At 37.4% G+C, this 288,358-nt stretch overlaps 1 protein-coding gene across 2 annotated transcripts; it reads left to right on the top strand.

The window, feature by feature from the left end:
- Positions 1-139,475: 139,475 nt before the first annotated feature.
- Positions 139,476-256,007, top strand: TRPC6 (transient receptor potential cation channel subfamily C member 6). 2 transcript variants are annotated; one of them, XM_030883701.2, is made up of 13 exons: positions 139,476-140,016; positions 206,375-207,149; positions 224,739-224,924; positions 226,815-226,979; positions 232,719-232,935; positions 238,838-239,071; positions 241,454-241,718; positions 242,958-243,153; positions 243,954-244,157; positions 245,815-245,889; positions 253,065-253,148; positions 254,613-254,688; positions 255,386-256,007. In XM_030883701.2, the coding sequence occupies exons 1-13, from the start codon at positions 139,847-139,849 to the stop codon at positions 255,535-255,537; spliced, it is 2,799 nt and encodes a 932-aa protein (XP_030739561.1). In that variant the 5' UTR covers positions 139,476-139,846; the 3' UTR covers positions 255,538-256,007. The 2 variants fall into 2 exon arrangements, with proteins under 2 accessions (XP_030739561.1, XP_060160453.1); XM_060304470.1 differs by lacking the exons at positions 224,739-224,924; positions 226,815-226,979.
- The last annotated feature ends 32,351 nt before the right edge of the window (positions 256,008-288,358 follow it).

Below are 288,358 nucleotides of genomic sequence, written 5' to 3'. Positions count from 1 at the left end.
TTAGCAACTTTGAAGTATATAATACAGTATTATTAACTATAATTACCTTAATCATCTTGCTGTACATTAAATCCCTGAAACTTCCTCATCTTATAATGCGAGCTTGTACCTTTTGACCAACATCTTCCCATTTCTGCCACCCCCAGCCCCTGGTAACCACCACTCTACTCTTTGTTTCTATGACTTTGGCATTTTTATATTCCATGTATAAATGATGTCGTATGGTATTTATCTTTCTCTGTCTGACTTATTTCACTTAGCATAACGCTCTCAAGTTCAATCCATATTGTAGCATATTGCAGGATTTACTATTTTATGGCTGAATAATATAACATTGTATAAATATATCACAACTTCTTTATCCATGTATTCATTGACAGATATTTAGGTTGTTTCCATATCTTGGCTATTGTGAATAATGCTACAATGAACATGGGAGTAGATATTTCTTTGAGATCCTGTTTTCAGTTTCCTTGAATATATACCCAGAGGTGGGATTGTTGGGTCATATGGTAGTTCTATTTTAAATTTTTTGAAGAACCTCCATACTGTTTGGAAAATAGTTTCTGTAAAAAATTATATACCTTGTGCAATAGTGCACAAGGCTTCCATCTTTTCCACATCCTTGACAGCACTTATTATCTCTTGTCTTCTTTATGATACCCATTCTAACAGGAATAAGGTGATATCTTATTGTGGTTTTATTTATATTTCCCTGATGATCAGTGATGTCCAGTACATTTACATGTACCAGTTGGCTACTTGGATGTCTCCTTTTTAAAAGTGTCTATTTAGTTCCTCTGCCCATTATCTGATCAGATTTTTTGTTGTGTTATTATTGAGTTATATGAGTTCTTTCTATATCTTGGATGTTAACCACTTATCAGATAGATGATTTGCAAATATTTTCTTTCATTATGTAGGTTCCCTGTTCATTTTGTTTCTTTTGCTGTGTAGAAGTTTTTTAGTTTGATATAGTCTCACTTGTTGATATTTTCTTTTGTTGTTTGTGCTTTTGATGTTATATACAAAACATCATCTTCAAGACCAACATCTAGGAGCTTTCCCCCTATGTTTTCTTCTAGAAGTTTTATAGTTTAAGGTCTTATGTTCATCTTTTATTCATTCTGAGTTAATTTTTGTGAGTGGTGTCAGGTAGGAGTCCAATTTTATTTTTGAGCATGTGGTTTTCCAATTTTCTCAATACCATTTATTAAAGAGACTATTCTTTTCCCATTGAGTATTCTTGGCTCCCTTGTCAAATATTTGTTGACTATATACACAAGGATTTATTTCTGGGCTCTCAATTCCATTCCATTGGGCTATTTGTCTGTTGTTGTTATTGTTTTAAACCAATACAATACTGTTTTGATTACTATAGCTTTGTAGTATAGTTTGAAATCAGGAAGTGTGATACCTTAAGTTTTGCTCTATTTTTCATAGGATTGCTTTTGCTATTCAGTCTTTGTGGTTCCACACAACTTCTAGGATTATTTGTTCTATTTCTGTGAAAAATGCCATTGGAATTTTGATAGGGATTGCATTGAATCTATACAACGCTTTAGGAAGTATGGACGTTTTAACAATGTTAATTCTTCTGATGCCTGAACATGGAATAACTTTCCCTTTTTTTGTGTATTTTCAATTTCTTTCATCAAAGTCTTGTAGTTTTCATTGTAGACATCTTTCACTTCCTCAGTTACAATTATTCCTATGTATTTTATTACTTTTGATGCTAGTGTGAATGGGATGATTTTATTTATTTCTTTTTCAGATATTTCATTGTTAACATATAGAAATGCAACTGATTCTGTACGTTGCTTTTGTACCTTGCAACTTTATTGAATTTGTTGAATGAAGTTTTTGGCCAACCCAATATAAAATCAGGTCATCTGCAAACAGGGGTCATTTTACTTCTTTCTTTTCTATTTAGATACCCTTTATCTCTATTTCTTGTCTTATTGATCTAGTTAGGACTTCTAGTACTATGAGTCTGTGGAGGTTGTTCTGTCCATTGTTTTTTTCAGAGGCAAAAGCTGCTAGGTTTGTCTGCAGTCCAAGTCACTGTGAATCACAATTGCTCCTGCTGTGTGGTTGCTATTGGTAGCCCCTGCTTTCTTCCTTGCGCCTAGCTTTCTGTATATTTTTCACCTTTGCTTATCTGCGATGAAACTGAAAAAAGACAGTTTTTCAGTGCCCTGAAATTCTGGGGAAGCTAGTAACTCATCCCACTCTTCCTTCCCTGATGAAGGGAACTCTTTCTGGAGAGTTCCCTCTTTGAAATGAGCTATGCCAGCTTGAGGGATGGGACAATGCAAGTAAAGTGCAGTTATCTTCCTTTTCTTCTTTTTGTATTCTCAGGCTTTTTTGTTCCATTGTGTTTCTGAAGTTTCTTAAGTGTGCTTCAGAGCTCTCCCAGAGCTGCTTTTTTTCATAGATAGCTTTCTATTTGTTGATCTTTGTGGAGGGATGAGGCTGGGGTCTCCTGCATTACTATTTTGGTCATAATTTGTTATTGACTGGTTTAAATACACTATCTATTGCTCAAAGTAAAGACAACTTGAGGATGCTGAAAAGAGTTGTGCAAGGGGCTGGGATGGGAATCTTGAAAAAACTGCACCAGTAGTTAGCATCAATTGGCATTTGAGAATTTGATAATTTAAATGTCAGTGAAACAGAGATATGATATCACAAAGGGCCGGGACTCCGTGACTAAAGATATTCCTCTTGGTGTACAACAGTAGTGCTCTTAGCACTCTGCAGGCAAGTTTCTCTCTGACTTTGACAACGCCATTTCTCAAAACCCTCTCCCTCAGAGTTTACAATCTACCAATACTAATACCTGAAGGGGTTTGGAGAAGTAATGATTAATCAAGTTTCAACCCTCTTTTACCTTTGTTAAGGCTCAGTTGAAAAAATACACAAAGGTGTGAGATAGAGAGATTAAAGTATTTGCTTTAATTTTGGAAAAACTAGGTTAGATACTGTGTCTTCAAAGCCTCAGTTAGCCTTTTAAAACCTTCTCCCAGGAAGTATTGATCTTCAGGGACAACCAGCCTGAGGGGTAGTTGAGCCAGCACAACTGGTACACTTTCTAGAGAGAGACAGGGCTTTGAATTTACTTCTAAATAGCCGGCCTGAGCTCTAATCTGTTTACCACAGAGGTAAGGCGGACCACCTCTTCATGAAAGAAGGATGATATACAAAGAGAAGGAGAGAGAGATAGAACAGAGATTTGCAAGTTCATTCTCTTCTCCTAAAGTCACTCATGGGATAAACCTCTCTTCTTCCCCTAAGTGAAACATAAAAAAAATCACAGAAGTGCTCCTCTAGTAGAAAGTTACTCTTGGTAACTTAAGAACAGGAGAATAGTTACCTCTAATTGTTCCTGACATTCACCACATTGTTTCTTTACCTATGTAAAGACGTATTTCTGCCTGAAAATATTTTCTGCCTTCTTTCCTGTAACATCTACTACTTAAATTTCCTCTGATCCCTTACTATTAATTCCTTACTCCATCCAACTCTGGGTCTGTTACCAAACCAAACTTGGGTCCACTTGCCCATGCACAGTAAATTCAATCTCACTGACACTGGGTTGTGAAGGAAAGTGCAGCATTAATTGCAGGGCACCAAGCAAGGAGAATGGGCAGCTTATGCTCAAAAGACCCAAACTCCCCAATGGCTTTCAGGGAAGGGGTTTTACGGACAGTGTGAAGGAGGGGGCTGCAGCATGCCTTTTGTGCACAGTTCTTGGATTGGTTGGCATCAAGGAGAAATTTCAAGCATCATCAACCTTCTGGTTTCAACCAGTCTAGGGACTATGTTCTTGCAGTCAGCAGTTTTCATCTGTTGGGGGCCTGCTTCCTGTAAAAACAACTTAGTATGTCAGGCCTTTATATCTTTCAGGGAACTGTGAGTTCTGTGATTCTGCTATGCGGATGATTTATAGTCTAAATTGTTACCAGTTTCCCAGCCCAACAGCTCTTCTTTGTTTCCACACCTTCACATTTCCTAATCATTAACACTTGAGTCAGCCTTTTGAGACTCAAGGGAGAACTGGGAGGCTAAAGCAAAAGCCTTTTATTTCAAAGGACAGGGACACAGGGGCTGGTGTAAAGTTTCATTTCCCCCTTTTCTTTGACACTCCTCAATCTTGAGGGGAACAGGTTAAAGAAAAGAAAGGGAGTAAAGTTTTGGATACAGTGGTTAATCATACACTCAGCAGAGGAACTCGGTTTTAGGGAGACTAGGTTTCAGGTCAAGTGTTTCCTGGGATCTCCACCATAGCACATTCTGCTGGATTATAACTCTATGCTTTCTGGTTGAATTCCTTACCACTTTTCTGTGTTTTCCCCTGGATTGAAAGTTTAATCGGGTTTAAGTAGTTTATCATTTTATACCTAGTATCTACCATAATGCTGATACATGGTAAGCAATCAGTAAACATTTATAGAAATGGATCCTGAAAATGGAGTGTCATGTAATTTTTGTCTTCTTAACATAATAGTGACTTAAATCAATATTCCTTATGACAAATGTTTCACCTATGGTATTAGAGCTATCCTAAGTTTGAATACTTGATCTACCTTAGAAGGAAATTTATAGCTTAAGTGTATCTATTAGAAAGAAGAGAATGCTAACATTAATGATTTAAGCTTCCACTCATCATTGGAGGTATAAACTGTCCTGTACTTCCAAGCTTGTAGGCATGCCAAGCAAAGATATACGGGAGATCAGCTCCCCTGCATCTTTTAAGACTTTAAAGATAACACCTAAAGATGTCATTGCTTACCTTCCAGTATGGTTTATTACCTTGGCTTAGGAGGGGGTAGTAGTTTTAGAAGCTGCCAGTTGTTTTTTCCCTGTATGAGAGTTTTCACACCATAGGTCAAGGAGCCAATGTTGGGTTTGTGCCAGTTACCAAGTATGACTATAATTAATTATATATTTGATGACCAGGACAATGATCACCACATGGGTCCATAGACCCAGAGGATTCTGTTTTATTATCTGGTCTCCTTATTCTGCCACTCTAACAGTGGGTATCAATGCCAACTGGAGCCCTATTTCCAATAGTCTTCTCAAAATACAGTTACCCACACACTACTATATATAAAATAGATAACAAATAGGAATCTACTGTATAGCACAGGGAACTCTACTCAATACTCTGTAATGACCTATATGGAAAAATAATCTAAAAAAGAGTGAATATATGTATATGTATAACTGATTCACTTTGCTGTACAGCAGAAACTAATACAACATAGTAAATCAACTATATTCCAATAAAAATTAATTTTAAAAAGTACAGTTATGCAAGTAAATGACTGTAGAAACCCTGGAGAAGATCTGTGAGGAACATAACTCTACACTTGTTATGGTATTAATGGGTCCTCCCTCAAAGAGATGCAGCCTCTCTTTCAACCAATAGCTTCTGGGTCTGAAAAATGGCTCAGGTGTAGAAGTCATTTAAGGAATCACAACATTTCATTGTGACAACTTCCTTCAGCATTCAGATAATTTATCCTGATTCTACAGATAGATGATTACCCTTCCTAGCTGCTTATTTTGTTCATAGGAATACTATATTTTATTATCCACATCTCTCTATAGTTCAGGCACCCATGCCACCTCCATCTTTGTCACTCATTAGGATAATTGCAGTCACAATTATGATTATTATTGTCTTATGATTATTAAATGCCATGATTATTAGGTCATCTTTTGGCTATTGTTGTCTTTCTTCCTATTATTCCCTTTACTATTAGTAAGCTCAGATTTCCATTGGCCTTTTCTACCATTAGCCTCAGCCTATACAGCAGAGTCACCACAGAGCTTCTCACTAGTGCATTCCTTATTGCTTTGGTAGACTGTATCCTCTAAGCTGAAAAAGAAAATCTAGTGGGATATGGAGGAGCTGTGCTCCCAGTTTCTGCCCTGTGCCAACAAGGTGAGCTAGTCAGTGAGCAGCACACGTCTGAGCTGCAACGTGCCTTGTCCTAGAGCAACTTTCAGAGCATAGAATAACTGGTATTTCATGTCTGCCTTTCAAATCTCATGCAAATTTCTCTTGAAGCCCATCTTGACCTGGAACGATACAAAGAAAAAAATTCTGGGAAACATGGTTCCAGCTTAGCTAACTTGATACACTACAGAGTCACAGCACCTTCCATTGCCTGAGTCAAAATGTCTTATTAAAAGGAATTCTAATTTTTGGTAACATATAGGTTGAAAACAATATCCAGCACAATGGTTGGTATAACTGTGTTATCTTATCCTTAGAGCTGTTGTTTCCACCACCACCCTTTTATTTATTAAAAAAAGTTTATCTTTTCTCCTCTTTTAACCAGAAATTTTATTGTTGATTTCATCAGTGATTACTAGAAGAGCATAGGTAAAACTTCCTTATTGTATCTTCATTATCAGATGACACACCCACTACCTCTGCAGTTTCTATTACCTGATGAAATATAAATATAATGTTTAAGTAAAATATGCTTATTTATATGCCTTTTATGTCTTTAAAAATAAAAAGAATCACATTTGGTCAGATGACTTTCTGAAGTCAGGGTGCAACCTCCTCCCATTCCTCTTAGGTCTACTTTGAAGGTGGCTTGTTTTCATAGTTAACCCCACTGAAAAAAAACTCACAATGTAGAAGAAGATAATTGGTAATTTGGTGTTCATTTGTTTGTGTAATTCTACATTTAAGTGGCGACTTTCTTCAATTTATCAGGGAAGCTATTTTAGTACTTTTGTACATATGGTTCTTTGGCGGCATTTTCATTATTTCTAACAAATAATATGCAATGAATCATAAGATGCTGCAAATGTGTTTCACTGTCCTGTGTAATAGGAGAAAACAAGGAATATGACAAACGGCAAGAACTATGACTGAGATATGGAATTTCTTACCATTTTTCTCTCTTCTTTCAATCTCTCTCTCTCCCTCCTTTCTCTGATAAATACAAATATTGTGTTAATAACTTAAATAGCTTATATATGTAAAATCTTCATTGAGATATTATATATATTAAAACTGCTGCTAATTAATTAAGTTTTAAATATTAAACATAAACATTTTAGCCCTTTAAATTTATTTTTATTTTTTTTAACATTATTATTGGGGTATAATTGCTTTACAATGGTGTGTTAGTTTCTGCTTTATAACAAAGTGAATCAGTTATACATATACATATGTTCCCATATGTCTTCCCTCTTGCATCTCTCTCCCTCCCACCCTCCCTATCCCACCCCTCCAGGCTGTCACAAAGCACCAAGCCAATATCCCTGTGCCATGCGTCTGCTTCCCACTAGCTATCTACCTTACTACGTTTGTTAGTGTGTGCATGTCCATGAATCTCTCTCGCCCTGTCACAGCTCACCCTTCCCACTCCCCGTATCCTCAAGTTCGTTCTCCGGTAGGTCTGTGTCTTTATTCCTGTCTTACCCCTAGTTCTTCATGACATTTTTTTTTTTCTTCTTAAATTCCATATATATGTGTTAGCATACGGTATTTGTCTTTTTCTTTCTGACTTACTTTACTCTGTATTACAGACTCTAGGTCTATCCACCTCATTACAAATAGCTCAATTTCCTTTCTTTTTATGGCTGAGTAATATTCCATTGTATATATGTGCCACATCTTCTTTATCCATTCATCCGATGATGGGCACTTAGGTTGTTTCCATCTCCGGGCTATTGTAAATAGAGCTGCAATGAACATTTTGGTACATGACTCTTTTTGAATTTTGGTTTTCTCAGGGTATATGCCCAGGAGTGGGATTGCTGGGTCATATGGTAGTTCTATTTGTAGTTTTTTAAGGAAACTCCATACTGTTCTCCAAAGTGGCTGAACCAATTCACATTCCCACCAGCAGTGCAAGAGTGTTCCCTTTTCTCCACATCCTCTCCAGCATTTATTGTTTCTAGATTTTTTGATGATGGCCATTCTGACTGGTGTGAGATGATATCTCATTGTAGTTTTGATTTGCATTTCTCTAATGATTAATGATGTTGAGCATTCTTTCATGTGTTTGTTGGCAGTCTGTATATCTTCTTTGGAGAAATGTCTATTTAGGTCTTCTGCCCATTTTTGGATTGGGTTGTTTGTTTTTTTGTTATTGAGCTGCATGAGCTGCTTGTAAATTTTGGAGATTAATTCTTTGTCAGTTGCTTCATTTGCAAATATTTTCTCCCATTCTGAGGGTTGTCTTTTCGTCTTGTTTATGGTTTCCTTTGCTGTGCAAAAGCTTTGAAGTTTCATTAGGTCCCATTTGTTTATTTTTTTTTTATTTCCATTACTCTAGGAGGTGGGTCAGAAAGGATCTTGCTGTGATTTATGTCATAGAGTGTTCTACCTATGTTTTCCCCTAAGAGTTTGATAGTTTCTGGTCTTACATTTAGGTCTTTAATCCATTTTGAGCTTATTTTTGTGTATGGTGTTAGGGAGTGATCTAATCTCATACTATTACATGTGTGTGTCCAGTTTTCCCAGCACCACTTATTGAATAGGCTGTCCTTTCTCCACTGTACATTCCTGCCACCTTTATCAAAGATAAGGTGTCCATATGTGCGTGGGTTTACCTCTGGGCTTTCTATCCTGTTCCATTGATCTATCTTTCTGTTTTTGTGCCAGTACCATACTGTCTTGATTACTGTAGCTTTGTAGTATAGTCTGAAGTCAGGGAGCCTGATTCCTCCAGCTCTGTTTTTCGTTCTCAAGATTGCTTTGGTTATTCGGGGTCTTTTGTGTTTCCATACAAATTGCAAAATTTTTTGTTCTACTTCTGTGGAAAATGCCAGTGGTAGCTTGATAGGGATTTCATTGAATCTGTAGATTGCTTTGGGTAGTAGAGTCATTTTCACAATGTTGATTCTTCCAATCCAAGAACATGGTATATCTCTCCACCTATTTGTATCATCTTTAATTTCTTTCATCAGTGTCTTATAATTTTCTGCATACAGGTCTTTTGTCACCTTAGGTAGGTTTATTCCTAGATATTTTATTCTTTTTGTTGCAATGGTAAATGGGAGTGTTTTCTTGATTTCACTTTCAGATTTTTCATCATTAGTATATAGGAATGCCAGAGATTTCTGTGCATTGATTTTGTATCCTGCTACTTTACCAAATTCATTGATTAGCTCTAGTAGTTTTCTGGTAGCATCTTTAGGATTCTCTATGTATAGTATCATGTCATCTGCAAACAGTGACAGCTTTACTTCTTCTTTTCCGATTTGGATTCCTTTTATTTCCTTTTCTTCTCTGATTGCTGTGGCTAAAACTTCCAAAACTATGTTGAATAACAGTGGTGAGAGTGGGCAACCTTGTCTTGTTCCGGATCTTAGTGGAAATGCTTTCAATTTTTTCACCATTGAGGATGATGTTTGCTGTGGGCTTGTCATATATGGCCTTTATTATGTTGAGGAAAGTTCCGTCTATGCCTACTTTCTGCAGGGTTTTTATCATAAATCGGTGTTGAATTTTGTCAAAAGCTTTCTCTGCATCTATTGAGATGATCATATGGTTTTTCTCTTTCAATTTGTTAATATGGTTTATCACATTGATAGATTTGCGTATATTGAAGAATGCTTGCATTCCTGGAATAAACGCTACTTGATCATGGTGTATGATCCTTTTAATGTGCTGTTGGATTCTGTTTGCTAGTATTTTGTTGAGGATTTTTGCATCTATGTTCATCAGTGATATTGGCCTGTGTTTTCTTTCTTTGTGACATCCTTGTCTGGTTTTGGTATCAAGGTGATGGTGGCCTCGTAGAAGGAATTTGGGAGTTTTCCTCCCTCTGCTATATTTTGGAAGAGTTTGAGAAGGATAGGTGTTAGCTCTTCTCTAAATGTTTGATAGAATTCGCCTGTGAAGCCATCTGGTCCTGGGCTTTTGTTTGTTGGAAGATTTTTAATTACAGTTTCAATTTCAGTGCTTGTGATTGGTCTGTTCATATTTTCTATTTCTTTCTGATTCAGTCTCAGCAGGTTGTGCATTTCTAAGAATTTGTCCATTTCTTCCTGATTGTACATTTTATTGGCATAGAGTTGCTTGTAGTAATCTGTCATGATCTTTTTTATTTCTGCAGTGTCAGTTGTTACCTCTCCTTTTTCATTTCTAATTCTATTGATTTGAGTCTTCTCCCTTTTTTTCTTGATGAGTCTGGGTAGTGGTTTATCTATTTTGTTTATCTTCTCAAAGAACCAGCTTTTAGTTTTATTGATCTTTGCTATTGTTTCCTTCATTTCTTTTTCATTTATTTCTGATCTGATTTTTATGATTTCTTTCCTTCTGCTAGCTTTGGGGATTTTTCGTTCTTCTTTCTCTAATTGCTTGAGGTGCAAGGTTAGGTTGTTTATTCGAGATGTTTCCTGCTTCTTAAGGTGGGCTTGTATTGCTATAAACTTCCCCCTTTGCTGCATCCCATAGGTTTTGGGTCGTTGTGTCTCCATTGTCATTTGTTTCTAGGTATTTTTTAATTTTCTCTTTGATTTCTTCAGTGATCACTTCATTATTAAGTAGTGTATTGTTTAGCCTCCATGTATTTGTATTTTTTACAGATCTTTTCCTGTAATGGATATCTAGTCTCATAGCACTGTGGTCAGAAAAGATACTTGATACAGTTTCAATTTTCTTAAATTTACCAAGGCTTGATTTGTGACCCAGGATATGATCTATCTTGGAGAATGTTCCATGAGCACTTGAGAAAAATGTGTATTCTGTTGTTTTTGGATGGAGTGTCCTGTAAATATCAATTAAGTCCATCTTGTTTAATGTATTATTTAAAGCTTGTGTTTCCTTATTTATTTTCATTTTGGATGATCTGTCCATGGGTGAAAGTGGGGTGTTAAAGTCCCCTACTATGAATGTGTTACTGTCGATTTCCCCTTTTATGGCTGTTAGTATTTGCCTTATGTATTGAGGTGCTCCTATGTTGGGTGCATAAATATTTACAATTGTTATATCTTCTTCTTGGATCGATCCCTTTATCATTATGTAGTGTCCTTCTTTGTCTCTTCTAATAGTCCTTATTTTAAAGTCTATTTTGTCTGATATGAGAATTGCTACTCCAGCTTTCTTTTGGTTTCCATTTGCATGGAATATCTTTTTCCATCTCCTTACTTTCCGTCTGTATGTGTCTCTAGGTCTGAAGTGGGTCTCTTGTAGACAGCATATATAAGGGTCTTGTTTTTGTATCCATTCGGCCAATCTGTGTCTTTTGGTGGGAGCATTTAGTCCATTTACATTTAAGGTAATTATTGATATGTATGTTCCTATTCCCATTTTCTAAAGTGTTTTGGGTTCGTTATTATAGGTCTTTTCCTTCTCTTGTGTTTCTTGTCAAGAGAAGTTCCTTTAGCATTTGTTGTAAAGCTGGTTTGGTGGTGCTGAACTCTCTCAGCTTTTGCTTGTCTGTAAAGGTTTTAATTTCTCCATCAAATCTGAATGAGATCCTTGCTGGGTAGAGTAGTCTTGGTTGCAGGTTTTTCTCCTTCATCACTTTCAGTATGTCCTGCCACTCCCTTCTGGCTTGCAGAGTTTCTGCTGAGAGATCAGCTGTTAACCTTATGGGGATTCCCTTGTGTGTTATTTGTTGTTTTTCCCTTGCTGCTTTTAATATGCTTTCTTTGTATTTAATTTTTGACAGTTTGATTATGTGTCTTGGCGTATTTCTCCTTGGATTTATCCTGTATGGGACTCTCTGTGCTTCCTGGACTTGATTAACTATTTCCTTTCCCATATTACGGAAGTTTTCAACTATAATCTCTTCAAATATTTTCTCAGTCCCTTTCTTTTTCTCTTCTTCTTCTGGAACCCTTATAATTCGAATGTTGGTGCGTTTAATGTTGTTCTAATGGTCTCTGAGACTGTCCTCAGTTCTTTTCATTCTTTATTCTGCTCTGCAGTAGCTATTTCCACTATTTTATCTTCCAGGTCACTTATCTGTTTTTCTGCCTCAGTTATTCTGCTATTGATCCCATCTAGAGTACTTTTAATTTCATTTATTGTGTTGTTCATCGTTGTTTGTTTCATCTTTATTTCTTCTAGGTCCTTGTTAACTGTTTCTTGCATTTTGTCCATTCTATTTCCAAGATTTCATATCATCCTTACTATCATTATTCTGAATTCTTTTTCAGGTAGACTGCCTATTTCCTCTTCATTTGTTAGGTCTGGTGCATTTTTATCTTGCTCCTTTATCTGCTGTGTTTTTCTGTCTTCTCATTTTGCTTATCTTACTGTGCTTGGGGTCTCCTTTTTGCAGGCTGCAGGTTCGTAGTTCCCGCTGTTTTTGATGTCTGTCTCCAGTGGCTAAGTTTGGTTCAGTGGGTTGTGTAGGCTTCCTGGTGGAGGGGACTAGTGCCTGTGTTGTGGTGGATGAGGCTGGATCTTGTCTCTCTAGTGGGCAAGTTCACGTCTGGTGGTGTGTTTTGGGGTGTCTGTGGCCTTATTATGATTTTAGGAAGCCTCTCTGCTAATGGGTGGGGTTGTGTTCCTGTTTTGCTAGTTGTTTGGCATAGGTTGTCCAGCACTGTGGCTTGCTGGTCGTTGAGTGAAGCTGGGTGCTGGTGTTAAGATGGAGGTCTCTGGGAGATTTTCACCATTTGATATTATGTGGAGCTGGGAGGTCTCTTGTTGACCAGTGTCCTGAACTTGGCTCTCCTACCTCAGAGGCAGAGTCCTGACTCCTGGCTGGAACACCAAGAGCCTTTCATCCACACGGCTCAGAATAAAAGGGAGAAAAAATAGAGAGAATTAGTAGAAGTATGAAGAAAGAAAGAAGGAAAGGAGGGAAGAAAGAAAGAAAGAAAGAAAGAAAGAAAGAAAGAAAGAAAGAAAGAAAGAAAGAAAGAAGCAAAGAAGGAAAGAAGGCAAGAAGGAAAGAAAGGACGGAGGGAGGGAGGGAGGAAGGAGGAAAGAAGGAAAAAAGACAGAAAGAAAGAAGATAGTAAAATAAAATAAAGTATAATAAAGTTATTGAATTAAAAAATACTTATTAAAAAAAAAAGGGATGGATAGAACCTTAGGACAAATGTTGGAAGCAAAGCTATACAGACAAAATCTTACACAGAAGCATACACATACACCTTCATGAAAAGAGGTAAAGGGGAAAAAATCATAAATCTTGCTCTCAGAGACCACCTCTTCAATTTGGGATGATTCGTTGTCTAAAGAAGGGAAGGAAGGAAGGAAAGAAAGAAAGAAAGAAAGAAAGAAAGAAAGAAAGAAAGAAAGAAAGAAAGAAAGAAAGAAAGAAAGAAAGAAGGTAAAGTATAATAAAGTTATTAAAATTAATTATTAAGAAAAAGAATTTAAAAATAAACATGGACGGATAGAACCCTAGGACAAATGGTGGAAGCAAAACTGTACAGACAAGATCTCACACAGAAGCATACACATACACATTCACAAAAAGAGGAAAAGGGGAAAAAATCATAGATCTTGCTCTCGAAGCCCACCTCCTCAATTTGGGATGACTCGCTGTCTATTCATGTATTCCACAGATGCAGAGTACATCAAGTTGATTGTGGAGCTTTAATCCGCTGTTTCTGAGGCTGCTGGGAGAGATTTCCCTTTGTATTCTTTGTTCTCACAGCTCACAGGGGCTCAGCTTTGGATTTGGCCCTGCCTCTGCGTGTAGGTCGCTGGAGGGCGTCTGTTTTTTGCTCAGACAGGACGGGGTTAAAGGAGCCGCTGATTCGGGGGCTCTGGCGCACTCAGGCTGGGGGGAAGGGTGGGGCACTGCGTGCGGGGCGGGCCTGTGGCGGCAGAGGCCGGCGTGACGTTGCACCAGCCTGAGGCCCGCCGTGCGTTCTCCCGGGGAAGTTGTCCCTGGATCCCGGGAACCTGGCAGTGGCGGGCTGCACAGGCTCCGCGGAAGAGGGGTGTGGATAGTGACCTGTGCTTGCATACAGGCCCCTTGGTGATGGCAGCAGCAGCCTTAGCGTCTCCCACCCGTCCCTGGGATCCGTGCTTTTAGCCGCGGCTCGCGCGCCCGTCTCTGGGGTTCGCGCTTTTAGTCGCGGCTCGCGTCCGTCTCTGCAGTTCCTTTAAGCAGCGCTCTTAAACCCCTCTCCTCGCACACCAGGAAACAAAGAGGGAAGAAAAAGTCTCTTGCCTCTTCGGCAGGTCCAGACTTTTCCCCGGACTCCCTCCCGGCTAGCCGTGGTGCACTAACCCCTTCAGGCTATGTTCAAGCTGCCAACCCCAGTCCTCTCCCTGCGCTCCGACCGAAACCGAAACCCGAGCCTCAGCTCGCAGCCCCGCCCGCCCCGGCGGGTGAGCAGACAAGCCTCTTGGGCTGGTGAGTGCCCGTCGGCACCGATCCTCTGTGCGGGAATCTCCCCGCTTTGCCCTCCGCACCCGTTGCTGTGCACTCCTCCGCGGCGCCGAAGCTCCCCTCTCCGCCTCCCGCAGTCTCCGCCCGAGAAGGGGCTTCCTAGTGTGTGGAAACTTTTCCTCCTTCACAGCTCCCTCCTACTGGTGCAGGTGCCGTCCCTATTCTTTTGTCTCTGTTTTTTCTTTTGCCCTACCCAGGTACGTGGGGAGTTTCTTGCCTTTTGGGAGGTCTGAGATCTTCTGCCAGCCTTCAGTAGGTGTTCTGTAGGAGTTGTTCCACGTGTAGATGTATTTCAGGTGTATCTGTGGGGAGGAAGGTGATCTCCGCGTCTTACTCATCCGCCATCTTCAAGGTCCAGCCAGCCCTTTAAATTTAAATCCTTAAGCCAATGAATTGAGAGTGAGAATAATTAATTAAAAATTTTTTCTTTTAGATGAAAAAATAATGGCCCAGAAGAAATTCTTAGGAGATGAATTTAATTAACTTGGCTCTTGCCAGGCAGTTCCTTTCTATTTTCTTGTAAATGACCTCAGCTTGATAGGATTGGACCACCTGTTCTTTGTGTCTGTTACAGGGCCTAACTTCAGCTAATTAAACCAACCAGGTTGCATTGCTATGAGTCCCAGGTTTCATTCCTGCAAATGCTCCTGTCCTTGTGCCAGCTGGTCCCTGATTTCCTAAACTTTCTGCTATAGAAGTCCTGGTGACAAGTCGTGGCCATTTCGTCCATTCAGCTGCCCTACCTGGATGACTTTACTTCAGTTTGGTACCTTCTGTCATACTTAAAATTGACAAGGAATAGTTAGTGAAGTCTTGCTGCATGTAGTCTTGGCATCCACTTATATCATTAGGATGCCTTCAGCTCCAATTAACAGAAACCAGAAAAAACACAAACGTGTTATCTCATAAGGGGAAGTCCATGGGTAGAGCAGAATCTAGGGTTACTCAATTGATCAGTTCCAAGGTTCTTTCATTCTTCTTCTCTGCCCTCTTTGGCAGAGGCTTTTCTTCAGGCTGGTATAAAGCTGTTGGTAGGCATCACTTTCAGACAATTCCATATCCCAAAGGTGGAGAATTGTTTCTTGTTTTGTTCACTCTAAAGAAAGAGGAAACTTTTTTTCCCCCAAGGCATTTCCCATCCCCTGCCCTTCCACTAGATTTCCCCTAATATGTTATTGGCCAGTAGTGTATTCCACCCTACACTAATCATTGCAAGGAAAATGCTATGATCAAGCACCCCTTGAGTGGGGGATGGAGTCTCCTTCTGACCTACATGGTGATGTGGGGAGAGTGGATACCTTAAGAACATTTGGGTTTTATTAAGAAGGAAGAAGAGAGAATGGATGCTGCATAGGCAACCAGTAGTGCCTGCCATGTCACTATGCATCACTTTCTTATTAATGGACCAAGCCAGGGCTGTGGAGTCAGGCAGATCTGGGTTCAAGCCCTTAGTAAATCTTGGATGGACAAGTGGCCTTGATCAAATTACTTAACTTTTATGAGGTTCAGGGCTTGTTTTCATCTTTAATGTAGATATAAGTATAACTATGTTTTAGGGTTATTGAAATTGTTAAATAAGAATAGCTACAACAACTGTAAAACAAAAAATGTTTACAGAATTCTGGCCTTTGTAAGTTCTCAGTTTAGTTTTTACTCTTCTACTTGCTTAAACCTATAAACTCCCCATCGTGAGCAAAATCACTTCAAATTCTACAAATTTTATTAATTGCTTGGCTGGCAAAGATTTTGCTTGAGAAACAGTAGCAAAGCTCTTCCAATTCTATTATATAGCATGGCATTTTGTTTCCTTTCTACTGAGCATGGAAATGTTTACTGTGTTGGAGAATTAGCAAAATTTTTATTTATAAAATGAAATGTTAATGTTTATATAACCTGTCTAGCACAAAGACAGTGCCATGTTTTTCTGACTTGGGAAACTGTAAATTATGCAGAAGGGTGACAGTCAGATACATTAGACATAAAATGTGTGCCAATTTGTCACAAAACCTGAAAAAGATAGGTAGAGAGCAACTCCACCACCATGAAGTCTCATCTGAGCTAGTTTCAAATAGTGTTTTGAATTAAAGTTAGACTTAGGCCAATAATACCCAAATTGGAATTGAGTGGTAGCCATGCAATAAAATCCCATTCTAATTTCAAATTGAAAATAAATTTGATGGGTCTCTTTAAAATATTTGAATTCATTCTTATGAGCTAAGGTTCTTTAGATGAAAGGATATGTGACAAGTTATTAAGGTAGATTTCAGCCAGGAAACCCAAGTTTAAGAGCTGTATAACTTGTGTTGGTGAGCTCACTAACTATTCACTTAAACCCTTCTAGTAAACGTATCTTGATAGTAATACGTCCCATCCTTTCTCAGGCTATGATTTTTACTTTTTCACTCTAGGGTAGCCAAACACAGAAAAAAAAATCTGACTTTCTACTTTTCCTGCTTGGGAATGTGAGAGTCTCAAGACTCTGAAGAGAAATTATTTTCCTTAAGGGCTCCTGTGTGGGGGAGCAGCTTATCTGAGCTCTAGCTGGTCCTTGACAACTACCTCCTCACTGCCTGTGATAAAAAGCCATGTTCTCAAGGCCTTGCATGTCCTCCTGCCTTGGCCTTACAAGCTGTGATTAGAACCTCCACTCTTGTCTGATTTCTCCAGCTTTTGCGCCTGAATTTCTATCTCAGCTTCTCTTAATGATCATCCCAATTCAATCTCAGATCTCAGGTACTGCCTTAACTTTGAGCTGGAGTGCAAAGATACCGCCTCACCATGCTCCACCAGATTGCCCAGAGGACAGCCCTAAAACCATGACCTAGCTCCATTGCCTATTATCTATTTTTAGTTGAAGTATAATTGATCTACAACACTACATTGGTTCCAAGTGCACAACATAATGATTTGATATTTCTGTACATTACAAAATGATCACACTGATAAGTCTAGTCACCACCTGCCACCATACAAACTTACTAAAATATTATTGACTATATTTCCCATGCTGAATATTTCTTCCCCATGACTCATTTATTTTGTAACTCGAAGCTTGTACCTCTTAATGTCTCTCAAATTAATGTTTTTGTTTTCTTCAGATAAATACCCAGAGGTGGAATTTCTGGACTGTATGGAAGTTCTACTTTTAATTTTTTGAGAAACCTTTATAGTATTTTCTATAGTGACTACAACAATTCACATCACCACCAACAGTGAGCAAGGGTTTCATTTTCTCCACATCCTCGCCAACACTGGTTATTTGTTGTCTTTTTGATAACAACCATTCTGACAGGTGTAAGGTGATATCTCAATATGGTTGGTTTTGATTTGCATTTCCCTGATGATTGGTGATGTTGAGCATCTTTTCATGTGCCTGTTGGCCATATGTATGTCTTCTTCGGAAAAATGTCTATTCAGGTCCTCTGCCCGTTGTTTAATTAATTTTTTTTTTTTTTTTACCAATTCATACTTTTACTCAATTTCATATTGATGTATTTAACAAGATATTTGGCTTCTTGTGTTAGGGTAGTATCAGTTAGCTTTCTTTTGAGGGAGTGGTCTTAAATATTTAAGCATGACTATTTGTGTATTTATATTCTCTTTTTTATTTTTCTTCTTATTAATTTTTCTTATTGAAGTGTAGTTGATTAACAATATCATACGAGTTTCAGGTGTACAGCATAATGATTCAGTATTTTTGCAGATTACACTCCATTATAGGTTATTACAAGATAATGATTATAATTCCCTGTGTTATACAGTATATCTCTGTTGCTTATCTATTTTATACATAGGAGTTTGTATCTGTTAATCTCATACACTTAGTTTGTCCCTCTCCCTTTCCCACTCTGCTTTGGTAACCACAAGTTTGTTTTCTATATCTGTGAGTCTGTTTGTGTTTTTCATATGCATTCATTTGTATTACTTTTTAGATTCCACATATAAGTGATATCATACAATATTTGTCTGAGTTATTTCATTAAGCATAATATTCTTTAGGTCTATTTGATGCAAATGGTAGAATTTCATTCTTTTGTATGGCTGAGTAATATCCCATTGTATATATATACCATATCTTCTTAATCTATTCATCTGCTGGTGAATACTTGGGTTGCTTCCATGTCTTAGCTAGTGTAAATTGTGCTGCTATGAACATTGGGGTGCATATATCTTTTTGCACTTTTGGATTGGAAGAATTAATATTGTTATGGCCGTACTATTGAAAGCAACCTAGATTTAATGCAATCCCTATCAAATTACCCAGACATTTTTAACAGAACTAGAACAAATAATCTTAAAATTTATATGGAAACAAAAAAGACCCAGAATTGCCAAAGCAATCCTGAGGAAAAAGAACAAAGTTGGAGGCATAATCCTTACAGATTTCAGACAATACTACAAAGCTACAGTAATCAAAACAGCATGATATTGGCATAGAAACAGACATATGGATCAATGGAGCAGAATAGAGAGCCCAGAAATAAACCCACACACCTACAGTCAGTTAATCTTCAACAAAGGAGTCAAGAACATTCAATGGAAAAGACAGTTTTCAGCAAGTGATGTTGGGAACGCTGGACAGCTGCATGTAAAACAATGAATTTAGAACACTCCCTCACAACATACACAAAAATAAACTCAAAATGGCTTAAAGAATTTAATATAAGACATGACAACATAAAACTCCTAAACGAGAACATAGGCAAAATATTCTCTGACATAAATCATACAAATGTTTTCTTATTTTCTTAGGTCAGTTTCCCAAGGCAAAAGAAGTAAAAGCAAAAATAAACAAATCAGACCTAATCAAACTTACAAGCATTTGCACATCAAAAGAAACCATCAATGAAATGAAAAGATAACCTATGGACTGGGAGAAGATATTTGCAACTGAACAACCAATAAGGGCTTAATTTCCAAAATATACAACAAACAGCTCACACGGCTTAATATCAAAACAACCCAAATAACCCAATCAAAAAATAGGCAGTAAAGGGGAACCTTCAAGGTGGTAGAGGAGTAAGATGTGGCGATCACCTTCCTCCCTACAAATACATCAAAAATACATCTACATGTGGAACAACTCCTACAGAACACCTACTGAATGCTGGCAGAAGACCTCAGACTTCCAAAAAGGCAAGAAAATCTCCACATAACTGGGTAGGGCAAAAGAAAAAAAAGAGAGACAAAGGAATAGGGAAGGGCCCTGCACTTCTGGGAAGGAGCTGTGAATGAGGAAAAGTTTCCACACACTAGGAAACCCCTTCACTGGTGGGGATGGGAGGCAGATTCAGATTCTCAGAGGAGAGTGCAGCAACAGGTGTATGGAGGGCAAAGCAGAGAGAATCCCACACAGAGGAGTGGTGCCAACAAGCATTCCTCAGCCTGAGACACTTATCTGTATGCTGGGGCTGGTGGGGGCTGGGTGCTGACGTTCAGGCTTCAAAGTTCAGACCCCAGGAAGAGGACTGGGGTTGGCTGCATGAAGACAGCCTGAGGGGGCTAGTGTGCGAGAACTGAGGGAGCCTGGGAAGTAGCCTGGGCCCACCAGAGAGGCAAGGGATCATTGTAGTGAGGTGCACGAGGCCCTCCATAGGATCTTCTTGCTCCATGCTCTCACAGATGGCAGGGTGCCACCTACATGAGCTCCAGGGGCAGGAGTGAGCCACGGTTGTTATCTGTGATGCCACAGGTGGGTGCAATGGCTACCACTGCCACTGCTGCCACCAAGGGTCCAGTGAGCAAGTGCAGATCACTGTCCACAACTTCCTGGGAGCTTGAGCAGCCCGCCACTGCTGAGAGTCCTGCTATCCAGGGCCAACTTCCCCGGGAGAGTACACGGTGTACCTCAGGCTGTTGAAACTTCCTGATGGCCTCTGCTGCCACCAGCACTCCCCGCACATCCCAACTGTGACAGCTGTATCCCTCCGTCTACCTGGCCTGAGTGAGCAAGTGAGCCCTAATCAGCCACTAATTTTGCCCCCAATTTCCTGGGCATGGAACAGATGCCTGAGGGTGGCCCACATGCAGAGTCAGGGCCAAAACCAAAGCTGAACTTCAGGGGCAGTGGGAAAAAAGAAAAGAATGGGTATCTCTCAGAGCAGCCACAGGAGCAGCAAATTAAATCCCTGCAATCAGCTTGGTAAACCCTGCATCTGTGGAATGTCTGAATAGACAATGAGTATCCCCACAATTGAGGCTGTGGACTTTGGGGGCAAGTACACATGGGAATAAGGCCAGATCAGAGTCTAAGCTGGCCCCACAGTGCCCACAGCAGGTCAAGAGACCTACCTAGAAGTATTGGAGGACTTCCTGGGTAGGCAGGGGTTGGCTTTGGCTCACTGTGGGGGCAGGGACACCGACAGCTGAGGCCACAGGAAAATATTATTATTACTATTATTGTTTCCATTTTGTTCTGTTGTTTTTTTATTATTATTTTTATTATTTATTTATATTATTTTTTATTATTTTTTATTATTCTTTTAACTTTTATTTTTTATTTACTTTTTCTTTTTATGATTTTATTTTACTATATTTTTTATTTTATGTTTTCTACTTTACTTTTTTGTTGTTTTGGGTTTTTCCCTTTTGTTTTAATCTTTCTTTTATACTTTTATACTTTTATATACTTATACTATATAAAAAAGTTTATACTTTTTTAAAAAATCATTTTTGTGTGTTTGTTTTATGCTTTTTTTGCCTTTTTAATTGGTTTTCTGATTTTGATTTGTCTTTGGTTTTTTGTTCATGTTAGTTTTTAGATTTAGTGTTTGTTTTCATTTTGGGGTTCATTTATTTGTTTGGTTGAACTCTTCTTTTATGTTTTCTCTTTTTTTTTCTTTTTCTGTTTGTGTGTGTGTTTCTTTGTTTGTTCTTGTCTATTTGGTTTTGCTTTTACCATTTCTCTAGGGCTTTTGTTTAACTGTTCTTTTTTTTTTCTTTTCTTCCATGCCGTGTGGCTTGCAGGGTCTTGGGGCTCAGAGAGGGGTCGGGCCTGAGACCCTGAGGTGGAAAAGCACAGTCCAGGACATTGTACCACCAGAGGACTCCCAGCCTCTGTGAATATTAATCAGTGAGAGCTCTCCCATAGATCTCCATCTCAACCCTAAGGCCTGGCTCCCCCCACTGGCCAGCAAGATCCACTGATGGATGCCTCATGCCAAAAAACTAGCAAGACAGGAGCACAACCTCATTCATTAGAAGACATGCTGTCTAAAGTCATACTAAGCTCACAGACACCCTAAAACACATAACTGGATGCAGACCCTGCCCATCAGAGGGACAGGTCCAGCTCCACCCACCAGAATGCAGGCACCAGTCCATCACACCAGGAAGATTACACAAGTAACTGGACCAATCTCACTCACTGGGGGCAGACACCAAAAGCAAGAGGAATTATGACCCTGCAGCCTGTGGAAAGGAGACCCCAAACATAGTAAGTTAAACAAAGTGAACAGACAGTGAAATATGCTGCAGATGAAGAAGCAAGGTAAAACCCACAAGATTGAAAAATGAAGAGGAAATAGGCAGTCTACCAGAAAAGGAATTCAGAGTAATGATAGTAAAGGTGATCAAAAATCTTGGAAATAGAATGAAGAAACACAAGAAACATTAAACAAGGACCTAGAAGAACTAAAGAGAAAACAAGCAGTGATGAACAACACAATATATCAAATTAAAAATACTCTATAAGGAATCAATAGCAGAATAACTGAGGCAGAAGAATGGATAAGTGACCTGGAAGATAGAATGGTGGAAAAAACTGCCATAGAGCAGAATAAAGAAAAAAGAATGAAAAGAATTGAGGACAGTCTCAGAGACCTCTGGGACAACATTAAACGCACTGTTCGAATTATAGGGGTCCCAGAAGAAGAGAAAAAAAAGTGACTTAAAATATTTGAAGAGATTATAGTTGAAAACTTCCCTAACATGGGAAAGGAAATAGTCAATCAAGTCCAGGAAGCACACAGAGTCCCATACAGGATAAACCCAAGGAAAAACATGCCAAAACACATATTAATCAAACTATCAAAAACTAAATACAAAGAAAAATATTAAAAGCAACAAATAACATACAAGGGAATCCCCATAAGGTTATTAGCTGACTTTTCTGAAGAAATTTTGCAAGCCAGAAGGGAATGGCAGGATATATTTAAACTGATGAAAGGGAAAAACCTACAAACAAGGTTACTCTACCTAGCAAGGACGTCATTCAGATTTGCTGGAGAAATCAAAGCTTTACAGATAAGCAAAAGCTAAGACAATTCAGCACCACCAAACCAGCTCTACAACCAATGAGAAATGAACTTCTTTAAGCAGGAAACACAAGAGAAGAAAAAGACGTACAAAAACAAACACAAAACAATTAAGAAAATGGTAGTAGGAACATACATAGAGATAATTACCTTCAATGTGAATGGATTAAATGCTCCAACCAAAGACACAGACTGGCTGAATGGATAAAAAAGACCTGTACATATGCGATCTACAAGAGACCCACTTCAGACCTAGAGACACATACAGACGGAAAGTAAGGAGATGGAAAAAGATATTCCATGCAAATGGAAATCAGAAGAAAGCTGGAGTAGCAATACTCATATCAGATAAAATAGACTTTAAAATAAAGAATATGACAAGAGACAAAGAAGGATGCTATGCAATGGTCAAGAGATCAATCCAAGAAGAAGATAGAAAAATTATAAACATATATGCACCCAACATAGGACAACTTCAATGCATAAGGCAGATGCTAAGAGCTATAAAATGGGAAATCAACAGTAACACAATAACAGTGGGAAACTTTAACACCTCACTTACACCAATGGACAGATTATCCAGACAGAAAATTAATAAGGAAACACAAGCTTTAAATGACACAATAGGCCAGATAGATTTAATTGATATTTATAGGACATTCAATCCAAAAACAACAGATTACAATTTCTTCTCAAGTGCACATGGAACATTCTGCAGGATAGATCACTTCTTGGGTCACAAATCAAGCCTTGGTAAATTTAAGAAAATTGAAATTATATCAAGCATTTTTCCAACCACAACGATATGAGATTAGAAATAAATTACATGAAAAAAAAAACTGTAAAAACCACAAACACAGGGAGGCTAAACAATATGCTACTAAGTACCCAAGAGATCACTAAAGAAATGAAAGAGGAAATCTAAAAATACCTAGAGATAAGTGACAATGAATACACGACGACCCAAAACCTATGGGATGCAGCAAAAGCAGTTCTAAAAGGGAAGTTTATAGCAATACAATTCTACCTCAAGAAACATCTCAAATAAACAATCTAAACTTATACCTAAAGGAACTAGAGAAAGAAGACCAAAAACAACAACAACAAAACCCCCAAAAAGTTAGTAGAAGAAAAAAAATCATAAAGATCAGAGCAGAAATAAATGAAATAGAAACAAAGAAAACAATAGCAAAGATCAATAAAACTCATAGCTGGTTCTTTGAGAAGATAAACAAAATTGATAAATCTTTAGCCAGACTCATCAAGAAAAGGAGGGAGAGCACTCAAATCCATGAAATTAGGAATGAAGAAGGAGAAGTTACAACAGATGCCACAGAAATAGAAAGGGTCATAAGAGACTACTACAAGCAACTATATGCCAATGAAATGGACAACCTGGAAGAAATGGACAAATTCTTAGAAAGGTACAACCTTCCCAGACTGAACAAGAAAGAAATAGAAAATATGAACAGACCAATCACAAGCACTGAAATTGAAACTGTGATTCAAAATCTTCCAACAAACAAAGGTCCAGGACCAGATGGCTTCACAGGTGAATTCTATCAAACATTTAGAGACGAGCTAACTCCCATCCTTCTCAAACTCTTCCAAAGATTGCATAGGAAGGAACACACCTAAACTCATTTTATGAGGACACCATCACTCTGATACCAAAACCAGAGAAACCAAAGAAAGTCTCCACAAAATACTAGCAAACCAAATGCAACAACACATTAAATGGATCATACACCATTAAATGGATCAAGTGGGATTTATCCCAGGGATGCAAGGATCCTTCAATATTTGCATATCAATCAATGTGATACATCATATTAACAAACTGAAGAATAAAAACCATATGATCATCACAATAGATGAAGAAAAAGCTGTTTCTCCCTCTGCTATATTTTGGAAGAGTTTGAGAAGTTTAGGTGTTAGCTCTTCTCTAAATGTTTGAAAGAATTTGTCTGTGAAGCCATCTGGTCCTGGGATTTTGTTTGTTGGAAGATTTTTAATCACAGTTTCAATTTCAGTGCTTCTGATTGGTCTGTTTATATTTTCTATTTCTTCCTGGTTCAGTCTTGGAAGATTGTGCTTTTCTAAAAATTTGTGCATTTCTTCCAGGTTGTCCGTTTCATCGGCATATAGTTGCTTGTAGTAATTTCTCCTGATCCTTTGTATTTCTGCCTTGTCAGTTGTTACTTCTTTTTCATCTCTAATTCTATTGATTTGATGAGTCTGGCTAATTCTTTTTTTCTTGATGAGTCTGGCTAACGGTTTATGAATTTTATTTATCTTCTCAAAGAACCAGCTTTTTGTTTTACTGAACTTTGCTATCGTTTCCTTCATTTCTTTTTCATTTATTTCTGATCTGATCTTTATTATTTCTTTCCTTCTGCTAACTTTTGGGGGTTTTTTTGTTCTTCTTTCTCTGATTGCTTTAGGTGTAAGGTTAGGTTGTTTATTCGAGGTGTTTCTTGTTTCTTGAGGTAGGATTGTTTTGCTATAATCTTCTCTCTTAGAACTTCTTTTGCTGCATCCCATAGGTTTTGGGTTGTCATGTTGTCATTGTCGTTTGTTTCTAGGCATTTTTTGATTTCCTCTTTCATTTCTTCAGTGACCTCTTGGTTATTTAGTAGTGTGTTGTTTAGCCTCCATGTGTTTGTATTTTTTACAGACTTTTTTTCCTGTAATTGTTATCTAGTCTCATACTGTAGTGCTCAGAAAAGAGACTTGATACGATTTCAGTTTTCTTATATTTACCAAACCTTGATTTGTGGCCCAAGGTTTGATATATCCTGGAGAATGTTCCGTGAGCACTTGAGAAAAAAATGTATTCTGTTGTTTTTGATGGAATGTCCTATAAATATCAATTAAGTCCATCTTGTTTAATGTACCACTTAAAGCTTCTGTTTCCTTATTTATTCTCATTCTGGATGATATCTCCATTGGTGAATGTGGGGTGTTAAAGTCCCCTACTATGTTTGTGTTACTGTCAATTTCCCCTTTTATGGCTGTTAGCATTTGCTTTATGAATTGAGGTGCTCCTATGTTGGGTGCATAAATATTTACAATTTTTATATCTTCTTCTTGGATTGATCCCTTGATCATTATGTAGTGTCCTTCTTTGTCTCTTGTATTAGTCTTTATTTTAAAGTCTTTTTGTCTGATATGAGAATTGCTACTCTAGCTTTCTTTTGATTTCCAATTTGCATGGAGTATATTTTTCCATCCCCTCACTTTCAGTCTGTATGTGTCCCTATGTCTGAAGTGGGTCTCTTGTAGACCACATATATACAGGTCTTGTTTTTGTATCCATTCAGCCAATCTATGTCTTTTGGTGGGAGCATTTAGTCCATTTACATTTAATATAGTTATCAATAGGTATATTCCTATTACCATTTTCTTAATTGTTTGGGGTTTATTATCATAAGTCTTTTCCTTCTCTTGTTTCCTGCCTAGGGTAGTTCCTTTAGCATTTGTTGTAAACCTGGTTTGGTGGTGCTGTATTCTCTTAGCTTTTGTTTGTTTGGAAAGATTTTAATTTTCTGTCTAATCTGAATGAGATCCTTGCTGGATAGAGTAATCTCGGTTGTAGGTTTTTGCCTTTCTTCACTTTCAATATGTCCTGCCACTCCCTTCTGGCTTGCAGAGTTTCTGCTGAAAGGTCAGCTGTTAACCTTATGGAGATTCCCTTGTATATTTGTTGCTTTTCCCTTGTTGCTTTTAATATGCTTTCTTTGTATTTAATTTTTGATAGTTTGATTAATATGTATCTTGGCATGTTTCTCCATGGATTTATCCTGTATGGGACTCTCTGTGCTTTCTGAACTTGATTGACTGTTTCCTTTCCTATATTAGGGAAATTTTCAACTATAATCCCTTAAAAATATTTCTCAGTTGTTTTTTTTTTTTTTCTCTTCCTCTTCTGGGACCCCTATAATTTGAACATTGGTACATTTAATGTTGTTCCAGAGATCTCTGAGACTGTCCTCAGTTCTTTTCATTCTTTTTTCTTTATTCTGCTCTGCAGTAGTTATTTCCACTATTTTATCTTCCAGGTCACTTATCCGTTCTTCTGTCTCTGTTATTCTGCTATTGATTCCTTCTAGAAAAATTTTAATTTTATTTATTGTGTTTTTCATCATTGTTTGCTCTTTCATTCTTCTAGGTCCTTGTTTAATGTTTCTTATATTTTCCATTCTATTTGCAAGATTTTGGATCATCTTTATCATCATTACTCTGAATTCTGAATTCAGAAATTATCTAAGGCCAGGATAAGAATGACTGTAAAAAAGAAGGTGAAGAATTTCTGAAGTTTACACAGAATAAATTCATGTTCCCAATAGCCAGACTGAAGAAAACTCATAATGTATCTGGCATTGGGTTAAATGCTCATTAAGCATTTTTACCTCAGTAAGATCCAAATAGCCCTTAGACTTAAGATTCCTTTGGTTCCACCTAACAAACCTTAATAGCAACGTTGACATTTGTTTGTTTCCAAATAATTTTACTGGGTTCCAGAAGAATACTAAAAATATTTCAAGAAATAAAAAAATTTCACACCTAAAAATATACAACTCATAGGGTCTGCCGTTCAGTAAAAACAAATATTTGTTATGCAGAGAAGCAGGAAAATAGAATTCATAATGAGAAGAAAATGAGCTCAATAAAAATAGACCCAGAAATGATACAGACAGTAGAATTATTAGATAATGACATTAAAGCACCTATTACAAAACACTATATCAAAAAAGGTAGAGCAAAGCATAGCATGTTAATGAAAGGCATAGAAGATACACCCCTCCAAATGACAAAAAAAATCCCTTCTGGCAAGACACATACAATAGCTAAGAAGAAAAATATACTGGGCAATATTAATAGCAGATTAGACAATTCAGAAGAAAAAGCTAGTGAATTTCAAGTCATAGTGATAGAAATCATCTCAGATTAAACAGAGAAAGAAAAAAGACTAAAAATAAATGAAGAAGAGCAACAGGAAACTGTGGGATAACATTAAGCTGCCTAAGATATGTGTAACTAGGGAACTCCAGGAGAGAAGAATTTGGGGAGTGACAATAAAAAACAACAGAAGAGATAGTGGCTGAAATTTTTCAAAATTTGTGTAAACTATAAACACATAGATCCTCAAAACTCAGCAAACCACAAACATAGGAAACATGAAGAAAAAACACCAAGATACATCATAATAAATTGATTAAAGCTGGTAATAAAAAGAAACTCTTAAAAACAGCCAGAAGAAAAAAGACACATTATAAAAGAACGAAAAAAGATAAAAAGACAGCTGACTTCTCATCAGAAACCAGGCCATCAAGAACACATTTGATCAATATCTTTAAAGGTGTGAGGGGAATTAAACTGTCACACATTGGATCAATATCTTTAAAGATGTGAGGGGAATTAATCTGTCAACTTAGTATTCTATCCTCAGCAAAAATAACCTTTAAAAAATGAGGGTGAAATAAAGCCTTTTTCAGAAATACAAAAAGTACAACAATTTAACACCAGCAGACCTGCACTATAAGAATATCCTTCAGGCAAAGTGAAATGATGCCAGATGGTAATCTGAATCTACACACAGAACTGAAGAGTGCTGATAATGGTAAATATATGAGTAAATAAAAGAGACTTTTCATTATTTAAAAAATAACTTTAAAGATATTTTAACTGTTTAAAGCAAAATTGTAACAACATATTGTAGATTTATAACACATATAGAAGTAGAATGACAGTAGCACAAAGGTCAGAACTGGTGAAATGGAAGTAAACTGCTACAAGATATCTATACTATAGTTAAAGTAGAATAATATCACTTGATAGTAGACTGATAATTTGAAGGTGTATACTATTACCCCTACAGAGACCACTTAAAATAAAAGAGGAGTATCTAACAAGGTAATAAAGAAACTAAAATGTAATATATTAATTTTCTATTATGTGTAACAATTATCACAAATTTAACAGGTTAAACAACATGTATTTATTATCTCAGCTTCTGTGGGTCAGGACTCCAGGCATGGCTTAGCTTGGTCCTTTGCTGAGGATCTCATGTGGCTGAAATTCAAGGGTTTGTCTTGGATTCATTCTAGTCTGGAGGTATGAGTAGGGAAGATCTGTTTCCAAGCTCATGCAGGCTATAAGCAGAATTAATTTTATTGTGTTTGCATGACTGAGGTCTTTTTTTATTGTTGTTGTTGCTAGTAATCAGTCAGGGACTACTCTCAACTCCTAGGGCTGCCCTCAGGTCTTTGCTATGTTGTCCTCACTAGCCATCCCATATCATGGGAACTTAAGTCATCAAGGTCAGCAGGAGAATCTCTGACTTCTAATCTCCCTTTTCAAGGAAGGACTGGACTCTTTTTAAAAGGTTCACCAAGGATAATATCCTTTTAGATTAGCTCAAAGTCAACTGATCAGGGGACTTAATTACAGAAAAATTTCTTCATCTTTGCCATATAATGTAACCTAATAATGGGAGTAAAATTCCATCATATTCACAAGTCCTGTCCAATTCAAGGGTAGAGGAATAGACAGGGTGTATAAACCAGGGATAACAATCTTGGAAGACATCTTAGAATTGTGCCTGCCACATGGAACAATAAAGAAGACTCAAAAAAAGAAAGTACATGGTTAACTTTTGGGCTTCCCTGGTGGTGCAGTGGTTGAGAGTCCGCCTGCTGATGCAGGGGACATGGGTTCGTGACCCGGTCTGTGAAGATCCCACATGCTGCGGAGTGGCTGGGCCCGTGAGCCATGGCCGCTGAGCCTGTGCGTCTGGAGCCTGTGCTCTGCAATGGGAGAAGCCACAACAGTGAGAGGCCCATGCACCACAAAAAAAAAAAAAAAAAAAAAAGAAGACTCAACAAATATTAAAGAGGGCAGAAAAAGGAAAAAGTGAACACAGAAGAGTTGGGACAAATGTAAAGCAAAGAGCAAGATGGTAGATTTAAATTGAATAATATGATTTAATAATCATATTAAATTTAAATGGTCTAAACACCAAAATTAAATGGCAGAGACTTTTAGGTTGGATAAAGAAACTGGCAGGCTATGTGCTGTCTATAACAAACCCATTTAAAATATAAACACACAAATAGATCAAAAGTAAAAGAATAGAAAAAGATAAACCATCCTAACACTAAGCAAAAGGAAAGCTGGACTGGCTATATTTATAACAAAGTCAATTTCAGAATCTTACTAACAATAAATAAGGTCTATTGAAAATGATTAAAGGGTAACTTCATCCAGGGGACATAGCAGTCTTAATTGTTTCTATGTTAATAACAAACTTTTAAAATACATAAAGCAACAATGTTCTAACTGAAAGGAGAAATAGATTCCAAATGTAGCTGAAGAATCAACACCCATATCTCAACAAATAGTACAAATAAAAAGAAATTCAGTAAATGAACAGAAGCTTTGAACAACACTACTGATCAGTGTGACCTAACTGACATTTTAGAAACATGCTAACCAGTAACAGCAGGATACTGAATAATATCCAGTATACTGTATAATTACTTGTGGATGGCTGTCTTATGAATTGTAGTATGTTTCTCAGCATCCTTGCCCTTTACCCACTGAATGCTAACAGTACATTTCCCTCAGTTATAACAAGCAAAAATGTCTCCAGGCTTTGTCAAATATTCTCTCGGGGGCAAAATCACCTCCAGTTGAAAGTTCCTGATTTAGGAGTTAGTTCTATCATGAAATGCATATTTAGGGGAAAAAATGGCTAGTTAGTTTTCTGATGAAGGCAGCTCCTGGATCACAGTTTTCACACACTGTCTTGATAAAATTAGTGGGGATTCAAGAATTTATTAGCAGTCTTCTCATTTTCATTTCAAAATGTGGGCTTGGGCTTTGGTTTATTCATGAATCTTCATTAATATGTTAGTTAGAAATTGGCAAATGGTGAATCAGCACTCCTAGTTTTGTGCCATTATTCATCCATATAATTTAACAAGTGTTAATAAAAGTGACTTCTATCAGCTTGTCACTGTTCTAGCATTGGGAATGTATTAAAGAACAAATTAATGCTCTTGCCTTAATAGAGCTCACATTCTGGTAGAGGAATAAAACAATAAATAGACAAGCAAACAAACATACAGTGTGTTAGATGGTCATAGAACTATGGAGATAAAACAGGATAAGAAAGACAAGGAGTAGGGAAAGTGTTCAGGGATAGTGAGAGTAGTAAAATGACAGCTGAGCAGAGGACCTGAAAGAAATAAGAAAATGAGTAATGTAATGTGTTTCCATTTCAAGTAGAAGGACAAATAATTGCAAAGACCTTGAGGCAAAGCTTGCTTGAGTGTATTCTAGGAAGAGCAATGAGATTGGTGTAGAAGAAGCAAAGTGAGTCAGAGAGTGGCAAAGGTGGTTAGAGGAGTAGCAGAGGGGCTAGATCTCAAACAGCCTCTAGGTCACTGTAAGGATTTTTCCTTTGAGTGAAATGGAAAGCCACTTGAATGTTTTCAGTGAGACACTACAAATATTGTAAAAGAATCATTTTGTTGGCTAGGTTGAGCCTAGACTGTATGGGAACAAGGTGAGAAGCTGAAAGACCAGTTAGGAGACTGTTGTAATATTCCAGGTGAGTCATGATGGTGACCCTGACAACAGTGGAAGCAAGGAGGATGGTAAGAAGTGTTGGATTTTTGAGCTTTTTTAGAAACCCAGCAAAAAGGATTCCTTGTCAAGATGTGGGGTATGAAAAAAGGAGAGGAGTCAAGGATAACTGAGAATTTTAGCCTGTGAAATGGGAAGAATTGAGCTGGAGCTATCATTTACTGATGTAGGGAAGATGGCAGAATGATCATGCATTTGGAGACAGGTTAAATTTGAGATGCCTTTTAGGAATTTATGTGAAAATGTCATGAGCCACTGGTTACAATAATTTGGAGTTTAGAAAAGAAGTCTGATCCAGAGAGGTAAATTTGAGAGTCATCAATGTTTAGCTGATATTTTATTATTTATTTTCCAGTTTTATTGAGTTATAATTGACATAAAATATATTCGTTTGTGTATAACATAATGATTTGATATATACATATATTGCAAAATGATCACCACAATAAGTTTAGTTAACATCTATCACCTCACATAGTTACTTTTTTTTTTTTTTTTTTTGCGGTACACGGGCCTCTCACTGTTGTGGCCTCTTCCGTTGTGGAGCACAGGCTCCAGACGTACAGGCTCAGTGGCCATGGCTCACGGGCCTAGCTGCTCCGCGGCATGTGGGATCTTCCAGACCTGGGCATGAACCCATGTCCCTTGAATCGACAGGCAGACTCTCAACCACTGTGCCACCAGGGAAGCCCCATAGTTACATTTTTTTTCTTATGATGACAACTTTAAAAATCTACTCTCTTAGCAACTTTCAAATGTACAATACAAGATTGTTAATTAAAGTCATCATGCTGTATATTACATGTCCAGAACTTATCTTACAACTGGAATTTTGTACATTTTGACTACCTTCACCCATTTCTCCCATCATCACCACCCCAACTCCCATCTCTGGCAACAGCTAATCTGTTCTCTGTTCCTATGAGTTTGGTTTTTATAGGTTCCACATATACATGAGAGTATACAGTATTTGTCTGAATTATTTCACTTAGAATAATGCCCTCAATGTCTATACATGTTGTCAAATATTACAATATTTACTTTTTTAATGCCTGAACAATATTCTGTTGTGTGTATATACTACATCCTTATTCATCCATCAGTAGGCACTTAGGTTGTTTCCATGTCTTGGTTATTGTTAATAATGCTGCAATGAACATGGGAGTGCAGATATCTCTTTGAGATAGGGATTTTGTTTTCTTTAGCTAAACTCCCAGAAGTGGGATTGTTAGATCTTATGGTAGTTCCATTTTTGATTTTTTGAGGAACCTCCATTCTGTTTTCCATAGTGGCTGATATTTACTTTTCCAACAGCAGTGTACAAGGGTCCCCTTTTCCCCACAACTTTCTCAACACTTACCTCTTAAGTGTTGATGACAGTCATTCTAACAGGTGTGAGGTGGTATCTCATTGTGGTTTTGATTTTCATTTTTGATAGTTGGTATTTTAAAAGCCTTTAAACTGGTTATTTTAAAACTATAAGGGGATGGGTATAGGTAGAGAAGTCAAGAGGCCCTAGGGATGAGCCCTGGGCCAGGTCAATACATAAAGGTTGGATTGATGAGTATACTGTTTTACTATTACTGATGAAACAAATTACCACAAATTTAGTGGCTTAAAAAACACTAATTTATTCTTTTATAGTTCTGGAGATCTGAAATGTAAAATCAAGGTTTCATCAGGGCTTCAAATGGCATTCCTTTTGGAGGCTGCAGGGGAGAGTCTGTTTCCTTGCCTTTTTTTTTTATCTTCTAAAGGTCATCTGCTTTTCTTGGCTCATGCCCCTTCCTTGCATTACTCCAACCTTTTGCTTCCATCATCACATCACTTACTACTGACTCTGATCCTCCTGTTTCTCTTATAAGAACCCTTGTGATTACATTGGACCCACTTGGATAATCCAGGATAATCTCTCTGCCTCAAGATCCTTAACTCAATCACATCAACAAAGCCCTTTTAACCATGTATGGTAACATAGTCATAGGTTCCCACTATTAGGACATGGTTACCTTTGAGGAACCAATATTCAACTTCCCACAAGTAGGAACCAGAAGATAAAGTCAAAGGAAGCATCATCTTGTGAGGTAGACAGAGAACAGAGGAATGTGTTCTGGAATGAGGTGAAGACAGTTCTTCAAGGAGAAAGGAATGATCACTCTGTTATATGCACTCATTGATCCAGGAAAATGCAGATGAAAATCGACTTTTAGATTTAACCTAATGGAAATCATTGCTGACACTGACAAGAACTACATTAGTGGAAATGTGGAGGATGAAAGCCTGACTGGAGTAGAATCAGAAGATGGAGCAGGCCCAGCTTCGTGGGTATAAGATCTGTACAGTCCCTTAAGGCCCCACTCTTAGATGAGTCTCACATTTGGATTAATGTTCTACTGTCACTGTCTGGTAATTCTTAATTTTGAAAAAGGGGTCCTCACATTTTCATTTTGCACTGAACACAGCAAATTATGTAGCTGATCCTGCAATGGATGAAAAAGAATTGGAAACAGTGGTTATGGATAAATCTGTCAAGGAATTTTATGGAAATGAGGTCAGAAAAATGGAGCCAGAGGAGGAAGTGGAGTCAAGGGAGAATTTTTAAACTTAAGATGGCTGCTTCCTAGTTTGGTGCATCCTATGTAACAACAGAGTTAGGGCTGATCAGGAATGATTGTCCCTATTGCCAGATGTCCCACATGTGGTTTTAGCTGAGTTTACAGCATGATTTCATGGATCCCTGCATAGGAAAACACACCTATGCTTCCTCGGCTCACCATCATTATTTTTCCATTGGGTTGGTGGTTTCATGCAGGAAGGATCAAAACCTTATAAAATTAAACTCCAACATATCTTCTTAATCTATCAAGCTCATGTCACTCTGAACTCTGGTATATGAGATTAATTTTCCAGGCTTTGTTCTTCACAGAGCCATGGTCTTTTAGAAGCATTTGCAAATTGACTTTTATCAGGATTAGCTCTAGCATCTTCCCAGGCATACCAGTTAATCTGACTCAGGGCCAGAGTCATTGATTGCTGTCCTCAGGAAAGACACACTGTTGGCATTTGTCCAAGATTCAGGCATTTTTTCCCCCTATACATCATAGTCACTGGAAATAAATTTCACTGTGAAGGCCTGATGACCACACTTAACAATAACCATCCAAAGAGCTTACACTAAGCAGCCAAACCTATCAACTCTCCCTTCTACCAAGTAAGTAAAGGCCTCATGAAGCAATCTAATCTTGACCATTATAGACTGGAAGTTTTCAGAAATCCCTGAGATGAATGCTATTGAAACTATTAACTGGAAAAGAAAAACTGCCAGTCTTTCAAACCATCTTTAATACTTATCTACAATTATTTTACTTATTGGAGCAAATTATCTTTTGTATAACAGCTTCAATTTTGCCCAGGGATAATTCTTCAATGAACTCCATATTAGTAATTTATAAAATTTAAATAAAATGGTGCCATCTTATATTTGGAAGTTTACAATTTTTACAGGACTTCCTTTTCTTTCCCCTTAAATTGACAGCATTACAGTCCTTCCCCTAGGTATTTATTCAATTAGTTCCTGAAGGTTTGCAGGTGACAAGGGCAGACGGATGAAACAGTGGACAGATGGATGGAAGGACAGGTGTCAGGATAATTTTAAAAAACACTTTACTCTTATTAATTGTTTCCTTTAAAATTTTTAATTGAAGTATAGTTGACATACAATATTACATGTTTCAGTAGCATAAAAGTGATTTGAGGATTACATAAATTACAAATTGATCATCATGACAAGTCTAGGAACCATCTGTCACCATACAAAATTATTACAAAGTATAGTATTGTTGACTATATTGTCTATACAGTGCATTGCATCCTCATGACTTATTTATTTCATAACTGGAAGTTTGTACTCTTGATCTTCCTATCTATTTTGCCCAACCCACTTCCATGCTTCCCTCTGGCAAGCATCAGTTTGTTCTCTGTATCTATGAATCTGTTTCTATTTTGTTTTGTGTGTTTGTTTGGATTTTTAGATTCCACATAAAAGTAAAATTATATGGTATTTATCTTTTTCTGTCTGACTTATTTCACTTAACATAATACCTTTCAGATCCATTGATGTTGCAAATGGCAAGATTTAATTCTACTTTTTAATGCCTGAGTAATGTTCCATTTTATACATATACCACATCTTCTTTATCCATTAATCTATCAATGAACACTTAGGTTGCTTCCATTTCTTGGCTATTGTAAATAATGCTGCAATAAACATAAGGATGCATATATGCTTTTGAATTAGTGATTTTAATTTTCTTCAGCTAAAAACACAGGAGTGGAATTGCTTGATCATATGATAGTTCTCTTTTTTTTGAGGAATCTCCATATGCTTTCCATAGTAGCTGCACCAATTTACATTCCCACCAACAGTGCATAAAGTTTCCCTTTTCTCCACATCCTTGCCAACACTTTTTATTTGTGGCCTTTTTGATTATAGCCATTCTGAGAGGTGTGAGGTGATAGCTCATGAGGGTTTGTTTTACATTTCCCTGATGATTAGTAATGTCGAGCATCTTTTCATGTGCTGGTTGGCCATCTGTATGTCTCCTTCAGAAAAATATTTATTAATTTTCTCTGCCTATTTTTTTTGTTTGTTTTGTTTTGTTTGTTTGTTTTGCGGTACACAGGCCTCTCACTGCTGCGGCCTCTCCTGTTGCGGAGCACAGGCTCCGGACGCGCAGGCTCAGCGGCCATGGCTCACGGGCCCAGCCGCTCCATGGCATGTGGGTTCTTCCCAGACGGGGGCACGAATCCATGTCCCCTGCATCGGCAGGTGGACTCTCAGCCACTGTGCCACCAGGGAAGCCCTCTGCCTATTTTTAAATCAAGTTTTTTTTTTTTTTTTGAGTTGTGTGAATTCTTTATATATATTGGATATTAACCCCTTATTAGATTTATCATTTGAAAATATCTTCTCTCCCATTCAGTAGGCTGCCTTTTTGTTTTGTTGAGAGTTTCCTTTTTTGGCAAAAACTTTTCAGTTTGATGTAGACTCATTTGTTACCCTTGTCTGGGGAAGACAGAACCAAAAACACATAGCTAAGTTTGTTGTCAAAGAGTATACCACCTATACTAGAATTCTTATGCTTTCAGGTCTTACATTTGCATCTTTAATCCATTTTGAGTTTACTTTTGTATATGGTGTAAGAAAGTGGTCCAGTTTCATTCTTTTGCATGTAGCTGTCCAGTTTTCCTAACCCCATTTATTGAAGAGACTATATTTTCCCCATTGTATATTCTTGACTCCTTTGTTGTAAATTAATTGACCATATAAGTATAAGTTTATTTCTGGGCTCTCTATTCTGTTCTATTGATCTATGTTTTTGTGTCAATACTTTACAGTTTTGATTACTGTTGCTCAGCAGTGTAATTTTAAATCAAGGAGTGTGGTACCTCCAGCTTTGTTCTTCTTTCTCAAAATTGCTTTAGCTGTTTGGGGTATTTTGTTTTTCCACACAAATTTTAGAATTATTTGTTCTAGTCCTGTGAAAATGCCATTGGCATTTTGATATGGATTGCATTGTTCCATAGATTACCTTGGTTAGTATGGTCACTTTAACAGTATTAATTCTTCTAATCCATGAGCATTATATATCTTTCCATTTGTTTGGTCATCTTCAATTTATTTCATCAACGATGAATAGTTTTCAGTGTATAGGTCTTTCACCTCCTTGGTTAAATTTATTCATAGTATTTTATTCTTTTAATGCAATTGTAAATGGGGTTGTTAGTTTCTTTTTCTGATAGTTTATTAATGTGTAGATATGCATCAGATTTCTGTTATATTGATTTTGTACGCTGTGACTTGAATACATTTATTAATGTGTTCTAATAGATTTTGAACTCTTTAGGGTTTTCTATAAATAGTATCACGTCATCTGCAAATAATGACAGTTTTACTTCTTCCTTTCCAATTTATATACATGTCTTTATCTCTTTTTCTTGTCTAATTGCTGTGGTTATGACTTCCAATACTCCTCATGTTTTGCTTTTTCCAAAATTTTTCATGTAGTTGATTTCTAGTCTCATACTGTTGTGGTGGGAAAAGATGCTTGACAAGATTTCTATCTTGTAAAATTTATTGAGACTTGTTTTGTGGCTTAGCATGTGATTTATCCTGGAGAATGTTTCATGTGCACTTGAAAATAATGTGTATTGTGCTGCTTTTGGATTGAATGTTCTATATATATCTATTAAACTTATCTGATCTAATGTGTTGTGGTTACCATGGGTTCATATATAAAAACCTATTTATATAGCAGTCTATTTTAAGTTAAAGTTCACTTACATTCAAATGCATTCTAAAAGCACTACACTTTTATTTCCCTGCACCATGTTTTATGTTTTGACATCATATTTTATGTCTTTTTACTTTTTGTTTCACTTAATTATTTTACATATACATAATTTTACTACTTTTGTCTTTTGACCTTCATACTAGCTTTATAGGTAGTTGATCTTTACTATATGTTTGCCTTAACCAGTGAGATTTTTTTCTTTCATAATTTTCTTGTTTTAAAAAACCTCTGTTTAAAGAAATCTCTTTAACATTCCTTGTAAGGTGCCAAATTTCTTTCAGCTTTTGCTTTTTATCTCTCTTTCAATTCTGAATGATAGTCTTGCCAGACAGAGTATTATTGTTTGTAATTTTTTTTTCATTCAGCACTTTGAAAGTATTGTGCAATTCCTTATGGCCTATAAAGTTTCTACTGAAACATCAGCTGATAGTCTTATAGGGATTTCTTCATATGTAACTAAAATTTTTTTCTTGCTGCTTTGAAGTTTGTCTCTTTAAATTTTGACATATTAATTATAATGTGTCTTGTTGTGTGTCTCTTTGTTTTCATCTTGTTTGGGACTCTCTGTGCTTCCTGTACTTGAATATCTGTTTCCCTTGGCAGACTGGAGAATTTTTAGTCATTATTTCTTCAAATAGATTCTCTGTCTCTTCTCTCTCTCTTCTTCTGGGATGCCCCTATAATTCAAATGTTAGTATGCTTGATGTTCCAGAGGGCACTGAAACTTTCATCATTTTCTTGACTGTTTTTCTCTTTTGCTGTTCTGATTGTGTGGTTTTCACTACTCTCTCTTCTAGATAGCTGAACTGTTAATCTGCCTCCTCTCTGGTGTATTTTTTATTTCAGTTATTGTATTTTCATTTATGACTGACTTTTTATATTTTCTCTCTCTTTGTTGAAGTTCTTACTGGGTTCATCCATTCTTCTGAGTTTGGCGAGCATATTTAAGACTATTAATTTGAATTTTTTTCTAATAACTTGCTTGTATTTGTTACATTTAGTTCTTTTTAGGATGTTTGTCTTTTTCTTTCATTTGGAAGGTATCCCTTTGTCTCCTAATTTTGTGTAACTGTGTTTGTTTCTATGTAATGAGTATATCAGCTATGTCTCCCAGTTTTAAAAGAGTGGCCTCAGGTAGAAGGTGTCTGTGAAACCCAGAGGCAAAATTCCCACCCTGTTCACCAGAGTCAGGTGCTCCAGGGGTATCCCCAGTGTGGGCTGCATGCACACTCCTATTGTAGTTGTGTTGCAATTGCTGTGAGTGTGCTTTTGGGAAGCATTGGCTCCCAGGCTGGCTGGCTGCAAGGCCCAATTGCAACTGCTATGAACACTCTGCTGGGTGGGGCTCATTCCTGGTCCAGCTGTGTATGAGGTCAGCCATGGTTGCTGTGGGTGTGCTGGTGTGTGGGGCTGGCCCCTTGGAGTGGGAACCACTTTGGAGGCGAGTAGTGCTGGCAAACACCACTTGCCATGTGAGGCCGAGTTGGACCCCTAGGAGCTCCAGAGCAGTGCCAGTGTCAGCTGGATTTGCCTGCTGGGTAGGGTGGGGTGGAAACTATTTTGGAAGAGCTGGCTGGGCAGGTCACATGGTGTTAGGTAGGTTGATTGAAAGTGACAGAAATAGTATCTGCACTGGGCCAGCTAGGTGGAAGGAAAATTTAAGAAAATTGGTGCCCACCAGCATTTCCTACCCTGGAGAAAAATTCCAACAGATCCCTGTCCCTCTGGCTCATGCCCTAATATTAGTCAATGAATCTTCTTTTTGAATGGCCCAGGTGCTTTTCAAGCTGCTGCCTCTTTTCTGGGACTCAGAGTGAGTGAGTTTGTACAGACTCACTCCCTTCAAGAGTGAGAATCTTGGTTTCCCACAGCCTTCTGGGTCTCCTGGATGTAAGTCTGCTGGTTTTCAGAGCCAGACATTACAGGAGTTCATTTTCCTGGTATAAGTTCCCTTGTCTTGGGAACCCAATGTGGGACTTGAACCATTAACTCCTCTGGGGGGACCTCCATGGTTGTGAAATCATTCCCACTTGTGAGTTGCTGCATCAAGGGTGTGGGTTCTGACTAGACCACATCTTTGCCCCTCCTACATCTCTTGACCTGGCCTTCTCTTTATATCTTTAGTTGTATAAAATCTGTTCTGCTAATCTTCAAGTCATTCTCAGAGATATTTGATCTATATGTAGTTGTAGTTTTGATGTGTCCACGGGAAGAAGTGAGCTCAGGATCTTCTTACTGTGCCACCTTGATCTGGACCTGGTCTCAAGAAAATTGAATCAGACTTTTCATTGATCTACTCAGTTGTTCCTTACCAATTATATACAGTAACACAAGGTTAGAAAATATAATTCTTGCAAGCAAGCTGCTTACATTTTAATTAGAGAGACAGATAAATGGACAAGAAATGCCCACATATTGTGGGAGGTAGAATGTAATCAAAGCCTGAGACTTTGGGATCCTTCCTTTCTTTCCTAGCTTTTCTTAATCTTAAGTCTCTTCATGGTGCTCAGACTTCTCTCCTTGGTTTACTTTCTTTCTCTTATATTTTCCATCCTTACCACCCTTCCATCTACACTTACCTGTTTCCATATTTATTCTTAATTGATAACAAACCATTCCTAATATGTGAGTAAATGAATAGGCTGCCCTTCTTACACAACATTGCTAAAAATTTTAAGTTTAGTTATGATTCTAAAGAGGTATTTTCTTCTCCAACTTTCACTTAAAAATAAACTTTGAGTGACAACTCCAGACATTTTACTAGGCAAATGTGGCACCCTAAAAAAAAATCATAGTCATCTAGGGCCAATTAATATCTGCTTTGGGGGAATATACAATTTATAATAATTTCTTAACTTATATAAGATTTTGAAGTTTCATGAATGTTTTCAGGTATGATTTATCATTTGATATTTATATCAAGCTTATAAAAACTAATTCATTATAATTTATAGATGAGGAAACAAAGGACGAGGCCAGAGTCACACAGCTAGTAAATAATAGAATTTCAACCACATCTACTTGCAATTTTCAAATCTAGTGCTTTTTCCAAGATTTTTACTGCTTCTCCAATTCCAAAGCCCAGGTTTCTGAAAGTGCTAGTATTTGACTTGAGTGAAAGGAAGGAAGGAAGAAAGAAAGAAAGTAAGGTAGGGAAGGAGTGAAAAGAAGAGTGAAGGGAGGAAGGAGAGAAAAGAAGAAAGGAAAGAGTGAAGAAAGGAAGGAAGGAAAGAAGAAGAGAGGGAAATGAAGGAAGAAAAGAGGAAGGAAAGAAGGTAATATAATGTAAGAATATCAATTAAGGTACAGGTGGGAGTTGAGTCAGCCGACTGAAGATGCCCTATGTCAAGTGTGGTACCCAAGAGGATGTAAGTTTTTTCCATAGACTCTTCTTTTATTGCTTTTCCCAGCAGCAAGTCAAAAGTAAGAGAATTCAGTAAGTTAAAATAGATGGCTAAGTACAGAATTTCCTTTGTCATATTGAAGCTTGAGTTAATAAATTAGAAAAGTAACAGCTGTAGAGGCATCTGTAGTTTCATAAGTTTAAGATCTCTAAAGCAGTATGGCATATTTATCAGATGATTAGCTAGGTAGAGACTTTATAAAAGATTACCTCTCTGCTGTTTGATGATCTTTGATTAAGGTAGAACAGCTTTAGTTCTGAAAGATAAAATTAACTTAAAGTAGGTTTAATATATTATTCATATCTATAAAAAGAACAGATCAGAGGTAGAAAAATTTAGTGATTTGGGTACTAATCTATAAGGAAGCTATTTTTGATTAAACCAGCCCCCACTAGTATCTCTCCTTTCTTGTTTTCCATATTAATTATTGAATCTACTTTATAGATTTCATCATTTTGCTTGTAGTTTACTGTGGTAATCTTATTTCCCTTCTGGATATTTATCTTGCTATCAGTGACATGTCAAATACTTTTTAAAATGAATTCCTGATAATATTTAGCAGAATAATTGCATAAAGAAATTCAGAAGTACCCATTTTAATTAAAATACCTTGAAAATTTTATCAAACGGATAACTTTCTTTAAGAAAAAATCAAATAAAATCTCCTACTTTATTCTCTTTCTTATATAAGGAGATGATTTCAAATAAAGCTATCCACAAGAGTTGTCTTCAACCATCTCATCTTCTTCATAGAATGCTGCATACAGTGAAATCTCTTTAAACTAATATTGCTATTTCAAATAATTAGAACCTAGAAAATGTGTGATTCTTAGTTAATTTTCCCTACAGTTCTTTAATAAAAATATTTTTTTAAATGTATAGATCAAGGAAGGTATATTTCATATTGTTACAATACTGAATCTTACAAACCATGGATATGGTACCTCTTTCCATTTATTAAGTCTTCTCTAATTTCTCTCATGTCTAGTAGTTTTGTTTGTAGAGAGTTTGCATATCTCGTGTTAAATTTATTCTGGGTATTTGATGTATTTTAAAGCTATTTTAAAAGTTATAAGTATACAGTTTTTATTTTCCAAATTTTGCTTATATTTAGAAATAAATTTGATGTTTATTTTAATATTGTGTACAGAAACATTGCTGAAATTACCAATTAATTTTACTAATTTTCCTAAATTATATCATACACAAACAATGACAATTTTTTCCTTCTATTCCAATACTTTTCCTGTTTATTTATTTAACCCCAATGCACTGGCCAAGATCCCCAGAAAAATGATGAATAGTGGTGGTGATAGTGACATTCTTATCTCATTCATCTCAAAGGGCAGCTTTTAATAGTTAACCATTAAATGGGATGTTTGCTAGGGGTTTTGTTGGTATCTTTTATCAAATTGAGGAAGTTTCCTTCTATTCCTAGCTGCTAAGAGTTTTTTTTATCATGATAAGGTATTGGACTTTATCAAATACCTTTTATGAATCTATTTTTAAAAATATTTTATTGAAGTATAGTTGATTTACAATGTTGTATTAGTTTCAGGTATACAGCAAAGTGAATCAGTTATACATATACATATAGCCATTCTTTTTCAGATTTCTTTTCCCCATAAAAATATTGATAATTTAAATCTACTTAAGTCTAATTTTGTATTATTTTTTCTTGAATTTTCATCAATATATTTTCTTGAAATATGTTTTGGATATGGTCAGCATTGCTGTCAGGCTAAGAAACTTAAGCAAAATGTTCTTTTCCTCCAAAGTGGTATATTCTCTTCATAATAAGTTACAATGTGTGGAATAGTTATTGTACTTCATAGTGATAAAGAAACTAGTGACTTGAATGGTCATACTTCCTCTTAAAATGAGAAAATTTAGTCAAGTAATATTTAATCATCTTGCTGATACCTTAAATGTATGGGAAATGTCCACTGTAGGAAAGCAATACTTTGAACATTTACATTTTTCATATATTTTTATGAAAATAGAAGCGTAAAAGGAAATTTATCAACTTGGATTTAATTCTAGATCCAAGTTGATAAACAGAAATATATTTCAGGTGTAACTTGGAACCACTGAAAGGAATAGTTGCGTTTGTCTAAAAACATCTGAAATAATTAACTTAGTTATTTATTTTTTCAACATTGTCTTTTCCAAAATTATTTATCATTGCTTTGCTTTCAAGATGTTTCTTTTTCTGTCCTAAGAGAAAGAAAACATCATTCTGTACAATGCACCTAATACATTACACAAGCATACAATGTAAACATTTTTAGCATTTCTCCATTTTAGGCAACCTATCTTTCTAAGGCTAATTTATCTTATAAACTGAAGAGTACATTCATTTTAACCCGGTAAGTTTTCCACTCTAGGTAGAAATACTGGATCATAAATTTAAAAATTATTAGCTATCAGAACATTTTTAAAAATCAAACTTCTGTTTAGCGTTAGTTCAGTGGACCGAGAGGTAAGAGCTATGGGCTTCTGTTCTCCACACCCTGTGGTGTGACATGATGACAGTGTGACCTGGTTACCTGATTTCACTAAGACATGAAGCCTCTTCCTGTACCTGTGACCATGACATCACAGTTCCATCCTTCATCTCTTGTTTGTTCTCATTGTGATTAGTCCAACATGCTTTCAAGAGAGCTCTCTTAAATTCAACCCAAACTACCAGACTACATAAAGTGTATCTTGTGTCTTAAACAATTTAATCTGTTGAATAAACAGCGGGTAAATTTTGTCCTTGTGCCTGGATGAAATCTTTGTCTCAGGTAGGCCCAATACTGTTCTGGAACCTTGAGGTTGTGTCAGTAACCCTGGGTGAAGAGTTCTGGGGTCAGAAAACTGTGTGTTATTCTCTGACACCTCACATGGGCATGCAGCTTCTTTTGTGCTGTTGTGTCTTGGTGAAAACGTTAATGTTAACATCCTGTTTCACTGCTTCACCACAGCTGTCAGGACTGATAAAGGTGACAAACTAGAGCAGGTGGGTAATGAGAGGTAAAGAGTTTCAGCTTCATGTGCTCCTTGAATCTTGAGTTTGACTTAGAGGTTCTTTTTGACTCTGCTTCAAACCCCAGCTTCTTCTCAGTCCATGACTCTCTTCCTATTGCCCTGAATTCCATTTTACTTTTCCACTGTGGTGCAGGGCAGGTACCAGTTGTATTCTCTGGATAGCCAAAACAATTGACTCAATTTTTATTTTATTGTATTAAAATTTTTTCTTTCAATTTTCAGATTCAATATATTCTATGTTCCTAGCTGTTTGGGAAATCAAAGGCTCTTAAGGCACGGACTATGCCCTTCAGATTCTTACAATGTAGTTTGTCTATTTATTCAACACAACTTTGCCAGATGTTTTATTGAAGAGTAATATATTTATATGAGAAAACACAAAATATGACATAATTTAAGTCATAAAATATTTGGTACTCTTGTCAGTGGCTATGGAAGATGAGTGAGAAGAGTGTAATATAATGGAAAGAGCACACTATCTAGCCTAAAACTTTGTTAATGAAAGAATGATCCACATGGATCAGCAATGCCAGTGCTACCAGGAGCTTGTTAGAAATGCAGACTCTCAGAACCCAACCTATACTTACCAAATTAGAATCTGCATCTTAACAAATCTTCAATTAAGCTTGGAAAAGCACTGCTCAAGAACAATTGGATTAATTATTACTTACATGTTTAGTCTATAATATATTTTCTTCCAAACTGTGAAACCCTGAATTTTCTTTTTTTTTCTTTTTTAAATTTTTAATTTTTTAAAATTTTTACTCAAGTATAGTTGATTTACAATGTTGTGTTAATTTCTGATGTATAGTAAAGTGATTCAGTTATATCTATATATACATTCTTTTTTTAATATTCTTTTCCGTTATGGTTTATCACAGGATATTGAATATAGTTCTCTGTGCTACACAATAGGACCATGTTGTTTATCCTTTCTATATATAATAGTTTACATCTGCTAACCCCAATCTCCCACTCCATCCCTCCCCCAACCCCCTCCCTGTTGGCAACCATATGTCTGTGAGTCTGTTTCTGTTTCATAGATAGGTTCATTTGTGTCATTTTTTAGATTCCACATATAAGTGATATCATATGGTATTTGTCTTTCTCTTTCTGACTTACTTCCCTTAATATGATAATCTCTAGTTGTATCCATGTTGCTGCAAATGGCATTATTTCATTCTTTTTTATAGCTGAGTAGTATTCCATGGTACAATATATATGTACCACATCTTCTTTATCCATTCATCTGTTGATAGACATTTAAGTTATTTCCATGTCTTGGATATTGTGAATAGTGCTGCTATGAACATAAGGGTGCATGTTTCCAAATGATCATGAGTATTGACATACTAAAGAGGTTGGTAGTAATGCAGGGGTGGCTTTGTTGAATTTTGTTTACACTATATTTTGCTTTCACAATGACTTTATTATGTGTATGCAAGCATGTGCACATACACACACACAGAGATATATATTTTTTCTGGGCTCTTAGGCTTACTGCTAAAAGCAGTAGTATGGATTATCCATAATTACCATGTTTTTTGCATTAGATGTTATGGGAGATGAAAAGGTAAATAACATAGTCTCTTGACCCAGGGAAGAAGTCTTGTGGAGAAAAGATCTACCAGACATATGAATAAATAAATAAATGCAATGTTAGAGGAACAATAAAAAAGATGACATTAAAAATATTCCATGGATCTTGCATTTTAAAATCAATTCTACTAAGATATCATTTATATACAATAAAATGCAACCATTTTTAAAAAAGAACACTTGGATTTAAGTCCTTTTGGAGCCACTTATAAGTGAGCACAAATACCTCTCTGATGACAATGATTAATATCAGCTTCACAGGCTCATAATAAGGTTAAATTGAAGATAATGCATGTGAAACCCTTTATAAATTACCAAGTAATACACACATCAAAGTTATCTGTATTTTCAGCAAAAGTTTTCATGGAAGTGTATAACTTTCACGATAATCTGTGTAATAAGCATGCAATCTGAATATCTCTTTTGGTCCCTGGCTTCTACTTAGCTAAACTTTCTCTCTCTCTCATAAGGACACATTATTTTTTTTTTTTGCAGTACGCAGGCCTCTCTCGGCACCTCTCCTGTTGCAGAGCACAGGCTCTGGACGCGCAGGCTCAGCGGCCATGGCTCACGGGCCTAGCCGCTCCGTGGCATGTGGGATCTTCCCAGATCGGGGCACGAACCTGTGTCCCCTGCATCGTCAGGTGGACTCTCAACCACTGCACCACCAGGGAAACCCATAAGGACACATTTTTTAAACTACATTCCTGGGTTCTTTTCTGAGGTGTTTTTACTTCTGTTTTTGTTTTTTCCACTTTAGAACTCCTGAGCCATTCTACTTCTCCTGGAAGAGTCAGTAAGATCTTCTTTAAAAAAAACTCTTTATCAATTAAGTCTTAACAATTAACTATTATCATTAATATAGACAATTATTTAATATAAAAAAATCATACTCAAAAGTGATCACATACTTAAGCTCAGGAAATAGGAGTAATCTCTCACAAAATATATGGGATTCTAATTTGTTAGAAATTCAGAAGTATGTGGAGATTTAATTTTTGTAATATTAATCTTGTATCCCATTGGAATGTTGGTACGAGGCAAACAATATCTGATTCAGTCTGCCAAGCTATTCCCCCTCCACTTCTCACTACATAATGTACTTCAAAGACACAAAACATTAACAATTCATACCATCACTTACAACTAAGATTGATGGTTAACCCAGTTCCAAACTATGGAGCAATTTCCTACTAACCACAAGGCTTAGAGGTCAGAATTAAGAGTTACAATTGCCGACCAAAGTATTTTTCCTTTCAAATAGTTTATTTCCAAATAATCACATACAGAATATTTAAGGATTAACATACCAGTTTTTCTAGTTATTTGTTGCTTTTGGTAGGGTGGAAAGATGGAGGAAGAGGCAAAGGCTGCCACGTTACATGTGTTTGAGACAAGCTTGTAGTTGATACAATTTCTAGTTGAAAAAAATATTTTAAATTCAGATAATTAAGTTTAATGTCAAAAAGTTTATTTTAGTTGTAAACATTGAAATGACAACTAGTTCACATATTTTGTCTTCGTCTGGGACATAGTGGGGGTAATTGATATACTTAGAACTTGTACTTCTTAAAAAATTAGATACATAATGCTCATTGTTATCATTCATGCCCCCCCCCAAATATAACTTGTGGGAAAACATTGACTCACAAGCTGCTTTATTATCTAGAATTTATTCACTGTTTATTAATTCAAAAGGAAGTGAGTGCATCCCCATTGCCTCTGACTTTTTCTATGACATTTATGTTATCCAGTTATTGTGACATAAAAAGCAACTATGTTCATATTATATAATGCATTTGATTGGGGTGACATTGTTAGATGCTATCTATGTTTATTAAGTCATCTGCAATTTTTTCAATACCACTAAGTGATAGGTGAGGGCTAGCAAATTGGATTACTCATATTTGGAGAATCAAAGGATATATTTAATGTTTAATTTTTCTTAAGAGACATGTTTATTTAATCTAAATGTTATACAATGACTTTCATAATTGCTTCCAAGATTTTTCTCTCTTTGGAACCTGAAATTTTACAACTATGTTAATTAATAACAATGTTTTGCAGTTCTGTGGCACCTTTTTGTCTGAGAATCTCAGTGTTTACTTAATGTTCATCATATCTTTGGGGAGATGTGATTCTGTGATGTTTTCTTTTCTACTTTTTTCTTTTTAAATACAAATAGTGCATTAATTCAAAGTCCCCACATTTTGTCCAGTAATTCATTTGCGTGGTACATTGTGCAAATAAAAAGAGGATCTCACTCAGCTGTTGTTCTCAGGGAGCCTGAATGGGCCCTAATTACTATCCTGCTTGCATTTGGTGAAGGTGCAACTGGAGTCATTAGTAAGCATGCAAAAGCATTTCATAGGCTTCTTGGAGGTAAAGGTCATGCTTTTACCTTCTTTTATTTTTCACATCATAGGTATAACCAAAGTCACTGTGAACTCCAAATATACACATTCTACAGGATAATGGAATGATAAATTTGTAGGCTAAGATGAACTACAGTCATGGAGAACTTTGAGACCTACAGATTAAGGCTAGATTCCTTGTGTTAGCAACCTACTGTTGCATAACAAATTACCACAAACTCAGAGGCTTCAAACAACACACATTTATTATCTTATAACATCTGTGGGTCCAAAGTTTTGGGACAACTTAACTGAGTTCTCTGCTTAGTATCTCAAAAAACTTCAACCAAAGTGTTAGCTGGGCTATGTTCACATCTGGAGGCTGACGGGGGATAAATTCACTTCCAAGCTTACTCATGTTGTCAAAAGATTTCATTCCCTTTTGGTTGTAGGACTGAGGACCCTGGCTAGTTGCTGGCTGTTGGATGGAGATCACTTCCAGAACCTAGAGACCACTCTCAGCTCCTTGCCAGGTGGGCCTTCCAATATGGCCACTTCTTCAAAGTTAGCTAGGGAAACAGACTCTGGAGTGAATCTACTAACAAGGCACAGTCTTATAAATGTAATACAAACATAGGAGTGACATCCCTTCACCTTTGCCTTTTCTACTAGGTAGAAGTAAGTGAAAGGCTTTTCTCACACTCAATGGAAGACAATTGCACAAGGCCATGAGCATGAGGAGGTGGGGATTATAAGGACCACTGTAGAGTCTGCTCACACTACTCTTTAACCTGCCTATATTGACTGAAATTAGGGAAAGCTGCAGATAGTGGGAAAGCTAAGTTAATAGTTACTAAAGCAAAATAGAACTTTATTTTTCTCTCATGTGTAAAAAGAGGAAGATAAATCCAGAAGAAGGCATGTCATGACTGATATGGCAGTCCCTCCTGTTCATCTCAGGCCTATACTCTCTCTTTGTCCTGTGCAATTTTTAATATATCTTTCAATCACAGCTTCTAGTCTTAAGGTCACCTCATGGTTCAGTATGGCTATTGATACTTATAGTCATCACCAGCATAAAGGAGTAAAAGTAGATGGAAAAAATGTTCAACCCAGCTGAAACAGTTCCCATAGCCCTCCTGTATAGTCCACAAGATAGTCCATCAATTTGGACAAAACTTACATATAGCTGAGGGTTACATATAGCTTAGTTACACAAAGCTGAAAGGGAGGTTGAAAAATGTAGTCTTTAAATGAAGCTACTGTTGCCCCAATTAAATCAGGGTTCTTTTACTAAAGAAGAAAATAAGCATAGTTATCAGGTAGTAACTTGCTATTTCTGCCATGCTGGCATTGAAAGCTCCTTATAAGCTTGCACTGACAAAATGTTGAACCTCACTGTCCAGTACTAACCTGCTATGGAAACCATGCACCTGGGTCTGCATTCAGCCACCCCTAGACAGAGAAACTATGTTGATCTCTTCCTGTGCTAGTCCAGGTGTCTTCACCATGGAATGTTCCATACATTGACTCTCCCATCCTTGCCAGAGTTCCTGCATTGGTAACATGTGCAGTGAATCAATCAATAGTGCTTGGGCTGTGCTTTGTTTTGACTAACTCCATCCTTCATCTTCAATCCTTGGATCACAAAGCTCTTGAGTTGGAATCCTGGCCTAGTGCCTGCCTCCTTTCTACTGTGTGATTTATTATCTGCTCTGGAATCTGCATCACTGTGCACTGGCTTCATTTCAGGACACAGATCACTTCCTTTTGTGACAGGTCCTTGTTTGGGTGAGTCATGTTCTCCATTCCCATGCTCTTGGTTACCATGCTATTCTGTCAGCTACAGCTGGGACTCACTCCAGTGTCTGCCATGTCTCATTGTCTGGGTATAGTTCACAGTTTATCTACCTGCAGCCTCAGCCTGCCACTCCTACAGCAATAATCCATGCCATGCCAGAGGTTGAACAGCTGGCAGTACTAGCCTAGGTGTGTGGTAGGTACTTGGTAAATATTTGAAATGGGTTTAATGAGTACTGCATTTTAGGAGAAGATTCTTTGATCTTACTAATGCCAGCTTCCCTCACAAACTCAGCTTATGCTTTTTTCTTCTCCAAAAATATTCCAATACAAGTCTAAAACCATTTAGGTCTCAGGCAATGGTCTTGGGACCTAACTTTGTCAATTCCCCAAATAATTTGGGTGGGAATCTCAATGAGTGGTGAAGTATTGGAGGTGGTAGTGTTTAGCGCTTTGAGTCCCCAGGAATATGGCTGCTGAGGTTGTGATTGTCAGGACAAAGGGAAGGGAAATCACAATTCTGTTGAGCTGCCTGGGTCTGCTGCCCAACCTTTTGATTTCCCATTGTCGCCTCAAATCTCCTTTCTTCTTACTCTTCTACCACTGTTACTGGAGATCCTACAAATGTTTTACTCCCGTCGAATTTCACTCTGTTATATGATTGCCTTAGTTTATCCCACTCTCCAAGTTCATATCCCTGCCCCAATGTCTGACCCACATTGACCCATAGGTTTCTAGTATGAAATTGCAAGTATAGTGGCAAAAAATCTCACCCTCTCCACTCAAAACAGTTAGGACATCACAGTCTCAGTTTTAATTCACACTACAAATATTTATGAAACCTTGCCTTGTATAAGACACTGTTCTTGGGGTTTGGGAGACAAGGCTGAATGAAAGAATGTCTTAATCTCAAGTCATTTATGATCTAGAGAAAGACAGAAACAATGAACAGGGAAATGAATGGACAGACAGGAAAACATCATGTAATGATAAATGCATTGCAGGGAATTAAAATAAGCTATTGTATTAGTGAGTGACTTAGGTTTAAATAGTTAAGAAAGACCTCTGAAAAATTAAAATGTATGTTGGGAGAGACCTTCAAGATGACAGAGGAGTAAGATGGGGAGATCACCTTCCTCTCCACAAATAAATCAGAAATACATCTACATGAGGAACAACTCCTACAGAACACCTACTGAACACTGGCAGAAGACCTCAGACTTCCCAAAATATATATATATTTTTTTCCTTTTGCTCTTTTTGTGAGTGTGTGCTTCTTTGGGTGATTTTGCCTGTATAGCTTTGCTTTTACCATTTGTCCTAGGATTCTGTCTGTCCTTTTTTTTTTTAATAGTATAGTTTTTAGTGCTTGTTATCATTGGTGGATGTGTTTTTTGGTTTCATTGCTCTCTTCTTTCTTTCTGTCTTATTTTTTTCCTTTTTTTTTTTTTGCGGTACACAGACCTCTCACTTTTGTGGCCTCTGCTGTTGTGGAGCACAGGTTCTGGACGTGCAGGTTCAGCGGCCATGGCTCACGGACCCAGCCACTCCGCAGCATGTGGCATCTTCACAGATCAGGGCACGAACCCGTGTCCTCTGCATCAGCAGGCGGACTCTCAACAACTGTGCCACCAGGGAAGCCCTTTATTTTCCTTTTTTTTTTTATAACTTTTTAATTTTTAATAATTTTTTCTTACTTTAATAACTTTCTTTTTTCTTTCTTTCTTTCTTTCTTTCTTTCTTTCTTTCTTTCTTTCTTTCTTTCTTTCTTTCTTTCTTTCTTTTTCTTTCTCCCTTTTCTTCTGAGCCATCTGGCTGACAGGATCTTGGTGCTCAGGCCGGGTGTCAGACCTGTGCCTCTGAGGTGGGAGAGCTGAGTTAGGGAAATTGGTCCACCAGAGACCTCCTGGCTCCATGTAATATAGAAAGGCAAAAGCTCTCCCAGAGATCTCCATCTCAATGCTAAGACCCAGCCCCACTCAATGACCAGCAAGCTACAGTGCTGGACACCCCATGCCAAACAGCTAACAAGACAGGAACACAACCCCACCCATTAGCAGAGAGGCTGCCTATAATCTTAATAAGGTCACAGACACCCCAAAACACACCACTGGACACAGTTCTGCCCACCAGAAAGACTAGATCCAGCCTAATCCAACACAACACAGGCACCAGTTCCCTCTACCAGGAAGCCTACACAACCCACTGAATCAAACTTAGCCACTGGGGGCAGACACCAAAAACAACGAGAACTACAAACATACAGCCTGCAAAAAGGACACCACAAACACAGTATGTTAAGCAAAATGAGAAGAAAGAGAAACAGACAACAGATGAAGAAGCAAGGTAAAAACCCACCAGACCAAACAAATGAGGAGGAAATAGGCAGTCTACCTGAAAAAGAATTCAGAGTAATGAAAATAAAGATGATCCAAAATCTTGGAAATAGAATGGAGAAAATATAAAAAAAACATTTAACAAGGACCTAGAAGAACTAAAGAGCAAACAAACTATGATAAACAACAAAATAAATGAAGTTAAAAATTCTCTAGAAGGAATCAATAGCAGAATAACTGAGGAAAAAGAACGTATAAGTGACCTGGAAGATAAAATAGTGGAAATAATTACTGTAGAGGCGAATAAAGAAAAAAGAATGAACTGAGGACAGTCTCAGAGACCTCTGGGACAACATTAAATGCACCAACATTCGAATTAAAGGGGTCCCAGAAGAAGAAGAGAAAAAGAAAGTGACTGAGAAATACTTTGAAGAGATTATAGTTGAAAACTTCCCGAATATGGGAAAGGAAATAGTCAATCAAGTCCAGGAAGTGCAGAGAGTTCCACACAGGATAAATCCAAGGAGAAATAAGCCAAGACACATTTCAATCAAACCATCAACAATTAATCACAAAGAAAAAAATATTAAAAGCAGCAAGGGAAAAGCAACAAATAACATACAAGGGAATCCCCATAAGGTCAACAGCTGATCTTTCAGCAGAAACTCTGCAAGCCAGAAGGGACTGGCAGGACATATTTAAAGTGATGAAAGGGAAAAACCTACAATCAACATTACACTACCCAGCAAGGATCTCATTCAGATTAGACAGAGAAATTAAAAGATTTACAGGCAAGCAAAAGCTAAGAGAATACAGCACTACCAAACCAGCTTTACAACAAATGCTAAAGGAACTTCTCTAGAAAGGAAACACAAGAGAAGGAAAAGACTTCCAATAACAAACCCAAAACAATTAAGAAAATGGTAATAGGAACATACATATTGATAACTACCTTAAATGTAAATGGATTAAATGCTCCCACCAAAAGACATAGACTGGCTAAATGGATACAAAAATAAGACCTGTATATATGTGGTCTACAAGAGACCCACTTCAGACCTAGGGACGCATACAGACTGAAAGTGAGGGGATGGAAAAAGATACTCCATGCAAATGGAAATCAAAAGAAAGCTGGAGTAGCAATTCTCATATCAGACAAAAAAGACTTTAAAATAAAGACTATTACAAGAGACAAAGAAGGACACTACATAATGATCAAGGGATCAATACAAGAAGATATAACAGTTGTAAATATTTATGCATCCCACATAGGAACACCTCAATTCATAAGGCAAATGCTAACATCCATAAAAGGGGAAATCAACAGTATTACTAACATAGTTGGGGACTTTAACACCCCACTTTCACCAATGGAGAGATCATCCAGAATGAGAAAAAATAAGGAAACACAAGCTTTAAGTGATACATTAAACAAGATGGAGTTAATTGATATTTATAGGACATTCCAGCAAAAAACAACAGAATACAATTTCTTCACAAGTGCTCATGGAACATTCTGCTGGATAGATCACACCTTGAGTCACAAATCAAGCCTTGGTAAATTTAAGAAAACTGAAATTGTATCAAGTCTCTTTTCCGACCACAATGCTGTGAGACTAGATATCAATTACAGGAAAAAAATCTGTAAAAAATACAAACACATGGAGGCTAAACAATACACTACTAAATAACCAAGAGGTCACTGAAGAAATGAAAGAGGAAATCAAAAAATGCCTAGAAACAAACGACAATGACAACATGACAACCCAAAACCTATGGGATGCAGCAAAAGCATTTCTAAGAGAGAAGATTATAGCAAAATAATCCTACCTCAAGAAACACCTCGGAAAAGCAACCTAACTTTACACCTAAAGCAATTAGAGAAAGAAGAACAACAAAAAGACCCCCAAAAGTTAGCAGAAGGAAATAAATAATAAAGATCAGATCAGAAATAAATGAAAAAGAAATGAAGGAAACGATAGCAAAGTTCAATAAAACAAAAAGCTGGTTCTTTGAGAAGATAAATAAAATTCATAAACCGTTAGCCAGACTCATCAAGAAAAAAGAATTAGCTAGACTCATCAAATTAATAGAATTAGAAATGAAAAAGAAGTAACAACTGACAAGGCAGAAATACAGAGGATCAGGAGAGATTACCACAAGCAACTATATGCCAGTAAAATGGACAACCTGGAAGAAATGCACAAATTCTTAGAAAAGCACAATCTTCCAAGATTGGACCAGGAAGAAATAGAAAATATAAACAGATCAATCAGAAGCACTGAAATTGAAACTGTGATTAAAAATCTTCCAACAAACAAAAACCCAGGACCAGATGGCTTCACAGACGAATTTTATCAAACGTTTAGAGAAGAGCTAACACGTAACCTTCTCAAACTATTCCAAAATATAGCAGAGGGAGGAACACTCCCAAACTCATTCTATGAGGCCACCATCACCTTGATACCAAAACAGACAAAGATGTCACAAAGAAATAAATCTATAGGCCAATATCACTGATGAACATAGATGCAAAGTTCCTCAACAAAATGATAACAAACAGAATCCAACAGCACATTAAAAGGATCATACACCATGATCAAGTGAGGTTTATCCCAGGAATGCAAGGATTCTTCAACGTACACAAATCAATCAATGTGATAAATCATATTAACAAATTGAAGGAGAAAATCCATATGATCATCTCAATAGATGCAGAAAAGCTTTTGAGAAAATTCAAAACCCATTTATGATAAAAACCCTCCACAAAATAGGCATAGAAGGAACTTTCCTCAACATGATAAAGGCCATATATGACAAACCTACAGCCAACATCGTTTTCAATGGTTAAAAACTGAAACCATTTCCTCCAAGATTAGTAACAAGACAAGGTTGCCCACTCTCACCACTCTTATTCAACATAGTTTTGGAAGTTTTAGCCACAGCAATCAGAGAAGAAAAAGAAATAAAAGGAATCCGAATCAGAAAAGAAGAAGTAAAGCTGTCACTTTTTGCAGATGATATGATACTATACATAGAGAATCCTAAAGATGCTACCAGAAAACTACTAGAGCTAATCAATGAATTTGTTTAAGTAGCAGGATACAAAATTAATGCACAGAAATCTCCTGCATTCCTATACACTAAGGATGAAAAATCTGAAAGAGAAATTAAGGAAATACTCCCATTTATCATTGCAAGAAAAAGAATATAATATCTAGGAATAAACCTACCTAAGGAGACAAAAGACCTGTATGCAGAAAATTATAAGACACTGATGAAAGAAATTAAAGATGATACAAATAGATGGAGAGATATACCATGTTCTTGGATTGGAAGAATCAACATTGTGAAAATGACTATACTACCCAAAGCAATCTACTGATTCAGTGCCATCTCTATCAAACTACCAATGACATTTTCCACAGAGCTATAACAAAATATTTCATAATTTGTATGGAAACACAAAAGATCCTGAAGAGCTAAAAAAATCTTGAGAATGGAAAATGGAGCTGGAGGAATCAGGCTCCTGGACATCAGGCTATACTACAAAGCTGTAGTAATCAAGACAGTATGGTACTGGCACAAAAACAGAAATATAGATGAATGGAACAGGATAGAAAGCCCAGAGATAAATCCATGCACATATGGTCACCTTATTTTTGATAAAGGAGGCAAGAATATACAATGGGGAAAAGACAGCTTCTTCAATAAGTGGGGCTGGGAAAATTAGACAACTACATGTAAAAGAATGAAGTTAGAACATTCCCTAACATCATATACAAAAAGAAACTCAAAATGGATTAAAGACCTAAATGTAAGGCCAGACACTATAAAACTCTTAGAGGAAAACATAAGCAGAACACCCTATGACATGGACCTAATGAAACTTCAAAGCTTTTGCACAGTAAAGGAAACCATAAACAAGATGAAAAGACAACCCTCAGAATGGGAGAAAATATCTGCAAGTGAAACAACTGACAAAGGATTAATCTCCCAAATATACAAGCAGCTCAATATCAAAAAAACAAACAACCCAATCCAAAAATGGGCAGAAGACCTAAATTGACATTTCTCCAAAGAAGATACACAGATTCCCAACAAACACATGAAAGGATGCACAACATCACTAATCATTAGAGAAATGCAACTCAAAACTGCAACAAGGTGTCACCTCACACCAGTCAGAATGGTCATCATCAAAAATTCTGCAAACAATAAATGCTGGAGAGGGTGTGGAGAAAAGGAAACCCTCTTGCACCATTGGTGGGAATATAAATTGATACAGCCACTCTGGAGAACAGTATGGAGTTTCCTTAAAAAATTTACAATAGAACTACCATACAACCCAGCAATCCCACTACTGGGCATGTATCCTGAGAAAACCATAATTCAAAAAGAGTCATGTACCACAGTGTTCATTGCAGCAATATTTAATAGCCAGGACATGGAAGCAACCTAAGTGTCCATCAACAGATGAATGGATAAAGAAGATGTGGCACATATATACAATGGAATATTACTCAGCCATAAAAAGAAATGAAATTGAGTTTTTTGTAGTGAGGTGGATGGACCTAGAGTCTGTCATACAGAGTGAAGTAAGTCAGAAAGAGAAAAACAAATACTGTATGCTAACACATATATATGGAATCTAAAAAAAAAAAAAAAATCGTTCTGAAGAACGTAGGGGCTGGACAGGAATAAAGATGCAGACGTAGAGAATGGACTTGAGGACATGGGGAAGGGGAAGGGGAAGCTGAGATGAAGTGAGAGTGGCATGGACATATATACACTACCAAATATAAAATAGAGAGCTAGTGGGAAGCAGCCACATTGCCCAGGGAGATCAGCTCGGTGATTTGTGACCACTTAGAGAGGTGGTTTAGGGAGGTTCGGAGGGAGAAACAATAGGGAGGAGATATGGGGATATAATATGTATAGTTGATTCACTTTGTTATAAATCAGAAACTAACACACCATTGTAAAGTAATTATACTCCAATAAAGATGTAAAAGAAAATAAAATATATACCAGTAATTATTTACAATAGAGAAGATATAGAAACAATCTGTCTGTTAACAGATGAATGGATTAAAAAAATGTGGTATATATACAATGAAATAATATTCAGGCTTAAAAAGAAAGAAATCTTGCCCATTTTAACAACATGGAAGAAACTGGAGGGCATTATGCTAAGTGAAATGAGCAGACAGAGAAAGACAAATACTGTATGGTTTCATGTATATGTGGAATTTATCTTTTAAAAAAGTCAAACTCATAGAAACAGAACAGAATGGAGGTTGCTAGGGTTTGAGGGTGTGGTTGAAATAGGGAGAGGCTGGTCACAGTTTATAAACTTTCATTTATAAAATGAATAAATTATAAGATTTTAAGACAAAGAGAAAACTGTATTTGTGTTTGAATGTACGTACAAGTTTATACAGCAAAATGTTTATAATCACAGCCTCTAGGTGGTGAGGTTAAGGGTCATCTTTAAAAATTTGCTCTTCATGTGTTTTCTGGCTTTTTTCTTGCACTGTGTAAGATGTTTCCTACAATAAGAAAATAAAAGCAATACAAGTACATCATAAAATAGAGAAAAAGGAATACAGACAGGCTGCTTCTAAGCATTTCCTTTCTGCAGATAAATGCTGATGACCTTCACCATCACAGGGAGGAGCTGCTCTTACACTTATTTTGAGGCATCTAGATTAAGTACTACCTAAGACTAGATTTATTAGCAGTCCATCTGAACAAGATGGAGCCATGTGCAGTTTATAGTTTCAGGAAAAAGACACTTCAGACCAGCTAATGTGAGAAGAAAGTAACAGGCCACTGAAGATGTCTGCTTGTCACTGAGATAAAAATTCCTTCCCCAGTTACTTCTCTTTTGCCAGCTGTGCTAGGTGACCCAGTGCTTTGCTCATGAGACTTTCCATGTTCAATGGATTGTGGTGGAACAACAATTCGCCCATGCAAAAAGCAGTTGTATGTTTCCAAAGAGGAGGATTATGCAAGTTCAAGAGAAAAATGAATTCTTATATTGTGCTGATCTCTTTTTTATATACATGCATATATTATAAGTATGCTCAATTTACTAAATAGTTATTTATTATGAAGACATAATACTCCTTGCTGATTCTGAAAGAGGGAACCAGGCAAATTATTATATGAGTACATTTATCACATTTTTCCATTTTATTATACTTCTGGATAATTAATATTCTTCCTAGAACTGCAGTCAGTATGTACTGAAATACAATACACATTGTACTAAAATAACAATTTATAATTTTTTCAATAAACAGAGAGATTCATTTCTATGTGTGTTACAAGCTACTTACTTCTTGAAGTTGGATCCAAAGCCCTTAGAGTAAGAATGTACCTTAGAAATCATCTTGTTCCAGTAGTGGCAGAGGCGCTTATCTCAGGAATTTGAGAATATCAAAAAGCAGGAAAAAAAACTGTAAAGTATATAACCCTTAAAGCAGGAAAACTTCACTGGATGGGATGTACTTTAATAAGACTTTTTCTCTGAGGGAAGTCTCTAGTCTGAAAGGCACAAAGCAGCTGGAAATAAGCAGAAGGCTATTTTGTTACTGACTAGAGATATCCGAGGATAGAGTTGAGGGCTGACAGAGGGGCTGGGAACTGAGTGAGGGAATCCTGGTAAGAAGCAAACCACAGAAGGAAGAGCCTCAAAATCTGTGTATAAATTCCCCTCAAATCCCCTAACATAGGGGAGATGCTCAGGTGCCCTACAAAAAGCAACAGTGGAAAGGTTGAAAGAAATGTCAGTTGCTGCCCTCCACTGTGGAGACAGAGTTTAGAATTTGAGTCTGGCCATGTTGGAGCGCTTGGTAAACTCAGGCTATTCATGGAAACCCCACAAGTTTCATGACATTGGAGTAAAGACTATGTGCCAGATCTAAAGAGTTCACCCTAGGTCTGAGCATAAACCATGAGACCCACTCCCAAAAGTATAAAACAAAGCCTCCACAAGCTTGATGTAATCAGCCAGTAATGTAACTGCCTGTTAGAACAAAAATAAACACCATCCAGAGGATGATAACAGAATCTAGAGTCTGTATCACCCACAATGCCTAGTACATATTAAAAATTAGTAGGTATGCAAAGAAACAGGAAAATGTGATGCATTGGTCAAGAGGAAAATGAGCCAAAAGAAACCAACCCTGATGACATAGATGTTTAAACTAGCAGACAAGAATTTTAAAGTGGCTCTTTTAACTATGCAAACTAGAAGTTATCTATTTATTGTTTCTCAGTCCCAATTCTACCTTTCTTTGCCCTGCTTTGTGATATTGGAGCTAGAGTCTGTAAACATTTCTCTTTTGCCAGCTGGCACAATGAAAAGCTTTGTTAAGAAAAGGTACTGAATGGGTCACTGCAGGAGGTAGAGGCTTCTCTTCCTGGTTATGGTATGCTTTTAACTTTTTTAAAATTCTGGTTCCTGCTGCATGAGGCAGCCAGTAGAATGTGTGACACCCAGAAGGTGGCTTTCCCATGAGTTTTAGCAGCACCTCAGCAGGGAGCTTCCCACTTGTCTCTCCACTGGGCTGGCATCCCAGCAGGTAATTTCTTGCTTGCCTGAAATACATCATGAACTTTCCTGCCATTCAGTGGTCCAAAGACACACTCAATCTAATGATGTATGAATCTCGGTTTTGTAGATGAAAGTGACTTATTCCCTATTTGTGCCTCAGCCTTAGCGGCAGTGGCTGCTCCCTATGTAGGTTATTTATATATTCTTTAGAATTCTCTTTATCTCTCAGTAGTTAATTCCCTGGAACTAGTTAATAATTCTTTTTATTATATTTTTCCTATTCAAATTATTGGTGTGTTTTCTACCTCCCGACTGGACCCTGAACTACAAAATATATTCAAAGTCCACACAAAATTGCCTAAAAATATGTTCAAAATGAATAGGATATCTCAGTAGAGTTTCTAGAACTAAAAAAATAAACTGACTAAAATATAAAATAGCTATAATAAATAATTAATGTATAAAATATCTATAATAAAAATTTATGGCATGGACTTATTAACAGATTGAACATGACAAAATAATGTCTGAATTTAAAAATTGAATAATGTCTATATATTTCTCTGATGTACTTAAAAAACAGAGAATGAAAAAAAAAGTGACAGAGCTTTAGGGACCTGTGGAATACTGTCACAAAAATATAATATACATATAATTGTAGTCTCAGAAAGAGAGGAGAAAGGGAAAATTGGACAGAAAAATATTAAAAAAAAATAATGGCTGAAAAGTTCCCAATTTGGGAAAGCATATAAATCTATAGATTCAAGGAGTTCAGCAAACTCTAAAGTAGTTAAATATATATGATATCATTCTTAAGCATATCATTGTCAAATTGCTGAAATTTAATTATAGAAGCTCTTGAAATCAGACAAAGAAAAATGATAATTATTTAAAGAGTACCAGTAATGTGAATGGCTGCTGTCCTCTCATCAGAACTAATGAAGACCAGAACACAGGAAACATCTTTAAAGTACTGAAAGAAGAAAAAAAAGTCAGCTCTGAATTCCTTCAGTAAAATATACTTCAAAAATATATAAAGATAAGTCGAAACAGATAAGAATTTTCTTAGGAAAAAAACAAAACAAAACTGAAAATTCTTCACCAGCAGCCCAGCACTACAAGGAGTACTAAAGAAATTTCTTTAGAAGAAAGTTATGCTACATGGAAAATCATGTTTACAGTTGGGAATGAAGAGCACTAGAAATTTTAAATATGTGGGTAAATGCAATAGAAACTGATTTTTCTCTTAATTTTTGTAAAGTACATACAATCAAGTAAAATAAAACAAAATTTATAATACATGCAGATATAAGATATATGAAAACAATAACACAAAGGAGATAGTGAACAGAATTACAATGTTTCAACATTCTTACATTTAAAAAAAAGCAGTTCAATTTTAATTCTAAGTTAATGTGACAAGTTAAAATTGCCTAGTGTAATCCCTAGAGGTACAATTTTAAAAAAAGAGAGAGGTATACCTAAATAGTCAGAAGGAATTAAAATGCAATAATACAACTAGTAAATTAATCTTAAATAAGGAATGGAAGGGGAGAAAGCAGAGAGGCAAATATTGTAAAAAGGTAGACAAGCACAACCATGTAAACAATTATATTAACTGTAAATTAACTAAGCACTCCAGTTAAAAGGCAGAAGTTATCAGATTGCAGATTGCTTATCTTCAAAAAAAAGTAATATCTGACTTGTAGTAAATGTAAAGACACAAGCATGTAGACTAAATGGGTTGGGAAAATATACCATTCAAAAAGTAAGTATATGAAAGCTGGTGTGACTATCTAAATATCAGCAAAGCAGACTTTAACACAAGGAATATTAACAAAGTGCATTTCATAATGATAAAAGAAAAACATATGATTACATATATGATGTCAACAGGCAGACATCATATACATAAACACACACAGAAACACACATATAAAAAGAAGAGTTTCAAAATACATGAAGCAAAACTGACAGAACTAAAAGGGGGTATAGACAAATCCAAAATCAAAGTGGGGTATTGTACCACCCCCCTCTAATTAATAGGAGAACTGGATAATAGAACAGTAAGAATGTAGAATGTATTTAACAACATAATCAACCATCTTGACCAACTGACATTTTTAGACCAACTGATAGTTATAGAATAACTGAACAATACACATCCTTTCAGGTACACATAAAATGTACATCAGGATAGATTATATGTTGGACCATAAAAAAGTTCTCAATTAGCTAAAATTTATTGAATCTTACAGAGGATGTTCTTTGAGAAAAGTAAAATTAAATTAGAAATCAATAAAAATTAAATTATGGAAAAGGTCAATTATGGAGAAATTGGCAATAAATTTTGAAATATCCTATGGGTCAAAGAAAAAGAAACACTAGGAGAAATTAAAAATATTCCAACTTAAAGATAATAAAAGCAATATATAAAAATTGTTAGATGCAGCTAAAATTGCATTGAGTGAATTTTATAACTTTAAATGCTTATATCAGTCATTTTAAACTTGCTTTTTTAACCTTCCAAATTAAAAAGCTTCAAAAGATGTGCAAATTAAAAACCAATCAATCAGTAGAAAACAGATATACACATACATAAAATTAGCAAAACCTAATGTCCATTCTTTGAAGGGATTAATACATATTTTAAAAACCTAGTTTAGTTATATCAAGAAAGAAAGAAAAGAGAGAGAAAAACATATATCTCCTCTTTAATTCCTGGTATTAACAACTTAACTACCAATGTCACAGACCTAAAAAGGTAATGGAGGGACTAGCATAAATCACTATAACTTTGACAATAAATTGGATACTTTATTGAATTAGAAGAATTTCTTGGGAAAAAAAACTTTTCAAAATAGACACAAGATGAAACAGAAAATATGAACTATATTGTGGAGGTATAAATTATGGTACTTGACAAATTGGAAGGAGAGAGTAGTGAGTAAGAAGGAGGAATCAAACAGTATACCAGAGCCATTGACTCAAGCAGTTGTGTAGATTATAATGACATTTATTGTGAAGGAAGAGACTAGAGGAGAAATTGATTTTCTAGGGAAGTAGGAGCATGTATGATATGAGTTCAGCTTTGAACATATTAAGTGTGAGATTTCCCAAAAAATATACAAATAGGCAATTGTATATATAAGTTTGGAATACAGGGGAGAGGGTTGAGTGAGAATTGTAAACATGAGTGGAAATTAAAGCCACGGAAACAATATATTACCTAAAGAGGTAGTGGAATAGAGAAGATGGCTTAGGCTGGAGACCTGTGAACAACGCTTAGAGATAACAGGGGAGGAGTCTATAAAAGAGATAAAGAAAAAATAATCAGCAGATATGAAGAAAACCTAGAGTATAAAATCATAAAAACAAGGAGAGAATAGTGCTGAATTTTGTTTAATGCCTTTTCTGAATCTATTGACAAGATCATCAAAATAATTCTCCTTTGTATTGTTTCATGTGGTTAATAACATTTATTAAGATTTTAATGTTAAGCCAACTTGCATTCCTAGGGAATAACCATACTCAGTCACAATGGCTTTTATTTTTTTTAATATTAATGGGTTTTATTTGATAATGTTTGGTTAAGGATTTTTGCATCCGTATTCATTGTTCATGGTAGATATTGTTCTGTACTTTTCTTCTGTTGTCATGTATCTGGCAAGTTTTGTTATCAGTGTCATACTAGCACCCTAAAACCAGTTGAACAATGTGGCCTCATCCTGTTGTCTGAAATAATTTGTATAATATTAATACTCTTTCTTAGGTGTTTGATACATTTGAAACATCTAGGCCTATAGTTTTTTTCTTTGTTGGGAATTTTGATTAAAAAACATTCAGCATCAGATAGATATTAGGTTATCTCATAGTTTCTGTTGGCAGAAATATTGGTATGACTTAACTGGATGTCTCTGGCTCAAGTTCTGTCATGAAGTTATAGTTAGGCTGTTGACCAGGGTTACAGTCATTTCAGGACTTGACTGGAGCTGAAGGATTCACCTCTAAATCACTGATGGGGTTGTTGGTAAGCCTCAGTTCCTCATCGGCTATTGGCAAGTTCCTTGTCACATGAACCTCTCAGGCTGCTTGAGTGTCCTCACAAGTGTTACCTAGCTTCCCCCAGAGCGAGCAATCCAAGAGACAGCAAGAGTGCACAAAAGAATTCCCAAGATAAGAGTCAGAGGCTTTTTGTAACCGAATCCCAGAACTGATATACCATCACTTCTGTTATATTCTATTCATTAGAAACAATTCACAAAGCCCTGCCCAAACGTAAGGGGAGGGGATCACACAAGGGCATGAATACCAAGAGGTGGGGATAATTGGAGGCCATTTTAGAAGTTACCCACAATACTCATCATTTCACTCAGTAGTCGGCCTTAATCTTTAGGTGGCAGGTAGCCCTGAGTTCTGGGCAGTGAGGCGAATAATGCACACAAATTTGTGTCGTCGTTAAAGATGTCAGTAATGCTGATTAAGTGCCACCTCTGAAACAAACCTTATAATATACATCACTATAGAGTCATTACAGTTCAAGTGTTATTATAAATTTGGAAACACATTTAAATCATGGGCATAATCAAATTTGAGCCCAAAACTAACTTGTACTATCTAAATTCTTATACTGAAATAGATCTTCAAAGGCTTTAGAATGCATACAGGGATTATTTTTAAAAATCGCCTGACTATACGTTTACAAACAGGAGCTGTGAAAATACTTCTTGGAAAATAAACAAATTAAAGTAGAATATTTTGAATATGTGCATAACTCACATTCCTTATCCTAATATTAGATATTAATAAAGAAAATGCTAATTCAATTTTTTTCTCAAAGAAATCAACTTTCTAAGCTAGTATCAGCTTAGTCAGTACTTAATAGATATTCAGTGTCAGCATCTTAGGTCTTAAATAAAGCCACTAAAATAAATACTCATGCCCTATTAATTTCATATTCAATGTCTGGGAATACTTTTAGTGAAGGATTAGATTACATAAGCAATGAGATATGCTAGAAGTTCACAGTACAATGATAAAATTTGGAGTAAATAAGGAGAAGTCGACAGGGCGGGAACAATCAGAAATCAAGCCCATTTGTGTCCACCTGGTGGGGTGGGATAAGGAGGGTAGGAGGGAGACACAAGAGGGAGGGGATATGGGGATATATGTATAGTTGATTCACTTTGTTATACAGCAGAAACTAACACACCATTGTAAAGCAATTATACTCCAATAAAGATGTTTTTTAAAAAAAAAGAAAGAAAGAAATCAAGCTCAAATAAGTCATCACAAATTCAACTTATTTCTTGATTGGTCATGGACATCCAAGCCTGGGGTGCTGAATGGGGCAAGTTATGGCATTAGAAGTATGTGTGGAGTACTGCGCATGTCATTGCCAGATAGCAAGTTGGGTCATTCAGTGGAGGAGACCAGTGAGTGAGAATAGACAAGGTCTAGTCTTGGTGTCCTATACCTTCTGTAATGAATCTTTCTCAGACTTATTTGCTGGCCCCTTCTCTTTGGCTTAAACACAACTGTAATGCTTCAGGGCTGTGTTCTCTCTAGCCTCTGATTAACGCAGGGAATCTGTGTGTTCCTGGGTTGGTCTTCAGTGATGTTGGGTGAGTGATGATCATCCCTTGCACAAATAAGATCACTCTTGACTATATATGTATCTTCACTTTCTTAATATTGTCTTTTCATGAGCTCAAGCTATTAAAATTTAACTTAATAGAATATATCAAAATTTCTTTTAAAGTTAATTCTTTTTCTGTCATCTCTAAGAAATATTTGCTTATCCCCAAGGTCATAAAAACATTCTTTTTTGTCCCTTAGGGCTTTATAAATTTTACTAGTCTTCTTAAAGGAAAAAACTTTTGGCTTTATTGATGTTCATTTGTCTTCTATTTCATTCAATTCTTATTTTATCATGTTCTTCTTTCTAATTTCTTTGAATGTTATAGTTTTCCTTCTATCTTCATGAGATGAATATTTAGATCATGCATGCTAAGAGTTTCTTCTTGTCTGATAAGTTGCACTTAAGGCTATAAAATTTCCTCTAAGCACAGCTGTAGCTTAAGTCATGAGTTTTTCTTATTATCTATGTTTTTCTCGAATGTCAGTCCATTCTTATCTTTTAACGCCTGTATGGTTTTGATTGAATGACAGCCTCTGTGTGTAAAAATATCAAGAAAACATTTGAGGCTCTGGTAATGGTGTATTCACCCAGAAAGGATTTACTTTTTCTTCTAGCAGTCTGTTACATTAATGGCAGACCACTTTAATTCAATCAGGGATTAAGCTGATTTGAGGCTAGAATTTTGGCTCCGTGAGGGCTCAGATTATATCCAGTGTACTCTTACTCCTGTGGTACATAGTTCTTTATGTGTCTCCTCTAAGCCAAAAGTGTTCAGCAGCAACTCCCCACCTTGACAAGCCCTGAACTCCATTGATTTTTTTTCCCTTCACAGTCAGACCATTGAGAGCTTAAGCAATGCTTGTTTATCTCTATGCTGCCACTTGAGAACTGGCAAAATACCTAGAGGAGACCATCAGTATGAAGGTTTGGTTTACCTCTCCTTGCTACATTGGTCTTTGATACCTCGGCCACTCAGTGTTGATTGTTTTATTAGCATTCTTATGCCCTCAAACATATATTTTATCCACCTTTGTTAGTTGTTCTTATCTTTAAGATTAGTCTGATAATCTACCATATGCCAAAGCAGGATTCTCTACCAGTCTTCTGCAGAACAGCCAAAATAATGTTTTCAAATCATGGATCAGATCAGATCACTTTTCTAATTAAAGCCTTTTGAAAGCTTGAAAGCTTTTCAGGGCACTTAGAATAAAACTCAAACACCTTACTGTAATCAACAAGGCCTCACATGATCTGGCCCCTACATACCATGTATTCTCTTCTAACACTGTCTTCATCTTTTACTGTGTCCCACCTATCATGGTCATCTTACTGTTCTCAAACACACCAAACTCCTACCTGTCTTGGAATTTTTTGTTCTTTTTTTTTTTTTTAACATCTTTATTGGGGTATAATTGCTCTACAATGGTGTGTTAGTTTCTGCTTTATAACAAAGTGAATCAGTTATACATATACATATGTTCCCATATCTCTTCCCTCCTGCGTCTTTTGTTCTTTTTGCCTGAACACTTCTACTCAAGAGGGTCACACGGATGATACCTCCTGTTATCCAGGACTCCACTCAAATGTCATCTCATCAAAAAGTCCCTTCCTTGACCAGCCAGGGCTATACAGTACAGTTCAAGGGGACATTATTCACATCATGGTCTGCACAATGGCACTGGAGTTGAGCAGTGCACAGGCTGGTGCAGCGTTGTACATCCATCATGAATCACCCTGTCTAAAATTGCTCTCTACCATGCTTGAGCACAGAACTTTATCATTACCTGAAATAATCTTATTTATTCATTTACTTTATAGAATGTGTAGTTGCATGCTGCCACTCTTATCCCAAGAAGGCAGCGTCCTTGCCTTATTTTTCACTGCTATATTCACTGAGTTTAAACCTGGAACGTGGTTTGGCACTTCATATATATTTGTGTAATGAATACAGGTGGTAGGAGTGTCTTCATGCTGATCATAGGTTATAGATCTTGTCCCCCAGGTCTCGTTTGCTCTGCTCCTATAGGGGCTCAGTGGCTTACACTGGTTTCTTATAACAGATGCTAGGTGCTTAATACATACTTTTTGAATAAAATTATTTTAAAGATTCATTAATTAAGATGGTATAGTATTCATGCAAGGATAGGTAAACAGAAATATAGAGCACAAGAATGCAGACAATTTCAAAAATTTTTATGTAATGAGAAACAAAATGAATGTTTTGTCAATTAATGGTACTGGAGAAATGGTAAATTCATATGGAAAAAAGTGATCCTTTACCCTCTAACTTACACCATACATAAAAATTTATTTTAGATGGGACATAAACTTTAATGTGAAAACAAGCTGTAGAATTCCTTGAGGAAAACAAGAGAATAGCTTTAAGACTTGGGGTATACAAAGATTTCCTAAACAGAAAACTAAAACACTAGGCATAAGAGAAAAATAATAAATTAGACACTATCAAAACTAAAAATCTGCTAATCAAAAAACATCATTAAGAAAGTGAAAAGGCGGACTTCCCTGGTGGCACAGTGGTTAAGAATCCGCCTGCCAATTCTGGGGACACGTGTTCAAGCACTGGTCCGGGAAGATTGCACATGCTGCGGAGCAACTAAGCCCATGCGCCACAACTACTGAAGCCTGCATGCCTAGAGCCCATGCTCAGCAACAAGAGAAGCCACTGGAATGAGAAACCTACACACTGCCTTGAAGAGCAGCCCCCACTCGCCGCAACTAGAGAAAGCCCATGCACAGCAACGAAGACCCAATGCAGCCATAAATAAATTAATTAATTAAAAAAAAAGAAAGAAAGTGAAAAGGCAAGACATAGGCTGGGAGTAGATATTCATAATTCATAAATCTGACAAGATCTTGTATCAAGACTATATAAGGAAAAATAAAGACAACGCTATTTTTTAAACACAAGCAAAATAAAATATCTCCAAAGCTGGTAAATGTATAAAAAGGTGATCAGCATAATTCATCATCAGGGAAATGTAAATTAAAACTGTAATATACCACCACACATTCTCCCAAAGGACTAAAATTTAAATGGCTGACAATACCAAGTGTACTTCCAAGAATTTTGAGCAGATAGAAAGCTTTTTAAAAAAATAATAGCCCAAACTGGAAAAAATCCGAAATGGAGAATGGATAATGGTGTGAATACACTATAAACAGTTGACATATGCCACATCATAGAAGAATGTTAAAACATTTTGTTGAGTGAAAGAAGTCAAAAGAGTACATAGTATGTGATTTCTTTTGTACGAGAGTCAAGAACAGACAAAAATGATCTGTTAGGATTGATTGGGAAGGTACATAGGCAGTGATGAAAATGTTCTACATATATATATATATATTTTAAAATTGGAGTGGTGGTTACATGAATGCCTACATAAGAAAAATTCATTGAACTATACAATTAAGAGTTGTGCATTTTACTACATGTAAATTATAGTTCATTAATAATTAGACTAAATAAAAAAGAGAAAATATGTATTGAATTGAGAAAAAGGAAATTGTTTACTACATAAAAAGTGCTCAACAAAGGCTGTAATATATTTTTCCTTTGGAACCACATCTCAGTTGATTTTAAGCACTTATTATTGCTGCATGTTGCTTTAAAGTAATGACATATGCTAAAGCAACATCATTTATATTCAGAATTTTGAGCCAAAATTTTAAACTCTTTTTAACTGAAGGAAGAAGGAAGCCATGATTTCTACCCTACAAACAACAGAAATTGTCCTAATGTCAGACTGTTGCAAATAGACTACACCATACTGTGGACAGCAGTTATGAACCTATAATAACAGCAAGGTGACCTTCCCTCTGGTTCTATGAGATAAACAGCTTAACATCCTAATAAGTTACACAAATACTTAGCAGCAAAAATGGGACATATTTATAAACCATGTTTTGTACATTTCACATATTTCCTTTTATGGTTTTCAAATTCTGTCATTTTCCTTCTCTCTGTACCTCTTATACTGACCCCCTACTTTTTAATTCTTAAGAGTTACACCATCATTCAGGACCTTGAACATTTCTCAGGGAGAGTGAAGATGATATAATAAAGAAGCATGATGACACTTTCTCCAATTATTATTTGATTTTACTTTTAATAATGGCATCCACAGATTCAGGGGCTTCTGCCGGGCCCAACTAAGCATATTATGACCCATGATATTTAAACCAATTTCCCACTTTATTCTCCATCTTCATCAGGTGTCCTCCTTTAAGCCTTCATAATATTTTTGTCCCAACTCTTTTCTCCATCATTTTTCTCATAATCCCCTTTACAATTCAAGATAATGACTTCCTACTGCATTTTTTACTGGTGCCTTTCACTCAGCCTTTCTGGATTTGTATAGTATTCTGTGTTTAATATGTACCTACTGTCTTAAGATATGGTATAAATACAGGGTTACCTAATGTTCTGAATATTTCTGTTTGCTTTTCCATGTCTGCTCTCCAGCTTTGCCACTGGGCTCTGTGCCTTAGGAGACTGACTACTTTAACTGTATCACTCATATTCCTTCACTCTCTAGATTCTAGTTGGATTTTGCAGGTGACTTTTTTTGGCCATATATTAGTAAACAGGAATAGAGAGAAATGGGGGTATTTGTTCTGGGGGTATTATAGTGACTGCATTCCTTTATCTAAGGCCATGGTTATTGTCATATGACGCCTCTCCCACAACTATAAATTTTGCCGAGTTCTTTTAAAAGCTACCTCTCCTTACCCCTTCAAGCCAAAGGAGGGTAGAAGCATCCTGTGATTTCTAGTCCCAGGATTCTTCACCACTCCTTATGAGTTCCAGGACTTGCCTAAGACTCTTAAATCATTTTTTCATAAAAGTCTCTTTCCTTTCTTTTGGTGTGCTATCTCCCAAGACCGTGATTAATCTGTTTAATGTAAAACAAAAGAAAATGAGACTTGAATATCTGACCATCTCAGAAAACATGAGTTGTTTTCCTAAGTTTTAAAATAATTTATCTCTATTGCATTTCTAGAAGATGTGTATAGAGTGCAGCAGCAGCCTGGCAGCCTCATGGAACTCTGTCTAGCCTTTTTTTTTCCCCCCCGTTGCGGAGCACAGGCTCCGGACGCACAGGCTCAGCGGCCATGGCTCCGCGGCATGTGGGATCCGGACAGGGGCACGAACCTGCATCCCCTGCATCGGCAGGCGGACTCTCAACCACTGAGCCACCAGGGAAGCCCTAGCCTTTTTTTAAAAAATGAGATTTACCTAGCTTGCAGCTTTGGGCTCCAGGTTCACTGGAGATTTGAATCACAGAGCCATGAAATCAGAACCAGAAGGGACTTCAGCTATCATCTAATAAAATACGATTTTTCAACCATATTAATTGGAAGCAGGTCGGATCCTAGGCTGTGGAACTAATGGAGGAGCTGAGCATATAAGATTTCAACATCCCTTGCAATGTTGAAATTTGCATGAGCAACTCCCCTTTTGTCTGTCTTGCAGCTTGAGCTTTTATAAGTAGTTGGGTTTGAAATATGTCATTTAAGGTCAAATCCCTGAACACAAATATCATGGAAATAGTAAATAATATCTAGGATTATCTAATGATTACCATATATTGGGATAACTGCTTTACATTCATTATGCCATTTAATTATGACTACATTTCCCCCCCACACACCCCCTGAACAAAAAAAGTAAAGAAAGCTCACTCCAGACTGTGGGGATTTTACTGAATATGAGTATATAACTCTATGCTGTAATGTTTGGCCCTTTCAGTTGACAACTGTCAAGAGGTTAAGGATATGAAAAGGTACATACTGAGATATCCCAAGATGTCTCTAAAGCTTACTCACTGGAAATATTTTATTTATCTAATTAAATTCATCCCTGAAACAGTATCCCTAGTTGAATTTTCTTCACAGTGAACTGACTTGTGATGAGGGTTTGCTTTCAATTAACATTTACTGAACATTCACTGAATATCCTCTATGTGTCAGATACTGTTCTTTCAGTGATAGAAAGATGAACAAGGCCAAGCCCTCAAAGAGTTCACAAATGTGAATAGCAACAAAATGACCATGTGAATATGAAGTGTTATTCACATGAGCTAGGTCAACTGTAGCTCCTGAAGGACCCTTGGAAACCACCTAGTCCATCCTGCTCATTTTATACATTAAACCCAACTCTAAATGATGTCTGCAGTTCCCATGTCTTCTGAATTCATGGGCTCTTTAGTTTAATGTTAAAATTTAAATGGCTACAAGTCCTCATTCCTTGTATTGAAGGACTAGTGTGTCTTGCCAAATGTATACAATTTGTCAGGGATTTAAATTTTTATGGGTCCATTCCACTCCTATGTTTTTAAGAATGCTTGGTCTTATTCAAGTCTTTCTTTCTGCAATCATTCAGTCCTCTGTCTCTGAGATGTTCAAGAGATGGAGCATAGTTCCTCGTCTTTGATGTCTCTGAAGCATCACCCACACAAGGTTGTCAGCAGTTTTGAGTGTAAGGGAGTGGCACACTGCAGCATACCAAATCACATAAAATTTCATATTTAACATTATGGTTCATAAAAGTCACTCGGGCATTCCCTATGTGAGGAATCATGTGGAAGAAATAGTGTAATGAGCTAGTACTTGAAGAACAATAGGATTTATACATTTAAAAACTGGGGAGAAGGGCATTCCCTTCTCTAGAGGAAATGCTAGAAACAAAGGTAAGAATAGGGAGTGGGACATGAACAATGATCTTTCATGAAAACACCTTTCCGGATTGTCCACCACTATTCCTTCACATACGCTCTTAATCTGGCCACAAAAGAGGTTTTCACTGGCTTAGGGATAGTGGTTTGGCTAAATTGAGGATGCATGTATGAGTACTGTGGATGAAACTTGGGCAAGGTAGTTTGGGGGAAAATAAAGGAGAACTAGCCAAATTTAATTTTATTGTATTTGTTAGCTAGATGAAGGTTTTTTTGAACAGTGGAGTGTCATGACTAAGCCTGGCCTGTCCGGAGATTAATCTGGGGAATCTGGGATAATATGTGTGGTGAACTACAATGTGGAGAGGGTGAAGGGGGAAGCTAGTCATGGTAAACAATGGGATGTGCCCCAAAATTGGGGAAATGCTGCTGGGAGTGTTGTTCATAGACAGCCTTCAGTTGTCCAGCTTGCCATGGATTGGCTCAGCTACCTTGGCCAAGGTCAGGCCGCTAGCAGGATCAACTCCTATCCAATAACTACTTATGCAGGACTATAAAGGCTTGCATATCTTGTCCCAACTTGGTACAACTCAGAAGAGTCATCTTGGCTTCTGAGCTTCCCAAGGGGTAGGTGCTGAGCTCAGGCTGTTCTTGGACCTGACTGTTGCTTTACTTCTCTCTCTGTCCACTCCTGCTTCCTTCTTGTCCCTTCCACAGGTATTGATCCCAAGGAAAATTCTTAATAAATATCCTGTATCCTAAACTCCATCTCAGAGCCTGTTGTCCAGGGAAAACAATCTGTGACATTACTCAGGATATGATTACACTACTAGTCTAGATGACAGGCAATAAAGACATAAATTAGTGTCATTTGGAATAGAAAGATCAGACATAAAGAAGTCAGCTCATCCATTGAATGGTTTTGCTATCATGTAGACATCACTGGGGATTCTGTAATTAGGATTCACTAGGACCAAATATATGTGACTGCAAAAATGATTCAGCCTAGTCCATCCAAAGTATATGTGAAAACATAATGAGTGAATAAATCAACATGTGAAACAGATGTGGCAAGTTCATTTATAATTCCATGGATAGAGTGGGACCAGAAATACAGATTCTACTGTTTGGAGGGCTATAGTAATAAGACACAGAGAAGCTGACTGGCTGTCTTTGTTCTCGAATCTGATCCTGCTGTACTTGTATATACAAAAACTGTGATGAGTAAAGCAGTGCAGAACATTTTCAACGAGATATTTACTATGCTACAATTGCAAGTCCCATGAATGCTAATCAGGGATTTGAGATACCCTAAATAGGTGCATCTTATCACAGTCCACTGCCAGCTGGGAAACCTGAAATGGCCTTTTTTCCCAATTAAGTCACAAGCTTTATAAAAAGGTACACTGAAGCATCACCTAACCAGATCCAAATATTTGTAAGTGTGAAGCATCCAGGATTTTTTTTTTTAAATCAACACTTTTATTTTATGATCTAGTTAAAAATAAAGCAAGATGATAAACAGAATTTACAGTAAATGAGCTTGTTCTGTTGTAATGTGTTTCTTCCTACTAAAGGTCGAGAGTAAATAAAACCTGACTAATTTTAAATATTTTAGTTGGGCACCAGGTAACTGGCTTTTTATCCTATTAAGGAAAGATAGTTCAGAGGATAGCATAATTTCTACACTGGTAGAGGCAGCTTTCTACCCTGAGTATGTCCATACCTCAGACATAATAGTTCTTAAAATATACTTAATACCCAAAAGAAATTCATTTTTGCTCAAGATGTTATCATCAAGGCCATGTTTATTAATTTCAAAAATATTTACTGAGTACTAAACATGTACCAAATACCATGCTAAACAGGGGGATTTAAGTTTATGAAAGAATAAAATCAGCTAAGAAGAGAGGGAGGAGGAAGGAGATGAGGAAGGAGGAAAAAAGAGAGAATGTCTAAAAAGAAGTACTTTTTGACAGTTTCAATGTTTCTGAGGGTTCAAATACAGTAAGAACCAAAAAGCACCCATTAGATTTGATACCTGGCTCATTATAAGTAACTTTTGAAAATTGGTTTCTGCAGTGAAGAGGCCAGAGTGTAGTGGTTTCATATTAAGGAAGAAAGTGAACACAGCAGGTTCTGAATAGCTTTCAGAGAACTTGGTGTAAAACAAAGGAAAATGCTGGGGGTGACTTGGGGAGAGGAATCAATGTAGAGGAAGAAGATTTTTTCAGATGTGAGAGAACTGATCTATGCTGAGAGGAGAGAGCTATTAGAGAGGAAAATTTGGAAAATACAGGAGAGAGACAAGATAAATGATGAAGTGAGATCCCCCAGGAGGCCACCTGGGATAGGACTTTGAGGACAAGTGTTGGGATCAGGTTTGGACAACAACGGTAATAATAACAATGATGGTGACTATTAAGTATCGATCACTGCATGACACACCTGCCTCAGTATTACATATTATTTACTCTTCCCCTCAAAGCATTGTCAGATGTGTATAATTATTACTCCATTTTTATAGCTGAGGAAAGTGAGACACAAAGAGGAGAGTGTAGATGCAGATGAGTTTTTAGTTGGGAGAAAGATATCAAGGTATTTATTGCTTGTAGACCTCACTTTGGTCCTAGAAAGCAGAAGCCAAGGAAATCTGCTGAGAATGAGGAGGAAGCTTACACAGTAAAAGACTGGAGTTGGATTTTGAAGGTTGGAAATAGTTGTGAAGGGGCTGAGAGTGAGCTCTACCTAGAAATCACAGGAAGCTCCCTGAGCAGAAATAGCTGAGGTTCAAGATCACAGATTTTCACTATTTGCAATTAATTTAGCTGTGAAACATTGGCTCCTAGAAGCCGAGGAGGTGAACATTTAGCATTGACACCAGGATCACAGTCTTTATCTGCACCACTAAGAACTTGTAACATCGTGGAGGACATCAGTGTGCACATGCTAGCCCATAGAATACTCCATCATCAACGTTCCTTGACCCTCTCTATTCCAATTGCATTCCTGGCCACTTCATTTCATCCACTCACCCCATGGACGTTTCATGAAGTTTATTATGAAGCTTATTCACACAATATATCTACTGGCACCTCATTACTTCCAATAACTTAAATTCCCTATCTTCCCCCAAGCTATATGATTCTTCTTATCTCATTCTGTTCCCAGGTTTAATCATTTTATTAATTCATTGATGCCCTTCCAAGCTATTGCCTCCTACCTCCTTGCACATGCTCCTCCCTCTGTCTAGTATATACTTTTTTCTATATATATTTTTTTGCCTGACAAAAGCTGTTCCATATCAGCTTTTCCAGGAAGCCCTCCAAGTCCCCTCATCCCTAAGTTTATTTTTTAGTTATGTGTCTCCCCCTATGCTCCTTCCCAGCTCTGCACAACTCCTCACATCCTGCAAAGTGATGATTAGTTTATTTTCTGGTCTCCCATACAACTAAATGATCAGGCTCTTGAAGCCTGGGATTGTATTTTTGTTTAATGTCTGTATGCATGTAACCTTGCATAGTGACTTATAGTTTATTAAGTAATTCCTTAATAAACACTTGAAAGATATAATCAGTTTCTTTTTCTTTCCTTTTTTTTTTTTTTTTTTGCGGTATGCGGGCCTCTCACTGTTGTGGCCTCTCCCGTTGCGGAGCACAGGCTCCGGACGCACAGGCTCAGCGGCCATGGCTCATGGGCCTAGTCGCTCTGTGGCATGTGGGATCCTCCTAGACCAGGGCACGAACCCGTGTCCCCTGCATCGGCAGGCGGACTCTCAACCACTGCACCACCAGGGAAGCCCCAGACACCCATTCTTTTTGTAAGAATTTAATAAAACTGATTAATATACCAATTTTTAGTAACCTATACCAGTATTCAGACTCTTGATGCTGTGTTAATCCTCTTATTTGTGATTTCTTAAACAGTGATACATCACATGCAATTCCTGAGAAAGTATCTCAATATTAACATCAGTGATGATAGCACTGGACTGACAAAGTTATTATACTTCAAGGAAAGTTTTATTTTGTTTTTGTTTTTGTTTTGTTTTGTTTTATGCACTGGGTATCCAGTGCATAGTCTGCCTGATTTACCTTGTGTGGAGTACCATATACAGAAACTAGATTACGGGTCCATTATAAACAAACATAACTCAGGAACAGCCATGTGGAAGAGATGCATTAGGACAAGGTATGGGGAAAGTGTGTGGAGCTTCCATGCCTTTCCCTAATATGCCACTCTCCCAGCACCTCCACTGGTTCACCAACCTGGAAGCTTGGAAAGAGTTTTTTAAAAGGGAATTATCTTTAAATTCCAAAGCTTTGTGCTAAGTTTTGCAATTACAGAGAAATTATCTGTGAGATCCAACAGGGCTCAGCCTCACTCTCTGCATTTCTTCTCTCTTGGTGTTGCTCTCACATCTATCCTCAATGGAGATGAAACATTGTTTTCACCATTGATAGAGCATTTTGCTATTTAGAAATGGTGATAAATAGTTGGTCTTTAAAAGTTAAGTTTCACCTATTGAAGAGTTGTTTAGCATTTTTAAGAATAAGTAAGAGTATAGGAGTAACAACGTAGTACAAAAGTTTGAAGAAGTTTAGAATTGCATCATTTAAATCTGGAAGTTTATGTTGCAGTTCTCACCTGATACGTCACTGCCTTGCTCCATAACTGATCTAGGTACAGAGCTCACAGGGTGGTGGTCCTTTTGACAAAAGAACAATCTGATTCTAATGTCACTGAGCTGCCTGCAGATGTCACTCAGAGATAAGACCAATGGCTCTGCACCTGTCTTACTCTCCTCTCTCTGGACAACTGTTCTCTCAAATAAAGGGGAAGAGAACTAACATTTTGTTGTCTATTATGTACCTGACCTTCTTCTAATTTATTTTATGTTATCTCATCTCATCTCATCCTCACATAGTACTACAATGTAGGCATTCCCTAAAATTTATAGACATGGAAAATGGGGGCTACCTACATTAATTAGAAATAGTGAGACACCCTGAAAAGGGCACAAGCTTTGAGTTCAAGCATTGGCCTTAACCATTTCCCAGATATTATCTGAGGCAAACTATTTACTCTCTCCAATCCCCAGTTTTTTAATATGTAAATAATGATAATAAATATCTCTCTTAGAGCATGATTTTGAGAGTTAAGGTAACATATAAAGCACTTAGCACAGTGCTAGGAACATAGGTATTACTACACAGATATATATTATTATGTTAAATTATTTACAGTATAACTTCTGTATGTATCTATTGCAGGAAAATCAAATATCTCTGGCACTTATTAACCTGGTCTTGAGCAGGTCATTTAAGTTCTGCAAGTTTCTGCTTCCTTAGTTGTAAGATGGAGATAATGTAGCTATTATAAAGATACAATGAGATGATTTGTATAAGAGTATTTGCAATAATAATATTTTAGTGTTTTCCACTAAAATTACCATAACTTCTACCACTCCTTCTATACCTAGTACTTATATTTCTATAACCATGCCAAGAGCTTTCTCCACATGATTTCATTTAAAGCTCACAAAACCTTTGATATAATGACCCTTATTATCCAGTATTTACAGATGAAGAAATTAAAGCTTAGCGAGTTTAAATCACTTTCTCAAGGTAACAGAGCTATTAAGTGGTAGAGTAACTTGGGACGTAAAGGCACTTTACAAAGTAGTTTGCCAGTAGAGACATGACATGGCAGTAGAAGTTAATTGTATCATGTGACAGAATGTTTAATACTCTCAGCAAGTATTTGGGAATTTTCTCAAGAACTCATACTGAAGCTTCTTACCTCTGAATTAACAGGAGCTGTGGGCAGTTATGATTATCCCAACATAACTCACCCTGGAAGGATATAGGTCCACTGCTAAGGCAGTAGAGGAAAACTTCACATACATGCCCAGAGCAATGGGGGCTCAGACATTGATGGAGGCAGTGTTAGGCACTGGAAAGAGCCCTGACTTTGTTCCACACACAAATGGACTAGAAATCAGCTTTACTATCTTGTGGCTTTAGAAAGTTAGCATTCTATACCTCATTTTTCACTGTCTATAAATTAAGAATGACTGTACATTAATGACTTCATTAACTTGATAGTACAAAGAGTGACTCATAAGCCAGAAGATTTGCAAGAAAATAACTAGAAGGTCAGGGCATGTCTGCAAACCTTCACCAGGTATACGTCATTAAAATAATTGTTCATTGGTGTGGCCCACCTTATAATCCAAATATCCATCTTGAACTGGAACTTGGTTCATGAAAGGTAGAAGAGCCAACATGAAGGGGGAAACCTATACAAATTGTAATCCGAGGAATGGGAACAATACATAGAAATACTGGTTACTTAATAACCCTCACAAATGAAATGTGTCCAATCTGTTAGGATGAAGCATTACCTGAAGATATTCCTTGTTTTTGTATGTGTGTGTGTGTGTGTGTGTGTGTATCATTTTTTTTCTGCTTCATTAATATATTGGTACTTACTAACCCAAATCATTCTGGCATGCCCTTACTGCCGCCTCACAGAGTGGAGTGCAGAAGAGAGAGCCTTTTGAGAAGGAGCCTTCAAACAATACTAGAATAGCACTCACTCCCCTTGTTCTGAGTCAGAGTTAACAAAGGAACATCACAATTCACATTTAGATCTGCCTAAGGGGGAAAAGTGCATTGACAATAAAGTGTTCAGGTATTTTCTATCTCTAACACAGAGACTCTTCACAATTTTTCAATAGTTTCCCATGCTGCTTACCACAGGAAAAGAATGTGTTTGTCCTACATCTGCTGTCACTGTGGCAGCTGTTTTCCACTGGGTAACGCTAGCCTCTTGTGTATTTTGCCCAGCATGAGTCAGGTTCTCAGGGCTTGACCACCTTGAGGCACTGACGAAATATTTTCTCTGGGCCTATGAAGCAGAGGTATTTTCTCAGAAGGTGCAGCTTCCCCCCACACATTAGCCTACTCTTACACAGAGAGCATGCACATTTTGGACAGGAGAAATAAATGTACTTGGAGAACTTCTTGGACCCTAAGGTTAGCATGTAAATGCCCAGAAATTTATAAGAAAATGTACTCTTAAAAGAAATCCATTTTGTGGCCCTAGGCAGGCCATGGGAAAGGTGACCTATGTCAGTACTTCCCATCATCCCTCCTGTGACCTTGTTCCTGCTTCTTGATTCCTCAGATCTGTGTAAACCTGACTGAATCCCAGTGTTGCAAGACAACTTCATAGCATAAATTCAAAATTCACCTGAATATTTTAGTCTGACTTAATAATTTTCCAACTCTAGAAGTAAGTGAACACTGAACACACTCAATGCACACATGTCCACGCTACATCTCAGGACAGGAGATGACCGTCTGGACGAATTAGTGAAGTCTTCTGTTTATGGAGCATTTCATAAGTTCAAATTCAGATGAGCACAAAGTAGACAGCATACTCATGGAAGCTCAGTTAGACACATTTTTCTCTTAAACACTGTCCCTCATTTATTAGTTTTCTCCTATCGGCTTGAGTTCACTTGTGTAAAATTCACTTTGAATTTACTTGCATAAAAACATGACTAAAATACAACTTTTTGAAGACTCCCTAGAGGATACAGAAGAGGTTTACCTTACAAATCCCACAGTCAACAATTTAGAAGAAAAGACAACTGAAAGAAAGAAAGACTTTTTTCAAGTTCTTTCTTAGCCAGGGATCCTGGGACTAGAGGAAAGGGAGTGTTTTCTCTCTTTTCTTCAAGTAGCATCACTGACACCTCACTGATGCTTGTTTCCTTCCTTTCAGATTTTCCCTTGGGAATTTGAAATATTCCAGCCCTTTTGGAGGATTTCTTTGTCTCACCTCAAGAAACTTATAAGCAAATTGGCCTTGCTGTGTGAGAGATTCTTATACTAGGTCCTAAGGGACAAATTGCATTATTATTTATTATGTAACAATATGAAGAATATTCTTATTGTCATGTGATTGTGCAGTAACATTATGCTATAGAGTGAGGAAGTGTTTTTTTTTAATATTTAGGACAATTAAAAATAAAGATAAACCACAGACTTCTATTATTTATAGATTAGAGATCTATCTAGAAATAGTACTCTATACTCTTCTGTGGAATAACTGGTTAATTATAATCAATAATTGAAAAATTATTTAAATATCTAGTACACAATGTCATAATCAATTATCAATAGTGATTCTGAAAAGAAAAAATTACAATAGTTGTTAGTCTATGTTTTGGAAAAAAATTTAGCTGTACTGTATTTGAGAATGTTTCTCAGACAGAAGACATTTGATTAAGGTTAATCTATTTTGGCACTGGGATCACACCTTACATGTGGTCATATAAATGGTTTAAATGGGATGGATGCTTGATAAGTCAGCATCCAACTGAGAAAAGAGAAACACTTTATCGCTTTCAAATAGATTACATTTAATACAAGAAATTGGTTATACAGGGGTAGAAGTGATTTTTTAAAAAAAGCCAATAGGAGGTGCTGAGGCAACTTAGAGATTAGCAACAGCAGGAAGATAACAGAGAAATGATTCCAGACTCTAAAAGCAAGGGCTGTTTGGAAATTGCCAGAAGAAGATAGGAGTTACTGGTTGAGGCAGAAAACACAGCTTTTTAAGATCTTGAACTCTAGTGAAGATCTATCTGCTGCCAAATACCATAAGAAGAAGAGAGAGAGGGAGGGAAAACAACACCCTGGCTTATTCCTTCCTTCTGTCATCCTTTCTTCTACCAATGACACAAACTAGTCAAAATTACCATGAAACCAGAGGGAAGAGGTGCTAGGAAATGTAGCTCCCCATAACACAGAGTACAGGAAGGAAAAGGTAGGAAGTTAATCTAAGAGAAAATGGAGTGTTGACCTGCATTAATGCTATTTTGATAATCTGCATTTGTGCTAAGAGGAGGCTAATAAGGCATAAATTTTGTGAAAAGCATTTAGAGGGGACATAGACATTAACTTTTTCCATTGTCCTTCATCACTCTACCATGCTCTTCTTCATCACACCCATCCTTACTCTTTTACTTCCTTTCTTAAAGAAAAGCTGTCCTTACTTAATCCAAGTTTCATAAATCTAACTGCACTCAGATGCTGTATTGCCATAATATATTTCATCTATTAATTCATGGATCCTCCTCTAACACCCTTCTCTCCCCCAGTCTCCCACCTCTCTCTCTCTCACTTTTTCTTTTCAGCCAAGACTGTAAATATTTATACACACAACATCAGATAACTTAAACATACAAAGCAAATACTAACAGAACTGAAAGGAAAAGTAAACAAAAATACAATAATAGTAGGGGACTTCAATACTCCATTACATTAGATAGATCATCCAGACAGAAAACCCTAAGGAAACAGTGGATTTGAACAACACTATAGACAAAATGGGTCTAACAGACATAAACAAACATTCCATTCAACAGCGCCAAAATACACATTCTTCTCAAGTACACACAGAACATTCTCCAGGATAGACCACATGTAGAGTTTCAAAACAAGTCTTAGCGAATTAAGAAGATTAAAATCATATTGTATCTTTTCTGATCACAGTGGAATGAAACTAGAAGTCAATAACGGGGAAAACTAGAAAATTCACAAACACCTGGAAATTGAACAACATGTTCCTGAAAAGCCAGTGCGTCAAAGAAGAAATCAAAAGGGGAATCTGAAAGTACCCTGAGACAGACAACAGAACAAAACAAAATAAAACATATCAAAACTTATGGTATGCAGCAAAAGTAGTTCTGAGAGGGAAATTTATAATGACAAATGCCTATATTAAGAAAAAGAAAGATATGAAATAAACAGCTTAACTTTATGCCTCATGCAATTAAAAAAGAACAAAGTAAGCCCACACTTAGCAGAAGGAAAGAAATAATAAAGAGTAGAGCAGAAATCAGTGAAATAGAAAATAGTGAAAGAATAAGAAAAAATCAAATTAAGCTTTTTTTTTAAGATCAACAAAATTGACAAAATCTTAGCTAAACTACCCAAGAAAAAAAAGAGAAAGGACTCAGATAAAAGTAATAAAGAAAAAGGAGACATTACATTTGACACACAAAAATCAAAAGCTCATAGGAGGCTACACTGAACAATTATATGCCAACAAATTGGACAGAAGAAATGAATAAATTCCTAGAAATATACAGCATACCAAGTCTGAATCATGAATAAACAGAAAATCTAAACAGATTAATAATGAGTAAGGAGATTGAATCCGTAATCAAAACCCTCCCCCAAAATAAAATCCAGTATCTGATGGTTTCGCTGGTGAATTCTAACAGATATTTAAAGAAGAATTAACTGAAATCCTTCTCAATTCTTCCAAAAAAATTAAAGAGGATGGAACACTCCCAAATTAATTATTATAAGACCAGATTACCATGATATAAAAGCAAAGATAAGGACACTACAGTAAAAACAACAAGAACAAAAGTCCTGTAACCCTGATGAATACAGATGCAAGTTACAAACCTATAACTCTGATGAATACAGATGCAAAAATTCCTAAGAAAATACTAAGAAACTGAATTTGACAGCACATTAAAAGGGTCATTCACTATAACCAAGAGGAATTTATCCCTGGGATGAAAGGATGGTTCACTAACACAAATCAATAAATGTGATACCCAACATTAATAGAATGAAGGATAAAAATAATAGGTTCTCTCAATAGGCACAGAAAAAACTGTTTGACAGAAAGCAATACCTTTTCATGATAAAAGCTCTCAACAAATTTGGTGTACAAGGAACACACCTCAATGTAATAAAGGTCATATATGATGATCCCACAGCTAATATCATATTCAATAGTGAAAAAATTAAAAGCTCTTCCTCCAAGATCAGAAACAAGACAAGGGTGTGCACTTTCACCACTACTATTCAACCTAGTATGGAAGTCCTAGACAGAGAAATTAAGCAAATAAATACATACATACAATTAGGTTAAAAAAAAATAAAAGGTATCCAAATAGGAAAGGAAGAAGTAAAATTGTCCTTGTTTGCAGATGACCTGATCTTGTATATAGAAAACCCTAAATATTCCACCAGAAAAATTTTAGAACCAGAAATGTTAAGCAAATTCAGTGAACTTGCAGAATACAAAGTGAACATACAAAAATCATTTTCATTTCTGTACATTAACCACAAACAACCTGAAGAAGAAATAAAGAAAATGATTCCATTTATAATAGCATCAAAAGAATAAAATACTCAGGAATAAATGTAACCAAGGAAATAAAAGATCTGTACAATCTTATCTGTAATATACTGATGAAAAAATTGAAGAATACACAAATAAATGGAAAGATAGCCCAGGTTCCTGGATTAGAAGAATTAATATTGTTAAAAAGTCCATACTACCCAAAGTGATCTACAGATCCAATCTAATAGTGAACAAAATGGCAGTTTTCACAGATATTTTAAAAATCATAAAATTCATATGGAAATACAGAGGATCCCAAATAGCCAAAGCTATCCTGAGAAAGAAGAACAAAGCTGGAATCATCACACTTCCTGATCTCAAACTACAGTGCAAAGCTATAATGATCAAAACAATATGGTACTGGCATAAAAATAGATACATAACCAAAAGAACAGTATTGGGAGATCAGAAATAAATCCATCCATACATGGTGAACTAATGTTTGACAAGGGAGCCAAGAATACTCAATATTAAAAAGACTCTTTTTAATAAATGGCATTGGGAAACTGGATATTCACATGCAAAAGAATGGAACTGGACCCCTATATCTTTCACCACAAAATTGAATTCTAAATGGATTAAAGACTTAAATGTAAGACCTGAAACTGTAAAACTCCTAGAAGAAAATGTAGGGAAGAAGATTCTTTCTTTCTTTCTTTTTTTTAGGGAACACAATATTTTATTACTCAGATTCTATCTTTTTTTTTTTTTTTTGCTGTGCCACGTGGCTTGTGGGATCTTACTTCCCTGACCAGCAATCAGAGGCCCCCTGCAGTGGGAGCATGCAGTCCTAACCACTGGACCACCAGGGATTCCCTGGAAGAAGTTTCCTGACTTTGGTTGTGGCAATGACACTTCAGATATAACCCTAAAGCAAAAATAAACAAGAAGATAGCAAAGATCAATAAAACTAAGAGCTGGTTCTTAGAGAAGCTAAACAAAATTGATAAGCCATTAGCCAGACTAACAAAGAAAAAAAGGGAGAAGACTCAAAAAACAGAATTAGAAATGAAAAAGGAGAAGTAACAACAGACAAGGCAGAAATACAAAGGATCAGGAGAGATTACTACAAGCAACTATATGCCAATAAAATGGAAAACCTAGAAGAAATAGACAAATTCTTAGAAAAGAAAAACCTTCCAAGACTGAACCAGGAATAAATAGAAAATATAAACAGACCAATTGCAAGCACTGAAATTGAAACTGTGATTAAAAATCTTCCAACAAATAAAAGCTCAAGAGCAGGTGGATTCACAGGCGAGTTCTATGAAATATTTAGAGAAGAGCTAACATCCATCCTTCTCAAGCTATTCTAACATATAGCAGAGGGAGGAACACTCCCAAACTCATTCTATGAGGCCACGTTCATCCTGATACCAAAACCAGACAATGATGTCACACACACACACACAAAAACTACAAGCCAATATCACTGATGAACATAGATGCAAAAATCCTCAACAAAATACTAGTAAACAGAATCCAACAGCACATTAAAAGAATCATACACCATGATCAAGTGGGGTTTGTCCCAGGAATGCAAGGATTATTCAATATATGCAAATCAATCAATGTGATACACCATATTAACAAACTGAAGGATAAAAACCATATGATCATCTCAATAGATGCAGGAAAAGCTTTCAACATCCATTTATGATAAAAACTCTCCAGAAAGTAGGCATAAAGGGAGCTTACCTCAACATAATAAAGGCATATATGACAAACCCACAGCCAACATCACTCTCAATGGTGAAAAACTGAAACCATTTCCTGTAAGATTAGGAACAAGACAAGGTTGCCCACTCTCACTGCTATTATTCAAATGTGGTTTTAGAAGTTTTAGCCACAGCAATCAGAGAAGAAAAAGAAATAAAAGGAATCCAAATTGGAAAAGAAGTAAAACTGTCACTGTTTGCAGATGACATGATACTATACATAGAGAATCTTAAAGATGCCACCAGAAAACTACTAGAGCTAATCAATGAATTAGAGCTAATCACAGGAATCTCTTGCATTCCTATACACTAAGGATGAAAAATCTGAGAGAAATTAAGGAAACACTCCCATTTACCATTGCAACAAAAAGAATGAAATACCTAGGAAGAAACCTACCTAGGGAGACAAAAGACCTGTATGCAGAAAACTATAAGACACTGGTGAAAGAAATTTAAGATGATACAAACAGATGGAGAGATATACTATGCTCTTGTATTGGAAGAATCAATATTGTGAAAATGACTATACTGCCCAAAGAAATCTACAGATTCAATGCAATCCTTATATTACCAATGACATTTTTCACAGAACTAGAACAAAAAATTTCACAATTTGTGTGGAAACACAAAAGACCTCAAATTGCTAAAGCAATCTTGAGAAAGAAAAATGGAGCTGGAGGAATCAGGGTCCCAGACTTCAGACTATACTACAAAGCTACAGTAATCAAGACAATATGGTACTGGCACAAAAACAGAAATATAGATCAATGGAACAGGAGAGAAAGCCCAGAGATAAACCCACACACATATGGTCACCTTATCTTTGATAAAGGGGGCAAGAATATACAATGGAGAAAAGACAGCCTCATCAATAAGTGGGGCTGTGAAAACTGGACAGCTACATGTAAAAGAATGAAATTAGAATACTTCCTAACACCATACACAAAAATAAGCTCAAAATGGGTTAAAGATCTAAATGTAAGGCCAGACAATATAAGACTCTTAGAGGAAAACATAGGCAGAACACTCTGTGACATAAATCACAGCAAGATTCTTTTTGACCCGCCTCCTAGGGAAATAGAAATAAAAAAAAAAATAAACAAATGGGACCTAATGAAACTTAAAAGCTTTTGCACAGCAAAGGAAACCATAAACAAGATGAAAAGACAACCCTCAGAATGGGAGAAAATATTTGCAAATGAAGCAACTGACAAAGGATTAATCTCCAAAATATACAAGCAGCTCATGCAGCTCAATATCAAAAAACCAAACAACTCAATCCAAAAATGGGAAGAAGACCTAAACAGAAATTTCTCCAAAGAAGATATACAGATTGCCAACAAACACATGAAAGGATGCTCAACATCGTTAATCATTAGAGAAATGCAAATCAAAACAACCGTGAGATATCCCCTCACACCGGTCAGAATGGCCATCATCAAAAAAATCTAGAAACAATAAATGCTGGAGAGGGTGTGGAGAAAAGGGAACCCCCTTGCACTGTTAGTGGGAATGTAAATTGATACAGCCGCTATGGGAACAGTATGGAGGTTCCTTAAGAAACTAAAAATAGATCTACCATATGACCCAGCAATCCCACTACTGGGCATATACGCTGAGCAAACCATAATTCAAAAAGAGTCATGTACCACAATGTTCATTGCAGCAGTATTTACAATAGCCAGGACATGGAAACAACCTAAGTGTCCATCAACAGATGAATGGATAAAGAATATGTGGCACATATATACAATGGAATATTACTCAGCCATAAAAAGAAATGAAATTGAGTTATTTGTAGTGAGGTGGATGGACCTAGAGTCTGTCATACAGAGTGAAGTAAGTCAGAAAGAGAAAAACAAATACTGTGTGCTAACACATATATATGGAATCTAAAAAAAAAAAAAAGGTTCTGATGAACATAGAGTTAGGACAGGAATAAAGATACAGACTTAGAGAATGGACTTGAGGACACAGGGAGGGGAAAGTGTAAGCTGGGATAAAGTGAGAGAGTTGCATTGACAAATATACATTACCAAATGTAAAATAGATTGCTAGTGGGAAACAGCTGCATAGCACAGGGAGATAAGCTCGGTGCTTTGTGACCACCTAGAGGGGTGGGATAGGGAGGGTGGGAGGGAGATGCAAGGGAGAGAGGATATGGGAATATATGTTTATGTATAGCTGATTCACTTTGTTATACAGCAGAAACTAACACAACATTGTAAAGCAATTATACTCCAATAAAGAGGTTAAAAAATAAAATAAATAAATAAATACGATTTCACTGGAGATTGCAAACCTCCCCATTGAGGGAGAGTTCCTGTCTCAGTCAGTTTACTAGTGAATGTTGAAAGAGGAGGAGAAAAAAATCGTTCTCCTCTAGATAGTAATGGTTAAAGAAAAAGGAACATAAGAGACATTTTTATGCTTATTTCATTTTAATGTGGTAATTCTGCCTTTGTCAATGGACTTTTTGGACTTTCCCTCATTTCACAAGAAAAGACATACTTCCTCCTAACTTCCTGAAAGTAAAGGTTATGGAATGTTCTAGAATGTTTATTCTAACTTTCTTCATGTGGCAAAGAAAACATAAATTATTTCTTTATTGATCTTGGCAGGAACACGGGAATAGCACCGCCCCCCCAACCGTCTCTACATTTATGATTCTCAAAATGTAGTGTGCAGAAATACAACCATGAAAGTTTATTAAAATGCAAATATTCTCATTCTGAGAATTCTCATTCAGTATTTGTGAATGAAACATGCTGAAGTCCAGGAATATGCATTTTTAGTAAGCTTTTCTCTGGATTGTTTTTCAGATGGTCCTTGGATTCCACTTTGAGAAACACTCAACATAGTGTCAAGCACCTGTACATAAATTTATAAATTCAAAGAAATAATAAACTCAGAAATAGCTTCAGAAAATAAAAATAAACAAGTTGGACCGCATCAAACTAAAAAGCTTTTACACAGCAAAAGAAACAACAAACTGAAAGGCCATCTATGGGACAAGGTATCCACTAACCATGTATCTGAAAAGAGATTAATGCCTAACACATATTAGAAGTTCATACAACTCAATATAATAACAAAAGAAAAATAATTAATTCTATTACAGATCTGAATTGGCAAAGAGTCTATGGGCAAAGGACCTGAATAGGCTCTTTTCCAGAGAAGACATACAAATGTCCAATAAGTACATGAAAAGTTGCTCAACATCAGTACTCATCAGGGAAATGCAAATCAAAACCACAATGAACTATCACCTCATGCTTGTTAGAAAGGGTATAGTAAAAAAGACAAGAGATAACAAGTGTGAAGAAAAGAGAACTTTTTTGCACTGTTGGTGGGAATGTAAATTGGTACAGCCATCATGGAAAACAGTATGCAGGTTCCCTGCAAAATTAAAAATAGAACTACCAATATGAGCCAGCAATTCCACTACTGCGTATATATCTGCAATTATATGGAATCACCATTTCAAAGGGATATCTGTACCCCCATGTTCATTGCAGCATTATTCATAATAGTCAAGACATGGAAACAACCTAAGTGTCCATCATAGATAAATGTATAAAGAAGAGGTCATATATGTATACAATAGAATATTATTTTGCCATGAGAAAGAAGGAAATCCTGTCATTTGCAACAAAATGTATGGACCCTGAGGGCATTATAATAAGTAAAATAAGTCATACAGAGAAAGACAAATACTGTATGATCTCACTGTTATGTGGAATCTAAAAAAAGCTGAACATGTAGAAACAGAGAGTAAAATGGTGATTTCTAGGGACTGAGGGGTGAGGGAAATGAAGAGATTTAGGTCAAACAGCACAAACTTTCAGTTATAAGATGAATAAGTTCCTGGGATAAAAGATACAGCCTGGTGACTATAGTTAATAATACTGTATTGTATATTTGAAAGTTGCTATGAGACTAAAGCTTAAATGTTCTCATCATAACAAAAGCAACAGTGACAAAATGGTAATATGTAAGATAAAGAATGTGTTAACAAACTTTTGTGCTAAATATTCTGCTATATATGTGTGTGTATTAAATCATCACATTGTACACCTTACACAATATTATATGTCAATTATATTTCAATAAGCCAGGAGAAAAATAATTTTGCTGCTGAATTTGCTTTTATTGGCCTCTCTCTCCTTCATATTCTCTCTTTACTTGTAGCTGTGAAGCCAGTTCCTCTAAGTTTTCCTCTTTCTTCTGAAATGGGCAAAGGATAAATTTATTATCTTGATGGGAAGGAGACAAGAAGAGGAAGGCAAGGCCAAGTGGGGAAAATAATGGACTTTCTTTCTTGGAAAGAAGTCGGAAGGTAGGTCCCAACAACTCCAGTAATCTCTCAGGGCAAATCTTCTATTTTGTTCCAACTAAATGGATGCTAGTAACTATGAGATTCCTTGGAAATATGCCACATTTCCCTTGAAAAAGAAAGAAAATCTAATAAAAGGTCATATAGTTCCCAGTAGAGTGGATGCTGTCAGCCCCTAGCCTCAGGCCCAGCTACAAATCAGATACCATATGCAAGCTGTGCTCATAATGCGATGAAGCTGAGCTGGGTGTAATGTCACCCCTAGCAGTGGTTGTAAATTACTCAATTACTCAATCAGTATTATCGAGTCTTGTATAGCATTATGTCAAATGGCTAAAATATTGGAAGGAATTAAGTTCTTTGGTGTGAGTTTTAGTAACACTAACAATTGGCCACTCCCATGGAAGATAGTCTGTCCAATCTTTTGGGTTGCAGAATTTCTTCCTCTCTGCTAGGTCACTGGACTCGGCCAGGCATCTTGTACTGTACTTAAGCCAGCTGGCTGGGACTTGCATTCTTTTCTCATTCCTGCTGAGCTTTGTTTCTTTGGGCTCAGCTCTGTTATGAGTATTCAATGGTTCATCTCAGAAAGACATTATCCAGGGCATGTCTCTGCCATCTGGTTGCTATGTTTTTCTCTGCTCTGCCTTCCTAAAATCAAAACTTTCCTTTGTTTCTTGAACTTGAGGCTTTGCTACTTGATGAGAATCCTGGTAGTCACCTTTTCCTAGGGTCAAAAATTTCTAACCCTGGTGGTGTCTCCTCACTTCTGCTAATTCTTTCCTCCCTCATATGTCTTCCTTGGAAGAGAGAACATGGATGGGAGCAAGCAACTGAAATAGTTAACGCATGCTCTTAGAAGACAGGTTTTCTGTGGCTGGAAACTGCTTATATAATTACTCAATAATTATTATCGAGTCTCTACTCACACTGTTCCCAACTGTGCCAAATATCTAGGAAGGAGACATAGGAAGGATACCCATAGACCCAGACTCTAAAGAGTTTATGATCTAATTGAACAGATGTATAAACAAGTAATTAAACCTTAGTTCCAACCTGAACTCTGTCGCTAACGGTGTGACTTTGAGACTTAAATAGATAAAGCACTTGTCTTTCCTATAGTATATGCATATAAATACATGGAGCAGGAATTGGAGCCCCAGAGAAGCTGCCCTTACCACTGGAGAAGGAGCCCTTGACACAGAGAGAGGGAAAAAAATACCCTGGTTTCTCCCTTCATTCTGTCCCCCAATCTTCAGGGAATGTCTCCCATTAGCTGAATCCTGCTGGAAGCCAGTTTACTCAGAACTGGGAAGTGAAGGTGGAAAAGTTTATCCTCCATTCCCTCACTCTCCCTTCAATAAAGCCAGGGAAAAATATTTAAGGGCAAGCATGACATTGGCACAAGCACTTGCTGTAGGTGTAATGTGTTGGGTGGGGTGGGGAGTAGGGTTAGGGATGTGTAGTGTATATGTGCTGGAGACAGAGGTGACACTGGTGGGGGACAGAAGTGCATGTGGGGGCCCTAGGAAGAGTAAGTCTAGGACAGTAGCCAGTGATCATGTTTAAGAAAACCAGATTGAAGTGATGGCAATAGGGAGTCATTGCTGATTACTGAGCGAGAGCAGCAACAAGATGTGTGATATAGTGTCCAAGCCAGGGCCTTGCAAACACTGGTGACATTTAGAGCCAAATAGGTTTAGTACTTAAAATTTAAGTGGTGGCTAGTCTCAATAATCTACCTGCTGGTCTATCTGGGTAGTAAGAAATGGAAACCGTACTTTTTAAAAACAGGATTCTGATTTTGTAGAGCAGTTTAAGTTCAAAACCTCATACCTTTCATGGCAATAATTTAGGAATGCAAAGGAGACTCTCTCAAGAGTGTTCCTGATTTAGTCATAATTAAAATATACCTGAATTTACTCGGTAAATATAAGACAGGATTAAATGATTATTTACAGAATTTTTTACACGGCTGCTTTGAAAATTTACAGTATCATAAAATTCAGCTCTATTTCTAATGAATTTTCTTAGCTGTCTCTATGTAATATAAATCTGGCTATCTCAAATGATGGATCATGAAGCAGAAAAACCTGTGTGTTTCTTCCCACACAGTAAATTGGTAGCGGTGAGGTTCATACTAAAGAGTTTCTGGACTACTCTACAATGTTGTTTCCTTCCCATTTATCTTGCTTGCCCACTGGGCGCTGAGCTCCTCTGGGGCAAGATGTATCTTATTTTCTGATGCCCAGGACTTAGTGCAATGTCTGGCACATAGTAGGGTCCAAGTGCACGTTTGACAATTTGCTCTCATTTCATCAACTGCAGAATATTCTTACCAATGAGGTCGCAAGAGGATACTGTTTCTGTCTCTTCTGTTTCTCTAAGGAATTGTCCAAATGGGACTTGAAGTAGTGCTTCTGACAAAGGGTGGACTCATTTTCCCCTCTCATGCCCTCTGATCTGTATTCAGATTTCCTCCGTACCATGTAAAACTAGTCTCTACTCATGCGAAATTAGCTTCTCTGACTTCAGCATTCACATTTGTGACCTCCCCATAGCTACATTCAGAGAGCTGTGAAGGTGAAAGAAAATCACATAGTTGGAAGCGAACAATGATGATTAAGCACTTACTATGAGCCTGGCACTGTCAGCCATTAATCTGCTAGAACACGAACTTATTCCCAGTGGGGTAAAACTTTGGACTGCTTTCCAGGTGATATGGAAGCCTCACTGAATTTGAAGCTACAGAGTTAACTTCAAGGAAGTTGGCTAGGTGTACTATAGCTGTTGAGCTAAGTATATGAGCACCACATGCATTCAACAATTCTTTTCTTCTATTTATTTGCCATGGCACAAAGTCCTACTGGTTCTTCCTCTGAAATATGCCTTACATTTCATCCCTTCTATCTATTCCCTTTGCTACCATAGGCTCTCAACCCCATGCTGGATTACTGCAATAATTTCATTATCTCTTCAACATCTATATTTCTGTCCTTCCATTTCCATACATGCCTGCTAGATTTATCTTTCTGAATAATCTGCTGTAAATCTTACTTTGATTAGAATTGTGGTTATAAAGTTTAGGATTTCCAAGAGTGTTTCCAAGCAGTCTCAAAAATAGAACAAAATAAAAGCTAAAAACAAGTTTTCCCTTTTTTTGTGTGGTACGTGGGCTTCTCACTGTTGTGGCCTCTCCCGTTGCAGAGCACAGGCTCCGGACGCGCAGGCTCAGCGGCCATGGCTCACGGGCCCAGCCACTCCGCGGCATGTGGGATCCTCCTGGACCGGGGCACGAACTCATGTCCCCTGCATCAGCAGGCGGACTCTCAACCACTGCGCCACCAGGGAAGCCCTTTACTTTTTTATTTAACATTTTAATACAATGATTTTGAAAATAACAGTATAGACATCTTGCAGAATATAGGATATTACATCAATTTGGTAGTTTTTGTTTGATATAAAATGCATTAGTGCTCATATTTTTCTCTCCTGACTGAGATCATTAAAAAATTTACCATAGACCAGTATTCAAAAACACTAAAACATACGTGTCCTTTAACAAGTGTTTTGAACCAAAGGCAATCTCTAAAACCAACTCTAGTAAATAGTAGAGGAATTTGGGGGCTGGGAACGCAGGATAAAGAAAGGGAATAATTTCTCCCATAAACTCCATTGAACTAGTCTTTTTCCCTTCCTATTTCCTCCCCACCTCTCTAACCTAAGTGACTGTCCCATTGTGTCACTCACTCCCTGGAAGATTTCCATCCACCATTATCCTTGATCACATACACCCTGCCTCGCTCATCACTTAGACTGGGGTAAACAAAGATGGAAAGGCCACGTATCCCAGATCATGAACTTTAGATTCGAGTAACTCTGTGTTAGAAATCTCAGGTCTACAGCTTAACTGTATGACAGGAAAGTTTCTTAAAATATCAGGGTAAAAATGCCTAGTACGCATGGTTCTTGATATATCAAAATTGCTCAATAATTTGTAGCTCATATTATAACTATTTTAGGACATGAGAACAGGAATCAAAAAGGTGAAAATATTGTTTCAAAGCTGTTTGTAGGTGCTTAGTCATGAACAAAAAATAATTAAAGATTCTGAGTCACCTTCTTTATTTTCTTTCTCTTGAGCCATTTTGTTGTTACTTTGTCTATTTTGTACAGAGCAGAAACTGTATTTCCTCTCACCAATATGCAGAGAATGAGTTCTGATTTTTCCTAACATCTATGTTAGTTGTCACAAGAGCTCTGACTTATTAATGGAATATGTCACATTATTTCAGAGAAACAAAAATTAACTTAAAATTCGCCCTTAACTGTTAATTCCATATATATATATATATATATATATATATATATATATATATATATGGCAAATCAAGGAGGATGGGAGCAGACAAATCCAGGAAATAAGGATCACAGGACTGCTGGGGGAACGTCCAATAAATCCTCAGAGGGAGGCTCAAAGGAAAGAGGTGCTGCTTAAGCAGAATAGTAAAGGTCACCCTTGCTTATTTTTGCTGTTTCAGGGAGAGAAGAGGCAGACTTAAATATATTCAAGGGATTAAAACAGAATGAAGTTGAGACTGTCTGGGTTATCTGACTGCTGGACTTTTTTAGTTCCACTGCATTCTAAATAGAGTCCATCTGTGCAAAGTGTTGAAAACACACACTGAGAAAGCAGAGGACACGGAACCACAAAGATGCCGTGGAAAACAAACCAAATTTAAGAGAGCTGAGATGCAGGGTTTATGTCCTTGAATATGTAAATATCACCTGTAAATGTCATAAAACAAGGTACATCCTGAGCTGGCACCTTATGAAAGTTAGTTTAACTCTCTTCCCGAAAAATCTGTGAATATGTGGACTTTTAAAACAAAATCTAAGAAAGCAAACATTACATTGAAACATAGCACCAAATTTCTATTTTATTTTATTTTAAAAAGTTTTATTGGAATATAGTTGCTTTACAATTTTGTGTTAGTTTCTATTGTACAGCAAAGTGAATCATCTATACCTATACATATATCCCCTCTCTTTTGGATTTCCTTCCCATTTAGGTCACCACAGAGCACTGAGTAGAGTGCCCTCTGCTATACAGTAGGTTCTCGTTAGTTATCTATTTTATACATAGTATCAATAGTGTATATATGTCAATCCCAATCTCCCAATTCATCCCACTCCCCCCTTTCCCCCTTGGTATCCATACTATTGTTCTCTACATCTGTGTCTCTATTTCTGCTTTGTAAATAAGGTGGTCTATACCAATTTTTTCAGATTCCATATATATGCGTTAATATACGATATTTGGTTTTCTCTTTCTGACTTACTTCACTCTGTATGACAGTCTCTAAGACCATCCATGTCTCTACAAATACCCAATTTCGTTTCTTTTTATGGCTGAGTAATACTCCATTGTATATACGTGCCACATCTTCTTTATCCATTCCTCTGTTGATGGACATTTAAGTTGTTTCCATGTCCTGGCTATTGTAAAGAGTGCTGCAATGAACACTGGGGTGCATGTGTCTTTTTATTTTTTCGGTACGCAGGCCTCTCACTGCTGTGGCATCTCCCACTGCAGAGCACAGGCTCCGGACACACAGGCTCAGCGGCCATGGCTCACGGGCCCAGCCGCTCCGTGGCATGTGGGATCCTCCTGGACCGGGGCACAAACCCGTGTCCCCTGCATCGGCAGGCGGACTCTCAACCACTCTGCCACCAGGAAAGCACCCATGTGTCTTTTTAAATTACGGTTTTCTCAGGGTATATGCCCAGTAGTGGGATTGCTGGGTCATATGGTAGTTCTATTTTTAGTTTTTAAAGGAACCTCCATACTGTTCTCCATAGTGGCTGTATCAATTTGCATTCCCACCAACAGTGCAAGAGGGTTCCCTTTTCTCTCCACCCTCTCAAGCATTTATTGTTTGTAGACTTTTTTTTTAACATCTTTATTGGGGTATAATTGCTTTACAATGGTGTGTTAGTTTCTGCTTTATAACAAAGTGAATCAGTTATACATATACATATGTTCCCATATGTCTTCCCTCTTGCATCTCTCTCCCTCCCACCCTCCCTATCCCACCCCTCCAGGCGGTCACAAAGCACCGAGCCAATATCCCTGTGCCATGCGGCTGCTTCCCACTAGCTATCTACCTTACTACGTTTGTTAGTGTGTATATGTCCATGCCACTCTCTCACTTTGTCACAGCTTACACTTCCCCCTCCCTATATCCTCAAGTCTATTCTCTAGTAGGTCTGTGTCTTTATTCCTGTCTTACCCCTTGGTTCTTCATGACATTTTTTTTTCTTAAATTCCATATATGTGTGTTAGCATACAGTATTTGTCTTTTTCTTTCTGACTTACTTCACTCTGTATGACAGACTCTAGGTCTATCCACCTCATTACAAATAGCTCAATTTCGTTTCTTTTTATGGCTGAGTAATATTCCATTGTATATATGTGCCACATCTTCTTTATCCATTCATCCGATGATGGGCATTTAGGTTGTTTCCATCTCCGGGCTATTGTAAATAGAGCTGTAATGAACATTTTGGTACATGACTCTTTTTGAATTGTGGTTTTCTCAGGGTATATGCCCAGTAGTGGGATTGCTGGGTCATATGGTAGTTCTATTTGTAGTTTTTTAAGGAACCTCCATACTGTTCTCCATAGTGGCTGAACCAATTCACATTCCCACCAGCAGTGCAAGAGTGTTCCCTTTTCTCCACACCCTCTCCAGCATTTATTGTTTCTAGATTTTTTGATGATGGCCATTCTGACTGGTGTGAGATGATATCTCATTGTAGTTTTGATTTGCATTTCTCTAATGATTAATAATTTTGAGCATTCTTTCACGTGTTTGTTGGCAATCTATATATCTTCTTTGGAGAAATGTCTATGTAGGTCTTCTGCCCATTTTTGGATTGGGTTGTTTGTTTTTTTGTTATTGAGCTGCATGAGCTGCTTGTAAATTCTGGAGATTAATCCTTTGTCAGTTGCTTCATTTGCAAATATTTTCTCCCATTCTGAGGGTTGTCTTTTGGTCTTGTTTATGGTTTCCTTTGCTGTGCAAAAACTTTGAAGTTTCATTAGGTCCCATTTGTTTATTTTTGTTTTTATTTCCATTACTCTAGGAGGTGGGTCAAAAAGGATCTTGCTGTGATTTATGTCACAGAGTGTTCTGCCTATGTTTTCCTCTAAGAATTTGATAGTTTCCGGCCTTACATTTAGGTCTTTAATCCACTTTGAGATTATTTTTGTGTATGGTGTTAGGGAGTGATCTAATCTCATACTTTTACATATACCTGTCCAGTTTTCCCAGCACCACTTATTGAAGAGGCTGTCCTTTCTCCACTGTACATTCCTGCCACCTTTATCAAAGATAAGGTGTCCATATGTGCACGGGTTTATCTCTGGGCTTTCTATCCTGTTCCATTGATCTATCCATTGATCTATCTTTCTGTTTTTGTGCCAGCACCATACTGTCTTGATTACTGTAGCTTTGTAGTATAGTCTGAAGTCAGGGAGCCTGATTCCTCAAGATTGCTTTGGCTATTCGGGGTCTTTTGTGTTTCCATACAAATTGTGAAATTTTTTGTTCTAGTTCTGTGAAAAAGGCCAGTGGTAGTTTGATAGGGATTGCATTGAATCTGTAGATTGCTTTGCGTAGTAGAGTCATTATCACAATGTTGATTCTTCCAATCCAAAAACATGGTATATCTCTCCATCTATTTGTATCATCTTTAATTTCTTTCATCAGTGTCTTATAATTTTCTGCATACAGGTCTTTTGTCTCCTTAGGTAGGTTTATTCCTAGATATTTTATTCTTTTTGTTGCAATGGTAAATGGGAGTGTTTTCTTGATTTCACTTTCAGATTTTTCATCATTAGTATATAGGAATGCCAGAGATTTCTGTGCATTAATTTTGTATCCTGCTACTTTACCAAATTCATTGATTAGCTCTAGTAGTTTTCTGGTAGCATCTTTAGGATTCTCTATGTATAGTATCATGTCATCTGCAAACAGTGACAGCTTTACTACTTCTTTTCTGATTTGGATTCCTTTTATTTCCTTTTCTTCTCTGATTGCTGTGGCTAAAACATCCAAAACTATGTTGAATAAGAGTGGTGAGAGTGGGCAACCTTGTCTTGTTCCTGATGTTAGTGGAAATGCTTTCAGTTTTTCACCATTGAGGATGATGTTGGCTGTGGGCTTGTCATATATGGCCTTTATTATGTTGAGGAAAGTTCCGTCTATGCCTACTTTCTGCAGGGTTTTTATCATAAATGGGTGTTGAATTTTGTCAAAAGCTTTCTCTGCATCTATTGAGATGATCATATGGTTTTTCTCCTTCAATTTGTTAATATGGTTTATCACATTGATAGATTTGCGTATATTGAAGAATGCTTGCATTCCTGGAATAAACCCCACTTGATCATGGTGTATGATCCTTTTAATGTGCTGTTGGATTCTGTTTGCTAGTATTTTGTTGAGGATTTTTGCATCTATGTTCATCAGTGATATTGGCCTGTAGTTTTCTTTCTTTGTGACATCCTTGTCTGTTTTTGGTATCAAGGTGATGGTGGCCTCGTAGAAGGAATTTGGGAGTGTTCCTCCCTCTGCTATATTTTGGAAGAGTTTGAGAAGGATAGGTGTTAGCTCTTCTCTAAATATTTGATAGAATTCGCCTGTGAAGCCATCTGGTCCTGGGCTTTTGTGTGTTGGAAGAGTTTTAATCACAGTTTCAATTTCAGTTCTTGTAATTGGTCTGTTCATATTTTCTACTTCTTCCTGATTCAGTCTTGGCAGGTTGTGCATTTCTAAGAATTTGTCCATTTCTTCTTGATTGTCCATTTTATTGGCATAGAGTTGCTTGTAGTAATCTCTCATGATCTTTTGTATTTCTGCAGTGTCAGTTGTTACTTCTCCTTTTTCGTTTCTAATTCTATTGACTTGAGTCTTCTCCCTTTTTTTTCTTGATGAGTCTGGCTAGTGGTTTATCTATTTTGTTTATCTTCTCAAAGAACCAGCTTTTAGTTTTATTGATCTTTGCTATTGTTTCCTTCATTTCTTTTTCATTTATTTCTGATCTGATCTTTATGATTTCTTTCCTTCTGCTAGCTTTGGGGTTCTTTTGTTCTTCTTTCTCTAATTGCTTGAGGTGCAAAGTCAGGTTGTTCATTTGAGATGTTTCCTGCTTCTTAAGGTGGGCTTGTATTGCTATAAACTTCCCCCTTAGAACTGCTTTTCTGCATCCCATAGGTTTTGGGTCGTTGTGTCTCCACTGTCATTTGTTTCTAGGTATTTTTTTATTTTCTCTTTGATTTCTTCAGTGATCACTTCATTATTAAGTAGTGTATTGTTTAGCCTCCATGTATTTGTATTTTTTACAGATCTTTTCCTGTAATTGATATCTAGTCTCATGGCGTTGCGGTCAGAAAAGATACTTGATACAGTTTCAATTTTCTTAAATTTACCAAGGCTTGATTTGTGACCCAAGATATGATCTATCCTGGAGAATATTCCATGAGCACTTGAGAAAAATGTGTATTCTGTTGTTTTTGGATGGAGTGTCCTGTAAATATCAATTAAGTCCATCTTGTTTAATGTATCATTTAAAGCTTGTGTTTCATTATTTATTTTCATTTTGGATGATCTGTCCATTGGTGAAAGTGGGGTGTTAAAGTTCCCTACTATAAATGTGTTACTGTCGATTTCCCCTTTTATGGCTGTTAGTATTTGCCTTATGTACTGAGGTGCTCCTATGTTGGGTGCATAAATATTTACAATTGTTATATCTTCTTCTTGGATTGATCCCTTGATCATTATGTAGTGTCCTTCTTTGTCTCTTCTAATAGTCCTTATTTAAAAGTCTATTTTGTCTGATATGAGAATTGCTACTCCAGCTTTCTTTTGGTTTCCATTTGCATGGAATATCTTTTTCCATCCCCTTACTTTCCGTCTGTATGTGTCTCTAGGTCTGAAGTGGGTCTCTTGTAGACAGCATATATAAGGGTCTTGTTTTTGTATCCATTCGGCCAATCTGTGTCTTTTGGTGGGAGCATTTAGTCCATTTACATTTAAGGTAATTATCGATATGTATGTTCCTATTCCCATTTTCTAAATTGTTTTGGGTTCGTTATTATAGGTCTGTTTCTTCTCTTGTGTTTCTTGTCAAGAGAAGTTCCTTTAGCATTTGTTGTAAAGCTGGTTTGGTGGTGCTGAACTCTCTCAGCTTTTGCTTGTCTGTAAAGGTTTTAATTTCTCCATCAAATCTGAATGAGATCCTTGCTGGGTAGAGTAGTCTTGCTTGTAGGTTTTTCTCCTTCATCACTTTCAGTATGTCCTGCCACTCTCTTCTGGCTTGTAGGGTTTCTGCTGAGAGATGAGCTGTTAACCTTATGGGGATTCCCTTGTGCGTTATTTGTTGTTTTTCCCTTGCTGCTTTTAATATGCTTTCTTTGTATTTAATTTTTGACAGTATGATTAATATGTGTCTTGGTGTATTTCTCCTTGGATTTATCATGTATGGGACTTTCTGTGCTTCCTGTACTTGATTAACTATTTCCGTTCCCATATTAGGGAAGTTTTCAACTATAATCTCTTCAAATATTTTCTGTCTCTTTCTTTTTCTCTTCTTCTTCTGGAACCCCTATAATTCGAATGTTGGTGCGTTTAATGTTGTCCCAGAGGTCTCTGAGACTGTCCTCAGTTCTTTTCATTCTTTTTTCTTTATTCTGCTCTGCAGTAGTTATTTCCACTATTTTATCTTCCAGGTCACTTATCCGTTCTTCTGCCTCGGTTATTCTGCTATTGATCCCATCTAGAGTACTTTTTATTTCATTTATTGTGTTGTTCATCGTTGCTTGTTTCATCTTTATTTCTTCTAGGTCCTTGTTAACTGTTTGTTTCATTTTCCCCATTCTATTTCCAAGATTTCGGATCATCCTTACTATCATTATTCTGAATTTTTTTTCAGGTAGACTGCCTATTTCCTCTTCATTTGTTAGGTCTGGTGCATTTTTATCTTGCTCCTTTATCTGCTGTGTGTTTTTCTGTCTTCTCATTTTGCTTATCTTACTGTGTTTGGGGGTCTCCTTTTTGCAGGCTGCAGGTTCGTAGTTCCTGCTGTTTTTGACGTCTGTCTCCAGTGGCTAAGGTTGGTTCAGTGGGTTGTGTAGGCTTCCTGGTGGAGGGGACTAGTGCCTGTGTTGTGGTGGATGAGGCTGGATCTTGTCTCTCTAGTGGGCAGGTTCATGTCTGGTGGTGTGTTTCGGGGTGTCTGTGGCCTTATTATGATTTTAGGCAGCCTCTCTGCTAATGGGTGGGGTTGTGTTCCTGTTTTGCTAGTTGTTTGGCATAGATTGTCCAGCATTGTGGCTTGCTGGTCGTTGAGTGAAGCTGGGTGCTGGTGTTAAGACGGAGGACTCTGGGAGATTTTTGCCGTTTGATATTACGTGGAGCTGAGAGGTCTCTTGTTGACCAGTGTCCTGAAGTTGGCTCTCCTACCTCAGAGGCAGAGCCCTGACTCCTGGCTGGGGCATCAAGAGCCTTTCATCCACATGGCTCAGAATAAAAGGGAGAAAAAGTAGAGAGAATTAGTAGAAGTATGAGGAAAGAAAGAAGGAAAGGAGGGCAGGAAGGAAGGAAGGAAGGAAGGAAGGGAGGGAGGAAGGGAGAAAGAAAGAAAGAAGGAAGCAAAGAAGGCAAGAAGGAAAGAAAGGAGGGAGGGAGGAAGGAAGGAAGGAGGAAAGAAGGAAAAAAGAAAGAAAAGATACAGTAAAAATAAAATAAAGTATAATAAAGTTATTGAATTAAAAATATTTAGGAAAAAAAAAAGGGACGGATAGAACCTTAGGACAAATATTGGAAGCAAAGCTATACAGACAAAATCTTACACAGAAGCATACACATACACCCTCACGAAAAGAGGTAAAGGGGGAAAAATCATAAATCTTGCTCTCAGAGACCACCTCCTCAATTTGCGATGATTCATTGTCTAAAAGAGGGAGGGAAGGAAGGAAGGAAAGAAAGAAAGAAAGAATGAAGGTAAAGTATAATAAAGTTATTAAAATTAAAATTAATTAGTAAGAAAAAAAATTTTTAGAAAAACCATGGACGGATAGAACCCTAGGACAAACGGTGGAAGCAAGACTATACAGACAAGATCTCACACAGAAGCATACACATACACATTCACAAAAAGAAGAAAAGGGAAAAAAATCATAGATCTTGCCCTCGAAGCCCACCTCCTCAATTTGGGATGATTCCTTGTCTATTCAGGTATTCCACAGATGCAGGGTACATCAAGTTGATTGTGGAGCTTTAATCCGCGGCTTCTGAGGCTGCTGGGAGAGATTGCCCTTTCTCTTATTTGTTCTCACAGCTCACAGGGGCTCAGCTTTGGATTTGGCCCTGCCTCTGCGTGTAGGTCGCTGGAGGGCGTCTGTTTTTTGCTCAGACAGGACGGGGTTAAAGGAGCCGCTGACTCGGGGGCTCTGGCGCACTCAGGCCGGCGGGGAGGGAGGGGCACTGCGTGCGGGGCGGGCCTGCGGCGGCAGAGGCTGGCGTGACGTTGCACCAGCCTGAGGCCCGCCATGCATTCTCCCGGGGAAGTTGTCCCTGGATCCCGGGAACCTGGCAGTGGCGGGCTGCACAGGCTCCGCGGAACAGGGATGTGGAGAGTGACCTGTGCTCGCACACAGTCCCCTTGGTGGCGGCAGCAGCAGCCTTAGCGTCTCCCGCCCGTCTCTGGGGTCCGTGCTTTTAGCCGCGGCTCGCGCCCGTCTCTGGGGTCTGCGATTTTAGCCGCGGCTCGAGCCCGTCTCTGCTGTTGCTTTAAGCAGCGCTCTTAAACCCCTCTCCTCGCGCACCAGGAAACAAAGAGGGAAGAAGAAGTCTCTTGTCTCTTTGGCAGGTGCAGACTTTTCCCCGGACTCCCTCCCGGCTAGCCGTGGTGCACTAACCCCTTCAGGCTATGTTCAAGGCGCCAACCCCAGTCCTCTCCCTGCGCTCCGACTGAAACCGAAACCCGAGCCTCAGCTCGCAGCCCCGCCCGCCCTAGCAGGTGAGCAGACAAGCCTCTCGGGCTGGTGAGTGCCCGTCGGCATCGATCCTCTGTGCGGGAATCTCCCCGCTTTGCCCTCTGCACCCGTTGCTGTGCACTCCTCCGCGGCTCTAAATCTCCCCCCTCCGCCTCCCGCAGTCTCCGCCCGAGAAGGGGCTTCCTAGTGTGTGGAAACTTTTCCTCCTTCACAGCTCTCTCCCACTGGTGCAGGTGCCATCCCTATTCTTTTGTCTCTGTTTTTTTTTTTTTTCTTTTGCCCTACCCAGGTACGTGGGGAGTTTCTTGCCTTTTGGGAGGTCTGAGGTCTTCTGCCAGCCTTCAGTAGATGTTCTGTAGTTGTTCCACGTGTAGATGTATTTCAGGTGTATCTGTGGGGAGGAAGGTGATCTCCGCGTCTTACTCTTCCGCCATCTTCAAGGTCCCCTGTTTGTAGATTTTTTGATGATAGCCATTCTGACCAGTGTGAGGTGATATCTCATTGTAGTTTTGATTTGCATTTATCTAATAATTAGTGATATTGAGCATTTTTTCATGTGTTTGTTGGCTATCTGTATGTCTTCTTTGGAGAAATGTCTATTTAGATTTTCTGCCCATTTTTTGATTGGGTTGTGTGTTGTTTTAATATTGAGTACGAACTGTTTGTATATTTTGGAGATTAATTCCTTGTCAGTTGCTTTGTTTGTAAATATTTTCTCCCATTCTGAGGGTTGTCTTTTTGTCTTGCTTATGGTTTCGTTTGCTGTGCAAAAGATTTTAAGTTTAATTAGGTCCCATTTATTTATTTATGTTTTTATTCTCATTACTCTACGAGGTGTGTCAAAAAAGATCTTGCTGTGATTTATGTCAGAGTGTTCTGCCTATGTTTTCCTGTATGCAGAAAACTATAAAATACTGATGAAAGAAATCAAAGATTACACAAACAGATGGAGAGATATACCATGTTCTTGAATTTGAAGAATCAACATTGTGAAAATGTCTATACTACCCAAAGCAATCTACAGATTCAATGCAATCCCTATCAAATTACCAATGGTATTTTTCACAGAACTAGAACAAGAAATTTTACAATTTGGAGAGGCAAGAGACTTTTTCTTCCCTCTTTGTTTCCTGGTGCGCGAGGAGAGGGGATTAAGAGCGCTGCTTAAAGGAGCTCCAGAGACGGGCGCGAGCCACGGCTAAAAGCGCGGACCCCAGAGGCGGTCATGAGACACTAAGGCTGCTGCTGCCACCACCAAGAAGCCTGTGTGCGAGCACAGGTCACTATCCACACCCCCCTTCCGGGGAGTCTGTGCAGCCCGCCACTGCCAGGGTCCCAGGATCCAGGGACAACTTCCCTGGGAGAATGCACAGCGCGCCTCACGCTGGTGCAACGTCACGCCGGCTTCTGCCGTCGCAGGCCCGCCCCGCACTCCGTGCCCCTCCCTCCACCCCGGCCTGAGTGAGCCAGAGTCCCCGGAGCAGCGGCTCCTTTAACCCCGTCCTGTCTTAGCGAAGAACAGATGCCCTCCGGCGACCTACACGCAGAGGCGGGGCCAAATCCAAAGCTGAGCCCCAGGAGCTGTGTGAACAAAGAAGAGAAAGGGAAATCTCTCCCAGCAGCCTCAGGAGCAGCGGATTAAAGCTCCACAATCAACTTGATGTACCCTGCATCTGTGGAATACCTGAATAGACAACGAATCATTCCAAATTGAGGAGGTGGACTTTGAGAGCAAGATTTATTATTTTTTCCCCCTTTTCTTCTTTTTGTGAGTGTGTATGCGTATGCTTCTGTGTGAGATTTTGTCTGTATAGCTTTGCTTTCACCATTTGTCCTAGGGTTCTATCTGTCTGTTTTTTTTTCTTTTTTTAATTAAAAAATTTCTCTTTCTTAATAATGATTTTTTATTTTAATAACTTTATTTTATTTTATCTTACTTTATTTTATTTCCTTTTATCCTCTTTCTTCCTTCCTTCCTTCCTTCCTTCCTTTCTTTCTTTCTTTCTTTCTTTCTTTCTTTCTTTCTTTCTTTCTTTCTTTCTTTCTTTCTTTCTTTCTTTCTTTCTCTTTTTTCTCCCTTTTATTGTGAGCCGTGTGGGTGAAACGCTCTTGGTGCTCCAGCCAGGAGTCGGTGCTGTGCCTCTGAGGTGGGAGAGACACTTCAGGACACTTGTCCACAAGAGACCTCCCAACTTCACATAATATCAAACGGCGAAAATCTCCCAGGGATCTCCATCTCAACACCAACAACCGGCTTCACTCAACGATCAGCAAGCTACAGTGCTGGACACCCTATGCCAAACAACTAACAAGACAGGAACACAACCCCACCCATTAGCAGAGAGGCTGCCTAAAAATCATAATAAGTCCACAGACACCCCAAAACACACCACCAGACCTGGAACTGCCCACCAGAAAGACAAGATCCAGCCTCATCCACCAGAACACAGGTACTAGTCCCCTCAACCAGGAAGCCTACACAACCCACTGAACCAACTTTAGCCACTGGGGACAGACACTGAAAACAATGGGAACTATGAACCTGCAGCCTTCAAAAAGGAGACCCCAAGCACAGTAAGATAAGCAAAATTAGAAGACAGAAAAACACACAGCAGATGAATGAGCAAGATAAAAACCCACCAGACCTAACAAATGAAGAGGAAATAGGCAGTCTACCTGAAAAAGAATTCAGAATAATGATAGTAAAGATGATCTAAAACCTTGGAAATAGAATAGACAAAATGCAAGAAACATTTAACAAGGACCTAGAAGAACTAAAGATGAAACAAGCAACGATGAACCACAAAATAAATGAAATTAAAAATACTCTAGAAGGGATCAATAGCAGAATAACTGAGGCAGAAGAACGGATAAGTGACCTGGAAGATAAAATAGTGGAAATAACTACTGCAGAGCAGAATAAAAAAAAAATAATGAAAAGAACTGAGGACAGTCTCAGAGACCTCTGGGACAACATTAAACTTACCAACATTCGAATCATAGGGTTTCCAGAAGAAGAAGACAAAAAGAAAGGGACTGAGAAAATATTTGAAGAGATTATAGTTGAAAACTTCCCTAATATGGGAAAGGAAATAGTTAATGAAGTCCAGGAAGCACAAAGAGTCCAATACAGAGTAAATCCAATGAGAAACATGCCAAGAAACATATTAATCAAACGATCAAAAATTAAATATAAAGAAAACATATTAAAAGCAGCAAGGGAAAAACAACAAATAACACACAAGGGAATCCCCATAAGGTCAACAGCTGATCTTTCAGCAGAAACTCTGCAAGCCAGAAGGGACTGGCAGGACATATTTAAAGTGATGAAAGAGAAAAACCTACAAGCAAGATTACTCTACCCAGCAAGGATCTCATTCGGATTTGATGGAGAAATTAAAACATTTACAAACAAACAAAAGCTGAGAGAGTTCAGCACCAGCAAACTAGCTTTAGAACAAATGCTAAAGGACCTTCTCTAGGCAAGAAACACAAGAGAAGGAAAAGAACTACAATAACAAACCCAAAAGAATTAAGAAAATGGGAATAGGAACATACATATCGATAATTACCTTAAATGTAAATGGACTAAATGCTCCCACCAAAAGACACAGACTGGCTGAATGGATACAAAAACAAGACCCATATATATGCTGTCTACAAGATACCCACTTCAGACCTAGAGACGCATACAGACTGAAATTGAGGGGATGGAAAAAGATATTCCATGCAAATGGAAACCAAAAGAAAACTGGAGTAGCAATTCTCATATCAGACAAAATAGACTTTAAAATAAAGACTATTAGAAGAGACAAAGAAGGATACTACACAATGATCAAGGGATTGATCCAAGAAGAAGATATAACAATTGTAAATATTTATGCACCCAACATAGGAGCACCTCAGTACATAAGGCAAATACTAACAGCCATAAAAGGGGAAATCGACAGTAACACATTTATAGTAGGAAACTTTAACACCCCACTTTCACCAATGGACAGATCATCCAAAATGAAAATAAATAAGGAAACACAAGCTTTAAATGATACATTAAACAAGAAGGACTTAGTTGATATTTACAGGATATTCCATCCAAAAACAACAGAATACACAGTTTTCTCAAGTGCTCATGCAACATTCTCCAGGATAGATCATATCTTGGGTCACAAATCAAGCCTTGGTAAATTTAACAAAATTGAAACTGTATCAAGTATCTTTTCTGACCACAATGTTATGAGACTACATATCAATTACAGGAAAAGATCTGTAAAAAATACAAATACATGGAGGCTAAACAATACACTACTTAATAACGAAGTGATCACTGAAGAAATTAAAGTGGAAATCAAAAAATACCTAGACACAAATGACAATGGAGAAACAACGACCCAAAACCTATGGAATGCAGCAAAAGCAGTTCTAAGGGGGAAGTTTATAGCAATACAATCCTACCTTAAGGAACAGGAAACATCTCGAATAAACAACCTAACCTTGCACCTCAAGCAATTAGAGAAAGAAGAACAAAAAGAAACCCCAAAGTTAGCAGAAGGAAAGAAATCATAAAGATCAGATCAGAAATAAATGAAAAAGAAATGCAGGAAACGATAGCAAAGATCAATAAAACTAAAAGCTGGTTCTTTGAGAAGATAAACAAAATTGATAAACCATTAGCCAGACTCACCATGAAAAATAGGGAGAAGACTCAAGTCAATAGAATTAGAAACGAAAAAGGAGAAGTAACAACTGACACTGCAGAAATACAAGAGATCATGAGAGATTACTGCAAGCAACTCTATGCCAATAAAATGGACAATCTGGAAGAAATGGACAAATTCTTAGAAATGCACAACGTGCCAAGACTGAATCAGGAAGAAATAGAAAATATGAACAGACCAATCACAAGCACTGAAATTGGAACTGTGATTAAAAATCTTCCAACAGACAAAAGCCCAGGACCAGATGGCTTCACAGGCAAATTCTATCAAACATTTAGAGAAGAGCTAACACCTATCGTTCTCAAACTATTCCAAAATTTGGCAGAGGGAGGAACACTCCCAATATCATTCTACGAGGCCACCATCACCCTGATACCAATACCAGACAAGGATGTCACAAAGAAAGAAAACACAGGCCAATATCACTGATGAACATAGATGCAAAAATCCTCAACAAAATACTAGCAAACGGAGTCCAACAGCACATTAAAAGGATCATACACCATGATCAGGTGGGGTTTATTCCAGGAATGCAAGGATTCTTCAATATATGCAAACCAATGAATGTGATACATCATATTAACAAAATGAAGGAGAAAAACCATATGATCATCTCAATAGATGCAGAGAAAGCTTTTGACAAAATTCAGCACCCATTTATGATAAAAACCCTGCAGAAAGTAGGCATAGAGGGAACTTTCCTCAACATAATAAAGGCCATATATGACACACCCACAGCCAACATCGTCCTCAATGGTGAAAAACTGAAAGCATTTCCACAAAGATCAGGAACAAGACAAGGTTGCTCACTCTCACCACTCTTATTCAACATAGTTTTGGAAATTTTAGCCACAGCAGTCAGAGAAGAAAAAGAAATAAAAGGAATCCAAATCAGAAAAGAAGTAGTAAAGCTGTCACTGTTTGCAGATGACATGATACTATACATAGAGAATCCTAAAGATGCTACCAGAAAACTACTAGAGCTAATCAATGAATTTGGTAAAGTAGCAGGATACAAAATTAATGCACAAAAATCTCTGGCACTCCTATACACTAATGATGAAAAATCTGAAAGTGAAATCAAGAAAACATTTCCATTTACCATTGCAACAAAAATAATAAAATATCTGGGAATAAACCTACCTAAGGAGACAAAAGACCTGTATGCAGAAAATTATAAGACACTGATGAAAGAAATTAAAGATGATACAAGTAGGTGGAGAGATATACCATGTTCTTGGATAGGAAGAATCAACATTGTGAAAATGACTCTACTACGCAAAGCAATCTACAGATTCAATGCAATTCCTATCAAACTACCACTGGCATTTTTCACAGAACTAGAACAAAAAATTTCACCATTTTTATGGAAACTCAAAAGACCCCAAATTGCCAAAGCAGTCTTGAGAACGAAAAACGGAGCTGGAGGAATCAGGCTCCCTGACTTCAGACAATACTACAAGCTATAGTAATCAAGACAGTATGGTACTGGCACAAAAACAGAAATATAGATCAAAGGAACAGGATAGAAAGCCCAGAGATAAACCCACACACATATGGTCCCCTTATCTTTGATAAAGGAGGCAGGAATGTACAGTGGAGAAAGAACAGCCTCTTCATTAAGTGGTGCTGGGAAAACTGGACAGGTACATTTAAAAGTACGAGATTAGAACCCTCACAAAAATAAGACCCATACACAAAAATAAGCTCAAAATGGATTAAAGACCTAAATGTAAGGCCAGAAACTATCAAACTCTTAGAGGAAAACATAGGCATAACACTCTGTGACATAAATCACAGCAAGATCCTTTCTGACCCACCTCCTAGAGAAATGGAAATAAAAACAAAAATAAACAAATGGGACCTAATGAAACTTAAAAGCTTCTGCACAGCAAAGGAAACCATAAACAAGACGAAAAGACAACCGTCAGAAAGGGGGAAAATATTTGGAAATGAAGCAACTGACAAAGGATTAATCTCCAAAATTTACAAGCAGCTCATGCAACTCAATAATAAGAAAAACAAACAACCCAATCCAAAAATGGACAGAAGACCTAAATAGACATTTCTCCAAAGAAGATATATAGATTGCCAACAAACACACGAAAGAATGTTCAACATCATTAATCATTAGAGAAATGCAAATCAAAACTACAATGAGATATCATCTCACACCGGTCGGAATGAACATCATCAAAAAATGTAGAAACAATAAATGCTGGAGAGGGTGTGCAGAAAAGGGAACACTCTTGCACTGCTGGTGGGAATGTGAATTGGTACAGCCACTATGGAGAACAGTATGGAGGTTCCTTAAAAAACAAAAATAGAACTACCATATGACCCAGCAGTCCCATTACTGGGCATATACCCTGAGAAAACCATAATTCAAAATGAGTCATGTACCAAAATGTTCATTGCAGCTCTATTTACAATAGCCAGAAGATGGAAACAACCCAAGTGTCCATCATCGGATGAATGGATAAATAAGATGTGGCACATGTATACAATGGAATATTACTTAGCCATAAAAGGAAATGAAATTGAGTTATTTATAGTGAGGTGATGGACCTAGAGTCTCTCATACAGAGTGAAGTAAGTCAGAAAGAGAAAGACAAATACCGTATGCTAACACACATATATATGGAATCTAAGAAAAATAAAAATGTCATGAAGAACCTAGGGGTAAGACAGGAATAAAGACACAGACCTACGAGAGAATGGACTTGAGGATATGGGGAGGGGGAAGTGTAAGCTGTGACAAAGTGAGAGAGTGGCATGGACATATATACCGTACCAAACGTAAAATAGATAGCCAGTGGGAAGCAGCGGCATAGCACAGGGATATCAACTCGGTGCTTTGTGACCTAGAGGGGTGGGATAGGGAAGGTGGGAGGGAGGGAGACGAAAGAGGGAAGAGATATGGGGACATATGTATATGTATAAGTGATTCACTTTGTTATAAAGCAGGAACTAACTCACCATTGTAAAACAATTATACTCCAATAAAGATGTAAAAAAAAAAAAAAAAGAAATGTTACAATTTGTATGGAAACAAAAAAGACCTCGAATAGCAAAAGCAATCTTTTTTTTTTTAACATCTTTATTGGGGTATAATTGCTTTACAATGGTGTGTTAGTTTCTGCAGCAAAAGCAATCTTTAGAAAAAAAAAAAAAAGACAAAAAAAAAAAAAAAAAACGGAGCTGGCGGAATCAGGCTCCCTGACTTCAGACGGTACTACAGGGCTGCAGTAATCAAGACAGTATGGTACTGGCACAAAAACAGAAATATAGATCAATGGAACAGGATAGAAAGCCCAGAGATAAACCCATGCATCTATGGTCACCTAATCTATGACAAAGGAAGCCAGAATATACAGTGGAGCAAAGACAGCCTCTTCAATAAGTGGTGCTGGGAAAACTGGACAGCTACATGTAAAAGAACGAAATTAGAACACTCCCTAACACCATACACAAAAATAACTCAAAATGGATTAAGGACCTAAATGTCAGGCCAGACACTGTAAAACTCTTAGAGGAAAACATAGGCAAATTGCTATTTTAAATCTATATTTTAGAGTCAAGAAGCTTTATCTAATGGAGTACTGATTTGTCCAATATCTAACCTGAGATATTTACATAATAGTATGTTTCTTTAAATGTATGTGTCCCATACATTATCAAAGTGACTGACAGTGAAGACTGGAATATGAGAGAAATACTGGTGGGTCATTCCCTCACCCAGGAGAAAAGTTGCAAAGTGTGAAAAACAAGTCTTAGGAGAAAGAGCTGGAGTGAAGGCAAAGAGAGACAATCACTTAGATCAGATAATTAGCTGAACTGAGATAGCTCATACTTATGACCTTTACTCTCCTGGAACTCTAGGTCATTTGGGTAAACAGTGGGATCCTAGGTCAAACCTGGTAAGAATGGAAGTGAGGGACTACAACTAGAAGAGGAACGCAGAACTGTGAGCAGCTTAGAACACTGCACTGGAAACAAGTGAATGTTAAGCCCTCAAGGTAGTTGTGGGTGATGCAGAAAGGTAAAATGGGATTAGAAAGCATTTGTGATGTGCTTAGATCTACCCTGGATGGTTCCCCCTGGTGACTTGAAAGTACCATTACAGCATCTTCTCCATCATCTTCTGTTACTGATAGAGGAGTCACCTCACCAGACACTCATCCCTGCCTATGAGCCACTCAGGGCCATCCTTAAATCTTTTCCATCTCAAATCTTAACATATATCATCATGCTAAGATTTAGTTATGAAAAGAATGGATAAGAAAAACCTAAGCTAGAGGACTACAAAATGAAAATTTGTTGGAAAATTTCTGTGACATTTCTGTATTAGTAAAATGGGAATTTGAGGCTGTTGTTAAGGTAGGTTAGACCACTGAATTTCCTCTTACAGTGTATATGTAAAGGAAAATTAGGTTTTAAACATTTTTGTTTGGTAGTTGGTTTAATTATCAATTTCATTTTGCTCAAAAGGGCAATATAAACGTAAGAATGACTTCTGGAAAACATTCTTAGCTTAGATCATACCATTTTAGAGTTATAAGTCTCTTAGAAATAAAGTAATCCAACATTTTAATTTTGTAGTGGAGAGAGAGAAGGCCCCAAAAGATGAAAGAGACTTAAACAAAGTCATAAAACCCATTCATTTATTCCTATTTTAATGGCCTATAATCTGCCAAGTATGTGTACCAGATAATGACAAAGAACACAGGTATTCTCTGCCCTACCTCAGTGGCCTTACTACTAAACTCCATGTTCTGGGTACACCTTGAAGGCCCTAGATCCTCCTGGTTACACCATCTTCTTCAGAGGAAAATGGTGCCAGGTTGTTCTTAATGTATAAAGAATCAACTAATTGCAATCTGCCTGCCTGGCTATTGGATTAAGTCAAAGGAAATCTATATCAGGTGGCACAGTCCAATTTGAAATGCCTGGACACTATCAAATTTGTTCTTCGGCAAGGATAGATACTAGAAAAAAATAGGTGGATAGTGCAAGCTTTGTTGACCAGTTTGGAGAGCACTAGACTCAGATTGGCTAAATGGAGATAAGGAGATTCCCTGATTTTGTCCCCGTAGTGAACGCAAGGTGAAACAATAATATACTATTGTCTGAAGGTACCACAGTTTATTTATCCATTCACTTACTGAAGTACATCTTGATTGCTTCTAAGTTTTGATAATTATGAAAAAACATGCACGTACAGGTTTTTGTGTGAACATAATTTTTCAACTTCTTTGGGTAAATGCCAAGGAGGAGGATTGCTGTATCACATGGTAAAATGTTTTTAAATTTGCATTTCCTTGATGACATATGATGTGGAGTACCTTTTCAGAGGCAAATGCTTATTTTCCATTTGTATATATTCTTGGGTGAGGTGTCTGTCTGTTAAGGTCTTTGGGTCATTTTTAAATTGGGCTATTTGTTTAAAAGTTCTTCGAGTTGGGCTTCCCTGGTGGTGCAGTGGTTGGGAGTCCGCCTGCCGATGCAGGGGACACGGCTTCGTGCCCCGGTCCGGGAGGATCCCACATGCCGCGGAGCGGCTAGGCCCGTGAGCCATGGCCACTGAGCCTGCGCGTCTGGATCCTGTGCTCCGCAATGGGAGAGGCCACAGCTGTGAGAGGCCTGCGTACTGCAAAAAATTTTAAAAAAACAAAACAAAAAAAACCAGTTCTTCGAGTTTTTCGGATAACAGTCCTTTATCAAATATGTCTTTTACAAATATTTTCCCCCAGTTTGTGGCTTGTCTTTTTATTCTTTTGATGATGTCTTTTGCAGAGCAGAGATTTTAAATTTTCATGAAGTCCAGCATATCAATTTTTTCTTTCATAGATCATGACATTGATGTTATATCTAAAAATTCATCACCAAACTCAAGGTCATCTAGATTTTCTCGTGCTATTTTCTATGAGTTTTATAGGTTTGTATTTTATATTTAGGTCTGTGATTCATTTAATTTTCATGCAGAATGAAAATTTTTGTTTAGATTTATTATCTTTTTTCATGCAGATGTCTAGTTGTTCCAGCAGCATCTGTTGAGAAGAACTTCTTTTCTCCATTGCTTTTGCCCCTTTGTCAAAGATCAACTGACTACATTAATATAAATCTATTTCTAGACTCCCTATTCTGTTCCATTGATCTATTTGTCAATTCTCTCATGATTACCATACTGTCTTGATTGTTACAGCTTTATAGTAAGTTTTGAAGTTGGGTAATATCAGTCCTCGAACTTTGTTCTTATCCTTCAATATTGATTTGGTTATTCTGAGTTTTTGCCTCTCTATATAAACTTTAGAATGTTTGTTGATAACCATAAAATAGCTTGCTGAGTTTTTCATTGGGATTGCATTGAATTTATAGATCAAGTTGGGAAGAAATGACATTTTGACACTATTGAGTCTTCCTATCCATGAGCATGGAGTATTTCTCCATTTATTTAGTTCTTTGATATCTTTAGTCAGTGCTTTGTAGTTTTCCTCATATAAATCTTGTACATATTTTGTTAGATTTATATCTAAGTATTTTTTTGAGGTGTGCTATTGTAAATGGTATTAGTTTCTTAACTTCAAATTTCACTTGTTCATTGCTGGTATACAGGAAAGCAATTGATTTTTGTATATTAACCTTGTATCCTGTAACCTTGCTCTAATTGTTTATTAACTACAAGTTTTATGGTCAGTTCTTTGAGATTTTCTTCATAGATGACCATGTCATCTGCAAACAAAGACAGTTTTATTTCTCATCTTTATACCTTTTATTTCCTTTTGTTGTTTTATTGCATTAACTGGGACCTCAAAGTGATGTTGAAACGCATGGTGAGAGGGGATATCCTTGTCTTGTTCCTGATCTTAGTGGGAAAGATGTAATATTTTTCTACCATTAAGTATGATGTTAGCTGTAGGTTTTTTTGTAGATATTCTTTAACAAGTTGAGAAAGTTTCCCTCTATTCCTAGTTTACTGAAAGTTTTTATCCTGAATGGATATTGGTTTTTCTCAAATGCTTCTGCATCTATTAATATGATCAAAAAATTTTTCTTTGTTAGCCAGTTTATGTGTTGAAATTACACTAATGATTTTGAATGTTGAACCAGTCTTGGATACCCTGGATAAATCCCACTTAGTCCTAGTGTATAATTCTTTTCATATATTGTTGAAATCAAGTTGGTAATATTTTGAGGATTTTTTTGTATCTATGTTCATGAGAGTTTGCTCTGTAGTTTTTTTTCTTGAAATATCTTTGGTTTTTTCTACAGTCTTCTGAAAGAGATTGTAGAGAATTGGTATAATTCATTTATGAAGTGTTTGATAGAATTCAACAGTGACCTATCTTGGCCTGTATATTTTGTTTAGGAAGGTTACTTATTACTTATTAAATTTCTTTATTAGATATAGGCCTATACATACTATCTATTTCTTCTCGTATGAATTTTGGAAAATTGTGTCTTTCAAGGTTATCTACATTATCAAATTCATGGGCATAGAGTTATTTACAGTAGTTTTTTTTTTTAGGTTGATAATATAACATTTACTAAAATAATGCTATGGGTTAATAGAAAAAAACAAGGACTCAAAGATTTAAAACGCAAGCTATGTAGAATCCCAACTAAAACCCAAAAGTATCTAATGTGTTCATACATTAGTTAACTAAAAGCCCAAGAAAGACAAGACACCCAATATAATAAAACACTGCAAAATGATTGGCAATTTCAGTTAACAAAATTGTGGAGTTTTCATTTTTTATCCTTAATCAAGAAAAAAATTCCTTTTGAATGTTATATGACACATATAAAACTGGATAGAAAATATAAATGTGGAATAATGGATGTAAATAAATTATGTTGCATGTTTCTTATAGGCTATAGCTTGGTTATAGTACATACATAGCATGAAATTACTAAGATAATAAAGAATAGACAAAAATACATGTGAGCTGTATGGTAACATACAAGCAACACTCCATCTACACATTCTAAAAAATTACATAATACTGTCAGAAAAAAAGTTCATAGTATTTTTTTATTATTCTTTTAATGTCCATGGGATCAGCAGTGATGTTCTCCCTTACATTTTATTTTTCTTTTCTTTTTTTTATTAAAATATAATTGACTTACAATATTATATTAGTTTCGGTGTACAACGTAGAGAGTCAATGTTTTTATAGAATATACTCTCTTTAAAGTTATTATAAAATATTGGTTATATACTCTGTGCTGTACAATATATCCTTGTATCTTATTTTATATATAGTATTTTGTATTTTTAATTCCCTACCTCTATTTTGCCCCTCCCCATCCCTCTCCCCACTGGTACCTACTAGTTTTTGCTCTGTGAGTCTGCTTCTGTTTTGTTATATTCATTCCTTTCTTATATTTTTTAGATACCATAAAAGTGATAACATACAGTATTGTCTTTCACCGTCTGACTTATTTCACTAAGCTTAATACCCTCTAGGTCCATCCACGTTGTTGCAAATAACAAAATTTCATCTTTTAAAAAATGACTAAGTAGTATTCAATTTTATATATACATACATATATATATCTGTGTATATATATATATATATAATTTCTTCTTTATCCATTTATCTATAGATGGACACCTAGGTTACTTCCTTACCTTGGCCATTGTAAATAACACTGTGATGAACATTGGGGTGCATGTTTCTTTTCAAATTTTTGTTTTTGTTTTCTTCAGATATATACCAAGGAGTGGAATTGCTGAACTCTATGGTAGTTCTATTTTTAGTTCTTTGAGAAACCTCCATACTGTTTTCCATAGTGGCTGCATCAATTTACATTCCCACCAACAGTGTACGAGGGTTCACTTTTCTCAGCATCCTCTCCAACATTTGTTATTTGTTCTTTTTGATGATAGCCATTCTGACAGGTATGAGGTGATATCTCATTGTGGTTTTGATTTGCATTTCCCTGATAATTAGCAAGGTTGAATATCTTTTTCATGATGATTATTTTTTATTGATTCATAGTTGCTGTACAATATTCTGCAAGTTATAGGTGTACAATATAGACATTCACAATTTTTAAACATTATACTCTATTTATAGTTATTGTAAAATATTGGCTATATTCCCCCAGGTATACAGTATATCCCCGTAGCGTACTTTTACTTAGTAGTTTGTACCTCTTAATCCCCTATGCCTATATTTTTCCTCCCCCATCTCTCTCCCTAATGATAACCATGTTTGTTCTCTATATCTGTGAGTCTGCTTCTTTTGTGTTTATTCGATAGTTTGTTGTATGTTTTAGATTCCACATATAAATGATATCATACATTATTTGTCTTTCTCTGTCTTATTTCACATAATGCCCTCCAAGTCTATCAAGGTTGAACATGCTTTCATGTTGCAGTTGGCCATCTGTATAACTTCTTGAAAAATGTTTATTGTGGTTTTCTGCACATTTTTTAATCAAATTGTTTGGTTTTTTTGAAAATGGAGTTGTATGAACTCTTTACATATTGTGGATATTAACCCCTATCAGACATAACATTTCCAAAAATTTTCTCCCATTCAGTAGGTTGTCTTTTCATTTTATCAATCGTTTCCTCTGGTGTGCAAAAGGATTTAAGTTTAACTATGATCCTTTTGTTTATTTTTACTTTTGTTTCCTTTGTCTGAGAAGACAGATCAGAAAATGTTGCTATGACTTATGACAAAGAGTGTTCTGCCTATGTTTTCTTCTAAGAGTTTTATGGTTCCTGGTCTTACGTTTATGTCTTTAACCCATTTTGAGCTTACTTTTGTATATGGTGTCAGAAAATGTTCTAATTTCACTTTTTTACATGTAACTGTCAAGTTTTCCAAGCACCACTTATTGAAGAGACTGTTTTTCCCCATTGTATATTTTTGCATTCTTGTCATAGTTTATTTGACCATAAGTGCATGGATTCATTTCTGGGATCTCTGTTCTGATATAGTGACCTTTGTGTTTGTTTCTATGTCAGTACCATATGGGTTTGATTGCGTAGCTTTATAGTCTGAAGCCAGGAAGCTAGATACATCCAGCTTTGTTCTTTTTTCTCAAGTTTGCTTTGGCTACTCAGGGACTTTCGTGGTGCCATATAAATTTTAGAATTATTTCTTCTAGTTCTGTGAAAAATGTCATGAATATTTTGATAGGGATGCATTAAATCTGTGATTGATTTGGGCAGTATGTACATTTAAAAAATATTAATTCTTCCATGAGCACAGGATATCTTTCCATTTATTTGCATCGCTTCCGGTTTCCTTCATCAATGTTTATAATTTTCAGAGTATAGGTCTTTCACTCTGTGGTTAAGTTTATTCCTAGGTATTTTATTCTTTTTGTCATAATTCTAAATGGGATTTTTTTCTTACTTTCTCTTTCTGATAGTTCATTATTAGTGTATAGAAAAGCAGCAGATTTCTGTATAGTAATTTTGTATCCTGCAGTTTACTAAATTCATTTATTAGTTCTAATCATTTTTTAGTGGCAACTTTAGGGTTTTCTGTATATAGTATCATGTCATCTGCAAATACTGATAGTTTTACTTCTTCCCTTCTAATTTGGATGTCTTTTATTTCTTTTTATTATCTGATTGCTGTGGCTAAAACTTTCAATACTATGTTAAACAGAATTGGTGAGAGTGAGCATCTTTGTCTTGTTCTTGAATTTATCGGGAAGCCTTTCAAATTTTCACTGTTGAGTATGAAGTTGGCTGTGGGTTTGTCATAAATGGCCTTTATTATGTTGACATATGTTCCCTTTATAGCCACTCTGATGATAGTTTTTTATCATGAATGGATGTTGAATTTTGTTAAATGCTTTTTCCGTGTCTATTGAGATAATCATGTGATTTTTATCCCTCCTTTGTTAATGTGGTGTATCACGTTTATTCATTTGCAGATATTGAACTACTCTGCATCCCTGGAATAAATCTTACTAGATCATGGTGTATGATCCTTTCTATAGGTTGTTGAATAGAATTTGCTAATAATCCATTGAAGATTTTTGCATCTATGTTCATCAGAGATATTGCCCTTATAATATTCTTTTTTTGTAGTGCCTTTGTCTGTTTTTTTTGGTATCAGGGTAACTGTAGCCTCATAGAATGAATTTGGGAGTGTTCCCTCCTCTTCAATTTTTTGGAATAGTTTGGGAAGAATAGGTATTACCTCTTCTTCGTATGTTTAGTAGAATTCTCCTTTAAAGCTGTGCAGTCCTGGGCTTTTGCTTGCTGGAATTTTAAAAATTACTGATTTGTTTCACTACTGGTGATTGGTCTGTTCATATTATCTATTTTTTCCTGACTCAGTTTTGAAGATTTTAGTTTTATAGGAATTTATCCATCTTTTCTAGATTGTCCAATTTGTTGACCTATAACTATTTTTAGTATTCTCTCATGAGTTTTTGTATCTCTGTGGTATCAGTTGTAATTTCTTTTATTTCATTTCTTATTTTGTTAATTTGAATCCTCTCTTTTTTTCTTGATGAGTCTGGACAGATGCTTATCAATTTTGTTTTTCTTTTCTAAAAACCAGTTCTTGGTTTCCTTAATCCCTTTCTTTCTTTCTTTCTTTCTTTCTTTCTTTCTTTCTTTCTTTCTTTCTTTCTTTATCTTTCTTTCTTTCTTTCTTTCTTTCTTTCTTTCTTTCTTTCTTTCTTTCTTTCTTTCTTTCTTTCTTTCTTTCTTTCGGGGGGGCTCTATTTTATCTATTTCTGCTTCAATATGCATTATTTCCTTACTTCTGCTGACTGTGTTTGTTATTCTTTTTCTAATTCCTTTACATGGTAGGATAGAGTGTTTATTTGAGATTTTCCTTGTTTCTTGACGTAGGCTTGTATTGCTATGAACTTCCCTCTTCGAATTGCTTTTGTGCATCCCAATGATTTTGGAAAGTTATGTTTTTATTTTCATTTGTTTTGAGGTATTTTCTGATTTTCTCTTTGATTTCTTTATTGACCCTTTTTTTTTTTAGTAGCATGGTATTTAGTCTCCACACATTTGTGTTTTCCCCATTTTTCTTTCAGTAATTAATTTCTACCGTTTCATACCATTTCATACCATTGTGGTTGGAAAAGATGTTTAAATAATTTCTGTCCTCTTAAATTTGTTGAGGCTTGTTTTGCAGCCCAGTATGTGATCTATCTGGGAGAATGTTCTATGTGCACTTGAAAAGAATGTACATTTTCCTGTTTTGGGGTGGAATGTCCTGTAGATATCTGTTAAGTCCAACTGGTCTAACATGTCATTTAAGACCATTCTTTTCTTATTAATTTTCTGTCTGAATGATCTGCCCATTGATGTAAATGGGGTGTTGAAGTCCTCTACTATTATTTTATTATTGTCAGTTTCTCCCTTTATGTCTGTTAATATTTGCTTTATATATTTAGGAGCTCCTATAATAGGTGCATATATGTTAACAAATGTTATATCATCTTTTTGTATTAATTCCTTTATCATTATATAATGCCCTTCTTTGTCTTTTGTTATAGACTTTGTTTTAAAGTTTACATTGTCAGATATAAGTATTGCTACCTATGCTTTCTTGTCATTTACATTTGAATGAAATATCATTTTCTATCCCCTCACTTTCAGTCTGTACGTCACTTAGACAGCTGTCATTTCCTTCTAGTGTATTTTTCATTTCAGTTATTGTATTCTTCACCTGTTTGGTTCTTCTAATTTCTCACTCTGTTCATCTAATCTTCTCTTTAGTTCTTTGAACATCTTTATGATCCTAACCTCGAACTCTTTTTGGAGTAGAAACACTTAACTCTACTTAGCTCTTCTTTTGGGACTGTCTTATTCTTTTGTTTGGAACATATTCATCTCTTGCCTCATTTTGCCTAAATTGTTGTTTGTAATTTCTATGTATTTGGTAAGTTTGTTATGTTTCATGATCTTGGAGAAGTGGCCTTTTGTAGGAGATATTCTATGTGTCCCACCAGTGCACTCCCTTCTGGTCACCAGGGCTATGTGCTCTAGGAGTGCCCTCTACTTGTGCTGCATATTTCCTCCTGTTTTGTGAGGCTGACTGTTGGTGGTCTGGCTGGCATGGCCGACCCCCAGTCTGGTTGGTTGCCAGGCCTTGTCTTGTGCAGAGACTGCTGGCCACTGATGGGAAGGTCCAGGTTATGAGGTTGCTCGCTGTGGGGCCCTGGGTGTTCTCAGGGCTAGTGCTGGCCTACTGGGACAAAGCTGGGTTATGGAGTGGGTGGTTGTGGACCTGGTGATCCAGTTTCAACCTGCTGGTGGGAAAGGGCAGTCCCTAACACAGTTGGCTGCAGGGTCTGCGGTGTCCCCAAACTGGTGCATACTGTCTGGTGGGTGAGGCTGATCCTGAGGCTAGTGTCAGTGCACTGCTGTGCAGAGCAGAGTCTGGGAGTCTCTGACTGCAGGGCCCTGGGGGGTCTCATGCACTAGTGCCAGTGTGCTGGTGTGTGGGGCCAGGTTCTGGGCCTTCTGGTGGACAGGGCAGTGTCCCAGGGTTGCTGTGGGTCCATGGGTTCTGAAGGCAGTAGCCCTGTTGGTGGGTAGGACCGTGTCTCTGCCCAGCTAGTTGCTTGGACTGTGGTGTCACAGTACTGGTGGGCATCCGAGTAATAGACAGGCTGGTGGATGGTGCTGGGTCTCAATGCTAATAAGCTATCAGGAAGATTCCAAAATGGTACTTGTCAGCACCAGGGTCCACGTGGTAGAACAAGCTCACCCAAATGGTTGATCAGTGTCAATGTCCCCATGGTGAGCTCCAGTTGTCTCTTGACTCTCTGGGAGACTCTCCAATATCAGTAGGTGGGTCTGACCCAGGCTCCTTTCAAATTATTTCTTCTTCCTAGATCATGTGAGATTTTGTGTGTGTCCATTAAGAGTAGAGTCTCTGTCCCCCACAGTCCTCTGGCTCTCCTGAAAGGAAGCACCAATGGGCTTCAATGTTAAATGTTTTGGACGTTCATCTTTCTGGTGCAGGACCCCTAGGCTGGTGAACCCAGTGTGCAGGTTGGACCCCTTGCTCCTTGGGCAGAACCTCTATAATTGTAATTATCCTCCCATTTGTGGGTTGCCCACAGGGGGTATGGGTCTTGACTATATGCATCTCTGCCCCTCTTACTGTCTCATTGTGGTTCTTTATATTTTTAGTTGTAGAAGATCTTTTCTGCTATTCTTCCAGTTTTTCTCATCAATAAACCCTTCTCTAAGTATTTGATATAATTTGCCAATGAAGCCATCTGGTCCTGGGCTTTTGTTTGTTGGAAGATTTTAAATCACAATTTTAATTTCAGTGCTTGTGATTGGTCTGTTCATATTTTCTATTTCTTCCTGGTTCAGTTTTGGGAGATTGTACCTTTCTAAGAATTTGTCCATTTCTTCTAGGTTGTCCATTTTATTCCATATAGTTGCCTGTAGTAGTCTCTTATAATCCTTTGTATTTCTGTGGTGTCCATTGTAACTTCTTTTTCATTTCTAATTTTATTGATTTGAGCCCTCTCCCTTTTTTTCTTGATGAGTTTGGCTAAAGGTTTATCAATTTCATTTATCTTTTCAAAGAAACAGCTTTTAGTTTCATTGATCATTTTTATTATTTTCTTTGTTTCTATTTCATTTATTTCTGTTCTGATCTTTATGATTTCTTTCCTTCTACTAACTTTGGGTTTTGTTTGTTCTTCTTTCTCTAGTTGCTTTAGGTCTAAGGTTAGGTTGCTCATTTGGGATTTTTTCTTGTTTTATGTGGTAAGATTGTATTGCTATGAACTTCCATCTTAGAATTGCTTTTGCTATGTCCCATAGGTTTTGGATTGGTGTGCTTTTATTTTCATTTGTCTCTAGGTATTTTTTGATTTCCTCTTTGATTTCTTCAGTGATCCATTGGTTGTTTAGTAACATATTGTTTAGCCTCCATGTGTCCATGTTTTACAGTTATTTTCTTGTAGTTTATTTTCTAATCCACACCCTCTTTTTAAACATTTCTTACAAGGCAATTCTACTGCTAAAAAATTCCCTCAATTTTTGTTTGAGAAACTCTTCATTCTCCTTCGCTTTTTTTTTTTTTACATCTTTATTGGAGTATAATTGCTCTACAATGGTGTGTTAGTTTTTGCTTTATAACAAAGTGAATCAGTTATACACATACATATGTTCCCATATCTTTTCCCTCTGTGTCTCCCTCCCTCCCACCCTACTTATCCCACCCCTCTAGGTGGTCACAAACCACCGAGCTGATCTCCCTGTGGTATGCGGCTGCTTCCCACTAGCTATCTATTTTACATTTGGTAGTGTACATATGTCCATGCCACTCTCTTGCTTTGTCACAGCTTACCCTTCCCCCTCCCCATATCCTCAAGTCCATTCTCTAGTAGGTCTGTGTCTTTATTCCTGTCTTACCCCTAGGTTCTTCATGACATTTTTTTCCCCTTAACTTCCATATATGTTAGCATATGGTATTTGTCTTTCTCTTTCTGACTTACTTCACTCTGTATGACAGACTCTAGGTCCATCCACCTCATTACAAATAGCTCAATTTCATTTCTTTTTATGGCTGAGTAAAATTCCATTGTGTATATATATATATATATATATATATATATATATATATATATATATATATAAAAACTCTTCATTCTCCTTTGCTCTTGAAGGATAATTACACAGGGTACAGAATTCTAGATTGGTAGTTTTCTTCTCTCAATACTTTCCATATTTCACTCCACTCTTTTCTTGCTTGCATGATTTCTGAGGAGCTGGATATAGTTTTTATCTTTGTTCCTCTATAGATAAGGTAGTTTTTCCTCTGGCTCCTTTCTGTATTTTTAATTTATCTTTGATTTTCTGTAATACAAAAATCATATGACTAGATGTTGGGGTTTTTGTTTATTTGTTTGCATTTATCCTACTTGTTGTTCTCTGCAATTCCTGAATATGTAGTTTGATGTCTGACATTAATTTGGGGAAATTTTCAGTTGTTATTCTTTTAGCTATTTCTTCTTTTTCTTCTGATAGTCCAATACCACATATGTTACACTTTTTGTAATTGTCCCATAGTTCTTGCATATTCTGTTCTGACTTTTTTCAGTCTCTTTTCTCTTTGCTTTTCATTTTTTGGAGGTTCCTACTGAGATATGTTTAAGCACAGAGATTCTTTCCTCTGCTGTTTTCAGTTTACTAATAAGCCCATCAAAGGCATTCTTAATTTCTACTCTGGTGTTTTTGATCTCTAGCATTTCTTTCTGGTTCTTTCTTAGAATTTCTATCTCTCTGCTTATGTTGCCATATTGAAGCTGAATCTGGCCTCTGTACCACTGAATTAAATCTCAGAGAAAGAGTTTTGGGTGAAGTAGAAAATAATAATTTTATTGCTTTGCCAGGCAAAGGCGGCCACAACAGACTAATGCCCTCAAAACTGTATGTCCCAACCTGGAGGGGATAGTGAAAAGTTTTATAGGAATGGTTCAAAGAGGGCACTATCAGCTTGTGGATATTATTTTGATTGGCTGGTTGTGAGGTAAATGGGAGTCAGCATCATCGTGCTTGAGGGGAGCATACTGTTAATTTCACCCACCTGATGGGGGTTTCAGTATCTGCAAAACAGCTCTAAGATATTGTTATGTATATCCCTTGATGGGGAACCAAGACCTTGCCCCAAGGCTGCACTATTGTTTCCCTTGACTGTTTCCTTGTTTCCACATTCCCTTCCTTTCCTAATTAGCAATGGTTTGAACCTACTCCTTGGAACTCAGGGATGGCCATGGAGGCTGAATGAAGACTCTTTTCTGTAATCAAGAAATGGGGGACACAGAAAGGCTTTTGTACCCAGGAGCCCCACATGGTCCTGTTCAGTATCAATATTGCCTTATATTTATCCATTAGAGCCCTTAGCATAGTAAGCATATTTATTTCCTGGTCTGATAATTCCAATATCCCTGTCATATCTGAGTCTGGTTCTGATGCTTGCTCTGTCCCTTTAAACTTTTTTATTGTCTGTTAGTATGTCTTGCAATTTTTTTTCTTCATAGCTGGACATAGTGTACTGGGTAAGTAGAATGGTTGTAAGTAAGCCTTCAGCAATGTAGTGGTGAGATGTGGGGGAGGAGGGGAAGTGTTCTACAGTCCTGTCATTAGGTCTGAGTCTTTTAGTGAGCCTTTACCTCTGGAATGTGAACTTTACACAGGCTTCTCAGTTCTCCTCACTTCTTAGGCTTTCCATCCCCCCACTCAGGTGAGACAGGGATACCATATTCCAGTTCACTCCAGTCATCTCCCATATAGAGGCTAGAGGAGGTTGGAGTTGAGTATTTCCTTTTTTCCACATGGAAGACTAGATCCAACTGGAGTCAAGTATTTCCCTTCCCCCAGGTCAGTTAGGCTCTGATAAATCACCAGCAGATTAAACTCTGGTTAACTAGTTTCTCCTGAGGTCAGACCTTATTAAGAAGAAAAGAATGCTCTGGAATATTTAAAAAATGGTTTCCTTTCCACTTCCTCTGCAGGAAGCACTGGGGGGGTTTCTTCCATATTTACCGTGAGAACCTGATAGAGTTTCAGAAGGTAAAATTCACAAAAGTGTGGGGGCTTCCCAGTGATTGGCTTTCCTGAAGCTTGAATCTTGGATTTGAGGGTGATCAGGGATATCCAGACAAATAAAATTTAAAAGAATTTTTCCAAAACTGAACAAAACCAGGTTCTTAGTCTAACTTACAGATGTTTAATATACTCACAGAGTTTACATCCCTGTCTATTTCCACTACATAAAGCAGGAGGCAGTAATCACCCTGGAGAGGGCCCACTGGAGGAAATGTTGTGTTATAAAAATAAACTTTCCACCTTTTTATTTTCTCAGTAACTGACAGAAACTGAGTTATCTTTGGAACATAAAGCCTTTTAAAATGTATTTCAAGAATATTTTGGTATCATTCAGCTGGGAAAAAACAAATTTTCTCTCTCCATATTTCCCTCCAATTCCCAGGGGGCTTCTAGGGCAGAATCACAGACTAAAAATAACTTAGACTAATTTAGGTTCTGTTAGGCAAGCTATTCATCCTGTTGTGCATAGCTGCTTTTTTTTTTTTCCTTTTTGAACATTTAGTCATTCCATTAATGTTATGAAAGCATCTATGTGGTATGAACAAGACTGCTGTACATATTGAGTCACTTCCTTGAAAGTAATGCTCAGAATTCAACTTTTGTTGAGCATCTATATTTGTCTTTCCAACTGCATTTTGTTACACACTGTTACCACATTATAACCACAAATCCTTTATCATCTGCCTAGTTACTGAACAACATATTCAATTATGCAAACAAGTACATTCTCAACATCTAAATATTTTGGTTGTAACTGAAGAAAATTAAACAGTTTTATACATTTCCCTTTCTTTAATTTCTGGGTTTCATAGGTCACTGTATATTGAGTATTTGTGTCTAGATGTTTCTGTAGTTTTTCCCTGCACATATAAAGTTTATTTGAGTGAAGATACTTTCTTCATTTCTTCCTTGCACACTGTGATCATTATTCATTAATGTTTCATCCATGCTTAGGTTTCTTACTCATTATATCTTTCAAATTCTTCCTTGAAATTTTCTTCAATTTATCTAAAATATGTCTATCTCTATTTCTTCATATGGCTTTTTATGAACATCAGTTTGTGATTCTTTCAGTGTGTAGAATAGCTGTAAAGACTAATGGCAGGTGTGTACTTTCCATGGTTAAGTACTTTCTGGTTATGCACTCTCTTAACCATGTTTTAAGTTAACTATTCCATCTTTCAGCAACTTCTAAGTCTTGCCTCACTTCATCACCCTTGTCACCAACAAGTGTCAAGTTCCAGGGTGCCTTATATTTTGCTAAATTAATAAAGGGTAAAGTGGCTGAATTGATAAGACCCAAGGCATATTTTTAATGTGGCAAATAATCCTTGAGTACTAATAACATGCCAGGCATTATTATCTGGGCACTAAGAATTCATCAGTAAAGTAGAAAAGTCCCTGTACTCAAGGATCTCATAATCCAGTCAGGGAGACAGCCAATGAACAAATTAGCATTAGCTATAAAGAAAATTGGGAAAACAGGATAGAGAGTGATGTTCTGAATTTCTTTTTCATTGGATACACATTTTTAACTTCGATATTCAGGGAGGGCTTCTCTGATGAGGTAACAATTAAGCAGAAACATGAATGAAGGCAAGGAGTCAGCTGTGTAGGTATCTACAAGAAGGAGCATTTCAGATGGAGGGAGCAGGATGGCCAAAGGCTGGAAGGCAGAAGTGCTCTTGGCATGTTTGAAGAAGAATCAAGAAAGGAAGTGGAAATGCAGAACCACATTGGCCAGTCTCTGAAGTGATCATATCTGCTAATACTTCCTTGCCAAAGCAAGTAATACAGCCAACCTCAGAATCAAAGGATGAGAAAATTGACTCTGCCTCTTTAGCAGGAGAAATTACAAAGGTACATGACAAAGGGCATAGACAGAAAAATGGATGAAAAATTGACATTATCAGGCTTCCCTGGCAGCGCAGTGGTTGAGAGTCCACCTGCCGATGCAGGGGACATGGGTTCGTGCCCCAGTCTGGGAAGATCCCACATGCTGCGGAGCGGCTGGGCCCGTGAGCCATGGCCGCTGAGCCTGTGCATCTGGAGCCTGTGCTCCGCAATGGGAGAGGCCACAAAAGTGAGAGGCCCACGTACCACAAAAAAAAAAAAAAAAAAAAAAAAAAAAAAAATTGACATTATCTTAGGTAATCTTTACTCACACCCCTAATTATTCATTTAGAGTTAAAAAAAAAACAGGAATTAAGAGATGAATGCTCTCTTGAGTGTTTTCCTTTAAATTACTAATACACCAAATAGCTTGTTTGATTTTTTAATATTAAATCCTCCTTACATTCTTAGGATAAAGTCAATTTGTTCATGATGTACATGATATTTATGTATTTATGTTTTTGGTTTGCTTATATGTGTTTGGGCTTCTGGATGGACTTCTGGAGATACAATGCATAATAAGTGAGATTGGCCTGTAATTTTCTTTCTTACATTGCCCAGTTTGTTTTGATATTAAGACTATGTTGGTCCTATGAAAGTAATTGGAAAGTACCCTGTGTATAAGTTGGTTTCAGATTGGACTCATTGTTTCTTGAAATGTTTGGTAGAATTTTCCTATGAAGTCATTCGGTACTGTTTTCTTTATGAGACAGTTTTAAATGCTGATTCAATTCTTTAATACTATAGGACTAGTAAGAGTTCCTATTTCTTCTTGTGTTAGTTTTTTTTGTTTTGTTTTGTTTCATTTTGTTTTCTGCGGTACGCGGGCCTCTCACTCTTGTGGCCTCTCCCGTTGCGGAGCACAGGCTCCGGACGCGCAGGCTCAGCAGCCATGGCTCATGGGCCCAGCCGCTCCGCGGCATGTGGGATCTTCCTGGACCAGGGCACGAACCCGTGTCCCCTGCATCAGCAGGCGGACTCTCAACCACTGTGCCACCAGGGAAGCCCCTTGTGTTAGTTTTGATAAGTTGTATTTTTCAAGGATTTTGTAGCTTTCATATGGTTATAACTTTGTTAATAATATTTTTTTCCATTAGTGTCTGTAGGAGGTACAGTGATATTCCCTTTTACAATTCTGGAATTTCTTTTTTTGCCCTTTCTCTCCTTTCTTGATAAGTCTTGCATTATGTTTATCAATTTTATTAACTTTAAAAAGATTGGACTTTTTATTTTATATTTACATTGAATTTTTTCCCTTTATTTTCTGATCTCATTTATTTCCTTCTACTTTCTTTGGGATCATTTTGCTTCTGTTTTTATTACACCTTCGGATGGGTGCTTCAATCATTAATTTTTCATCACTCTCCTTTTGTCATATATGAATTTAAAGCTGAATTATCCTCTAAATGTTGCCTTAACTTCATCTCTTAAACTATGAAATGTATTTGTGTTAGTAAGATAGGATGGGCTATTAATCCAAAAATCAGTGTCTCAGCATAGTGAAGATTTATTTTTCATTCATGTATGAGTCTAATGTGGGTCAAGTAGATCTCATGGGCCAGTCTCCAGGTAGTCACTGAAAAACCCAGGCTCCTTCCATCTTAACATATGCCAACCAAAACTCCTGCTCTGAGAGAGTCACTATGGACGAGAATTTAAGAGTAAGAGGGATTTATGGTTAGGTATTGAAGTGTCATACATAATTCCCACCTCTGTTCCATTGGTTAGTGTTCTAGTTACTGAAGCTGCATAACAAACTACCCCAAAACTTAGTAGCATGAAATCACCATTTTATTACGTTTACAGATTCTGTGGGTCAGGTATTCCCACAGGGTACATCAGGAATAGCTTGTCTCTGTTCCACAAAGTCTGGGGCCTCAGTTGGTAAAACTTGATGGCTGGGAGTCACTTCAAGGCTCAGGACTGAAATCATGGCTGTCTCCATGCATATGTCTGGGTGTTGATGCTGGTTGTCATCTGGGACTTTCAGCCAGAATACCTGCCTCTAGCCCTTCTACGTGGTCTGTGTTCTTCACAGCATGAAGGTCTCAAGGTATCTGGACTTCCAGTAGGGTCACTCCAAAGGCAAGTGACCCAAGAGAGTTAAGTGGAAACAGAAAGGCCTTTTCTTACCTTGCCTTGGAAGTTACTCATCATTGTTTTTGCTGCAGTCTAATGGTTATAAGTGAGTCATTAAAGTTTTTCCCAATTCAAGGGGAGGGGGCATAGGCCCCATATATCAATTGGAATAGTGTCAATTAATGTATAGAAATGTTTAGAACCCCCTCATAGTCAGTTACATGGCCCTTAAGTACAGAAGAATCTGACAAGTGTTACTTTCTTACATGCTCAGAAAGAGGAAAATGAAACAGAGTTTTGTGAATATATCACAAGTAGATGCAGCAGGATATTTTATCATTTATTAAAAAAACCATTATGAGCTCCTCTTTGACCAATATTTTAATATTTCAGGTATGTTTATAAAGGGTATGTTCTACAGTCTGTGCAGGGGTTAGCAATTTTTTTCTCTGAAGAGCCAAATAGTAAATATTTTAGGCTCTGTGGGCCACATGTGGTCTTTGTAACAAATTTTTCTTTATTTTTTCACAATTCTTTTAAAGTGCAAAAACCATTTTTAGCTCAAATTTCATTCAAAAACAGGTCACAGGCAGAATTTGGCCCAGTTTGCTGGCCCCTGCTCCAGTTCATTGCTCTATATATGACTATTAGGTCAAGTTTGCCAATTGTGTTCAACTCATATCTTTCAATAAAGAAAGATTTCCCACGTCAAACATCAGAAGAGGCATTTTAAAATCTCTGAGATTGTGGATTTATTTCTATTTGTAGGTCTATTAGTTTTTGCTTTATACATTTTGAGGCTTTATAGTTGAGAATTGTTATATAAGCAATTTCTGCTTAACATCAGTAATATGCCCATGGAAAAATGACATTATATGCAAAAACACGAATGGGAGCCAATTTATCATTATTTTAATGGAAAAAAACTATAACGCATCTATGTCAATGGCAAACTCTCAACCAATTTCCTAAAATGTTACTAAAACATAGTAAAAAACTTATTTGTAACTATCTATATGGCTATAAGCTAACATGTTAGGCTACAAAATGTTCAAGACACTACGTCCTAATCACCAAAAAACTAATTTATTTGTTAACCAATATCTGCTTTGTATGAAGTAACAGTCTCTTTTAGCACCAATAATACCTCAGGTAAACATTGTCTTTGTTGACACTCTGATTGCTTTTCAAAACATCTACTTTTATAGCACAAAAATAATGTTACAGATCAATATCTCTTGTGAATATTGGTGTAAAAATCCTAAATAAAATATTAGCAAGCAAAATTCTGCACCATATTTAGAACATAATATATAATGATCAAGTGGAATTTATTCTGGTACTGCAAGAATTGTTCAGTATTAAGATATCCATTAATATAATGGACCACATTAATACATCTCAGGATAAAAGTCATATGATTATCTCCATAGTTATTTGGAAAGCCTCTTCTTAAAAAAATGCAAAAACTCAAGAAAATAGAAATTAGTGGACATTTCTTTAGCATGTGCACATGCGCGCACACAAGCACACATTTGTATGTATTTGTATTTAATCTACATTACTACTGACAATGTACTTGTGGTGTTAACCAATGTAATTAGATAACAGGAAACAACTAGAGTAATAGAAATTGGAAAAAAATAGAAAATCTATCTCTAGTTCAAATGATATGGTGATATTCCTAGAAAATGTGAAAGAATTAGTGATAAACTGAAACAATAAAAGAATTCAGTAAAGTATCAGGATATAAAATTAACCTAGAAATCAGTGGACTTCATGTAAGCAAAAATAACTGTTTAAATAGTGTAATGGAAGATAAAACATATTCAAAATAGGTTGATAAAATTTTAAAATGGGATTGTGTTTAGAAAGAAATGTGTAAAAATTATATGAAGAAAACTTTAAAACAATTCTACAAGACACAAAAATAGATACGAGCAAATAAAAAGGCTTTCCTTGTATTTGAATATAACTTAGAGTCATAAAGATGTCAGTTTTGCTTAAATTAATTTATAATTGTAATGTGATCCCAATAAAAATATCAACAAATATTTTTTTCTGGAGTCAGAAAAGTTGATACCAAAGTTCATATGGAAAAATAAGCATACAGGAATAGCTAGGAAAACAAAGAAAAGAAAAGCTAAGAGAATGAACTAGTCTTATGATATATTAAAATATACTATAAATCCTCTGTAGTTAAAATAGTTTGTAACTTGCATATGAATAAACAAACATTAATGGAATAGAATAGCACGTCTGGAAATAGACCCAAGTACACAGGAAAATTTGATATATGATAAAGATGGTATCTAAAATCACTGGGACACTAGTGAAGTTTTTACTAAATGGTGCTGCAATAAGTGGATAGCCATGTGGAAGAATATAAAAGTAAATCCATATCTCATACCATACACGACAATAAACTCCAAAATGGACCAGATATTTCAGTATAAAAATAAAGTCATTCAGGTACTAGAAAGGGTAACTTCCTCTACACCCATACAATCTAACTGTCTCAAATCCCAGATTTGATAAGATTTAAAGAAGTTGTACCACTGCCTTCTGGCCCTCTAGGGAGAAATCACTGTTTAACTGAACTGTTGTTTCCCTGTGTATAACGTATCATTTTCCACTGGCTTCTTTCAAGATTGTCTCCTCGTCTTTGGTTTTTAGCAGTTAAGCTATGATGTGCCTACTTCTATACTGCAAATGAAATTCCTATCAGACTCAAACCTCCCGTATGTAACAACTATTAACTCTGGACAAAATACAAAAATATACAAAGGCACTTCAGAGTGAATGAATAACTCAGGATTTTTTTGAGGAGAGTGAAAATTTGAAAGAAGAGGATCACACACAGCAAGTTTTCCCCTTGTACAGCTTTTATCTGAGAAAAGGCCAAAACAGCCACCAAGTAGGGTGGGTAAACCTCCAAGACTGTGGAACACAGAATAGAATTCAGGGCAATCTCAGCCGCTGGGAAGTCAGGGGAGAGCCCTGAAGTAGAGAGCCAGTGTGGGGTAATTTTCAAATTATGTGAGGGAACTCTAGCCAAGTCTTTGCCTGGCCCTTGAGCTATGCATACACGGAGCAGATTCAAAGTAACAACCACATATAAAAGAATTGAATTGAGATTTGAGTTGCCAGCCAGGAGAAATTGTTTGCAATTTAATTTTGATCAAATAAATTGCTTTCAAAACAAAAATATCAGACTTTTTCCAGAGTCTCCAAAACATAATATTCGCACTTTCCAGGATACAATCAAAATTGATTAACAAATAATGAACCAGGAAAATGTGACCCATTTTTAAGGGAAAAGATAATGAATAGAGATGATCCAGATGCTGGAATTAGTAGTCAAGGATTTAAAAGGAGCTGCTGTAACTGTGTGCAGTGAAGTAAAAAGAAATATTGATGGAAATACAATAGAATAACAAAATATCTGAAGTTTTAAAATCATTGGATGGTTTTAATAGCAGAATTGAGATGACAGAGGAAAAGAGCAGAGAACTTAAAGATAGACCAATAGAATATATCTTATCTGAAGAAGAATAAGAAAAAGATTGAAAGAAAATAAACTTCAGGGATCTGTGGGACAATATCGAGTGGGACATATGTGTATTTGGAGTCACAGGAGAGGAGAGGAGAGGATGGGACAGAAAAAAGTATTTAAACATATAATTGCCTATATTTTATCAAAGTTTAGTGAGGCACAGTTTTTTAGATTCAAGAAACTGCGTTTGCTTTTGATCCTGCTTCTAGGAATTTACCCTAAAAATGTACCTCCAACAATATGAAAATACTTATGTATAGTTATTCATTATGGCATCATTAATAATTACAAATCTCAGATACAGTCTTAATATCAATACACTGGATATTATTTGAACAAATTATGAATAACTTTCACCAAGTGAGAGCCAATTTTTCTTAAAGGGCCAGATAGTAATTTTTGGCTCATACTGTCTCTGTTTCAACTACTTACCTCTGTGGTTGTAGAAGTCATAAACAGTGTATAAGCAAATGTGCATGGCTGTGTGTCAATAAAACTTCATTTACAAAAACAGATAGACGGTAGGATCAGATTTTGCCAGGGGGTTCGCAGTTTGTCAACCCCTGATTTACATAATGGAGTACTGTGCGCTTATTTAAAAAAAAACCAAAAAACTGACTCTCTATAAACACATGGAGTAATTTTAAAGAGGCCAAATGAAAAGGGCCTAATCAAGGGCCATTCGAGTATTAAAATAAATAATGACAATAATGGATTATAACACTTTTAATAAAATACATACCCATGAGTTTACGGAAATGAATGAATGGTAAGGAAAGAAAACATCCTTCTTACAGTAGAATGCCAACAAATGAATATGGAAGGAATGATGGTATTAGAGATATCATTATTTTGTAACCATCATAGTAATAATTAATTCAGACAAGAATCATCAATGGATGCTAAAACTAGTGGGTATAAAGTTTGGTAAGGAACAAGGTATTTATTTTCATAGACCCAATGTTATCACCCTATAAATTACTTATTAATCACAAAGGGAAAATAATAACTTCACAGTAGAATCCAGGAGAATACCATCTTAACCAAGTGATCAAGGTTAACATCACCAATAATGGACAAAATGATATCATATGCTTCCTGATGTGCTGTACCAAGGAGAGCATAATATCACTTTTGTGGTATTCCTACCCATCAATCTAATGATGAAGAAGTGTCAGATGAACCGAAATTGGGGGGCATTTCACAAAATAACTGACCTGTACTTTCAAAATACCAACTTCAGGGTGAAGACAAGCTGAGAAACTGTTCCAGATGAAAGGAGACCAAAGAGACATGGCATGTGAATCCAATGTATGAACCTGGACTGGGCCCTAGACCAAAAAAAGAAAACTGCCAAAAAGGACAATCTTGGAACAATTTGCAAAATCAGATTAAGTTCTGGAGATTATATAAGAGAATTGTATAATGTTAAATTGATAGCTGTACCTGAATATCCTTGTTCTTAGAAAATTCACATTGAGGTATTTCGGGATAGAAGGGAATGAGGTCTTCAGCTTACTATCCAATAGGTTAGAAAAAATGTTATCTGTGTATAGAGATGATGATATACCAAGTATGGAATATAAATAAAAATATAACAATTAGTGAATTTGGATGAAGGGTATATGTCAGTTCCTTCTACTTTCTATAAACTTTTCTGTAAGTTTTTATTTGAAATTATTTCAAAATGAAAATTTTAAAAGAAAGAAGTAACACAGCAAGCTACCATCTTCCCACAGCAGGAGGTTCTCAATAAAACTTCCTACTTCTACGTATTTGTGATTTTCGATGTTCCACCAATTGTATTGAAATATAACTCAATGAAATGCACATAATTTTGTTAAAACTTGTTTTTAGTTTGATATGTAAATATTAATTTATCACTTAGAGATAGTGTCCAAAAATGTATTGAGAACTAGGTACTTTCTATAAAGTTTGGGTATTGAAGGAAATTGGAAAATTATTAATAGGGGGGTGCTTTGTGTGGTATGACCATATTTTCTAACAAATTAAATATTTTGTCACTATGAAGTTCGAAAACTCAGGAGTTTCTCCAGTGAAATCTGAAACTGGCCCCCCATACACAGAAGGCAAGGAGAGACTGAAGAAAGAGCAGACCACTCCAGATTGGTATGTGGCAGGATTAATAACCAAGGCTTGTCTTGGGCAGCTGCAAGAGATGAGTATATCTCTGCATCCACCTGCCGGAATCTTAAAAGTTTATATATAGATCTTAACTGGGCCCAGTCATGTATACAGTCCATATGATCTCAACAACACATGGTCTCTCAAGGCTGTGTCCTTGAAACAGGTCCCACTGTGAGTATTTCCATACATTGCAAGGACAGGGGAGGGTGTAGGAGTCTCTGATTGCTCAGGTGCAGCTTGAGGGTCAACTGGGAGTCATGTCCTCTTGATGACCTCCTCTAACAGAAGTAACCCTTTTTATTTCTGTCACCAAAATTATAATTAGAAGTGGGGTGATTCTGTAAACAAAACAAGACAAACAAACTAAACTAAAATATGTGGCATTTTCTCAGATGCCAGGTGATGACAGACAAGGAATCTGTTATCAAATGCAGGAAAGAGGGCAGTTCAAGAGTTACTGGTGTTATGTGGTAGGAAAAAATGGCAAAACCTGTCACCTTCAATCACTTGGAAGACAGACAATGTACCTAATGAGGTTTTAATTGTAAAGAAGAATTGAAAAAAACTAATGTTCATAGCAAATGTTGGTTGCTGTTGGCTGCATTTGGCAATTTAATATAAGAAAGAGATGATCTCTACATAGTATTGGAAAGTTTGCAAGCAAAATTGAAAGAGAATAGAGAGTCCTGAAATGCAGAGACCTGTAAGCTTGAAGAGGCTGTTGGTTTTCATCCCCAAACGGTAAACTATAAAACTGTGAAATTATTTGAGCCCCAAAGGCCTGTAAATCTCAGTCTTAACATCAAGGATCAAATCCTTGATGCTTGATCCTTGGCTATTGCTAGTAGATAGGAAAAACTACTGAAATTTCTATGCTTGCCTTTGTAATACAACAATGTTCCAAACACATTTCTTACTCTGCAGTTCTAATAATTTTCAGCTAAAAATCTTGAAATTTTTACAGTAGGCAATTATATCACCTGTAAACTAATAGCTTTATGTTCTTTTTCAAACTTTTCCCTCTTATTTATCATGTTTTATTTAGCTTATTATAGAAGTTCTTAGCTAATAATTATTAGTAATGATTGTAACATCTTTATCTTATTCCTTACTTTGATGAAAGCATCTCTGGTATTTCTCCATGTTGGTTTTATGTGAAATAGATCTTCGTCACCATGTTAAAGACATGCCTTTTTACTAAGCTTTTTTGAAAAAAATAATAAATCAGGAAAAGATATTGAGTTTTATCAATTGTGCATTTTGGATCCACTGAGATGATAATAAGTTTTCGAATTTCAGCCTTTTTCTTAAAGGATCTTAGAGATCATTTAATTTGCCACAAATACATTCATTTATTTTATAGCATATGTAAAAAACTGAGGTCTAGGCTGCATTTGAATGTGTTGAGTGATAGGAAACTAACTACTTATAAAGTAATTCCATCCATTTTTGATATGTCTCCATCTACTAGGCCTGGGTGACACTAATCCACAGATCAGCAGTCTTCTTAACAGTCTTCTGACTACTTACAAATCATTCCTCCATTACTCAGTCCATATTTTTCAATCTTGCTGACAAATATATTATACGATTCCCTTGGCCAATAGTTTACTGAAAGTATTCTAATAATTCTATTAAAAGAGAGATTAATTCAGTCGAACATGATTTGTTCTGAGACCATGGTAATTACAAGTGCTTAAAAAATACCCATACAATAATGTTAGAATTTTGGATAGTTATGTTAAGCTCAAATCAAACAAAATATTAAAATAGGTTGCTACTTTAATTTTACTGTTTCTAATATTTAACATAGTAAAATTTTAATATCTGCAGTAGAGGTTTAAATGTAATTATTAAAACCCCTTTACTTAAAAAATTAAGCAATTGAGGTTCAAAGATCTGATATCACCTGCAACTATTTCACTCAGGCCAGAATTTACAGAGGTCATTTATTTATAGAAGATCAAGCCTTCTGAAGCTTCTAGGGTGTTTTTGTTTTTTTCCCTGTGGATTCTACATGCATTAGAATTCAGGGCTCTGGGTCTCCATGCTTTGAATTATCCACACGATTTTCTGACTAAACTGTTGTTTGTAGCTGTTGGCCAACTAACCCCAAACTGCATTTCCCAGAAAAGCTGTTGTGTCAGTGCCTTCCCATCAACAATACCACCTCATAAACTGCAGCTGCCCAAAGTCTTCAACGTAACACCTTCTTCTTGAGTCATTTGGTAACTAATAATGTTTTCTCAACCTTTTGTCCCTGCTGCCAGTAGCAATATCATTTTCTTTCCCTTTGGGCTCTTAGCCTGAGACCTTCTAGAGGGCAATTCTTTTTCTTGACTTTCAAAATACTGTGTTATATCAAAATCAATCAATCAAACAAACTGCAGGTATGTATAATGAGGTAAAAGTCATCTCTTAATGGCATCCCTCCCTTTCCACATAGAGACACACAGCCTACCTTCATCTCCATATCTTGGACCTACAACTTGGTGTTCTTTTTTTTTCTTAATAACATAAACATACTACATAAACATAACAAAATTTCATGGCAATTTTTTTAGCTTGTGAAAACTATACTTTCTTTACTCATCCAACTATTTTTTACTTTTTTAACTTCATTCACCAATTTTCTTCATTACTCCAGATCTACTCAGCAATGCCTCACTTGATTAAAAAATATATTAACTGTCTGGGTTGTCTTTGTTTCACTGTTTTTTTTTAACATAATTGAAGAGATGAAACTTCATAGATAAGCATAAAATGAAGAAAATTAGAGATTGAGGAGTACTTAGTAATTATATATCTGCTTACTGATTAGTAAAGGAGGCATAGAGAGATTAGATGTCCTCTCTCAAATCGTACAGCTTCAGTTAGGGGAATGGTTAGAACAAGGCTTTCAGCCTTCCAATCTAATGCTGTTTCCACTTCCTCATATCATTAAACTCTTTCAGAATCCTCTAATCCTTTGTACACCACTTTCTCCCTCTTGGGAAAATGTCCCTAGGATTTATTGGTCCTGTACTAACTATATTTAAGAAACAGAGAAAAGCATGTCTTATCTTGCAAAGTGATAAATTGATATCACATTATAAGTTTACTGTAATAATTTTTTCAGTGTGAAGGTTGCTACCTGAGAATGAAAAACTTCATTTTTTGAAATGAAACACTTCATGAAACACTTCAACTAACACCACTGGTCTTTTCTAACTTTTCTTTAACTCATAGAATTTGAAATGTCAAAAAACATCTGAATATTACCTTCCCCACTAAATTGTTTACTATACTTGATGTTCCCAAACAGATTACTTTGGCACTATTTAAATTAAACATTTATTAACTAACTCATTCAAGCATCAAAGCTACTGAGTTCTTACAGATGGCAACTGCCACAGACAAATTTCACTATGTATAATTATTAGGCAAAAGTAAGAATTTTAAACCATGACTCCACATGATGGGAAATCAAAGGAGACTCTTTTTTTTAAAAAAATAAATTTATTTATTTATTTTTGGCTGTGTTGGGTCTTCGTTTCTGTGAGAGGGCTTTCTCCAGTTGCGGAGGGCTGGGGCCACTCTTCATCGCGGTGTGCGGGCCTCTCACTGTCACGGCCTCTCCCATTGCGGAGCACAGGCTCCAGAGCGCAGGCTCAGTAGTTGTGGCTCACGGGCTTAGTTGCTCCGCGACATGTGGGATCTTCCCAGACCAGGGCTCGAACCCGTGTCCCCTGCATTGGCAGGTAGATTCTCAACCACTGCGCCACCAGGGAAGCCCCAAGGAGGAGATTCTTAAATCACGAATAATGTACTTCACAATGATGGTGATTAGTTTTTCAGGTTAAATGTTCTTTTAGTGGCCAAGACTGTTTTCCTATCTTTTCTGTACTGCGTCCATCCATCTGTTCATTCACTCATTCCACATACCAGTGACAAATACAGACCCAGGCCCTCAGAATACAACAGTTCCTGTCCTCTCTGAGCTGTAGTTCTTAGTGTACTGGCAGAGTCAAAAACACTAAATTTGTGACCTCTTTTCTCCTCCATCAAGTTCACTGCTTTCACACTTCCAACATCCATTTTATTGTCCACCTATTTATGGGAAGCAAAAGTACCATTGTCAACAGAATTTCAGACTGTCTGGCTTTCTTCAATCCTATTGCAACCAGTTTCTGATCTTTTCATGTCTGGCTCCTTGCCCTGTCCATCTCCACTTAACTAGCACCTGCCTGGAAAGGTCTCTTTTAACCTCCTAATAATCTTAAGTAGTCAGTCTCCAGTTACTATCACATCAACCTGTCTTATTTTTATTGTAGCCTTTTTCTCTGATACTTTCTCGTTTGCTCGTTTAATCTCTGTCTCCTTCTCTTCCAGGAAGGCAGACAGGCACCTTATCTGGCTAGTTTGCCTCTGAATCCTAAAATGGTGCTTGGCACACAATTGGGATCAACTAAATATTTGTTGAACGAATGGATTCCTAAATGACAACTACTTGAACTACTACAGATAGTGATTCATCCTTGTTGAGTTTCTTTTACTTTGCACATGTATGAAGATTAAATCTGAATTTAAAACTGTCTTAAAATTAAAAACAGTTCGGAAATGTGGGAAACATCTGGCAGAGAGATAATTCTGGCATTTGCAATGATGGAAGGAAAGTTTTTCTCTGAAGTAAGCAGGTTGGTGGCCTCTATTGGTATCATCGGAAAATGCCTATTTTTGTTGATTTGCTCAGGAACTGGGAACATTTGGCATTGGGAACACAGAATGTTGTTCATTTTAAAGTGAAGAGTTATAACTTCGGGGGTTGGGAGTGGGAGAGAAAATGTCCTAAGAAATGAAGGCAGACAGGAGAAAGGAGAGGCTTCTGTCTCTTTTAAAAAAGAGTTCTTTGAGTCTTACTTAAGAGAAGCTTCCTAGAAAGTTCTTAATTTGTATGGTTTCTAAATAAGCAAACTCTTAGGGCCCTCCCCCCCAAAAAAAAGTGCATGTGTGGCTCCACCTACTTTAGGTTCATCTTGGCCCTGAAAGTTGTGGCTACACGACAGGCTTTTTCTGGAACGTCGTTCCGATCCCTTTAAAGGTGGAATCATGACGGAGGATGCGGGGGAAGAAGGCGGGAGCCGACGGCTGAAGAGTCTCGGTTGACATAGTAACTCTTCAGCTCTGTCTCCCTTGCTCTCAGCTCTCAGGTTCCGCTGCCACCCGCCGCCCCGCCTGCGCTCGCTCGGTCCGGGAGCCCCAGCCGCCTCCCCGGACGCACCCCAGAAAAGGTCCCCTTTGCGACCCGCTGCGTGGTGACTTCTCCCCGGGCCAGCGGGTGAGCCGCTCGCGGAGCTCATCTCTCAGGGCGTCTGCCCTCCTCGCCTCACCCTCACCCCCTGAGCACCAGTCTGCCGCGGGCCAGTCCGGCAGGTGACGCGGACCCCTCCGCACCGGGTCCCCGCTGGAACTGCCGAGGCGCCTCCCCCAGGAGCTGGATCCCGGCCAGTCGGGCGTTCCCGCCATGAACCAGAGCTCAGCATTCGGGCCCGGGAGGGGAGGCTCTCCCGGGGTGGCTACCCGGGCCCGCGCGCGGCGCAACGAGAGCCAAGACTATCTGCTCATGGACTCGGAGGTGGGAGACGACGGCTGGCCGCAGCCCCCCCTGCCTCCCTACGGCTACTACCCTTGCTTGTGAGTGCGGGCGCTGCGGGCAGGCCGGGGGCGCTGCAGGCGGGAGGTGTGCGCTCGCCGGAGAAGACCCGGGGCTCCGCGCGCGTCTCCGCACGCGTCTGCCTTCCCAGGGCCGCGCGAGCCGGGCTGAGACCCGAGTGAGAGGAGGGCGCGCGCGGATCTAAGGTTTGCTCCGGGCGAGCACGCACGGGTAGGTTTGCCCGAGAGAGTGAGACCGTGGGGTACCGACGCCACTACAGGTGATAGGTGTATGTCGGTTTCTTTAGTCCCAAGTAATCGGGAGCCCTCAAAGAGACCCTGTGTCGCTGCGCCAAAGGCATGGTCTGGGTGGGGAACTGATTCAAATTTGCGTCCCCAGTGACTCTTAGCATCTGTGGGAGGGATGACCAGAACTCTCGGTCCTGGGCGCAGCTCGGCGCTTCTGCCAGGGGAACTCGAGAACCCGCGCGCCCGCCCTCTAAACACTCCCCACCGTTGCCCTTAAGGGGGCGCGCACAGGTCCTCAGCTACCAGACGGCAGCAAAGTTCGAAGGGGCGCGTGGGAGGGGGTGCACTTACCCCAGGCATCCTCTCCCCAGCCTCCGGTTCTCCGAGTTAAATAGGAGAAATAGAACCTCTAGGCTTTCCCACCCATAGCGCGAAACTTTTACCAAGGGCGTACGGGGGAGGCGAGCCTGTTACAGGTGCGGGCCGGAAATTGATAATTGTAGAAGCTGAAGAAGGTCGTCTGCTGTGGACCCTGAGTGACTACGAGATATTATTTAAGAATCTGGAGTTTCTTTTTTGGCGGGGGATGGGTGGCAGGGGCAAGCAGAGGACGGAATGAGGAAGTCTCCCCTCCCCCACACGCCTGGGACCACAAGTGCAGCTGGCAGATAGTGTGTCTGCCTCTTTGCTCCTTTAGTTGATTGGGCAGTATGGTTTCTTGACATGTCACATCCATCTGCATGCGGTTTCCCGAGGAAAGCAGTTCTCAGTAGCAGTTCTGTTAGCAGCTGTAGAGGGGTGTGTGTGTGTGTGTGTGTGTGTGTGTGTGTGTGTGTGTGTGTATGTGTGTCTCACTCTCGGGGGATGGGGGGCAGGATGGATGGGTGCACCTTCAGATCATTGGTCAGGGCTGCCCAGAGTCAAGGCTTGCTGTAGATCCCTTTCCCAATAAGAACTGAGCCCCGGGAAATGGTGCATCTAATTTTTCCCCTAGATAAAAGAAAAAAAAATTGGAACTGGTTCCATTCATCTACGTACTGTATGGTTTGAAAGCATTTACTGTTACTTACTCTTTTCTTTTTAAAAAAATTAAGATATATTTCACATTTCATAAAATATATCTATTTAAGTTGTACAGTTCAGTGGTGTTTAGTATATGCACAGAGTTGGGGACCATCACCACTATGTTATTCCAGGACATCACCCTCAAAAGAAATCTTGTACTTGACGTTAAATTAGAAAATATTTCTGTGTCTTTTACTACAGAACTTCTCAAATTTTAATGGCATATGAATTACTTATGGAGCTTGTTAAAGTGCAGATTCTGATTCAGTAGGGTCTAAGTGCAGCCCAAATTTCTGCCTTTCTAACAATCTCTGAGAAGATGTAGAGGCTGCTGGTCTGTGGAGCATACTTTGAGTAGCGAGGAGATATATGCCAAGAAAAAATAAAAATAAATAAATAATTTCTGGATATTCTGAACGCAGCTACTTTCAAATTTGCTTTAAGGGTATCTTTGAAACATAGATGGACTTTTTCATTGACTTAGACTTAAGATCTACCCTTAAGCCTGAGGGTTATGTTTGGTAATGTTACCTGTGGGTAAGTTAAGCAACTTATAAAAGCTATATTGCTTTTTAAAAATTAGACTGCTCCATAGACAAAATCTTTTTTTTCTCTCTTTATCACCTAATCATTCTATAGTCACTTGTTACTGTGTGGGGAAAATAATTTGATTTTAAACACTTGTGGCTATATGTTAGTAGTGAGACAGACTAAATAAAACAATAATTGCAAGTTGTCCTGAAAAGTTTCCCCAATGCTTTCTTCAAATGTGGTTTACTGCCTTATTGATTTATCTAGTTTTTACACCATCTACTATTTAGAGAATAAGTATTTTTCTCCCTTCATTCAGGAATCCTAGATCACTCTTAATGGATAGGGCTTGGCAGTAGAGAGATGAACAGAAATATTTTAATGTGCTTCAATTCTTATTGAGCACCCCCTGTCATGTCAGAGGTATGATAGTAAATTTAAGAGTGAGCCATATTTCTAAGTAAGACTTTGGTCTTGTCCAAGTCTATTATTTCCAAAAGGTTCTTAGTTACTTTTCATCACTATTTACTCTGGCAAGGTTTTAATTTTTTCCAGTTAAATAATCAAGTAACTGAAAAATTTTAACCAGTAAACAATAATATTTCACACCTGTGATGTATGAGAAAGAATGAAAGAAAATTATTTCCCTCCTGGGCTTCCCTGGCGGCGCAGTGGTTGAAAGTCTGCCTGCCAATGCAGGGGACATGGGTTCATGCCCCAGTCCGGGTAGGCCCATGAGCCATGGCCACTAAGCCTGCGCGTCCGGAGCCTGTGCTCCGCAACGGGAAAGGCCACATCAGTGAGAGGCCCATGTACCGCAAAAAATAAATAAATAAATAAATAAAAATAAAAAAATTATTTCCCTCTGTTAGAGAGTACAAATAGGAGCTTCTATATGCTTTTGACTTGCAATTTAAACAATTGTTTGTATATTTTCCTAGAGTGAGAGGCATAATATTTGTGAAAGTGGCAATCACTAGTATACTTTAGATATGGGTACTGCCATTATCTCAAATCACTGAGATTTTTTCCCTTGTAAGATAACAGATTTTTGCAAATTACCAATTCTGTGGGATAAGTTCTATGACTCTTGCTAAAATATTGTCATAGTTCACTTATGTAGAATGATTTATATATATATTTATGAGGCTTTTACTACTGAAAATTTTGGCAAATTATCTTGTTTGAGAGAAATTAAGTATTCTCAGAACTTAAGTGTAAGAAGTAACATTTTGAAGTGGTGCTTAGAAGAAAAAGATTCAAATTCTCCCTTTTTTCAACTTCTAATTGGAAATCAATTAATACAATATATTTTGATCAGTTTGTAATCATGGTTAGCAAGAAATGTCCATGTCCAAGGAGGATCCCAGGAGTTAGAGAGTTCCTTCATTTAGAACTTAAAAATGTCTCTAGTCCATCCCTTCTGAACATGGAGAAGAATTCTGGACATAAAAAATGTTAAGTGTTTCTAAATTCTCAAGATCTGAAATAGTCCAACTGAAATTTCTGCTTGGAAAAGACTAATTATGAATAATGAAACAAACTGTAAACTAAAGCTCTGGCAAAACAATAGACTGAGATATTCTAAAAAAAATTACGGTTACAAACACCTAGCAGTACTGGATAAAATAATCTAAATGATTTTAACGTGGTACCCAATTTTGCAAAAAATAAAAGGGATTGCCATTTGCCAAAAGCAAAGAAGTTAAAAGACAGAGTATACCCTGAGAAACGATGCTGTGGTTACCCCAGTGATTATGGATCTGGGTGACCAGGAGGTTGGAGTCTAATGTCCATGTGAGATGGAGAAAAGCTAAGGCCTTGGTTCCAGATGAGGCAGTGTTGGAACTGAGACATCCCTGTCCGCTGCATAAAACCAGGACCCTTATTTTAGTGAAAAGTTAGACTAGCATAATATGCCATCAGCACGGAGTGAGAACAAGAAACTTTGTTAGTAAGAGGAAAAGGAACCTTCCCCTAAGAATTTCATTCTTTGGGCCTGAACATCATGTGACTCTATTTTTGCTTTTGTTTTTTACACTACCTAACTGACCTAGAAATCTTCAAGTTGAAAAATACTCCGGCTCCTAGAAGAGTAAAACAGAAAGGCATTCTGAAAGTGTAGTACCAACTATCTAGACTGCCAAGGATTTTCAGGAAAACAGCAATCCCTGCTAAAGATATGCTCACTATAATACATAACGAAACACACAAGGAAACAATCAACTAAGAACAAAAGTTAGCAGTCAATACAGTCCATGAGGGAGAGTTAACATGAGACATAACAGCAGTATTGGATCCTTAATAACTTGAGATAATATAGCAACATGAAAGAGAATATATAAAATGGGTATGTATAAAATGTTGACAGTATAAAAAGAAGTTAAACCCTAACAAAGAATGACTTATTTTTAAAAAACAAATAGAAAACCTGTAAGTGAAAAATATAATTTTGAAATGAAAACTCAATGGAAAGATTAAAAATGCAGATTAGCCATGGTATAATCGATGATAATACCTAGAATGCAGAGACATAAATAAATGGAAAATATAAACATTATTGAGCTAAGAAACACGAAGGTAGGAGTTCCAGAAGGAGAAAATAGAGAGAATGAGGGAGAGGCAACATTTGAATAGATAATGGATGATAATTTTCCAGAAGTGATTCATTCTCATGTTTATGAAGTACAAGAATACTAGTGTGATACAGAAAAATAAACCCATTTAAATGTATTATATTGAAATTGAAGAACACTAAAGATAAGAAATATAAAAATGAACCAAAATATAAGAGATTCAAATGAGTGAGTTTTAAAATTTAGAATAAGAAAACATACTCATAGTGTATTTTGATACCCAGTGTATTGATACCCAGTGTATTTTGATGTGTAGCTTATAAGAACTATGGTTTTTCTTTTACATGAAGCATTGTTTACTCTCTAGTTATTAATGTAGTTTTTAATACAAAGTCAGTGCTCCATTGCTGGTAGTATCTCTTTAAACATGGATATGGACAAAAAGGGATTCCAAGGGTCATTAAATCATGGTCTCAGGAGAAACCCAAAGAGATTCTTAATTGTATACTTTAATTCATATTATGAAACAAAAGTGACCTTTTAAAAAATGTTTTAATGGGTCATGGATCTTTTTAAATTTTTATTGACCTCAGGATGGTTTTGGATGAAACCCATCTATGAGCTCTAGGACCCAGACTTTGAACACTTGATTTAAGAGAGGTAACCTAAGGTCAGAGACCACAGATAAATAGATTTCCCCAACATAGCCTTCTTTTCTCCAGGCAAAATAAAATATGCTTGAATTTATTTATGTATTAAAAGGGAATGAAAAATTCAGACTGCAGGATAGAAAATGTTTTCTGACATTAACTGCTGATAGAGTACACGAATCCCTTGAAAAAGTTTAGGATTGACGTTAGAGTATGGACTCAAGCCTATGAATCACAAAACATTTTTATGTGCTTGTTATCCCTCCATTATTTTTGCCTCCCTATGTCTGATAAATATGTCTATTCAAACATCCGTTTTACTTTTTGCTCACAAATCTCTTTCTACCAGACTGTATGCCTCTAGTCCTTCATTTCTCTACTCTTAACATAGAATCTAGCAAAGAGAAGGTGTAAATTAATTTATTCCTCAACAAAGACATTATCCTCTCATCAGTATTTATTCTAATAAGGAATAACGTGGTGCCAGCTCTTTTCATAAAATAACATCTGAGTCCTTTAAGGAAGACAGAAGAGTGAATGTCCACATAGAAGGAGATACCCAGATCTTATATTCCGGCTGCCTGTCCACTTAGATTCACCTTCTTCTGGGGGATCTGTCACTAATTACTATGCCACTACCATGCTGCTCGCCTTTTAGCTCTAGCCCCAGACTCTCCCCTTCAAGTTCCTTCTGCTCACCTGAGATGAGGCTGTATCTTTATCAGTACTTGTCAAATGCTTAGGAATAACCAAAGATAATTAACATACAGAGAAAAACTCCTGGCTGGCTATAACTGTCTTTCAGCTCATTTGTGGAGTCTCCTAAGGACTGACCCCTGCCTAACCCCAAGTTTTATCCAACTGGCAGAGAGTATTCTTCCCTCTCCTCCTCAGACCATCTACAGACAATCTAGCCCTTAATAGTCAGTGTTCCATAAATTGGGAGATTGGGACTAACATATACACACTACTATATATAAAATAGATAACTAATAATAATCTGCTGTATAGCACAGGGAACTCTACTCAATACTCTCTAATGGCCTACATGGGAAAAGAATCTTAAAGAAGAAGAGTAGATATATGTATATGTATAACTGATTCACCTTGCTGTACACCTGAAACTAGCACGACATTATAAATCAACTATACTCCAATAAAAATCTTAAAAAAAGTTAAAAAAAAAAAAAAGTCAGTCTTAGCCCAGATGGACAAAGGAATACCACCCTCCTCCCTTTATCCAGAGTAAGATATGCCTCTCAAACTCCATTTCTTTTCCTAGGATCTCCTTCTTTCCTGGATCATTGACATTAGGTATGTCTACTCTTTTAAGCAGAGATCCTACCACCTACCCACACAGGTATGGCTTCACCCTCTGACCCATAGGGGCAGTTACCTTAGAACACAGCCACTCAGCAGCAGTATAAGGGATTTCCAAGTAAAATCAAGGACTCATTTCCTTATAAGAACACATTTATCAAATGAAAAATAAAATCAGTCAAATAGAGTATGTGTGATATCATGATTTCTTATGATATCACAAACATATGTAGTGGTTTAGAATTCAGAGGGAATCCTAGTATCTATTATGTCCTTTGAAAGAAATAGCATCTATAACCATAAAGCAAAGACTTGGACCTTGGTTAAGGGTATGCAGTTTGGAAGCTGCTGTGCTAGCCGGAGAAAAACAAGTGTAAAAATCACCTTTGGATCCGCTTTCCCTTCTTCATTTAGGAATCAACAACTCCTCCAGCTGCCATTTGGATTAATGGTGTGTCTCTTTTTTTTTTTTTATATACCACATATTCTTTATCCATTCATCTATATTTTTTCTTAACATCTTTATTGGAGTATAATTGCTATACAATGGTGTGTTAGTTTCTGCTTTACAACAAAGTGACTCAGTTATACATATACATATGTTCCCATATCTCTTCCCTCTTGTGTCTCCCTCCCACCCACCCTCCCTATCCTACCCCTCTAGGTGGTCACAAACCACCTAGCTGATCTGTCTTTTAATTGACCACTTTGAAGTTCTGTGTTCTGCATGACAGAAACCATCTATTTTGTTTCTAAACCTCCCCTGGCTTGAAGTAATCAACATCTGCTGATAACAATTTATTATCATGAAACATCTTTTTTAGAGGTCCAACACCGTAGGTTGTGGAGTTATTTCCAGATGTGCTGAAATGCCCACATTTATTCTGTAACATAATGTTTGTTTACCTCTAGGAAGACATTGCATAACTTTTTTTTCTCTAGACAGTTATGTTCCTTGAGTTACAAGAGGTAAGTTGACTTCATAAGGCAATTCATCTTTGCCTCTTAGAGAGTAAATCATAAAAGGAAAACATTTTCTTGAGTCCATTCTTGTTTTTCTCCCTCTTTCATAAAAAATGCTGAATGTAATTGGAACCAGTTGGAAAAAATTACCGTTTGTGATTGCTCTTTGTTTAGGAAGCTTCTGCTGGCTTTCAGGACATGAAGTGCTCATCTCTATGTCATATGTCTTATGTTGAAATTAAATTTCAATTAAACTTTGGCATCTAAAACTTGGTATGCTGTTTAAGACCCTTAAGATATTGGAATGGATTGAATCACATTTCTTATAGAATGTCCTTTTGGAGCAGCATATAGAAATGAATGTCACAAATACCGAAACAACACGTTAGTTGCAGTCTAACTATTCTCACCATAATTCAGGTAACTCAGCCAGAACAAAGAGGAGCAGGGGTACTGACTAGAGTTATTTACAGGTCAGGGCGAGTTGCTGTTTCTGTAGAGGACTAATCTAAAGTATTTGTGTATATTTTGGGGGACTAACATTTTTTGAATACCTACGCTGTAGCATGTCCTCTTCTAGTTGTCATACAAATGTAATTTGCTCTTCGGAGCAGCCACCTGGATATTTTTAATGTCTATTTTATAAATGACCATGCTGAAGTTTAGAAACATTGAGCAATATTTAGAAAGTTACACAGCTGGAAAGTTGTTGTCAAGTGGACAAAAACCAATACATTTTAGGTAACGCAGGCTGGAACGCATAAACAGAAGGGCTGGCAGGTTGCACAGAGTCCCCTAATCTCCAGGCATCCCATATAATCATGCCTGTGCCCGGCACAGCTGGATACGTGATGGGTGTCCTCTTGGAGACCACACTCACTTCCTTCTCCTCTATCTTTTCATAGGTACTTGAGAAGCCACAGGTTGGCTCTGATCTACGGCACCAAGATTCCTGAGCTGTGCTCCTTTTATCTAAGTTATTCTCTGGTGAGGGAAGAAGACAGGAAGAAAGGTTATAATAGCAGTAATATGTGTGTTTCACTTCTACCTCTTCTTTCTATTGAAATCTTAGTCATCCGTGAAGATCAAGCTTTATATTCCACTAATTCATTAATCTGTTTATTCATTCATCTTTGTTGACTTATATGATTTTGTCACATAATAATAAAAATAACAACTAGATTTATTAGGGATTTCTATGTGCTAGGCCCTCTAAGTGCTTTATATGTACCTCATTTAATACTCCCAGCAAATCTCTGTTTTACTGATGTTTTAATAAGAAAGAAAAAAGTAAAAATATACCACAGCAAAGAGAGGTTAAGTGATTTGCCAGGGATTACACAGCCAGTAGTTGACAGAAATGAGAAGAAAGAAAGGAAAGAAAGAAAGATCCTATCACTTATCTAGACACAGTGAAACTAGATTTTGAAAAACTGTCAATCTTTGTCACCAAAGGAAGACTGTGAATGCATCAAAACTAAGTAATCTGTAAAGTACTTACTAATTTTAGCAATGGTCCACAAGCTGATCATGACTCTTTTAAGATTACAAAAGAGGAAGCTTTCTTTTACTCTTGATTTCTATCATGTGGATGAAATTGCTTCTTTGCTATGAAACAGGTTGTATTAGAAAAACTGACCTGACTCAAATGGTAGTGTGAAACTGGATTTCATTGCAGGATTTGCATACTTTGTAAAGCATTTTACATATCTGAAAGTATATATTGCTAGAAATCAATTACAGCATGGATAGTTATGTTAAGATTGATTGCCTTTTCAAGGCAGATTTCACGTTTCAGTTACAGAAACTCTGGTTGCAGCACAAAGAACATTTTGTCCTGACATGTATGGGTCAGCACAAAACCCTTGCACAAAACTGGGAAGAGTTCTCTTCATGGGAATTACTAACAAGATTATCTTGAGAATTATAATAGGATTTGGAAATGACATGATTTCTAAAACTCTTTTAAAGATTCTTTTAGGCAGTTTAAACTGTTAGAGATAAAACTTATTTTTATTATTACTATGTTAAACTCTCTGAAACAGAATTTTGCATTGAATAGGTTGAAGGGTGGCAGTAGTTGCTATGAAAAGCTGATTCCTGGGCACTGTAAGAATCTTCTCTTCTCCCCAGTAAAATGTTTTCTGCAGGACCCCTTTTCTTGGAGGGGCATTCAGGGCCAGACACTGTATTTCGTCTTGAAGAAAACATTAATTTCTTTCAACAAATATTTGTTTAGCTCCTTTGATGTGCTTAGCACCGTATTTGGGAATCACTGTTACTGTATTTCATAGAGTCCAAGGTTGTATCAATTTTAACCTGTCCTGATGTTTTATATGCCTTTGAAAAACAAGAAAAAAAGTACTGTATCAATTATATTATACCTTAGATTTTTATATTATAGCTATTGAAATAGATCTTTATACTTAATTAAGTGTAGGTTTGGGTCACATATAACTCTTACACACATATGGAAAAAAAAAGTCTAAACAAAATAAATTTAGTTAAGGTATTCCTAAAGCTTCTTCATATTCAGAGATGAACTTTCCTGAGTCATTTTCAACTCAAAATATTTGATATCTATGTTTCTCCACACGGTCTTGTCCTTTGTGCCAAGAAGACATTGGTGATGCAACATTTCTTTAAAGAATCCAAAGAACCATGATAGACCAAAAGCTTTCGGTGCTAGGCAGTTAAACTGACTTTGCAATTACATAGAGCTAGACTATTTTGACTTAGCAGTTCCTGAATGTTGCTGAACAAATCTGATTCGCCATCGTTCCCCATGTACGATCCACTCTCCCCAATACACATATGCACATACACACATGTATTTGTTTCTTAGGCTTGAAAGGAATCCTTAGCTACTGTTTCCAGGATTTATTTTCAAGCCACTGTCATCCATTCTGAAACTTTGGAGCCATTGCTTTTAATGCTTGTACATGCACTGCTAAAGGTAAACTGTCATGATAATGACTGACACCAACTGGCAGCACTGATAAGACATGTTCTATTCCAGAGAAGTTAAAGTGGGAGAATTATGTATCCTAGAATCAATGAAATTTGGTGTTTGGTGTGCTAGAGTCAGGGTAAATGAAAGAGGAGGTGAGATATGAAAGATTACAAGGGAGACAATACACTTTATTATCTGTCCGGAATTTGAACTTTATTCTCTGACTTTAAGACACAGATAAGACTATGCCAGTCTTTTGCTTTATTTATATTAGCTTATTTGATCATCACAGCAAACTTGTGTGATGGGTAATATTGTTTCTACTTGTAAATGAGGAAGCAAGTTCAGAAAGGTTAAGAATTGTCTAAGAATTTATGGCTCTCAAAAATCTGAGCCTGTACTTAAACTCCTATTTGACTGTTTTGCTTGTTTGCATTTGACCCTCACTGTCTGAACTTCTTCCCCTCACTGGAATGGCAGCTCCTTGAGGGCGGGGATACAGTCTATAAACTAGCATTTGGTAGGGACTCAATAAATGTTTGCTGGATGAATACAATGTCTTCCTTATACAAAGTGGAAGGCCAGTAGATTGGCCTTATCTCTAAAATTCTTTTCTCTTTGGTCTTCATACAGTTTTGTGAGACTTTGCCTTTAGGATACCATGTTTTCATCTTAGCCTTTTCAGAAATACTACAGTATTGGAGTTTTGTATTCTTGCAGCTTAGGTCATTTAATGAATTCTAAGAGCTTTGTGATATATCTGCTTGATCCCTAAAATTGTGCTTGTCAAATATTTTTAAATAATCCTGCAAACAAGAAAATATAAATATAAACCATTTATTTTTTTATATTGTGTTGATAGAACACTCATGGAGATTAGTCTTTTTTGTTTTTACTAAAATGGCAACAGGAAAGGTTCTTGTCTTTTTATTTAAATTAAGTTGAAAAAGTTTGTGAAAACTGAACTTCCTGTGACCAAAGCTCATTACATCCGAGAAGTCTTAAATACTTATATGAAATAATCCAACTTAAGATTGAGAAAGTGAGAAAAGAATGGTTAAGTAAAAATGATTTTAAAATTACATGTTAATGATATTGTAACTTTGATTTGGATCACATTGTGCAGGGCAAAACTTACACATTTAGTTGATTTTCATGGTAATCTGTCTTCTAGAAATTAGATCAATTATTCTCAAATTGTATTGCAATCCACCTTATGCTCAGACTTAGGCATTATCCTCACTTTCTTACATGCAAGAATTTGATATACCCTCACTAGAAAATTGCAGTGAGATATTACTAAAGGAATAGTGTTGCACATCGACTGATGTAAACACAGAAAAAATCAGCAGCCTCTTGTCTAAACATGTACACCAGATGATGGGGATTAAAAAATGTTTTTATCAGTGGGTTGAGAATCTGGCTATATATTAGAATTACCTGGATAATTTTTAAAAATATAGATTCCCTAATAATTACGAGAGTTCAAATAAATCAGTGTTTCTGGGGGTTATGGCCTAGGAATAATATTTTTAAAAAAATTTCCCTAGTTGATTCTAATATGTAGTCAGGTTTAGAAACTTATTGTTTCAGCTACTTTAGATTCACTATGAAAACCAGAGTTAGGAACTAAACCTAATTTCAATCAAGAAAACCATTACAGTGTATTCATCCATGCAAAAATGTGAGACTGAAAATCATTTTTCCGGCTTCCCTGGTGGCGCAGTGGTTGAGGGTCCACCTGCTGATGCAGGGGACGCGGGTTCATGCCCCGGTCCGGGAGGATCCCGCATGCCGTGGAGCGGCTGGTCCCGTGAGCCATGGCCACTGGGCCTGCGCGTCCAGAGCCTGTGCTCCACAACGGGAGAGGCCACGGCAGTGAGAGGCCCACGTACCCCCCCCCCAAAAAAAAAAAAGAAATTCATTTTTCTACCTAAGATCCAATGATTAGTTATTATCAGATAAATTGAAAAATAGTATATTTTAATTCAGCAAATTCTCATCAAATACCTGCTATACACAAGATGCTATTCTTGATATATTTTAGGAGCATAAGTGATGAGATAGGAGATATGCTTGATAAGATGTCAGGAGAGTAACATGTTGTTTTATGAGAAAAACTACCTTTCCAGTTTGTTTCTTAAATCAAAACATGATGCAATAATTTTATATTTAAATTAGAGGAGAAAGTAATTTATTTGAATTTTATTTTTATCTTAATGTTGACCTTCTTTCTGATTTGAATTATCTGTATTTTCAGAAAATATAGAGGAAGTTTGTCCTTTTTAAGTCATCCAAGATTTTATGGGGTAAAATTTTCCAAAAGGGTGAAAATTTTGCTATTGAAGAAGCTTATTATCACTTAACTGGATTTCTTTTTCTGAATATTATGAGGTTTTGTAAAACTTTCTTGAAATTCTGCCTCCAGTGGAATAGATAATCTTGATGGTCATCCTGTTTCAAAACAACTAGATTCTGCATAAAATATAATTTATATTTCTGTGCTTGTAGGAAGCAAGGGAAATCTTAACCCAACCCCTGTATGCAAACACGAACATGCACAAGTCATAGGCTTCTATCAGAGTAGCAGTGAACTCTCTTGAAAGGTGGAATTCCATAAATAAGGTGCTAATGTCAGCATCGTGGTTAGGAGACTCTGCCTTGGACCTGGTAATCCTCAATTAATCCTGGTCCTCTGGGTTCTCTACAAATTGGTAATCTTTAATTGTGAGTATATATTTAATTTACCTTAGATACACAAGAAAACAGCCATCCTGAGTGGGAGTCAACAGAAATAGCAAGCAAGATATAAAATCCTTAAGGACTTCAATATAAGGATTAAAGTTAAGAACATAAAATTACTTTGTTTGAACTGTATAAAGACATAAAGATGGAATCCCAAAAGAGAACAAGCACAAGAAAACTATCAAAAATGAGCAAGCATATTTCTAAAAAAATTTTATTGGGATATAGTTGATTTACAGTGTTGTATTAGTTTGAAGTAGGTGTACAGAAAAATGAATCTGTTATATGTATACATATATTGACTTTTTTAAGATTCTTTTCCCATATAGGCCATTAAAGAGTATTCAGTAGAGTTCCCTGTGCTATATAGTAGGTCCTTATTAATAATCTATTTTATATATAATAGTGTGTATTGATCAATCCCAATCTTCCAGTTTATCCTTCCCCCTTTGCCCCGTGGTAACCATAAGTTTATTTTCTGTATCTGTAACTCTGTTTCTGTTTTGTAGATAAATTCATTTATAACCTTTTTTTAGATTTCACATATAAGTGATATCATATGATATTTGTCTTTCTCTGAGCAAGTGTATTGAAAAAAATGACAAGACAACAATACAGCTTTCAGGAAAAAAAAAAAAAACTATTGAAAGAAAAATATCAATGGACCAGAGTTATTCATGGAAGATTAAGTGCAGCTAGTAAGAGAATTTATAATTTGGGAGATAAATATTAAAAAGTTTCTCAAAATGTAATACAGAAAGATAAGAAATGTTAAATGTGAGAGAGGTTAAGAGATATAGAGGCTAGAATTGGAAAGACCAGTTTACATATATTCAAAGAACCATAAGCAAAGAAGAAAGGGAATGTAGTTAAGAAACAATTAGAAAAATAATGGCTAAGTTTTTTGCAGAATTGATGAAAGATATGAAGCTACAGAGAAAGGAGCCACAACACATATGAAATAAGATAAATAAAAAGAAATTCACACCTAGATACAAGGAACTGCAACTACATTATAAAAAATTTGTTTAAAAAGATCTTATAAGCAGCCAGAGAGAAAAATACAGATTATGTACCAAAGAAAGAGAATTTTCTTCCAGCAAACATCTCAACAGTAAGAATGGAAAGCAGAAGATAAGAGAATTATATATCCAAAATCATATTAATATTCTGTACTCAGAAACAGCCCCTTTCAAGAAAGAGTTTAAAATAAAGACATTTTCAGGGAAAAAATATAAGAAGAATTTATTACCAACACACTTACATGAAAATAACTTGTAAAGGATATACCGTACTTCAGAAAGATGGAAACTTATCCTAGGAGGATGGTCTGTGATATTAAAGGAATGAGAGCAATGAAATTGATAAACACGTAGATAACATTAAATAATCATTCTCCTATAATATAGTTATGTCTAATTTGTGTTTTTTAAAAAAGGACAGAACTAAAGTACTGAAACAGTTTCATGTTAAACTGGGAGAGAATTTTCAGACTTAAAAAATTCTAGAGTCCTCTTATGTTGCTTGGGAAGGGGTGGGGCTTAAATTAACTACATTGTAAAATTTTCAAAGGAAGTCCCATACAAGAATAAAAATGGAGGTATATAATGGTACAAATCGGAGAGGGAAAAATAAAAAAGAAAGAGGAAAGATGAATGGACAGAGAACTGGAAAAAAAAAAAAAAAAAACAAGAAAAAAGCCACCTAGAAAAAGAAAAATAGGATAAATTCAAAGCAAAAGTAAGATGGTAGAAACAAGTTCATATGTATCTGTTAAGATAATAAATATAAACTGACTAAATTCACCAGGAAAAATTCCCAGAGATTTAGAGAATAGATTTTTCTTAATCTAGTTATTTTTCATTTAAATATGAGACATACCTGAAAAATAAGGACATGGAACACTGGGAATCAAGACAGGAACAAAGATGTATCTGGCAACACAAAGAGAAATATTGGTAGGTATAATAACATCAAACGTAACAAATGTTTTAAAAAAAAAATCATTAGTAGGGAAATAGAGGCAACAACAAAATAATAAAAGATATAATTCACCTTGCAGGTATTGAAGTTAAAAATTTGCATACCCATCATAATGTAGCCTTAAAAATATAAAAGTGAAAATCAAAGGAACTGTAAGAACAACACTGACAAATCTGTCATCATAGTGAGAAATCTCAATTTTTGATAGGTTGAGCAAATAAAAACATTTAAATAAGGAAAACTTGAAAGTAAAATTATCAAATATTATTTATTGGACATATATGGGACCTGGCTGTTTAAATAATATCCACTATTTCTCAAACACATGTGAAACATTAAAATTTGTTGAGATAACTTTATGGTCTAACACATATAAATGTTACTAAAGAATATATATCTCATAGAAAGACTATCTGATCATGATACATTTGAATTAGAGATGAGTAACAAAAATAAACTGTTGCCATCAACTTGAAAATGTATATATATAAATATATATATATAATATATATATATATACACACACACTCATACATGCACACTTCATGGAGCAAAGAAGAAATCATAATAAAAATTTTAAAATACTTTGAAATAAACTACAATGTAAATAGCAAATTGTAATAGTGGCAGTAGGATTGGTGCTTAACCTTAAATGTTTAAATTAGAGGAAACAAAAGCTAGCAAATATTTTTATTTTGATAATGTTATTTTTTTGTGTGTTTATTCTCTTCTGTGCTCTCTCTTTTCATAATTGAACACTTAGCTAATGAATAAAATTAATCTAGTTATTTTTCATTTAAATATGAGAGATACCTGAAAAATAAGGACATGGAATAAAATTGAAAAACAATAAAATAGTGGAGATCAACAAATCCAGAAGTTTATTATTTTCAAAAACTAAGAAAGTAGAAAAGGCTGGTGAGACTTATCCAGAAAAGAGAATTCACAGATAAACAATAGTAAGCATGAAAAATAGATATATTCACAGGTACCTGAAAGATTGTAAAAAGTGATAATATGGAATGATAGAACATAATAACAGTTATCAGAGGTTGAAAAGGTATGATAATAGGCCAAATTTATGCCAACAATTTGAAAATTTAAGGCACAATGTTCAATTTTTAGAATAATAGAACATATCAAAATTGACTCAAGAAGATTATATAAAAATCTTCTCATAAAAGACACGCTCAGAGAGTTTTATAAACAAAACAAATTTCCTAAGGATAGATCCACAAACTCTTATAGGGAAACCACTGTAACCATGATACACAGTCCAAAACGAGTATAAGGAAAGAAAGTTATGACAATTTGATTCATCAGCATAAATGTAAAACTTTCTAAACAAAATATTAGTAAACCAAACCCAGCGGTTTAATTCTAAGTAAATAATCTATTTAATTCATCAGATCAATAAATTGAAGGAGAAAAGATAAGATATATGATCATCTCAATGAGAAGTGAAAAAGCATTTGATGAATTTCAGTATTAATTCATAACAAAGCTCAATAAAATAGGAATATCCCCACATTTACATGAAAATATTCTGACACATTTCTTTTAAAATTCAAGAGCAAGACATTGATAACCACATCACTGCTTCTATACTGTGTCCTGGAACCTTAATAAGCACAGAAGAAAAGAGAAAGAAATAAAAATGATAGGCTTATAAAGGAAGAAATAAAACTGCCATTATTATATAAGTATCGTAGCATTATTTATAACAGCCAAATCAACCTACGTGTTCATCAATGAATGAATGGATAATGAAGATGTGGTGTATATGTTTAATGGAATATTATTTAGCAGGATAAAGAAAGAAATCCTGTCATTTGCAACAAGAGGACCTTGAGGGCACTATGCTAAGTAAAATAAGTCAGGGAAAGACAAATATTGTACTGGTATCACTTATATGTGGACTCTAAAAAAAAAAATCAAATTTATAGAAACAGAGTAGAAAAGAGGTTGCCAGAGGATAGAGGGTGGGGAAATAGGCAGAGGTTGGTTAAAGGGTACAAACTTTCAGCTATAAGATGAAAAAAGTCTGAGTCTGAGAATCCAGTGTAACATGGTGACTATAGTTGATAACATTGTATTGTATAATTGAAATTTGCTAAGAAAATAGAATTTAAATATTCTCATCAAAATAAAGTAAAGATAAATATGTAAATATTCACATATGGATATGTTAATTGGATATGTTAATTAACTAGATGAGGGGAATCCCTTCACAATACATATGTATATCAAATCATCACGGTGTACACTTTAAATATCCTATAATTTTATATGTCAGTTATACCACAATAAAGCTGAAATAACAACAACAACAAATCCCTGCCATTATTAGCATAAGATTGTCTGCATAGTAAAGCCCCCAAATTCTGCAGACACATATTACAAATAATAAGAGAGTTTAACACATTGTTCTAAGATCAACATATAAAATCAACTACATTCATTTATATTAGCAATGGGCTGTTAGAAATTACAAAAATTACTATTCACTGAAAAAAACAATACTTAAGACATCAGTAATAAATCTAGCCAAAAATGTGTATGCTTTAATGGAATAAAATTTAAAATTATACTGAAAGATAAAAGGTTGTTCATGTAAATGCAAATATACTAAACCATCTTCACACATATTAAAACTTGATATTTTAATGATGTCAGCTTTTTTCCCAAATTAATCTATAAATTAACTGTAATTTCAATGAAAATTGCAAGATTTTTTCTTTCCAGAAGATTGACAAGTTGATTCTAATATTTATACATATGTGCAAATAACCAAATTATAGCCAATGTCCTGAAGAAGAATCATCTGGAGGGACTTATCAAATATCAGAATACATATTAAGGTTTTAATAATTAAGCTGGTATGACATTGCTGTGATAATAGACTAATTGATTGAATTAAATTTATATGAAAGAGGTGGCTGGGCAGATCAATGAGGAGAAAGCTGATTTTTCATTAAATAGTGATAGAGAAATTGGATATCCATATGGGGGTAAAAAAGCAGAAATTGGATCTCTACCTCACGTCCTACAACAAAAATCCACTACAGATGAATTTTTAGAAGCAAAACATCTGTCTTTGTTTTCTTCTAAAAATTTTAATGACTTGGGGTAGAAAAAGATTCTTATGGCACACAAAAAAATCACAAAACATAAATCATAAAATTAATAAATTTAATCTATAAAAATTAAGAAACTCTGCTTACCAAAAGATACCATAAATGGAAAAGGAAGACAAGATTACAGACTGGAAAAAGCTACTGACAGCATATAATATACATGACAATATATAAATTCTCTAAAAAATGGGCAAAGACATACACAGCTTTCTCACAGCAGCAGAAACACAAATGACCAATAATCATCCTTAGTCATATTAATAATCTGGAAAATGCCAGAACAATCACAAAGAGATACCATTTGACATCCACTAAATTGGCAAAAAGTAAATGAGCTCGATAATATTAAGTACCTATGATGATGTAGATCAATGAAACTCTATACCCAGCGTGTAGGAGTATACATCAAAGGGAAGCAACCTTGTTAGAAAAAGAATTTGGCAAAACTTAGTAAAGGTGAAGATGAGAATACCATATAACCCAACAATTTCACTCTTTGGCATATACCTAAAGCAGTGGTCTTAATGTTGTTCAGGTTGGTTACCCTAAAAGAATGTTAACATCTGAAAGTTTTCATCATATGTAATTGCCAGTATATTGTGAAATTAATGTTTATAATTAAAATGGATCCATTACTTTTAAAATTGTATTTTTATCACCATTAATTTAAAAATATATATGTTCTTGTTACCATCAATTTAAAAATATATAAGTTCTTTAATTAAAAATTGTTACTTCCTTTTACTTGAAATCATACTTTTACATAACTTAACTATCATGTCACAACATATTTTTTGAAGGCTTTTTATTGATGATCCTATAAAAGTTTCCTGAAACAAAAGAAAATCTATGTAAAATTTTTAAATTAAAAAAGTTATTCTGAGTTATTATTACAATTAATAATTACAACAACAACAATAATAGCTAACACAGACAGCATTTCCTATGTGCCAGGTACAATTCTAAACATTTTTTACGTATATTAACATATATAATTTTAATTTAATTTACAGTTTTTATGTATATCATTTAATGCTTACAATAATCATAAAAGGAACTTATCATCTGCACTTTACAGATGAGGAATTTGAGGCACAGAGAGATTAAGTAACTTTCTCAAGATTTCACAGTTAGTTAAGTCTTGGGTTCAGGATTGGATTCTAGACATTTTGGCTCCAGTTTTCAGATTTTTTTTTTGATCAAAACTTCATATATTTTGATCAGTACTATTACAGTTTATTTTTTGTTTACTAATGACTAGAAATGCATCTCCTAAAAAGATGAATGGGGACACTTTTGTTGCCCTAATTAAAAAAGGCTTAGTTTGAACTTGGGGACATTTATTTAATGTTCAAGAAGCCTTTACACCTTAGGGCAATGCCAAGAATGAATGAGAGTTGTGCTTTTCCTTTGCAAAGTGAGAAAGGGGAGATTGTGGAATGAGCGGTGGGAATGATGAATCAATATGACTAATTGACTACAAGAGTATTCCGAGGGAAATCTAAGGGAAGTTTTAGAAAAGAGTACATATAGATATGGAGGATTTGAAAATAGATTTCGGTAAAACTATTTCTGTCCTTGCACCTTTTGCAAAGTTGTTGTGTGCTCCATGGGTAGGGGTGCTCCAGTTTAAAGACAGAAGCCCTAGAGCAGGGCTTCTCAAAGTGCATGCCCAGCATCACCCTGCAACTTGTTAGGAATCCAGATCATCAGGCCTTACTCCAGACTGACTGAATCAGAAACTGAGGGTGGAGTCCAGCAGCCCGTGTCGTTTTTATTTTTATTTTTTTAATGTGCAGCCTGACTTTGGACCATTGTTCTAATTGCCATAGACTCTACACAGCTCTCAGGGCATGATGCTATTTTGAGCTATCGTTATGGTTTCACCCAGTTGAAAGCATCACCATTGTAAGATAAAGTCCAATTTTAAAGATCTTAAAATGTAAAAGAAATGGGTGTCTTTGATTGAATGAAGTATTGCCTTGACTTGCCTTGCCAGAAGGTTTGTCCTATGTGAAGGAAAGAATTGTGGCTTCCTCCCCACTGTGTTCCTCTCACCCTTCAGTACTTAGTTATGTGGGAGGTGTTGAGTAAAGACTTGCTGAGTGCACATCAACATTAGGCTGCTTCGTTTATTAAATGTTCTCTGGGTTCTTACTTTTCTCTTCCCTTTTCTGCCCGGACAAGAGCCTCATCCTGAGGAAATAGTAGATGCTCAATAAACATTTGTGGATTCATTGACCAATTATGAAAGGAGCCGTAGGCTGGTGTCAGGAATTGGAGTCAAGTAGGAATCGAGAACTTGGTGGTGTCTTTACTATGGAAGAAGGGAAATAGCCACTGCTTCTATTCCTGGACAGTGAGAAAGGGGACAGTATCCTTTGCTGTGAGAAATATGGGGTTAGAGTCAAGAGAGAAGTCTCTGATTAACCAGTATTTGTCTCTGCATTATCTGAACTCATGCTGTTTGACTTTTTTCCCCTTGTATCTTTACTAGTGTATAATCTCAGTGAATGTGAGACTTGGAGACCCTTTCTACTATATTCCTAGTACCTAGAATGGCACCTCTCTCATAGCAGACAATCAATATGTTTCGAATAAACAATTGAATAATGTGTCAACTGAGATTTACTAAAGCCTGAAAGGAGTTTTGATGTGTGGAAATTTTTTACAAAATTATTGTTTTAATTTTATTAATTTATGTTGAGTTGCAAAATTTAAACCCTAGTGTTTCTCAAGCTTTTGTTTTTAAAAATATTTATTTTATTGTTATAATTGACATATAATATTATATTAGCTTCAAGTGTACAACATGATTTGATAAGTATATATATTGCAAAAGGATCACAGTAAGTCTAGTTAACATCCATCACTACAGTTACAAATCTTTTTTTCTTAAAGATCTATTTTTTTTAGCAACTTTCAAAAATATAATACAGTATTATTGACTATAGTCACCGTGCTGTACATCACATCCCCAGGACCTATTTATTTTAGAACTGGAAGTTGGTGCCTTTTGATCCACTTCACCCATTTGCCCACCCCTCACCCTCCTCCAGTGGCAACTACCCGTCTGTTCTCTGTCGCTATGAATTTGGTTTTCGTTTTTGTTTTTTGATTCCACTTATAAGTGCAGTAGCCTGTGTTTTAACAAGCTCTGCAGGTGATTCTAATACATGCTATATTTTGAGAGCTACTACCGAAGAGAAAATTTTACCCATGTGCCCCAGAATATACATACAGGAATGTTCGAAACATTGTTTCTAATATTGAACAATTATGCAACATTACTGAGAAGAAATTGTAGGCTGCCTGTAGGCCTGCCAAGTTTGAAAACAAATTAACAGCAGAGGGTATTAGCAGAGCGGAACCACTCAACTTCCCTCACATTAGATTCCTGATGGGGGTGCTGGGTGCAGGGGAGTTCCTTGGACCCTGGCAGTGTGAGCATGGATAGACATTCTCCATTTCTATAGCTCCATTCAGTAAACAGTATATGTTTGCCCTCTATTCTCAGGCCAGGCCACCTTTTCCTTACTCTAAATGTACAAGTAGAAAGTGGAGTAAAGAAGGTAAATACTTAATATGAACCTAGCAGGGCATCCCTAGGCAAAAGCGTGAAGAGGCCTGATCTGCTCTCACCTTCGCTCTCCAGCTTCTCCACGCTCACCTCCTCCTAGGCTGTGCTTCGCTTACGCTTACTCAGTTATGCCAGAATCTGTCTCTCCTCCCATCCTGTCCTCTCTCCTCCTCCCTCCAGCTTCATTTCCATATATCTCATCTTCACCAACCTCCCTCCATTCATATTTGACTTTTAAAATTCATTAATTCAACAAATGTATGGTGAACACCTGTTATGCAGTGAACTGTATACTAGGAACAAGAAATTTAAAAGGTGAACAAGACACACATGATGCTGGCTTATGGAGTTGAGATTTTACTTACGAAGATAACCAATTATCAGCTTTAAAATTCTGTAATGTTTTCCTACTGAAAGTCTAATCACCCTTCCATTCTCCTTACAATTAATTTTCCTGATACATCAGCCCCCTCCTGTAGGCACATTTGGACGAACAGAGGCATCATAGTATCTCCTCCGCATTTCATACAGCATCTGGTCCAGATGAAACCCTCACTCCATGTTTAACGACTGCTTGACTCAACGTGTTCTTGTCCTTATTCCATTCCATTCTCTTATTCCATTCCAGTCTCTGTTGTACTACTATTATTATTATCAGTTTCTAACACAGCACTGTGGAATAGAACTTTCTGCAGTGGTGGAAGAGTTCTATATCTGCCCTGTCCAATATGTCAGCCACTGGTATTGAGGTCTTGAAATGTGATTAGTGCAACTGAGAAACTGAATTTTTAGCTTTATTTAATTTTAGTTAATTTGAATTAAAACTTAAATTGCTACGTGTGGCTAGAGGCTACCATATTGGACAGTGCTGTTCCAACACCTTTACAGAGGCTAGTTTTCCAGATTCCTGGCTGAGGGCACTTTAATGAAAAACATACTATGGGGGAGGCATTGTCTTAAGCATTTTACACCTCTTAGTTCATTTAAACCTCACTATAACCCTATGAGGTAGGGTTTATTGGACATCCTTGCAGTCTAAGATGACACGTTTAAAATAAAATTCTCTCATAATGATGACTTGAATCGTGCCACTCAGTGGGAGAATCAACAGAACATGTAGGATCTTATTTGGAATTGACCTTCTTTAATTTTGTTCGTATTTATTTTTAAATTTTCTTTTGTTTCCTTGGAAAGATAATCTCAGGTTTAAGCAAGTTTTACATGTTGCTTTGTTGTCATAAGACTGAATGTGTACACAAAAAGGTGGTTTTTTTGTTTACATAGATTTTTTTATGAAGTTATTATCGATGTGACCTTTTCACATCGATGTGACCTTTTCACTTGACCTTTTCAAGTGGAGTCTTTTATCATAAATACCCAGAAGGCACAGCCTATTTTTACTTTTCCTCTGAGCCACCTCAGATGCTCAGCACATCCCAGCCCATCCTCTCCTTGCCTCTCCTTCAGGACCCACACCTACTCCCCCCGTTACACCCATGGTCACACAGCATACCTTGAAGGCTCCAACTGCACCAAATTTACCTCTCCCAGAGACCACACCTCCACCCACTGTTATCCCTGTATAGATTAGGAAATATAAGCCGACATGTCTAAAGTAACTTTCCCAAAGTCACACATAGGTAATTGTCAGACCTGGGATTCAAACCCAAGCAGTCTGACTCCAGAATCTATATTCTAAATTCTTACTCTCTACCTTCAAGTAAGATATTTTTAATACCCACTTCCAATATCATAATCCAAAGAGTCAAAAACAAGGACAAAGGCACATTTCTTATTACATTTCAACTCAAAATAGTAGGTAGCTACCTACATACGGGTATGAATTGCATTATTTTATTATGCAAACTAGAATTTTTGGTAGGAATATCTGGGACAAAATTTAAGCCACTTATTCTAAAATTTCAGGTTGTACAGAAAGAAGCATTTTCATGAAAGGAGTAAAAAGGAAAGAGAACAGAGAAAGAATTTTAAAACACATGATTTGCAAAGGGATTTACCCTGGCAACATTTTGGGCCTCAGGACGAAGTCATAGCTTCTTGAATTTAGGGAGTGCCCCAAAATGACCATTACTAAATATATGACGGCTCATTCACATCCTAACAAGTCCCTTGAAATTGGGTGATCTCCCCTGGTTTCTTCCCTTCCTCTTTGTACCTTTTCCTTTTTCAGTTCTTTATTTTTAAATTTCTTACTTTTCTTCCTCTTCCATGACCTGACCTATCCATTTTCAGGAGGGTTAGAGGAGAAAGAGAAATCAGAATTAGGAACCACTCATAGTCCAAGCAGATTTGGAATTTTACATCTCAAGATGTTTATGTCACCACAGGTTCACTTCACTCATCTTGGCAACTGAGGCCATATTTTTGTGGTGTTATGGTATATCTTAGACATTTGTGAGGTGTGCCCCAAGCAACTCAGTAATAATGAGAGTTAAAGGACCAACATCTCAAAGGAATTTGCTTTTTTTTTTTAATTAAATTTTAAGGGACTTAAGGTAATCCCTAGAACCCCCTGGTATTGACATGCCTTTTCATATGTTTTCCTGAGTGGAAGAGAGAGAGGAGTGAGGCTTCTGTATAACCCAGGCTGTACCATCTATATCCAGTCCAAGGAAGCTTCTCTCCCTTTTGATATCCACCAGCTCAGATGTAGAGTGGAAGGATAAAGGGGTGAGAGCCACTGATTTCGAATGTACTCAAGAGTCTGCATGAAAGTTAAAAGAAAAAAAAGGGGGTGGTCGTTCTGAGTAAATAAAAGAGTTGGCATGAAGCTCATGCATATCATTTATGCGTGCTCATCTGAACCTAAATGAAAGACATATTGAATGTATTTGTAATGAGTTTGATCCTTTACTTTTAGCCTATGGTGTATCAGAAACAACAAATGAGAAGGGGGAGACAGCACTTGAGACTTCTTACTTTTCTGTCAATTACTTTCAATTTGCCTAACAGATTTATATCAAAAAAGATGAGTTACTCAAATAGAATATTATTAGTGTAGGAGGAAAAGTCCCACTTATAGCATTGATATTTTATTGGCAGCATGGTTTAATCGTTGACATTTATAATGCTATCCTTGAGTCATCAAAAGAAACTTAAATTGAGCATTCTGAACATAATTTAAGAAAGGGGAGATGTATGCAATGCATTTTAGAAAGATTTTAAATCTAACATAATTAACAAAAATGTTCATGCTATAAGACGTGGGTGTAAACTGTAATGTTCCCTTATGTGGATTAGTTTGTTGATGCCAATCAAATGCAATCTGAGACCTTACTATGGGACAACTCGATATACTGGCTTCTACAGACTGACTTCCTCCCTCCTTCTCCAACATCATCTCTCCTCACCTTCTTCCCAATTCTTGTGCTGTCACAATAAATGTACTGATACTTTTGACTGCTGTGCCTTTCTTTAGACTATTCACTCTGACTAAATTACCCTTATCTCCTTTTTTATCAGGCACACCCCTTCAAAGGCTCCTTCCCTGAACAGTCCTCTCCACCCCAGGCTGGAATTGCTTCACCTCAGAGCTCTTGTCGTGTTCTGAGCAGATCTCTTTCATTCCTTTTACAATACCATAGTTCAGTGATTCATTCCTGCATCTGCTGTATGGGACTTTTGGATATTCAAGGGCAGGGGCTAGGGCTTAGTTATTACTTGCTAGCTGCAGAACAGTGTGTCATATACAATATCTAAAAATATCTGAGGCATGGAAGGCTGGTTGAATGAATCAATCTTGCCAACTCAAATGTCTAGGCAAGTCATGAAAAGAAATAAAGCAAGTAAAGGCTGGGGGTGTTGGGGATGTAGTGACCTTGAGAAGATGCCCTATGTAAAAATGGCAGTCTCCACTTAGCCCTGGTCAATTGCTACCATGAGGCACTAGAGGTCTGTGTTCCTAAATCATCTGGTTTTTAAAGAGAAGCCAGAAGTAAGATTTTATATGTGAAATGTCCTGGTTTTTAAAACATCAAATGGTCCAAAATGACTATAGATCAGATCTAACTCCCAGACTGACAATTTTTAAAGATTTAGAATGAATAAAAGGTCAGTTTCCATGAAACCTTAATTAGAGGTTGAATAAATTTTGCTTGCTAATATACCACTATAATGAAACCTACCACTCTATTGATCAAAAAAAAAAAAGAATGTTATTATATCTTGGTGGCATATAGGTTTTAATTTTTATTTCTCAACTTGGACTTACAGATGTTACTTTTCCACAAGATGGCTAGATGTTGCTTTGAAAAAAACTGTAAAAAAGAGTGAACTGATGCTTTTAGAGAAATAAATCTTGAAAAATCACTGTAATAAAAATACCTTCAAATTATCAAGAAATTCTGTTAACTCCCTGGTAAAAAACAGTTCACCTTTACTTAAAGGTACATTCATGATATTACGATTATTAAGTTTTATTTACTCTGTTAAAATATATAAAGATAATTTCATGGAAAACCACTCTCTAGGGAATAACTGGGATAGTGCTCCTCAAAGTTTTATGAATAAAATTTTATTTATACAAAATTTTCAACATTTTATATCCCCAACCACAGGAAAAAAAAAGGCTGGTTCTCATAGAAATCTGGTACAGCCCACTGGAAGCACAAATATTCTTTGACATCTGTTTTACATTAAAAGTTTGCATCTTATTCCATAATGTTCCCATGTTTATCTGAAAATAGCTTTCCACCACCCGTTCTTCCAAAAGGATGTAATATGTTTATCTATAGCTTTGTGTGCTGTTAGGTCTTGTCACATGCTCAGTGGTACTCATACAGGATGGGGGAAAGCCAGTGATTCATTCACATCAGTGACTATGAACAAAAAAACGTCAACTCAACCCCTTCCCAATGAGCAAATACACTGAGCACACAGGAACTTCCTAGACAGGAAAAGGTAGCTAGGGGAGCCAAGAGGAAGCCTTTTTAAAATAATAGAATAAAAGGGAGGTCCCTTTCGGCATGGTGAAAGAGTAGGATGCAATATGGCAATTTTGAAGAGAGAGGTATTTGGAATGGAAGAAATAAGATGGAGCCGCCCATATGTTCCATGACCAGTTGACACCAAGCATAAAGCATCCTGCTTTGAAGAATAGGTGAAGAAAGCTGATATCACCAACAAGAGAGTCAGTTGTATCACCTAGTGAATACACACTCCACGTCCATAACCAGTCACAGAGAAAGAATTCGAAAGCCTGAACTCTCCTGTCCTCTGTGGTATCTCTACAGCCTAGCACAGGGCTTGTCACAGTGAGGGCTCAGTGAATATCAGGTCACACTGTGCTAGCACTGAAAATCATAAGCAGTAGGAAACGAGAGGAGGTAAACACTAATGCAGCCTAAAGCAGCTAAATATGTGGAATAGAATCTTTGTGGCCTGTTTTAAGACTGAAGTACAGAGAACAAGACAAACTTAGGACAGTGAGGCAACAGAGCAGGGCTAGTGCCCACACCTAGGGTAAAGAAATAGGACTGGGATCTCTTGAGGGAATATCCAATTCTGATAGCTGGGCCAGCTGCTATCTGAGCTTGGAGATTAAAATACATTTCTTTAATTTTTAGTAAGTAATTTTTTTGATTGGTTGTATTTCATTTTGGTTTTAAATTTTTCATCACTGTTTGGGTGAGACCAAAAAAGGATGCAGTGAGACAAATAACTTGTCTTTCTTGTTGCCTGGCCCTGGGCAGCTACCAGCTGAAATTGACCAGGGCACAGAGGTTACTGTAGAGGTAAGTTTCTCTCCTTGTAGCCAGGAAGACCCCCATATACCCAATCCATATATATGTCATACTTAGAGTCATACAGGCATGGGAAACATGAAGGATTCCAGCATACTCAGGCTGTTGCTTATTCTCTTAATAGGTTAACTTTCCATTGTTGCTCAACTTTCAGATAAACTTAGGTGTCTAGTTAATATGTTAAGCGTAAAATAAATACAAATGAAAGTTTAAAAGCATGAATATATGCAAATCAAAACTTTTTTTGTACAGCTTCTCTGAAACTGACCCCTCAATAATAATAAAAAAGAAAGTAAAAAGGAACAATTTCCACTTTCAGTTCTTCCTGTTGAAATGACAGTACATGGTCTCATACATCCTTTCCATTGCATATACTGGTCTGTCTGCCTGAGATACAAGCTGTCTTCCTTCCTCTTCACTTAGCGAACCTCTTTCCATCTTATCAATGTACTTTAAAATCACCTCCCTGTGAATTCAGCTCCAACTCAGGCTGAGTTCAGTGTGTCTGTTTCTGTATTTTCATATTTATTGTATAAACTTCTAGTGTAGCATTTAAAGCAAATATGAAAAATGCTCACATGAACATTTTTCCCACTAAAGTATGAACACTTACAACAGCTTCCAGGACAGAGCAGAAGTTTACAAAATACTTCTTGTTTGCAAGTGTCTTATTTTCCTTTGTGTACATCCTTTTACTATGGGCTTCGCATTTGGAACATGACAAATGTTAAGTGAATTTCTGTGGAGAGAATGAAGTATGGGTGTATTTACTCTTCTAGAACTAACTATGGGAGCCAAAGAAGACATGAATACAATAAAGGAACTTTTTGATACATATATGATAGAATATTTTATAATTCTTAGCGGACTTGATACAATGTATGCTGAGATCTCAGCAGGAGAGCTGTTTGAGAAGGGAAGAAAGCCGGAAACTGTTAGGAACACGGTCTAGGTTGACTCTAAAGTTTTGATTAGAAGTCTCGATTACAATGTCCAAAGGCATGGGACCAAAATTACTTGGTTTAGGTGAACATCGGCATCCAAAAGGATCTGTTCTAACAGGTGGGCAAGGCAGCAGGAGTCAACTGGTAGTGAGACATTTAGATTCATCCTATGGTGTCATCTTAATTATTATTTTTTTAATTTATGTATTTATTTATTTTATTTTTGGCTGCATTGGGTCTTCGTTGCTGCATGCTGGCTTTCGCTAGTCGCTGCCAACGGGGGCTACTCTTCGTTGCAGCGCTCGGGCTTCTCATTGCCGTGGCTTCTCTTGTTGCGGAGCATGGGCTCTAGGCGTGCCTGCTTCAGTAGTTGTGGCATGTGGGCTCAGTAGTTGTGACTCACAGACTCTAGAGTGCAGGCTCAGCAGTTGTGGCGCATGGGCTTAGTTGCTCCGCGGCATGTGGGATCTTCCCAGACCAGGGCTCGAACCCCTGTCCCCTGCATTGGCAGGCAAATTCTTAACCACTGTGCCACCAGGGAAGTACCTTAATTATTTTTTATTCATCCAATTGAAATGAGATACCAAATCTAAAAAAGATTCAAGGAGAGGATTACAAAGCCTAGTTGGGGAGAAACAAGAACAAAAAAAGGCTGTATCAGGGTTGGCAAATGTGGAATAGGTTATAGGGAAGAGTATACCTCAGGGGAAATTTGGTTTCTGTACCAGGCCTGTTTCAATTCCTAACTTCACAGGCTAGAGTAATTGTACTGGTCAAGACTAGCTCAGGTTCATGGTCTTGAGCACCAGCTGCTGAGCCAGGCATGGAAAGAAGGGGCTAACTGCCTCGTTTTTTTATTACTCCACCCCATAGCTCTTATCTTACTTCCCATTAATACCCTACTTCCTGTTTTCTGCAAAAACAGACTTTAAGGAAGCTTCTCTTTTCACATTAACTGAATACAACTTAGTTTCTTCTCCATTTTCAGGGGAAAAAATGATTTCCCAGTCCTGATATTTTCATTTCATTTCTGCCACTTGAAGCAGAAAACCACACTGGATAAAGTCCAACAATATTTGTAACTATCATTCTTGTTCATGCAATAACGTTTACACATATGTTTTTCTAGGCACTGCCTAGAACTCAGAATTAGACCTGACCCTCATTTATTGGGGAAAGATAAATACTCAGTACTAATACAACATAATAATGTAGGAATTGTAGAGGAAATATGCAGTTTGAGACATAAGCAATTAGACAGAATTTTTAAAAATTGAGTAATCTGATAGCTAAGACAATTTCTTTTAGAATTTGTGGTTGGAGTATTGACCACTGCTCTCTTTTTGTTTGGGGCAACAAATAAACAAACCTAAATGGAAAGAAGAGAAGAAGTCTCAAAAGCAAAACTTGAAGTTTCTGGCTCACTGCCTCAGTTTCTGTTTTGTGCCAGAATGTATTGACTAAAGTTTTATTATTTCATCCAAATGTTTCCTGGACCATTTTTGTTCTTGATATATAAACCACCAAGACAGAAGGTGACAAAAATATTTAGAGCCAAGTAATTTTGGAAAATTCTGCCTCATGCAGCTTTATTATTATTTTTTCAAATATAGGTCATGTTGTGTTTCAAATATGGGTTATGTTGATTTCTCTTTATCATCTATTTCTTTTGTCTCTTACAGCAAGGGGTAGCTAGCTGCACATTGGAAAATGTGCAGTGAGTGGCCCTGGCTTCCTTTAGTTAAAGGCAATCAAAACCAGCTAAGTCCTGCAAATATTTTATAAATTGTAAGTAAATTGCATGATCTTACTGATGTCTAGTACTGCAAAGGGTCTGAGATTTTACTTCACTTGCAGACTTACAATGTAGCCTCTCATAGCTGCATGGATACTGGTAGAAGACACAAACCTCCTGGGTCTGAGATAAAGGACAGTTTATTACCCTAGCAGTAACAGTGGCCAGAGTATTCACATTTTCGGATTGGTTCCCCAAGCTGCAGTTTCCACAGGGAGACATGAGAGGTCGAGATGGTGCTGTACTCACAGTGAGTTGCATTACAAGAGAGAAACTCTGAGCTTAGGGAACCTAAATCTTTTGAAATGGACAATAACCATGACTGCCGTTGTGCTCTGGAGAAGGACACCATTTCTGTCTTCCAAGGCTCTTTGCTGTTCTAGCATCCTTGGAGTTATAGTTTAGAGCAAAGGACAATCATTGCCTCACACATAAAATATGTAGAAACTCTAGACTTATCTGTGAATAATTGGATTTTAGGAGCTTTTTTGAGTCAATAATTGGTAGAGACAATATATTGGGGGAAAAGGTGATTTTAAAATTATTTATAACTATAGAAAAAAATTGCAGACATGACTATATGAGGAAGTAGTGAAAAGCAATTTAACTTAGGTTTGAAAATGTCAGGTTTTTCTAAATGTTATTTCTCAAGAGAGCAATTTAAATAACATTACTCATTTTTCAGTATGAGAAGTTATGCTCCCCAAAGAAAAATAGTTTAAATGGTCAAATCTAACATATTTTAGGCTTTCTTTTTGACGAACTGTTTATAAAAATTTTTTTATTAAGATTGTCACCCTAAATTGGCCATAAATATAGTTTACTCTAATGCTTTAAAGTTTGTCATGCTTAATGAGTGCCAATTCATGATATTCAGTTAGTCCTTTTAATTCATTTAGTAGTTTCACTGAATGTATTTACTGATTAAATGTTAAATACTCATTTCTAGGACGTTTAAAATTGAACTATTTTTTATAGAAGTATGTTGACTTGAAAATATGTTCTTATATCGAGAAGCTATTTTCTGATTACTAAAGTACAGAAGCATTTTCTCCAAGAAAACTAGACTAGAGAACCTGACTACTTTGTCCTAAATACTTACATATTTATAGTCATATAACTGCTCTTAATGAAAATGATTGTTTTAACTTTGGCTAATGCAGCACCAAAAATTAAGTGTTTCATTTTTAAATCACATGGTTCAATTTCTTTTTAATATTACAATCCAATAAAATGTAGGAATCATCTCTTATCCCACAACAATGTTAAGTGAACCTAGTGAACACATAATTTAGCCTGTGTATTATTTTTTAAATAAAAATGAAACATCAACATGGAATATTAAAAAGTACTACATTTGGTCCAAATATATTTTTCTAAATTTTGAAAGTTTATACCACCTGCTCTGCATGTATCACATACATTTTTAGTTAATCTGTTTGTGTTTTATGATGTATCACCTTATAAAGTCTCTAAGAAACATTTATATAAACAATAATATAGTATTCAACTGCCCTTTGTCATTTTTTAATTAGTGCTTATGGCATATATTATAAATTTAGCAATTGAAAGTAATTTTTCTTTTTGTTGCTTAAAAACACTACTCTGTGTTTTAGGGTTATAAAAATTATTATCATTAGTTGCACAAATATTTTCATAACAGCATTAATAGAAATCAAATTAAAATTAAGAAAAAAGTATCAATACATCTGAACTCTAACAAATCAAAATATAATTCTTTTAGTTACCTTCATGTACCTATGCATATATATGTATCATTTTCCACCATAGTATATAACTCTGAACTTTCTAACTGTAATTAGTATTATACCAATTTTTTCACATGTATAATATATATTTTTTATAATAGTTATGTTGAAAGTCACATAAAATTCTGCTGAGGAACTTTTTTATTAAAGAATTAATTATTATATGATTAATTATTTCCTTATTGTTGGACACTTGTAAGTTGATTCTAAATTTTTGTTCTTATGCATAGTGTTTTGAAAACCATCCAACATAGCATATTTTTTTCCTTTAGACTTTTTTTTTAGACTAAATTCCAAGAAGGAGAATTCTAAAGCACAAAAACTTAATATATGTTCATGATTCTTAGACCATATTATTAAATTATTTTCCAAAAAGATTTTTCCAATTTCTGTGTCATCAGTAAAAAGGGACGATACAAATTTCACTTCAGTCGTATACTTTTGGTGATATCATTCTTTTTATTTCTAATTTAGTATATGAAAAATAATACCTCATTTTAGTTTTAATTTGCTTTTATTTATTAGTTGATTGACTGTTTTTCCAAATTTGCTTGGTTTGTAGTATTTTATAATGTGTGAATTGTATTTCCGTGATGAATATTGTCTATGTATTTATTATAGTCATTATTATTCTCCTCAAAATTTTATATAAGCTCTTTTCAAAATATAGTAACTAACCCTTTGCTGTTTTATTCAGTATAGGGTTTTTCTTTCTACCACTTTCTTTTTACTGAGTTTATTTTATTATAAACATTTAAAACTTTCTTTTCATTATGGTCTCTTCTATTTCATCAAAGTTTATTAACATAATATCTGATAAATATTAAATTCCTTTTTATTGTCCTTTTTTGCTATTTTCTTGGGTTTGTTTTTATTTAGTAAACTAAATAAAACTCATGGAAATATTTTTTCACATATAAGTTTTTTAGTTATATGGTATTATTATATGAAATGTAAGTAATATAATTATTTTTCCTTATAGCTGATTTATTATCCTCACATAATTTCTTTTTCAGAAAACTAAATTTTTTGCTGTGGTAAAATACATATAACATAAAACTTACTGTCTTTAACATTTTAAAGTGTACAGTTGAGTGGTATTAAGTACATTCATATTGTAGTGCAACCACCAAACATTCCAGAAGTCTTTTGATCTTGCAAAACTGAATTTCTGTATCCTTTAGAAAATAACTCCCATGACTCCCTCCCCCCAGTCCCTGGCAACAATCTATTTTCTTTCTTCCTTTTCTTTTTTTTTTTTGTAATCTCCCATTTTTCTCCACTCTTCAGCCTCTGGTAAATCAACATTCCACTCTCTCTAACTATGCATTCAGCTTTTTAAAATAATATGTTCCACATATAAGTGGGAACATGGATTTTGTCTTTTTGTGTCTGAATTATTTCACTTAGGATAATGCCCTCAAAGTTTATCCACATTGTTGCAAATGACAAGATTCTGTTCTTTATTAAGTGTGAATACTATTCCTCTCTCTCTCTCTCTCTCTCTCTCTCTCTCTATATATATATATATATATGTCTTTATTCATTTGTCTGTCAATGGACATTTAGTTTGTTTCCATATTTTGGTTATTTTGAATAATGCTGTAATGAACATGGGAATGCAGATATCTATTCAAGATATTGATTTTATATTCTTTGGATATATATCCAGAAGTGGGATTGCTGGATCATATGGTTTTTCTACTTTTAATTTTTTGAGGAACCTTCATACTGAATTTCCTATGGCTGTACCAATTTTCATTCCCATCAACAATGTACAAGAGTTCCCTTTTCTTCACATCCTTGAGAACTTTGTAAACTTCTGACTTTTTAGTAATAGCCATCCTGACAGGTGTGAGGTGATATCTTATTATGGTTTTGATTTGCCTTTCCCTGATGAGTAATGATGTTAAGCATCTTTTCATATACCTGTTGGCCATTTGTATGTTTTCTGTGGGAAAATGTCTACTCAGGTCCTTTGACCTTTTTTTTGTGTGTGTGTGGTATGCGGGCCTCTCACTGTTGTGGCCTCTCCCGTTGCAGAGCACAGGCTCTGGACGCGCAGGCTCAGTGGCCATGGCTCATGGGCCCAGCCGCTCCGCAGCATGTGGGATCTTCCCGGACCAGGGTACAAACCCGTGTCCCCTGCATCGGCAGGTGGACTCTCAACCACTGCGCCACCAGGGAAGCCCCTTTGACCATTTTTTAATCAGATTGTTTTTTCCCCTTCTATTTAGCTGTAAGAGTTCCTTATATTTTTTGGATGTTATACTCTTATCAAATAGATCACTCAAATATTTTGTACCATTCTGTAGGTTGCCTTTTCATTTTGTTAACTGTTTACCATACAGAAAGTTTTTTGTTTGACATAGTCCTATTTGTTTATTTTTGCTATTGTTACCTGCTCTTTTGTTGTCAGATCTAAAGAGTCCTTGCCAAAGCAAATGTCAGGGAGCATTTCCCCTATGTGTCTTTTTAGGACTTTATTTCTCAGGTCTTATGATTAAGTCTTTAACCATTTTGAGTTGATTTTTGTGTCATAAGATAAGGGTCCAGTTTCATTATTTGCATGTAAGACAGTAGTCCAATTTTCCCAACACCATTTATTAAAGAGACTGTTCTTCCCCCCATTATGTGTTCTTGGCGGCTTTGTCAAAAATTTCATGACTGTATACTGTGGGTTTATTTCTGGAGCCTCTGTTCTGTTCCATTGATCTATGAGTCTTTTTTTTTTTTTAATTCAAATACTATACTGTTTTTTTTTAATTTTTTTAACATTTTTATTGGAGTATAATTACGTTACAATGTTGTGTTGGTTTCTGCTGTATAACAAAGTGAATCAGCTATGTATACATATATCCCCAGATCCCCTCCCCCTTGCAACTCCCTCCCACCCTCCCTACCCCACCCCTCTAGGTGGTCACAAAGCACCAAGCTAGTCTCCCTGTGCTATGCAGCTGCTTCCCACTAGCTATCTATTTTACATTTGGTAGTGTATATATGTCAATTCTACTCTCTCACTTTGTCCCAGCATACACTTACCCTAAACTTCCCCCTCCCTGTGTCCTCAAGTCCATTCTCTACATCCGAGTCTTTATTCCTGACTTGCCCACAGGTTCATCAGAACCCTTTTTTTTTTTTTTTAGATTCCATATATGTGTTAGCATGTGGTATCTGTTTTTCTCTTTCCAACTTACTTCACTCTGTATGATAGACTCTAGGTCCATCCATCTCACTACAAATAACTGAATTTCGTTTCTTTTTATGGCTGAGTAATATTGCACTGTATATATGTGCCACATCTTCTTTATCCATTCATCTGTTGTTGGGCACTTAGATTGCTTCCATGTCCTGGCTATTGTAAATAGTGCTGCAATGAACACTGTGGAACATGCTTCTTTTTGAATTATGGTTTGCTCAGGGTATATGCCCAGTAGTGGGATTGCTGCATCATCTGGTAGTTCTATTTTAAGCTTTTTAAGGAACCTCCATACTATTCTCCATAGTGGCTGTATCACTTTACATTCCCACCAACAGTGCAAGAGGATTCCCTTTTCTCCACACCCTCTCTAGTATTTACTGTTTGGATTCAGTGATATTGGCCTGTAGTTTTCCTTTTTATGACATCTTTGGTTTTGGTATCAGGGTGATGGTGGCCTCGTAGAGTGAGTTTGGGAGTGTTCCTCCCACTGCTATATTTTGGAAGAGTTTGAGAAGGATAGGTGTTAGCTCTTCTCTAAATGTTTGATAGAATTTACCTGTGAAGCCATCTTGTCCTGGGCTTTTGATTCTTGGAAGATTTTAATCACAGTTTCAATTTCAGTGCTTGTGACTGATCTGTGTATATTTTCTATTTCTTCCTGGCTCAGTGTCTGAAGGTTGTGCTTTTCTAAGAATATGCCCATCTCTTCCAGGTTGTCCATTTTATTGGCATATAGTTGCTTGTAGTGGTCTCTCATGATCCTTTGTATTTCTGCACTGTCAGTTGTTACTTCTACTTTTTCATTTCTAATTCTGTTGATTTGAGTCTTCTCCCTTTTTTCCTTGATGAGTCTAGCTAATGGTTTATCAATTTTGTTTATCTTCTCAAAGAATCAGCTTTTAGTTTTATTGATCTTTGCTATTGTTTCTTTCATTTCTTTTTCATTTATATCTGATCTGATCTTTATGATTTCTTTCCTTCTGCTAACTTTGGGGTTTCTTTGTTCTTCTTTCTCTAATTGCTTTAGGTGTAAGGTTAGGTTGTTTACTTGAGATGATTCTTGTTTCTTGATGTAGGATTGTATTGCTATAAACTTCCATCTTAGAACTGCTTTTGTTGCATCCCATAGGTTTTGGTTGTCATGTTTTCATTGTCATAAATTTACCAGGACTTGATTTGTGACCAAAGGTATGACCTATCCTGGAGAATGTTCCATGAGCACTTGAGAAGAAAGTGAATTCTGTTGTTTTTGGATGGAATGTCCTATAGATATCAATTAAGTCCATCTTGTTTAATGTATCATTTAAAGTTTGTGTTTCCTTATGTATTTTCATTTCGGATTATCTGTCTATTGGTGAAAGTGGGGTGTTAAAGTCCCCTACTATGATTGTGGTACTGTTGATTTCCCCTTTTATGGCTGTTAGTATTTGCCTTATGAATTGAGGTGCTGCTATGTTGGGTGCCTAAATATTTACAGTTGCTATATCTTCTTCGTGGAATGATCCCTTGATCATTATGTAATGTCCTTCTTTGTCTCTTATAATAGTCTTTATTTTAAAGTCTATTTTGTCTGATATGAGAATTGCTACTCCAGCTTTCTTTTGATTTCCATTTGCATGGAGTATCTTTCTCCATCCCCTCACTTTCAGTCTGTATGTGCCCCTAGGTGTGAAGTGGGTCTCTTGTAGACAGTATATATATGGGTCTTGTTTCTGTATCCATTCAGCCAGTCTGTGTCTTTTGGTTGGAGCACTTAATCCATTTACATTTAAGGTAATTATCTCTATGTATATTCCTATTACCATTTTCTTAATTGTTTTGGGTTTGTTATTGTAGGTCATTTCCTTTTATTGTGTTTCCTGCCTAGAGAAGTTCCTTTAGCATTTGTTGTAAGGCTGGTTTGGTGGTGCTGAATTCTCTTAACTTTTGCGTGTCTGTAAAGGTTTTAATTTCTCCTTTAATCTGTATGAGATCGTTGCTGGGTGGAGTAATGTTCATTGTAGGTTTTTCCCTTTCATCACTTTAAATATATCCTGCCACTCTCTTCTGGCTTGCAGAGTTTCTGCTGAAAGATCAGCTGTTAACCTTATGGGGATTCCCTTGTATGTTTGTATTTATTTGTTGCTTTTCCCTTGCTGCTTTTAATTTTTTTTCTTTGTGATTAATTGTTGATAGTTTGATTAATATGTGTCTTGGCATGTTTCTCCTTGGATTTATCCTGATGGGACTCTATGCACTTCCTGGATTTGGTTGACTATTTTCTTTCCCATATTAGGGAAGTTTTCCACTATAATCTTTTCAAATATTTTCTCAGACCCTTTTTTTTTTCTCTTCTTCTTCTGGGACCCATATAATTCGAATATTGGTGCATTTAATGTTGTCCCAGAGGTCTCTGAGACTGTCCTCAAGTTTTTTCATTCTTTTTTCTTTATTCTGCTTTGCAGTAGTTATTTCCACTATTTTACCTTTATCTTATCACTTATCCATTTTTCTGCCTCAGTTGTTCTGCTATTGATACCTTCTAGAGAGTTTTTAATTTCATTTATTGTGTTGTTCATCATTGTTTGTTTGCTCTTTAGTTCTTTCAGGTCCTTGTTAAACTTTTCTTGTATTTTCTCCATTCTATTTCCAATATTTTAGATCATCTTTACTATCATTACTCTGAATTCTTGTTTTTCAGGTAGATTGCCTATTTCCAATTCATTTGTTTGGTCTGGTGGGTTTTTACCTTGCTCCTTCATCTGCTGAATATTTCTCTGTCTTCTCATTTTACTTAACTTACTGTGTTTAAGGTCTCCTTTCCTCAGGCTGTAGGTTCATAGTTCCCATTGTTTTTGGTGTCTGCCCTAAGTGAGTAAGGTTGGTTCAGTGGGTTGTGTAGGCTTCCTAGTGGAGGATACTGGTGCCTGTGTTCTGGTGGGTGGGGCTGGATCTTGTCTTTCTGGTGGGCAGGGTTGTGTCTGGTAGTGTGTTTTGGGGTGTCTGTGAACTTATTATGATTTTAGGCAGCCTCTCTGCTAATGGGTGGGGTTGTGTTCCTGTCTCGCTACTTGTTTGGCATGGGGCGTCCAACACTGGAGCTTGCTGGTTGTTGGGTGGAGTTGGGTCTCAGTGTTGACATGGAGATCTCTGGGAGAGCTTCGCCAATTGATATTATGTGGGGTCAGGAAGTCTCTGGTGGTCCAATGTCCTGAACTCAGCTCTCCCACCTCAGAGGCTCAGGCCTGACACCAGGCTGGAATACCAAGACCCTGTCAGCCACACGACTCATAAGTAAAGGGAGAAAAAAAGAAAGAAAAAAATAATAAATTAAAAAAAATTTTTAATTACTAAAAAAATAATAATAATAACAAAAAGAGACCAACCAAACCAATAAACAAATCCACCAATGATAACAAGCGCTAAACACTAAACTAAGATAAAAATCCGAAACAAATCAGTTCCAGACAACTGTAGACAACTGTAGACAATTGTAGACCCCAAGTGTGCAATTGCTCCCAAAGTCCACTGCCTCAGTTTTGGGATGCTTTGTTGTCTGTTCAGGTATTCCACAGATGCAGCGTACATTAAGTTGATTGTGGGGATTTAATCTGCTGTTCCTGAGGCTGCATGGAGAAATTTCCCTTTCTCTTCTTTATTCTCACAGCTTCTGGAGTTCAGCTTTGGTTTTTGTCTCACCTCTGCATGTAGGTCACCCTCAGCCATCTGTTCCCATCCAGACAGGCTGGGGTTAAAGCAGCGGCTGATTAGCAGGCTCTGGCTCATTAAGGCTGGGGGCGGGGAAGGAGGGTTACAGTAGTTATAATTGGAATGCAGGGTGAGCCTGTGGTGGCAGAGGCCAGCGAGATGTTGCAACAGTCTGAGGCACGCTGTGTGTTCTCCCGGGGAAGTTGTCCCTGGATCACGGGACCCTGGCAGTGGCGTGCCTCACAGGCTCCTGGAGGGGAGTGTGGATAGTGACCTGTGCTTTCACACAGGATTCTTGGTGGCTGCAGCATCAGCGTTAGCGTTTCATGCCCATCTCTGGGGTCCAAGCTGATAGCCGTGGCTTGTGTCCATCTCTGAAGCTTGTTTAGGCAGTATTCTGCCTTCTGTGGGCAGATGGGGAAGGAGTCCCCTCTCTTCACGGACCCCAAAATAATGGTCTCTTGCCTCTTAGGCAGGTCCAGACTTTTTCCTGGACTCCTTCCTGGCTAACTGTGGTGCACTAACACCCCTTCAGGCTGTGTTCTTGCAGCCAACCCCAGTCCTCTCCCTGGGATCTGACCTCCGAAGCTGGAGCCTCAGCTCCCAGCCCTCACCTGCCCCTGTGGGTGAGCAGACAAGCCTCTTGGGCTGGTGAGTGCTGGTTGGCACTGATCCTCTGTGCAGGAATTTCTCTGCTTTGCCCTCTGCACCCCTGTTGCTGTGCTCTCCTCCATGGCTCCAAACCTTCCCTCCCCTGCCCAACCCCCATCTCTGCCAGTGAAGGGGCTTCCTAGTGTGTGGAAACTTTTCCTCCTTCACAGCCTCCTCCCAGAGGTGCAGGTCCCATCCCTATTCTTTTGTCTCTGTTTTTCTTTTTTTTGTTTTGCCCTACCCAGGTACGTGGGTATTTTCTTGCTTTTTGGGAAGTCTGAGGTCTCCTGCCAGCGTTTAGTGGATGTTCTGTAGGAGTTGTTCCACATGTAGATGTATTTTTGATGTATTTGTGGGGAGGAAGGTGATCTCTACGTCTTACTCCTCCACCATCTGGAACGTCCCCCCGAAATACTATACTGTTTTGATTGCTATAGCTTTGTAATACAGTTTGAAATCAGGAAGTGTGATGTCTACAGATTTGCTCTTCTTGCTCAAGATTGCTTTGGCAACTTGGGGCCTTTTTGGATTCCACACAAATTTTAGGATTTTTTTTTATATTTCTGTGAAAAATGCTACTGGAATTTTGATAGAGATTGCACTGAATCTGTGGATTGCTTTGGTTGTATAGAGATTTTAATAATATTAATTCTCTTAATTTATGAACATGGAATGCCTTTCTATTTATTTGTGTCATCTTCAATTTCTTTTATCAACATTTCATAGTTTTCAGTGTATAGCTCTTTCACTTCCTTGGTTAAATTTATTCCTAAGTATTTTTTTATTTTTTTATGCTATTGCAAATGGACTTGATTTTTTAAATTTCTTCTTCAGATAGTTCGTTGTTACTGTATAGAAATGTAACTTATTTTTCTATATTGATTTTGTATCCTGCAACTTAACTGAATTCACTTATTAGTCCTAACAGTTTTTTAGTGGAGTATTTAGGGTTTTCTATATATAAGATTATGTTTAGCTTGACTAAGGAAAAAAGGGAAGACTCAAGCAAATAAAATCAGAAATAAAAGAGAAGACATTACAACTGATACCACAGAAATACAATGGATCATAAGATACTACTATGAATGATTATATGCCAACAAATTAGATAACTCAGAAGAAATGGATCAATTCCCAGAAACATATAACCTACCTAGTCTGAATCATGCAGAAATGGAAAATCTGAATATGCCAATAACAAGTAAGGAGATTGATCTAGTAATCAAAAATTCCCCAACAAAGAAAAGTCCAGGAGTAAATGGCTTCACTGATGAGTTCCACTGAATATTTAAAGAGTTGATAGCAACCCTTCTTGAACTCTTCAAAAAAATTGAAGGTGAAGGAACATTTCCAAGCTCACATTTTGAGGCTAAATTACCCTGATACCAAAGGCAGACAAAGCCACTGTAAGGAAAGAAAATTTGCAGGCCACTATCTTGATGAATGTTAATGCAAAAATACTCAACAAAATATTAGCAAACTGAATCAACAGCATAGCACATTAAAAAGATTATACACCATGATCAAGTGGGATTTATCCCTGAGATGCACTGATGGTTGAACATATGCAAATCAATAAATGTGATACACCACATTAACAAAATGAAGGGTAAAAATTATCAGATCATCTCAATAGAAGCGGAAAAAACATTTGACAAAATTCAACACCCATAATAAAAATTCTCAAAAAGTTAGGTATAGAAAGAATGTACCTCAACATAATAAAAACCATATATAACAAGCCCATGGTAACATCATACTCAACGGTGCAAAGCTGAAAGCTTTTCCTTTAAGATCAGGAAAAAGACAAGACTCTTGCCACTTCTATTCAGAATAGTTCTAGAAGTCCTAGCCAAAGCAATCAGGCAAGAAAAAGAAATTAAAAAGCATCCAAATTGGAAAGGAAGAAGTAAAATGGCCTCACAGAATTTAATGTAATTTCAATAAATAATTCCTTTATTTTATTATTCCTTTGATTTTGTAATATATCCTTCTTTTTTCATCAAACTGTTGAATACCCTGAGTGTATTTCTAGGCTTCACATTCTGTTCATTTTACACAGAGATTAATTTTGCACCTTACTCACTCTCTAGTCACTTTAGGAGATTAAAGCAGACGTATGTAGTATTCAGTTCCTCCTGGTAGTAGGCCTTACTCTTTATCTGAACATCACACCATCTTTTTTAAAGAAAACTAGTTTTCCTTTAATAAAAAAGTGATATTTGAGTAGGAAATAAATTAGAAAATATAGAAAGGTAATAAGGAAAACTTTAAATCTCACTGTATAAGCCCTACCCTCAGTACTACTCCCCAGAGTTACCCACTGATATTTCCTTGCATGTCCTTTCAGAAAATGTCTATACATATGCAGCCCTGTGTAAATATATTCTTTTTACAAAGCAAAATCAGATTATTTCTTCATACTTTTCTACACTATGATTTTTTTTTACTCAACAGTATATGCATTTTGTAGAATCTTGCATTTTATTTTTTTAAGGTATGGATTTTTTAATAATAGTAACTTTTTAAAAAATTTATTTATTTGGTTGCACTGGGTCTCAGTTGCAGCAGACAGGCTCCTTAGTTGTGTCTCACGGGCTCCTTAGTTGTGGCTCACTGGCTCCTTAGTTACAACATGTGGGCCCCTTAGTAGCAGCAGGCAGGCTCCTTAGTTGTGGCATGCATGTGGGATCTAGTTCCCTGACCAGGGATCGAACTTGGGCCCCTTGTACTGGAAGCGTGGCGTCTTATCCACTGCACCATCAGGGAAGTCCCGAATCTTGCATTTTAGTAACTACATATAGATTTATTCCATTCTTTCTAGTAGCTGCACTGTATTCCATTGTATAGAAATAATTTCTAAAAAGTTTTTAATAGTTCTTTTATCTCAGTCTTCTTTTTATAAATAAGCATGATTGTTTATGAATGCAGCAATGGGAGGGTATGGAGTTTGCTGTCACATAAGATTGAAGTCTAATTTTGGTTAAATGGCTTGTTTTCTCCTTGGACAAAGTACTTAACCTTTTTAAATCTCACTTTCCTCATCTGTGACATTAGTATAATATGTATATTTTTAGGCTGTTGGGAAGATTAAATGAGGTAGTAAATGTTTAATGCCTAGTATATAGTACATGAAGAGAAGAAAGGAGAAAACTCTATTTAGAAAGCCTACTTTGTTGAAGTTCACTTGGTTTCTGGTTGGTTTTATAGAAATCCTATTTTAGCCCCATTACTGAAACAATAGATTCAAAGTATATGGCGAGACTTCTGTGCTCTGAACAGCCTTAAGGAATCTTCAAGTCATAATTGGCATTTCCTAGAGACAGTTTACATGTGATAAGTATGTGTGAATATATTTGAATGTTGTATATTTATTGCCATAACAGTTCTGATGTTGAAATTGGTTGGTAGTCTCATTTTAGTGCCCCTTAGTTTGCTTTATAGTCATGAATATCACAAATTAATAAATAGGAGGAGAGAGGCAGCAGGCTAGGAGAATATTGCGCCTATTGAGACCAAAGAAAATATAACTGTGTAAAATATACCTGTTCCATTCTCCATGTCCCTGTGTTAGTCTTTGTCTGGCCTTTGTGCTGTCTCTTAGGACACAAGTCTGAAACACTCACAGGAAGATTACCACCTGGATGTCTTTTAGGAAAGCCTGTCTTCTATACAAGGTTTCTGGTAACTCACTGCTTTCTAAATTACAGACAGGAGAGACATTCTTAAGACTAAGCTATAACAGTAATTGATAGCCGCCTGGGGGTATGCTTGGCATAACCTGCAGGGATCATAAATTCTCCTTAGTTTGAACCAAGGAGGCTTTGGGGATTTCTAAATCAGGTACTAGAATTCTGAAAAATTTTCCTGGCAGCAGAGTTTTTTTCTCTGCCATTCATCCTGTGCACACTTTGGAGAACTTGAGCTGCTCTGTTATTTCCCATATCAAAAAAGGAAAATTTTACTCTGGTAGTTTATGAGCGCCTAGGAATCTTAGGCCTTGCCTTGCTCCTAGTATAAATATACTTTGGGGATATTGAGAACCCTGGGTATAAAAGGCCTTTGTCTCTTTCTGTGGTGTCCCTTTACCTGGGACCACAGCCTTGAGACTCTATCTTATTTTTCTTCTCTTATTTATTCATTCAACCATTTATTTATTTATCAACACTTTCCCACTCACAATTGTAACCCAGTGTATAGATACAAGTTTCTTCCTTTTTTTTTTTTTTTTTTTTTTTTTTTTTGCGGTATGCAGGCCTCTTACTGTTGTGGCCTCTCCCGTTGTGGAACACAGGCTCCGGACGCGCAGGCTCAGTGGCCATGGCTCACGGGCCCAGCCGCTCCGCGGCATGTGGGATCTTCCCGGACCGGGGCACGAACCCGTGTCCCCTGCATCGGCAGGCGGACTCTCAACCACTGCACCACCAGGGAAGCCCCAAGTTTCTTCCTTTTAAGACTACATTTTAATGGGGAAACCTGACAAATACATAAGTTAAGCAAATAAAGTAATTTTAAAGAGTGGTAAATATTACTTTAGGAAAATAAAGATGTGCAGTGGGACATAATATGATAGGCTGTAGAGCTTCCTTAGCTAGGCTGTGCAAGGAAGTAATGTCTGAGGAGCAGAGAGCTACATGTAAATCTGGGGGGAAGTTCATTCCATGTAGACTAGAGAGACCCCGAAACAGGAATGAGCCTGGCATATTCCAGGAACAGCAATGGCAACAAAGCCAGTGTCCCTGGAGCAGAATAGAAAATAGGGAGAAGAGTGAGCCATATATAATCAGACTGCTAGTTACCTATTTGATTTTTTTCCTAATCTGCCTTGGGAAAGAGTTTAACACTATTTGATTGCATTGGGAAACTATTGGAGTTTGTTTGTTTGTCTTTTACCAAAACAAGTATACTGTCTGATTTTATATTTTGAGAAAATATTTGGACCTCTGTGTAAGAGGCAAGAATGGATGCAAAAGAGCAGTTATGGAGTTATTGTGGAATATCAGGGAAGTGGCGATGGAGGCTTAGACCAGGATTTTAGGCGTAGAAACATTGATATGTATTAGGTTCCAAATATATTTTGGAGGCAGAACCACTGAATACTTTATTGATATATAGGTATTAGATGTAGGGGAAAGACAGAGATTAAGGACTACTCTAAGTTTTCTGGCCTAAGGTCGATGGTGGGACCATTTGCTGAGTTAAGGAAAATTGGGAAACAGGAAAAAATGGGATATAAGAGTACCATTTTGGTCATATTAAATTTTAAATGAGTATTAGGCATCATGAAGTGGGATCAATGGCCTCAGGGATGAGGCTAGATCTGGGTATATTGATTTGACGTTTAAAGCCAGATACTGGTTGAGCTCTTCTAAGAAGTGAGTGGAAATACAGGAGAGAAAGGGAACCAGAACAAGGACCCTGGATATTATAACATTTAGAGGTCAGGCAGAGGAGGAGGGGCTGAAAAGGAGAAGCTAGTATGATAGGAGAAGAACATGGGAATTTGGTATCTCAGGAACCTAGAGAAAATAAATCTTTTAAGAAGGTGAAATACTTGCTTGTGTCTTTGATGCCGGAACAACAAGCAGGATGAGTATAGATGAATTGACTTTGAATTTTCACAGTAGAAGTCAATAACCACCTTGGTGAAAAGTGTTCAATTCAGTAGTTAAATACAAAATCCTGATTAGAATAAGTTGAGGAGAGTATAAGGTCGAGAGGATGGAGATAATAGGTCTATTCAAAACTTTTGAAAACTTTTGCTACCTGGGGGTAACTTTTTTAAACCAAACATCCAGTGCCCTCTTCTTGCCTCTTCTTTCCCACATTAACCTGTTGAAAATACAGTAAATGCCTCCTGTTCTGACCCTAATCGGACTAGTAGTTAACAGCTTAATTGGAAGAGTGGATTGAATAAGAGAATTATGAAAAATGCATAAAGTTAAAACACATCAGGATTGACTCACCAGTATTTTGATGCTGTGCTCTTATATTGCTAGTCATATTTCCTTCCCCAGTTTAAGTACAATGATGTATAAAATACTACACAACCTTGTACCTATACAATATGTTTTGAAATTGTGACCTTTTTCATCCCTTCAGCCTTTGTGTGTACCGTGAAATAGTGTAACTCATTAGAAACGTGACCTAATTAAAAAATGTACATTTCCTATACTTTGGGAGATAAGCCTATCTAATAAAATCATCTTTTGATATCAGAACATTCTAGAAAGAATTTTTATATACAAACAAAAGACAATTTAGGAATAACACATCTGGAAAAATCCATTCAGTAAAAAATAACTGTGGTTATTGATGTTGACTTTAAGAGGAGAAAGGGAAACTAAGATATATAATATTTTTTTGAAAGTTAAAAAGTATATATCATATATAAACTTCTAAGGACAGAAAATATACCATAGTTAACTTATGTTCAGTGTTTAATACAATTTCACATGGAAGTTAGCACTCAAAACTTTTATGGGGATGATAGTGGTCCTCTCTCCATTGGAGGAAACAATTCCATTATTTAGAGGTGTCTGCATTATCCCCATGAGTAGTCATTGTTCAAAGGAAAGCTGCAGAATGGGAGGAAGAGAGATTCATATTTACGCTTTTTCATTAATATTGATATATATTAAACACTCTCCACGTCCCAGAAATTGTATGAGGGCCTGGGGAAAAAATGGTTCTTGTCCTCTTGGAACTTACATTCTACTGTGTGATGAAAATACATTGTGATAAGCACCCTACAATGCAGGTAGTGAGCACAAAGGGCTATGGAGCACAGAAGAGAAGTAGCTGCTCCTATCCTAGGGGATCAGGAAAGGCTTTCCTGATGTGTTCCTTAGTTCCCATTCCTGCTACCTTACTTTAGGTCACCATTGTCTTACACCCAACTTTTAGCCATAGTCTCCTAACTGGTCATCCTGCCTCCTGTCCCTTGCTTCTGTCCACTCTAAATCTAATTTAGAAGCTTTCAGTGTCTCCACATCACCCTTGGGATTAAGTCCAAACACAGCATTATGTCTCAAAAAGTCTTTCTTGGTTGGGATGCCATTTTCCTTCCATCCTAATCTCTAGCTATCCTGTTACACCTGACCCTCAAGTGTAACTAAACTACCTTGAGTTCCAAGGTCATGTTATGTTCATGCTCATCATCTGCCCCTTGTGCATGTACTTCCTCTTTCTAGAACATTCTCTTCTCCCTTACTGCACCTGTACCTGGCTAATTCATTCTCGTTGTTTAGGTTTCAGCTCAGATGTATTCATCCAAACCAGAAATATTAGTGTCATCCTTCTCTCTTCCCTTTATCTTGTCCTTTCCATTTAATCAATCATCAAATCCTAAAAATTCTAAGACTAAGCATCTTTGCTGTGGATTATTTAAATTTTTTTCCTACTTATTAAAAAACCCCTGCAATGTTGGTATTCTTACTCCCCTGGTGAAACTGAAGCTAAAAGGGATTAAGTTACCAATTCAGGATCACACATTTAATAGGTCACAAACCTGGGATGCAAGTCAAATTCCATCTGACTCCAAAGCCGAAATGCTCTACCACATTGCCTTTCCACTACTTTTCCAGACTAATGACCATTATGTCTTTGTTCCAAAAATGTTATTACTTTGAGATGTTTAATTTCATTTTGTTTAATTGTTTCTTTCATGGTTATATAAAGTGAGTGGCTAACAAAATTGGGCACTAGACTTTTACTTTATATTTCTAAGGGATAGAAAGTGAGCAATAATTGGAAAGTGAATGAAGCCGGTGTGTTCATTTTAAATCAAAGAAAAAGAAATTATTTAAAAAGTATTTCAGGCTGATGTCACTTCGTATGTGGAATCTAACAAAGTTGAATACACAGAGGCATAGAGTAAAATGGAGGTTACCAGGGACAGGGAGCGGGGAGAAATGGGGAGATGTTGGTCAAAAGGTACAAAGTTGCAGTTATGTAAGATGAACAGGCTAGACATCTCATATACAACATGATAATTATAGTTAATAATTCTGTATTGAATATGGAAAATTTGCTAAGAGAGTAATTTCAGGTCCCTTACCCTCACAAAAAAGGTAACTATGTGAATAAATGGATATGTTAATTAGCTTGACTGTAGTAATGATTTTGCTATGTATACATATATCAAATCATCATATTGTAAACCTTCAGTATAATCAATTTTTATTAAAAAAATAAATAAATAATAATCAGGCAAAAATGTGATTATAGTTATGAATCTGCTATTAACAAATAAAAAATTTAAAAAATATTGCAAGTGAACTATAGGAAATTCTACCACCCACCCATAGATAACCATTGTTATCAAATTTTGCTGTATTTTATAAATATTTATATTTATAACACTATACTCACATATCATACTTCTTGCTACTCACTGTTTTGGGAAATGGGGAATATTGAAATGAAAGACCCAGTCTTGAAATCAAAGCTCTTACAATATGGTAGAATTACTTTTTGACTTAAATATATTCAGATCTAAAGGATAAAAAAAGGTCTGGCAGACACTGAAGTTCCCATCTCTTGGTAAATTCACCTGAGTCCCTTGACGAGCCCACAGTCCCAAATTTGTAAAAGTAAGACTACAGTAAAGATAAAAAGTAATACAAATGAGAGTCTACTTTTAGATTGGAGAAGTGCTAATGAACCAATTGGAGGCAGGCAGCTGGCTATCACTGAGTAATCTCACGTTGACTTTGGCAAGGACAGAGCCTGTCTAGCTTAGAGAAATAGCTTCCAAATTAGCCATTATAATTTTAGAACCACAAAGGAATACAGGGGCACAGAAGTGAGAGAGGAAAGAATGTTTTCCTCAAATTTTGACATGGGAGGGGCAGAAAATTTCATGTGGAATCACTGTATCCACTTTTAATCTTTTAATAATCAGAAAAATTTTAAACAACTTTTTTTTCTATTTATATATACATGACAAATAATCATTGCAAGCAGAGCAGAGTATTCAAGTAGTGATTAGATACATTTTTATGTCAAATGAATAGGTATGGTCTTTTTCAATTTGTTCTGTTTCAATTTCAGCCAGAGATAAGTATTTGTGAAGTGAACAACTGTCTAACCTAAGGGGAAATATGGAACGTTTGATTTTCTACTCTCTACTGAAGATTGAAATTGGTTTTATCACAGAGTTAGTCTCCAAAGATTAGTGGAATCTATGTTTATTTCTGGTACTGTTGTTTTAAAATATTTCAGAATAAAGACAAAAGAACAGAAAATTCCAGGTAATGGAAGACAAGGGCCACTGCCTAGCTTCTAGTCTTCTAATATATCTTACAAACAGTAAGGAACAAGAAAGGGTAAATAAAATTTCACAGAAACCATGCCCATGGTATAACTTGAAAACAGAGAATGATCAAACTTCAAAATAACAGTAATAAGAAAAAGGAAAAAAACCTACTAAATCCTAGTGCGAGATCTCATCTTCCTGACTCTCCTCCTCTACCCTGGCTTGCTTTGGTGCAAGCAAGGACAGACCAAGAAAAACTACAGGGAAGAGAGAAGAAGGCTAGCGAATACTCTCTCATTGATCTATAACTACTGTCAGAAATACTAAGCCGACCCTAAGTCTGAAAAATACTAAAAAAGTACCCTGGTAGATCAGAGCCTGAACTATAGGTAAAGGACTATAGGGAATGTATGGTTTCAAAGAGCATTCTTCAAAATGTGTACCATCTGCGGGAAAGGTAAAAATGATGTGAAAAGCCCCCTTTGGTTATTAGGTAGTGAAAGATAAAAGAAGTGAAAAAGAAGCTTCACTTCAAATTTCTGGTTATCTATTGTCTGTCCTGGAAGACAATAGATAACCAGAAATTTGGAGGATATACAATCTCATCTCCCACCACCAAAATAGCAACAATCCACTAACCTATCTGAGCTTTGAAATACTGACAGAGAGGGTGCAATTGAACTAGGAATCTTGTACAACAAAAAAAAGGAACAGAAAATAGTTCCAGTTGTCCTGCATCCTTACCAAAACATGGTATGATCATTCTCTTTAATTTTAGCCATCCTAATACGTATGCAATTGTATCTTATAAAGGTTATCCTTTGCATTCCTTTAATGGCTAATAATATTGAGCATTTTTTCCTATGCTTATTTGTCATTGATATTTATTTTTTGATGATTTCAAATCTGTCAAATCTTTGCTTATTTTTAAGTGGGTTCTTTGTTTTATTGGATTCTTTCTTGCCTTTTTAATTGAATTTTTATTATTGAATTTTGAAAGTTCTTTATATATTCTGGATGCAAGTCCTTTATTAGGTAGGTAATTTGCAAGCATTTTCTCCCAGTCAGTGGCTTTCCTTTTAATTCTCTTAACATTGTCTTTCAAAAAGTGAAAGTTCTTCATCTTGATGAAGACTAGTTTACCATTTTTTTAAAATTCATGTATCATTATTTTGGTATCATATCTAAAATCCTTTGCTATTCCAGGTTGTCAAATTTATAGGCATAAGGTAGTTCATAATAGTCTCCTATTATCTTTTTAAATCTGTAGAATCTGTAATGATGTCATGTTTTTCATTCTTGACATTGATAATTTGTGTTTTCTATCTTTTTTGTTTCTAATCTGCTAGAGCTTTATTGATTTCCTAAAAAAAAAAAACCCCTCTATATAATGCTGTCACTGAAGCTACACCAAACAATTTCTTATAGGCAGTCAATCCAGGTTATATCTACTCATGCTTTCATCCATTCAGCAGACATCTACTGAGAATTTACTAGGTGCATTGAGAATACATTAGGAAAAAGACCCTATACCTTTATAGAATCTACATTCTTGTGAGAGAGGCAGACAGTAAACAAGATAAATAATTAAAACACATAGATGTTGTGATATGTGGTAAGATGAAAAAAAAAGCAGGGAATGTTAGAGATTAGGATTTTACCTTTAAATAGTAGCCAGGTAAGGCCTCAATGAGAAGGTGAAGACCTGAAGAAACTGGGGGTGTGTACTCAGATACCAGGGGCAGAGTTTCCAGGCAGAGGGTAGAAGAAGTGCAAAAGCGCCAGCACACTTGGTACATAAAGGAAGAGCAAGGAGGTCAGTGTGGCTGGAGAAAAAGGATTGAGTGGGGTTGGGTTCCAATACAGGGTGGATACAGAGAACCAATACAAAGTCAGATTGTGCTGGGCCTTCCTTATAGGTCATGGTAAGGACTCTGCTTTTGTTTTGAGACCGGGAGCCTTTGTAGGGTTTTGAGATGAGAGGTGATATAATCTAACTAACATTTTTAAAGTATTACTTTGCTATGTGGTAAGAATAGTCTTTCTTGGTTGGTGGTGACTGCAAAGAGGCACGGAAGCAGGATGGAAACTATAGTAATAATCTAGACGAAAAGGCCTGGGCTAGGATGGGAGCATAACACCGGGATTTTTTTTTCTTGAGTAACTAGAAGATTGGAGTGCCATTAACTGAGATGGGGAACAAGATAAGAGAAGCAGTTTGGGAGAAAACATCATATTGTTGAATGTTTTCCCTCAGTTTTCACCTGATTTCAGGTTATTCTGCTTAGTCTGTATCCTCAAAGCTGTTGAAAATGAAGATAAATATTCGACTTATTTAAAATAAAGAGAATCAAATTAGTATTAACTGTAATGGTCCTTAGAGATTGCTTTAAAAGCAAGAAAATAGAAGACCAGAGAGGAAAACTGATGCTTTTCTCTGAGTTGAATTGGTGGTAAACATTGGAGTGACCCAGTTGGCTCAGTGCCACAGTAACATCAATGAGTGAATTTACTCATGGATTTTATTACTACTCTGGGCTTCAGCGAAGAAATGAAGATTATAGACTCAGCCAACTCTTTGGCCTTTCCTGCTTTGACCTGGCCACAATCTATATGGGAATAAATTTAGCACCAGCTATGGAAATATCTGAGGAACAATAGTTGTTTGTTAAATTTGATCTTTATCATAAGAAAGTTCCTCTAAACAGGACCAGAAACTAATTTCCTTTAAATAACTAATTTATTTTAAGGTAATAGCATCTTGGAGTGAAAATGAGTCAACAGTTCAGGGTTATAAGAAGCTATTTAACATTGGGCAAGTTACTTTGGGCCTCAATTTTCTCATATAGAAGGTAACTATATAATTTTTTAAAATAATTTATATATATTCCCTCTTATAGAAAAATTTAAGGCAGATACGTGAAAAGTAAGAAAGTTGAAAGAGACAATTTCTAAGTGCTGTTCTGATACTTTCAGTCTGTGATCCTACTATTATTGCCTTGGTAGGTGAAGTGAAAGTGATGCAGAAATGTATCCCATACATTCAGACATTTAAGTAACTTACATTCACTAAGTGACTGATGGCAATAATAATCACAGAATAGGATGCTTAGAGAGACTGTGACCCTTGGGCAGGATTCTCAATTATAAACGTTCTAGCAGAGCAATATAATGCAGTTAATAAGAAATGGTTTGAGTTATAACTATAGAAACTCAAGCTCATTATTACCATAATAAAGAAGAATTGTAAGTTAAGAATAACTTCTCTGTAGAATCGTAGACCCTTATTTTTTGTTCACGTGATACCAAAGCCTCCAGAAGTTAGTCAGCTAGGTTTGCTTTGTGTTGTATCAAAGCAATTACTTTACTGGTTTCACTGAGTTTGTTTTTTCCTTTTCCCCTTACTTTAGAGAAGTCATATAACTTTTATAGCTCAAGTTGTCTTGAAAGTCCCATTTTAACTAGAAGCTCATTGACCATGCCTCTAAAAGTTGAATATAGCTGAAAATGGAGATAGACACATTCCATCCTTGGCTCAGCATAACTAGTAGCTTTACATCTAGTACGGCTAGTTTCGCTACGTAACTTCCAGTGTAATTCAGTGTTTTGTTCTTGTGAAATTGGTTTTTAAAGATACAGACAAAAGAAGAGATGAAGTGAAGACTTGGCTGATAACCTACATCTAGAGGACTTATGGAATAAGTAGGAAAAGGGCGAGCCCCTCTCCTCTCTGAGGTGATTTGCCTTGACCTACTCCTACAGAATAACTGTAGTATTGTCACGAGCAGCAGAAAGCTGGCCAGATGCCTTGCCAGATGTCTGGCCAGATGCTGCAGCTCTGGTGAGCCCCGTGTTTCCTAGGACTCCAGGCGATCCACCACTGCCTAACCTACAGGGGCCCTTGTCAACTGTCAGGGAAGCTGGAGCCAGACAGTGAACCACAGACTCTGCTCTTCTTGTCATATCATAGGAGCCTTCCCCCAATAGTGTAACAGTGGCAATATTTCCTTTTCCTTATTCTTCCAGGTTTGTGCTAAGTACTTAATTTTTCCAAACTGATCTATATTATTTAGGGCATATAAAGATGGAAAAGCTATAGCAATAAAGTTGAGGACGTTTAACCCAAAAGCTAGGTGGTGGTGTAGTGGTCACTTGTTGGAGTTCAGGGGGAGATAGTACTAATTCAAAATGGGCACACAGAGGTTTCCAAAGTTATCAGTGATCTAATTCTTAGAGGACAGATGGGGGGCAGGGTTGGTAAATGGTGTTAATTTTATTATTAAACTTAAATCGTAGCTCTTTTCAGCATGTATGTTTCACAGTAATAAAAATAAGATTTAAAAAATGAGATACAATATCTGCAAAGCTAAGTTTACAATCTTGCTTTACTATTTGTTACTAGTATGAACTCAAGGAGTGTTCTATAGATCATAACTAGTTCTAGGTACTGTAGAGAATTCATAAACATTTTCTTAATGTACTCAGTCTTAGCTTTTTTTTTTCAGCTGTATTAAAAATATAACAACAACAGAAACAACACTTTTCCCTATGCATACCATTTCTGATCCCTACTGATCACCGAACATTTCTTCATGTGTAAAGTGGAAGTAACAAAGCCAACTTTACCAACTGCAGTGAAAATTAAATAAAATAACATCTATAAAGTGACTGACACATAATAAACCCCAGTAGTTGTCGGTTCTCATCCTCCCAGTTCTAGTCAAATTAATATAAAATATATGTTCATAAGTGTTTTTCCAATAATTGTATTTATATTATTTTGTTTTTTGTTGAGAGATAATTGACATAACATTGTATTAATTTTAGCTGTACAACTTAATGATTTTACATTCGTATGTATTGCAAAATAATCACCACAATAAGTTTAGTTAACATCCATCACCACATATAGTTACAGATATTTTTTTCTTGTGATGATATTTTTTTTGCGGTACGTGGGCCTCTCACTGTTGTGGCCTGTCCCGTTGAGGAGCACAGGCTCCGGATGCACAGGCTCAGTGGCCATGGCTCACGGGCCCAGCCACTCCGCGGCATGTGGGATCTTCCCGGACCGGGGCACTGAACCCGTGTCCCCTGCATGGGCAGGCAGACTCTCAACCACTGCGCCACCAGGGAAGCCCGATGATGACTCTCAAGATCCACTCCCTTAGCAACTTTCAATTATCTTATAACTGGTAGTTTGTACCTTTGGCGCCCTTCACCCATTTTGACCCCACTCCCTACCCGCTGCCTCTGGCAACCACCCATCTGTTCTCTGTGTCTATGAGTTCAGGTTTTTTGTTGTTTTGTTGTGCTTTGTTTAGATGCCACATATAAGTGAGATTGTACAGTGTTTTTTTTTTTTCTCTGTCTGACTTATTTTACTTAGCATAATGCCCTTGGTGCCCACCCATGTTTTTGCAAATAGCAGGGTTTCTTTTTTTTTTTAACAGCTGAATAATGTTTCATTGTATATATATACATCACATTTTATTTATCCATTCATCCATCTATGGATACTAAAGTTGTTCCCATGTCTTGGCTGTTGTAAATAATGTTGCAATGAACATGGGGGGACGCAGGTATCTTTTTGAAATAGTGATTTCATTTTCTTTGAATACATACCCAAATGGGATTACTGAATCATATGGTAGTTCTATTTTTAATTTTTTGAGGAACTTCCATACTGTTTTCCATAGCAGCTGCACCAATTTACATTCCTACCAACATTGCACATGTGTTTTAATTTTATTTATATAAATTTTATAAAATTTTATTTATAAAGCTAGAAAAATTATAGTAACTATATAGTGAACTTACAACTTTACTTGACACAATTGGCATGCTCAAAATCAAACTCTAGCAAGTTGCCATGTTTCATTCTCACTGAGGGTGGACAAGTATATTTGAATTTATTACAAGTAAAAATTATTTTAAAATACAGTAGAATAGTAATAAAAATTAAGACTATTTATTGAGCACTTATTATTATCAAGTAGTAAATGCTTTACATTATCTTTACCTCAATGAGAATAATAAGTACAAACTACATAAGATTGTTAAGCTTCCTTAAGACTTGCAGAGCACTTAGTATTATGCAAGGGCTATAACTGATATTTCCAAATAAAATACATACATTATTATAATCCTCCCACAAATCCTGTGAAATAGGGTCATTATTATCCTTATTTTGGAGGAAGCCAGGGAGTCAAAAAATGGGCACATCAGAACCTGAATCCATGTTGGGTTACTCAAGCATTTGTGCTTTAAACCACTGTGAATCTGAAGCATTTGATGAAAATTTACTAATTTGGTCACAGGATGAGGAAAAAAATGTGTAGCTTTACAAAGTCTGATGTTGCTGTACTAGGAATGGTATAAAGGACAAAGTTATATAGATTAGTTTTGAAAGTCATTGAGGCAACATTTACTATTTATGATGATTTCTAACACTTTGCCCTATATTTCAAAGGAACCAGCCTATTTAAAAGAGAGCATTGTGGATTATTGGAAGATCTTAGCTGTATCAAGTGAGTATATAAAAATTGGTTGATTTAGCCTTGTGACCATTCTAATATTCAGACATAAAATTATTTTATCCCACAGATTCATGAGCTAAAACCTGATGTGTTGTTAATTAGATTACATCCTTCTGGGTAGGAGAAATCCTAAATGAATACACTGTCATTTTGTAGGAAGTGAAGCAGATGTGGTTACACCTACAGAGTAGTCTGTCTACCTTCCCCTCAACTGCCTGAATAATGCAGGGACATTATGAAGAGTCACCCTTACTTGGTAAATAAAGGATACACTTTTCAAAATTTGACTCTCTGACAGCACAGGAAGCTTGTGTAGTATGGTTGTTATACATTTGATCATTGATGATAAATGATATTCTAATTGTATAGTAAAACATAAGTTCTTGATATGGAATAAAATGGGTTGGGAAACTCCTAAAAATGTGACAAAACAGAATGCTCTCCATTAATTTTTCTTTTCATCCTTTTTTCTTTCTATTACTTATTCATTCACTTGTAGATTCATAGACATTTTGTGCCTGGCTTGTGCTTGGCACTAGAAATTGAAGACGGATTTGGGTTTTAAGAGCACATGTAAGGGGGACTTCCCTGGCAGCCCAGTGGTTAAGACTTCACCTTCCAATGCAGGGGGTGAGGGTTCAATCCCTGGTTGGGGAACTAAGATCCCATATGCCTCACAGCCAAAAAACCAAAACGTAAAACAGAAGCAATATTGTACGAATTCAATAAAGACTTTAAAAATGGTCCACATCAAAAAAATCTTAAAAAAAAAAAAAGAGCTCATGTATATGAGAAGGGTAAGGGAAATACACAATCAAGGGATGAAGATAAAAGAATAGAACATAGTTTAAGAACAGTGTGAGCAAGAATGAAGTACAGAATATTTTAAAGATTAAACAAAAAAAACCTCAGGCAATGAAAATGACTTGTTAGCCATGTTTACATACAGAGCAAGGAGAAAAACAAGGAACGGTCAATCTGTTATTTTAGGCACATGGTACAAATTTAAGAGATTGCATTGGGGAAAGGAAAGCCATTTAATGACTGCTTACCTTCCACCTTGTTTATTAAACAGAACATCTTCAAACTGGAAAGCTTTGAACAATTATAGTTAAGAAGGGTTTGAAGTCCATAAGAGATGAGGCGTCGAACTGCCTTAAGCTGAATGTCATGAGTCACCAATTTCATAGTAACCCTGCAAAGTAACTACTATTCCCCACCCCCCATCCACCCATTTAATAGCTAAGGAATCTGATGCTCAGAGAGATGATATAGCTAGTAAATGACAGAGTCCAGATTCCCAACAAAGTTCTTCTTTCTTCAAAGCAATGTTCTTCCCAGTATTTGGCATAGCTCCCCAGAGTTGCCTCAAGTCCAGATCCCTAAAGACTCAGTTCTCAGGAACCATAAATTTGTTCTTAATTTTCCTAAACTTGTGAACTTGAATTATGTAAGCTCCAAATGCCTCAGAACAAAACCCCTTGAACTGGAGACCCAATAGTTGAGTTCTGAAGCTTGAATCTCCTAAAATGGAATCCTTAGCTGGTTGGGAGTTACCTAAATTTTCACCTTTCTGCCCTAAGGTATAAATGCTATGTGTTGAACTGAGGTCAACAATGGAACCCAGACCTCAGCTTCTAAACCCTGAGCCCTCAATTTTCAGTTAACCTGAGCCGGGAATAAGAAGTCCCTTGGGGGAGGGAACTCCTGTACATTCCCACCATAATGAACATCTTTCCATTTTCTCTAGACTACTGACTTATACAAACAAGTATGGTTCTCTTTGTCTGGAGTGTTTTTCTCCTCTTCCATCCCTTCTGCTAACTTTTCCTTCTTTCTTACAAGAAGGGAAATGTCTTCAGAAGGCTTTCCCTGACCAACAGGTTGAGTTGAAAACTCCTTGTTATTCATTTATATGGCACATCATACCTTTTCTTTAATAACATGCATCACCCTCTAATCTTCTGTTTACTTTTCTCTTTTTTCTGCCATGCCTTAAGTGTCTTTCCTTGCTGTGTCCCCCATGTGCCTAGCATAGTGCCTGGAAGTGCAAATATTTGAACTGATGAGTGAGTGATCTGTTAAGATCCTGATGGTGGATGTGAGGTGCGATAGTGGTATCTAAAATTGTGCTGAATCAGCAGCAAAGAAAGGCATTCCATAATTTTGTTTTCTAAATAAATTAAACTATGTGCTGCATCCTTTAGTCATCTTTCTCTATAGTTGTACTCTCTTATACATTCCAGGTGCATATAGACTTAAACCCACATTATGAGTGGTTGGATCTAGCCCTGGAGGTAGAGATTGAGAGCATGTTCCAGATCTATTATTGCAGTCTAGCACTGTTATCTCCAGCAGTCAGCAGCTTCAGCCTGTGCTGAACACACAATCTAAACAATTCTGAATGTTTCTATATCACATTACCCATTTTCTCATCCTCAGAATCAGAGTTGTTCCTCCTAAGCCTAAATTGGATGGATGATTCTTAGTTAAAGGCTCATTTTTTAAAATAATGGACTGCCTGAAATTGAATGTGGGTATCTTTCCTGACAGATAGATTATAGAGGGAAAATTAAGCTCAGAAAGGTGAGAACTGATGATGCATCAGTGACTCATAATAAAAGATTAAACACATCATTTTCTCTATGCATATGTTTTCGTCAGTGATTTCTGAAGGATATAATCATGGCAAAGTCAAATTCACCTAGAGAGTATGTGTTGGGTGTTGTTGGCTTCGCTCTCATGGTCCACTCTCCACCCTTTGCACACTCTCCTCTGCCTGGCAGGTTGGCATCAATGCAGACTGTGTAGACGGTATCAGTGGGCTCCTTTGTCCCCAGCCCTTGGGTTGGGTACAGCCCATGGGAGAGCCCCTCCATCATATCAGAGGGCAGGAGAGTGAGGTCAGGGTATCAATTCCACTGGCTCTCTCCTGGTGGGTTGGCTGTTACCCTCAACCAAAGGTCAGAAATGCTGTCAAGTGGCCCTTGCCTTACAGTTACCCTGTTTAACTGCTTGTAACTTCTTCTTCCTTTTGCCCCTTCAGGCTGAAGCCTACACTGTCCTAGACTGGGTACTGTAGGGCACCATGCTGGATTTCACAAACTTCTGCCAACACATTCCTAGAGTCTCTTCATTAAAGTTGTCAGATTGCCTAATTTAGGTATTTTGTCTTTTTTCTGCCTGGAATCTGTCTTATACAGAAGTTATTGTTGAACAGGATAATATGCTTGTATAATACACAGGACTATGATAGCTGTTGATAATAGAAGCAAAAGGTTTAAACCTGTTTCTTTGATGAGATAATTGGGGTATATCTTGCTTGTATTAGACATAAACTTTTTTATATTTCCAAGAGTACTCTGTCAAAATAGATCAAAATAAATGCATGTGCCCAGAGATCTACAAAAGAGCATTTCAAAGAAGGATGACATGACACATGAAATAAACCACAAGCTGAAGGCTGAAAAGAAACAATGACATTTCAGACTTAGTTGTTTTACAAAAAGTAAAGTTTCTATAACTGTTCCATTATTTACTCATGTTTTCATTTTCTCATATAGTTTGGTTTCTACTTTGTACAAGTGAGATGCCAACTGGTGATAAAAATAAACAAACAAAAATATATAACATGCACAAGACATTTTTCAGTCACACTTTTGCTGGTTCCCAACTGAAAGCGACAGACAGTTCAGGTTTCTATCATTTTGCTTCTCAAAGTAATAAGGCAGTGTTGTGATGTAGTGTGACTGATTAAATAGAACGTTAGTATTTGATGAAATGAGGGGAGTCCATGGGGAAAATCGAAGCTAACTGAATCGAAATAAAGAACTGTTACTTTGAAAAATATCTGGAGGTTAAAGGGATTTGGTAATGCATTGTGAAGATGGGTGTGAAGGTGGGTGGTTATGCTCTATGCGCAGTGTCAAGGATAGACAGAGCAATAGAGGTGAGAGAATATTAGTTTTACCTTTAAGGACAAGAAAATCTCCACTTCTGGATCAAAGACAAGTCACAAGGATGCCATTTAAAAAATATGCCTTTCAATTTTCTTCATTCGCTATTGAGCTTGATGCTTATTTGAAATGAATGCAAACTATTATATGTACTCCAGGACACATTGTGGTTAAACCTTCATGTTGTGTTCCTTTTTTTTTTTTTTTTTGTAGGGTTGTATGTCGTGGTGATTTGCTATTGGCTTAATAGAGGGCAAACAGGCTTTGATTTTTTTTTTTTTTTTTTGCGGTATGTGGGCCTCTCACTGTTGTGGCCTTTCCCATTGCAGAGCACAGGCGCCGGACGTGCAGGCTCAGAGGCCATGGCTCACGGGCCCAGCAACTCCGTGGCATGTGGGATTTTCCCGGACTGGGGCATGAACCCGTGTCCCTTGCATTGGCAGGCGGACTCTCAACCACTGTGCCACCAGGGAAGCCCAGTCTTTGATTTTTATTCCTTTGACAAGAGGGACTCATGCATTTGAAGTTATGTACAGAGCACTTGCAGTGTGCCTTTCTACTAAGTGCTGGGAATCCAGTGGTGAATAAGACAAAGTAGTCCTTGCTCTCGTGGGAAAAAGGAAAACCACTCTGATTGTGTATTGCTCCCTCAACCCCAGAGGAAGGACCAGGAATGTGTGGCTAGAGATTAAGTAGAGTAAAAACAATCTCATTGTTATAAAATTAGAATAAAATTACTTTTATCATTTATCCTCCTAAAGTAGTATGCAAAATTGCTAGTTGTGTTTGTTGTTAATCTCTAAATATCTACGTCTAATTTTTCCCATGGATAATTGTGCATGTAATTTTTCCCATGGATAATTGTGCATGTAATAAAATATACATTCTAGAATTTTCTTAATTTTCACCTTCCTAGGATACATCTAAAAGTCTACTCCTGTGGCTCTTCCATGCTGCCTGGAATAGTTACATGCCATTTATGTTTCAACACTTCTGCTTTAGTAGAATTGTGCTTTATTTAAATATTTCAAGGATTTTTGAAGCAAAAAATAAAAGTGAAGCTAGATACTTAATATAGAGCTTAGTTTGTATAGGAGCAGTTCTATTTGATAAAAGTGCATCATATTTGAACAGGATGTAGAGGAAATTACTGCACATGCTCTGGCCTCAAGCACACAGTCCATTTGACTCAAAAGCTAATTCACATTGCTGGCACTTTCAGTAGAGATGGATTATTCCACCTCTCACTATCTGGGGCAACAGGCACTATTCTGCCAGCAAAAAGAATAAGGAAAATGAGGTATGTAAAAACTTGTTTTCATGACCTAATCAATATTTGAGTACCATGGGGGCAGTGGCTAGATACATTCTTCCTAGAACTGGTATTTATGTACTGTGATAAAGCAAATTACAAAAATACAGTCATGAATATGTAGGTTACTGAACATTCAGCCATGCTAAATATAACTAAAAGGATGAAGAAAACAATCTTAATAAATATTTTTCTTAAATAGAAGAGCCCACTTTGCAAAAGTGTGCCCTTTAACTGGAACGAAAATGTGTCTTTTGTTGACATAGTGCTTTGGGCTATTGTTTCTCTTTCTAGTAGACAATTTTTCTAGGTTACACTTGCAATTAATGTACAATTCTATAATATAGCCTTATAAAATCCATTCTATAATCTGGCAACATCTAGTATCTTTCTTGAAAGGCTTCAAATGTTTGTCATTTAAAAAGCTGTTTTACACATTTTGCTTTTGCGTTTCAACAAGGATTAAGCAGCACCACTTATGACAAAATACTATACATGAAGCCTTTTGTTGCTTCTTTAGACTGCAGTTGGGAATGATAAGGAGACAGTAATGGATGCATTTTGTCAACGTGCAAGCACTTTCCCTTTATCTCACTACCCATGCAAGGAGTACTGCCTTCATTGTACATTTAAGAGTTTTCTTCCTAAAACAATCTTAAACACCTCTGTAAACATTCTTTATCTGGCTTTCTCATTGACAGAGTGCTAAAGAGATGATGATGATCCAGGCCTTTTAATAAAAACATATCTGAAATTTATGTAACTGCAAATGATTAAAATTTGTGATAGAGACAGGAAAAGATTTGCAACTGAAGAAAACATTTTCCCTGGAAATGTCTTTCCTGTTCTTCAAAAGGATGGAAGTTATAGGTATGAAAGCATAATAGTTTAGAAGGAAATAGGATATATCCTTAGGATTAGTGCCTTGCCAGTATAGAACTTGCCATTATTCAAATTAATAACATTAAAATCATAAATCATTATTTTAAAAGTTTAGAATTAAAAAATGTCACAACTCAGTCTTATTCTACCTCAATGTAAATTTAGAGGTGTTATATGAACAAATAAAACTTTGGAAACTAGGTTAAAAATTGAGATATGAGGGGCTTCCTTGGTGGCGCAGTGGTTGAGAGTCCGCCTGCTGATGCAGGGGACACGGGTTCGTGCCCCAGTCCGGGAGGATCCCTCATGCCGCGGAGCGGCTGGGCCCATGAGCCATGGCCACTGAGCCTGCATGTCCGGAACCTGTGCTCCACAACTGGAGAGGCCACAACAGTGAGAGGCCTGCGTACCAAAAAAAAAAAAACAAAAAACAAAAAATTGAAATATGAGTAAAGTTGCTAATCATAATTTTTCTTTCTATAAAAAGACAAAAACCACTTATATCAATTACCATCACAGTCCTTGGCTTTTCGTGGGTTTTCTAATTGAATAACAGCTGAAAAATTATAAAGTCAGTGTCCTTCTTCTTCATATAAACGCATATTCCTATGTCTGTAAAAATGATGAAATCCAAATTTAAGTGCTTTCCACATTCATAATTTCAATTGACCCTAGAAGTAATCCTGTAAATTAGGCTGGTATAATTATTTCTCTCAATCTTACGGGGAAAAAAAGAACAAAAAAGAGGCTTGATCCTTCGTCTTTTGGTATTTGGCATTATCTTGTGTCCTTTTTTTTTAGTTACACAAAAACCTTTCTTGTGCTACCAGTACTTTCATCTCACTTTTATAAATCCCCTGATCCTAGCTCTTTTCTCCTTTAATTTTACAGGTTTTCATTTTCAAAGCACTAACCATGTTCAACAGATACGTCCCCTCCCTCTAATCTTTGAACTTCCTCTTGTCTACAACAGAAAGTATGGAAAGTAATTTATACAGAAGACAAGAGAGGAAGTGAAAGGCTAACGAGGTTATTAGAAGTCAGAAAAGTGACTGAAAAAGGGAAGAAGGTTCAGAATTTCAGAAGGAAATGATGGATGGTTGCTCATGCAACAAATCTTGGTGACTTCTTATCTCTTTCACTTCATCCATCCTGTTAACTCAGAAATAATGCTGCTCTTCTAGAAACTCGCTTCTATGTCAAGAGTCACCTTTTGCCAAAATCAACATTAGACGCTGGCTGATTCTTGTAGGAGAAAATTGCATTCTCTTTGTAAAGACATTAGAAATAATATTTATTTTTTTAAATGGAAAAGAATATCTCCTAAGGATCACTAGTTACTTGAGGAAAAACTTTTTTTTTTTTTTTTTTTGCAATACACGGGCCTCTCACGTTGTGGCCTCTCCCGTTGCAGAGCACAGGCTCCGGACGCGCAGGCTCAGAGGCCATGGCTCATGGGCTCAGCCGCTCCACGGCAGGTGGGATCTTCCCAGACTGGGGCACGAACCCGTGTCCCCTGCATCGGCAGGCGGACTCTCAACCACTGCGCCACCAGGGAAGCCCTGAGGAATAACTTTAATATAAAGTATTAAACAAACATAAAAATATAAAATATAAAAACAAACATAAGAAAAGTGACTTAGGAATAAATTCTCTGAAGTGTTCTGATCTGTGTTAGAGTTTTTATCACTGATGTCCCCAGAATTAGATAAGATACTGTGTCTTTGAAAGCAGAAAAGATCTTATAAACAGAAACATTTGAAGAATAAAAGATGTTCTTAAAAATTAAAAATGTAATAGCAGAAAAAAATTTTCAAAAGATATTAGAGGATAAAGTTGAAGAAATATTTCAGAGTACAATGCAAAAAGATAAACCATTGGAAAATAGAAGAGGAAAGATAAAAAAGTAAAAGGATATTCCAGAATGTCCAACATCCAAAACAAAGGAGTTCCAGAAACAAGGAACACTGTAAGCAAGAATCAAAACTATCAGAGAAATAAATCAAAAATATTCTTCAGAAAAGAAGGACATGTTTTTCCACATTAAAAGTTTTACTGAGTGCCTAGAACTATAGAGGAAAAGAGATTCCCTTCAATAATAAAGATCATGTAACTGTAGGGCACCAGAGAGAAAGAGAATTTCTAGAATCATACTCCTTGATAACAACTAACAAAAACTAGAATCTAACAGAACCAGACTTTCAAAATTATTGTCATCCTAGAATTCTCTACCCAGCCAAGCTACCAATTAAGTTTGGAGGTAAGACAAAGTCATTTTTAGACATGCAACATTTCAAGAAATTTATTTCCTATGCCTGCTTTCTCAGTCAGCTCCTGGAGGATGTACTCCATCCTCCAGGGAGTAAACTAAAAAAGAGGAAGATCTGGGATACAGCCAGTAAGGAACCCAACACAAGAGCAAAGCAAACAGAATCCTTGGAATGATGCTAAAAGGAAGATTCAAAGACAACAAATATTCACCAACTGGTGATAGCAACTGGTCCAGATGAGCAGATCAGAAGGTGACAGGGAGATTCTTCAAGAAGCTAAAATTGAAAAAAAACACATAGTATGTTGAATGTATTAAAAGAAGATTTATACTGAAGGAGATTAATTTTGTTGAATTTCATAAATACGTAGAACATTAAGCATATGAATACAGAAAGATGATTTTTAAAGACTGGGTTGCAGGACACAGGGAAGCTGTACCAGAAAAGACACCACAGTATAGTATATACTACTTGTCATAGCTATAGCTAGCACCTGCATTGTCATAATGTAAATAGCTACCTAACAAAAGTTATGATATAACTATACTGGAATGATAAGGGACCATGAAGCATGTGTGTGTGTGTGTGTGTGTGTGTGTGTGTGTGTGTATGAGAGAGAGAGAGAGAAGGATGTGAAGGTAAGGTGGGAGATTGTGAAAGTGAGCTAAATACTCAACTTTCATAATGGGAAGTCTGTAGATAATACCAAATCTGAAAAAGCAAGAAATAGCAATGTTATGAAGTTATATGGATGTAAGGATTTAAATTATAAAATAACCAGCTAAAATAGTTGAAATGTATTTCCTCTGGGGATCAGGATATGGAGAAGGTGAAGAATAAGGGACTGCTGTTTTTTGTAACAAGCTTTTAGAGTCTGTAAACACGCACATGCATAACTTGGGTACAATTTAAAATGGAATCGGAAACAAAACAATAGCTATAGGAAGCAAAATAGATATATAAATCATTCTCTTATTACTTAATAAAAGCTATGGACACATTATCTAAAGATCTATCTTAAAAATTACTCGTATTATAGCATATGTTTGGCTATGGCCCTTAATGTCATTTTTAAAAAATTTACGTAGTTGTCAGTAAAACATCAGCCTGGTTAGTTTTGAAGAGGCCATGGCTGGCTAAAGGGTTCACTGCTGAACGAAAGTCTATGAAAAAGTTTTGTGAATATGGCAGCAGACTCTTGAAGCTCCTTGGAGAGCCACAATCTATTTCTGAGTTGCTGACATTTTGCTAACTTCTTTGGGCATCACACTGCCATTGTCAACATTGCCTGGAGCTTTGGTATAAAGATGGATAAGGGTTAGTATGGAAAGAAAATTAGTTTCTCTTAGCCTGGCCACATCGGAGGGGAAGATGGCTTATGGGGTCTTTGGATCTATTTAAATTCTCTTTATATGGGGAAGTTTGTGACAGTCTTTGAAGAGGGATGGCTTTTAGAACATTTATAAAGAGAAGAAGCATCTATGACGTTAATCATCAATCACACCTTTCTTCTTCTTTTCAGGCTCCCCTTTAACCTGGCTCTTCTGTATTCTGCAGGAACTTGTCCTTTTTGGGTTTCCAGTTAGTGATAGTGACAAAGCTTCAGCCCTTCAAACTCAAAAACACCTTAAGACATAAAGTTATGAATCACTAGGGAAAAAAATCCTCATTGTAGCATTTCGATCAGAGGAGGAATCACTGTTTCTTATCACAGAACGAAAGCTGACATTGAAGGCTGGCCTCCTCTTTGACCACGGTCTCCATCACAGACTCATTCCTTCCCACTTACCACCTGGATCACAACTTTCTCAAGTTACCAGTGATTTTTAGAACAATGCCTACCAGAGTCCAATCCATTAATTGTCCTTGTTAATGAAACCTACGCTGTGGCAGTTGATCCCTCTGCTGGAGAAAGCTCTCTACCTATACCTGACCTCATCACACTCTCCCCAAACACACTGTCACCTGACTCCTGCTATCCTTCCATTTTCAGCATGTCACTTTCTCCCAGAAGGTAGGTTAGATGCCCCTGCTATAAGTTTATCATGACAATTAAACAGCTGATAACAAGGTAATGTGCTAATTGCCCATTTCTCCCTTTGAACTACAAGATTTTTAAGGACAGAAAGGTTTCTTTTTTTTTTTTTTTTTTTTACCATTGCTTTTTTCCAGACCTTATATAATGCCTGGCCCTGGCATAGGAGGGACTCAATAAATATATGTTGACTTGAATGGATTTGCTATTTTCCTACTTATTTTTTATATTTTTACACTCTATGTCATAACGGTGACATTTTGGGTCTTTCTTATATCTATAATATCTGCGATTGAAAAACACACATTAATCTCTGTGTGCATGGCACAGAGAGACTATGGGAATTGCCAGAATCTCCACCCCAAATTAAAATGTCAAAATCTGCAAAGTGCTTGGCTTTCTAAAAAGAGGACTTCTTGGAATCCATTAACAAATAAATGCATCTTCATTTGTATTATAGCTGGTCTAGAGATGATGAGACAACATCTAATATACTTGAGGATTGCATTAGATGAATGGTAGGTCATTTTACACACTAAGATGCTCTTAATATGATTTGTTCACAATCTTTCTATTTTATTACAGCCGGGGCACCGACAATAGACTGACCCACCGGCGGCAGACAGTTCTCCGTGAGAAGGGGAGAAGGTTAGCTAACCGAGGACCAGCATACATGTTTAATGATCACTCAACAAACCTGTCTATTGAGGAGGAACGCTTTTTAGATGCAGCTGAATATGGCAACATCCCAGTGGTAAGGAAGATGTTAGAAGAATGCCTCTCACTCAATGTTAACTGTGTGGATTACATGGGCCAGAATGCCCTGCAGCTGGCGGTGGCCAATGAACATCTGGAAATTACAGAACTTCTTCTCAAGAAAGAAAATCTGTCTCGTGTTGGGGATGCCTTACTTTTAGCTATTAGTAAAGGTTATGTTCGGATTGTGGAAGCCATTCTCAGTCATCCAGCTTTTGCTGAAGGCAAGCGGTTAGCAACCAGCCCCAGTCAGTCTGAACTCCAGCAAGATGATTTTTATGCCTATGATGAAGACGGAACACGGTTCTCCCATGATGTGACTCCAATCGTTCTGGCCGCCCACTGCCAGGAATATGAAATTGTGCACACCCTCTTGCGGAAGGGTGCTCGGATTGAACGGCCTCATGACTATTTCTGCAAGTGCAGCGAATGCAACCAGAAACAGAAGCATGACTCCTTCAGCCATTCCAGATCTAGAATTAATGCCTACAAAGGCCTGGCAAGCCCAGCTTACCTGTCATTGTCTAGTGAAGATCCAGTCATGACAGCTTTAGAGCTTAGCAATGAGCTGGCAGTGCTGGCCAACATTGAGAAAGAGTTCAAGGTAGGTCTTTAAGAGTCGAAGTCAAGGTATATTTACAAGCTTCCACTAGGTACTCACACCCTGTTAGGTATCGTAGACAGTAGGCAATTTTACATGTTTTTTTTGCCAACAAGATCATTACTATATAGAGTAAAAGTTGTGATCACTGCCATTTGGAGATGATCTACTATACACTAGACATTTTGCATTTATTATGTCTAATTCTTATCACAACCTTGAGAAGATCTTAGTTCCTTTTCAGATGCAGAAATGGAGGCATAGAAAGGTTAAGTAAGGCCCAAGATCCACAACTGGTAAAATGACAGAGCTGGGATCAGAATCCATGGATGCTGATCTCTAAAACCCAGATTCTGTCTCCTGTAAAACACTGTTTCTATATTCAGAGCATGGTGATAGCTGCTGTTGAGGTCAGAAAGATGAATATGATAAAGGAAGTTGTAGTTTGACTTGAGAGACAGATGCATGCATGCATAAATATGGTATAAAGAGAAATGAAACTACTAGGTAGGGCTATAAGCTGTGTGCTGTAGCGGTTCAGAGAAAGCAGTATTTAATTCACATTAGGTGTCGGGGAAGTTACATGTAAAATGGTGTTTCAGCTGTATATGGCAGAATGAGCAGCATTTTGGAAGGCAGAGAATGAGGGAGAAGATATTTTAGGCCAAAGTAACATCCAAAACAAAAGCTTGTAGATATGGAAGAAGTAGTCGCTTCGAGGGAAGTTTGAGCAGTCTCTGAATAAAAGGTAAGTGGAGAGATACCGTATCAGATGCTGCCATTTTCCCCATGGTTTGTGCTACATCTGGAAAGGGTGAAAGTTCAGATTCCTAGTCTAAGGTCACACACCTACACACATACACCTTTAAATTCCCTCCACAGGTTATCTGACCTGTCTTACAGTGTTCATCACGTTCTGCTGTACATTACTGTTATTTAGGGTGAGGTTTTCTCCATTACTCAGCTATACACTGCTTGGAATCAGGCCTGATTCATCAAATACAGTATTACACAAAGATAAATATTGGTTTTATTTTCTCTGTTCTCTATGCTATGAGAAAGCATGTCTCTACATTCCACACTTTGGGGGTCTCTCCTGTGCAGTTTCTTGGTGCCTCTGTCATTGAAGGAACACTGTTAAACCCAGCATGGTATGTCATGTGTCCATCTATCCTTGGGTCCTATCCATCCAGGGAGGGAGGGGGAGGTAAATGGTGACTGGAACCTTTCAATGGCCCCCAGGGTGGAGGATGCTGCTTTTCCTTTAGCTACCTGGCAGCTGAGGGTACAGGACAAGCAAATGATCGCTTACAATCCTGTCTCAGTCTTTCCTACTTCTCACTTTAATCCCATGACTCAGTGAGTCAGAGAGCTATGCAATCTTCAATTAGAGAAGTTTCTTCAAAATCTGATTAATATTATTTTAAAATTTGTATTTAATTTTTTTGAAATTTCACTGCTTAGGTTTCAACATCTCTGTTTCTGCAATTGTATCTTTGTTTACACACTTCTCTAGACCACAGAAGAATATTACATTCTTAATTCATTCATTCACTTGCTTACATCTTTTGAGCCCATGTTTGTACCAAATATTGTACTGGGGAGAGTTGAGAAGGGAGGATGGAGATGTAGCACGAACACAAAGACAATTCAGTCAGTAATCCTGCCCTCAATTAGTTTGTAATCTAATAGGAGAGGAAAGACCTGTGTGTAGGAACTATAATATAAGGCATGACCTTGTAGAGTGAGGGGGCGGGCAGGTGGGCCAAAGGTGAGAAGAATCACATCTAACCAGAATGTGAATTTTTCACTGTCCCTAAATGCATTGCATAATGTAAGAGCCCCTTTAGGATTAAGAGGATTTAAGGATCTGGACGTTCCTTTATTTGTTCACCACACATTGTTTCTGCTCAGGTGGTGCAAGGTACATGGATCAGGCACTTTCCCTCCATTCATACTTTCTCTGTGTAGTTCCACTCTCTTTAGCAGCTACCTAGAGCCTCTACTCAGGCTTACTGTCTGCTTAATGCCCTGCCTCTGTGAAGGTTTGAAGGCAAAGAAAAAACAAATCTCTCTGAAAACACATATCTCTTTAATAGTATTTTATCCCTAATATCTTTTAAAAATTCTTCGCAAATATTACATTAGTTTACTGTTAAAAGAGGATAGCAGTTCAGAAAAATGTTTTTAAAAGTATATCCTAGAGCTCGACAATCAGCAGTTTTTCTAATTAGAAATTTGACTCCAAAAGTTCTTGTATTACACAAGGAGAAAGGCCAGTTCTTGACTTTTTTAAAAAAGTCTTTGGCAAACACAAAATAAAAAAGCACAAGGTTTTCTTTCTCACCAGACAGAACACTCTAAAACAAATATTTCATTCTCCAGCCTAGTTGGGTCCACAGAGGCAAGAACAGCCTCATACGAGCATGAGCTGCCATTGCCTTTGTGTGTAAACTCAGGGAAAACACATCCTCCATCCACCACCATCCATGGTGTTGTGATGCTAAACCTGTTCCCAGCAGCCCAGCCTCAGTTTACAACAGGATGGGACCTGACAGGGCTAAAGAGATTGGTGTCTCTGGTGAGATTTCTGGCTAAGTCTGCTGCTCTACTCTTCAAAAGTAACTTCTCTTTTCTTACTTTAAAAGGATACAGTTGATCCTTGAACAAAATGGGTTTGAAGAGTGCGGGTTCACTTATATGTGGATTATTTTCACTAAATATAGACTACAGTACTACACAATCCCAGGTTGGTTGAATCCATGAATGTGGAACTGTGGATACCGAGGGTCCACTGGAGAGTTACATGCAGGTTTTCAACTGCGCAGAGGTTGGGTGCTCCTAACCTCTGCTTTGTTCAGAGTATATGGTCATGTTAGAAAATAATAATATAAAAATGAAGAAAAGTTTAAAAATCATTTCTATTTTGCCACCAAGAAATAAACACTGATACTGCAAACACGCCAGCACATATGCTTCTATTTGTATTTTTAGTAGTCAAGTCCCTTAGAGTCTCAGGGAACAAAGATTGCAGAGTCTGGACCACCTGAGGCCTGGGATGCCTCACAGGGACCTGAAAGATTGTACTGGCCACAGGCAATCCTTTCTGCTCATGGTCTTCAAATTCTTTTGCTTCTTTTTCACCTGAAAGACATTTGAAAAATTCTGTGCTCATGTGCACATTTTAAAATTGGCATCTAAATATTTTTATTTTTAAGTTTAAATATTTTTAAAAGATATAATTTCTACATAGTGTAAATATTGACATTTAAAAATAGAACTCTTAGTGCTCCTTCAGATGTATCTAGGGGCCTTTAAGTGCTGTGATTTTATGTATAACATCACCTATTTTAAAAATAAGTAAACAACCTCCTTTTTAACATTCAGAATAGCTACATCTTTCCTTTTCTCCTTGAGCTTGTATTTCCAGTCCAATTTCCTCCACAAATATGATTCCTGATGTAATAGCTTTTTATTGTGTAAAGTCCTTTATAGATCACCCAATTACATATATATTATATATATATGATATATATTATATAACGCATATTAGCAGTATATTTGATCAAAACTACATAAGTTGAACATAATTTTTCAAAATAACAAATATGTACAAATTTTGAAAAGTAAATTTTAAATATATGACACAGTTCTTATTGGAAATGAATTTTTAATGGGATTAATCATGTCCATACTTTTGTTATATATTTAGTGAAAGAAAAAGTTATAGCCTGCTAAAATAACTTGATTTGTCAGCTATCATATTATTTTAGTTTTTGTTAATAGGATATATAAATTAATAAAATTAAATATAAATTATTTTATGTAATAAAATTAAAAGAGCTGACTGTAGTTGGAATAACTATTTCTTGATGTGATTTGATAACTGCCTTACTGAATTATCCACAATGAATCTGAAAAAAATCACATAAAAGTTTTATCCATGTGTTTTAGCCAATATCCTATGAAAATTTTGAGTCCTGGAAACCATTCCAAATCACATTAAAAGGAATCATCCTCCCAACGTTTGCTGCTTTGCCCATTTGAGATGTCTTTCCTTTAAGCTAATAATACATCCAAAAGCTGAGTATTAATAATTTAAAAGAATCACATTTAAGTACATGAAGTGATTTTTGTATTCAGTATTTCCTACTGATACCTTCTTTGCCATCCTCTTATTCAAGAAGGATGCATTCTTTGACAGTTGTTGAAGAATGAAGAGGCAAAGTACATTAAGCAAAAATTATCATTGTTCCTATCACTACACTGCACCATACATCTAAATTTAGAACATCCCAACATGAACCAGCATGTTGTATTTCTATCATTAAACTTCATCTTCAACAGGAATGTGTATTAGGGCAGGAAAATACAGGAAGCCCCTCAGGTCTATGGTACCTGGGTTAACTATTAAAGGAGAATTCTCCATTGTTTGCTACATGGGTGAGTGAGAGTGGGGAATTATTTTGTAAAGAGGTGAAAGATCTATTTTCAAGGAAATCAGTTTTAGGAAAGTTGAAGATCTGGAAATGTATTCCCTTAAAACTATCAGTGTTCTCTGGCCGCTTGGAAAGTCTTCACATATCTCTGTTTGGGGCTTCCCTGGTGGCACAGTGGTTGAGAGTCCGCCTGCCAATGCAGGCGACACGGGTTCGTGCCCCGGTCCGGGAAGATCCCACATGCCGCGGAGCGGCTGGGCCCGTAAGCCATGGCCACTGAGCCTGTGCGTCCGGAGCCTGTGCTCCGCAACAGGAGAGGCCACAACAGTGAGGGGCCTGTGTACCGCAAAAAAACAAACAAACAAAAAAAACATATCTCTGTTTGAAGGCAACTAATCTATTTTATGAGAGCTAGAGAATGAGAACTTTCACAAAGATTTTGTAAACTCCTATATATAGCTTCTCTAAGCTCCTCCTAAATTCTCCTTTTCCATAATTAACCCATAGTCCTTTAACAAAAGAGGCCAGAGTAGTTGCTACTGAATTCCTCAGGCAATTGTAGTCTTGCACCTTGAATCTTCTAAACCGAACAAATTGCACTCATTACCCGTATCATCAGGTCTGGAGCTGGCTCCGTGTGGGGGTGACAACCAGACCACAGCAGAGAAATCTAACAATTAGATGGAACCACAGGAATAAGAAGAAAACCCATAGGTCTGAGGGATTTCAGGTCTTCAAAGTGAATGGGGGAGAAACCAGATTTAAAAGTTTTCACCCATTCAAGTTTAATTTTTATACTGAATTTTTTTTTAAATAAATTTATTTGTTTATTTATTTTTGGCTGTGTTGGGTCTTCATTGCTGTGCACGGGCTTCCTCTAGTTGCAGCGAGCAGGGGCTACTCTTTGTTGTGGTGCGCGGGCTTCTCATTGCAGTGGCTTCTTTTGTAGAGCACGGGCTCTAGGCGTGCGGGCTTCAGTAGTTGTGGCTCGTGGGTTCAGTAGTTGTGGCTCACGGGCTCTAGAGTGCAGGCAAGTGGTTGTGGCGCACGGACTTAGTTGCTCCGCGGCATGTGGGATCTTCCCGAGACAGGGCTTGAACCCATGTCCCCTGCATTGGCAGGCGGATTCTCAACCCTTGTGCCACCAGGGGAGTCCTATATTGAATTTTTATAAATAAGTTTTTGCTTTGGTAGCAAGAGACCTCAGCCACCTTAAACTTAAAACTTGGGCTAAACCTAATTTTGGCAACAAACACCAAATCGATTAAAAAAACACACACAGAATTTTGACTGTTTTTGATCCTGGTGAAGCAGAGCATAACTCCTGGTTTTTCTCCTTGACTCAAGACTAAGAATTATCATAAAGACAAGGAGATCAGTACCAGGGGTGCTTTTTCAGCAAATTCATTCTCCCAAATTCAGAACTTCCTTTTAGTATATCAATATGTACCTATGACTTATGTCTCTAAACCCTTTTTTGAATATATTTATATTTTAGGTTGTTTGTGGTAATAAAAAGGATTTCCTTTAATTACCCTAAAATTACCCCCTCTATACATCAGAGTTTGCCCTCTTCCCTGTCATTCTAGATAAGCAGCTTTTCTGAAGCTTTTCCAGATCCTTCATGTCTTCCTGCGGGGTGTGTATCTAAACAGGCACATGGCCCTCCAGATGCCTCTGCCACTGACTTTGAGGAAAGGGAAGACACTCTGCTGTGTCCATTTTTAAACTGTTGCTATGTTCTGGCGTTCAAAATGTTCAAAAATTCCTGGCATTTTTGAAAAAGAAATACCCTCTAAGAAACTGACTGAGTTGAAAAGCAGTTTTTGTTAGCAGAAAGTCAGTGTGACTGTTATCAGACCTTAGCAGGGTGACAAAGGTGTCACTTGCATGCTAAATAGCCTACAGAAGCACAGGGCAGGGATCCAGACCAAAGGGGAAGGAGGAAATGGACCATTGTTGAGCTTCATGAATCATTCTAAGTGATTTACACTCTAACTTTATGATATAGCAGCGTTTAAGTTCTCCATAATTAGGAGAAATTATCAAAAGGCCAGAAAATAAAGTAGCCTTTCAAGATCATAGTTGTTAAGTAGCAGAGCAAAAATTCAAACACAGGTATGTTTTATACCCAGTCATGCTCCTTTCTTTATATGACACAACAAAAGTTTTGATTACCTGCTGTGTGCCGCCCACTGTGCTGGAAACTCAAAGGTGAGTAAGATACAGTCTTTGTTCTGAAGGATATTTGATTCTATTCAAGAGAGACAGATACATGAACAAATGCAGTTAAGTATATGTGTCTGTTTGTTCTTGTCTTTGAATTTCCGATCAGTTTAAATAGATGGGCAGGAAAAATCCATTCTGGCAAAATTTTAGATCTAAGGCAAGTCAACAGTTAGGGATGGAAGTTATGTGCAACAGTAACAGTAACAGAGACCTTAGCCCCTGAAGCACCTGTTTACCTTCATTGCTGCTCTTCAATCTTCCTGGCTTCAATGGGACCTGAGAATTTCTATGCGAAGGAAAGGATAAAACCTGTTTATCAAACACTCTATTAAGTTAAATAAGTATCCACTGCTGTGGCAACAATCTAAATAAAAGTCAGTAGCGTCTGACAAACCTAGGAAAATGTCTGTCTTCAATTCTTGTTTGAAAATGTATCTCATCTCTTTTTACTTTTTCTTTAGAGTAGTGTCTGATTACCTTTTATGTCCCTCACAACCCCACATATTAGGTGCTATAAAAATGCTTGTTAATCATCCTCACATCAGCTGTGACAGGGTTCAATGATCAATGTGCCATTGAGTGACAATTATTCTGAAAAGCCTTAGAGTTACTTATGGTCCCAAGAAGCAGGACTGGTTAACTCGATCACTAGATAGATAATGATACTCTGTACTTTCTTTACTCTTTAGGAACATAATCTCATTTTACCAAACTCCCATCTTAGTAAGACTGCTGTATCTATCACAGCACTAGTTGCTGATTGCTTGCTGAACATTTGTAGAATATTTGTTGAAAGAATGAATGAATGAATAATCATTTTATTTTCAGTACATTCAAATGATACCCAATGTTGATGAAAATAATCTGTAAACAATCTACAATAGGAATAGAAAAGAGTTTTATTTGAGGACTATAGCCTGGAAGACAGCCTCTCAGATAACTCTGAGGAACTGATCTGAAAAAGCATGGTTTTCAGCACAGTTTTATATGTTGTCAGAACAAAGAACATTAAACAAGTCAGGGATATGTTCCTTCAAGGTTTGAAAAAAAAAAAAAAAACAGATTAGCATGTACACAGCAAGTCAGTATGGCCTTGGCACCTGGAAAGGGAGTCTTATCATCGAAGGAGAACCAGCATTGGCCTCCCAGGAAGAGAGGCATTTAATCGTTACTTTTAACATGGATATTCTTTACTTCTGGTCAATGTGCCCTTTACTTAATAATTAAAGCAGGTGTAAAATGTATGTTTGACAGGCCACAAACAGGCAATTTTAGCTGGCATAAAATTCAAGTTAACTCATGTATAAGCTAGAATGACTTACCCATACCTCAGTATGTGGAAATATCTTTTACCCCCAGGAATCCCATAATGGCTTTATTATTTTTTAGCACAATTTTGTGCCTAGGTACTGAGACTACTTGGATATAGTTTATGAAATGATGAAAACAGCAACAATAACAATTGCCATTGATTCATCCCAACCCTGGGCCTGGAAGTGGCATTTGTTATCTCATATAATCTTCACAGTAACCCTAGGAAGTAGGTACTTACATTACCCCTGTTTTACACATGAGAATTCTGAGGCTTTAAGGGATTAAGTAATTTGCCCAAAGTCATGCAGCTAGTAAGTGTTTGCACCTATTTTCAAATCCAGGTCTGCTCTTCTCCAAAACCCACAGGGTTGATTAGTGAGAATTAAGGCATGCATTTTCCCCCACCCTCTTGATTTCTATAAAGCAAATGTTATTCTATGTATAGATCCAGACATTAAAATTACACACCATAACATATCTTCTACTATGTAAAATCCAACTAAGATGACCCTTTGACAGGGTGCTTTTAACAGGGTATTTCATGTCTATTAATCTCTAAACTCTGTTCTATTAACCCACTATCAGTCATCTCTTTATAACTCAAAGGTTAATAGGCAAGCACCCACTTCTAATTTATTAATGTATGGTGTGGGTGTGTGAGCCAAAGGCCGAATTAAATCAACCGTCAGCTTCACTTTTTCAAAAAACCAAAATCACAGTGCTGTGTCTGGCTAATGAACTGCCAACATCTCATTTTAAGTGAGTTTACATTTCAATTTGAGAAAACTTAAAATATGAAAATATTTGTAAATGGATTCCCAAGGTAAAAAAAACATGCAATTCTAAAAGCAGTCTTATTCTTTATTTTATTTTTTAATTGTTGGTTTTTGTTTTGTTTTGTTTTTGCTTGGAATATGTCTTGAGAATTAGCAGTGAATTGGAAACAATTTTTTAAGTCAAGATATGAAACAGCACAGAGCTCCTGTCCTTTACTTTTTCAGTCCATGTGGTTTCTACTAAAAATGTTACTCTACACTTGAAGGGTCATACCCTCCTTTGAAATATCTAATTTCACCTGAGCTTTTTTGGAATTCGAGAGAGTACTGGTTTTGAGTCTTACATTTTTATCTCCAAAAGGACTAAAGATACATCTAGAATTGAGCACTATAAACAAGAAAGCCTAGATGCATTAAACTCCATAGGTACTTACAAATGTCAAGAAATGGCCTGTTTTCAGATCTTGCCTTTGATGATATAAATAAAATAATTATGTTTTATCAAATGCTTGCTATGTGCTTTGCAATGTGTGATTTCTTTAACAATTACTCTCACTAAACCTTAGTTTTCTCATCTGTAAAATGAAAATAATAGTAGCACCTACCTCATAGAGTGATTTGAAGCTACCTAAGATCACATGGCTAAAAAACAGAAGAGCTGGGATTCGATTACAGGTATATCTAACCTTAAAAGCCCAAGCTCCTAACCACTATAATATGGAATAGTGGGCATGGACAGCATATGTATGGATGCTTCCACACCTCAAAGTTCTTCCCCATGACCTTAATTGACTATTTCATGACAGGGGTAGAGCTGTTTCCTTGTGACCTTATTTATACTATCTGACCAGATACCTGTTTAGAAGTAGTTTGAGCCATTCTCAGTTAAGACAGAATTTGTTTTATTAATTTTCTTTTATAGAATCTGTTTGAACCTACAGTTAGCAAAGTGAAACTTGGCATGATTTACGGGGAGGAGCCCAGGAAGGTGCTTTGCAAATACCCAAGTTGAAGCTGTTTTCCATTTAGCCGCTCCGCAAATATTACCTATTGATTCACATCCAGAGCCTCTCATATTTCTCCAACATCTTTCTCTCTTGATCCCTGCAAGGAATCTTTTTTTTTTTAACATCTTTATTGGAGTTTAATTGCTTTACAATGTTGTGTTAGTTTCTGCTGTACAACAAAGTAAATCAGCTATATGTATACATATATCCCCATATCCTCTCCTGCTGGAGACTCCCTACCACCCTCCCTATCCCATCACTCTAGGTCGTCACAAAACACCGAGCTGATCTCCCTGTGCTAAGCAGCAGCTTACCCTGAACCGTCCATTTTACATTTGGTAGTGTATATATGTCAATACTACTCTCTCACTTCATCCCAGCTTCCCCTTCCCCCTGACCGTGTTCTCAACTCTGTTCTCTACGTCTGTGTCTTTATTCCTGCCCTGCCACTGGTTTCATCAGTACCGTTTTTTTTAAGATTCCATATATACGCATTAACATATGGTATTTGTTTTTCTTTTTCTGACTTACTTCACTCTGTATGACAGACTCTAGGTCCATCCACCTCATTACAAATAACTCAATTTCTTTTCTTTTTATGGCTGAGTAATATTCCGTTGTATATATGTGCCACATCTTCTTTATCCATTCATTTGTCAATGGACACTTAGGTTGCTTCCATGTCCTGGCTATTGTAAATAGTGCTGCAATGAACATTGTAGTACATGACACTTTTTGAATTATGGTTTTCTCAGGGTATATGCCCAGTAGTGGGATTGCTGGGTCATATGTTAGTTCTATTTTTAGTTTCTTAAGGAACCTCCATACGGTTCCCATAGTGGCTGTATCAATTTACATTCCCACAAACAGTGCAAGAGGGTTCCCTTTTCTCCACACCCTCTCCAGCATTTATTGTTTCCAGATATTTTGATGATGGCCATTCTGACTGGTATGAGGTGATACCTCATTGTAGTTTTGATTTGCATTTCTCTAATGATTAGTGATGTTGAGCATCATTTCATGCGTTTGTTGTCCATCTGTATGTCTTCTTTGGAGAAATGTCTATTTAGGTTTTCTGCCTATTTTTGGATTGGGTTGTGTGTTTTTTTGATATTGAACTGCATGAGCTGCTTGTATATTTTGAAGATTAATCCTTTGTCAGTTACTTCATTTGAAAGTATTTTCTCACATTCTGAGGGTTGTCTTTTCATCTTGTTTATGGTTTCCTTTGCTGTGCAATAGCTTTTAAGTTTCATTAGGTCCCATTTGTTTATTTTTGGTTTTATTTCCATTACTCTAGGAAGTGCATCAAACAGGATCTTGCTGTGATTTATGTCATAGAGTGTTATGCCTATATTTTTCTCTAAGAGTTTTATAGTGTCTTGCCTTACATTTAGGTCTTTAATCCATTTTGAGTTTATTTTTGTGTATGGTGTTAGGAAGTGTTCTAATTTCATTCTTTTACATGTAGCTGTCCAGTTTTCCCAGCATCACTTATTGAAGAAGCTGTCTTTTCTCCATTGTTTATTCTTGCCTCCTTTGTCAAAGATAAGGTGACCATAGGTGCATGGGTTTATTTATGAGCTTTCTATCCTGTTCCATTGATCTATATTTCTGTTTTGGTGACAGTACCATAATGTCTTGATTACTGTAGCTTTGTAGTATAGTCTGAAGTCAGGGAGCCTGATTCCTCCAGCTCCATTTTTCTTTCTCAAGATTGCTTTGGCTCTTCAGGGTCTTTTCTGTTTCCATACAAATTGTAAAATTTCTTGTTGTAGTTCTATGAAAAATGCCATTGGTAGTTTGATAGGGATTGTATTGAATTTGTTGATTGCTTCGGGTAGTATAGTCATTTTCACAATGTTGATTCTTCCAATCCAAGAACATGGTATATCTCTCCATCTGTTTGTATCATCTTTGATTTCTTTCATCAGTGTCTTATAGTTTTCTGCATACAGGTCTTTTGCCTCCTTAGGTAGGTTTATTCCTAGGTATTTTAATTTTTTTGTTGTTGCAATGGTAAATGGGAGTGTTTCCTTAATTTCTCTTTCTGATTTTTTTGTTTTTAGTGTATAGGTATGCAAGAGATTTCTGTGCATTAATTTTGTATCCTGCTACTTTAACAAATTCATTGATTAGCTCTAGTAGTTTTCTGATAGCATCTTCAGGATTCTCTATGTATAGTATCATGTCATCTGCAAACAGTGACAGTTTTACTTCTTTTCTGATTTGGATTCCTTTTATTTCTTTTTCTTCTCTGATTGCTGTGTCTAAAGCTTCCAAAACTATGTTGAATAATAGCGGTGATAGTGGGCACCCTTGTCTTGTTCCTGATCTTAGTGGAAATGGTTTCAGTTTTTCACCATTGAGAATGATGTTGGCTGTGGGTTTAATGTGTCATTTAAAACTTGTGTTTCCTTGGGCTTCCCTGGTGGCGCAGTGGTTGAGAGTCCACCTGCTGATGCAGGAGACATGGGTTCGTGCCCCAGTCTGGGAAGATCTCACATGCCGCGGAGCGGCTGCGCCCGTGAGCCATGGCCGCTGGGCCTGCGTGTCCGGAGCCTGTACTCCGCAATGGGAAAGGCCACAACAGTGAGAGGCCCGCGTACAGCAAAAAGAAAAACAAAACAAAATAAAAAAAACTTGTGTTTCCTTATTTATTTTCATTTGGGTTGATCTGTCTGTTGGTGTAAGTGGGATGTTAAATCCACTACTATTATTGTCTTACTGTTGATTTCCCCTTTTGGTTGTATTGATTTCCCCTTTTATGGTTGTTAGCATTTCCCTTATGTATTGAGGTGCTCCTATGTTGGATGCATAAATATTTACAATTGTTATATCTTCTTCTTGGATTGATCTCTTGATCATTATGTAGTGTCCTTCCTTGTCTCTTGTAATAGTCTTTATTTTAGAGTCAGTTTTTCTGATATGAATCTTGCTACTCCAACTTTCTTTTGATTTCCATTTGCATGGAATATCTTTTTCCATCCCCTCACTTTCAGTCTGTATGTGTCCCTAGATCTGAAGTGGGTCTCTTGTAGACCGCATATATGCAGGTCTTGTTTTTGTATCCAAAACACAGTCAGTCTGTGTCTTTTGGTTGGAGCATTTAATTCATTTACATTTAAGGTAATATTTGATATGTATGTTTCTATTACCATTTTCTTAATTGTTTTGAGTTTGTTTTTATAGGTCTTTTTCTTGTCTTTTGTTTCCTTCCTAGAGAAGTTCTTTTAGCATTTGTTGTAAAGCTGGTTTGGTGGTGCTGAATTCTCTTAACTTTTGCTTGTCTGTGAAGCTTTTGATTTCTCTGTCAAATCTGAATGAGATCCTTGCTGGGTAGAGTAATTTTTGTTGTAGTTTTTTCCCCTTCATCACTTTAAATATATCTTGCCACTCCCTTCTGGCTTGCTGAGTTTCTACTGAAAGATCAGCTGTTAACCTTATGGAGATTCCCTTGTATGTTATTTCTTGCTTTTCCCTTGCTGCTTTTAATATTTTTTCTTTGTGTTTAATTTTTGTTAGTTTGATCAATATGAGTCTTGACATGTTTCTCCTTGGGTTTATCCTGTATGAGACTCTCTGCACTTCCTGAACTTGATTGACTATTTCCTTTCCCATGTTAGGTAAGTTTTCAACTAAAATCTCTTCAAATATTTTCTCAGACCCTTTCTTTTTCTCTTTTTCTGGGATGCCTATAATTCGAATGTTGGTTCACTTAACATTGTCCCAGAAGTCTCTGAGACTGTCCTCCATTCTTTTCATTCCTTTTTCTTTATTCTGCTCTGTGGCAGTTATTTCCACCATTCTATCTTACAGCTCATTTATCCGTTCTCCTGCCTCAGTTATGCTATTGATTCTGTCTAGAGTATTTTTAATTTTAGCTATTGTGTTGTTCATTACTGTTTGTTTGCTCTTTAGTTCTTCTAGGTCCTTGTTAAACGTTTCTTGTATTTTCTCTATTCTATTTCCAAGATCATCTTTACTATCATTACTCTGAGTTCTTTTTCAGGTAGTTTGCCGATTTCTTCTTCATTTTTTTGATCTTGTGGGTTTTTATCTTGCTCCTTTGCCTGCAAGATATTTCTCTGTCTTCTCATTTTGTCTGATTTACAGTATTTGAGGTCTCCTTTCCGTAGGCTGCAGGTTCATAGTTCCTCTTCCTGCTTTTCTCTTCCCGCAGTGGAGAGGTTGGTCCAGTGGCTTGTGTAGGCTTCCTGATGGGAGGGACTGGTACCTGTGTTCTGGTGGGTGGAGCTGAGTCTTTCCCTCTGCTGAGCAGGGCTATGTCAGGTGGTGTGTTTTGGGGTGTCTGTGACCTTAGTATGACTTTAGGTAGTCTGTGTGCTGTTGGGTGGGTTTGTGTTCCTGTCTTTTTTGTTGTTTTGTATGAAGCATACAGTGCTGGGAACTGCTGGCATTTGGGTGGAACAGGGTCTTGGATTCAGATAGAGGCCTCCGTGAGAGCTCTTGGCGATTAATCTTCCCTGGGGCCAGGAATTCTCTAGTGGTCCAGCTTCCTGGACTCACTGCTCCCACCCCAAAGCCTCAGACCCAACTTCCAGTCGAGGAACCAAGACCCTGCAAGTCACTCATTCCCACAATAAAGGGGATTTAAAAAAAGAAAGACTACCAAAACCCCAGACAAATGGTAAAAAGTAAAATCAAACAAAAACAGAAGCAAGGAAACACACACACATACAAAAGAAATAAAAATAGAACCAAATAAAACAAAAAGCAAAGAACAACCAGACAAATAGAGGAACTCAAAGGCGAAATCAAACAATTAGGATCAAAACTAACAAAACCACAAAACCAAAGCAGTGTGCCAACTGAAGAATAAAGTAAGGAAACAGAACCGATAAAAAGGATTAAAAAATAATAATAAAATAAAAATGGAAAAAACACAAGACAACAGAAAAGCAAAGTAGAAATGGAAATATTTTTAAAATAAATAATATATTAAGGAAAAAGAAGAAGAATAAAAATAAGGGAAAAGAACATAGAACAACAGAAAAGCAAAGTAAAAATAGAAATATATATTTAAGAAAGTTATAAAACATGAAGATCCCAAAAGACTAAATTAAAAAAAAAAACTAAAACAATAACAACAACAAACAAAAAAAGAAAAAAAAAGAAACAAACAAAAAAGCCAGAACCAACAACAGAATGAATGAAAACATGATAAAATTCTTAGTAATAATTCTGTTTCCCTGGGGTCTCCACTGTAAGTGTCGTTGCACATGCAGTAAGACACAGCCCACCTCTGCCTCTCCAAGAGGCCCTCCTCTGCCTCTGGGCTGGTCTCTGGAACTGCTGTGGGCCCTGTGGGAACCACTCAGACTCTGATTGGGCCCAATTCCTCAGTGTGCTTGACCCCAAAGTCCACAGCTGCCAGAGCTAGACTGTTTTCATTTGTGGGAACACTCATTGTCTACTCAGATATTCCATAGACACAGGGTCTACCTAGCTGATCACGGGGATTTAATCTGCAGCTTGAACAGCTGATGGAAAGATTTTTGATCTTCTTCCTTAGTCACCCTGTTCCTGAGGTTCAGCTTTGGTTTTATCCCCACCTCTCCCTGTGGTCCACCCACAGGAGTCTGGTCCTGAGGCTGCCTTGGAGCTCTTGGGTCTGCCCCTGTGAGGACGGGATGCAGAGGTGGTATGGCTGCTTGGATCACAGGACCCCTGGTGGCACCAAATGCACAGGGAAGCTGGTGGTCACGGGCACAAGAGATATGGCCCAGTGAGGGCCTTTTCTGGTGCTCAGCATAAGGCGTGTGAGGGCCAGCCCTGAGAAGGCTTCTTTTATTGGTGCCAGTGTGTGGGGAGAGAGAGGTTACAGTAGCGGCTCCTCCCCCTGCAATAGCGCCCTGTTTCCATGGCAGTCCAGTCTTCCTCCATAGGCATTCCCTGCTGCGGATTTCCTCCCTCCCGTCCCCTCAGTTTGTCTCCCCACAGCCAACAGCAGTTCTCGCTCCAGGTCTATTCTCCAATCCCCACAATCCAGCTCCCAGCCCCCTTGAACACCTGTGAACACACATCCCAGTCTGGGGCACATAGGGCTGTGGTACAGACCACCTGTATATTTCTCACTGTGCCCCATCTGCTGTAGATCGGCCGCTTCACCCTCTTCTGACAGCCTCAAATGCTTTTCCCTTCTGTCCTAATTGATTTCCCTGTTGGAGTGGGGGTTTCCCTGAATTCGGGAATCTCTCCTCTGCTTCAGCTCCCTTGCCCCGAGGTGCATGTCCCATCCCACTTCCTCTCCTCCTCCTTCTCCCTCCTTTTTTTCATCCTACCCAGTTATTCAGGGATCTTTATAGTCCCTTCTGGTGTTGAAGGTTTTCTGCTAGTTTTCAGCTGGTATTCTGTGAGAATTGTTGCATCTATAGGTATATTCCTGATGCATCGTGGGGAGAGATGAACTGCATGTCCTCCTACTCCTCTGCTATCTTAACTCCCCCTGCAAGGAATCTTTTTATCCTACAACACAATGGTGGCTTCAAGATGGAGGAGACAACCAATTCTGAACCTACAAAGCTGGCTTTAAGAGTAAACTCTGCCATGGAGGCAGTGACCTCAAGGGACCTTAGTTTTGTTTTGTTTTGTTTTTCGGTACGCGGGCCTCTCACTGTTGTGGCCTCTCCTGTTGTGGAGCACAGGCTCCGGACACGCAGGCTCAGCGACCATGGCTCATGGGCCCAGCCACTCCGTGACATGTGGGATCCTCACGGACCGGGGCATGAACTCGTGTCCCCTGCATGGGCAGGCGGACTCTCAACCACTGCGCCACCAGGGAAGCCCGGGACCTTAGTTTTTTGATGTGCAAAATGGGACTAGTATTTCCCTGGCTTGCCTCCCAGTTCTTCATAGATCAAAATAGAGAAGCATTCTACAAAAAGACAAAGTGGCATAATTCTTACAGGCAAAGGGTTTAGAGCAAAACAGGGTTACATTTAAAGCCTCATTTTGATACTTGGTGGCTGCATGATCTTGAACATATTATTTAACCTAAGGAATCAAGGCAACTGTGAAGATTAAATGATATGATCCACTTGGAATGCAACAAGTTCTAACTAATAGGTTTTCTTTATTAACATTGGGTTATAAATGGCCTTATTTCAATGTAAGAGAATAAAGAGGAAGGAAATATCAAAGACCTGAATGAATGCATGGTGTATGTAAGTTCAAAATGAGTTTTTGGTGTTTAAATATGATCTGTACTCTCTAAATCCTCCCAAAATACCATTAGTTCATCAGCAGTAAATTACAGTGAAAGCATTTTCATTAAATTTCCTTTTCTCCAAAGAAGAATCTCAATTTGCAGACTTTATATTAGATCTTGTCTTTTGACCCTGTGTTTGGTACATAAAATTCCTCGGTAACAATTTAGTAAATAGATAAGTGATATATGTTTGCTTTTGTCTAGCAAATATATATTATATGCCTAGCTGATGAAGTTATGAACATAAGAGATATAGGTACGCAACATAGTATGAGCATGCTGTGGGAAATGTTGCTTACTTTATATTTCTCCTGAATCAGTAGATGAGTTTGGCACAGTGCAGTACTTTTTGATAACTTTGGTTATGTTTTAGACAAATTTCCTCTTTCAGAATATAAAGAAAAACTTTATTGTGCTAAGATATTTCAGAGATCACTCAGCAGAACAGCAATTGAAGATGTTAAAAGAATAGTAAACCTAAAAATAGAGTTTTTTTCCTCTACAGACCATCAAATCACTGATAAATTCTGCAGCATAACATAGTAAAATTTGCTACTTCTACATTATTGTTTTTTGCTTTGCTTTGTCTTTCCTAGAATGACTACAAAAAACTGTCAATGCAGTGCAAAGATTTTGTTGTTGGACTCCTCGATCTGTGCAGAAATACCGAAGAAGTAGAGGCCATTCTGAATGGGGATGTTGAAATACACCACAGTGGTGGAGATCGCGGTCGTCCAAATCTCAGCCGTTTAAAACTTGCCATTAAATATGACGTAAAAAAAGTAAGGTCAGGCCTGAAGCCCCTTTTACATTATTTCAGTTTTTATTGGTGCTAAATCAGGATGAAGGGTTGGCATAATTAGATTGAGCTGGTTTTTTCTAATTAATTGCACTAGGTAGGTTCTCTAACAATTCTAAGTGCCTGGTTGTGAGGCATTTAACCTACACTAATGCCAGTCTTTAAAACCTAGACTTGTTTATGCAGTGATTGACACTTTCTTTTACTTAACTAATGATACAAAAATGACTTTGTGTGTTCAAACTACAAGGCATTTGTTATAGGATAGGAACATCATTATTTAAGACCCAACTCGGTTTTCCCATTTGTTAATATATTCCAATTCCAGACCAATGACTTCTATTCCTTCTTTAGAGCATTTGAATCTCCTTCATCTTTATTTGTGGAGTATTTTTATTTCTGTCTTCATGTGGTGCCCCCTATCCTTGACTGCTTTCTTAGGTTATGTAAGATATCTTTAAAAAAACAGTTTTTAAAGGTAGGTTTTCTAATAAAAGTAACACAGACTTATGGTAAGCTTTCAAACAATATAGACATTCCATCTTTCTGTCTTCTCAATTCTTAACGGAGAGTGGTTAATCAATATTATATTTCGCTCCATAAATTTATACCTTGGACATCTTCACATATCAGTAAATAAACATCCACTTAATCTTTTCAAAGGCTGCATATCGTTATGTTTATTTATATTGTTATGTTCATTTAGTCAGTTTACTATTTAAGGATGTTTATTATTTTCTTTATTTTTTTTGTTATTTCAAAACATTTGCTAAATTTCCCTTCAAAAAATGTACACCAGTTTACACATGTCAACAGTATGTGAGAGGGATTATTTCTTCCACTCATAATGGGTATTATTATTTTTTTATTTTTTAAAAATAGATCTTTATTGGAGTATAATTACTTCACAATACTGTGTTAGTTTCTGTTGCACAACAAAGCGAATCAGCCATATGCATACACATGTCCCCATATCCCCTCCCCCTTGAGCCTCCCTCCCATCCTCCCTATCCCACCCCTCTAGGTCATCGCAAAGCACCGAGCCGATCCCCCTGTGCTACATAATGGGTATTATTAAAGCTTACCATTCTGAGAAGACAAACATTGTATCTTGATTTAATTATCTTGCAGGTTAACCATCCTTAAGAAACATTTTTAGTTCCTTTATATAACCTGTCCTTTGTCTAATTTTTAATATTCTTTACCAATTGTTATTTTGAGTTGTTGCTTTTTGTATATTAAATAATGCAGCTCTCTGTCATATGTAGGGTTCATTTGTAAGCAATAAATATGTAAGAATAAAAAATTCTGAAAAATTAAGAGTTAAATTTAATTATAAAGTTTTCTTAATTGAAAGAGTTTATGGTGCAGGAATAAAAAGAAATATCAGTAGAATAGAATAGGCAGTCCAGAAAAAGACCCATATGCAAATGGGAGCCTAGTATAAAATAAGTTTAGCATTTTAGGTCAGTGCAGAAAAGGTCATATACTTTAAAAAATAAGTATTTAGACATCTGATCTAGCAGGATCTTTATATCACTCCTTCTAGATGGAAAAAACATATAATCATAAAAGTCCTTTTGTAAAATATTGATGAATCATTTTCCAATATTAAATTTCCAAAATTTGTTTGTGCTTTGAAAGAAAACCCATTAGTCATAAAGCAAAAGTTGGAATCTTTGAATTTATGTAATACATATTAGAACCCCCTGCCATCTTGCTTAATACCTGCCCGTTAGATATTTTACATTTGTTCTTTAATTCTAACAATATTTTTCATGGGCAAGAACAGAACATAATATTAGAATGCAAGAAAAGAGTTTATGCTGAATCTTTAAGCAAGCTGTTAAATGTTTTGTCACTCCCCTGCTAGTTTGTAGCTCATCCAAACTGTCAACAGCAGCTTCTGTCCATATGGTATGAGAACCTTTCCGGTTTGCGGCAGCAGACCACGGCAGTCAAGTTTCTTGTGGTCCTCGCCGTTGCCATCGGACTGCCTTTCCTGGCTCTCATTTACTGGTTTGCTCCATGCAGCAAGGTATGTCTGTGAAGCCTGCACCTCTGTTATCTCCTAGTAGTGTATCTGGTTTATATATCAGAGCCAGTTAAGCAAAGAAAATTCTATTTCCCAAATAAAAATTTCAGGGAAGTCAGAGTTGGGTTTAAATAATCTTATTGTTTTTAATATTATAAAAATAACATATATTTGCTATAAGAAATAATGAAAGCAATGGAAAGAGAAAATTCACCTGTAATATTACCACTGTTAATATGCGAAAGAAAAACTCAGTATATTTCCTATTTGTCTTCTCTCTAGTTACATCTATGCATATATTTTTACATTTTTGATGAGGTATGCATTGAGCAGATATCTCAAATAACACCCTAAAAGAACATGTTTTCTTTTGTTATTTCTCCTCTGGCAAACTTTGAGATGAAAGTTTTTGTTTTGTATTTATTTTAGCGAATATGACCAGATAAATCTTAATATAAATAAAAGGCAATTGTGTAAATATTACTATAATGCTTGTTTCAATGAAGACTATTTGTTTTAAGGACAGAATACATTGTAACCTGACAACAAAGATAGCCTGTTTTTGGGGGTTTTTTTGTTTTTGGCAAACTCTGCCCAGGATTTGATGAAACTAATTTGTTCAGATGGACGTAGCCTTTCATTAGTGTGACAGAAGAAGTTTGGAAAATGTTGACCTGTCATTCTGTTAACAGGCATAGAGATTTGTCTGCCCTGCATTGCCAACAATCTTATTCTGCATGTTTTTGAAGCCACATTTCTGGAATTGTCAAAGTTTCAACTCTTAGAGTCAGACTGAAATAACTCTAAAGCTATGTGGCTGAAATGTCTGCTGGACCATCTATTTATGTGCCATGTCGATATGCCAGTTGAATCACTTGCTGTTGTTAAATCTGGGCATGACTCATTTTCAAATATTTGTAACATGTGGGTGCAAAGACATATATCACCATTACCTACATATTTTCTTCTTATTATTACTTAGTCATATATTTGGTGCTTTAACCTTACAGGAATGTTATTAAGTGGCTTATGGTAGGAAGCTGGTGCAAAGCCTTACATAGTGGGAACTTCATAATTACTTCCATTGATGATGATAGGAACTGCTGGAAACTTGGCATTTTCTCCTGAGGGTAAAATCTGTCGTTATAAATGTTTTTCCCTTAAATATATAAGGCCAAAAGTTGGCCTTATATATTTATAAATAAATTATAAAGGAGGAAAATAAAATGAAAATAGTGATATTTACTAGAATTAGAAATTTATAGCATGGATTTTTTTCTAGAAAGTTAAGATTTTTCTTTTCTTCCCTTTTTCATAGGAATGACAGATTCCACTTTGAAAAAAGAATTAATTCTCCTTACTAGAACATAAGCTACATCTATGTATGTAGTCTCTGTTCTGCTTCTACTTCAGAGATTTAACCTGAATTAAAAGTGTGGGGGGGAAGTGGGGGGGGTTCGGAATTATCCTTGTTATTACTCTGTGATCAGTTAAATTATAATCTCTCTTCTAAGGTGAATAATTGTGCCTCCCCATATCCAGTGAGTTCAAAAGCATAATGCCTTCCAGAGTGTTTGGTGTTTTGACAGACTAGTTTTGGCAGTCCTTAGAGTTGCACATTTCTTAAATTTTGGTTGAATCCTAATTAACCTGATTTCCTTCACTATTTCTTCTTTCCTGGCCATGTTTCTTTCTGGTATGTTTTCCACCCTCGTTTATGAACCCTGAGGCAAATAATCAAATTAAAAGGACACTGTCAAGGACACTGTATTTTTTTTCATATGTAAAATCTATTTTACTGTTATTTAATGTTTGAAGCATGATGATAAAATCTATTTTACATTTTTCCCTTTGGTAATATATATAAATATTATTTACAGTTTAGAGAATTGATTTTTTTAAACAGGGGGGAGATTGCTCAAGCTATATTGATGCTTTTATTTAAAATATTATTTAAAATATTAAAAAATTCCAAAGCATCCATGAAAATTAAGCGAGATCAAATTGCAGGCATATGCACCTTGACAGAGTTCTTGTTTCTATTTAAAGTTTGGTTTTCTTTCCTCAAGTCTGCTCTTTTCTTCAAGAAATTCTTTTTGTCCTTACTTGTTCTCTTTTTCCACCATAACCCAAATGTGTTTTATACTCATTATAGTAAAAATAGGTCATGCTGTGATTTCAAATCATTTTGGCTTAAGCTATCTTCAACATTTTCTGCTACTATTGGTATTTGATAGTTATTTGATCATCAGTAAATACTTAAAAAGAGTATGATATAATATTTAAAAGCAGGTATTTCTTTCAGTGCTTACTTTCAGTCATTTTTCCAGGTACATCAGTTTTTCACCTTGTTCAATTTTTCTTTACAGTTATTTTTTAGAAATCTGTTTACGTCACAGAATATATAGATGACAAATTTTACTAAAATGAATAACTCATTTCAGTTCCTAAAGTCCATTGAGTGGTACCAGAATCTCCTTTAGTTTAAAGAGAAACACAACTCTCAGTGATTTGTAATAAGAAATAGAAGATATGATTATCCAAACACACCACTTTAGTTTCCTGTCAACCATCTTTTTGTTTATGTGTTTGTTTTTTTAAATTTTATTTATGTATTATTATTTTTTAAACATCTTTATTGGTGTATAATTGCTTTACAATGGTGTGTTAGTTTCTGCTTTATAACAAAGTGAATCAGCTATACATATATTCCCATATATCCTCCCTCTTGTGTCTCCCTCCCACCCTCCCTATCCCACCCCTCTAGGTGGTCACAAAGCACCGAGCTGATCTCCCTGTGCTATGCGGCTGCTTCCCACTAGCTATGTATTTTACGTTTGGTAGTATATATTTACTAAGCAACAAAAGTACCTGGTTTGATTCTCTTCTCTCCCTTCCGAATAAAATAAAGGAGTCATATTGTGTAAGAACCAGGAACCCAGGGAAGAAGGAAGGTGAGGCAGGTCAGGAGTGAGGGGCAGATCAGATACCATGTCCTGAATAACTGAACGTTGACTTTAGATGTGTCCAGACAGCTGAACTCAAGTTCCAGACCTCTCAAGCTTGAGGCACACTCTAATGTGGGTAGCTTTATTCTCACCTCGTTTTATGTCTCCAGCCTTTTCTCTTCTCCTTCTCCTATTTTAATTTGTGCTCTCTTGAGTTTTTCGTAATTCTGTATTTTGAAGGCCGCCTCTGATTCTCTCCTGAACAAAACAGGGAATAAATAAGTTTTCCATAGATTTTACTACTAATAGTCAATGCCCCAATCCCAGTTTTCCACAACAGTCAAATAAACTGAGAACTTTAAAAAATTGGTTTAATATTTATAATAATAGCTCTTTTCACCAGGAAGATATTGAACCTTGCAATAAATGATTAAATAAATCTTGTACACTTGATTAAATCTTATATAAAACATGATTAAATAGCCATGATTACAATAAATTGTATATAAAGCAAATGTAGAATTAAAATTGTATATGTGGCACACCATAGAAAAAGAAATTAAAGTCGCATTAATGTTCAGTTTTTAATAGTCCATATTTTTTTAGAAAACATTGCTAAGGACAATAGGCAAAAGAAAAATCAAGCCTACTTTCTCTCCCATTTGTTTTAACTTTATTTGAGAGTTCTATTTAAACAAGATCTTAAAAAAACACAGAAAGTACTCTGATTCAATCTAATGAGCATTTACTTATGGAAGTATGGTTTTTGGACAACGTTTTTACAGCAACCTTTTACAAAGTAACCTTGGATTGGGCCTGCAATATATCTAACTGTATAGATCCATTGGCTTAAAACTAGATAGATAGAGCGGTTGATCTATTGATCTAGATAAACACACACACACACACACACACACTCACACATGCATGCATGCACGCACATACACACCCTGGTATTCTGCCTGACCTAAGATTCTAAATATCAAGAGAGAAGGGACTAAACTATGTGATTCATCCTAGCTCTAACTTTTATGATTTTGAAAACCATATAGACAGATAAAGTGTGTAGGAACAGAGAACATTGATTGCATTCCTTCCATTATAGCATTTAGCTTTTTAAAATCTTAGAACCATTTGTTCTCTAAGAATTTACATATATATGTACTTCAAAGAGAAAATATGAACTTGTTTTGTAAACCAAATAGAAACATTAACTCAAACAAGTATGCCTGGGTTCAGATTCCAGCTCTACCACTTATAAGCTGTGTGACCTTTAAGCTAGTTTCTGGACCTCACTTCCTCAGTTTCTTCATCCATAAAATGGGCATTTCAGCAGCATATACTGCTTTGTATTGTAATTATATCATGGAATTAACAGGGTCAAGCACTTAAAACAGTACATAAAAGTACTGGCCAAGTGTTGGTGGTATTATTATTAATTTTTACATTTTTCTGTAATAATAAACTCGTTTGAAAAGCTGTCGAAAGCTATTGGCCCTCTCCTAAGAAAAAATTCTTGCATACTTGTATTTGAGTTTTGTTAACCATTACAGGGGATACACAGAGCCCTTGAGACACATCCTGGGCACACACCATCCCTCTGCCCCAGCTAGGATTTGTGCATCTCAGATGGAAATGATTCCTGTACTATAGATGCACAAGAGCTTTTATTGTCTCCATATTTCATATGAAGAATCTGACTTTCACATAATTTAGGAAATTCACTCATTGCTACTCAGCTAATGAGGGAATGAAACTGGAACCTGAACCTAAAATGTGTTGGTTATGTGACCAGAGATGTATGTAATTGCCAATCTGCATTTCTTACCACACTGATGCAATTCTAGCCAAAAAACTCCACAAAACTTTTTTTTAAACCTTTTCCCGAAGCCTATGAACAGCAAATATAAAGTGATTTCCAATAGGCTTCTGCAAATATAAAAAACAGTTTGAAGACCCTACAGCCACCCTTACAAACTGCTCCCATTGAGTCCCCATTTCCAGCCTCTGCACCTGAGACCCACCCCCTACTCGGTTTCCGTCGCCTGGGCCAGCTCCAGTGAATTCACCCATTCTTCCTCAAAACTCCCTTCCCAATGCGAGACCAAATGTTTTAACCTTTTGCTCCTATCCTATATTTAAAGATTTAGAGACGTTAAAAAAAAAAAAGACACTTGGACTTTTTTCAATCCAGTGTCATTCCAGGACATCTTTCCAGTACGTGATGGGAACTGCCTTGCTGTCCTGTCCTGGGCTGGGAGTTCTCTTCTTGGTACTCCTGACTCTTACTCCATTTACAGCATCACTTGAAGCCTGATTTGCACCCATGTCAGTGAAATGCATATGAGGACAACAAGCAGACAAACATCAACCAAGGGTGTATACACTGTAAAGCAGATTCAGGTTAATATTTTCATTGCTGCTTCCTCAATACTTCACACCCACTAAATTAGTTTTTTTTTTATGAGTAATGGTGATACTATGCTCTGCCTTTTGTCATTATTATATTCATAAAATATTTTGTCAGTAATATCTTAAGAACTTAAATATCATTTAATAGAAATTAATTTATTTAACTATCAATCCAGAATATCAGCATATGTAGCTGAGCAACATGACCAAAATTTTATATCAGCATAAGGAATTATTTTTCTATTATTAGTTATATAAAGGTACATAATTATCTTAGGAGAAGATTGGAGTGCACAGATATTTATTCTTGTGTATACACATGTGTGTTTTGCAAAATGTACAGAACAAAGCTAAGATTTTCTTTTGGTGTGTGTTGTGGCAGATGGGGAAGATAATGCGTGGCCCATTCATGAAGTTTGTAGCACATGCAGCCTCCTTCACCATTTTTCTGGGGCTACTAGTCATGAATGCAGCTGACAGATTTGAAGGCACCAAACTCCTTCCTAATGAAACCAGCACAGATAATGCAAAACAGCTGTTCAGGATGAAAACCTCCTGCTTCTCATGGATGGAGATGCTCATTATTTCCTGGGTAATAGGTAAAGACTGATTTTTCTGTCATCACTTATTTTTACAGCCTTAGCAGTAGGACTGAATGACACTGATTCCCTCACACATCAGTTATACAGATGTATACAGCATGATACAATGCTCCACATAGCATGTTTTTTTTTTGTTGTTTTTAAAGCACAGTTATCTTGGGTTCATTATCAGTACCACAGTCTTCTCACATGTCACATGCTCTTTAGATTTCTAAGAAAAACTCAGGAAGAAAATGAACAGGATAGTATGAATCAAACCTTGCCAGTGACGAAAAACTGCCATTCATGTTTTAGGAGAGCTGTGACTTCAAGTTTAAAAATAACCACATGATTTTATGTTGCAATTTAATAGGAACTGAAGGTAGTAGCCACTCACATCTATTGAACATTTGTTATGTACCAAGAACTGTTCAAATCACTTTACATACATCATATCACACACTCTGTTTGTGCCTTAGTGGTCCAATCTGTCATATAATAATGTCTACACTACAGCATTAATGTGAAGATTAAGTAATTTGCTTTAGATCTCCCAGATGTTAAGTGATACAGAGGGAATGTGGTCTTAATTACTATGCTATTTATCTTTAGAATCACTCATCCATATGGCTTGTCATTAAATATAATGCAAATGAAAGATATTTCAATTGGATATTTATGAATGAATAAAGTCAGTAGCTATTACCTACCTAATAGCTGTCTAACAAAGTGCCCTCATTAGATAATGATGATACTGAAGTGAATGAAATGCAGTCTTTATAGTCAAGGAAGTTAGGTCTGGGGGGAGGGGACAGGTCAATAAGTAAATCAATAAAGAAAACCTATGTGACACATACTGTAACTGAGGAGCTATTAGGGTGTTATGAACACACATGGATTGGGCATCTAAATCTGAATGGGGTGGGGTATGGATAGGGCGAAGGAGGCCTCCCTGAACAGTATGTTCAATCTGAGACTTTGAAGATAAGGACATGTTAATCCTACAGAGTGTTTATGGGGAGTAAGGACACTACGAGGTATGGATGCAAAATGTTAGATGCAAAGGTGTGACTTCATGCATAGTCAGGGCCTTATGAAGATCGCTGAAACTTTATCCACAGCCTGGCTTCTCCCAGGGGTTGCAAAGGTCGACAGCTGGCACCTCATTTGCAAAGTCATGTGTTAGGTCCGGCTATAATGCAGGTTCACTTATGGATGTGGGTGATGGGAGATAAGGGTGGTGACATGGCCAGAGGATGATTTTCAGCTGTTGGTGATGTGATCCATCACATTTTAGAAAGATCACAGTGGTTGTGAGGTAGAGGGTGGCTTTGGGGAGGAGTGAGTGTGGAGGCTGAGAGACAATTGAAGTGATCCCTGTGAGGAACATGGTGCCAGAAGTCAGGGCGTGGGGAAAGGAGTTGAGAGCTTCTTAAAAGATACGTTTCAAATAACTTGGTGATGTATTGTACATGGAAAGGGAGAACTGTGGATTCTGCCTTGGATTACTAGGTGGTGACTGCAAGTCTCTAGGAAGAAGAATATAGAGGGAAGATCATGCTTGAGACTGGGAGAATGAAAAGCTGGTAGGTAAGTTTGGGTTGTGATTGACTTTGAAGTGCCCATGGGATTTCCAGTTGAAGATGTCCGCTAAAATGCAACCCCTGGGAGAAGCCAGGCTGTGGATAAAGTTTCAGCAATCTTCATAAGGCCCTGACTATGCATGAAGTCACCTAGGGTGTAATGTGGAGAGTGTCAAGAGAAGAAGGCCCAAGGAATCTTCATACAAAACCATTGGTAGCCCATAAGCTTGGTTCTCTTCCAGTGATCTGGAGAAGCATCTGCAGTCAGTTTTATATCACTTCTAGGGCAGGGGCTGTCTTCTTGGCTTCCTCATACTGGGGCTGATAGGATGACCCATTGAAATACTACAAAGCACTATACAAATTACCATATGATCGTTTTAAATGCATATGAGGTAATTCAACAACATTGAGAGTTACTCAAAACTTCTGAATCTCTTCATTTCCTGGAAATGTTCCAAGGAGAAATATAGTGTCTTAACATGTGAATTGCATCACTAAAGTAAACCTTAGATAAAGAAGAGTTTGATTTTCCACTTTTTCTTTTCGAATTTAATTGATATTTACCTTATAACATAATGCTATAAGAAATAAATTACATTTCATTTTGAATATTTGATTTAAAATAAGAATAATCATTTGGACATTGCCTTTACCTCAAGCTAAGAGCCTATATGTTATAGGTTTTGTTTTATGTTAGTATGTTTAAAGTACATATTACAGCACTTGGCACATAGGAAATGTTTAATAAATTTCAGATAACTATGATTACTATTAAACTCTTCATTAAGAGTTCATGTGTTTTATATGGAAGTGCTATTTCCTACTGAAAACATATTAAGCAAGATATGACACTTCAGTTCAAGATTAAACTTTGAAAACATTAAATTTTATGTAAGAGGATTAAATACAATGAATGCACATTATTCTTTATCAAAACTAATTGACTCTCCTCATACTAATATTTTAATATAAACATTGGAAGTTTTTCCTTTTTCACTTGGAAACCTAAACCAAGAATGTTAACTTTTAATTTTATGAATAAAAGCCGTTTCCTTGGAACAACTGGCTGGATAACCTTTACGGTTGAGATTCAGAGATGATCTCACAGCATTCATTTAAAGGGAAGACAAGGAACAACTCAGAATGGACAGCTGATACTTTGTAGCATAGGTTAGACTCCTGGTTCAATTTCTGACACTGGTATTTATTTTTCTTTTTGAAGTTATTCTTGAAAGACAGTTGCTGTACTTTCTGGAAATATTAATAAGAAGTGGACTAGTTAGGTCAAGATGCTAGTTGGCTTGAGGGAAAAGACTGACATTATTGGTCACAGAAAGCAAATTTATATAATTTTTAGTAGACAAAATGTTGAAAGGCTGGATGATGGAATTGACATTCCAGGAGATCTTGACAAGGCTGAAGGGCAAGCTGAAACCAATGAGAAGTGTAGCAGGAACACAGGGAGGGGGGAGACACGCTTGATGACGCTTCACCTAAGGAGCACTTTTTAACTTAACATCCAGTGTGAGCTGCTGAGGAAGCAAATGCAATGCTGGGTTGACCCTTCAACAGAAGGAGAGGACTCCAGGCAAGGGCCGTAATTACATTCCTGCTCCACACTCTGGCCACATCCCATCTGCAGGCAATTGGCAAACTAGGGAGCATCCCAAATTGAAAGCAACCAGAAAAGGGAGTGGCTCTTCCAGGGAACAGCACTTGTGGGAACTGTGGAAGCTTACTCTGGAGGGTGGAGGTAGGGCAGAACACTGGGATTGTGGAACCTGAAGTTTAGTTATTTGGAGGGCCCCATTTAGAGAAAAAGAAGACAAAACAGAGCCCTAGGAGGAGCCTGGGCAGATAAGACATCTTGGAGGTTAAATTTTATTAGCTTTGTGGGAAACCTGCCTCTGCTGTAGAAGCATAGATTTAATGAGTGCACAGGTGCTTGTGCTTTCTTTTATTCTGTTGTGCTTTAAGAAATTTAAAGACAGAGAGAGCAGATTCATTCTCTTCTCTCAAGGGCAGAATTAGCACTAACAGGTCCACAGTGAAGGGATGCTTCCTAAAAAGTCAACAATGGGATGAGCCGTCTTCAGAAGTAGTCATTCAGGACGAATTCAAGAAGAGGCTCAACCCTGTAGAGAAGTCCCCTGCTTGCTGGAGAAGTTGGACTAGATGGGGGATTTCAATCTATGCTTGGCAGCTCCTGGGGGTCCACAGGGGAAATAAGATGGGAACTCTTCCTTCAAACAGAAGAGTTCGCTCTATCTATTTTATTTTTTAAGCTTTGGTGAGATATCATTTTTTACCAAAAACTGTACATCTTAAAGAGAGAGAAGATGGAGAAGTGGGAGGAAGAAGGAGAGAAGTTTTGAAAACAACTAAATGATATGAATTTAAACCGCCCTTTCATTCCTATTCTTCAGTTACTCTAAACTACCCTTTTGTCCTATTGAGGAAGCTGGCAGGAATCCAGGGACCACAAAAAAAGGCTGCCCTCAGATTTTTTCACCCCTGCTCATAGTTGTGTGCGTGCACGTATGTGTTCATGAGTGTACACATGTAGTGTGTCCTGTTTTAAATCTGATCTACTAAAGTATATATGAATTCAATTCTAGTCTCCTCTGAATTTTGAATAATTCCAAATAAGTAAGTTGTGTGCTACAGTGAATGATCATTTTGAGAAAAGCACATAGTAAGCTGTTGGAAGAGTGGAGACCATGGCTTTTGTAAACCCCTGAAGGGCTCTACAGTCATTCACATGGCAGGTTGTGATAAAGGTTCATGACGAATGTGGGGACTTGGGGAAGGTGCTTGGTAGGAGAAAGGGGAGAAGATTAATTTCAGCTAGGGGACCATGGAGACTTGTTGATGGTGGTAGCCTTTGATGGATTGTTGGAGTTTGGCTTGTATTTCTCCAGATGGCTCTAGGAGGAGGTGGGACATCAGAGCATAGGGATCTAAAGATAATAGGGGTAAAGTAACTTCTTTTTAATAAAGTACGATTTTTCAGATGAAAAAAGAAAATGTGCCAGACATAGGAAATTTTAAATAGTAAATGCTCAATCAATGTTAGTTATTTTTTCAAGTGCCAGGCACTGTGCTGTGCATTTTACATGTGTTATTTAAGTCTCATAACAAACCTGTGAAGTAGGTACAAACTACTATCATCCCCATTTTCCAAATTGAGTTTTAGAAAGTTTAAATAAGTTGCCAAGGATTACACAGCTAATAAGTGGAAGAGCAAAGTCTCAAATCTGCGGCAGTCTAATTCCAAAACCTATGCTCCTTCCTGAGTACCACATTAAGTTTTAGAGTGAATATGCAACATTATTAATAATTCCACCATCAAGAGACAACTACTATTAATATGTTCCTGTAATTACTTCTAGTCTTTTACTATACTTGTTTTAAACATAAAGTCATACAATATATAACATTTTTTACTTAGCATGCTTGAATGTTTATGACATAAACATTTTCCAATGTGTATTAGTCCAGGTCCTCCAAGAAGCATATGCAAGACAGGATTTAACGTTCAACAATTTTATTAAGGAAATTCCACGTGAGAGAAAATGGTAGAGAACTGAAGAGAGCTGCAAGGACTGTAAGACTGGGATGCAAGTCTTATCTTGAGGGAAGGAAAGTAGGGTAGAAGTATCCTAGATCTCCATCCAGTCTAAAGAAAGTTTAACAAGGCCGTCAGGAAATCCTTGAGCCAAAGTCAGCCATCAAAGGAGTCCCATGTCTCTGAAGAAGGACTGCCCTCAGTCACTACTGGGGAGCAGCCCATGGGAAGCATGACCTTAGGGCAAAAGTGGCAGTAGTTTTCAGAATGCTGTAGCTGAGGCCCATGGCCAATTAAATTCCTGTAGTTGGAGGTCTGGGAGGTACACTCCTGTGGCCACTATTTAAAATATTATATGAAATGGCTGCATAATATCCCATATGTAGAAGTCCCATGGTTACTTCTATTTTGAGTGTGTGAATGTGGGTGTGTTTGTATGGTTTGATTGTTATAAAGAACCCTACACTGAACATCTTATTAATGTATTTTTATGTATAGAATTAATGGATCAAATCATGTTTGATCCATTGAATCAAACATTGAATGCCCTTGATGAAATTTGTCACATTGCTATAAGGTAATGCACTGATATTGTTGGACTCTAGGATTTGTGGGGACAAGATAATTATGGCTGGATGGGTGGGATGAGGCCAAATTTTGAAGGGTTTTGAATATCAGCCTGAGATCTTTCAAATTTATTTTGTTTTATTGAAGAGCTAAGGCTGGAATGAAGTTGGATTGATATTTTAACCTCTTTCTAATACAGGCATGATATGGACTGAATGTAAAGAAATTTGGACTCAAGGCCCCAAGGAGTACTTGTTTGAGTTGTGGAATATGCTTGATTTTGGAATGTTGGCAATCTTTGCAGCATCATTCATTGCAAGATTCATGGCATTTTGGCATGCTTCCAAAGCCCAGAGCATTATTGATGCAAATGATACTTTGAAGGATTTGACAAAAGTCACATTGGGAGACAATGTGAAATACTACAATTTGGGTGAGTTTATAGGACACAGTCAATGTAAGTTTATAAAATTCAGAATTTTCTTATAAAAGTAGACATCAGTAACAGTTTGATTACTACTCAGCTCTCATAAAATTGTTGGTCAGTTTCCAGCTTCTTTAGAGTATCTGTATCTGAAGAAGCATGCTTTCTACCTCTTCCCTTGATATTTCTTCTGGCTGGAAACCTCTTTTAATCACAAGAATCATCTCACTTTATCTCTGGGATTAATTGGCTAACCACCAAACTTCATTGAGAATGCCTGTATTATGTCTTGGATTTATTTTTTTCCTCTTGTCCATTAAAAATAGTATACATTTAAGTACTATTTCCATTTAAGGCATATAAACTATTTGAAAGCAAAGGAATCATTGGAGGCTCTAGAGGGCCCCCAATAAATAACACCACTTTTTCTCACCCAGTCTTTGAAACTAGATGAGAGATAAAACCAAAAGCGAACACGGAGGCCAGATCATCACCTCTAATAATGACAAAGTTCAGGGTGGATGACATAATTCTGAGTTTATTAGCCAGCTGGCTCAGTAATATTGAACCTCAGGCTTAGGCAGATGTATGGACAGGGCAGTCTTCCTCAAAGAGGGGTATGGCAGCAAGTGTCTGATAATGTGAGATTCCCCCATGAAAGACCAGAGGAAAATTCTCAAGAAAAAAGAGGGCAGAGCTGAACCAAGTATGCTCAGTTTCCACCCCAGTTTAGTAATCAGATAAGTCATTCCACCTCCCCAGGAGGAAAGTGACTAAGTGATAGAAATCGATTCAGTTATTTACTTAGGGAAAATCTCTCCTTGTAGAAACCTAGAGTGGGGAAAACAGATTCTCTTTGAATACTTATTTCAAATCCTCTGTTAAGATGTCAGTTAACAGTCAATTGACATCTCTATGGGTTTTACTGGCTATATCACATAGGGATTTCTTTTTTATTATTTCTTTTTAATATTTCTTTTAATATTTAATTAACAACTTTTAGTGCATAATGTAAGGCTTTTACATATTGTACAGCACAGGGAATGTAGCCGTTATTTTATAACAAAAATTTTTATTATATGGAATTTTAAAGTCAGAACTATCTATTTATATATTGTACTTATATTCAAAGTGCTATAAAAAAGGAAAGTGCTTTTATTAGTTTACTGTATCCTTTCCTGATTCCACTTCTCAGCAAATAAGCAAATACAAATTTATAATTATATTTTTCCTCTTTCCTACACACTGCTTTTCTTCATAATGGTTTCTTAATTAGGTTTTTGATGACCTGATGTAATAATGCTAGAAGAACTCATAAGTGAATAATTACTACATTTTTATGATAAAAATAGACTTGAGTGACCAATATAAATTACTTTAGTAAGTTTAAATAACTCCAAAAGCCCCAAATTACATTATAGTGTAATTACAGTTTAAAATTAAATAATGATATCATGTATTTAGGGCCTTCTTTTCTTTTATTATAGTTTAAGATTAAATAGTAAATGCTATCATTTAGTTAGTGCCAAGCAGTTTCTAAACACTGAATGTATGTTGACTTACTGGATTCTCACAACAGATGACAGAGGTAGAAGCAGTATTATCTCATTTTTAAAGATGGGAAAATAAAACTAAGATAAGTAATTTGTACCAGTTCTTCCAGCTGACTTTAGATAGATAGATAGATAGATAGATAGACAGGTAGGTATTGGAATTTTTACATATGCTGAGTCCACAGTTTGTACTCTTTTTTTTTTTTAACATTTTTATTGGAGTATAGTTGCTTTACAGTGGTGTGTTAGTTTCTGCTTCATAACAAAGTGAATCAGTTATACATATACATATATCACCATATCCCCTCCCTCTTGCGTCTCCCTGCCTCCCACACTCCCTATCCCACCCTTCTAGCTGGTCACAAAGCACCGAGCTGATCTCCCTGTGCTATGCGGCTGCTTCCCACTAGTTATCTATTTTACATTTGGTAGTGTATATATGTCCATATACACACTACCACTCTCTCACTTTGTCCCAGCTTACCCTTCACCTTTCCCGTGTCCTCAAGTCCATTCTCTAGTAGGTCTGCGTCTTTATTCCTGTCTTGCCCCTAGGTTCTTCATGACCATTTTTTTTTTCTTTTAGATTCCATATATATGTGTACTCTTAACCATTATGCTATACCCTATGGAAAACTTCCAGCAAACCAGGGGTGTAATTTTCTCAGTAAATTCAGAAGCTCAAATACACCTGACACTTAAAGAAGCCCTTTAAGATAAAAGACTTCTGTCAGGAACTGGATTGCTAATGTAATTTTATTTCTACCCCAGAAAAGAAGTTACCTAAGTAAAAAACTTAAATAAACTCACCATAACTCTTGTCTTTCCTTTCTCCTAGCCAGGATAAAGTGGGACCCCTCTGATCCTCAAATTATATCTGAAGGTCTTTATGCAATTGCTGTAGTTTTAAGTTTCTCCAGAATAGCCTACATTTTACCAGCAAATGAAAGCTTTGGACCTCTGCAGATATCACTTGGAAGAACAGTGAAAGACATCTTCAAGTTCATGGTCATATTCATCATGGTGTTTGTGGCCTTTATGATTGGGATGTTCAACCTCTATTCCTACTACATTGGTGCAAAGCAAAACGAAGCCTTCACAACGTATGTGCTTTCAGATATTTTGATCATGGAGATCATCAATTAAATAAATGTTAGCTTAACAGTGTTCATATGCATCCATGGCATAAATAATGTTTTGGTAAAGACTTCATCTCCAGTTACTCTTTAGCAAAATGAGAGGATTTTAAAATGGGTTGGAAGAACTCAATAATGTAGGCAACCTCTGTAATATTAAGTAATTATAGCTAACATTTTTAAGGCTAGGAACTACCTCACACACATCATTTTATTATCTCTGTTTCAGAAGAAAAAAAGGAGACTGAAGTTCAGAAAAGTTAAATGATGTGCTGAACACTGCATAGCTGCTAATAGATAGAAAAGCCAGGACATAGTCCCTTGTCCACTATAACATCTGTGCTCTTCACTGCTGTGTCCTTCTGCTTACTACAGACTCCTGGGATGCTGACTATGAGAACAGCTGCTTCCTAATTCAATTTGATGGATCTTATCACTGAGACAATCCAATTTATCAATAGTGACAAGAGTTTTAACTTATGTTCACCATAGACACATGTTTTTTATAAAGTGTGTTTGGAATACATTATTCAAATGTTAGGTATTCAGTGTTACAATAAGTATTGACTGAAGCATAACCTATTACCCATATTCCTGTAAAGTTCAGTTTATGAGAGAAATTAAACCACCTGGGCTAAGCAGAGGGGCTTAGTTTAAGGTCAATAATTATGCTTAAAGCATTGAAATTCCTATGTAAGACATGTCAGTGATTTTGGTAACATCGACTGTATTTATATTGTCATATTTTCCTTAAGACACCTTTAAGACACATACTATTGTAATCTTTTTATTGGAAATTAGTTGAAGTATAGATGAGCAGGAAACCCAAAAGGACTCTAACAGATAGCATTATCTTTTATTAAGTAATACATTTAACACTTCCATTGCCACAACTATGGATTATTTAAATGTTAATATCTGTGGTTATGTAATTATGCTAACATTTACTGAGTGCTTATTATGTTCCAAATAATGAGCTATGTGCTTCATATACACAATATTTCCTCATCCTTGCAACAATCCTAGAAATAAATAATTATTGTACCCATTTTATAGAAAAGAAAAACGAGGCTCAGGGAAGTAAAGAGTTTTCTCATGAATATCTAATAATTTTCAAAGACACTAAATCAACTCACTTTTATTATGGTACCATTTTTGTTTATTTGTACACTTTATCATTTCCTTTCTCTCCTTCTTTTTCACCAGAGTGGAAGAGAGTTTTAAGACACTGTTTTGGGCTATATTTGGACTTTCTGAAGTGAAATCAGTGGTCATCAACTATAATCACAAATTCATTGAAAACATCGGTTATGTTCTTTATGGAGTCTATAATGTTACAATGGTTATTGTTTTGCTAAATATGTTAATTGCAATGATCAACAGTTCATTCCAGGAAATTGAGGTATAATCTCTATACATTTGTATACTATGTGCTGCATGTTTTAACTATTCCAGGGATCAACTCAGTATTGGTGGCGACAGTATAGACTGCTTTCCATCTGTTCTTTCCCTTTTTACATACTTCTTTATATACTATATATACTGTAGAGAATATCTATATTTTTGTATACTTTATATACAGGAATCTAGAAAATTTTAATGTTTTGCTTCCAAACACAATATCTATGGGTGTGGTGGTATAGTAAGGCGTAAGGATGAGAAATGATGTGTGATTTGTTATTATTATTTACAAACTCTTTAGAAATACTATATAAGCATGAATTTATACTTTATTTTAAAAATTATTGCTTCCGAATACCACTATTCTCCAAATCTTGTTTTGAGTGATGTTCAGAATTGACCCTTTCTCAAACTCAGAGTGATAGTGTACATCTTTATTCCAGAAATCTTGGTCTGTCTCCCAAATTAATCAAAGTAGTGATCTGTTGCAGAATAAAAAAGTGAATAATTTTTCATAGTGTTTTCTCGAATGTAGGAAAATGCATTTATATCTTTCAATGTATTTATAAACACATGCAAGTTTTGAGATCTATAGATCTATAAGCCTGATAAAATTTTAGGCAGATTTAGGAAAGAGTGTGTGAATTGTACCTTAACATTTTTGAAAAAATCTTGGAGTGGTCTTTGGGGCCTGAGAGTGTTGTAGGCATCATTACTTCCATCTAGTCACGCAATGTTAGAAGCATCCCAATAATTCTTTTTACGCATTTCCTTGCTGAACTGTCATATGTATTTGTATAGGATGATGCTGATGTGGAGTGGAAATTTGCAAGGGCCAAACTTTGGTTTTCCTACTTTGAGGAAGGAAGAACTCTTCCTGTTCCCTTCAACCTGGTGCCAAGTCCAAAGTCCCTGTTTTATCTCCTACTGAGGCTTAAAAAATGGATTTCTGAGCTGTTCCAGGGCCATAAAAAAGGTTTCCAGGAGGATGTGGAAATGAACAAGGTGATTTGACTTGATAATTTAAAAGTATATTTTTAAATGCTGAGACCATTATAACCACTGTGCCACATCCCTTTATAAAGAAGCAGTCTGTGACGACATGTCCATCCATTCCCAAATGTAGTCACTTAGCTCAGAGCAGTCCTTTGGCTTGTGTCTGTTTATTAGGAGAACACTGGGCATTTCTGCTTAAAAATATAAGAAAAATTCATGAAATGTAACTAAAATAATGTACTACATTATCTGGAGTGGGTACTGAAAGGGAGAGCTATTCTGGGCCCCATTTTTGCTGTTGTGGCTACATGTCCCTCACTTCACCTTCAATTTATACAGCTAGGTATATTTATATACTTCAATTTATACAGCTTCCATTTTTTGCATGTTCAATTTATACAGCTAGCTGGTTATGACTTGGGGGAATCTGACAGACAAGTAAGTCCTACATTGAAAAGTTCAGAAATCAATTGATCACATGTAATATGGGAGACCAGGTTTGGCGTTAAGTAGTTCAAGAAAGAAATATCTAAGGAGACTAATTGGAAACAGTAATCCCATGAGGCAGTACCATCTTAAGAAGCCATGAAAGTGAAGAGGTCTAGTGCTTAGATGAAGGAGTAGAACAATCACAGTGGGTTTAGAAAAGTGTGGAGCATGTGGAATGCTGTGTGGAATGCATGGGGGTGGGGAGGTTACTCTCAGCAGGGAACTCTGCAGGGGACAGAACTCTATATCCAGGAGCACTGAGGGACTAGATATCTCCAGAGGAGGAGGGCCAGGAAGGGAACAGGTGTGGATATGGTGTCATATTATGGGGACGTGAAGGAGCTGGCTGCTTCCAATTCCCAATTTTAATGAGGAAGCACATTTAATTTTCTCTTCAAAAATAGGAAGAGAGGCAATGGGCAAAAGTTGCAAATAGTTCATTTTTAGTTCTATGTAAATAAAATTTGTAACAACAAGATCTGCCCAACAGAGTGGTGGGCTGTCCTGTGAAATAGTGAGCTCCCCATCATTGCAGGTAATCAATAAATGTTGGCTGACCAACATTAGGAATTTATAGGTTTTCCTACACTGGTGAGCAACTGAGCCAAATGATTGTAAAAGTTCCTTGCAGCTATAAGATTCTATTATTGAATGATTTGCTACTTACTACATGAGATTCTCAAGTTAAGCTCCCAGAGCTCCAATTTCCTCAACTGTAATATGGGAATAAAAATTGCATCTACATCATGAAAATCAAATCAGATAAATATGTAAAAGTGCTTTGAGAATTCTAAAGCCCTCTTTAAATGTATTATCATTATTCTGTATAGGAATTTTGGAAAAATATGCCATCTTTGGTGCTCTCCCAAATGTATAACTTACAGAACTCAGTGTGTTGAGTGGCAAAAATTTCCCTCACTTTACTTAATGTTATTAAGTGTGTAGTTTACAGGTGTGATTAGAGCTGCAACCCAAGACAATTCAGTCTCCAAAAGGAAATGTCCAAGTACTCACCAAAGGGAAGACCTGAATAAGAATATGTTTCTCTCATTGAAACTTGCTGGAGAATTGGACCAGATGGCTTTTAGAATATGGAATAAAGAAAGAGTGAAATTCGTTTTATAATTCCCAATGTAAAATTAGTGATTGTACCTATTTTACTCTCTATCTTTAAAAGAGAAATGAAGAAAAGAAATTTGGAATTCTGGGAAGTCATGAAGACCTTTCAAAATTATCACTTGACAAAAGACAGGTAAGATCACATTTGAAAATATGAAACCACGAGTAGGTTCAGGCTTTCTACTCAGAGAAAAGGACAGATGTTCAGAAGCAATTTCAAGAAACAGTAGACACATTAAAGAATTAACAATTTAACAATGCTCAAAGAATCTGTTATTGAGAAGTAAAAATAAGCCTGTGTCCTGTTAATCAGCAAAAAGAATTACATGGCTGTTTAAGACAGATAGTAAACAAGTATACTGGGGTACTTATGGGTGATGGAATATAGAAATTGTGATGTAAAGAAGGGAAAATTGAAACAATAGGGACCTGATGGAGATATAATTAACTTAATTCTCAGCAGCTCAGGTGGAGATTATGCACACCTAACAGAGCTGCATTATTTGTCAGTAATCGAGAAGCTGTCACAAAAAGGCACCCTAAGAATTTAATGGCTCCTGTCATCAGCCCAGTTTATAATGAGCAATGTACCCTGGAGCTGCATCAGGAGAAGGCAGTGTATCCGGTGGGACTAGCATTCAGTTGCACATATCATGGTGTTTTCAATAAGACAGTTGTTTTTCCCCCTCTCATTTAACTCTCCAGAGTTGGCAGTACAGGACTGTTGCCAGGAGTGAGTCTCTCTGATTCTCCTGGATTTTTTTGTCATAGTCAGATGCAAGATGACACCTTCACCTCCAGACATCTCACCCACTTTTCAGGCATGAAGAAGGAATGGGGCAAAGGAAAAGTGGGCCCCTAGCTGAATCACCCTCAGAGATGCCTCCCAACAATTTCTGTTATTATATCTCATTAGCCAGAACTCTGCTACAGGGCCACCCCATGGGACACAAATGCCAAGGAGGGATGCTATTTTGTTTTGTTTTTAAGCCAAGTATGTTTCCTCCTCCAACAAAATAGGAATACTCTTATGTATTGATATAGTATTGATATAGCCAGATCATTGAACCAAGTAGTCAGAAGATTGGGATCTCATCTTATCTCTGCCCCTTTAGCAATTCGTTTGACTTCTCTGAACCTTAATTTCCTCATCTACAAGATAGGAATGATCAAGTTGTACAGCCCATCACACAAAATCGTTGAGAGGATTCAGTTGATGCTTTGTAAATCACAAACACTATTATACAAATAGTGAAGTACTTGTTATAAAGAAGCAGCTTTTTGTTATTTGGTTATGAATAACTCAATAAAAATTTTTCAAAAATAGGTCAGTGTGAGTTGGATTTTATAGTTTTCCAGTAAGAAATTACTTGTGCTGAAAGTATGATGAATGCATGATAACAATAAAGCGTTGGACAAATATGAGAAAAATTCAAGGGGGATCAACATGGCTTTTTTCTTTACGATAGAAACTATAGTGTCTTTCAAATCAAATAATTTTATTTTCTTTAGAGTTTCTCAAAAAATGTGGAAACTTAAAATTTGTTTTAATCGTCTGGAAAATACATTTTATATTTTTTAAACATAGCTTGGATTACTCTACACTTTCCGATAGCACATATTTCAATCCCAGGCGAAAGCAAATTCTTTAACAGCAATACGAAGCCTCTGGTATCTGATCACAGTGGTAGATCGATGAAATGTTGATTCCAATGTCAGCTGAACCTTCTAGAGACCCTTTTGAGAGACTGTTTATTGTGGCAGCCATGGGAGTGTACGGCTCATGTTTTCTTTCGAGAGAGCCTGCTTCAAGGAGTTCGGTCAGCTGACAGCCTCCGGCTGCAGCATCTTTGGGGTCCCCTCAGCTTTCCCGCCATGGCCATGCTCTTTAGGTCCCGGATAGTTCAAGCCAACACAGGACCTCTCTTCGGGCATTCTGCACCGCAGCTCCCCGTTGGGCTGGCTGACTTTCCCAGACAATCTTACTACCTTTCCCTCTTTCCCAGGTGAGCCATGCCTCACGGTCTGGGAGCTTTTTATGCCTTCTGCTGCCACTTCCCATTATCTTTCACAGGCATAATTCTGAATACATCTCATATTTCTCACTTTGTCTTGGCATTTGATTTCTAGAGGACCAAATCAACACAAGTGTCTATTTTCCCTTACCATTTAAGCTTGTGGTGAACAAAACTGAGGCATATTTCACATAGCTTGCTTTTGCTTGATACATTAACTATATTCCTGAGAAAATGTTTTTTAAAGCAACCATTTATAGTTCCAATCAGTTTTGCCTGTTGCTGTGTGTTTTCCCTAACCCATTTGCATGGCTTTTGTTCATTCTTTTTCATAAAGTCTATGTCTAAAATGGCACAGTTAAGTTTCTATTTTGCTGGGGTCTTCTTTCTTGGCTCCTTGAAAGTTAAAGTGGTTAGGTCACACAAACCTTCCTTCACATCTGCTTCCTTCACATCTGCTCCACGGACACTATATAAATCAGTCAGATGAGCCATATAAAAATACTTTTTAGCATATCTATTTATTATCTTTAATCATCTCCTTCAGCTCTGAGTATCACTGACTTTGGTGGTTAGCATTAGCTTTTCGGACATATAGTCTGAAAGGACAGCATACATTAATATTCAGTCTCTGCCATACTGTATTACATGTGTAAACCTGAAAATGCCAAATAACTTCTTGAATATTTGCTCTGTTCTAGCTCTAGAACAGATCTCCTTCAAGTAGTCAGTTTCAGAGCAGGTTTTACATGCCATGAACCATAGGCAAGTATGGAGCGTAGATGTTATTTTAGGATTTGGAGTCCATTCTGTACTGGATTGAATGAGATGTGGAGATTTTTTTGTTTTATCAGTTACATATCCAGGAACTATGTCCTTTAGCTTCTAATTAGGTCAGGGGCTTTCTTTTTAGTCATCTGATGAACCAGTTATATAATGTAGTGGTTCCAATTTGTTACTATCACCAGGGTCACTTCAACAGATGAATTTGTACAAATTACCCATCCTCTTCTCCAGGTCTATAGAGTTAAAATCTCTGGCCATTGGGCCTGGAAATGTGCATTTTAATAAGTACTTAGGAGATTCTAATGCTTATCTGGGTATGGGAATCACTGAGTATTTCATTCCCTGGATGACTTAGTCATGGACATGAGCACATCAGTAAAAAGCAATATTCAGCAAAGTGTCTCCAAAAGAAATAGAGCAGATTAAAACTAACCATGAAATAGGCCTAAAGCCACATAGTAGATAATTATCCTTCTGTACAATAATAATAGCTGTTGACACTTGTACAACATCTACTATGTCAAGCTACACACCTTATCTCTTTAATCCTCATATTAACTCTAGAAGGTAGGTAATATTATTTTCCCTATTTTATACATGAGAAACCTTAGGTTAACAGAGGTGAAATGACTTGCTCAAAGTCCCACTTCAGACACATGACAGAGCCAGAATTCAAATCCATATCTGTTTGATTTCAAGCAAGAGCTTTTACAAGCACTGTACCACATGGTTTCATGTCATATGTGCACCCCCTGCTGACTGATCATATTTCCTCTACATTTTCAGTTCATTGCTTTGATCCCTGCCTCAGACCCCTCAATGTGGGGAATGGGAGACTGACTCCTAGTACTATGTCCAACAACATAAAAAATTCCCAAGCCTGAGGCTTACTTGTTATTCTTAATGAATAACAAACAAGTTATTTAGTGTTCCTCACTCTAATCCTACAATGAAGCTGCAGCAAGATAAGAAATGCTAATATCAAACTAATTACTAGGATTAAAAAAGAAAAGAAACATAAAGAATGCAGGAAATGCGGTAGAAGGTATGGGGAAAAAAAGGACAGGCAGTGCTTTATTCAGAATCAGAGTGTGTATTTGCATTACACAGGAAGAAAGCTTATTACACCCAGTCCTTCCTGCTTCTACTCAACAAGCTCCCCTTTCCCACTCCCATCACATTATGCGTCAGTGCCATCTATAAATGTCCAAATCACTAAGGTTTAAATGCTATTCATATTGACAACTGAATTCCCTTGACTTCCCAGTCTATTTTAGTAGCTGTACATCAAAACAAATATAAATTAGAATTTTCTGCCACCAAGTGGTAATAATGCTTCTTTGCACCATTGGGTAAGTTTCTTCTTACATATTACTCCTTTGTGTTATTAAATTTTTAAACATGTATTTGTTGAATACCTACTATATATCAGAAACTGTTTAGAAATTTTTGCTAAATAAATGTTATATTTGCATCCAAATTCATACTTCAGATTTAGAGCAGAACTCTTCACATAAAAGTGATCCAAATTAATTTGTAACTGTTTAGTCATATACCATTTAACTATACTAGTGGTTCCCACTGAGAGGTAATTTTGATTCCACACTACCAGCAGTCCAGGGTGCATTTGTAATACCTGGAGACTTTTTTGGTTGTCACAACTAGAGAGGGGAACTGTTATTGGCATCTAGGGTGTCAAGGCCATGGGTGCTGGCAAACATTGTACCATGTACTGGAAGCCCCTGACAATAAAGAATTACCCAGCCCAAAGTGTCAAAAATGTTGCAGTTGAGAAATCCCAGACTCTACCCATTGGGTGCATGCAAAGAGGAGCTGTGTGTTATAAAACTGTATGACACACTGTAGCTGCAGTTATTGACACGTCAAGATCTACAATCCGGAAAATCTACAATTACACCCATTCTCAAATGAACAGAAAACTGTTTTCTGGCTTTCCTGGTACTGTTACCTCTTCTGTGTCATCCAGGGTATTAATTTGTAAGTCATCTGCCTCAGACCTTAAAACCATGTTTCAGATTTATCTTTCCCGTGTGGTTGAGCTGCAGCCAATTGGTTCACGAACCTGTATTGTACACGTCTTGTATAGCAAGTTGTTCAGAAACCAGGTGAACTCTATTAGTGACCCGAAAGCACTTCTCCCTTCATTCATTCACCAACCAACAACTTTTGAGCACTTACCATCTGCGGGACAGCGATGGCTCTTAAGGCACTGAGATAAACTAAACAAAGTCCCTCCTTCTGTAGAGCCCAGGAGGATGTAGACAATAACCATGTAAACAAGCCAGTGAATAAAGTAATTAACAATTGTGAAGCATGTTTTGAAGGGTACAAAAGGCCTAGCTTGCTCAAGATCTATTTTCATGGGGTAGGCAGAGAAAGCCATTTGAGGAGCTTATGTGTTGAGCTAAACTCCAGAGGATCAGACAAAGCAAGTCAGACAGGCAAAGAGCCAGGAAAAGAGTGTTTCAGGAATTGGGAATAACAAACCTTAAATTAGAAAAGAGCAAATGAAAAAAAGCCTGCATAGTGTTCATATAATATTAAATTTACAAAAAAGGATGATTGCCATAGGCATGGTGGGTTGTGGAGCTGCCTTAATTTGGAATGACCGGCACGAGTATTAAGGTCCACACATTCATCTCTAAAAAACTCTCAAAGAAGTATAATTTTTCACTTTCTTTTTTTCCATGAACACCATTTGGATGTGTTAGTGGCCTCTAACAAAAGAAGGAGACATCAAATTAATGATTTGCCACCATGAGGCTGTGCATTCATGAAGAGATGGATGTGATGCACACAAAGATTCCCTTTGCCTGGATCCTTTCGCTCTGATTATGAACCTGTCCTCACCCTCCATGCTTTATCATAAAAACTGGGGGATGGAAGTGATGACTCTGGTCATCATGTTTAATGATGTCTTTAAAGCATAAATCATAGTTTGAAATCCAGGAATCATATCTAATATATTAAATATCATTATATTTTATAATATTATAAAAATAAATGATTATGTAATTTGAAAATAAACATTAAAATATGTTGAAGTTTGCATTTGTTTCACGAATTCATAAATTAGTAGGACTTGAAGGACTGTAGAGGTCAACTAGGGCATTCCCTTCACTGTCAGAAGAGATTGTAGGGTTTCAGCTTCTCACCTAGTATCCCACAGCTAACTTGTGGCAGAGCCAGATTTGAGTTTTCAGGTTTCTGTCAAGCGCTCTTCTACAGAACCCAAGCTGCCTCTGGTTAATTTGGTCAATTGTACAATTTTATCTTAATTTTTTAAAAGTTAATATAAAGTTAAAAAAAATACGGACATTTTGCTGACATTATTAGAGAGGGTGAAATAAAAGGCAAATAACTACATGGAAAAGGATGCTATCTAAACAATACCTTCACAATGAATATGAATCTTGTCAGCCTTGCCATACTTTTCCCATTATTATAACTCAGCTAGATCATAGTTATTTATGTTATTCATTAAATACTCAGAACATAGCACAGCACCTTATATATAGAGGTCACTCACACATACCTGTTTAATGGATGAATGTGTGCATAGCTGCTTGAATTCAGCATGTGGCCATTTAAAGCATCAATGCATTGAAGTCAAGGATTTTAATTGAGCCTCATCGAGCTTTACCTGTAGCAACTTAGATGTCATTGGGAAATATAAATCATGGCTGTCTTAGTAGATAGTCTTGAAGCTTCTTCTCCCCTGGAAAAGAGTTTTGCACCCCCAAAAATGTATATTTGGAGATGCTGTGTTTTGCTCAATTTCTCCTACTTATTTCTTTGTAAAACCACTTTTTTCCCTTTAGAAAATGCCTTAAAGAGGTTTTTAATCATCCTCTTATCATGTTAATATGGTACTTTACCACCTCTCTTGCAGATTACTTTCCTTGTTATTTTCCTATTCAAGCAAATGTATTATTTGAAAAGTGCTGCCCAGATAGGATACTATATATATCCTAAAATTCAAATGGTTTATTAGTGCTTTCTTGGCACCTGAATCCTATCCTACAACAAAGTCTTACCCTGGTGTTTCTTCAGGAGTCTTAGCACAGTCTCTACTGCAGGTGTGGATGGTGTAGTCAATCATGCTGGACTGTGGATCCCTCATCAATGGACTTCTGATATCACCACCGTTATTTTCTCAACTTGTTTGCCTCTTCCTCCACCAAGGGTGTATCTGTGGGAATGTTAAAACATGACTCTCATGATAAAATGATTGATAACCACAAAGTCTAAAGAGTGTCCTCAGACAACCTCTAATAGACACTGAGAGGCTGAACACACCTAAAGTGTCTATGATTTGTCTTGGAAGACAGAATATTAAGCAAATTGAGTTAAAATGGCACTATACATATAGAAAAGATTATTTATATATATGAGACTTAGTTCACATATATAACAATGAGATAAATATCATCACATTGAAAAAAAATTAAATGATAATCAATTTCTAATTCTTTTCAAAATACAGTTTGGACATAGTAAACAATCAAGCTTAAGAAGTTCAGAAGATTTCCAGTTAAACAGTTTCAGTAATCCTCCAAGACAATATCAGGTAAGCATTAATTTTTAAAGAAATAAGACTAGTTATTTGTAATATTTAGAAACTCAAACTATGTGATTAGTTAAGTGAAAATGAACTGTTATGATATTTTTCTCAATATCAAAATAATACACTAATTCAAAAAAATATTTATTGAGTAACTACCACGTACCATGCACTTTCTAAGTACTAGAGATATAGAAGCGAACGAAATAGATGAAGTCTTGCCATCATGGAACTTAGAGCCTACACGTTTATTGTAAAAAGCCTATCTTACTAATGTGAATTCTCCATTGTTGTTCTTTTCCAAGTTGTTTGGGTTATTCTGTTTCTTTGCCTTTCCATATAAATTTTAGAATTGATTGTGTATTCCAAAACTGTGACTGTGTTGAATCTATAGATCGATTTGAGTAGAATTGTTGTCCTAACTATATAAAGTCTTCCAATACATGAACACAGACAAAAAAAAAAAAAAGTCTATCTTACAAAAAACATAAAGAAGAGAGTAAAAAACCCCACCACTGAGAAGTAAAGACTACTTACTGTTCGTGAATATTCTTCCAGATGATTATATGTATGTATATAATTTTACATATAGTTTAATATTATTATAGAAATGTATATGTAATATTATATAAATGAGTTAACAAGACTTATATAATGAATAATAGTTTTTCACTTCACAAAACATATATTCATATTAATTTTAATGGATGTACTATATTCCTTTGTACAAATAAATAATCCTCTATTGATGGACATTTAAGGGTTTTTTTTTTCACTATTGTAAGTAGACTACTATGAACATACTTGTCCATGTACTTAATTACATCATTAGGATAAGTTCTTGAAAGTGGGATTTGACTATCATTTAGTTTAAGGTTTAGGTAGCAAGATTTGGTTTAGCTATATATCCACCCAGGACTTCCTGCATACTTGCTGAGCCTCTTACTTTTTATGAAAAGTACATAGTAAAAGCAATATCCTCATGGTGGAAGCTCAAGTGCTAGAGAAATATTATTACATTGAAGCTAGCCATTCCTAAATTATTAACAAGTATAAAATCAAAACTGGCTCTATTTCTTTGTAATGGAGGGGAAAAGCCATAAATGAGGGCACATTTGCTTAACTTTCCATTTCCACGTGCAGAAGTGCACACCTCTGACCTGCCCAGCTGTTAAGGCTGTGTCTTGTTCTAACACTTTCAAGTAAAATACAAGCAATGAAGGATTAGATGTTTGCTCTGAACTTATTCTTTTCTCAAGAATTAACTTTTCAGTCATTAGTCCTGGTGATGTGAAAATTACTTTTAAAATCTGGAGATAGTATGCATCCCCTACCAGATAAATCATCTTAATCTTTCATAGCTATCATTTCTGAAGTGCTTACTAAAGAGAGAAAAAATCAGACACTTATTCCAAATGAGTGATTTATCATGAACGTAAAACTAAGATGGATTTCTCTTTTCTTGTCTAGAAAATAATGAAGAGGCTCATTAAAAGATATGTATTACAAGCCCAGATAGATAAGGAGAGTGATGAAGTGAATGAAGGTGAGTTGAACACAGGGACAAGTCAGCCCCTGAGCATAAGCCAGGACCTGGGGCCTGAGGCAGAGCTGAGGGAGAGCTGGAGAGATGGGCGTGGGAAGGGTGAGCTTCAACAGGAGAAGACAGGATCTCGCCAACCATCAGTATTGCTACACACTGGGGAAATAGGCTATGTCTCCGCAGTTGGGGGCAGATAACACTTGCTAGATATGTAACTACAGTCATCTCTTGGTATTCGTGGGAGGTTGTTTCCAGGACCTGTGTGGATACCAAAATCCATGGGTGCCCAAGTCCCTTATATAAAATGAAGTAACTACTACAGTCTACCCTCCGCCTCCGCACACCTAATACCCGAGGAGAGCGAACAGTGTTATATCCGTGGGGGGCTTGGAGGGAGAAGGAAGTGGTTGGGAATAGTAAGGGTCCATTGCCCCCAAACCCTGTAACATTTGCCACCAGTGTTTCCCTTCCACTGACTTCAGGAGGACGACGTTGTAAGTTTTCTCTATAATCTTTTCACTAACCAAAATACTGAGCTGAGAAAATAGAAACCTGCCCCCATTAAAAAGTGATTTCCTTTGAAGGGATTCAAAATACAGGTGTATGTGGCATTAAGGCTCATTTCAATCTATCCCAGAATCACTAGTTTCTCTGCATTACGTATTTACAATTGACTTCTTATCACTCTTGTTTTGCAAAGGGGAGCTGAAGGAAATTAAACAGGACATCTCAAGTCTCCGCTATGAACTTCTTGAAGAAAAAACTCAAAATTCAGAAGACTTGGCAGAACTTATTAGAAAACTTGGGGAGAAATTATCAATGAAACCAAATCAAGAGGAAAGCAATAGATAATGCAAAGTCTTTCTTTAAAATTCATATTTGTCCACTTGAAGCCATGTTATTTTCTGATTTATTTTTTTAACTGGCAATATGACCAGCTTTTAGAGAAGAAAATGTTCAAAGATAACTTGGGTCATCCTATTATTTGGAACTCTACTATTTAATATTTTTGATGATTAAATTTCATTATTCAGGCTAAAGGTTGCAGATTATGATGAAAATTATTCCCAGTTGTTTGGTGCTTGTTGTGTAAACTGCTTTCTTGGGTACAACTATTGTGATGATGTGATTGCCATGTAGTGTTTGCCTGGGAATCATTTTAGCTGGCAGGGCAGACACACCATATTGTGGTATTTCCCTGATGGAGATATCAGGTACCTTCTTGCCTGCTCTATGGATCCCTTGCTGGTGACTTCCAGACTTGAAATCTAGAAAAAAATAATCTCTTGCCATTTAGAGAATACTGTTTAATCATCTACCCTTCTTAGCCCCCACAGAATATGATTGATAATATCTGCAAAATGGGGTTAAATCTTTCCTAAATTTTCTGATTCATCTCTTTGAAAATGTTACACTTACCAGTGAAAGTGTTTCCTTCACTGAACTCTGGAAACATAGTTCAGTTCTGTGTGTGTGTGTGTGTGTGTGTGTGTGTGCGTTTGCACATGTGCATGTGAAATACTTGTCCTATTTTCTTTTGCAGCCAATACAGATACTCAAAAGCTCTTTATATTATACTTTTTATTGTACAATGTACAATTTTTTATTTTATTGAAAAATTATTGGCCAAATAAGAACACTTTATTGGAGAAGTATGAAAGCCACAAACAATTATCGTTATTTGCTTCAATTATAGCACAATTTTTGTGCCATTTCCAAGGGGCTTTACAGGTGAATTCCTATGTTTGGCCTCAAATGTAAAGCAAAAAACGTGTTGAGGGAACTTGCAAATACTTAGTATGTCCTACCCTCCTCTCAAAATATATAAAACAGGAATCTGAATTCATGAGCATTTACCAAGAGGTTGCTATTACTTACTGATGATATGAGGCCATATCTAAAACAACTAAAAGAAAGAAATGAAGGTTCACTATTCAGCTACCCAAAGACTGTCAACATTTGGATGATGCTGAGTATTGACTGGAAGTGCTGCTTTAAATTCAAGCAAATTTTAAATTTCATTTTAAAGATAAAATGGTCACAGGGGCTTCCCTGGTGGCGCAGTGGTTGAGAGTCCGCCTGCCCATGCAGGGGACACGGGTTCGTGCCCCAGTCCGGGAAGATTCCACGTGCCACGGAGCGGCTGGGCCCGTGAGTCATGGCCGCTGAGCCTGCACGTCTGGAGCCTGTGCTCTGCAACGGGAGAGGCCGCAACAGTGAGAGGCCCACGTACCGCAAAAAAAAAAAAAAAAAAAGATAAAATGGTTACAGAGGATCTATTTAGCCCCAACTTTGATTTAGTTTACATCAAAAAGCCTTTATGTAACCAGATCAGAAAATATAGCTGAGATTTGTGATTTTGTGTTTGGTTATTACTTATTGAGAAATTATTTAGTGATACAGAAAAGGTCTGTTTTCAAATGTTTTGTGACAACATTTGAATCAGAAATTTTAAAAATCAACCTCAAAACCAAATGCACTATCTGCAAATTAAAACAATCTAAATGCATAAAGTTTGTGTGTCATGCCATGCAAGAGACTGGCCTCCAAGCCACTATGACAGCAAATGGGCTTGACTCCAGAAGATTCTGGAAAAGGTATTTAGACGTCTCAGTGTCTTTTAAGTTGGGTTGACTTGACAAGATGTAAGTTTTAGGAAATGCAACAGGCATGACAATGAGTTCCTCAGTAAAAGACACTGCCATCAAGGGCCACCTGTTATTGTTCAAAATTAAATGTCCTGAAGTCAACACATTTTCCTTGAAGTGCAGCTGAATTGGCATCTCTTCTAATTTCCTTTTAATTGGAAGATGAAAAGACAACTCAAGCATATTTTAAGAAAGGCTTTAAAAATTCCAGCAAGAACTTAATTCAAGGCATATTGGCAAAGGATTGTCAAAGCACAATGATCCTTCAAATATCTCAAGACCACTGGCTTTAAATCCTGTATTCATGTTGCAGTAAGCTTAATCTTTTAAAATTAGGTGGTTAAGAAATTTAAATGTGTTTATCCAAACTGCTGTCTCTCATATTTCTCCTCTGTGGTTTGGTGCTTTCTGGAAGTTTGGGTACCATAAGGAGGACAGAACAATGATATCTGGCACTCTGACCATACAGCTACTCCCTGAGGCGCCAAGCCCTGCCCACTCCTCATGGCAGACCATCCACCAAAGAACAAAATGAAGCCCCTGGTTTTGTACATCGCTGCCTAGTTTGACTCTCTGCTGTTCTCATTACTCTGAGACTGAGAAATAACACAAATTCAATATGATTTTACTAGGAATATAAAATGAATCACCAGAATCTAGTCTGCTTAAAACTTTGCCAGGGATTAAAAGGAATAAAAAATGTGTCTGACCTCAAGGAATCTGCAACAAAGTAAAGAAATAAGACTTAATACAACTATAAGAAGTGTTTATTGAGCACTTACCATGTGCCATGCACTGTGATAAATGCTTTCCATGCTCTATATAATTTAATCTAACTTAATGCTTACAACATCTATATGAGGTAACTATTGTTACTATCCTCATTTTAGAAATGAGAAAACAGAGACTTTTAGTGGCTAAGTAACTTGCACATAGAGCAAGTGTCAGAACCAGGAACAAAACCTAGGCCTGCCTCTCAGCAGAGGCCTCACAGTTACCTGGGATCTTGAACAGCTATTTTGGAGTGTGGTTGTCTCATTGTGAAGCTTATATTTCAACCTCTAGGTGAGGAAAAATGGGCTGTATCTGAAAAGCCAAAATTCCATTCTATACCCAGTCCAGAGATACGCAATCATGTTAATCAAGAAAGGCTAGGGGTAAAAAGAATACTTGGCTTCAAAATGATTGCAGATACAAAAAAGAATAAAAGATGGAGATTTATATTAAGAGGTGGGGATAGTGTGAGCAAGGCCAAGAGTTGGGCATGAGTGTGGGACACTAAGGGAGAAATAGTGAATTCAGTGGCTGTGACTTGGTGAGAACAGATTGACTTTATTTGGACAATCTCTGCCACCCATCCAGCACTATTCCAGTATTAATCTTATCACTATGTGAATAGTAAAAGAAAACCAAAAACTAAAATTTTACTTAAAATGGAGAGACTATACAGTAGTATTTGCCAAATAGGCAGCCTGACCTACGAGTGCCCCAATAGAATCACTGTCAGGACCAATTTCCAGCTTTGGGCCAAGGGTTTTCTCTAAGTGCCACGTTCTAAATATGGCCTGCATCTATTCTGATTCTAACAAGCAGATACAGCCTCCTTCTTCACTCTGAAACCGTCCGTCGTCATTGTGTGCCAGGCAGGGTTTATGAAAGCCATGGCAGCTGTCCCCGCAGCTCTGTTGAGTGGTGCTGGGTGGGAGGTCCTACGTTGTAATTAGAGTCTCTGCCCTTCAGTGCAGAGGGTGCAGGTTGAATCACTGGAGAACAAAAAAGGATGTGAGTTCCTGACCCAGACCTCTATGTTGTACTCTGGAAACTTACCTGAGAAAGTTAACCAGAGGTTGTGTAGGAGCACAGCTCGGCACCCTACCACTGGCAGAAGTTGAAAATTCAGCCAAACATCTGTTACCGTACACAACATTGACTTATATTCTTTTTTTTTTTTAAGAAGTTTTTTTTAAAATCATGAGTGAATGTTGAATTTTGTCAATACTTTTTGACTTATATTCTGAGTCTTTACTTTTATGTGTGACTAGCTGAGGTTAGAGATACACCACAAACTCTATGAAAGACCCTGGTAATTAAGGCAAATGTATTGTTTTTCTTGAATCACTAGAATGATTGCTTGAAGTTTCTTCTTTACTCTATTTACAGCAACAACTGTAAATGTTTCTATGGAAACTTTTAAAAATACTTCTCCAGGATGAATATGATAACACCTATTCACAAGTCACAAAAGCTTTCATTTTGGAATCAATTTTTGTAGAAATTTTGTACAACTGAGTAAATAGCTAGAGACACTGACCAACTGTATGATAGGCTTTTTTTATATTAGTGCCACTTGATAGAGAATTTATCCAGTGTAAGTGAATCATAGGGATATTGATTCATGTTTTTTAAACTCTTTGAAAATGACAGATCAAATAGCCCACATAGTCAATGGTAAGGGGAGTTCTACATGCTAAGGAGATTACATAAGTCACAGTACTAAAAATTAGTTTTTCAGATTCATCATAGTCATAGTACTCTCTAAGTATAATGTTATCGAAGACACTGAAGTAAAAACCAAGAGAAAATAGGTATGTCCAGAATCTCAGAATGCTTTACCTTTCTTCTTTTTCTAATGCCCACTCTGGAAGCCATTGTCCACTGATAAACTGTAGGAACAGTGTGTAAAAAGTAGGCAGACAGGCATGTCCTCTAGTAAATGCACAGAACATTACTTTTTTCCCTAAATCATTAGAGGAAGCCTTGATGATGACATTTGAGAAGTGAGTCTTGAACTTCACTGCCCTGCCTTTTTGTCCTCATCATTGTTCATGAAAATAGACTTTCATAGCACCACAAGAACAGACTCAGAATAAATTAAGTTTACTAATTATCATGTCTGAGACTAAAAGTACTATGGCAATGCTCTGCTTTTGCCTTAACCTTTCCAGTATTTTGTGATTCAGTCATCTGACATTTACCTTTCACTCTTCCTCAGAAAATGTACTCTCAGACTAGTTGTAAAAGGTCAAATTTCAGTGTTACCTTATATTTCAAAAAATGTTAACATGTCATATCGTCGCTACTATTAATATGTAGAAGAATATATGTACACACTATACATATATATAGTTTGTCATTATATTTAGTCTATAAACATATAACACATATATAATATATGCATGTTATGTATATATATACACACATATATGTGTATATATATATGATCAAAGACATTTTTCAAAGCATAGTAATGATCTTAGAAAAAAACATTATGCTTACAAATCTGGATTTTATTTGTTTCTTTTCTCACTTGTCCTTTTCTTTCTTTTTTCATTTCAATGATTTCAACCTTTTTTCCTAGTCTCTATATGTTTTCTACCTCTTCTACTGAGTTCTTTTCAGTCTAGTAGCTCAGAGTATAGGATCTAGAGCCAGAAAATATGGGCTTGAATCCCAGCTCTGACAATTACCAGCTGTGCATTTTTCACTAAGTTGTTTAACCTTTCTGGGTCTCATTATCCAAATTCCACAGATTAAAAAAAAAGCTAACATCATCTCCTGCATAAAATTTCTGTGAGGATGAAATGGGTTAATACCTCTTAGACTCAGAAAATCATACTTGGCACATATAAGCATTCAGTTAATGTTAGCAACTGTGGAGAAAGGATATGGCTCTCAAATTCCTTTTTCTACCCTGTCTTAAATCTCTCCCTCTTAAACCTCATAAAATCTTATGACATTTAAGTTTCAACTCATGTTTCTCTGATTGGTTGATATACAGTGTCTGGAGCATTGTGCTGAGAAGGAATCTGAGGCCCCTGTGGAGAAAAGGAGGAAAGAGAGATGTAGAGACAATTAACAATGCTTGCCATGCACATGGGAAGTTGGCCCTCATGCCACATATTTGCCATCCTTGAAAAAAAGGAATCATATATGAACAATATTTAGGAAAATTTCAAGGCACATTTGCTACTTTTCACTGTAATAATTTTGTTATCATTTTAAAATAATATCATAAGATGGTTTAGGGCAGGTACCATATTAAATTCCACTCATAGAACTTTTATTTAAAACCTATTATATTCATTGCAATGTGCTGTGTACCAGTGCCAATAGCAGTACTAGAAACAGAATACAGAACTGACTTATAATCAGTAGTTCCATGAGGCCTATTTTAACTTGTTCATCCTAGAGAGCTATACAACACTTGGGAAGAAATTCTTCAGCATCCACAAAGTAGGAAATGAAGCCTGGACTCATTTGTGTTAGGTTTAGTTTACCTGCTAGGGTTTGTGGTTTCATCTCATTTCTTAGAGGACATACCAAACCCATGTAAGGAAATCTTGGCATTCCTGATTGATTTCTACCTCCTTCTTGGAGGGTAAGCAACATGACTCATTCACTTCATACTTTTGTTTAATAAGATAGTTATCCTTTGGCTCAAGAAGTAGTAGGCAGTAATGAATTGATCATATGCCAGCTTTTTTCTTATTAATTCATTTATGGGTCTAGCCTATTGAGTTTTCTCAAAGATGTGATTCAGTCGTCTTTCACGATTGACTAAGAGGATACTGTTAATCCTTGGCTGTGTCATTAGCTCACTCAGCGTTTAGCCTCATTAATAAGGAGGAACAGACTGTCATAGTTTGTTGCTTCTCCCTGATGCTGTCCATTCTGGAGCCCAGTTACTTTTCCTCACAAACCCCTAACTCAGGTCTCTAATTACCACCTGGAATATGTTTGAGTTTTTCTCTCTTAAACCGATGACATCTGGCTGATGGCTTAAGAGCTTGGTAGGCTTTATAAAGATAACCTTGGTGTGAGGAGTGGTCAAAGGCTAGAGCGTTTTGAACGTCCATCCTTCAGGACAAATCAGAAATCCTGAAGTATTGTTTGTGCTTGGAAATATCATTTAATATGTTACAGGATCAGCACATTTAGAAAAAAAAACAACTTTATTCTCTAAGCAATCTGGGCTGAGGTTGTGGCATTATGGGAGAATAATGATTTTTCCAGCAATCCACTACTACCTATTGTTAGAGAATCTGGACGTTAATTGTAGCCTCTCTGCAGCTGACTGTAACTCGTTCCTCCTCCTCCTCCAAGCAGGCGCCAGGCCTGCAGCCTGCTAGTATTTTACAATATATCATGAAAATTGCAAATATACTAATATCAAATACATTATCATAAATTAAAATAATACTATATTCAGTGTGCTTTGACCTGTGCTTTACAAGAGAAGTATCTAATGCTATTGATACTTTCATTCCAGTGATTTTTATGCATCTCCATGCCCGGTGCAGCACCTGGGATGTTGTGAGTGTCAGCAATAGGGGTTTATTCAGTCATTTCACTTAAAATTCAAAAAACAGTCAGGACACAGTTTCTGCCCTCAAGGAGTTCTTAGTCAGACACAGGAGTCAGTCATGTCGCCTGATCGATGCCATGAAAACCCCCAGGCGGAGCATCAGGGTGTAGGGGGGAAGTGGAGTGCTTTATTTCAGGTCAGAGAGGCTTCTGGTTGGAAGTAGCATACATTTCAGACAAGCCTGCATTAGGCTGAAGCATTGCTCCTTTTACCCTCTGGGAACAGCAGTATTGGAAGTACATCTGTGGCTTGGCACGCTGCTTGTCTTTATGTAGCCTGTCTTAGAGAACGTTCCCCAGAAGCAGACTTGGAATGAAGCAATGCTTCCAGGCCCAGGACCAACTAATGAAGAGTTGGAGAAAGCAGGACAGGGAAGAAGAAATCCACACAACCGTCTGATGCAGGCAAAACCCTGCTAAGGGTAACTTCAGCCTGGCCCTGCAGAGGAATTCTGAAGTTCTGCCTCTGGACTTTCATGCCCTGGCCCATCAGTCCTTTGCTTAAGGGCTGGCCCAGGGGGATGCAAACTCCCAGACATTTAATATATAATATAAACCTTCAGTGGCCCAAGGGCAGCTCCTCCAGAGAACACGTCACGTACAGGCATTTAGAAGCAAAAGCACACAGATGTCAGGAGGAGATACGCTGTAAAGAGGTCTGCTGGCATCTGTAGAAGCACTGACCGCGTCCACTCCACTCCCAATGTACAGTGCCAAGGACGGTATTCTTTGTAACTATAGATTGTGTCAGGATTCTAAAATGCTACTTGATTTTCTACGGATCTTTGGAAATTTGAGAAATAGTATCTGTTTTTGAGTCTGCAGAGGAGATGGTTAAGATCTTCTTGAAATCAAGGAGATTCTGGGTTACTTGTACTTGGTGGTTTAACCTCAAGTGTGTACCCTCCAGAAACAGGGCTGTTTCCACAGGTGGCTGCTTACTTCATTAAACTAAATAAGTGTTGAGAGTTACACATATATCCTGGACCGACATACCTCATGATGCAACTAGGTCCTTCAAATTGCCCACCAGTTGGTATTCCTTTAAGTAGAGGTATAGTATGTTCCTCTGAAATGTAATTTTAATAAGGGTGATACATTAACCAATTATGATCATCAAACTGAATGAATTTATCTAAACCTCTAGAGAATGAGACCCAGAATTGGTAACTTTAGATGTAGGTGGGTCCAAGAAAAAATCCAGAATATGGGGCCATTCAATTAGACACTTTACAACCAAGAATATCATAGCAGTGTCCCTGGCTTAAGGCACAGCAGAAATGTAATAGAAGGCTGTGGAGAATGCAGGAGCCAAGGGCAGCCTTTACAAAATGCATCAAAGAGCAGCAATGACTAATTTTTCCCTCGTGTGGCCTACTTCACCATATTCATGATGCTATTGCCGCCAAAGAAGACTTTGCATAACCCTTCGAGAACCATAACCCAAGGATTTATGTCACAGGCACTTTCAGTGTTCCCAGCACATACTGGGTGCTCAAAAAATATTTTCTGAATGAATACATTTGTTGGATGAATGTGTTTGGTGCCACTTGATACCCCAACGGGGCTTGCTATACCTCGGGAGAAGAAAAATAGAACAGGCTTTAGGCAGAGAAAACTCCTGAGGGAGACCTGTTTAAGAATTGCTGGCCAAACACTTTGACATGAGACCCCCAGTAACCTCCTGCTGGCTCGGTCAGCAGTGCGGTCTAGTGAGGGACACAGATCTCTAAGGCTGTGAGGCTCTCTCTGTCTGGCCACCATAGGGATCTACCCATAGACCGAGAGAGAGAACACACAAATCTGCCTTGACTTGGGCTCTTTGTTTCCCCACTTTTTGAGGACTGTATTCTGGTCCCAACCTTCTGGGTATCACCTTTCATCCACACCAGAAGAGAGATTAGAGTTGAGAAGAAGTCTGCCTGGGTGACACCATGCAATCAGAATTGCCAGGGAGAAAGGGGCAGAGGGAAGCAGGCTTTATCTCTGCCACCTTGGTTTCCTTTATCATCAGATGAGGGGAGTAATCCCTGCTGTACACTTGACATCCTGAGATTAACGTGAGGTGCCAAAAAAAAGTGATGTCTCTAAAGTTTTTAAAAATTTCTCCACAGAGCAAGACAGCTACCCTGAACAGAAAGTCAGTGATGGCATTCTACCCCTTAAGGGTTTCCATTTGCTTGGAATAATTGAGACTCTTCTACCAAAATCTCATTGACAACTAATGGGAAGAGAGCAAATATCAACCCAGTCTTTGACTGGTTGGTGGTAATTACCACCAACCAGGTAATTACCTCCTGGAAGGTGGTAATCTGTGGGTCCATGGAATCCTGTGACTTTGACTTTTACCTCTCAGAATTTCTTTCATTCTCTCTCTCTTTTTTAAAAAAATTAATTTATTTATTTTTGGCTGTGTTGGGTCTTCATTTCTGTGCGAGGGCTTTCTCCAGCTGCGGTGAGCGGGGGCCACTCTTCATCGCGGTGCGTGGACTTCTTACTATTGCGGCCTCTCCTGTTGCGGAGCACAGGCTCCAGACACGCAGGCTCAGTAGCTGTGGCTCACTGGCCCGGTTGCTCCGCAGCACGTGGGATCCTCCCAGACCAGGGCTCGAACCCATGTCCCCTGCGTTGGCAGGCAGACTCTCAACCACTGCGCCACCAGGGAAGTCCCTCATTCTCTTTTTTAAAAAATTGAGATATAATTGACATGTAACATTATGTTAGTTTCAGGTATACAATATAATAATTCTATATTTGTGTATATTGTGAAGTGATCACCACGATAAGTCTAATTAACATCCATCACCACAGTTACAATTTTTTTCTTGTGACAAGAACTTTCAAGATCCACTCTCTTAGCAACTTTCGAATATACAATGCAGTATTATTAACTATAATTACCATGTTGTACATTACATCCAACTTGGGCCTTTTTTGTTCCCATTATGCCTGGCTGCTAGCCAAACCACAAGGTATTCTATTCAGACCTGGGAGGTCACACTGACACAGTTCAGGCAGGCTGGCGACAGGATGTGTGAGGAACCGGGCAGGATGGCCCCAGCCTGCTGGTGCCAATGTGTGGCAGTGTGGTTCAGAGAAACACACAGAGCTTCAGAGACAGATCTGGAGGGAGACGCCATGCTGCCACTTACCACCCCCCGTGTGAGCTTGGACTAACGTTGAACTTTTCTGAGGCTCATTTTCCTCAGCTGTTTAACAATGCCTTCCTCGTGAGGTCAACGTGAGGATTAAATAAGAATATGTGCAAGAAGCACTTCATCTTTGAGGATCTTACAATTGAGCATCTCCGTCAGACATTGGGTGATACAATCCTCAGACATCTTTTACCCCTCGTCTTCCCAGACACCCAAATCACTTTTTCAAAAATTGAAGTACAGTTGATTTACAATGTTGTGTTAGTTTCAGGTGTACAGCAAAGTGATTCAGTTATATATACATATATATGTATTTTTTCAGATTCTTTTCCCTTATAGTTTATTAAAAATATTGAGTATATTTCCCTGTGCTATACAGTACGTCCTTGTTGGTTATCCATTTTACATATAGTAGTGTGTATATGTTAATCCCAAACTCCTAACTTATCCCTCTTCCCCCTTTCCCTTTTGGTAACCATGTGTTTTCTATGTCTGTGGGTCTATTTCTGTTTTGTAAATAAGTTCATTTGTATTGTTATTTTAGATTCCACATGTAAGTGATGTCATATGATATTTGGCTTTCTCTGTCTGACTTACTTCCCTTAGTATGATAATCTCTAGGTTCATCCATGTTGCTGCAAATGGCATTGTTTCATTCTTTTTTATGGCTGAGTAATATTCCACTGTATAAACATACCACATCTTCTTTATCCATTTATCTGTTGAAGGACATTTAGGTGGCCCGACTCACTTTTGAGATACCTGTAAAATAATCCCAGGACAAGCCTCAGGATATGCACCTGGGCCAATAAAGACCAGGCTAAGATGTGTGCTGACCTTTGCCAGGTAGTTGGGGGAGGGGAGTCGTCCAGAGGCACATCAAGGCCCACATGCCCCCTTCTCGTCTGTAGGCCTTGGTTCATCTGGATCTGAAGTTTCCCCTCCAAACTTCACACATAATTTACCTTCAATATATGGCTGCTCTTCCTGATAGAGACAAGAGTTTCATTCTGGGCTTTGTTTTCTCATACCCCTGGGGTCCCAATGGCAGGGGCTTAATTATTGGCACCCCCAGTTTTATGACTATTCCTCAAAGTTACCCCCCCACAGACCGAAGGCCTCTACTGCTGAGTCTTAAACACATTGGCACATGGAAACCCCACTGGATCAGAAGCCCCACCTTGACACTCCTGTGTGAGCCCCTTGTGCTCAGGACTATTGAGTCCCTTGAGTTTCTGTGCCCCACCCAAGACACGGTGCTGAGAACGGCAAGCCCAACATTAATTTCCTGTGGAACAAATATGCACTGGGCGCTCACATGTATGAGGCACCACTCTGGATGGTGAAGCGCACAGGAAACCTCTGCCTCCTCATGGAACCTACGTTCAGAAAGGCATAGTAGACTAGAAGCAGAATAAATAAGTGAAGCACACATTGTGTAAAAGGGTGACATGTGCTATGAAGAAAAATAAAGAGGTGAGGGAGTTGCAACTGAAGGGTAAGCTGGGACAAAGTGAGAGAGTGGCATGGGCATATATACACTACCAAATGTAAAATAGATAGCTAGTGGGAAGCAGCCGCATAGCACAGGGAGATCAGATTGGTGATTTGTGTCCAGCTAGAGGGGTGGGATAGGGAGGGTGGGAGGGAGACGCAAGAGGGAGGAGATATGGGGATATATGTGTATGTATAACTGATTCACTTTGTTATACAGCAGAATCTAACACACCACTGTAAAGTAATTATACTCCAATAAAGATGTTAAAAATTAATAAATAAGTAGAGTGGCTGGAAAAGGTCTCATGAGAAAAGACCAGAAGGAGGCAAGGGAGGGGATTTAGCAGATGTGTGAGAACATTCTCGTGGGCGAACCTGAGAGCAAAGACGCTGAGACAGGAACGTGTCTGGTGTGTTTGGGGAACAGCGAGGAGGGGAGTGGGGTTGGCACAGAGGGACGGGGGGGAAAGTAAGAGAAGATGAGGGCAGACAGGAAACAAGTGCTGGCCGGGTTGCTGGCCTTGAAGCCAGAGATGGCAGAGGCTTTTATTCTGAGTGGCATCGGAAACCGTAGCAATATCTTCAATCAGTGAAAGCAACATTCTTCCCCAGTTATCTCTCTGGGGTCTGATTCTTACCCTCATTTATAGACGCTGAGCCCTGTCTTTCTTCATCTCACATTGCCATCATCTCACGAATGGCAGGTTGGTGAGGAGATGCTGGAACACCAGAACTGGCTGGGTCAGAGTCCACCTGGTGACGTTCTCTGCACACCTTTGCTCTTGACATACCTGCAGGAAATGAACTGGGTCAATCACATCCCTGTATATACTCTCTCTGATCACAGCTTATACATGCAGGCTTCCAGCTGAATCTTTCTCTCCTTTCCCCCATCCTTTCCCCATAATTTCCTTGAAATGGGCTATTTTGTCCTTATCATGTCATGAAACTGGCACCAGTCTCAGGGCTTTCTAAATATCTGCTAGAAGCTGGTGACAGATGCCAAGCTGCCTGGTGATTAGTGGGAAGATTCTGTATCCCCCTCTCTGCCCATTTCTATCAAGAAATTATAATAAAAGTAACATAACGCTTGCCTCAAGAATTATAGGTTAAGAGGAGAACAGATAAAGGAAAGAAGGAAGGAAGGAAGGAAGGGAGGGAGGGAGGGAGGGAGGGAGGGAGGCAGGGAAGAGGGAAGGAGAGAGAGAGAGAAAGATCTCATCAACTTGTTTCTTCATGAAATTGACTGACTTGAGCCAGTATTTCAGAACAAGATGCGCTTGGTTACTCAGCGGCCAGTATGAGCCATATATCCAGGTCACCCTCCAGCATCACTCTCTGGCTGAGGAAGAGTGATGCTGTGGTTCTTCAGTTAGCTGGCCTGGCTTGAGGACCAGCATGTCTTCCAGCTTCTGAAGCAGGCTGCCTGGCAGCCCAGAGCACTGTGCTGGCTCCGTAGCTTTTCCGAGGTCCCTGGTGACCTCTAATAGCCCTGCTTATAACCATGGCCTTTGAGAAGGGGCCCTGAAGACTGTCTGAAGAGGGAATGCAATTATGGCCTCGACTTATATCAGGGTCACACACAATTTTCTCCATCATATTATCTTCCCCAACAATGTGTGGGACTCTGCTGTGATATTTGAGTTTTGCAAGTAAATGTGTTCAAATATAACATGAAGAAAATCTAAAATTATAAAGATTTTTAAATGATAACATTTTTATTTTATAGTTTGAGATTTTATAATTTATGAATCCTTATTATTTGTAGAAGATTTAGTAAGATTAGTCAGCAGCAGTTGTCATCTAGGAAACACACATCAATGCCAGATTCTGTGCTAGATCTCTCCCTGCTGTCTCATGTAATCTTCAGACAACGCTATGAAGGAGATATTATTGTTTTATCAAGGATGAGAACATTCAAGCTCAGTTAAATCACTTAATTTGCCCAAAACCATGCAGCATTAACGGTACCTCATATTAATGTGGTAGAGTCAGGACTTAAATACAGGTCTGAAAACTACAGTGCTGTGGAAGCAGTGAAGGTGTTGGGAGTTAAAATGCCTGCGATTCATAGAGCTGTGGTGGCTTCTCTGGACAGAGGGTGGTTTGCGAGTGTTTAATGGTGTTGCACAGTGGGTGTAACAGCGTTGCACAAATGGAAGGATGTATCTCAGCTCCCACTTCAGTCCCCATTCCACTTGCTATCACAGCCCATGGAGAACACTACTCCTGAGGGGGACTGTGACAGCAGAAGTCTGCAGAGCCCCCCATCACAGCGACAACTCCCGCTCTGCACTGCCGTGTCCCGAGATCACAAAAACAAAATACTTACTTTGGTTGGTCCCAAAGGTCCAAAAATATGAAGCTAACATACAAAGAGTGGTTTAGCTGCTTACCCAATTAGAATTCTCTTCCATTCCCTTATCATATGGGTTAAAACAAACCCTAGCTCTACAGTAGGAAGAACTTGGAGCCTGAGTTCTGCAACTGCTGAAAGAGATACACAGAAGGTTCTAATGAGTATACAGGCCAAGCTGTGTTTAATTCTCTTAGCAGAGCATTTAACTCCATACTAAATAAAGATGACTAAAAGATTTATTAAGAATTCCTATGCCCCTCTGGTCATTTTTATATATTTGGATCCTATCTGACTATTAAAGTCAAATTTCTGATACCCAGAGTAAGAACAAATAGGTGAGCCCTTGGAGAATACCTGTTTAATGTGTACTGTTTTTCTCTGGGTGTGCTTCATGTGATATCTTACACATTTGCTTATTTTAATCTTCATATCAGCGCTCATATTGAGGTTTAGAGAAAAAAGGAGCTAACATTTTTCTGGCTTGAGACCATGATTCTAATCCCAGATCTTTTGATGCCAAGGCTGGTACTTTATGCATGCATTTTCCATAACAATAAAAGAAGAGACTATCTCCAAAAGGAAGAGTGTTGAAGCAATCTTCAGACGCTGGTCAAGTTGCTCCTGTCCATCAGCAGCGAAGTTAGGCAAAGAAGAACAAATTGTCTTTTAATTTACCAGGCAAGGAGAGCAGCAGAAAGCGTCCTGAAAAATGTCAGCCACTAGAGGGTGCCATTGCCCTTCTGTGCGCATGTGGTAAAGCACTCCTAGGATGCTTGCCCTGCCTGCCTTCAGGAAGAGGTCCAGGTGAGAGGTCCCCAAACTTCTGAGGATATATATATATATATATATATATATATATAAAATGAGGATATACGCCCCTGCATCTTCTTTCCTCAAAATTCAAGAGATCAAAAAGAAAATTTTCCTTTAAGCAAGTAGGGAGTTGCACTTTATGGATACAGATAATTTGATGTCTTTGAAACTGTCTTCAGATTTTTTAACTCACTAAAAAATATTTTTAAATGACTAAATGAGGCCCAGGAGGGAAACAATAACTCCTATTGTCTTTCTTGAAATAACTTTAATTTCCTCTTTTAGGCAGAAAGGATTAGTTCGTAAATAATCAGCTTTTCCTAGTTCTGTCAGGAGAGCCAGAGAGTTTAAACTTTGACAGAGAATGATCTCTAACCTTATTCCTCAACCACCACCAATTCTGAATTCTCATCCAGCCATTTTACTGGACATGGGAGTAAAACAGTGGACAATACAGGGACTTCTGTCAACAGTGAGCACTTAATGACTGCTGGTCAAACAAATGATTGACTCAAATCTCTGCTTAAATACCACCAACAGTAACAAGGTGATGGAAACCTTCCCCAGCTACCCCTCCTGCCATGGTCTTGAGCTGCCTGCCTTATACCTATCAGTAGTGAGCATGTTGAAGATCAAGCATAGATGACGTTTAAATTTGTCCTTTTCCTATCCATGGTTACAGACACAACTTACGCTCCTGGTAGATGCTTTATAAATACCTGATGAGTTGAATAAGTAGGAGCTGGCTCTAATTAGGAGTGCTAGATGAAACTGAGCCCTGGAAAACTGAAGATGGAATAGTTTAAGTGGGAGAGAGTAATGGTAAAATTTGCTGTGTGTAATCACCTCCCATCAACAGCAGTGGCTGTCCCCTACCTTAATTAACTTAGAAAAAGAAATAGCTCGGCCCAGAGGCCGTCTTGCAGGGATGCTATGAGAGGATGAGAGAGATAGGAGAAGCACAGTAAAGATGCCCTAATGGGTTTTCCACATCTAGGTTGATTGACTGTTGAGAAAAGAAAGAACAGCTTGTACTATTCTGGGTAGCATGAGCACTGTAATTTGTGACAGCTATAGGTCATGTATCTATTTTTCTGTCTGACAAGGACAAGAAGCAGCTGGTGGGTGGTACAAACCAAGATTGGCTTGTTCAGGCTGTAAACTATGGAGATAGAGCCTTGGTTTTCGATCTGAGCTATACAGGAGATAGAGCGTGTGGTTAATGCTTGCATGTCTGTGCAAACAGTTAACAGATTTCTGGCTGCAGGTGGGAAAATGAAGCTTAATGATTCTAAGAGCTCTGTCCCTAATTTCCTTCTGAGCATGAAAAGAAAGTCAGTTTTATACCTGTCTCTCCCCTCTCCACTCCCATCTTCAATTCAACTAAGTCTAACAAACATCAACGGAGCTCTTACACCTCACACCATGCTGGGCACTGAGGCAGTGAGGTGAGTGTGGCCTGCTCCCTGCACCTCCAGAACTAGTTTTATACAGAAGGCAGGCAAGTGATCATATAGAGTAGTAATCGTGACAATAGATCAATGCATAAAAACTACAAGATGCAGTACAGAGAAGGGAGCGGTTTATTCTATTGCTATAGATAAGGAGAATTGTAGAAAACTTCTGAGTTCGTGGATATGAGAACATCATACTAAGGAATGAGAATGGCTTTCCAACACATAATCCTAACGTTCCCCTCCTGTAAACTGATTAGAAAAGAGCTGAGAGGTGAAAGGACTCATCTAGATAGCTGTAGGTTCCTTCCAGCACGCCCCAACTGCCACCCTCCCTTCCGTGCCAAGGGGTGAGCCTCCTTACTTGGGCTGTTCCATTGGCAGCTGCTCCACTCAGGCTCCCAGGACGGTGCCATTAGGGTCTGTGCCCCCAACTTTATTTCATTTCTTGATTTTTTTTCTCCTACAAAATTGTGATCTTCATTTTATCTCCTTTAGACAATAAGAGAAAAATTCTGGCAAATGCATTCAGCTAGAGTGTTCTTGTCTTTTACAAGCCAGACGTGCCAACATTTCCCTTAAGAAAAGGGTATTGTCAAGATCCATGAAGTTAAGCCACAGGGTGAATGCATGTAACTAAATCCGGTAGTTTAGAGGGTCAGGCACACAGGGTTTCCTGACGTCTTCTAGTTGTTCTTTACATGCCCATTAAGTCTGTCCTCATTTCCCCTTAACCCTCCTCTCACAGACCCTCTCCCTGCCTGCCTGTGATACCTCAACAAAGTCCTCCTCATATAAACTGTCAAATTTTGACAAAACTAAAACAGTTTAGTCAAAGTTTAATGTCCTTTATTCAATGGAAACAGTCCATGGGTTGGGGAAGTACATTGCTCACAAGCAGTGGAGCATTCTGCCCAAGGGATTTGGGGCAAAAGTGAGTTTTAACAAGAGTTAGAAGCAGCAACATAGAAACAGGGCATAACTGGCTGGAAGGTCAAGGTCAAGGCAAGCGGGTCCTATTTTCTAGGGAAAGGTAAAGTAGCTAAAGTTGAGTTGGAGGATTGCAATTGGTGTTGTTAGGTTTCCTTGACAAGTGTTTCCCATAAGTGCAGGCTGATGTAGGTTTAGATTTGTGATCTGGGCTGGGTCACTGGGATGGCCTCCATCTTGAGGTCTTGATATATGAATTAATATTATCGACATCTGACACTTCTCCAGGAAAAAAAAAATGGCAAAGTGGAAAGTCCTGATGTCCTCTTGTTATAGGAGTGTCAATGTATTCACTTTGGGACACTGATGCAGAAGAAGCAATGTAAGGATGGAAAACAAGTCTGTGTATCTGGAAAAAAACTCATGTTCTTGGAATAAATCCATGCCCTCAGATTCTTAATGGAAGAGAGTAATAAAGCCATAAATAAAAATATAAATTGAAGTAAATTCTCCATGTTAAATGAAGAAAATTCAAGGAGATTTTTAAAGAAATTACCTGTAACAACTGGAATATTCCACTGTGCAGCAGCAAGTGCCTTTACATTTGAGGACAGTCCCCCGAAGCCAGATGGAGCCTCAAGATTGTCAGAAAACCAACAAACATCCCCACAAGGGTATTCCTCTCTAATCCTAGGATTTGCTGTATCAGCCAAGCACTTAAGTCTTTTCCATTTGATTTAGGCAGTTTTCTCTACTTGAGTCTGTCATGCTCATCTATGTGGCAATGACACACTCCTCTCCTCCAGAGAGGAGTTGGCAAAAGGGTTCCTTCTGAAGCAATTCAGGTTATGTTTAGGCTGCAGCACATATCAGGAAGCCTCTGAACATATATGCATCCTGGAGGAGTTTGCTAAGCATTGGATGGGGATGTGCAACAGGTTTAAAGACAAACCACAACTTAGGAGGCCTTCAAACCAAAGGGCAGTGTGGACTCATGACTGTTATGGTGTGTCAGGTAAACAGGAACCTTTTATTTAGCCAAAGCTTGGAAGTTTTAGTGTTGTCAAAGGAGATATCCAGGGACACAATCCGCTCCCCTTCATTACCAAATGAATTCAAACATTACCAAATGAATTCAAGCCCAGCTGTTTTTCTCAGCCACCATGAGTTTGTCTTCTGATGAGACTCAGTTGAACCTGGGAAAAAGAAACTAAAACCATTAACTGTACACCTCATAGTCTGGATCTGGCAACACTTAAAGTTGAAGGCAGGGCCTAGATTTAAACCCTCATGTTGCCAGAGATGCATCCAGGACATTAAAATCAATTTTTTTCCAGTCTTAGCAACCTAAATGTCCATTGACAGATGAATGGAAAAGAAGATGTGGCACATATATACAATGGAATATTACTCAGCCATAAAAAGGGTAAAATAGATAGCTAGTAGGAAGCAGTCGCATAGCACAGGGAGACCAGCTCTGTGCTTTGCGACGACCTAGAGGGGTGGGATGGGGAGGATGGCAGGGAGGCTCAAGAGGGAGGGGATATGGGGACATGTGTATGCATATGGCTGATTCACTTTGTTGTACAACAGAAACTAACACAGCACTATGAAGCAGTTTTACTCCAATAAAGATACATAAAGAAAAATCAAATTGTTTCCAGTCTTAATGGCTCCGGCTGCAGGAAGCTCCACGGGAGAAGCAGCAGGGATCAGGCCTATTCCACTTGAGACTGGGACCCCAAGGCTTTACTCATTAGACAGAGGACAGCAGCCTACATCCTTTTCATCACTCCACCTTGAATTTTGCACATGTCAGGCCCTGAGGCATTACCTGTGGAAAGTTACCCTGCAAACGTCAGGATGGACTCTGGGGTTTTGTGGTAAATAATTTTGGCAAATGTTAACTATTTTATTCCCTCCTGAAGAGTCACAATATTCTTGGTCATTTTAAAGACATCAGAAATTCTGAAGTCAAAACATTTTCATTTTTTTTTTGTATTCCTTTACATATTTTTTAGTCCAGCATTTTCAAAATTTCTTTAACCATTGTTAAAAGATAAACTGAGGCATATTGAACACCTTAAGAGTTTATTTGAGGAAAATCAATTTATAACAGGCAGCTCCAAGCTGAAGTGGTTAGGAGTACTCCAATAGGAGCTAGAAGAAAGACTTATAAAGTGAAGAAGTAAAAAACAAATTACTGATTATCTATGGCTTAAATCCCAGTTGGCTGTTTGTGATCGGCTGTCCTTAGGTATCAGCTCCTTAATCTTCAGGCCGTTACAGGCTTAGATTTGGTTTGCTTGCATAGGTCACCATGATGTTAGAGCCACCTCAATCTAATGGCCTTCAGGTTTAATTAATTTAACACCATGGAACCCTTTTTTTTTTTTTTTGCGGTACGCGGGCCTCTCACTGTTGTGGCCTCTCCCGTTGCGGAGCACAGGCTCCGGACATGCAGGCTCAGCGGCCATGGCTCACGGGCCCAGCCGCTCCGCGGCATGTGGGATCTTCCCAGACCGGGGCACGAACCCGTGTCCCCTGCATCGGCAGGCGGACTCTCAACCACTGCGCCACCAGGGAAGCCCCATGGAACGCTTTTTGCAGAACAATTATTAGCATCTCAAGAAATGAGTGTTCAGCAATACACCTTTCTATTTTTTTTTAATTTTTATTTTATTTTTTAACATCTTTATTGGAGTATAATTGCTTTACATTGTTGTGTTAGTTGCTACTGTATAACAAAGTGAATCAGCTATACGTATACATACATCCCCATATCCCCTCCCTCTTGCATCTCCTTCCCACCTTCCCTATCCCACCCCTGTAGGTGGTCACAAAGCAACAAGTTGATCTCCCTGTGCTATGCAGCTGCTTCCCACTAGCTACATTTTACATTTGGTAGTGTATATATGTCAATGTCACTCTCTCACTTCATCTCAGCTTACCCTTCCCCCTCCCCATGTCCTCAGGTCCATTCTCTACATCTGCGTTTTTACTCCTGTCCTGCCCCTAGGTTCTTCAGAACCTTTTTTTTTTTAGATTCCATATATATGTGTTAACATACGGTATTTGTTTTTCTCTCTCTGACTTCACTCTGTATGACAGACTCTAGGTCCATCCACCTCACTACAAATAACTCAATTTCATTTCTTTTTATGGCTGAGTAATATTCCATTGTATATATGTGCCACATCTTCTTTATCCATCTGTCGATGGACACTTAGGTTGCTTCCATGTTCTGGCTACTGTAAATAGTGCCGCAATGAACAAAAAAGGCACATCAAAGTGGCAAGCACCTCACACAGCAAGTTAACATGGTACAGAGCTACCTGCAGGTGAGGAAGGATATGAATATTTGTATAAATCCATGCTCTCAGAGCCTCAGGGAATACTGTGATGTAGTCAGTCAATACTGGCCAGGTGATTCCTTGCTTACAAGTGAGGGTGTACTTGGTGGAAGTGATTGTTAATTTCAGCTCAAAGCAAAGGTTATTTGCAGAGGGAGGACTCCAACATTTAGGTAGTTCCATCAGACCTGTCAGATCACAAAAGCCCTGGGCAGGGTGGATCCTGAAACCTTATCAGAACCACACGATGATTCGCCTCGGGTGGGCCACATGTGGAACAGGGCTTGTGGCTCCCGCATGGGCCACCTACAATACTATGAAGAATAAGAGTAAAGGGAGGGAGGGGGAGACCACACAGACTAAGATCAGCAGTTTTCCTTTCACTTTAATGATCACCAGTTACAGCTGATTTGGAATGGGAGCCCTGAGCATAAACTGAAGGCCTCTGGCCTGGGAGAACTGAGTTGGGCTCTCATTCTTCAAGCCCTGCTGTAGTTAAAATTTATAGCTCTGCTGTGGACGGGAGTAGCCTTAGGAAATAGAATTCCTAGTCTGAGAGTATAGGAATAGCTTGGGGACAAACAACACATTACTTGAGATTGTTTATCAGAGATTTGGGGAAAATATCCAAGAGAAAAAAATTCCTCAAGAAAAACAAGCCCTGATGGAGTTTCTCTTTCTGGCTTTTTTCCTCATAGACTAATACCAAAGGCTCCTGTGTTAGTTTGGACCCTCCTAAAAGCGGACTCAAGACAAGATTGGATGCATAGGAGACTTACTGTAAGGATAAAGGGGAGAGAAAGTGAGAAGGTGGGCAGAGACGGGCACCAGTGAGGGAAAGGGGGCAAGAAGGACAGTCCAGGCGGGTGGGAAGAGATTCATTGGACCTGGAATGCATGTGTCTTCACTGCACTAGCCACCTTCTCCTTGTCCTGTCTGATGAGCTCATAGTCACTGATCAGGTTTACCAGGCAGCTGAGCTTGGGGCACACTGCAGTCTGTCCCAGGATCCGTCTTGTTTCTGCAGAGGTCAGCCTATGACTTAAATGGAGACATGACAGGGACCATGAGCTCTGCATCTTGAGGTGCCATCCCTCCCAGGATGAACTATATCAATCAGCATCTGAAATTTGGCTTAGGTCTGGGAACTGAGCACGGAATTTTGACTTTGTATTGGGATAGCTGTCTTCAGCCTCATGCTCCTCCGTTCTTCCTTTTTCTGGCTGTAGGTTTTTATGGCTCCCTTTTTGGCTGCTGTCCATTTTGCTCCTGGGAACGGTATGCTCAATTAACCATCTACAAAACTCCCTGAAGATCAAGCCCTCCTGACTTCCCTCTCTACCTGCCAGTTATTATGGTAATTATGGTCTCCTGGCTTCTGGCAGTTAAGTGCTAAGGGCTGCCACATAACATCTAATACCTCAAGGTTCCGTCATCCCCATGGACACTAACAAGGCTAGCTCTGTCAGCTCTGTAGCACTGGCCTGCAGAGGAGAGCTCCCACTAAACTGCTGTCCTTGTCATCAGTACATTCCTGATGGCCTTGGTGAATGGTGTGTCCTCTGGGCTTTCCTGCAAAACAGAATTCTGCTGGCTCTTCTGCCCTTACAGAATATATCCATGCTGGCATGTCCACATCCCTCAGCCCCTTTATTCCTTCCTCTGCTGTCTTCCAGGACTCAGGCATTTGCACTTTACTCAAACTGGGCCATCAATTTCTCTAGGTTTCCAATAGCCACCCTAGTAGTGAATTTGCCTCATCCCCTAGGGTCCTTGCCAGGGTGGTGTTAAATCCAGTGTCTTGAGAAATTTCCCCCAAGTCAATGAATTCTTGCTTATCCACTCTTTCATTCCATCACCCTTGATCAAATACCCTCAGAATACAGTAGTGGTACAGGCTAGCCAGTTTTTGTGGCTCCTCCTAGTATATAGTCTCTTCCTTCTCTTATCAGATCCAGCATATCTTCAACTGGTTATCAGTCTGAATCACAGGAGATAAAGTAGGAGTAGCTCTTATGTGGGGAGGGTGCCTCTTGCATTGTTGGGAAGAAGTCTCTGCTGCATCTTCCAGTATAGGGGAAAGTGTTAGCTCTTACTAGGGAAGGGTAGCTACCTGCTACAAGCTCTGAGGATTGGCAAGGGGGCTGTGGTGTGTGTACAGAGCCAACATTCTCATACTCATTGTCGTACTTCTCGATGCCCTCATACCATTTTTCAGGGTCCCAAGTTTTCTCAACCTTTTCCAAGCTTTCTCACCCTTTTCCAAGCTTTCTCACCATTTTTTACATCTTAGGAGCTCCAACTTCAAAATTCAGATCGCTGGTCAGCTACTCAACTGTGTCAGCTTTCCCACTGCAGGAGATAAGGTTTTAAAGAAGCCCTCTGGCTCTCACACATAGCCTTTAAATGCTTGTTAAAGGTCCTCAGTTTTTCATTATCCTTGCATAAGACATCACTATAGTTTAGCAGTCACTGACCAACTTCTCTGTCCCCCAGACATTGCACCTCCCAAATTTTTCAAAAACTTGTACTGTGAACCTGCAGTGATGCCCCCCTCCATGGGGGAGTTTCTCCAGGTCATGATTTGTGAAATCTTTAGCATCTGAGAGGACACATTGTGCCAGAGACTACCCATGCACTATATACACCACTCAGGTTGGCATCCTCCCTGGGCAATGAGCAAGCCAGTCCCAAATTGCCATCTTACTGCCTTTTTCTTGGATCACTCCAGGCTCCACTTGTGTTAGTTCAGTTCCTGTAAGAAGCAGGTATCAAGATGAGATTTGATTTAGTGAAGGAGATGTCAATTAAGAATTAAGGGAACAACACCAGAGAAGGCAGGGAGAGCCTTTAGGCCATGGTACAGGTCTTAAACCTGTGAAGACAAGGAGGTCTTGAGAAAGTGAAAGGAACTGAGTAGTAAGAGTCTCAGACCACAGCCCAGTTCTATGAAAATTTCAGCCAGGTGGAAGTTCCCAAGCAAAGCCACACGCTAAAAGAGTCTGTGTTTTGCAGGAATAGTCCTTCATTAGTTCTTTGACTACACTCATCTATTAGCTGGGAAGAACTCATGGGAAGCATGGTCCTAGCATGCCACCCAGAAGAGCAGCAGCTGAGGCCGCCAGTCAATTATGCTCCCTGAAGCAAGAGATCTGAGCGTCATATTTTCATGGCACCACAACCTCCCTGATACAGTGTGGCTGTGTCCTCAAGACGTACCTGTCACTGAGGTGGTGTTCTGGAGGAGTCTGTCCACACCTTAAAGAGGCCTATTCTGTAGACACATATTATTCCTGTGACTGACTCCTACCTAAACTGAAGGATGAAATAGCGCCTCTTTTCTGTTAAAATTTAACAGAAAAGTAGAAACCAGAAAATGAAGAAGGGCTAAGTCGGTGTTAGCCAGAGAGGCTGCAACAACCAACAGAGAGAGGACTGCAACAGCCCCCAACATGATTTAGGGAAGGACAAATGTTGTCTGCCCTTACTCTGCCTTGCATAGCTTGGGAGTTAGAGCTTTAAAAAGAGAGGAAGGGCTTCCCTGGTGGCGCAGTGGTTGAGAGTCTGCCTGCCGCTGCAGGGGACATGGGTTCGTACCCCGGTCCGGGAGGATCCCACATGCCGCGGAGAGGCTGGGCCCGTGAGCCATGACCGCTGAGCCAGCGCATCCAGAGCCTGTGCTCCGCAACAGGAGAGGGGAGAGGCCACAACAGGGAGAGGCCTGCGTACCACAAAAAAAAAAAAAAAAAAAAAAGAGAGAGAGGGAAAGGAAATATCCCAGAGGCAGATCATGCTTCTTCTGGTCTCACCCAAGCTGAGAGTGCAAGAGCCTCCCTCCTCCAACTCCACCCAACTGACTAACAAGAGGAACAGAGGAGATCAGATTAATCTTCACTAGGAGATTTGTGCTTTAAACTTGATAGACTTTTTAGTTTAATATATATGTTAAAAAAAAAAACAACCCTAAAGCAAACACATGACGTAACACAAGAGATCAAGAATCATCAATATCTTTTAAGCCTTCTATGGGTTTACCACTCCATACTGTGTCCTTTTTCTTTTTTTTTTTTAATATCTTTATTGGAGTATATTTGTTTTACATTGTTGTGTTAGTTTCTGCTGTATAACAAAGTGAATCATCTATATGTACACATATATCCCCATATCCCCTCCCTCTTGCGTCTCCCTCCCACCCTCCCTATCCCACCCTTCTAGGTGGTCACAAAGCAACGAACTGACCTCCCTGTGCTATGCGGCTGCTTCTCACTAGCTATCTATTTTATATTTGGTAGTGTATATATGTCCATGCCACTCTCTCACTTCGTCCCAGCTTACCCTTCCCCCTCCCCATGTCCTCAAGTCCATTCTCTACATCTGCATCTTTATTCCTGTCCTGCCCCTAGGTTCTTCAGAACCTTTTTTTTTTTTTTTAGATTCCATATATATGTGTTAGCATACGGTATTTGTTTTTCTTTTTCTGACTTACTTCACTCTGTATGGCAGTCTCTAGGTCCATCCACCTCACTACAAATAACTCAATTTCGTTTCTTTTTATGGCTGAGTAATATTCCATTGTATATATGTGCCACATTTTCTTTATCCATTCATCTGTCAATGGACACTTAATTTGCTAAACTTGATAGACTTTTAATAGACAAAAATTACCTGGGGTTAAAGAATCTGCCCAATATGTCATGAAAGACCCTGCTCCTGAGCAGGAAGTGTTGATATTGACCACCAGCAGTGAATGGAGAAAATTAAAACCATTTCAAGGTTATGTGCCTCCAAATTGAGACAGTCCAACAAACTAATTATAAGAATTTGAAGTTCTCCTCACGGCCATGAGGAGACATAAAATTTTTTAAAGGAAGAGGATCAATTGATCATATTCACATTTAGATGGATCACTTGGCACAATGTGAAGAATGGGTTGTAGGTGAGTATGTCTGTGTGTGGGCAAATGGCAGGGGGAGAGCATTTGGAAATCAAGCTAGAAGGAGGCAGAGCAACTAGAAGGTGGAATAGTGTTGGTGGAAATAGAGACAAGAGATGAATTTTGCAAAGTGAATTGAATTAAAAGTCCTTTGTAGTTGACTGGATATTGGGGGTGGGGAGAGGTGGAACAGTCAGAATAATTTCCATGTTTCCAGCTTGAGCAACTGGGTGGATGGCACTGCCATTTACCTAGATGAGGAACATGGGAAATAGCATGTTTGAGGACAAGATAATGATTTTATTTGCAGACGTGCTGATTTGAGGTATTTATAAGAAAGTCAAATGAAAGATAATGTTCAGTAAGCAGCTGTAAATAATGATCTGGACTTCAAGAGGAAAGAGTAGGATTTGGGTGGGAGATAGAGACTTTAGAGTCATCAGCTTATATATAACAGTTTAAACAATTGACATGAATAAGAATAACCAGAAAGAGTAAGAAAGTAAGAGGTACCTGAACAGAATCCTAATGGTGCCAATACTGAAAAGAGTGGACAGTAAAAAAGAAGGTTAAAAGAAAACTCTAATAAGGAGTGTAAGAGAGTCAGGACATGCTGTTTCTAAGAGAAGAGATGGTTTCAAGAAGTGGGGAGGAGTGGTTATCACTTTCAATATGTGGTCATGTGGCATTTGAATGTAAAAGTGACTTTGGGTTTAGCAAGAAGAAAATCATTAGTGACCTTGATAGTTGTAGTTTCAATGGAGCTGAAGAAGCTGAGCCCAGATTACAGAGGGTTGATGAGCGCAAGGAAGCTGAAGAAGAAGTGAAAACAGGTGTAGAAAACTACACTTTAGTAGCTAGAAGTTTATCATATTGGAAAGAGGATATTATTATTAAGATAGGAGACATTTAAACATATTTAAATGCTGTTAAGCCTCAAGTTGAAGAGATGAGAGAGATCACTAAAGCAAGAAACCAAGTTATCTGTGGAAATAAGAGGGCATGCAGGAGTACAGAGGAAGAGCTTACCCTTGGACAGGAAGGCAATACCTCTTTATTTAATGGTCAAGAAAGAGGAAGGATGCCAGTGTGGATTCCATAACTGTGTGAGTTTGGTGGGAGAGTATTTAAGGAGTTACTGTCTGTTGGCTCTTATTTTCTCTTTAAAATTGGAGATAAAGTTTTTATTCCCTAACCATTCTGTGCCTCCTGTCCCTTGATCATTATTTCCATGTTTGTCCTTTCCCAATATGTACATTGAATCCTTTATGATTTTGTATGGATTTCAAAAACAATGTTCCTTTTTTCTGGGGTGACTGTATAATTTATCTTCCAAACTAAGACACTTTGGAGAGTAAAAAGTAACAATAATTAAGCCAGGCAACAGATTTTAGGCTGGGTCCAAATTTGGATATAAGGTCAATCCTACCTATATACTCACTATTTTATTTATTTATTTAATTTTTTTTGCGGTACGCGGGCCTCTCACTGTTGTGGCCTCTCCTGTTCCGGAGCACAGGCTCCGGATGCGTGGGCTCAGCGGCCATGGCTCACAGGCCCAGCTGCTCTGCGCCTCGTGGGATCTTACCGGACTGGGGCACGAACCCATGTCCCCTGCATCGGCAGGCGGATTCTCAACCGCTGCACCACCAGGGAAGCCCAACTCACTATTTTAAAAGAACTTTTCCTAAACCTCCTTGACCTAACTAAATCATAGCTGTTCCCAGAAGGTACAATTCCTCTGAAGGCCTCTTCCATGAGGGCTGCATATTGTCTTATATTTTATAAAGGGGAAGGTCAGAGGTGTAGTCAGCATTCTCCTAATTCCTCAATGATGGTTTCATGATATAATTCAATTACTCCTTGAGGCTCACGTATCTGACTATAGTATCTTCTCATAATCTTGTCTGTTACTAACCAATCCTGTGGTTATAGATTAAAACTTGGTCTCGTCTGATATTGTTCCACTCGGAAATTGTAAATGTTGAAATTCCTTTGATAGTAATCACTTTTTACAATCCTCTCATAACTTTACAACTATTATAGCTTCTCTTCATCACCATGACTTAAAGTGTCTTAACAGAATAGACCATCTTCTCATCAGACTGATGGGTAAGGGCCCATGGAATATTCCATAAAAACTGACCAAACTTAAGGCACAAAAAACCTCAATACATTCACCAAACTAGAAATTATCTGACCCAAATTCAATAAAATTAGAAAATAATTCCAAAGAAAAATATAAAAACAAAAAATTTCCATCAATTCAATTTTCATAATCTCTCCTAAATAAGAATTTCAAAGAAAATTTAAAAAAAACTAAAATTTCAGAATATTTAAGAGACACTAATAATGAATATACTATAGATAAAAATCTAGTAAATAACTCTTAATAAATGATGTCTCACCAACCCTCTTGATGGCACAGAGGACGACATCATATATGAAGAAATTTTGTTCTGAGAGTATCTTTACCATTTTATTTCTCTTGGCTTTTCCTTTTTTTAAGGCATGCACACAATTGTTATAAATTAACAACCAATATCTAAATATTGTATTTATGGGTTGTTTCAATTAGTGCAAAATTGTGGTTCTAATAAATGTATTATTTGTTCTTATATATTTATTTGTTTATGTTTATTTGTAATATACTTTGTATTTATTATTATATAGATATTTATACATTAATTGACAGAAGTTTTTATTTCACAGAGGTGAATAACAAAATGGTATACATATAGCTAGTTTGCAATTCCCTGGTGACATATGGTATTGAAAATCTTTTCATATGCTTCTTTGACATTGTCTATTTTCTTTAGGGTGGTGTCTGTTCATGTATTTTGCCCATTTTTAAAAATTAGATTGTTTATTTTCCTATCATTGAGTTTTAAGAGTTCTTTGTGTATTTTTGATACCAGTCCTTTACCAGATATGTATTTTGCAAATAATTTCTCACAGTCTGTGGTTTATCTTTTTATTCTCTTAGTGCTTTCATAAAACTGAAGTTTTTACTTTTAATAAAGTCTAATTTTGCAATTAAAAATATCTAGTAAATAAAATTAAATCTATGACCAGAAGAAAATTCATAGCTTTAAACATTGTATGTTTACATAATTTTTAATGATATAAGTATTTAACTAATGAAGCCAGAAAAGAGCAAAGAAATGAATCTATACAATTAGAAGAAAAGAAATAATGATAGACTCTTAGAAACTAACGAGTTAGAAAAGAGAAAAATAACCTCAGAGATCAAGATCTCCAAGGAGTAGGAGAATGTTGAGCTCACTTTCCCTCATGAACAGATAAAAAATACATCTATGTGTGAAATAATTGTCACTGAAAACAGACTGGACACTGGCAGAAAGACTCATACAATCAAAGCTGTAAAAAAGAGCTACATGGAATCAGGTAGGAAGGAAAGAGAAGCGATCAGGTTGGGACCTGGTCCCTGTTGGGGGGGACACAGAGAATGAGGGGGATTACATGGGATTGCAGGTCCTCCCTGGGGAGTGAGTGATTTGAACTACATATTGGGTGCCCCAACCCTGGGGATTGATGCCAGGAGGATGAGTACCCTTAATTGGTTTGAAAGCCAGTAGGACTGACAGTGGAGTTGTAAGAAAAGTGTGTGACTCCATGTATACACACTTGCTTACTCCCCAAACAAGGTGGCAGAAGCAGATTTAAATGCCTGGAACTCTGGCTGGTTTCCTGTGACTGCCCCAGGGCACCCAGGCCAAGCCAAGCACCCACTCTGGCACATCTAACTCCTGCACAGCTTCACACTAGTGCAAATGCTGCCGTTGCCAAGGAGAGTGTGCCATTGAGGGGTATGGAGCCGACTTGGACCTGGCACAGCCTCCAAACTGGATGAGGGCAGCCATTACATGCATTCATGGAGATGACAGATTGGGAGCAGTCTGGAGCACTAACTGGTGTGACAGTTCTGCCTTAGCACACACCCTGGCCCATACCGAGCAACCACTCTGGCCTCTCTCGCTTCAGTGCTGCTCCCCTCTGGGGCGAAGTTACCACTGATGGGATGGGGAAGAGAGCACACTTAGATGGACTAGAACTAGCTCAGACATGACCTCCAGGGCTTCTGCTTCAGCACCTTGTGACCCTAAGGTGGTGACAGCCACTGAGCATAGGAATAGCCCCAGCTCACATCAAGGTGATACCTGCCAACACACCCTGGGGGCATATGTGGCCCATGCTCACTTCAGATCCAGCTCTCCCACCAAAGACACTAGGCACATATAGACTGCATAAGGACACTTTCACACAAGGATACCCATCTAAACCAGGGTAACTGTTTCACCTAATTTCATAGACAGAGAGAAAGTTAAGCAAGATGAGAAAATGGAGGAAAATACAACTAATAAAACAAATAAATAATCTACCAGATAAAGAGTTCAAGGCATTAGTAATAAGAATGCTAATGGAACTAAGGAAAAGAATAGATAAACACAGTGAGAATTTTAACAAGGAACCAGAAAATATTAAAACAAATAAAAAGTCAGAGCTGAAGAATACAATAACTGAAATGAAAAACCACTAGAAGGAATGAACAGCAGATTAGATGATACATAAGAAAGCATAAGTGATCTGGAAGATAGAATAATGGAAATCACTCAATAAGAAGAACAAAAAGGAAAACAAATTTTAAAAAATGATAATAGTTTATATGACCTCAGAGACAAAATCAAGCATACTAACATTCACATTATAGGGGGTCCCAGAAATAGATGAGAGAAAGAAAAGGGTCAAAAATGTATATGATGAAATTGTGGCTGAAAACTTCCTAAACCTGAAGGAGGAGACAGATATCCAAGAGTCCCAAACAAAAAGAATCCAGAAGAGTCAAGGCAGAGTAGGAGGACATGGAGTTCACATCTCCTAAAAACTAGGACACCTACCAGGCACAGCTGGGGGACATCCAACACCTAACGGGATGAGAAGAATCACTGTGTGACCAGGTAGGATGTGGAGGGGCAGGAGTGGGAGAGGAAAAGTGGAGGCGGAACAGGACTAGCACCCTGAGGAGCATCTGGGGGAAGGGAGGGGTTCCCATGATCAGAGGGGCCCACCCACAGAGTGGGGATTAGCAGAGATGGGGAGAGATATTTGGAGGATTGGAGGGGAATGAGGCTAGTGTCTCCCTTGCCCGCATGGGCCCCAGCAAGCCTGCTGGTGTCCCAGGCCTAAATCTCAGCCCTCTGGGGTCCCCTCCAGCCACACCAGTGCCCCTGAGGGGAAGTGGTTGGGGGGAAGGGTTCCCACACTTGGAGGGGTCCATGCACAGAGTGGGGATTAGTGGGGAAGGGGAGAAACCTTCAGAGAATTGAGGGATTGGAGGAGAATGTGACTAGCATTTCCCCTGCCCACTCAGACCCCAGTGAGTCTGCTGGGGTCCCAGGCATGAACCTCTGCCCTCCAGGTCCCCTCCATTGGCACTTAGCATAAGTCCTGCCCCCACCACACACCCCCCCAGGGCCTTTTCCAGCTGTGCAGGTCTTGAGCTTAGTACCTGTCCCTGGCTAAGCCCTCCCCCCACAAGCCTGCCCCCCAGGGCCTTTTCCAGCCTTTTTTTTTTTTTTTTAATGTTTCGGTTCTGTCTTGCCTTGTTGTTGCTGTTTCATTTATATTTTTATTTTCTCCAATATATTTTTTATTTTCCTAATTTTACTTTACTGTTTATTCTTTGTTATTCTTCTGCTCTTTTATTTTTTTCTGTGCTGGGCAGTTTGTGGCATCTTGTTTCCAAGGCTGGCGTTTGGGACTGAAGTCCTGTGGTGGGAGCTCGAAGTCCAAACCACTGGACTAACAGAGAACCTCAGACCCCAGGGAATATTCATTGGAGTGAGGTCTCGCAGAGGTCCTCAACTTAGCACCAAGACCTGGCTCCAACTCACTGCCTGCAAACTCCAGTGCTGGACACTTCAGGCCAAACAACCAGTAAGACATGAACACAGCCCCACCCATCAAAAAAAATGAGACAACAAAAAAAGATGTTACAGATGAAGGAACAAGGTAAAAACCTATAAGACCAAATAAATGAAGAGGAAATAGGCAACCTACCTGAAAAAGAATTCAGAATAATGGTAGTAAAGATGATCAAAAATCCCAGAAATTGAATGGAGGCCCAAGATCGAGAAAATACAAGAAATGTTTAACAAGGACTTAGAATAACTCAAGAACAAACAAACAGTGATAGAGAACACAATAACTAAAATGAAAAATACACTAGAAAGAATCAATAGCAGAATAATTGAAGCAGAAGAAAGAATAAGTGAGCTGGAAGAGAAGATGGTAGAAATAACTGCCAAGGAACAGAATAAAGGAAAAAGAATGAAAAGAAATGAAAACAGCAGCAGAGACCTCTGGGACAACATTAATTGCACCAATATTTGAATTATAGGGGTCCCAGAAGAAGAAGAGAAAGAAAAATGGTCTGAGAAAATATTTGAAGACTTTATAGTCAAAAATTTCCCTAACATCAGAAAGGAAATAGCCAATCAAGCCCAGGAAGCACAGAGAGTCCCATACAAGATAAACCCAAGAGAAACACACTGAGACAATATTAATCAAATTAACAAAAATTAAATAAAAATATTAAAAGCAGCAAGGGAAAAGAAACAAATAACATACAAGGGAATCCACATAAGGTTATTAGCTGCTCTTTCAGATAAAACTCTGCATGCCAGAAGGGAGTGGCAGGATATATTTAAAGTGATGAAGGGGAAAAACCTACAACAAACATTACTCTCCCCAGCAAGGCTCTCATTCAGATTTGACAGAGAAATCAAAAGCTTTACAGACAAGCAAAATCTAAGAGAATTCAACACCACCAGACCAGCTTTACAACAAATTCTAAAAGAACTTCTCTAGGCAAGAAACGCAAGAGAAGAAAAAGACCTCTAAAAACAAACCCAAAACAATTAAGAAAATGGTAATAGGAACATACATAGAGATAATTACCTTAAATGAAAATGGATTAAACACTCCAACCAAAAGACACAGACTGGCTGAATGGACACAAAATAAGACCCATATATATGTTATCTACAAGACATCCACTTCAGACCAAGGAACACATACACACTGAAAGTGAGAGGATGGAAAAGATATTCCATGCAGATGGAAATCAAAAAAAAGCTGGAGTAG

The sequence above is a fragment of the Globicephala melas genome, chromosome 8, assembly GCF_963455315.2.
Source record: "Globicephala melas chromosome 8, mGloMel1.2, whole genome shotgun sequence".
In the NCBI taxonomy this organism is placed as follows: Eukaryota; Metazoa; Chordata; class Mammalia; order Artiodactyla; family Delphinidae; genus Globicephala; species Globicephala melas.
This window is presented reverse-complemented; position numbering and strand designations above follow the sequence as displayed.

Coding starts and splice junctions, on each gene's coding strand:
- TRPC6 (XM_030883701.2), top strand. CDS start 139,847: ATGAACCAGAGCTCAGCATTCGGGCCCGGGAGGGGAGGCTCTCCCGGG. Junction 245,890..253,064: donor TATCACTTGACAAAAGACAG/GTAAGATCACAT, acceptor TTCAAAATACAG/TTTGGACATAGTAAACAATC. Junction 253,149..254,612: donor ATCCTCCAAGACAATATCAG/GTAAGCATTAAT, acceptor TTTCTTGTCTAG/AAAATAATGAAGAGGCTCAT.